Source organism: Tenrec ecaudatus, chromosome 5 (assembly GCF_050624435.1).
Source record: "Tenrec ecaudatus isolate mTenEca1 chromosome 5, mTenEca1.hap1, whole genome shotgun sequence".
Lineage (NCBI taxonomy): Eukaryota > Metazoa > Chordata > Mammalia > Afrosoricida > Tenrecidae > Tenrec > Tenrec ecaudatus.
The window spans coordinates 182,965,758-183,246,531 of record NC_134534.1 but is presented as its reverse complement, the minus strand read 5'-3'; the positions used below and the strand labels follow the sequence as shown (position 1 = coordinate 183,246,531).

The 280,774-nt window shown below is 49.0% G+C and overlaps 8 protein-coding genes, 1 long non-coding RNA gene and 2 pseudogenes across 14 annotated transcripts in view; 5 read left to right on the top strand and 6 right to left on the bottom strand.

The window, feature by feature from the left end:
* The window catches only part of SEC13 (SEC13 homolog, nuclear pore and COPII component), a 40,329-nt gene extending 25,058 nt beyond the window's left edge, over nt 1-15,271 (top strand). The window contains exons 8-9 of the mRNA XM_075550465.1: nt 12,975-13,121; nt 14,882-15,271. Of these exons, the coding sequence (XP_075406580.1) occupies nt 12,975-13,121; nt 14,882-14,995 (261 nt within the window). The 3' untranslated portion in view covers nt 14,996-15,271. The remainder of the gene's footprint in view (nt 1-12,974; nt 13,122-14,881) is intronic.
* A 28,163-nt stretch (nt 15,272-43,434) lies between these two features.
* GHRL (ghrelin and obestatin prepropeptide) lies at nt 43,435-45,092 on the top strand. The gene is made up of 4 exons (XM_075550918.1): nt 43,435-43,542; nt 43,730-43,843; nt 44,783-44,891; nt 44,977-45,092. The coding sequence occupies exons 1-4, from the start codon at nt 43,435-43,437 to the stop codon at nt 45,090-45,092; spliced, it is 447 nt and encodes a 148-aa protein (XP_075407033.1).
* A 443-nt stretch (nt 45,093-45,535) lies between these two features.
* On the bottom strand, nt 45,536-78,347 carry TATDN2 (TatD DNase domain containing 2). Of its 2 annotated transcripts, XR_012784526.1 has the most exons (8): nt 77,769-78,347; nt 77,237-77,626; nt 68,274-68,789; nt 54,264-55,151; nt 50,931-51,058; nt 49,597-49,780; nt 49,334-49,425; nt 49,071-49,205 (listed from the first exon to the last, which is right to left on the bottom strand). XR_012784526.1 is itself a non-coding variant. In XM_075550459.1 (7 exons), exons 2-7 carry the CDS (start codon nt 77,618-77,620, stop codon nt 49,065-49,067), a joined length of 2,241 nt encoding a protein of 746 aa, XP_075406574.1. In that variant the 5' UTR covers nt 77,621-77,626; nt 77,769-78,346; the 3' UTR covers nt 45,536-49,064. The 2 variants fall into 2 exon arrangements, 1 of the variants encoding a protein (XP_075406574.1); XM_075550459.1 differs by lacking the exon at nt 49,334-49,425 and having other exon boundaries at nt 45,536-49,205; nt 77,769-78,346.
* LOC142448460 (uncharacterized) lies at nt 77,928-84,684 on the top strand. The gene is made up of 3 exons (XR_012784527.1): nt 77,928-78,391; nt 82,951-83,229; nt 84,101-84,684. It is a non-coding gene; the product is annotated as an uncharacterized LOC142448460 (long non-coding RNA).
* On the bottom strand, nt 84,640-170,722 carry VHL (von Hippel-Lindau tumor suppressor). 3 transcript variants are annotated; one of them, XM_075550462.1, is made up of 14 exons: nt 170,323-170,722; nt 168,027-168,149; nt 134,737-134,919; nt 113,934-114,077; nt 104,601-104,707; nt 100,764-100,937; nt 100,614-100,678; nt 97,319-97,427; nt 95,487-95,596; nt 93,163-93,358; nt 91,755-91,817; nt 89,216-89,416; nt 86,722-86,992; nt 84,640-85,945 (listed from the first exon to the last, which is right to left on the bottom strand). In XM_075550462.1, exons 1-14 carry the CDS (start codon nt 170,645-170,647, stop codon nt 85,833-85,835), a joined length of 2,184 nt encoding a protein of 727 aa, XP_075406577.1. In that variant the 5' UTR covers nt 170,648-170,722; the 3' UTR covers nt 84,640-85,832. The 3 variants fall into 3 exon arrangements, with proteins under 3 accessions (XP_075406577.1, XP_075406578.1, XP_075406579.1); XM_075550463.1 differs by lacking the exons at nt 168,027-168,149; nt 170,323-170,722 and adding an exon at nt 147,615-147,774; XM_075550464.1 differs by lacking the exons at nt 84,640-85,945; nt 86,722-86,992; nt 89,216-89,416; ... (7 more) ...; nt 113,934-114,077; nt 134,737-134,919 and adding an exon at nt 161,830-165,836 and having other exon boundaries at nt 170,323-170,714.
* On the bottom strand, nt 109,748-110,515 carry LOC142448459 (galectin-1 pseudogene; annotated as a pseudogene).
* A 2,134-nt stretch (nt 170,723-172,856) lies between the features above and the next one.
* Nucleotides 172,857-174,186, bottom strand: LOC142449052 (RAC-gamma serine/threonine-protein kinase pseudogene; annotated as a pseudogene).
* A 3,796-nt stretch (nt 174,187-177,982) lies between these two features.
* BRK1 (BRICK1 subunit of SCAR/WAVE actin nucleating complex) lies at nt 177,983-184,968 on the bottom strand. Its single transcript, XM_075550458.1, has 3 exons — nt 184,808-184,968; nt 179,219-179,301; nt 177,983-178,621 (listed from the first exon to the last, which is right to left on the bottom strand). The coding sequence occupies exons 1-3, from the start codon at nt 184,923-184,925 to the stop codon at nt 178,595-178,597; spliced, it is 228 nt and encodes a 75-aa protein (XP_075406573.1). The 5' UTR covers nt 184,926-184,968; the 3' UTR covers nt 177,983-178,594.
* A 5,148-nt stretch (nt 184,969-190,116) lies between these two features.
* FANCD2OS (FANCD2 opposite strand) lies at nt 190,117-190,653 on the top strand. The gene has a single exon (XM_075550814.1). The coding sequence runs from the start codon at nt 190,117-190,119 to the stop codon at nt 190,651-190,653; it is 537 nt and encodes a 178-aa protein (XP_075406929.1).
* Nucleotides 190,654-191,633: 980 nt separating this feature from the next.
* FANCD2 (FA complementation group D2) lies at nt 191,634-258,546 on the bottom strand. 2 transcript variants are annotated; one of them, XM_075550454.1, is made up of 44 exons: nt 258,476-258,546; nt 257,014-257,107; nt 253,500-253,640; nt 252,654-252,721; nt 252,383-252,486; nt 251,968-252,028; nt 249,971-250,023; nt 248,485-248,563; nt 247,340-247,464; nt 243,207-243,294; nt 241,147-241,251; nt 240,472-240,572; nt 238,860-238,968; nt 238,488-238,523; nt 235,922-236,065; nt 234,521-234,655; nt 233,264-233,395; nt 230,454-230,564; nt 228,104-228,213; nt 223,575-223,620; nt 222,904-223,023; nt 222,070-222,143; nt 221,650-221,796; nt 221,039-221,139; nt 220,551-220,666; nt 219,525-219,633; nt 218,722-218,832; nt 217,494-217,606; nt 213,527-213,673; nt 212,050-212,163; nt 209,566-209,694; nt 209,306-209,424; nt 204,251-204,361; nt 202,435-202,565; nt 201,574-201,667; nt 201,013-201,135; nt 200,220-200,313; nt 199,625-199,696; nt 198,905-198,943; nt 197,097-197,171; nt 196,155-196,229; nt 194,318-194,464; nt 193,158-193,253; nt 191,634-192,051 (listed from the first exon to the last, which is right to left on the bottom strand). In XM_075550454.1, the coding sequence occupies exons 2-44, from the start codon at nt 257,075-257,077 to the stop codon at nt 191,980-191,982; spliced, it is 4,341 nt and encodes a 1,446-aa protein (XP_075406569.1). In that variant the 5' UTR covers nt 257,078-257,107; nt 258,476-258,546; the 3' UTR covers nt 191,634-191,979. The 2 variants fall into 2 exon arrangements, with proteins under 2 accessions (XP_075406569.1, XP_075406570.1); XM_075550455.1 differs by lacking the exon at nt 204,251-204,361.
* Nucleotides 258,547-258,560: 14 nt separating this feature from the next.
* EMC3 (ER membrane protein complex subunit 3) lies at nt 258,561-273,794 on the top strand. 2 transcript variants are annotated; one of them, XM_075550457.1, is made up of 10 exons: nt 258,561-258,908; nt 267,355-267,412; nt 267,726-267,819; nt 268,944-269,048; nt 269,517-269,598; nt 269,979-270,058; nt 270,939-271,021; nt 272,400-272,490; nt 272,995-273,032; nt 273,526-273,794. In XM_075550457.1, exons 1-9 carry the CDS (start codon nt 258,754-258,756, stop codon nt 273,009-273,011), a joined length of 765 nt encoding a protein of 254 aa, XP_075406572.1. In that variant the 5' UTR covers nt 258,561-258,753; the 3' UTR covers nt 273,012-273,032; nt 273,526-273,794. The 2 variants fall into 2 exon arrangements, with proteins under 2 accessions (XP_075406572.1, XP_075406571.1); XM_075550456.1 differs by having other exon boundaries at nt 258,562-258,908; nt 272,400-273,032.
* The last annotated feature ends 6,980 nt before the right edge of the window (nt 273,795-280,774 follow it).

The window sequence follows — 280,774 nt, the reverse complement described above, 5'->3', positions numbered from 1 at the left end:
GAGTAGAGAGGGAGAGAGTGTAGCGAGAGTAGAGTAGAAAGAGTAGAGAGGGAGAGAGTGTAGCGAGAGTAGAGAAAGAGTAGAGAGGGAGAGAGTGTAGCGAGAGTAGAGAGGGAGAGAGTGTAGCAAGAGGAGAGAGAAAGAGTAGAGAGGGAGAGAGTGTAGCGAGAGTAGAGAAAGAGTAGAGGGAGAGAGTGTAGCGAGAGGAGAGAGAAAGAGTAGAGAGGGAGAGAGTGTAGCGAGAGTAGAGAAAGAGTAGAGAGGGAGAGAGTGTAGCGAGAGGAGAGAGGGAGAGAGTGTAGCGAGAGGAGAGAGAAAGAGTAGAGAGGGAGAGAGTAGCGAGAGGAGAGAGAAAGAGTAGAGAGGGAGAGAGAAAGAGTAGAGAGGGAGAGAGTGTAGCGAGAGGAGAGAGAAAGAGTAGAGAGGGAGAGAGTGTAGCGATAATAGAAAGAGTAGAGAGGGAGAGAGTGTAGCGAGAGTAGAGAAAGAGTAGAGAGGGAGAGAGTGTAGCGAGAGTAGAGAAAGAGTAGAGAGGGAGAGAGTGTAGCGAGAATAGAAAGAGTAGAGAGGGAGAGAGTGTAGCAAGAGGAGAGAGAAAGAGTAGAGAGGGAGAGAGTGTAGCGAGAGGAGAGAGAAAGAGTAGAGAGGGAGAGATTTTAGCGAGAGTAGAGAGGGAGAGGTGTAGCGAGAGGAGAGAAAGAGTAGAGAGGGAGAGAGTGTAGCGAGAGGAGAGAGAAAGAGTAGAGAGGGAGAGAGTTTAGCGAGAGTAGAGAGGGAGAGAGTGTAGCGAGAGGAGAGAGAAAGAGTAGAGAGGGAGAGAGTGTAGCGAGAGTAGAAAGAGTAGAGAGGGAGAGAGTGTAGCGAGAGTAGAGAAAGAGTAGAGAGGGAGAGAGTGTAGCGAGAGTAGAGAAAGTAGAGAGGGAGAGAGTGTAGCGAGAGTAGAGAGGGAGAGAGTGTAGCGAGAGTAGAGAGGAAGAGTAGAGAGGGAGAGTGTAGCGAGAGGAGAGAGAAAGAGTAGAGAGGGAGAGAGTGTAGCGAGAGGAGAGGGAGAGAGTGTAGCGAGAGGAGGAGAGAGAGTAGAGAGGGAGAGAGAAAGAGTAGAGAGGGAGAGAGTGTAGAGAGGGAGAGAGAGAGAGTGTAGCGAGAGGAGAGAGAAAGAGTAGAGAGGGAGAGAGTGTAGCGATAATAGAAAGAGTAGAGAGGGAGAGAGTGTAGCGAGAGGAGAGAGAAAGAGTAGAGAGGGAGAGAGTTTAGCGAGAGTAGAGAGGGAGAGAGTGTAGCGAGAGGAGAGAGAAAGAGTAGAGAGGGAGAGAGGTGTAGCGAGAGTAGAAAGAGTAGAGAGGGAGAGAGTGTAGCGAGAGTAGAGAAAGAGTAGAGAGGGAGAGAGTGTAGCGAGAGTAGAGAAAGTAGAGAGGGAGAGAGTGTAGCGAGAGTAGAGAGGGAGAGAGTGTAGCGAGAGTAGAGAGGAAGAGTAGAGAGGGAGAGTGTAGCGAGAGGAGAGAGAAAGAGTAGAGAGGGAGAGAGTGTAGCGAGAGGAGAGGGAGAGAGTGTAGCGAGAGGAGAGAGAAAGAGTAGAGAGGAGAGAGAAAGAGTAGAGAGGGAGAGAGTGTAGAGAGGGAGAGAGAGAGAGTGTAGCGAGAGGAGAGAGAAAGAGTAGAGAGGGAGAGAGTGTAGCGATAATAGAAAGAGTAGAGAGGGAGAGAGTGTAGCGAGAGTAGAGAAAGAGTAGAGAGGGAGAGAGTGTAGCGAGAGTAGAGAAAGTAGAGAGGGAGAGAGTGTAGCGAGAATAGAAAGAGTAGAGAGGGAGAGAGTGTAGCAAGAGGAGAGAGAAAGAGTAGAGAGGGAGAGAGTGTAGGGAGAGGAGAGAGAAAGAGTAGAGAGGGAGAGAGTGTAGCGAGAGGAGAGAGAAAGAGTAGAGAGGAAGAGTAGAGAGGGAGAGAGTGTAGCGAGAGTAGAGAAAGAGTAGAGAGGGAGAGAGTGTAGCGAGAATAGAAAGAGTAGAAAGGGAGAGAGTGTAGCGAGAGGAGAGAGAAAGAGTAGAGAGGGAGAGAGTGTAGCGAGAGGAGAGAGAAAGAGTAGAGAGGGAGAGAGTGTAGCGAGAGGAGAGAGAAAGAGTAGAGAGGGGGAGAGAGTGTAGCGAGAGTAGAGAGAAAGAGTAGAGAGGGAGAGAGAAAGAGTAGAGAGGGAGAGAGTGTAGCGAGAGTAGAGAGGAAGAGTAGAGAGGGAGAGTGTAGCGAGAGGAGAGAGAAAGAGTAGAGAGGGAGAGTGTAGCGAGAGGAGAGAGAAAGAGTAGAGAGGGAGAGTGTAGCGAGAGGAGAGAGAAAGAGTAGAGAGGGAGAGAGTGTAGCGAGAGGAGAGAGAAAGTAGAGAGGGAGAGTGTAGCGAGAGGAGAGAGAAAGAGTCGAGAGGGAGAGAGAAAGAGTAGAGAGGAGAGAGAAAGAGTAGAGAGGGAGAGAGTGTAGGGAGAAGAAAGAAAGAGTAGAGAGGGAGAGAGTGTAGCGAGAGTAGAGAGAAAGAGTAGAGAGGGAGAGAGTGTAGAGAGGGAGAGAGTGTAGCGAGAGGAGAGAGAAAGTAGAGAGGGAGAGTGTAGCGAGAGGAGAGAGAAAGAGTAGAGAGGGAGAGAGTGTAGCGAGAGTAGAGAGGGAGAGAGTGTAGCGAGAGGAGAGAGAAAGTAGAGAGGGAGAGTGTAGCGAGAATAGAGAGAAAGAGTAGAGAGGGAGCGAGCGTAGCAAGAGTAGAGAGAAAGAGTAGAGAGGGAGAGTGTAGCGAAAGGAGAGAGAAAGAGTAGAGAGGGAGAGAGAAAGAGTAGAGAGGGAGAGAGTGTAGCGAGAGGAGAGAGAAAGAGTAGAGAGGGAGAGTGTAGCGATAATAGAAAGAGTAGAGAGGGAGAGAGTGTAGCGAGAGTAGAGAAAGTAGAGAGGGAGAGAGTGTAGCGAGAATAGAAAGAGTAGAGAGGGAGAGAGTGTAGCAAGAGGAGAGAGAAAGAGTAGAGAGGGAGAGAGTGTAGCGAGAGGAGAGAGAAAGAGTAGAGAGGGAGAGAGTGTAGCGAGAGTAGAGAGGGAGAGAGTGTAGCGAGAGGAGAGATAGAGTAGAGAGGGAGAGAGTGTAGCGAGAGTAGAGAGAAAGAGTAGAGAGGGAAAGAGTGTAGCGAGAGTAGAGAAAGAGTAGAGAGGGAGAGAGTGTAGCGAGAATAGAAAGAGTAGAAAGGGAGAGAGTGTAGCAAGAGGAGAGAGAGAGTAGAGAGGGAGAGAGTGTAGCGAGAGGAGAGAGAAAGAGTAGAGAGGGAGAGAGTTTAGCGAGAGTAGAGAGGGAGAGAGTGTAGCAAGAGGAGAAAGAGTAGAGGGAGAGAGTGTAGCGAGAGTAGAGAGAAAGAGTAGAGAGGGAGAGAGTGTAGCGAGAGTAGAGAGAAAGAGTAGAGAGGGAGAGAGTGTAGCGAGAGTAGAGAAAGAGTAGAGAGGGAGAGAGTGTAGCGAGAATAGAAAGAGTAGAGAGGGAGAGAGTGTAGCGAGAGGAGAGAGAAAGAGTAGAGAGGGAAAGAGTGTAGCGAGAGTAGAGAAAGAGTAGAGAGGGAGAGAGTGTAGCGAGAATAGAAAGAGTAGAAAGGGAGAGAGTGTAGCGAGAGGAGAGAGAGAGTAGAGAGGGAGAGAGTGTAGCGAGAGGAGAGAGAAAGAGTAGAGAGGGAGAGAGTGTAGCGAGAGGAGAGAGAGAGTAGAGAGGGAGAGAGTGTAGCGAGAGTAGAGAGAAAGAGTAGAGAGGGAGAGAGTGTAGGGAGAGTAGAGAGGAAGAGTAGAGAGGGAGAGTGTAGCGAGAGGAGAGAGAAAGAGTCGAGAGGGAGAGAGTGTAGCGAGAGGAGAGAGAAAGAGTAGAGAGGGAGAGAGAAAGAGTAGAGAGGGAGAGAGTGTAGCGAGAGTAGAGAGGAAGAGTAGAGAGGGAGAGTGTAGCGAGAGGAGAGAGAAAGAGTAGAGAGGGAGAGAGTGTAGCGAGAGGAGAGAGAAAGTAGAGAGGGAGAGCGTAGCGAGAGGAGAGAGAAAGAGTCGAGAGGGATAGAGTGTAGCGAGAGGAGAGAGAAAGAGTAGAGAGGGAGAGAGAAAGAGTAGAGAGGGAGAGAGAAAGAGTAGAGGGAGAGAGAAAGAGTAGAGAGGGAGAGAGAAAGAGTAGAGAGGGAGAGAGTGTAGCGAGAGTAGAGTAGAAAGAGTAGAGAGGGAGAGAGTGTAGCGAGAGTAGAGAGGGAGAGAGTGTAGCAAGAGGAGAGAGAGTAGAGAGGGAGAGAGTGTAGCGAGAGTAGAGTAGAAAGTAGAGAGGGAGAGAGTGTAGCGAGAGTAGAGAAAGAGTAGAGAGGGAGAGAGTTTAGCGAGAGTAGAGAGGGAGAGAGTGTAGCGAGAGGAGAGAGAAAGTAGAGAGGGAGAGTGTAGCGAGAATAGAGAGAAAGAGTAGAGAGGGAGCGAGCGTAGCAAGAGTAGAGAGAAAGAGTAGAGAGGGAGAGTGTAGCGAAAGGAGAGAGAAAGAGTAGAGAGGGAGAGAGAAAGAGTAGAGAGGGAGAGAGTGTAGCGAGAGGAGAGAGAAAGAGGAGAGAGGGAGAGTGTAGCGATAATAGAAAAAGTAGAGAGGGAGAGAGTGTAGCGAGAGTAGAGAAAGTAGAGAGGGAGAGAGTGTAGCGAGAATAGAAAGAGTAGAGAGGGAGAGAGTGTAGCAAGAGGAGAGAGAAAGAGTAGAGAGGGAGAGAGTGTAGCGAGAGGAGAGAGAAAGAGTAGAGAGGGAGAGAGTGTAGCGAGAGTAGAGAGGGAGAGAGTGTAGCGAGAGGAGAGATAGAGTAGAGAGGGAGAGAGTGTAGCGAGAGTAGAGAGAAAGAGTAGAGAGGGAAAGAGTGTAGCGAGAGTAGAGAAAGAGTAGAGAGGGAGAGAGTGTAGCGAGAATAGAAAGAGTAGAAAGGGAGAGAGTGTAGCGAGAGGAGAGAGAGAGTAGAGAGGGAGAGAGTGTAGCGAGAGGAGAGAGAAAGAGTAGAGAGGGAGAGAGTTTAGCGAGAGTAGAGAGGGAGAGAGTGTAGCAAGAGGAGAAAGAGTAGAGGGAGAGAGTGTAGCGAGAGTAGAGAGAAAGAGTAGAGAGGGAGAGAGTGTAGCGAGAGTAGAGAAAGAGTAGAGAGGGAGAGAGTGTAGCGAGAATAGAAAGAGTAGAGAGGGAGAGAGTGTAGCGAGAGGAGAGAGAAAGAGTAGAGAGGGAAAGAGTGTAGCGAGAGTAGAGAAAGAGTAGAGAGGGAGAGAGTGTAGCGAGAATAGAAAGAGTAGAAAGGGAGAGAGTGTAGCGAGAGGAGAGAGAGAGTAGAGAGGGAGAGAGTGTAGCGAGAGTAGAGAGGAAGAGTAGAGAGGGAGAGAGTGTAGCGAGAGTAGAGAAAGAGTAGAGAGGGAGAGAGTGTAGCGAGAATAGAAAGAGTAGAAAGGGAGAGAGTGTAGCGAGAGGAGAGAGAAAGAGTAGAGAGGGAGAGAGTGTAGCGAGAGGAGAGAGAAAGAGTAGAGAGGGAGAGAGTGTAGCGAGAGGAGAGAGAAAGAGTAGAGAGGGGAGAGAGTGTAGCGAGAGTAGAGAGAAAGAGTAGAGAGGGAGAGAGTGTAGCGAGAGGAGAGAGAAAGAGTAGAGAGGGAGAGTGTAGCGAGAGGAGAGAGAAAGAGTAGACAGGGAGAGAGTGTAGCGAGAGGAGAGAGAAAGTAGAGAGGGAGAGTGTAGCGAGAGGAGAGAGAAAGAGTCGAGAGGGAGAGAGAAAGAGTAGAGAGGGAAAGAGTGTAGAGAGGGAGAGAGAAAGAGTAGAGAGGAGAGAGAAAGAGTAGAGAGGGAGAGAGTGTAGGGAGAAGAGAGAAAGAGTAGAGAGGAGAGAGTGTAGCGAGAGTAGAGAGAAAGAGTAGAGAGGGAGATAGTGTAGAGAGGGAGAGAGTGTAGCGAGAGGAGAGAGAAAGTAGAGAGGGAGAGTGTAGCGAGAGGAGAGAGAAAGAGTAGAGAGGGAGAGAGTGTAGCGAGAGTAGAGAGGGAGAGAGTGTAGCGAGAGGAGAGAGAAAGTAGAGAGGGAGAGTGTAGCGAGAATAGAGAGAAAGAGTAGAGAGGGAGCGAGCGTAGCAAGAGTAGAGAGAAAGAGTAGAGAGGGAGAGTGTAGCGAAAGGAGAGAGAAAGAGTAGAGAGGGAGAGAGAAAGAGTAGAGAGGGAGAGAGTGTAGCGAGAGGAGAGAGAAAGAGTAGAGAGGGAGAGAGTGTAGCGATAATAGAAAGAGTAGAGAGGGAGAGAGTGTAGCGAGAGTAGAGAAAGTAGAGAGGGAGAGAGTGTAGCGAGAATAGAGAGAGTAGAGAGGGAGAGAGTGTAGCAAGAGGAGAGAGAAAGAGTAGAGAGGGAGAGAGTGTAGCGAGAGGAGAGAGAAAGAGTAGAGAGGGAGAGAGTGTAGCGAGAGTAGAGTAGGAGAGAGTGTAGCGAGAGGAGAGAGAAAGAGTAGAGAGGGAGAGAGTGTAGCGAGAGGAGAGAGAAAGAGTAGAGAGGGAGAGAGTGTAGCGAGAGTAGAGAAAGAGTAGAGAGGGAGAGAGTGTAGCGAGAATAGAAAGAGTAGAAAGGGAGAGAGTGTAGCGAGAGGAGAGAGAAAGAGTAGAGAGGGAGAGAGTGTAGCAAGAGTAGAGAGGGAGAGAGTGTAGCGAGAGGAGAGAGAAAGAGTAGAGAGGGAGAGAGTGTAGGGAGAATAGAGAGAAAGAGTAGAGAGGGAGAGAGTGTAGCAAGAGTAGAGAGAAAGAGTAGAGAGGGAGAGTGTAGCGAAAGGAGAGAGAAAGAGTAGAGAGGGAGAGAGTGTAGCGAGAGAAGAGAGAAAGAGTAGAGAGGGAGAGAGTGTAGCGAGAGTAGAGTAGAAAGAGTAGAGAGGGAGAGAGTGTAGCGAGAGGAGAGAGAAAGAGTAGAGAGGGAGAGAGTGTAGCGAGAGTAGAGTAGAAAGAGTAGAGAGGGAGAGAGTGTAGCGAGAGTAGAGTAGAAAGAGTAGAGAGGGAGAGAGTGTAGCGAGAGTAGAGAAAGAGTAGAGAGGGAGAGAGTGTAGCGAGAGTAGAGAGGGAGAGAGTGTAGCAAGAGGAGAGAGAAAGAGTAGAGAGGGAGAGAGTGTAGCGAGAGTAGAGAAAGAGTAGAGGGAGAGAGTGTAGCGAGAGGAGAGAGAAAGAGTAGAGAGGGAGAGAGTGTAGCGAGAGTAGAGAAAGAGTAGAGAGGGAGAGAGTGTAGCGAGAGGAGAGAGGGAGAGAGTGTAGCGAGAGGAGAGAGAAAGAGTAGAGAGGGAGAGAGTAGCGAGAGGAGAGAGAAAGAGTAGAGAGGGAGAGAGAAAGAGTAGAGAGGGAGAGAGTGTAGCGAGAGGAGAGAGAAAGAGTAGAGAGGGAGAGAGTGTAGCGATAATAGAAAGAGTAGAGAGGGAGAGAGTGTAGCGAGAGTAGAGAAAGAGTAGAGAGGGAGAGAGTGTAGCGAGAGTAGAGAAAGAGTAGAGAGGGAGAGAGTGTAGCGAGAATAGAAAGAGTAGAGAGGGAGAGAGTGTAGCAAGAGGAGAGAGAAAGAGTAGAGAGGGAGAGAGTGTAGCGAGAGGAGAGAGAAAGAGTAGAGAGGGAGAGATTTTAGCGAGAGTAGAGAGGGAGAGAGTGTAGCGAGAGGAGAGAAAGAGTAGAGAGGGAGAGAGTGTAGCGAGAGGAGAGAGAAAGAGTAGAGAGGGAGAGAGTTTAGCGAGAGTAGAGAGGGAGAGAGTGTAGCGAGAGGAGAGAGAAAGAGTAGAGAGGGAGAGAGTGTAGCGAGAGTAGAAAGAGTAGAGAGGGAGAGAGTGTAGCGAGAGTAGAGAAAGAGTAGAGAGGGAGAGAGTGTAGCAAGAGGAGAGAGAAAGAGTAGAGAGGGAGAGAGTGTAGCGAGAGGAGAGAGAAAGAGTAGAGAGGGAGAGATTTTAGCGAGAGTAGAGAGGGAGAGAGTGTAGCGAGAGGAGAGAAAGAGTAGAGAGGGAGAGAGTGTAGCGAGAGGAGAGAGAAAGAGTAGAGAGGGAGAGAGTTTAGCGAGAGTAGAGAGGGAGAGAGTGTAGCGAGAGGAGAGAGAAAGAGTAGAGAGGGAGAGAGTGTAGCGAGAGTAGAAAGAGTAGAGAGGGAGAGAGTGTAGCGAGAGTAGAGAAAGAGTAGAGAGGGAGAGAGTGTAGCGACAGTAGAGAAAGTAGAGAGGGAGAGAGTGTAGCGAGAGTAGAGAGGGAGAGAGTGTAGCGAGAGTAGAGAGGAAGAGTAGAGAGGGAGAGTGTAGCGAGAGGAGAGAGAAAGAGTAGAGAGGGAGAGAGTGTAGCGAGAGGAGAGGGAGAGAGTGTAGCGAGAGGAGAGAGAAAGAGTAGAGAGGGAGAGAGAAAGAGTAGAGAGGGAGAGAGTGTAGAGAGGGAGAGAGAGAGAGTGTAGCGAGAGGAGAGAGAAAGAGTAGAGAGGGAGAGAGTGTAGCGATAATAGAAAGAGTAGAGAGGGAGAGAGTGTAGCGAGAGTAGAGAAAGAGTAGAGAGGGAGAGAGTGTAGCGAGAGTAGAGAAAGTAGAGAGGGAGAGAGTGTAGCGAGAATAGAAAGAGTAGAGAGGGAGAGAGTGTAGCAAGAGGAGAGAGAAAGAGTAGAGAGGGAGAGAGTGTAGGGAGAGGAGAGAGAAAGAGTAGAGAGGGAGAGAGTGTAGCGAGAGGAGAGAGAAAGAGTAGAGAGGAAGAGTAGAGAGGGAGAGAGTGTAGCGAGAGTAGAGAAAGAGTAGAGAGGGAGAGAGTGTAGCGAGAATAGAAAGAGTAGAAAGGGAGAGAGTGTAGCGAGAGGAGAGAGAAAGAGTAGATAGGGAGAGAGTGTAGCGAGAGGAGAGAGAAAGAGTAGAGAGGGAGAGAGTGTAGCGAGAGGAGAGAGAAAGAGTAGAGAGGGGAGAGAGTGTAGCGAGAGTAGAGAGAAAGAGTAGAGAGGGAGAGAGAAAGAGTAGAGAGGGAGAGAGTGTAGCGAGAGTAGAGAGGAAGAGTAGAGAGGGAGAGTGTAGCGAGAGGAGAGAGAAAGAGTAGAGAGGGAGAGTGTAGCGAGAGGAGAGAGAAAGAGTAGAGAGGGAGAGTGTAGCGAGAGGAGAGAGAAAGAGTAGAGAGGGAGAGAGTGTAGCGAGAGGAGAGAGAAAGTAGAGAGGGAGAGTGTAGCGAGAGGAGAGAGAAAGAGTCGAGAGGGAGAGAGAAAGAGTAGAGAGGAGAGAGAAAGAGTAGAGAGGGAGAGAGTGTAGGGAGAAGAAAGAAAGAGTAGAGAGGGAGAGAGTGTAGCGAGAGTAGAGAGAAAGAGTAGAGAGGGAGAGAGTGTAGAGAGGGAGAGAGTGTAGCGAGAGGAGAGAGAAAGTAGAGAGGGAGAGTGTAGCGAGAGGAGAGAGAAAGAGTAGAGAGGGAGAGAGTGTAGCGAGAGTAGAGAGGGAGAGAGTGTAGCGAGAGGAGAGAGAAAGTAGAGAGGGAGAGTGTAGCGAGAATAGAGAGAAAGAGTAGAGAGGGAGCGAGCGTAGCAAGAGTAGAGAGAAAGAGTAGAGAGGGAGAGTGTAGCGAAAGGAGAGAGAAAGAGTAGAGAGGGAGAGAGAAAGAGTAGAGAGGGAGAGAGTGTAGCGAGAGGAGAGAGAAAGAGTAGAGAGGGAGAGTGTAGCGATAATAGAAAGAGTAGAGAGGGAGAGAGTGTAGCGAGAGTAGAGAAAGTAGAGAGGGAGAGAGTGTAGCGAGAATAGAAAGAGTAGAGAGGGAGAGAGTGTAGCAAGAGGAGAGAGAAAGAGTAGAGAGGGAGAGAGTGTAGCGAGAGGAGAGAGAAAGAGTAGAGAGGGAGAGAGTGTAGCGAGAGTAGAGAGGGAGAGAGTGTAGCGAGAGGAGAGATAGAGTAGAGAGGGAGAGAGTGTAGCGAGAGTAGAGAGAAAGAGTAGAGAGGGAAAGAGTGTAGCGAGAGTAGAGAAAGAGTAGAGAGGGAGAGAGTGTAGCGAGAATAGAAAGAGTAGAAAGGGAGAGAGTGTAGCAAGAGGAGAGAGAGAGTAGAGAGGGAGAGAGTGTAGCGAGAGGAGAGAGAAAGAGTAGAGAGGGAGAGAGTTTAGCGAGAGTAGAGAGGGAGAGAGTGTAGCAAGAGGAGAAAGAGTAGAGGGAGAGAGTGTAGCGAGAGTAGAGAGAAAGAGTAGAGAGGGAGAGAGTGTAGCGAGAGTAGAGAAAGAGTAGAGAGGGAGAGAGTGTAGCGAGAATAGAAAGAGTAGAGAGGGAGAGAGTGTAGCGAGAGGAGAGAGAAAGAGTAGAGAGGGAAAGAGTGTAGCGAGAGTAGAGAAAGAGTAGAGAGGGAGAGAGTGTAGCGAGAATAGAAAGAGTAGAAAGGGAGAGAGTGTAGCGAGAGGAGAGAGAGAGTAGAGAGGGAGAGAGTGTAGCGAGAGGAGAGAGAAAGAGTAGAGAGGGAGAGAGTGTAGCGAGAGGAGAGAGAGAGTAGAGAGGGAGAGAGTGTAGCGAGAGTAGAGAGAAAGAGTAGAGAGGGAGAGAGTGTAGGGAGAGTAGAGAGGAAGAGTAGAGAGGGAGAGTGTAGCGAGAGGAGAGAGAAAGAGTCGAGAGGGAGAGAGTGTAGCGAGAGGAGAGAGAAAGAGTAGAGAGGGAGAGAGAAAGAGTAGAGAGGGAGAGAGTGTAGCGAGAGTAGAGAGGAAGAGTAGAGAGGGAGAGTGTAGCGAGAGGAGAGAGAAAGAGTAGAGAGGGAGAGAGTGTAGCGAGAGGAGAGAGAAAGTAGAGAGGGAGAGCGTAGCGAGAGGAGAGAGAAAGAGTCGAGAGGGATAGAGTGTAGCGAGAGGAGAGAGAAAGAGTAGAGAGGGAGAGAGAAAGAGTAGAGAGGGAGAGAGAAAGAGTAGAGGGAGAGAGAAAGAGTAGAGAGGGAGAGAGAAAGAGTAGAGAGGGAGAGAGTGTAGCGAGAGTAGAGTAGAAAGAGTAGAGAGGGAGAGAGTGTAGCGAGAGTAGAGAGGGAGAGAGTGTAGCAAGAGGAGAGAGAGTAGAGAGGGAGAGAGTGTAGCGAGAGTAGAGTAGAAAGTAGAGAGGGAGAGAGTGTAGCGAGAGTAGAGAAAGAGTAGAGAGGGAGAGAGTTTAGCGAGAGTAGAGAGGGAGAGAGTGTAGCGAGAGTAGAGAGAAAGAGTAGAGAGGGAGAGAGTGTAGCGAGAGTAGAGAAAGAGTAGAGAGGGAGAGAGTGTAGCGAGAATAGAAAGAGTAGAAAGGGAGAGAGTGTAGCGAGAGGAGAGAGAAAGAGTAGAGAGGGAGAGAGTGTAGCGAGAGGAGAGAGAAAGAGTAGAGAGGGAGAGAGTGTAGCGAGAGTAGAGAGGAAGAGTAGAGAGGGAGAGTGTAGCGAGAGGAGAGAGAAAGAGTAGAGAGGGAGAGAGTGTAGCGAGAGGAGAGGGAGAGAGTGTAGCGAGAGGAGAGAGAAAGAGTAGAGAGGGAGAGAGAAAGAGTAGAGAGGGAGAGAGAAAGAGTAGAGAGAGAGAGAGTAGAGAGAGAAAGAGTAGAGAGGGAGAGAGTGTAGCGAGAGGAGAGAGAAAGAGTAGAGAGGGAGAGAGTGTAGCGAGAGGAGAGAGGGAGAGAGTGTAGCAAGAGGAGAAAGAGTAGAGGGAGAGAGTGTAGCGAGAGTAGAGAGAAAGAGTAGAGAGGGAGAGAGTGTAGCGAGAGTAGAGAAAGAGTAGAGAGGGAGAGAGTGTAGCGAGAATAGAAAGAGTAGAAAGGGAGAGAGTGTAGCGAGAGGAGAGAGAAAGAGTAGAGAGGGAGAGAGTGTAGCAAGAGTAGAGAGGGAGAGAGTGTAGCGAGAGGAGAGAGAAAGTAGAGAGGGAGAGTGTAGCGAGAGGAGAGAGAAAGAGTAGAGAGGGAGAGAGTGTAGCGAGAAGAGAAAGAGTAGAGAGGGAGAGAGTGTAGCAAGAGTAGAGAGAAAGAGTAGAGAGGGAGAGTGTAGGGAAAGGAGAGAGAAAGAGAGAGGGAGAGAGTGTAGCGAGAGGAGAGAGAAAGAGTAGAGAGGGAGAGAGTGTAGCGAGAGGAGAGAGAAAGAGTAGAGAGGGAGAGAGTGTAGCGAGAGTAGAAAGAGTAGAGAGGGAGAGTGTAGCGAGAGGAGAGAGAAAGAGTAGAGAGGGAGAGAGTGTAGCGAGAGTAGAGAGAAAGAGTAGAGAGGGAGAGAGTGTAGCGAGAGTACAGAGTGTGGAGAACGTGTGTGTAGAGAGAATAGAGTGTGTAGTGAGAGTAGTGTGTGTGGTGAGAGGAGGGAGTGAGTGTGTAGTGAGAGTGTAGAGAGGGAGAGTGAGTGTAGGGAGAGGAGAGAGTGTATTGTGTAGCGAGAGGCGAGAGTGGAGTGTGGAGTGAGAGTAGAGAAAGTGAGTGTGTAGAGGGAGTGTGTGTAGAGAGCGAGGAGAGAGGGAAAGTGAGTGTAGCGAGAGGAGTGAGTGGAGAATGTGTGTGTAGTGAGAGTAGAGAGGGAGAGTGAGTGCAGAAAATGTGAGAGCAAAGTGTGGAGTGAGTAGAGGGAGAGGGAGTGCAGAGAATGTGAGAGGAAAGTGTGTAGTGAGTGTAGAGAAAGTGTGTGTAGAGAGTGAGTGAGTGGAGGGTGTGTAGTGAGAGTAGACAGTGAGTGTAGAGAGGGAGTGTGTGTGGAGAGTGAGAGAGCATGTAGAGTGTAGCGAGAGTGTGTGTGTAGTGAGAGAGAGTATGTGGAGGGAGGGGGAGAGAGAGAGGTAGGGTGTGGGTGGGTGGGTGTGTTTTCCCAGTAGTACTGGAGCCTGGTGCTGTCGTGGTTACACAGCGGGCGGCCCACCGCAAGGTCAGCAGTTCCAAACCATCAGCACACTTTGCAGCAGCAAAGTGAGGCTGTCTGCTCCCATAGTGTCGCCCAGTGTGGCCCGAGCTCCAGCTCTGCAGAGACAGTCTGCCCCTGGCATGGCGGTGACAGAGCCAGGGCAGCTCGTAGCCTGCTCGGTGTGGCCTGTCCCTGACAGCCGTCTCTTTGCAGGACGGGCGGGTCTTCATCTGGACCTGTGATGACGCCTCTGGCAGCGTGTGGTCTCCCCGGCTGCTGCACAAGTTCAGTGATGTGGTGTGGCACGTGAGCTGGTCCACCACAGCCAACATCCTGGCCGTCTCCGGCGGAGACAACAAGGTACGCCCTCCTGCAACCCACGGCACACAGCGTGCATGGGACCATGGGCAGGACGTCACTCCGCCCCTGAGAAGATGGCCCGGGGCAGCTGAGTGGACTTGGAAGGGCAGGGCTGGTTAAAGCACAGCTACTTCCAGGGCCGCCAGCAGCCACGGCTGCCTCGTCTTCTGGAAGCTGCAGTCAGAGACAGAGTGAGGCAGACAGACAGACACTGGGGAATGGGAGAGAAGGACCGAGTGTGATGGGGTATGGGCAGACAGGGAGGGAGTGACAAAGAGACAGAGTGAGACAGAGGAGGGAGGGAGAGGGAGGAGACTGGGAGGGGGAGGGAGAGGGGACAGTGAGAGAAAAAGATGAAGGGAGTGTGTCTTCTCTTCCCGCTCCCTCCAGGAGTCTGTTTCTCCCTCTGCTCTGTCTCAGGCAGAGAAGGACAGCGAGAGGAGAGACAAGATGGAAGGAGTCTGTCTCTTCTCCCTCCTTTGTCTCTCCCTCTGTGTCTCTCTATTCTCTAGCTCTCGGACAGAGACAGGGAGTGAGGAGAGGAGGGAGAATCAGAGAGGAAGAGGGGGAAGGCGGAGAGACTGAGCCTCTGTCTCCTCTCCCTCCTCTCTGTCTCACTCTGTCTCGGAGAGGGAGAGGAGAGACAGACAAGGACACAAGGCGGAATGAGAGCCAGGCAGTGGGTCTCCCTGTCTCAGGGAGGGAGAGGGAACAAGCTTCTGTCTCTTCTCTGTTTTTCTTGGTTTCAGGGACAGAGACAAGGACAGAGAGTAGACAGACAGACAGAGTGAGAAGAGAAAGAGGAGAGGCTAGAGACCAAAATGGAGAGACAGAGAGGAAGTCTCTCCCTATCTCAGGGACAAACAGAGAGGGGGAGAACAGAGTGAGAGACGGGCAGAGAGAGGGAGGGAGTCTCTGTCTTCTCACTCCTCTGTCTCCTCTCTCTTTGCTCTCTTGTCTCAGGGACAGAGAGATAGAGGGAGTGAGAGTGAGTCTCGGGGGGGGGGGGGGGGGGAATCCCTCTCCTGGCTCTGAGAGAGAGAGAGGACAGCAGAGAGTGAATCTGTCTCAAGGAGACAGAGGGAATGAGAGTCAGTGAGAGAGAAAGAAGGAGAACAGAGAGACTATAAGTGAGTAAGTCTCTCTTCTCTACGTCTGTCTGTCTGTCTCAGGGAAAGAGAGGAGAGAAAGAGTAAGATGAAGAGAGACAGATACAGGGAAAGAGAGAGGAGAGACTGGGAGTGAGTCTCTCTCTCTCTCCCCTATGTCTCTCTCGGTCTCAGAGAATGAGACAGGAGTGACAGAGAAGGAGGAGGAGACAGAGACAAAGACAGAGATATGAGAGAGAAGAAAAAGATGGGGGTAGTAAGTCTGTCTCCTCTCACTCCTCTGTGTCTCTTCTTTCACTCTCTGCTCTTTGTCCCAGAGACCAAGGGAAGGAGGGAGAGACATATACAGAGACAGTGGAAGGGAGAGACAGAGTGAAAGGAGAGACGGGGAGGCAAGGGTGAAAGGCAGAGTGATAGACATACAGAGACAGTGGTAGGGAAGAGACAGTCCACCAATAAGGAGGGTGCCTATCTCGAGGAGCCGGCGGGACAGGGAGCAGAGAGAGCAGGGCTACTAGAAAGTCGGAGCACTTTGGAGGAGAACCCCTTGGGCAGGTGGCGTCCCATCCAGGGCCCCATCTCAGAGCTGTAGTGTGTGGCCAGGTTCAGAGCGGGCCGCAGGCCGTAATGGCCGTGTTGCTTGGTTTGCAGGTGACCCTGTGGAAGGAGTCAGTGGACGGGCAGTGGGTGTGCATCAGTGACGTCAACAAGGGCCAGGGCTCCGTGCAGGCCTCTGTCACCGAGGGCCAGCAGAATGAGCAGTGATGGACAGGAGAGGACCGGCTCCCTGGCCGGCGACCAGGGAGGAGCCCGACCCAGGACGCTGCTCCCAGGAGACGGGTCATCTGCCTTAACTCACCTGGTGTGGTCTTTAATTTATTCTCCAGCTCAAGCACTCGTCTCAGAAGGGAAAGCTGCAAACACCTTCAATGTATTCTCGTAAGGTTTCTTTTTTCGGGGGCCATTTTTTACTTACTGTTTGGGTTAGACATTATGAGAGGGGTTTTGTTTCCAAAGTATTGAATAAAATATTGCGTATAATTCTTGCTGCACTCTCTGAACCCGAGAACACCTGGTGTGACTGTGTGCTCGCTGCGGCTGGACACAGCTGGGCCTCCCGTTAAGCTGACAGCCAGCCTGTGGGCTCACAGTCCCCTTCCCTTTCCCGGCCCCCCAAGTGCCGGGCCAAGCCCGCCATCTGCGCAGCCACTCGGCCCCCAGGAAAGGGCTGCACTTCATCCCACCAAAGCCAGTCCCTGAGAACAAAGTTGGAATCTTGTTCCGGGTCTCCAGAAGACAGAAGGTGCCCCAGCCAAAGGTGGGGACAGTCATGCTACAGCAGACTGACACGTGTGCCCTTCCTGTGCGGTGGCAAGCTGGGTGGGGGACAACCTTCCCTGAGCCCTGGCCCCCATGGATTTAGTTCCAAGTGCCCCGTTTGTTGAAGCCTCAAGACCCTGGCAGATGCTGTCAAGGCCCAGACCCATGACGCTCAGTCTGCAGAACTGCTGGACAGACAGACGTTGGTGGTTAGGTAACACAGTCCTGCTCCGCTTGGTGACCATTGCCCGTGCCCACACCGTGCCTGCTCTTTGGAACCTAACCATGTCCACGTTCCAAAGTGGCTGGACGCGTGCTGGCTTCCCTGGAAGCTCTGCCCCCCCTTGAGGCCTGATGCCCTGAGGTACCCGGCCCCATCGCCAGTGAGCCAAACGGTGGGATTGGTGCAGTGTCCCTCAGTAGCTGAGCTCCCAGCTCCACCGCTGAGAACCAGAGTCCTCCCGGCGGCTTAGGAAAATGGCACAGCCACTAGCCTTCCACCGGAGGCAGGGAAATCCCCCCGATAGGTTCTCACAAGTCGGCTGGCCAGGTGCAGATACCCCTGGGGTCAGTCTTCCAGGTAGCTGCCAAGTGCAGATGAAACAATGTCTAACACTGGTGGTACCAGCCACCTTGATGCTTAACCCTTTCACAAAAACAAAGCCACTAGGATCGCGAGAGGCATCCAGAGAGGTTTCCCTGAAATCGCTCCTCCAAGGGACTGATTGTGAAAGGACAACAGTCCAGGCCAGGGACGAGGGGGTTATCCCATCCTGGGAGCCAGAGACTCCAGGACTTGTGCTCAAATATCCAATCAGAATCAGAACTCACCAAACCAGTTGAGGAACAAAGACCAAAACTTTTGACAAGAGACGTGGGCTTTGCTCGCACTAACTTCAGGAAGTCTAAGGGAACTGGTACACAACATCCTAAGGAAATGAGAGCCGCAGACACACATGAGCACCCCAAGTCCTGTGGAATCAGTCACGCTAAGAAAAAGATGGAAACCCACGTGGTCATCGGGGTTTGGGTGGACAAGCATCGTTTCATTAAAGTAGTTGCTCAGCCTTGAAGATGAGCAAACTAGACATGCCCTGCAAAGGTGCCCACGCACAGGGTGAAATACACAGGGGGCATGGTCAGGGGAAACAACACGATACATGCCCTGCAAAGGTGCCTGCGCACAGGGTGAAATACACGGGGGGCATTGTCGGGAGTGGGAGGGGGGTATACTTGGTCATAATAAAGCACCTCATCCAGCTGAGTTACTGGGCTTCAAGGCTGGGCTCTGTCTGTACGTCCATCCTTCACTTGTGGGATGTAGACGTCAGTTGGCATAGCATCATCCATAAAAACGCTCTTATACAGATGAGGGGTAATCGTATAACAGCTGTGAGTGAGCACCTGAGATGCACCTTTTGGTCTCTCCCCATTGGAGCAGAGTGAAGAAAACAAGTGGCCCAAATGAAGCACAGCTGCCACCCCCACAACTAGATGGCGCCCAGCGAAACCACTGAGCCTGTGTCCAGGCTGCTGCTAGAAAAGCCCAGGCAGAGAGATGGAGAGCAAAAGTCAGATTCCTAGAATAGATCAGGACGGAGCTCATTTCTGGAGACTGGCTTACAGCCAACATCAGGCAGACCCATAGAGGCCAGTACCTGGAGAAGAACATCATGCTGGGTAAAGTGGAGGGGCAGCAAAACAAAGGGAGGCCCTGGACAAGATGGACGGACAGACACTGGCTGCCAGAGGGCTCAGGCAGGAGCACTGTGAGGACGGTGCAGGGCCAGGCAGTATTTCGTTCTGTCCATAGGATCGGATCAATACGTATCAGCGCTGACAATCACATGCGTGAACAATACCCACAAGGAGCATGTTTCTCAGAACATGCAACCACACAAGCCCCAAGGGGCAGCATTTGCCAAAGGCAAGAAAGGGTAGGAAGCCTGGACAAGTGGCCACCCAGGACCCAGGATGCACTGGGGACGGAGTTGAGCCAGTCACAAGCCAGTCTAACAGTTATTGAATGTGAGGCTGATTTGCTTTGTAAACTTTTACCTAAATCAAAATAAAAGAAAAATAAACACAGGCTAGACAAAAGGAGGTACACAGGTACAGATCAGAGCTGGAAACAGGGAATCCAGGACAGATAAACCTGTCAGGACCAATAATGACAGTAGCCATACCAGGAGGGTAAGGGGAAAGTGAAGAAAGGGATGACCGATCACAATGATCTACATATAACCCCCTCCCTGGGGGATGGACAACAGAGAAGTGGATGAAGGGAGACATCAGTCAGTATAAGGCATGAAAAAACAATTCACAAATTATCAAGGATTCGTGAGGGAAGGAGGGAGGAGGGACAAAAAGCTGATAACCAAGGGCTCAAGTAGAAAGCAAATGTTTTGAGAATGAGGATGGCAACAAATGTACAAATGTGCTTGACACAATGGATGGATGTATGGATTGTGTTGAGTTGGATGAGCCCCCAATAAAATGATTTAAAAAAAACAAAAACAGGATCACAGAAGGTCCTGGAAAGAGTGGAAGAAAAATGCAGAACAAAACTCTCATGGGGAAGATAAGTGACTACAGGAATCACCCTAACATACACCAACATCAAACAACTATTTGAAAAAGTCTGGGGGACAGGAGGAAAGTAACAAGAAAGAAGAAAAAACTAGGAGATAAAAGCTATAGAGGGGACAAAGCAACACATACCAGAGGGACTCCGCAGAAATCAGACCAGGAGAGTAGCTGGGCGGGAAATTCAACACTGCTGAATCGCTAGGGAGCATCAAGATTAGGAGGCACAAACCCACAGGTTTTGAGGGGCTGGGAGCTTTGGGGTTGCCACAATAGAGTCTAGGTAGGGCTTGACCTTAGCCCTGCCACTGTCTCTACCGAGCTGGAATCATTTGGAGCCCGGGAGGGGTCTTAATCTCAACATAGCCACAGCTTGTCCCTGCCTCAGGGCAGGGATTTAACCCGTGCAGGTCCAAGCACAGGGATCGGCAGCTACATTGTTTCCCTCTAGTCTATTAAGGATGGAAAGAAGTCATGAATGAGACAGACACACGCACACCACACTAATGAGAAAGGAAGGTAGGAAAACACCCAACACAAAAGGTATAAAATGACATCACAAAGTCTGCAGATGGAGATAATAACCCTGAACATCAATGGCCTGAACTCAGGCATTAAAATACTTAAGACTAGCAGACTGTCATAGAAAACACAACCCATCAATCTGCTGACTACAGGAGACACACGTAAAGGCTACAAAAATAGGCTGAGACTCAAAGGCTGGAGAAAGGCATACCAAGCAAACAGCAATTCAAAAAAAGCAAGGGTTGCAATCCTAATCTCGGATAAAACTGACCTCAAAGTGTAAACCATAAAAAGAGCTAAGGAGGGACACTATATAATGCTCAAGGGAATGGTAGATAAGGAACCACTAATCCTTGTAAGCATATATTCCCCACAAATGAGAGACCTGGCTGAATACGTCAACCAAACACTTCAAAAGATGAAAAAAGAAATCACAGCCTCAAAAATTATAGTAGGTGACTTCAATACCCTGCTCTCTGAGAAAGATAGATCACAGGAAAAGAAACTCAACAAGGAGTCTAGAGATCTAAAAGATTACAATTAGACAATTTGACCTGATATTTACAGAGCTTTTCATCCAAATACAAAAAAAAAATCACATTCTTTTCAAGCCCGCATGGCACATATTTGAAGATAGACCACATGCTGGTGCATAAGGCGAATCTACATAAATGTAAGCACATTGATAACATACAGACCTCTCTTTCTGACCATTGTGCCATAAGGCTGGAAATCAACAAAAGGAAGACGAAGAAAACAAGAGAAAACAATTGGAGGAAGAATAACTATTGCAAAAGGAGTGCGTACAGGCACAAATCAGAGATGAAATTAGGAAATTTCTAGACACCAACGAGAATGAGAACACAACATACCAAAACTATGGGACACAGCAAAGGCAGTTATCAGAGGAAGTTTCATAGCAATACATGCACACCTGACAAAGGAAGAGAGACTCATGATTGATACGCTGGCACAGAACAACTAGAGCAGAGTCAGCAGGACAATCCTACTAATAGCAAAAGAAAGGAAATAATAAAAATCAGGGCTGAAATTCAGGAGAGGGAAAATAAAACTATAGAAAAAATTAATGCTAAAAGTTGGTTCTTGGAAAGGATAAACAGAATTGACAGACTGCTGGCAAACCTAACCAAAGAAAGGAGGGAACAAATTTCAATAGCAAGAATAAGGGATGAAAGAGGGGACATTACAACAGGCCCATGAAATCAAAAGGATAATTACACAATACTATGAAGGATTGTACTCCAATGAATTCAACAACTTGGACGACATGGACAAATTCTTGGAAAAACAATCCCTCCCTAGATTGCCCCCAGAGGATGTCAAGAATCTCAACAGACCCATAGCAATAGAAGAAATAGACAAGGTTATCAAGGGATGACCAACAAAAACATCCACTGGACCAGATGGCTTCACTGGGGAATTCTACCAAGCATTTAGGGAAGAACTAACACCAATCCTACACAAACTCTTCCAGAACATAGAAAAAGACAGCAAACTCCCAAACTCCTTCTGATAGCAAAACCTCTGATAGCAAAACCAGGCAAGGATCCCACAAGAATCGAAAACTATAGACCATTATCCCTAATGAACATTGATACAAAAATTCTTAACAAAATATTGGCCAATAGAATATAAAATTATATAAAACAAATAATTCATCATGACCGAGTGGGATTCATACCAGGGATGCACGGATGGTTCAACATATGAAAGACCATTAATATCATTCGCCACATTGACATGAAAAACTGTGTATCAATAGATGCAGAAAAAGCATTCGACAACATCTAACACCAATTCCTGTTTAAGACACTTGAAAAGATAGGAATGGAAGGAAAGTTCCTCAAGACAATACAAGCTATATATGAAAAACCAACAGCCAACGTTGTAGTCAATGGAGAAAAGACTAACACAATCCCACTGAAAAAGGGGACCAGACAAGGAGGCACCTTGTCCCCACTCTTATTTTCAATCATGCTAGAGGTTTTAGCTAACAGCATAAGGTCGAGAAAAGATGTCAAAGGTATTCGTCTGGTGAAGGAAAAGGTGAAACTATCATTATTTGAAGATGATATGATTTTATATTGGAAAATCCCAAAAGTTCCACAAGGGGAGTACTGGAATCAATAGAGGAGTTTGGCAGAGTGGCAGGATACAAGATCAACAAACAGAAGTCCTTCAGACTGCTATACACATCAAAAAAGACCACAGAAGAGAACAAAAAGGTTGTACCCTTCACAATAGCCAAACACACATTGAAATATCTAGGAATATACCTGACGAAAAGAACAGAAGAACTATATGGGGAAAACTACAGAACACTATTACAAGAAACCAAGAGCAACCTCAACAAATGGAAGGATACCCCATGCTCGTGGATTGGAAAACTCAATATAGTCAAGATGTCAGTTCTGCCAAAGGCACTATATAAACTTAATGCAATCCCAATATAATTACCCTCATCTTTCTTCAAAGAAATGGAAAAACTGATTACCAACTTCATATGGAGAAGGAAGGAGCCCAGAATTAGCAGAGAACTCCTCAAGAAGGAGGACACAGTGGGAGGGCTTGCTTTACCTGACTTTAGCACATACTATACAGCTACAGTTGTCAAAACCGCATGGTATTGGTACAATGACAGATGCTCAGACCAATGGAAAAGAACTGAAAATCCAGAAATAAAATCATCAGCATACACACAGCTGATCTTTGATAAGGGCCCAAGAAATATCCAATGGGAAGCAGATGCCCTCTTTAACAAGTGGTGCTGGGGAAAATGGATATTAACATGCACAAAAATGAAGCAAGACCCTTTTCTCACTCCATGCACAAGAATAAACTCAAGGTGAATCACAGACCTTGAAGTTAAACCCCAAACTATTAGTGCCATCAATGAGGGAATTGGGACCAACTTGAGGACTTTGGCGCAGGGAATACACAGGCTATCAGAAATAGGGAAGGACATAAACACACAGGAGGCAGAAACTGACAGGTCATCCCTTTCTCCAGTGATGAACGTATGAAGCACATCGCTGCATGGGAAGAACTAAGTAAGCAAAGTAAGTCAGGCACAAAAGGACAAGTACAACATGAGCCCGCTGAGGTAAGTATTAAAAAAAATGCAAAAGTGGCATAGGGAAAAAGCTACTGTACACAAACATTTTTGGGGTGAGGACTGTGTAGTATGGCAGAGACCAGATCAAAACCAGGGATGCACATGGTAGACAACGGGGGAGGAGGAGGGGAAAGGAAAACAAAGGGATGAAAATAAGGAAGAAAAGGGTAGTGGGATCATGGGGCACTAACCCACCCAAGGGGAGGGTATTGTTTATATCTCCACAGGGAAAGAGGGACCAGACTTCAACCCAGTGCCGCAAGGTGTGAATACAACATCCCGGCGTGGAGTAGGGAACCAGTGGAGAGGTTTGGGGGGCTGGCCCCAATCCCAACTACTATGAGGACACCTGCCCCTCCCCCCAGAAGAATTTATTTCAAGGATGGCACTGAATCTGGAGCTCCAGGAGAGGGACATATCTGATCAGAGCACACGGGAGCAGATGAAGGGGCAGGAGGAGAGAGTGGAGCACATCCTGGCCCACCAAGCTGTGAGGATGATGTTCCCACTTAGAGCAGCCAGACCACCGAGAGGACCTCACGGCCAACCCCACTGAGACACAACGTCCCTCACTGGCCCATAGCCCTACAGGGGACACCACCAGACACACAGTATGAGAATTATGCCCGATCTGATCCCACCACACCGAGGCAAAGCACTAAGGGGGTGCAACAAAACAGCAAGGGAAAGGAGTGGTGAGGTCCACAGGGAGTGCTGGAGGTGGACTTTGGGGCCAGGGCATGGTGCCCCAACAGACTGGAAAACACTCCTAAAAGGCCAACAAACAGTCCTTGAACTAACTACAAGCTTTTCTTTCTTGTTGTGTTTTGTTTTTGTCATTGGTTTGTTGTTTTGTTGTATATTGTTGCTTGGTTTTGCTCTGTCTTCTTTTTGTGTGTATTAGCTCCGCAGGTCTGTCTAAATAAGATAGGCTGGATGAGCAATCTGGAGGAGAAAACAACGGGACCAGTTCCTGGAGGACATGGGAGAGGGGGAGAGAGGGAGGTACTGGTGTTAACAAACCCAGGAGCAAGGGAACAACAAGTGATCCAAATCGGTGGTGAGGAGGGTGTAGGAGGCTTGGTAGGGTGTGATCAAGGGTAATGTCACCAAGAAGAATTACTGAAATCCAAAAGAAGACGGAGCATGATAGTGGGACACGAGGAAAGTCAAAGGAAATAGAGGAAAGAGCTAGAAGGTAAAGGGAATTTATGTAAATATATTTATATATGAGGATGGGGAAATAGATCTATGCACATATATTTATAGGTTTAGTATTAAGGTAGCAGATGGATATTGGGCCTCCACTCAAGTACTCCCTCAATGCAAGAACACTTTGTTCTATTAAATTGGCATTCTATGATGCTCACCTTCCTGACACAGTCGCTGAAGACAGTGCCGATGAATAAGCACATGTGCTGAAGGAAGGTTTGGGTCGGGTCTGAACTAGGCAGCTCCCCATTTGGACTAAGCTGAAGCAGGTCCGGGCCCTGCAGGAGCTTCCCTGAACAACCCCAAGGTCAGCAGCAGGTGGCGCCAGATAGGATAACCAGTGAAACCAGATGTTACTGGCTGGAAGAAAGCAGTTTCCAGGTCCCATATGCTAACTACCCTAGGTTACTCACCATTCCTTTAAAAAGCCCTTGTCCCAGCTGCTGAGCACAACTTCCCTGACCTGTTGGCCTAGGTCACCGGAGCTCCCCCAACCTAATAGAGCTATTTCTGTTTCTGCTCTCCAGTTGTCCTGTCATGTCCATCTTCCTCCGTGTCCCTCAGCTTCGCCTTTACATTGGAGCCGAAACCCGGGAGGGGTAGGGACATGGGCTCCGTGCTGTCCCGGCCCTGCTTCAGCTGGGACACAGCCCATCCCTCCTCTCCTCTCGAACCTCTGGAGCCTGTCTGAACAAGCGACTTCTGGTCAGTATCTCTCTGTGTATGTTTGTTGTCTCAGTTGTCTTGTTTGTTGTGCTGGACACAGAGGACCAGCAAACTCATATGGCCATCTTTTCTCCGTGGCTACCTTCGCTCACGTGGCCTCCAGCCTTTTGTCTCTGTGCTCACCTCCTGGGACTCCTGCTGACAACAAGACTCCTAGCATTAGGCCAGCAGTCACTGCACCTTCTGCCTGGACTGGACTGCAGAGGGTGTGTCTGAGCCCTTGCTTTCTCTAAAATGTTCTGCTTTCCCTTCCTCTCACCCCTCCTCGGCTTCCATTGTGCCTCTCTCTAATCCGAGGTCCCTGTCTGCTGGTTAAAGCCACAGGCCTGCGCCAGGGAACCTTCCTGTTCTGGAGAGTCCAGGACTCTTCCACTGGGTCCCTAGCTCTGACCTGGAGTCGCTCAGGGTTACGGGGCCACCTCCTGAATGACGGACAGGTGCGAAAGGGGACCAGGGGATGCCCTTCTCTGTCCGTACCCCCTGCAGTTTGAGACACAAAGGGAAATCTTCTGTCCCAACCCCCCAAGGACAGTCCTTTGGGGTGCCTACTGCCAACCTTACTGAATTGAGTTTGGCTCCTGATCTTCGCCTTAAATGCCTCATCTTTTTCTGTAACCAAGTTTGACCTCGATACCAATTGAACACTGAGTTACGCCAGCCAGAAAATAGCATTTTCGATTTTAACATTCTCCTCAACCTCAACAGTTTTGAACAACAAACTCACAAATAATCAGAAGTCCTATATGTTCAGGTCTTTTTCTTTCTTCGCTCCCGTCCCTCTCTACTACCTGTCACCCTGCCCAAGATCTTTTAGCCAAACACTCTTAATCACGCCCAGACAGTACTCCCCTTACATCTTTCTCTGGACCCACTGACTCCTTATCTGCGCCCCTGTAAGGCTTCCTCCATATTCTGGTACCCCTCGCCATCACCTCCCCCGCTACCCCCTCAACTCCCAAAGGCTGAGGCACTGTGCCTCCGACATCCATCCCCTCCCCAGAGCCAGACCCCTCAGACTCCCTGGAGTCTCTCCCTCTCTCCCCTTCTCGGCTCCCTCCCTGCTCAGCCTCCACTGAGCCAACACCTCAACACCCACAGCCTCTGACAGACCTCCCAGATAGGGAATCAGAGAACAAATCCATGGTCGCCACCTAGAGACCGGCAGGAGGGAGGGGTCAGAAAGCTCCTGTAAATAACTTTTATCACCTCACTTTGGATTTCAATAGCCTTTGAAATCTCCACAATTTCTGCCAGTAAACGTAAGAGTCTGAGATTCTGTACGTCCAGGCCGCCTTTCCTCTGAGCTCCCTCCCTTTCTATTTCCGCTCCCCTTCCCAAGTCGTCTGGACTAAAAATTCCTCCTCACCTCCTGCTTCTGGACCCCATCTGGTGTCTGCCTTTTAGGACCTGCCTGAACACCTTGTCTCCCCTCTCCTCCTACTCACCGCTCTCCCTATTCTGGCCACAACCAGAGCCCCCCACGTTCTCTTCTCCCCATCTACCTGCTTTGCTGGAGGAACCCGAATGTGTACTCACCCACTGGTTAGCAAGCACGTGTGATAGGAGAACCCCCCTTGACCTTTGTCCACTCCAGAAAGTGGCGGGACACTAAGAGTCCCTTCACGGTCCGGTTCATGTTCCCTTCTCTCTCACTGATTTATTTATTTTTAATAGGAATCTTATACTGAATTTTTAATAATAGGTTGTATTAATCTGGGTACATTAGAGAAATTCACAGAAACTCATATGTATAAGAGAGAGTTTTATATAAAGGCTAAGTGCACATCAAGAAAACATCCCAGCACAGTGCTGCCCAATCCCCAAGTCCAACATTAGCCCATATGTCCCACACCAATCCACAAAATCCTCCATCTCACAAAACAGATGCAATGATGCCGACTGCAGGAGGGAAGCCAAGTCATTGAATGTGTAAGCATCTCAGTGCTGGCAGGGGTGATTTATCTCAAATTAAAAAGCGTTTAAGCTCCTGTATAATGATCCGACCACCTACATTAAAAAGTTTCAATATTTAACTCAAGCTTATGCTTTGTCCTGGCATGATGTTTTTGTCATCCTTCCCTCTACCCTAACCACCGATAAGTGGGAACACATTTTTCTCACTGTTCAGCAGCACCCCACCAGGCTCATTTAACCGACCCTGACTTGGGCGGTTCCCAGACAAAAACCTGGTTAGAGTTATTATATTGGACAGGGTTCTCTAGAGAGACAAACCAGATTGCTAGTAATTATATATAAATATATTTATAAAGATAGATCTATAATTCAAGAAATGAACCGTTAAATAATATACAGATAGATAATACAAGAAATTAACAGTTAAATTATAAAGCAATGAGACACTAGCAGTCCTTGAAGTTTTGAGAGCTGCCAGTTGCCAGTCCCCTCTGTAGAGAGAGCTGGGCTATATATACCCAGGCAGCAAACAGCAAGGCAGGTCCCCAACTGTCATCAACTGTCAGTCCCCAGCTCCAGAGATGAACATTCCAATCGTGTGGGCTTAAAGGGACCTCAACTTACAGCGACACAGTCCACAGGCTAGGCATCCCACAGGTAGTGTACCCCTTTAAACTGAGGCACAGAACAACCAAGGTGAGGCTCACCAAGCCATTTACCCCCTCTGCCTTTCAGTGAATCCTACTTGTGTTTATCGGCCAGGCTGGCACAATAAACTATAGCAGTTATCAAATTAGCAGTCAAGCAGGTAGGGACAGACATGCCCACCTTAATAAAATGCTTGTGTGTCCTGCCTTGGCTTCAGGCTATTTCCCATATAGGAGTCAATTTAAAAAATCTTAAGATCACTCAGAAGCCTGACAAAAAAAAGTCCAGCCACCTTTTTAAGCTGCCTAACTCATACTTTACATTAAAAGCTTAAAAAAGGCGGAAGAAAGGCCCTCAAACCCTGGTCCGAGATTTAGCGAATATGGCATTTAAGGTTTAAACAGCCGTGAGGAGCAGGCAGTCACAGCCCATGATGCCTGGTTCCGACAGAAGGTACATTTTAAACCCAAGCCTTAACAGCTGGCAATCCCCAAGGCCTCAGAAGGGCAGCGTGGGGCAAGGGAGTATGGAACAAGGACCACCGCCTGGCGCCTGCTGCAAGTGCAGGGAAGGGCACTGGTCACAGGAGTCCCCCAGGCTGGCGCTCCAACCAAACCCTGCCCGGCAAGCAGACACTGGAAGTCCCACTGTCCTTGGAAAAGTGACAGGCCCTTTGTGTCTCCATGTGGGGGGACTGTCCTTCCAATTCCTGACCCGCCATTGGCCCTGCTGGGATTGCCCAAGGTCTGAGGAGACCCTGACTGAACCCCTGTCACCCTCGCCAAGCCTGGGGTATTGCTCAAGGTATTGGGTAAGTACATTTCCTTCTTACACAGAAGCTATCTTTTCTGACCTGCCCTCATTTTCAGGGCTAAGCAGTCCTTCCTCAATCTCGGTCATGGATATTGATGGCAAGCCTACCTGCCCCAGGTGTACTGGCCCTTTACTCATTCCTCCTTAAACTCCCTTTGTGCCCGGTCCCTCTGTTGGGAAGAAACATTTTAAATTAGTTAAGAACCTCCTTACACCTTACTTTTGGTCTCACAGCACCTGATCCTTCCCCTTCTTTCACCCAACCTGGAAGAACTGGCCCTACAGACCCCATTGCTTCCCCCTGTTTCTAACCACCTCATGACTCCTACCCACTCTCCCTGCAACAATCCAATTTTACCAGTAAAAAAAAAATCCAAATAGTACTGATCGCTTGGTCCAGGACCTGCGCCTCATTAACAAATCTGTTATCCCCAAACACCCGGTAGCTCCCAACCCCTATACTCTTTTATCCCACATTCCCCCTTCCACTACACCTTTTTCACCATCCCCAATACCCAGCTGGTCAACATTGCTTTGCCTTTACCTGCAGCCCCTCCTCAAACAGTTCTAAGCAGACACTGCCCAACTCCCTTAACTTCTCTCTCCCTCGAGACACACCTATCCCATTCTGCTGCTATCTGTGTAAGCCTGTGCCCCACCCCCACCGCTCAGAGTCTAAGTCTAAGTCTAAGCCTTTAACAAAACAAGACAGGCCCGCCTTCACCCCCACCCCTGAGGCTACCAACCCTGCCAAACCTTTTTACTCTACACAGGCAAAAAACAAGGTATAGCAGTCGGAGTCCTGGCTCAGCCCCTGGGGCCCGCTCTGTCCCACATAGCCTGTCTGTCTAAGCAACTAGATATGACAGTCAGGGTTGGCAACCCTGCCTCCGGGCCCTGGCGGCAGCCACTGCCCTCACCCAAAGAGCCCTAAAGTTAACCCAGGAAAAGCCTACCCCACAGACTGCGGGACCTCCTCTCACACCGAGTCCCATCTTTGCTGTCTCCAAGCCGCTTGCAGAAAATCAATCGCATGTTTATCGAAAACCCTAACATAACTCCGCACCAGGCTCCCTCCTTAACCCAGCAACCCTCTTGCCTCAGCTTCTAGACTCGCTGGAACTCAGTGGTCACTCCTGCCCCAGGCAGGTAAGGCATTAACACTGCCCCGACCCAGACTCTGATCAACTGCATCCTAACCCAGATCTAACTTTGTTTGGTGATGGCAGTTCTGTGGTAGATGCCCAGGGGCAACGGCAGGCTGCATACGCTGGCCTCTCACTTAAACAATGCTGGAAAGCTGCATGCCTCCCAGTAAAAACCACTTCTCAAAAAGCCAAACTTGTTGCTCTCACTTGAGCTCTCCATCAAGCTAAAGAAAAAATGGCTAATATATATTCTGATTCTAATCAGGCGTTCCTTATAGCTCACTGTCATGCCACTATCTGGAAGGAGCGGGATTTTCTGACTACCAAAGGGTCCCCAGAGTAAACAGTAACTTAATAGTTAATCTCTTACAGGCTCTTCAGCCACCAGCAAGAGTAGCCATCATTCACTGGAAAAAAAAAAAAATCACACTGATAACTCTCCCTCCAAAGGCAGTTAACATCCTTAGCACGAGTCACCCTATAAAATCACCAAGCTCTTGACTTATTAACAGCAGATAAAAGAGGTACATGCATGCTTCTAAATAAAGACTGTTGTTATTGTATTAATGAATCGGGCATTGTTAAACAAAATGTTAAGGCACTCCACACCATGGTCCATAAAACCAGGAAACGCCAGTGGAGCACCACCAGCTTCTCATGGATTCAAAGTCCTGTCATGGCCTGGGTTATGCCCCTCATCGGGCCTCTGATAATACTCTGTGTACTTTTGCTTTTAGCTCTTTGTGTGTTTAGATTCTTGCAGCAACAGATGAAAGATATCCACAACCTGACCTTCAATCAGCTTCTTCACCCTTACAGTCCACTGTGGCCCAGCCCGGTCCCCAAACCTTTCAACTCTTAACCCCCTTCTTAGACCTATCCTAGCAGGAAGTAATTAAGACAGAAAACATCGCCCCATTTCAAATATTAAGAAGTTTGGAATGTTTGGGTCGGGTCTGAACTAGGCAGCCCCCGTTTGGACTAAGCTGAAGCAGGTCCGGGCCCTGCACGAGCTGCCCTGCACAGCCCCAAGGCCAGCAGCAGCTGGCGCCAGGTAAGATAACCAGTGAAACCAGATGTTACTGGCTTGAAGAAAACAGCAAGGAGTCGACCAGCAATTCTCCTGGTTTGCAAGCCCCATATACTAATTGCCCTAGATTCCTCACCACTCTTTATAACCCTCGCCCCCAGCTGCTGAGCAGACTTCCCTGACCTGTTGGCCTAGGTCACGGAACCTCATCTGGGGGCTCCCCACACCTAATAAACCTATTTCTGTTTATGCTCTCCCTTGTCCTGTCATGTCCGTCTTCCTCCCTGTTCCTCAGCTTCGCCTTTACAGAAAGCTGATGGTGCCCGGCTATCAAAAGCTATAGTGGCTGGGATCTTAAAAGGTTTGAAGGTAAACAAGCCTCCATCTAGCTCAGAAGCAACAAAGCCCACATGGAAGAAGCACACCAGCCTGTGTGATCACGAGGTGCCAAAGGGATCAGTTATCAGGCATCAAAGAACAAAAAATCATATCATGTGTGCTCACCTCCCTGATATGTTCACTGAAGTCAAATGGGTGCATTAGCAAATGTAGCAAAGAAAGCTGATGAAGCCCGGCTATCAAAAGATATAGCACACCTGGGGTCTTAAAGGTTTGAAGGTAAACAAGCGGCCATCTAGCTCAGAAGCAACAAAGCCCACATGGAAGAAGCACACCAGCCTGTGCGAACACGAGGTGTTGAAGGGACTGGGTATCAGGCATCATCAGAACAAAAAAAATCTTACCACAGTGAATGGGGGAGGGGGAGTGCAGAGTAGAGACCCAAAGACCATATGTAGGCAATCGGAGGGTCTCGGGGAGGAGACAAGCCAGTCAGGATGCGATGTAGCAATGATGAAACATACAACTTTCCTCTAGTTCCTAAATGCTTCCTCCTCCCCCACTATCATGATCCTAATTCTACCTTACAAATCTAGCTAGACCAGAGGATGTACACTGGTACAGATGGGAACTAGAAACACAGGGAATCCAGGGCGGATGATCCCTTCAGGACCAGTGGTGAGAGTGGCGATACTGGGAGGGTAGAGGAAGGGTGGGCTGGAAAGGGGGAAGTGATTACAAGGATCTACATGTGACCTCCTCCCTGGGGAACAGACAACAGAAAAGTGGGTGAAGGGAGACGTCAGACAGGGAAAGATGTAACAAAATAATCATTTATAAATTATCAGGGGTTCATGAGGATGGGGGGAGCTGGGAAGGAGGGAAAAATGAGGAGCTGATGCCAGGGACTTAGGTAGAGAGCAAATGTTTTGAGAATGATGAGGGCAATGGATGTACAAATGTGCTTTACACAATTGATGTATGTATGGATTGTGATAAGAGTTGTATGAGCCCCTAATAAAATGATTTTTTTTAAAAAGCTATAGAGTTATAAATATAGACGTGTATATATGTAAATATATAGGGATAGGGGTATTGATGCATATATTTATATGGCAAAAGTATCAAGGTATGTAAATATACTAATATACAACAATAGGGATATAGGTCTAGTACATATATTTATAGGTTAAGTATTAAGGTAGCAGATGGACATTGGGCCTCTACTCAAATACTCCTTCAATGCAAGAACACTTTGTTCTAATAACCTGGCATTCTGTGATGCTCACCTTTCTGACACAATCGCTGAAAAAAAAATGGATGCATAAGCAAACGTAGTGAAGAAAGCTGATGGTGCCCGACTATTACAAGACATAGCATCTGGAATCTTAAAGGCTTGAGGTTAAACAAGCAGCCATCTAGCAGGGAAGCAACTAAGCCCACGTCGACGAAGCACACCAACCTGTGTGATCACAAACAAGGTCAGGTATCAGGCATCAGAAGACCCAAAACAACCATTTCGATGTGAACGAGGGAGGGTTGGAGTGGAGACCCAAAGTCCATCTGTAGACAACTGGATACCCCTCACAGAAGGATCGCAAGGAATGAGCCCGCCAGAGTACAGTATTGAACCAACAAAATTCATAACATTCCTCTGGTTCTTTAACGCTTCCTCCCCCCACCATCATAATCCAGTTCTACCCCACAAATCCTGCTAGACCGGAGCATGTCCCTGGTACAGATAAGTGCTCTGGACACACAGATTCCCAACTCACCCTAGCTGATGCCTTGACTCGAGAGGACGTAATGATCATCTGGGACAGACTAGGGCAGACTCTGAGGAAGTCTGCAGAAGGTTTACATGTGATAAATGATAGGTACCCAATAGGAGAAAGAGCAGTGCCTCCCACTGACCCCACCTGGGATGAGAATGATCCCAATGACAGGTGGGCACGGGAATATTCTGTGTGTATCAAAAACGGACTAAAGTCAGGGCGGCAAAAGGCCATCAGCTACTCTAAAGTGACAGCCATCCGCCAGGGGCCTCGGGAAAGCCCCATCAGTTTCTCAGAGCGGCTCAGACAAGCCCTGAGGACTCACACCACAGTAGACTTAGACTCCTCGGGAGGCAGGTCCTACTCAGACACATGTCTCGCACAGGCTCATTCAGACACCCGAGGAAAGCTCCAGAAGGCAGTGCAAAAGCCTGCAGGAGGTCCCCTGGAGGAGACGGTCACCATTGTTAATGCAATCTTTTGCATTATAGATCTCGAGCAAAAGCCTTGGGCTCGGAGACGGACACAAGGGAAGATACCGGACATGCTGGTATTGGCCTCCATGGCTAAGCAATGCTAGTCCATTGCTTCCCAGTCCCAAGACCCCTGCCCCACACTGGGTGCACAGTCCCCTGGGTGTGCCGGCCTTTGTGTCACAGGGCAAAGCGTGGCCCTCACAGAAACCCGTTATAAACCAACGGGCCACTGGCAGCACTCTGTCCTGTGGGTAAACTCAAAGAGGAGCGCCATCTGCTGGCAAGGCTGCACCTGCTCCCTGGACGGAGCAGGAGCAGCCCCGCCAGACAGAGGGCCCAGCAGCAAAGGGTCGCTGTCCCCATGATGGTGATGTTGGAAGGTGGGCCTGTGCATTGCTTCCTACTTTGGTGCTGTCTGCGCTCTCCTCCCCTCCTTCCCCAGGCATACACACACATGCACCCTCATGGGAGGGTCAGGAAAACCTGTAGTCGAACACTTTGGGGAACCCTGGAGGTGCCTCCGGCACGCGTTTTACTCTCTTGTAGCCTTCTAGTGGTCCCTGGAGGTCCAGCTGCCCTCCGAGGCCGAGATGTGTGGTCTAAGCTGCACACCTAGAGTCACAGGGCCTCATCGTAGCCCCACACAGGACCCATGGGAACGTGCCATGAACCCTGAAGTCTGGGACACACAGGAGCCCCTGAAGGAGCAAACTCTAAAACCCCTGTAAAGATTTTCCGAAAGGACCCCCACCCCAGCCAGTCTCACCAACAGCAGCGAAACCCTTGAAAACCTGAAGCCAGGATCAACCTTCAACAGTGAACGGGTGAAGTTGTCAAGGATTTCCTCATCCGTGCATCCGCAATCCAGGCTCACGGAAGCAGCCGTTGAAAGATCAAAGCATGCATTACATTGGGCAAATCTGCTGCACAAGATCTTTTGAAAGTGTTGAAAACAAGATGTTACTTGGAGGAATCAGGTGTGTCTGATCCAAACCATGGTATTTTCAGTGACCTCATCTGCATGTGACAGTTGGACACTGACTAAGGAAGATGGAAGAAGGGATGCATTTGAACGTTGGTGCTGGGGAACAATATTGAAAGCTCCATGGCCCCCCCAAAAGACCAACCAATCTGTCTTGGAAGAAGTGCAGACCGAATGATTTTTAGAGGCAAAGATGGCGAGGCTTCATCTCACACGCTTTGGACGTGCTGTCAGGACAAACCAGTTCCTGGAGAAGGCCATCATGCTGGGGAAAGTACAGGGGCAGTGGGAACCAAAAGAAAGGCCCTCGATAAGATGGATTGACACAGTGACTGTAATCACAGACTCAAGCATAACAACAGTTTTGGAGATGGCGCAGGATGGGGCAGTGTTTCGTTCTATTGTACATAGGGTCGCTATGAGCCTGAACCAGCTCAACAGCACCTAGCAACAACAAACAACACTACTTTATCCTGGATAATAGGTTATAGTGTACAATTCTTAATTGCCAAGATGATACTGAGCTTATTTGTTTATTTTCCTGAAAAGGGACAGTAGGCCAAAGAAACTTGGGAACTTGCGCTCTAAACCGTGAACCCAAATTTGCCTAACGCTAAATAACAGATTGGCTGATGAAATAAAGACTATGACCCGTGAGCCCTGTGGCCCTTTAGAAAGTCATCCATATGAGACCAAAGGACGACTCAAAACTCCAAGCTCGTGGCATAGAGTCAACGATGAGTCAGCCCTGTGGGTTTCGGAGACTGTCACTCTTCACGGGAGCAGAGAGCCTGGCAGAGTGGCTGGTGGTTTCACACTGCTGACCGTGCTCAACGTGTAAACCACACCACCACAGCTTGCCACCAATGGCTATCCATTACTTTAAAACAAGAATGCGCCATCTAGGGCAGGGAAACTAGATCACTGGGAGCTAAACAACCAGAGTGAAAACAACGAGAATGTTCACACATTGTGAAACATGCAACCAATAGCACTGAGTCATGTGTTAGAAATGGTTCAATCAGACGACAGTTTTCAAAAAGCAAGAAATGGTTGAATCGGAAACATGATATGCTCTGCAAACATTCACCACAAATACAATATTATTTTTTTAAAAAAACCCTGAAGCCATTACAACCCCTTGTTAATAATAAACTCCTCCAGTATGGACTTTTGGTCCCTGTTAATTCCCCAAGACCAGCTGCTGCTTCCTATTACTCTCCAGAGGAAGTGGGACAGGCTAGAACTCGGGAACTCAGGGATGATGGGAGGAGAATAAGGTCTATCGCCCCTGCTGTGGGGCCACCTTAACCCCGACTATGCAGTCAGTAACCTCTCACTGTCATGGCTACCAGACCAGCAGTCCCCAGGGGGCGCTTGGAAATCACCTAGCTCAGCGCAAGGGATCCTACCTGGGGAAGACTGGCAGAGAGAGCTTACCCAGGTTCCAGCCAGCCAAAGGTTCAAGTACCCTCTCGTGTTCAGAGACACCTTTCCCGGCGGAGCCAAGCAGATCCCACCAGCACTGAGAAGGCTCACCAGTGTCTAAAAGGTTACTTCAGGAAGTAATTCCTCGATTTGATCTTCCCAAATCACGACAAAGTGGTAATGGTCCTACTTGCGTCTCCGAAAGCACTCAGGCAGTCAGTCAGTGGCCGCAATCCTCAGGACAAGGAGAGAGAATTAACTTAGAGCTCACCCTTAGGAATATAACACAAGAAACTCAGATACCTAGAAAGATGCACTTCCAAGAGCCCTGTTACTTCTCGGAATTGCCCTGGGCAGCCTACACGTTTCAGCCCCTGGGAAGTTTCATATGGGTGGCCTTTCCTTGTGACAGAGCCAGCTATCCTCGCTGAAGTAGCTTTAATACAGCAGAATGCCTCAAGGGTAGCCAAATGCCAGGAGGCACTCCATCTGCATGGGCTCATCAAGGCCAACGGGGAGGAAAAGCTACCACCCCTGTGCCTGCCAGGAGACCTCGTTCTTATAACAACCTGGAAGGACAGGACCCCAATTCCCAGCTCCAGACAGTCTGGAAGGGTCCCTGCCCAGTAATTCTCTCTACCCCACTGCCGTTAAAGTCCCAGGACAAAGTCCACCATTCCCAGGTGAAACCGTGGAAGCCATCGTAACCAGGCCCCACAGAAGCGGAGCAGACAGACAAGTGCTCCTGTGAGCTGCTGGAGGTCCTACGATGGTGTTTCTCCAGCACTGAGACAGGTAAGTGCCCACAGAAAAGCCTATCTCAGACCCGCCAGTCTTCAGGGGGCTGATTTCACACACCCTGCATTTACAGTAACCTGGCACCCAGGTCTGTCCGTCCTCAGATTTCTTTCCAAATCTTCCAGACACTAACCCACACTGCCTCACAGCTTTGCCCCAACCTGACCCAAGCTGTTCGCCTGGTGTTTCTTCCAGAAGTCATCAAGTTACCAATGACCCTGAGCCAAGAATGCCAACCCCAGGATCAGCAAGGCCTGGATCACCCCAACCTCCTCCTCTGTGGGCCCCTTAGTGGACAACCCCTCCCAACAGAGCAGGAAGGATGTGGACCAAAAAAGCCCCGTGTTGGGTTGCACGCCAGCCGGAAGCCACCAGAGACGTCTTCGCCCAGTACCCCAAAGCTCTGGGTCTGTACTCTTCAGTGTGGAAATGTTAGGTAGCTAGCTTAGGGACAGGGGGTGGTACCTCTCATGCCTGCAAAGGCCCCCATAGAAGAGGTTGGGAAGAAATCAGGCAACCATTAGACACCTATGGGAGAAACCCAGAACTGAGCATGCTCGTACACAAGCCCTAGAGCCAGGTGGGAGGTACACCTGGGTGCCCAAACTAGGCCCAGGCTTAGGACATTACCCAGGGGGCCGTATCTCAGCTAATAAGGTCAACCACACCTCCCGAGCAAAAGGGGTTAAAAGCCAGCTGCATCAAAGGTTGCGGCAAGTCATCTCAATAGCGCTGTGGAGTTCTCCGCTGCCCCACAGGGCTGCTCAGAGTTAACACGAACACCCGCAGCCGCAGTGGTTGGGTGGCTGGGTCATCCCACAGATTCAAGAAAGTCAGAGAACCTGTCAGCAGGTAGCTAGATTCAGGGGCAGGGGGTTGTCCCTCCCATGCCTGCAAAGGCCCCCATAGAGGAGGTTGGGAAGAAATCAGGCGATCATAAGAGGCCTATGAAGACCCCAAACTGAGTATGCTCACACTCAAAGCCTCCAGCCAGGTGGGAGGTACACCTGGGCGGCCCAAACCAGGCCCAGGCTGGTGACATCACCCAAGTGGGTTCAACCCAGTCAATGGGATCAACTAATACCTTCAACCACGCCTCCTCCCAGGCTTGAAATATCCTGGCTGTGGGAAGGCTGGGCTGTCAGCGGCAGGTCAGAGGGCGAGGTCTCCTTCCCCTGCATGACGCACAGCCTCTCTCACCCGTCTTGCTCTCTGGCCCCAGTCCTCTTGCCCTTTCTCCCTGGGACCCCTCCCCCAGTTCCACACGTGGGGTGTGCTGTCCCAGGAGCTTGCGCACGAGGAGCTGTGAGCCCTCACGCGGCTTCCGTGTGGCTCAGCACGCTTCCCTGAAATCGCATGAACCCTGTTGAGACTGTAAACCTGAAATGTCCCCTGTCTTTCATAAAAGCCCACTCGGATTCCAAAGCGGGCTTTGGCTGAATTGTTTCTCGTGCAGAGCCAAGAACCGAGGTGTGACCAATTCCGGAAACCTTACAAACCCAGCAGCAGCAGCATTAAACCCCATCCAGTTGGATGGCTTAAGATCCTTTTAACGCATGAATTACACATGTTGGCGAGAACGTGGAGAAACGGAAGCCCTTCCCTGTGGCTGGCGGGGCTGCTGCGGTAAAATGGTACAACTGTTGAAACCATTTGGCAGTTATTCAAAAAGTGAAGCACCAGACCACCACTGAGACAGTAGTTCCCCACGGTGAGCAGACAAGAGACCCAAGGTGGTGACCAGACACAGGTCCACCAGGCTGGCAGCAGCGCTGGTCACACAGCCAAATGGCAGCAGCGTCTACGTCTGTCTGTAGGATGGGCAAGGGAATGCCTAGGCCTTAGCCACGGAGACAAATGAGATTCTGATCTAGTCTACAGGGATCAACAGAGAGCGTGATGCTCAGTGACACATGTCCGTCACAGAAGGCCACGTACCTGGTCTCCTTCAGAGGCAACAACAGGAGGAGGCAGCCGTCGAGTTCACGAGATAGCATGAGACAAGAACAGACCCCAGAGAGTAACCGTCAGAGGCGATGTGCGAGGCATCCTCGTTGGTCCTCCTCCCTCCTCAGTCAGAAGTCACGTGGGGATCCCCCTCATGAAGGGAGAAACAGACACAGATGCTCAGCGGGAGGCCTGACTGGGCCAATTCCAATGTCAAGCCCATCGCTCAGGATCATCTCTTCTTAGGTTGTTCCTTCCGCCATTTCTGTGGGGAAGCATTTTTTGCGGAGGCTCCTGCCATCCTGAATATCCGGGAGGGAGGTTGTGATTCCGGCAGAAAGGCAGGGTGATCTGCTTCCACAGGGCACCCTGCCGCATGGGGCCGCTGGTCAGGATTGACCAGAGAGCTCCAAAGCACAGCACAGAGACAAAAGGCACTTCCAACGTTCAAGGGGGAAATTCCGTTCTTTCTATCCCATTTTTCCATGAACTCTTTGAAGCCTGCAAAATCTGAGTCGGGTAAGGCGTGATCGGTGGCTCTAAGCACACGGGCGGGAGAAAGATGTGCCCGCCCGTAAGTAAAGACTTACAGCCTCAGAAGCCCTCGGTGGCAGTCCAACTCTGCCCACGGGATTGCCGTGAGTGGGATTTTTCTCATGGGCGCCCGCATAATTCTACCATCAAGAAAACCACCTGGGATACTTGTCAAAATACTGATTCCAGGGCCATCACCCTAGCTCAGAGTCCAAGGCTGAGTGCTAGTACGTTCATGTCCAGACAAGTCTCCCTGCCGAACCTACTGCAGGCCAGCAGTCTGTCCCTGGCACTTGGCCTCAAAACTCCCCAAACTCACTGCCGCCAAGGGAGGCCCTCTGACTCACAGCCAGCCTTGGGTTCGCAGCCCAGCACACCACCACTACACAGTAAGGGTGTGTGTGGGGGTGTGGTGTCTGCGCAGCGGTTCTCAACCTGTGGGTCGCGACGCCTTTCATAAGGGTCGCCCGATTCATAACAGTAGCAAAATGACAGTGATGAAGTAGCAACGAACATAATGTTATGGGTGGGGGTCACCAGCACATGAAGAACTGTATGAAAGGGTCACGGCATCAGCAAGGTTGAGAACCACTGTTAGAGCTCTGAGGCACCAGGACATGCACAATGAGGAGGAGGAGACGGGGAACGAACAGGGGAGGGAAGTGGAAACCATGCTGGGAGGGAAGGTGGGATAGATGTCAAACGGACTTCAGGATTAGCAAGGGAGGCATGTTCGAAGGCTATGGAAGACCCGGCTGGAAAGGGCTCACAATGGCACAGAGCAAACAGTGAAGGCTGTGGCCTAGGATGCCCTGCCCAGACCAGCAGGCTCCCAAGGGAGCCCAACAGAAGAGGCATGCGTGGTTTAGACAGAGGAGAGGAGAGTGAGCAATGGCTAAGGGTGACACCACTGACTACCAGACCTACTACCAACCAGGCATAGCTTGTCCAAACTTAGATGTGCTGTAAGACTTCTTTTTTCACATCTATCTAAGATAGCCAGGGCAAACAATTTTGAGGAGAAAACAATGGTAACAACGGAGAAGGAAAAAGAAGGGGGGGGGGGGCCAACAAACCCAGGGTCAAGGGAACTAGTAATCTAAAATCGATGGCGAAGAGCACAGAATGCCTGGTGGGGCTTGATCAAGTGCAATGTCACCAAGAGGAATTACTGAGAGCCAAACCGAGGCCAAACACAATGGTGGGACAAGAGGAAAGTACAAGGAAATAGAGGAAACAACTAGGAGGCAAAGGACATTTTTAGTGGTATAAATACAGGCAGGTACGTATGTAAATATATTTATATATGATGATAGGGACATATATCTATGTACATATATGTTAAGTATTAAAGTAGCAGACAGACATTGTGTCTCTACTCAAGTCCTCCCTCAACTCAAGAACACTTTGTTCTAAATAACCTGGCATTCTGTGATGCTCACCTTCCCGACATGATCGCTGAAGACAAAATGGATGCATAAGCAAATGTGAAGAAAACTGCTGGTTCCCAGCTATCAAAAGATATAGCATCAGGGGGAACTGATTATAAGGATCTACATATAACCCCTTCCCTGGGGGATGGAGACAATAGAAAAGTAGGTGAAGGGAGCCGTTGGACAGTGTAAGACATGACAAAATAATTTATAAATTATCAAGGGTTCATGAGGGAGGGGAGAAATGAGGAGCTGATACCAAGGGCTCAAGAAGAAAGCAAATGTTTTGAGAATGACGATGACAACAAATGAACAAATGTGCTTGACATACAATGGATGTATGTATGGATTGTGATGAGTTGTATAAGCCCGCAATAAAATGATTTGAAAAAAAAGACATAGCATCTGAGGTTTTAAAGGCTTGAAGTTAAACAAGTGATCACCTAGCAGGGAAGCAACAAAGCCCACATGGAAGCAGCACACCAGCCTGTGTGATCACGAGGTGTCGATGGGATCAGGGATCAGCTATCAGAAAACCCAAAACAATCATATCTCTGTGAACCGGGGAGAGTCAGGCAGAGTGGAGATCCAAAGTATAGACAGTGGGACATCCCCTCACAAAAGGGTCACAAGGAAGAGACGAGCCAGCCAGGGTGCAGTATAGCACTGGTAAAACACACAACATTCCTCTAGTTCTGTAATGCTTCCTCCCACCCACTATCATGACCCCAGTTGTACCTTACAAATCCAGCTGTACCAGAGCATGTACCAGGGTTCAGATAAGAGCTCTAGACACAAGGAGTCCAAGACAGATAAATCCCTCAGGAACAGTAATGGGAGTAGTGATACCAGGATAGGGAAGGTGGTGGGGGAAAGCGGAATCAATCGCAATGACCAACATATAACGCCCCCCACCCAGGGTGACAAACAACAGAAACATGGGTGCAGAGAGACAGCAGACAGTGTAAGATATGAAAATAATAATCTATTAAGGGTTCATGAGGGAGAGAGGGTGGGGAAGGGAGGGGGGAAAAAAGGAGCTGATACCAAGGCTCAGACAGAAAGAAAATGCTTTGAAAAGGATGATGGCAACACATGTACAAATGTGCTTGGCACAGTGGGCGAATAGATTGTTACAGGAGCTGTAAGAGCCCCCAGTGAAACGATTTTTAACATAATGACGATAAAAGATGGCATGGACCCTAAAGATCAGAATGGGAACAGGAATGTCAAATGTCCCATTGACTTGCGCTGATGACATGCTATGCTGGTAATGTTTGGGCTATCTGGGGTCAATTAAACACGACTAAAATGAATTCCCGTGGCTACTGGCCAACTTAAAATGACACACGCAGCTCCTCCTTGCCGCTCCTGTTAGTTTTCTATCAGACGTCGTCTGGAACCCCCGAGAAGCTGTGCCTCCGGAACAGGTGTGCTGTCTTTGCACAACCCCAGGATCTGCCTCTTTCACACGCAGCTTCAGCCAAACCCACGGGGAAGCAGTGCTTGCTAACCCGACTCACTTCCACCCCAAAGGAAGACCCTGTGAAAGGGTAAAGCCCGGAGAGTGCCTTGTTCTCAAACACTTGCATGGGAGCAAGGAATGCGCAATCCCTCTTATTGCTCCTAAGGCAGGTCCTCAGGAGCCCAGCAGCCAGCAATTCCAAGAAGGCACATGCCCTCCCTCCGGGATTTCCCAGGCTGAAAGAAATAGGCAAGCAGATAACCCATCTTCCTGCTCTTTCCCGACCACGGCCACTCACCCCTTCCACCTGTGGCAGCCAGGTGTTTTTAGGTGCCTTCTCCCTCCTCCCCCCATAGTGGCTGGCACACTCATCAGGCCTCAGTGGTATGTGGTGACTGGGCGGTTTCCACTTGATATCCCACCCAGAGAACAAATGCCAACCAAAATAACAACGGGCAGTGTGTTTACTTCCCAGGGGTGTTATCGAAGATCAACACAGCGGTTCTGGCCTCCTGGGCCGCAGGGTCAGCGGCCAGCGAGGGCAGAGGCCCCTGGTCAGCACAGATGCCCTCAGGATTGGGCCTTGATTGTTTGCTTGGGGAGGGCCACCGGGGCTCCTTCCTGCTGCTCTGGGCAGTGAGCTTGGAAGAGGTCCGAGCTCCGCCAGCCCAAAGGCCTCCTGGGGTCAAGCTTACATTTGGGTGAAACTAACTAATGGGGGGAGGTGCGCCCCCACCACGGCCAGTGGATGAGACGTTTTCCTTGAGAGTTGGACTTAGTGCCCACCTTCTATGTACAGCCATCGCGTCCAGGCTACGTCTTCACACTTCCCTGATGGCAACAAGGGTCCACTCTCCCCACCACACTGAGGTGGCCGGGGGTCAATCAGGAGTTCCCCCCTTCCTCAGTCTCTTCCTGTCTGGACCCTCTGCCCTGCTTCCTTCCTGGTCGGGGCAGGCTGGGTTTCCCGGAGCTCCAGCTTCCTGGTGGCGGCCATGTGGTCCCTCAGAGAGGCCGCTGAGCCCAACGAGTCCTGGCATCGCCTCCACAGGTTTCAGGTAAGTGGGAGCCTTTTGGGGATTCGCTTCTAAGAACCCAGATCCTATTCCTCAGAGCAGCGATAGAACACAACCACCTTGGTTTCCAACCACCGAGGCTGAGATGAGCACCTCCACTGACCCCCTAGAACTGCTGTGGAGACACCTCGTCACCCCTGGAGTCGGTCTAGGCCAGTGGTTCTCAACCTTTGGGGGTCAGATGACTTTCACAGGGGTTGTCTAATACATCCTGCATATCAGCTATTTACATGATGATTCATAAGAGTAGCAAAATGACAGGGATGAAGTAGCAACGAAAACAATTTTATGGGTGGGGGTCACCGCGACATGAGGAACTGTATTAAAGGGTCGCAGCATTAGGAAGGTTGAGAACCACTTGATCTAGGAGAGCTATAAAGGATGCCCACTCTAGGCAATTCTACTTCCAGTCATCTGGCCTAGCCAGATGGGGCAGTTTGCAAGCCTTCCAGACCGGGCACAAAGACGGTCCCTCGGGTTAAGGAGAGTCATGCCCCAGCACCGCGATGAAGCCTCCCAGCAGCTCTGGCTCAGGCAGAACCAAGCCAAGGGGAGATTCAGAGCGGCTTGCCTAAAGCTCATCAGTTAACAGGGAACAATACCAGCCAAGCCCCGTTTCCCTTGCAGAACTGAAAAATGAAACAAAACCAAACCACTGCCACGAGTCAAATCTCACTCCTGGAGACCCTATGGGACAGAGTAGAACTGCCCTTGTGGGTTTCTGGGTCTGTACACTTTCTCCCATCAGTGGTTTCGAACTTCCAGCCTTGTGGTTAGCAGCCCAATGCGTAACCACTGCACCAAGGTCAAAACCCACCGGCAAGCCCTCAGGGAAGACATGACTGGAGCTTGGCCACCATCGGGAAGTATCGTGCTCCTGTGCCGTGGCTGAGACCACTTCAGAGCAGGCCCCCACGGCTCACTAGCAGTTTCTCATCTCGCCTGGTCGGTTGGGGTGAGGACAAGCGCCTGGTCCACTGGTGGTGCTCAGGGGCTCCACAGGGACAAGCAGCCTTGGCCACAGGGGATGGAGTCTTAGACAAAAGGCTTAGGACATCTCCTCATGGCTGTCACCTCATTCTAACGAGACAAAGGGGTTCCAGAAAGGGGCAAGACTTAGCAACTTAGCATGCATGCATGCATGCATGCATGCATGCATGCACCCAGCAACCAAGCCAAGAGCAGACCCCAGGGAGCACCACCCCTCCTCCTACCTCCCTAAAAAGTCAGGCTCTTGCCCCCAGAGCACGTCCTGCTGTTTGCCAGCGACAGCTGGGCAGGCTCACTAGCCGCACCAACCTAAGAATCTCGCGGGGCATGCTGACCTCCATTGTTGACTTCTATCCAGACAGGGTGAGCATTGTAGCTCCCGAGGAACGCAGCTCAGCCCGCAGAAGCGAGACTGGCCCTGGGGACCCACATGAGGCTCCTATATAAGGCATAAGCCAGCCCTGGCAGCAGGCACCACTGCTCCCAGGAATCCCAGGTAAGTTCTGACACCTGGCACTCATTTTTAGGCTTACCTTGCTGCAGGGCCGCTAGCCAGCCGCTCCCTCCACATCTGGGCCTCAGGAGAGCCATGGCAACAAGGAGCAATCTGACCCACTTGGGCCAGTCCAGTGGCTCAGACACAAAGCTCAGTTCAGCAACAGCCGAAACCCCAGCTCTGGTGCTCCCTCCCTGGCCGTGACCCCCAGCATCCTTGGACGTAGCCTCTCAGGGCCTGGGACCAACATTCTGCCCCCACCAGGCTTAGGAAAGACAGAGCCCTTCCAGCGTCTCCTAATCGGGAAGGAGGTGGGGAGAGCTGTTAACTATTGAGCAGTCAGGGTTCCAGGTGAGTGCATTCTGGGGTGGGTGCCTCTCCTCAGCTCATCTGTTCCGGCCGAGACCATGCTCTCCCGGGGGACCGTCTGCAGCCTGCTGCTCCTCACTGTGCTCTGGGTGGACTTGGCCAGGGCAGGCTCCAGCTTCCTGAGCCCCGGACACCCAAAAGTGCAGGTGAGGTGCTCCCTATCCCACAGTTCCACAAACACACATTCTGTTGGGGGGGCTGTTAGGGGGGCATTCCATATGGAACAACTAGCTGTGTGACCTGAGGCAATGGTTCCCCTCCTCTGGGCTTCGGCCAAGGCCTGCACTCTGGCTGGCGGCATCAGACCCTCAAGGGGACATCTCCTCCCGACAGAGGAAGGAGTCCAAGAAACCAGCAGGCAAGCTGCAGGCCCGAGCGGTGGAAGGCTGGCTGCGCCCTGAAGGGGGGAGTCTGGAGGACGGGGCAGAGGACGCGCTGGAAATCCAGGTGGTGCCTCCAGGGTGTGAGTGGGCTGCTGTGGTGGATGGAGCTGTGAAGGGGGGGGTGAGGGGGGGTAGTGGTGACTATACAGGGACCCGTTTAAAAGCTGCCGCCAAATGAGAAAGCAGTGTGAAATTGTAGCTCAACTCTGCACTGGGCTCTTGGTCCATTTCAAGTCAAAATGTTGGGGCGGGGGTGTGTGTGTGCTAGAAATGTTGGGGCGGGGGTGACTGGCACCAGGGGCTGGGGGACGGGCAAGGATCTGCAGGCTGAGCTAGCCCTTCTACAGCTCCCAGGGTCTGGAAGACAGACCTGCAGGGACTAATAGCTGGTCCCACTGAGGGTAGTTCCTACCCTCTCACCCACCCCCCAAAACAAACCCCATGGGGCTAGTGCCTTAATTTGGGGGTACTCAGCAATGGGCAGGTACCAGCATTCCCAAACCTCACCTGTCGACCAGGGGCCCATCCGGTCTTCTCTGACTCATCTCACGTGAAACAGAATATGTACCCGTGGCTCAGGATTCGGAGAGTAATTGGGTCCCGGTGGGTCAAACCCACCAGCTGCTCCAAGGATGAGGAGGCCAGGGCTCTTTCCTGTCCATCTCCCCAATGGCTACAAACACAATTTTAGGATCCACCCTCCCAGGGGAAGAGACACAAATGGGATTGGCTTGGCTCCGCCTTCATCAAGGCCAAGAAAGAAGCCTCTATGAGAGCAAAGGAGACGGTAGTGTACGACAGAGAAAAGCTCTCTGGTGGGCCAGGCTGAAGTCAGCCCTTTTGTCCTCTACAGCTGCACGGGGCTAGGGCGTGGGGTGTGGGGCAAGAAACTGAGCCTAGGAGGCAGGCACATGGCACTGCATCCTTCGGGTAGGGGTTATTTGAGGCAGGGTTAGGGATCTGGGACCTCTGACACATATTGCCTCCTCCCTCTCCCTCCCAGTTCAATGCCCCCTTTGACATTGGAATCAAGGTGTCAGGGACTCAGTACGGGGAACATGGCCGGGCCCTGGACAAGTTCCTTCAGGACATCCTTTGGGAAGGCAACAAAGGTAAGCCCTGGCTTAGAGGAAGGTGGGAGCCCGGTCACCCTCAGGGAGACACAGACCTCTCTTCCTCCACCGGTCTCACAAACAGTTTCAAGGGCCTCCTTCCCGATGACTGCGGGGGTGAGCATTGTGTTACAAGAACAGCACCTTTACTCTGGGCTGCACTGGATTGCCATCCCTCTAAGGGAGAAGCTGCTGCCTTAGTGCCCACCACAGTCAGAACAGGCTTCACAGCCGGGCAAACTGCTTTGATTAGAATCTCCCTGTAACAAAGCCACCACCCAACTTTGTCCTGCATCCAAATCCCTGGCTCTGGAAGTGTAGGCTACACTATACAAGCAGCGTGCCTCAGGGATGCTGCCTCTACCCACCACCCTGCAGCCACACAAGCCCACTTGAATCCCCAAGTCTTCTAACACCAAGGCCAGTGTGCCCATCCCATGACCACACTGCCCTCACAGGACAAAGATCATCTCAGGCATCTGGGCAGGATAATGGACTTGGACTTTTCTTTCCAGACGCGCCGACTGACAAGTGACCACAGCCCACAGGCGGACCCTGCTCTCCCGACCTGCAGTTAGGGTTCTTTGGCAATAACCCCTGGGCAAGTTCAGGTGGTAAATAAATATTCACACAGCATGTTCGTGTTCAAAATGGGAATTTATTTCACCAAAGAGGGAAATTTCACTGGAGGAAAAAAAAAACACACACACAGTTCTTGGTCTATAATAAATGTGGGGGGAGGGATTATGTCGCAAGGCAGGTGTGCATGCTTAGAATCCCAAATGAAGCCAACAGATAATCAAGGGATACACACATGAACCCACTGCCATCAGGTCGATTCTGGCTCAGTGACCTTCTGGATCAGAGAAAACTGCGCCAAATTCTGAGGCCGTGGATCGGTACGGAAGCAGGCAGTTCCATGTCTCGGGCAGAGTAGCTGGTGGCCTTGAAATGGTCCCCCAATTAGCAGCTGGAGTCTAACCCACGGCACCACCAGGGCTCCTGGAGCCATACACAGTGGGGGCACACCAATGTCTGCTGGCCAGCGCCAGGCAGGGTTGGAACAATGAGGTTTACCCTTCCTGCTGAGGTCTGGCGCAGCAGATGCCTGCCCTAAGGTGGGGAAGGCTGGCCGCGGCTTTGGGTATTTCAGAGGTGCCAGGTAGGTGTCCCCAGAACACGGCCCCAACCCCATCACGACAACAAAATCCCAGTTGAAACCCCAGCCCTTCTGAGAGGAGTGCCATGTACCACTGACACCTTAGTGTGAGCTAGCATGTCTGAGGCTGTGGTGATAGACGGCAGCAGACAAGAAAGCCACAAAGACAGGCAACTGCAAAGGCACCCAAGCAGGAATGTGAGCAGGGTCAAGTATGCTCAAAACCCCTCACAGAGACTGCGGGACAACAGCCACACTCTGGAAAAAGCCCCATTGCTAGAAGGCTTCAGGGGCTAAGTGTCTCAAATAAAACTGGCCACCGGGCACAGCCTTAGAGGCAAAAGTGACTCACCCTGTGAACTGCTGTGGCCCACGCAACATGGAAACATCACCATCACCTGGAAACGTCTTTGAAATGCACTCTTGAACCTTTTGCAAACAAATTTATAGCTTTAATACAATTTCCCTTCTGAGCATGGATTTTACTATTCATAATCCTTTGACCACACTGGCTGGTATGTTCCTTCCACCTGGACTAGGCTGATACATCATTGAGATGGCTCCCTGTGCTAAGACAGCCTTTGAGACACCAGCTGTCACCCTGCTATTTGATTTCCGCACCGCACTTTGCCATAGCACCCATATGCTGCTCACTATCATTCTTCTGAAGGTGAGTCCTGAGCAGGGTGCCACGTACTCTTACATGCCTTGGTCTGCTGTTAGAGGCACGTGTGTACTTGAGAATGTCTCCAAGTATTTGGAGTGTTGGGTTCCAGCGCTGGCCAATAAGCACTCAGAGCAATACAAAGAGCGAGCGTGGAAGTTGGCCAGAGGACCCACTGCTTTACTGTCAGAAAGAGATGGCCAAAATGGGGAGGCAGGGATACAGGGGCATCCAGTAGCCCAGCAACAACAGTCAAATCAGCCATCCAAAAGTGAAGAAAAAGCAGGGGGTTTCCACACCCTCCCAGGCCGTGTGACACTGTCTAGCAGCACATGAATGATCACCCTTGAGACAGGTCTAGAGCACCGTTTGCCCTCGGAAGGGACGACAGAGGGCTGGAGACCTCCACTTAGTGACCACTTCTCATCTTCTAACCTAGGACCAGGCGGTTTCAGGGGCGGGCAGTTCGACCATATAGATGTTGTGTTATGGGGATGAACATGCTGCAGTGGACTTGGGTGACAAGACAGCACTTAGCAACTGTTAGCAACCCCAAATCTTCCCAACAGAACAGAACTCAGCTGACCAACTTGAGGCACACAGAGGAGCAGCACAGCCAAGCTGGAAGACTGACAGTGAATCAAGGCCTGCCTCCCAGGCCAGATGTGACTTCGTACACCCATTCTTACGTTGTTGGTTGCCAGAGCTGATCTGGACTCTAAGTGCAAGGTCGAACTGCTGCATAGGTTGAGCTGTGACCTCCAGAAGGTCACCAGCCAGGGCAGTTTTCTGAGGAGCCTTTGGATGGACTCAAACTACCAACCTTCTGGCCAGCCCTCAAATACTTAGTATTAACATTGTGCGTCACCCGGGGACTCCTCTAATTTCACTGATAAGGCTCACGCATACCTTTCAAAGAGGCAATAAACATCAGTTTTATTCCGTGGGTTACTGGACTCACTCTAAGAGACAGACAGACACAAGGGCCAGCGAGACTGTCCTTCGGTGGGAATGAGGGTGAAGGATCCTTCTAGATGAAGTGCACCAGCGTCTCTCCGCCCCCTCAACTCTGGATCTCGGTGGCTCTCGGGTGTGTATGAATATACCCTTACAAGACACCAAAGCCAAGAGCAGGGCGGACTCAGCACTGCAGATGGCATGGATGCTCACAAGCTGGAGAAGCTCTCAAGTCTTACACAAAGGACAACATAGAGCAGGTCAAAGTGAGGGAGACAAATGAAAGGTCAGAGGTGACAGAGATGTTTAGAAGCACTGGGCCTGCTTGTTCTACAAAGGCAATATAATGTGTGTGGGCAGAGGGTGGGGTGGGGGAGGCACAGCTGTCAGGAAGAGCTTTGGAGAATTAAATTAATTTACCTCTCTCCACCTGGGTAGGACATATGAGGGGCTGTTACATGGGATGAAATAGGTATATTTTTGCACCAATATTCCATAAGGAAGCAAAAACAGTGCAGAGAAATACTGAAACCTCTAATCCCAAACAAGTAGGTAGCTTCTACTGCCAATGGAACCTTGTAAGGGAACACACCCAAGGGGCAGTCCTGGGAACTTCTTTGGGTAGAAGCACTACTTCCTGCGGGGTCCTCCCACTCAAATGGTCCCATCAACCAGGACCGTCAATGGACATAGCAGTGAATAGCCCCTCTCTCACACCCCACAATGTGGGCAGTGGAGCTAGTGAGACCAGCAGCCAAAGTCCTCTTGCTTTGCTGATGGAGCGGACAGCACCACCATGGGATGGTTTTACGACTACTCCAAAGGCGGCTCTCCAGTGCATTTCCCCCAAGGGATTTCTCACCCGGGAGTTCTTTTTAGACTTGAGAATCACGAATCAAGTCACACCCACCAAATGCTAAGAAGCAAAGGCTTCAGAGTACAGGGATTTGGAGTGGCAATTCCGCCATACCTTTATAAGAGACTCTTCTTCGTTATTGCCCTGAAACATTGTCACTGGGAGGCAAGGCCCTGATGACATCAAGGGCAGCACCACCAGCACCCCCACCCTTCACCCACCCCACCCACTGGGAGCAGAGCCTTAGGAAGAGGTTCTGAGGCACACATTCTATCCTGGTCCCCTCCAGTCCAATGGACTCTCTGAGAAAACACATTCTAGATGTGGACAGAGGCCGGGCTCAAACCCAGCCTGTGCCTCCCTGGAGTCTGGAAGAAGGGTCCAAACCAAGCTGGCCCGACAGAGCAGACTTTGGGCGCTCTTCTAGTGTGCACTCTCTCACACCAAGAAATGCAGCCAGAGAGTGTGTCCCAATTTGTTAAAAACATATGTGCATGTTACAACCTTCTCTGGGCAACTCCTTAACTGCACACTTGCTTAAAGGTTGTAGAGGCGACTGGTGTTCTCACGTAAGGTGGCCAAGGTGTGGGAGAGTGACTGGTCTTTGACCCTGGCAATCTCTCGTACAGTGTGCAGGGCCAGGCCCGGGTGGGCATACTGACAAAGGCTTTTGGGAACCTGGAAGACATCAAGCATTCAGAACATCACAATGCCTTCCGTGCATGCGTGACCATGACACAGGATTCCCTCCCTATCCCTTCCCCAGCAAGGACCTCTTTGGGGCTACCCTGTAGAGACCCCTTTACCTGCAGGTGCAGGGAGAGTCCTAGTCATGGGGGGGCTCTGGGTGAGCAGGGTCCCACGCTTCCTTGGACTACAGGGTAGGGCTTTGCACTGCCTGGAAGAGAGTGGTTACCCTTCAGCTTCTTGTCCCCCTAGACTCGTGGTTCTGCAGAGCAACAACGAGGGGACATCTACACAGCCAAGGGTGGGGTCTGGAGGTCACTAGGGCTCTGGCTGGGCCACCCTCCCTCCTCAGCGCCCCAGCTCAGCCTGAAGATGCCCCTACCTGGCGAGGGAGAAAGTAGGGAGCATCGGTTTCCACGATGATTTTCTCCAGCGGGATCTGTCGCAGGGCCTCCCGGACCTTCCACGCGGAGGAGTAAGTCAGGACTGCTGTGAAGCCCACAGACATGTTGGGGAAATACTTCAGCAGGGGCTCAATGACCGGGTAGCTGCCGGTGAAGCAATGTCTGTAGGAAGACAATTCCAGATCAGGGCTCTCGGTCTCTCCAGCTCCTTCTGACAGACTGCCCTTTAAAATTCTTTCTTTGGGGAAAACTCCTAGAAACGGACAAGACTGCACCCAAGGGAAAGACCCCACAATAAACACACGAGACACAAGGGCTGCCCCACAGCAATGCCCACAGAGGCACCTGGTGGGGCACTCACCAATCCAGGTGATACTGCAGGACAGAAGGCCGTCACCATGGGGAACAGTGAGGACACATGAGCAGGGCAGGCTTGGGACAGTCAAGGTAAAATTTAAAACTGCCCCCCTTAAATAGCAATTACACTATGTAAAACTGATGTCCCTGCCTTTTAGGAACTGGAAGGAAGCTATATAAATGTCAGCAAGTGTGTGGTATTGCACCTGAATTTTCTTCCCACTTTGCACCTGGTTCACGCGCTTGGTGCAACATATATTGCTGACCTGTCTGAGGGCTCAAGGGCCCCTAGCCGCACCAACTGGCTGAGCTGTCTCAGACCCATTCCACTGTTGTTCACGATGGCCCAGAACAAAGGTGGGAAGTCTCGAGCAAGCAGAGGGCCTGTGCCGCGGCATGGCGGTGTGTGGGTCCCATGGCCCTTCCCACCCATCAGGACTTAGTTTGGGTGCTGGACTCCTGTTTCAACAATTAGGCCCCACACCCCCCAGTCACCTCCAGACCCCCTCCCTAGATAAGTCTCATGCACAACTCGGTCCTGGCTGACATCTGTGTCCTCAGTGCCTCCAAGGTGTCCCCAGAGCCAGCCAACACCCAGTGCCTGCACAGTAATGAACCCCAAATGCTATGCAGGCACAACACACACCGGACATCATGCTCTCCATGTACTAAGCTAACTGAGAATCCGTCTGTGCCTTTCACCCAGGACAGGGACCACTAGTCAAAGCTTGGGGAGGGGCAGTACTAGCTCAAACCATATGAAGTCCAAGTTTTACAACTTCAAAAATGGCCCAGTAGCAGAAATTTAGTATGGCTCCACCTAATACTTAAGAAAAGGGCTAGTACTTCTTTAATATACATATATATTCCATAGAGACCTATTATTACTATTGTTCTCTTCACTGGGTTTGTGTGGGCTGGTTTACTGGACCTGCCTGCGGGTGTCCCAGCGCACCTATGGATCTTGTAGTCGGGGGGCACATGTTTCTTCATGATGTCCAGCAGGTCTTCATCAGCGTCCCGGCAGTGGATCACCAAGGGCTTCTTCAGAGACACGGCCAGCTGGAGCTGTCTCTCAAATACCTGGGGGTCAAAGGGGAAAACCAGGTGAGTTAGGTAAGGCTGTGCCCAAAGTCAGTTACTCCAGAATCCCCAGTCCAATGGGCAGCCGCACTGACCCACTCACTACCGCCTCTCAAAGGAGATGGTGGAACAGGGACCGCCAGGGCTGTGAGGGTTCAACCACACCGGATCCTGCATGCAACCATGCTTAGCTACAGCCCTCCAAAGGAGCTGCCCCACTGCAGCCACCCACCTGCCCTCTTTTGTGGATTCCTACAAAGGCAAGAAGTGCCTAGAAACTGCAACGTTTACAAGACTGTGTTTGTGGCTAGCTAAGCAAGTCCTTGCACCACCTCATAGGATCCACAGCCCCTCCCTCACCAGCACCGTCACGGCAGAGTATTCACGAGGTCTCTGGACCTAACGCACAATGCGATGTGACAGTGCGCTGCGTGACCAGTACTTGACCCTCCTGAGGCTTGAGGTGCTGCTTTGACCTCCTCATGCACCCCTCACCCCCTTCCCACCCCAGTTATGTTTGCTCCCAGGCTGGTTGCATCCAGGGGTGGTCTGGGAATAGGAAGGACCACCTGTGCAGCCCTGGAGGGTACGATACAAGGCTGTTAAAAAGCACTTTTCAGAATACAGTTGATACAGGAAAATGTTCACAAGTAAAAATAACATTCAGCTTCTAAAAATTTCCCGATTAAAAAGCGCGTGCACATACATACGTCTCCTTGACCTTAAGCATTATTTGCAAGATATCCTTATCACCTACAAGAAATGCTAGCATCAAGTGTATAATGCTTGGTACAAGACATCCAAGTTAAAACAAAAACAAACGCCTTGTAAAACTAGAAGGAAGACTCATATAGCAGGTAGAGGCTGGGCCTGGATTTCAGAGCAGAGCTTGGAGCTGGTGTGGCCACCAGAAAGCCAGCAGAGCGTGAACCGGGGGAATGCCAGTGTCAGTCCCGTCTTCTGGCTGCACCTAGCTCAGGTCCCCGCCCCCCTAGTCCTTCAGTCTCCTGAGGGTGGCCCAGCTCATTGTTTCAATGATTCATTCCAGTAAAACACGACTAGCTCGTTCCCCTGGCTTCCAGGCCCCAGATCCAATGGATCCCGTTTTCCTCTTGGCTGACGAGCACAGTGTACACCTGAACTACCCAGGACCCAATTATCAGGCATTACAGGCTGTTTGCTGTGAATGCGCAGGTAAGCAAGAGAAAACGTTAACAGTGGTTTTCTTTGGGTAGCAGGTAATTACCAACTTTACCCCGAATCTTTAGCCTTTTCTCTTTTCCAATCCTTCTAAAAAATATTAGGCAACAATTAGGAATTAAGCTCTTTCCTATAATGAGTCAGATCTGGAACATTATCCCTTGGCCAGAGACAGTCCTTCCACAGGACACAGTAAGAAGTGATGCAGCTCAGGACTGACTGCAGCCAGGAGCTACTGTGGCCACCCTTCCTTGTACTCTGGTGCTGGTTGTACATCAATGTCAAGTGTAAGGCATCTACTTCCTCTCTGCTCCCTTCTCCCCATCAGCTCTCCTCCCAACAGCTCGCACCTCACCGTGTCAGTCTTCAGTCCACCTCACCAAGCCAAAGCAGCCTGGACAACATCAAGTTCACTTGTCTAGCGGTATGCCCGTGGACTTGTGTCTGCAGATCCAATACCACAAGCACTTCACGAGCGCCAAGAGTACTGTGACAAAGGGAGCACATTCCCAGCACCAAGCGGGCATCATGTGCACCAACTGTTGGGCTGCTAACTGCAAGGTCAGTGTCTAAACCCACCTGCCACCACCAGGAGAAAGAAGAGGCTGTCTGCTCCGGTAACAACCGACAGACTGAGACCCCAACTGTCCCCCAAGGTCACCAAGACTCAAAACAGGCTTGATGGCAGGGGCTTACAGACCCCACTTCTTCTCTCCAGTAACCTTGGGAGATGCATTTTCCCAGCAGTTTCAGCACCGTTCTTTCTTCCATACCACACCCACCTGGCCGTAAGAGCCAGTCGTGAGAACGATTTCAATTTACAAGATAGACCTAATTCTGAACAGAAATACAATTCATAAAGAACTCATTAGATAAAAGTCAAAGATGAGAAACTGACACAAAATCCTACCTACCTGTCTGAAAACAAATCCTTAGGTCAAAATGTCTAGCAGTAAGCACTCTATTCTGAATTAAGTCCCTGGGTTGGGCGCCTGAGCACTAACCAACAGGCGGGCCGGTGTCCTACCAGGGGTGCCTTGGAGAGAGCGAGCAGTTTCACAGGGTCGCCACGAGCTGGAGGGGGCTCAGCAGGAACTGGTCAACCTCGCTGACTGATCTGAAAAAAGCTGCCTGAGACGCGGCCAAGAATCTAAAGTTGTTTCTTGTTTAAATGAGCCATTAAGTCTTACACAATTATTGGCTGTCATGGAAAACTGTGACAAATTGGAATCCCTTATCTCCTAAAGGTTTATGAAGGGCTGGAGTCTTGGGGTCAGTAGAAGCTCTTTAAGCAGTACGTACATGCCTGTTGAGTCTGGGGCAATCCCTTTTAGTTCAGAGTGAACCGGCAGATCCAAGGCAGCACAAGCATTCAAGCACAGGGCAAGCACTATCACCGAAGGGAAGGGCTGAGACCAGACCAGAGGTATCGCAGACACCAGGGGCTTGCAGCAGACCTGACCTATCCCACAGGCAGGCAAACCCATGTTCTCTGTCAATGAGGGCACCGGTGCTAGTGGGTCTCCTTGCACTTTTCCTTCCCAATCAGAAGCCCCCACCCAAAATGCAAAGCTCCTCTCCCCCTGTTTAATCTCATGCTCAGATCTCGGAAGGAAAACGGTGACCGCGATGGAAGTGGTCATCTCTGGTGGAAGGAGCATTTACTGCGTATTGCCCTTTTGTTTTCCAAACAGAGTCAACGAGCACATATAAGAGTCATAATAAAAACAACAAAACCACACGTCATTTGTTGCTTGCCAAGGAGGAGAGGGGAAATGTGCTGACATTTGTATGAGTGAAGAAGCAGCCACATACCTGTCCTGCCACTACACAGGAAGGAAGCTACACAATCAGAGGCACCGCAGCGACATGCGACAGATGGCACCTACAGGGTCCGGATGTGACACTGTTAATGCCTTTAGTCCCAAGAGGAGACTAACCCATGATGCTAAGTTTCAACCATGAAAATGAAAATCATGAGCAAACTAAAAAGACCCTCCCTTACCTTATGCTGTTCGGGGACAGGTGTGGTGCACTTGTAAGAGTAATCCAAGCCCATTTCCCCAAATGCCACAGCCTTGGGGTGCCTTAAGGCTTGCAAAAGATTTCTTTCTTGAGTATCACTATAGTAACGTGCAAAATGAGGGTGGCAGCCAAAGGCCCCCCAAACCAAATCCTCTCTCAGCAGCTCCTCCCAAAGGCGGTCTGTGAGGGTCCGAGGGTCACAGAAGTCAGAGATGCAGCCCTGAAACTCCTTCGGGAAGGAGCTGCTATAAATTTTTCGGAACTTGGTAAAGGTCCCTCTGAAAGACAACTTGGCATAGAGCATGTCCAGGTGGCAATGGGTGTCAATGAAGCCCTCTTCGAGGCTCGGCTTCCTGCGGCTCCTTGGCAGGGAGCTGGAGGTGTCTTCTACACATGGATGCGGTGGGCTCCCCTCCTGGCACGTCTTTTTCCCCTTCACCTCCTCATCTTCCAAACTCGTGGAGAAGTGAAACGAACGTGTGCTCTGAGACCTGCCCTCCTCTGTGGGCTCCTGGTCTCTGGGCGTGTGCTGGGAGCTCAGGGTAGAGCTGGGGGAGTAATCGCTCAGGAGGCTCCAGCTGCTCTTCCCGGCCTGGGAGGTGCCGTTGCTGCTGCTGCCCAGGGAGGGATAACTGGAGGGTTTGGGGCTGCTGGTCCAGTAGCTGGTGTAGTCACACCACGGGCTGCTATACAAATGCGGAGGGTACATGACATAGTCCGTGGCCAAGGGCAAGGGCTCTGGAACTGTGGAGAGTTTCCGCGAGACCGGCTCCTCCTGAGAGAATCTGACTGTGGAGACCTCGTCATCCACATCGGACCAGTCACTTCCCGATGAGGAGTACCCTAGCACCACCTTCCTGTGTTTCTCCTACAGGACAGAAAACACACCCAGGTTAGCAATGCCCATAGCCTCTGACACGGTCCCCCAGCCTCGGTGAAGCTCTGCTATCACCTGGTTCCTTACAAGTTCTACACTACCAGCCCTGGTTGATACTGCAGTCACTGCAAGGAGCAGTCACAAGATAAACCTGTGACCACGGGTTCAGAAAGCCTCCCGGAAGCACAGGTAGACCCGCACTTCTTCCTCTGGGAGTGATTGCACTGAAATAAAACTGCTCTCTAGGACATACGATTGGGAATTTCAGAGAAAAGCAGTGCCCAGCACAACTCACGGCTAACAGGTGCCCAGTATGTTCAAAACGTTAGATTCCTCCCAACTGCTGGGGTCAATGCCCCCTCCCCCCCACCCGTTAGCCATGGAACGTAGCAGAATGGTGCCCTATTTAACTGTCGCGGTGTGGTCGGAGCACTATAGTCTGGGTACTGGGCCGCTTCCTGAGGAAGGAAGTCAGCCACCAAATAACGGGGATTCAAAACGTGACTCGAGAAGTCAAGCCACGCTGACACACCGTGCTAGCGTTGTGACATGCTGGTCCGACTCCGCTGCCCAGCTGAGCTGCCAGCCCACGAGCAAACAACTTGGACACCCGGCTCAGCATGGCTATCAGATGATTGTCATTCCCGCAATGTCCACATTGAGCACTGCGAGGACCCCCAAAATGAGACCAGGCTAGAACTTTTTGTATTCCTGACTCAAGAAATGCAAACCTAGTAAGAGAGCGGTTCTAAGCCATTAAGTAGACAATGATAGGACTGGGAACAATTCCACACTGCATTAGGCAGTTTAACCCGACTAGAATGTGAGTTACAGGAGGTTAAAAATAACTGTTTTCTCCAACAATGTATCTCAAACACCTAGAACTATGGAGTCCATTTCTAGTCAAAGCAACCCCACAGGTCAGAGCAGAACTGCTCCTTAGGTTTCCAGCACAGTCACTCTTTGTGGAAGTAGACTGCCTCATTTTAATCCCTTGAAGTAGCGGGTGGGTTTGAATTGCCAACCCAAAAGAAAGAGAGATAAAAGAAAGAGGAATGTGAGTGTGATCCAACTGACTTGGAATCTGCTACATGTGGCTCTCTGGATCCTGTTTCAAATTAAAACAATCATGAAACAAGAGGGAAATGTAAAATGGCTATTTGATGATATTAAGGCTATTTCTGTGTGCCACAAAATTGTGGCAATTATTTTTAAAATCTTAAATCTTTTAGAGAGATACTTTGAAATATTTGTGGATCAAATGATACAGTAGGTAGGATTTGCTTCAAAACATTTCAGGGAAAAAGCAGGAATATAGACATAAAACTTGAGAGAACGAGCAGACACAACCTATGCAGACGGGAGTCACCGCTGCCGCCACGACCCGCCAGGACCCACTCCCGCTGGCCTGCCAGAGGTGAAGGGGCAGAGCGACTTGGAGATCCCGGAACAGAAGCACATGAGGTGAACTAGAAAAAGCCCACGCAGCTCTCTGGCTTTGTGTCCAATCCTTGGGCTGGACTGGTACTGATGGCAGTCCCTGCTTCGTCCTGAGTCTCCACAGGGTCCCTTTTGTGCTGCCTTCCCTCAGGTAGTCCCTCTGGCCCCCCGGGCCACACCTGGGGGTGAGCAGATTAACCCTGCCCAGGGGTTTTCATTCCTATGGGGCTCACCCCAAGTATTAAACATAGTAGCTTTGTTAAAAATTAAACAAGTCAAACCTAGCCACAGAGTTAATATTGAAGATGAGTGAAGGATGTGAGTTTATTATTTTTTTATGTCCCCATTTTATTGGGGACTCTTACAGCTCTTATCACAACCCATATGTACATCCATTATGTCAAGCACATTTGTACATGTTGCCATCATCATTTTCTTTTTCTTGCCATCATTTTCAAAACATTTTCTTTCTACTTGAACCCTTGGAATCAGCTCATCCCCCCCCCCCCCATGAACCCTTGATCATTTATAATGACACCCCACCCCAGGTCTTACACCAACCACTGTCTCCTTTCACCCACTTTTCTGTTGTCAATCCCCCTAAGAAAGGGTTATATGCAGATCATTGTGATGTATTCCCCCTTTCTCCCCCACCTTCCCCTTCATCTCCTGGTATTTCTAGTCTCATGATTGGTCCTGAGGGATTTATCTGTCCTGGATTCCCTGTGTGACAAGCTCTGTCTGTAGCAGTGTACATGCTCTGGTCTAGTCAGATCTGTAAGGTAGAATTGAGGTCATGATAGTGGAGGGGGGGGTGCAATGAGTTTATTTTTGCAAATGTTTAAAATTTTCCATAATAATAAAAACACATCTAACTACCACAGAGGTTACAATTTACTTGCTAGGGGAAAAATGTTCCCATACTGAAAAGCTCCAATAAAAATAAGCATTGCAAGTCCGAGCAAAGGCAGACAAGGCTCTTCTGGCTGCTTCGCGAACATCTGGGGCACTTGTTGAAAACACACATTCCCGGGCAGCATCCTGAACCTCCAGAATCGACACACCCAAGAGTGCCGAAAGCAAGAATGTAAACAGCTACTTGGGCACCAATGTTCCCTGCGGAACTAGTTGCCACAGCTCAAATGCCCACCAACAGATGACGTGTAAACAGAACCAGGCTTACACATTTTGTGGTGTACGTGGCACATATAAAATATGGGGTGGGGGTGGGGTGGGTGGCACAGAAATAATAGCACACAAAATAGAAGGAAACTTCAAAACAAAAACCATACTAATTCCTATTCTCAGACAAGAGGAAGCCCTCCAACCCTCAAAACAAGACTGGGACATTCTAGGAGAGTGATGCTCAATAAACCAAACTGTGCTCTGAGAATGAGGTTGACAAAATGCACACGGGGAAGATTTCCTTCAAAGACTGGTCTAAGAAGTCTTACACTCCCTGGGTGGTACCAACAGTCACGTGCTCTCAGCTGCCAACCCGAGGTTAGAGGTTCAGATGCCCCTGGGGCTGCCTTGGCAGCCAGGCCGGTGATCTAGGGTGGACACATCAGTTATAGAAGCCCTACGGAGCACAGGTCTCCCCTCACACACGCCTGCACACGCGGTCATGGTCACCAGGAGTCAGAGCGGACTGGAGGGCCGCTGCTGCTGGGTTAGCAAAGCCCAACAGGAACAGAAACAAAAGAAACCATTCAAACACAACCAAGGGGAGATACCAAAAAAAAAAAAAAAAAAACCAAGGGGGAAAATACTATTGTTACCATATTTAGAACATGAAATCTAGCTATTACAATCAGAAACAAGAGATCATTGAAAAACATGATTTAAAGAGAGCTTTTTATATTAAAAATATGTATTTAGAAATATATAGAAGTGTTAGGAAGTCAGGTTGAAGACATTTAAAGAAAAAAGAAAAACAGCCACCAAATGATTGAGGCAGTCTACGCAAATAAGGCGTAAAGGACTCTTAACTAGAGAAAACTTTGGGACCGTCAGGGACAAAGAGCCACCAGCAGCAGAGCACATTCTTGACCCAAAGTGGTAGAGACCAAGACCAGGGCAACAGAGGCCGAGGCCCAGGGACCATGGCATGGAGCAAAGGAGCCAGGCCGAGACAGCACAGAAGGACTGTGCTACAGAGATATGGAGACCCTGAGGGAGAGGGCAAGCGGGCTTCCTGGCCTGTAGGGACAGAGGCCAAGGCACCATGTGACGGAGAGGCTGAGGATCACAGAGACTTGGTGGCTACCTGAGGAGAGTCTCTGCTGTGGACCAAAGACTACATCCTGAATGCTTTCCATCCTGGCTGGTAAACCCCACAGTCCTGCCTACTGTCTGTGAGTTCTGCGTGGTCACTGCAGTGAAGTGTTGAACCCAGAAAAGCAAAGTGCCATGGGGGGGGGCGGGGGGCCTGGCATTGGGATAGGATAAAGTCCACTGGAGAGGGAAGGCATGCCTGAAGTCTGCCTTGTGGCAATCGGCCTTGGGTTGGTGTGGAGTTGAATTCTCCCAACAGAAGCTGGAGGAAAGGAAAGGAAAAATTAGAATAACCATCCAGATCACACACAAACATATGGCATTCCAGAAGAGGGAAAAAAAAGTAAGAAACTTTCCAGGCATTTCTGGGCTAAGGATGACTCCAACAAATGCATTTATCTTACTCTTCCTGATAACCCTTCTAAGCAAAGCAGGGACAAAGCAAGCCCATGGAAGAAGCACACCAGCCTGTGTGACCACAAGCTAGCAGAAATTAAAAAACAAATAACCAAATCCATGCGGAGGTACGTGGAGGTAGTAGAGACCCCTGTGAGACAATGGGACAGTCCCTCTCAGAAGGGATGATAAATCCAGGGTGTGGTACGGCACTGATGAACCACGTACATATCTTCTGGTTAATATTTCATCCCTTTAATATTATGGCTTTTATTGCTGACCTAGTCGATCATGTTAGATTTGTGCATGTTCATGTATATATTTAAGACAGCTCAATACATGAAAGCCAAGACAAGACATAGAACCCTTCAGAAAAAGTCAGAGGAGTAATGGTTCCCTGCAGTAGAGGAAGAGAGGGAGGGGAGAGGGGACTAGGGAGCAGATCACACTGATGACTGTAGAACCCCACTGTTGGGATAGAACAGAATTGCATATGAATGGATATATTGGAATGTGTGAGATACAGCTAAAGAAAAAAAGAACCATGTAGGGAAAAATATATAAATAAGGGTTCCTGGGGGGTAAGGTGGGAGAGGGAGGGAATAAAGGGGAGCTGATATCAAGGAATTCAAGAAGAAAGAAAATGTTTTAAAGCTGTACCTCCAGAAGAATTTATTTCAGAGGACAGCACTGAATCTGCAGCTCTGGGAGAGGGACACGTCTGATCAGAGCACACGGGAGCAAATGAAGGGGAAGGAAGAGAAAGCAAAGCACATCCTGGGCCACCAATCCTTGAGGACGATATTCCCGCTCAGAGGAGCCAATCCACAGAGAAAACCACATGGCCGGCCCCATTGTGAGACACGACATTCCTCACTGACCCACAGCCCTACAGGGTACAACATTGGGCACATTGTGGGAATTCTGGCCGATCTGATCCCACCACACCGAGGTAAAACACTAAGGGCGTGGAACAGAACAGCAAGGGGAACAGAGCAACAAGTCCCCAGGGAATACCAAAAATAGACTTTGGGGTCAGGGATTGGCGTTCCAACACTCGACTGAAAAACAGTCCTAAAGGTGAACAAACAGTCCCTGAACTAACTACAAAATCTTCTTTCTTGTTGTGTTTTGTTTTGTGTCATTGGTTGATTGTTTAATTTTCTTGCTTGGTTCTGCTCTGTCTTGTTTTTGTGAATGTTATTATCTTCGCAGGTCTAAGATAGGCTAGATGAACAATCTGGAGGAGAAAACAATGGAACCAACAGTTCCGGGGGGACACGGAAGAGAGGGGAAAGGTAGTGGTGTTAACAAACCCAGAGACAAGGGAACAACAACTGATCCAAATCGGTGATGAGGAGAGTGTAGGAGGCCTGGTAGAGCGTGATCAAGGGTAATGTAACCAAGAAGAATTATTGAAACCCAAATGAAGACTGAGTATGATAGTGGGACAAGAAGAAAGTCAAAGGAAATAGAGGAAAGAGCTACAAGGCAAAGGGAATTTATAGAGGTCTAAATAAAGGCAATGTACATATGTAAATATATTTATATGAAGATAGGGAAACAGATCTATGTGCATATACTTATAGGTTTAGTATTAAGGTAGCAGATGGACATTGGACCTCCACTCAAGTACTCCCTCAATGCGAAAACACTTTGTTCCATTAAACTGGCTTTCTATGATGCTCACCTTCCCAACACAATAGCTGAAGACAAAGCAGGTGAATAAGCAAATGTGAAGAAAGCTGATAGTGCCTGGCTATTAAAAGAGATAGTTTCTGGAGTCTTAAAGGCTTGACGATAAACAAGCGGTCATCTAGCTCAGAAGCAACAAAGCCCACATGGAAGAAGCACACCAGCCTGTGCGATCACAAGGTGCCAAAGGGATCAGTTATCAGGCATCAAAGAACAAAAAATCATATAATTGTGTGGCTCACTTCCCTGATATGATCGCTGAGAACAAATGGGCGCATAAGCAAATGTGGCGAAGAAAGCTTATGGTGCCCGGCTATCAAAAGATATAGTGTCTGGGGTCTTAAAGGCTTGAAGGTAAACAAGTGGCCATCTAGCTCAGAAGCAACAAAGCCCACCTGGAAGAAGCACACCAGCCTGTGTGATCACCAGGTGTCAAAGGGATCAGGTATCAGGCAACATCAGAACAAAAAATCATATCATTGTGAATGGGGCGGGGAGGGGGAGGGAGTGCAGAGTGGAGACCCAAAGCCCATTTGTAGGCCACTGGACATCCCTTTACAGAAGGGTCTCAGGGAGGAGACGAGCCAGTCAGGGTGCGATGTAGCAACGATGAAACATACAACTTTCCTCTAGTTCAGGGGTCCTCAAACTTTTTAAACAGGGGGCCAGTTCACTGTCCCTCAGACGCGCTGGAAAAAACTATAAACAAATTCCTATGCACACTGCACATACCTTATTTTGAACTAAAAAAACAATACGGGGCAAAAACATCCGGCAGCCTGGATAAATATCCTCAGCAGGCCACATGTGGCCCACGGGCCGTAGTTTGAGAACTCCTGCTTCTAGCTCCTAAATGCTTCCTCCCACCCACTATCATGATCCCAATTCTACCTTACAAATCTGGCTAGACCAGAGGATGTACACTGGCACAGACAGGAACTGGAAACACAGGGAATCCAGGACAGATGATCCCTTCAGGACCAGTGGTGTGAGTGGCGATACTGGGAGCTTAGAGGGAGGGTGGGTTGGAAAGGGGGAATGGATTACAAGGATCTACATATAACCTCCTCCCTGGGGGACAGACAGCAGGAAATTGGGTGAAGGGAGAAGTCAGACAGTGCAAGATATGACAAAATAATAATTTATAAATTATCAAGGGTTCATGAGGGAGGGGGGAAGGGGAAGCAGGGAGAGGAAAACATGAGCTGATGCCAGGGGCTTAAGTGGAGAGCAAATGTTTTGAGAATGATGAGGGCAATGAATGTACAAATGTGCTTTACACAATTGATGTATGTATGGATTGTGATAAGAGTTGTATGAGCCCCTAATAAAATGATTTTTTTAGAAATTGACTGTGGTAGCAATTGTACGATATTGTTCAATGTGATGAAACTACGAAATGTTTTATCTGTAGGAGCTTCCAATAAAATGATCAAAAAAAATTTTTAAGCTAAAAAGCAGATGGAAAAAGAACTTGCAGAACCTGCAGAGTGTCTAACCTAGTCCAGCATCGAGGCACACACATGGCAAGAACCTCAGACAGCTTGGGCCCTGCCCGGGCCACACCCTCCAAGGGTTTCTGGAGTGTGGAAACAAGTCAGGTGAAAATGAGGAGCACCAGGGAAAGCTGTAAGGACCGGGCGGATCCCTGGAGACACTCTCCATGCTCACAGAAAGCTGTGGGAAGAGAGTAAAAAGGAGGGTTCTCTGAACGAGCGAGCTCTCAACTCCCAGCATCACCACTGCTGGATTGACACCGCCTTACAGGAACCCTATACCTACAGAGAGCCCACTGCCTCATCCTTTCTCCATGGAGCAGCGGATGGGCTTGGGCTGCAGACCTTTGAATTAGGAGCTCAAAGCCTAACTGACCCCACTAAGGGTCTTTCCCTTCAGCAACAGCTCCCCATCACTCACTCCCCTCAGCCTCCCACAACTACCAATAACTGACCTTTTGTCTCTAGACATCCAGCACATCCCCCGACTCAACCAAAGTGTCCTTCATACACCACACCAGAGCTTCTAACTTGGAAGAAAAAAGGGTCAACATAGGACACAGGAAAAAGAAAAACACTTTCTAAAAAGAAACAAGGACAGAGATGCTACTGTTTTTTAAAAAGATGAATAATCAGAAAACAAAAGGGGTTGCCTGTGAGGAGCAGTAGTTAAGAAAAGCTGGGCAGAGATGGGTACAATGCTGTCCCTCTGTAGCTATGTGAAGTGAAAAACTCTGCCCACATGAAGGTCACTTTTCCTGACTCCTGCTGTCCAGGTTTCTAGAGTCTTGTCCAAGAGGTGTGAGCACATAGCAAGCACAACTACTGAGCCAACCCTTACAAACAGGCCCACAGGAGCACATGCACGTTCTTGGTCTCTAATAAAGGGAGGTGGGAGTGTACACAGCGCCCTCCCAGAGTAACTGTCAGACGGAACACCAAAGTGCAAACTCTTGAAGGGGGGCAGAGCAACAGAGATCATATTGGGGCCCCTGACACGAGAGAACCCATCTTTTGAAAGACAAATTAGTTTACCATGTTGTTTGTAAAGTCACTGTTACACTGTCAAACCTACATCCTAAACAGTATAAACAACATAAATCCTACAACAAAGCACTAAACTGAACACCGAAATCCTCACAGCTGGACCAAGGGACCTGGTGAGGAGTGGAGAGAGGGTTGAAGCTGAAGATTTCCACTGACCTGGATGCACAGGTAACAATCATGAAAGCGGCAGTCAAGAAATCACGTGACCCATTGCATTCCGCACATCTGCTGCACCAGATCTCTGAAAGCCTTAAAGAGCAAAGATGCCATGTTGAAGACAAATGAGCTCCTGACCCAAGCAGGGGAGACTCAATCATCTCATGTCCAGTGAAAGCTAGTCACCAAGTTAAGACCATGAAGAACCGATGCACTGATCACAGTGATGACGAGGAGCATCCAAAGTACTGCGGACAGAACCAGGAAGTACAGGACCTTTCAATACAGGCACGTCCATGTATAAATACGTTTAAATATACATCTATGTACATAAATGTACATGTTAAGTATTAAGGTAACCAACAGATGGACATTGGGCCTCAACTCAAATACTCTCTCAACACAAGAACACTTTGTTCTAATAACCCGGCATTCCATGATGTTCACGTTCCCTGATATGATTGCTGAAGACAAATGGGTGCATAAGCAAATGGGGTGAAGAAAGCTGATGGTGGCCAGCTATCAAAAGATAAGAGCATCTGGGGTCTTAAAGACTTAATTATAAACAAGCGACTCTCTACCTGAGAAGCAACAAAGAACACATGGAAGAAGCACACCAACCTGTGTGATCATGAGGTGTCGATAGAAACAAGTATCCAGCATCAAAACCAATCTGTAGACAATTGTTCAGTCCCTTACAGAAGGGTCACAAGGAAGAGACGGGCCAGTCAGGGTACAGTGTAGCACCAATGAAACATGCAACTTTCCTCTAGTTCTTTAATGCTTCTTCCCCCACCCCACCCCACCCCCCACTATCATGACCCCAATTCTACCTGACAAATCCGGCTAGACCAGAGCATGTACACTGGTATAGATAAGAGTTGGAAACACAGGGAATCCAAGAAACCCCTCAGGACCAATAATGAGAGCATCGATACCAGGAGGGAAAGGGGAAGTAGGGGTGGTGAGAGGAACTGTTTGCAATGATCTACATATAACTCCCTCCCCAAGGGGGATGGATGACAGAAAAGAGGATGAAAGGAGACATCAGTCAAGGTAAGACATGAAAAGAAAAAACATATATATAAATTATCAAGGGTTCATGAGGGAGAGAAGGAGGGAGGGTGGGGGATATGAAGGGAGGGGAAAATGAGGAGCTGATACCAAGGACTCAAGTAGAAAGTTTTGAAAATGATGACAACATGTGTACAAATGTTCTTGATACAATGGATTGTGATAAGAGCTGTATGAGCCCCCAATAAAATGATTTTTTTTTTAAATAGCAAGTACTATGGACTGCCAGAAGAGCAAGTAAATCTGTCAACTCATCTTGCCAGAGTGTTCCTTAGAAACAAGGATGGTGAGGCTTTGTCTCCATTCTTCGGACATGTGACCAGGAGAGAATCAGTCCTGAGAGAGAGACCTCATGCTTGGGGAAGTCAGTGGTCAGAGAGAAAAAAAGCAGCCCCTCACCACAGTGGACGGATGCAGGACCGCAGCAATGGGCTGAAACCTGGCAAATGGGAGCACGGCCAGCCGGGCAGTGTCCCCTTGTTTGCACAGGCCCTTACAGAGCTGAACCCTACTCAACAACACCTACCACAAGAAATCGAGGGTGATGAGGAATTCTCAGAGATACTGGGACAGAACTATGGATTGATTTCCTGGCCCAACTCCTAAAACCAAACTCACTGCCGCTGAGTCAGTTCCACTCATGGCGACACTCCAAGGCAGCGGTCCCTGCGGGTTTCCAAGACTATCTCCTACAGGAGTAGAAAGTCTCCTCTTTCTCCCTCAGAGCAGCTGGTGGTTTCGCACTGCCGACTTTTCGGTTAGCAGCCCAATGCATAACACATTACGTCACCGGCACCCTGGAGCCCTGCTTTAAAATAGTGAAAGCTTGGGAAACAGATGCCTTCTTTAACAAGTGGTGCTGGAAAAAAAGGATATTAACATGCACAAAAAAGAAGCAAGACCCTTTTCTCACTCCATGCACAAGAATAAACTCAAGGTAGATCACAGACCTTGAAGTTAAACCCCAAACTATTAGGGCCATCAATGAGGGGATTGAGACCAACTTGAGAACTTTGGCGCAGGGAATACATTGGCGCAGGGAATACACAGGCTATCAGAAATAGGGAAGGACACACACACAGAGGAGGCACAAATTGACAAATGGGACATACTGAAGATAAAACACCTGTGTACATCAAAAGAATTCACCAAGAGAGTAATAAGAGAGTCCACAGACTGGGAAAACATCTTTAGCAATGACACATCAGACAAAGGCCTTATTACTAAAATCTACAATCCTCTGCTAGCTTCCAAAAAGAAAAAAACTAATAGCCCACTTGAGAGATGGGCAAAGGACTTGAACAGAAGTTTCACAGGGACAGAAATCCGAATGGCCATCAAACAAATGAGAAAATGTTCCCGATCTTTAGCCATAATAGAAGAAAGTATTCATGCATTGAGGGAGTGCTTGAGTGGAAGCCCAAGGTCCTTCCGCCACCTTAATACTAAACCTATAAATATAGACACATAGATCTATTTCCCCATCCTCATATATATATTTGCAATGTACATGTCTTTGTCTAGACCTCTATAAATGCCCTTTGCCTGCTAGCTCTTTCCTCCATCTCCCTTGACTTTCCTCCTGCCCCACTACCATGCTCCATCCCCACCTGGGTTACAGCTATACCTCTTCTTTATGTAACCTTACCCTTGATCATTCCCTACCAGGCCTGCCACTCCCCCCTCACCACTAATTTGGGTCCCATGTTGTTCACTTGTCCCTGGGTTTGTTAACAACACTTTCTTCTATTAAATTGGCACTCTATCATGCTCACCCTCCCGACACAACTGCTGAAGCCAAAGCGGGTGAACAAGTAAATGTGGTGACGAAAGCTGATGGTGCCTGGCTATCAAAAGAGAGAGTGTCTGGGGTCTTAAAGGCTTGAAGGTGAACAAGCGGCCATCTAGCTCAGAAGCAACAAAGCCCACATGGAAGAAGCACACCAGCCTGTGCGATGACGAGGTGCCAAAGGGACCAGGTATAAGGCATCATGCAAAAAAAAAAAAAAGAATATATATGTGTGTATGTATACATAGATAGATAAGATAGATAGATAAGATAGATAGATAGATAGATAGATAGATAGATAGATAGATAGCATAGTGAATGAAGGGGGAAGTAGGGTGGAGACCCAAGACCCAAGTGTCGGCCACTGGAGATCCCCTCATAGAGGGGTTTAGGAGAGGAGATGGGTCAGTCAGGGTGCGATGTAGTACCGATGAAGAACACAGCTTTCCCCCAGATCCTGGATGCTTCCTCCCCCCAACTACCATGATCCGAATTCTACCTTGCAGGACTGGATAGAGTAGAGGTTGTACACTGGTGCATATGGGAGCTGGAGGCACAGGGAATCCAGGGTGGACAATACCTTCAGGACCAGGGGTTTGAGGGGCGATGCTGGGAGAGTGGAGGGTGAGTGGGTTGGAAAGGGGAACTGATTACAAGGATCCACATGTGACCTCCTCCCTGGGAGATGGGCGGCAGAGAAGGGGGGGAAGGGAGACTCCGGATAGGGCAAGATATGACAATATAAAAATCTATAAATTATCAAGGGCTCATGAGGGAGGGGGGAGCGGGGAGGGAGGGGAAAAAAGAGAGGATCTGATGCAAAGGGCTTAAGTGAAGAGCAAATGCTTTAAAAATGATTAGGGTAAAGAATGTACGGATGTGCTTTATACAATTGATGTATGTATATGTATGGATTGTGATAAGAGTTGTATGAGCCCCTAATAAAATGTAAAAAAAGAAAAGAAAAAAAAAACCATAGTGAATGAAGGGGGAAGTACAGAGTGGAGACCCAAAGCCCATTTGTTGGCCACTGGAGATCCCCTCACAGAGGGGTCTAGGGGAGGAGATGAGTCAGTCAGGGTGCGATGTAGTTCCGATGAAGAATACAGCTTTCCCCCCAGATCCTGGATGCTTCCTCCCCTCAACTACCATGATCCAAGTTCTACCTTGCAAGACTGGATAGAGCAGAGGTTGTACACTGGTGCATATAGGAACTGGAGGCACAGGGAATCCAGGGTAGAAGATACCTTCAGGACCAGGGGTGTGAGGGGTGATACTCGGAGGGTAGAGGGTGAGTGGGTTGGAAAGGGGGAACCGATGACAAGGATCTAAATGTGACTTCCTCCTTGGGGGACGGGACAACAGAGAAGGGGGTGAAGGGACATGCCAGATAGGGCAAGATATGACAAAATAATAATCTATAAATTATCAAGGGCTCATGAGGGAGGGGGGAGCAAGGAGGGAAGGGAAAAAAAGAGAGGACCTGATGCAAAGGACTTAAGTGGAGAGCAAATGCTTTGAAAATGACTAGGGCAAAGAATGTACAGATGTGCTTTATACAATTGATATATGTATATGTATGGATTGTGATAAGAGTTGTATGAGCCCCCAATAAAATGTTTCAAAAAATAAATAAATAAAAATAGTGAAGGCATTTAAAAACCCTTAGACTTAACTAGAAAGATGGAATGGGTTTTTTAAAAGTACCAGACAGCCCAGATAAGGTGCCTGAGACTGACTCACCGTCTGGGTTTTTGAGGGGGAGTTGCATCCTCTCGAAAAGTGTAGTGGGGACGAGTCTGGGGAAGAGTCTGGGGAAGAGTCTAGCTCGATGACTGTTCTCCGGTCATGAAGGGGCACCTGAATGAGTTTCTCCTGTGTGTCCACAACCACTCTCGAATGAAAGAAGCTGCTCCTGGTCTGCTCCTCCTCTGCTCTGACCTCTGGGGCTGGCGCTGGCTCTGGCTGACGAGCCAGAGCTGTGACATTCCTGGCTGGCCTTCTCTCTTGGGCAGCACCTGCTCCTGTACTCGCTTTTGCCCTGGTGGCAGTCTCGTCCTTCCTTTTGGGCATTGACTTCCCCAAGATGCCCTGGATGGCCTTCAGGTAGATTACTGTAGAGCCTTGGTCTTGGTCTTGAAGTCGCTCCCTCCTCCTTTTCTGGACTTTATTTGGTTCCTCGGTTGTATTATTTTTATCCTCAGCGTTAGCTGGAAATCCAGAGTTTGTGAAGTTACAGGAACTATCCTTAGAATAAACCTGGAAGAAAATAAAGACTTTAAGAGGGTTATCTCAAAGACAATTACACATGTGACCTAAAGCCAAACTCACTGCCATTGAGTCAAATGACTTGTAGCAACTATAGAATAGGGTAGAATTGCCCCCTCCTTGGTTTTCAAGATGCTCCTGTGGACCAGCTGGTGGTTTTGAAATGCTGACCTTGTAGTTAAGAGCCCGCTAGGCACCCTCCCTACATATTTGAAGCCCTTTGCAAATTACAAATCAGTGATGATTTCACCAGCCAAAGATAAAAGTTGCCCTTCCACTGGTGGTATAGCTAACACAATGGATGCTTTCAGGGTGATGGATTCCATGGCTCCCAATGAAAAGTGCCACATGCTCATTTGGACAAAGAGAAGGAATAGGCTGCGACATTAACTGTCTAATGAGACTAGATGACAAGCTCCTTGAAGGCATGGAAGACAATGTGCATTATCTTAAAACAAGCACACAAAGAACACCACACTTTAGCATCCAAAGGGCTCTTAAGAGACGAGGTAACCCAACCCCCATCTAAGAGACAGACACCTACAAGTCCTGGTGAGGGGAAGGGGGAACTGGCTGGCCCCAGGAGACAGCAGATTAGTCTCCTGATTACAGTGTCTACACTACACCACAAGGCTCCTTGAAGTTCTCTGCAAACTTCTTCCCCTAAACCTTAACTTTGGTGTTAGAAGACGCCTCCTCTCCCAAAGACTGCCCCAGGGTCCATCAAAAAGAATAACTAGTCACCCACCTCTCCAGTGCCCAGAATCTCCTGAAAGGCAGAGGGAAACTCCGCCTTCTCCCTCCTCCCCCGTACCCACTCACTCCTGGAGTCCACGGGCAAGAAGCTACTTAGCAGAACCATTCACTGTTCAACTGCTGACCAATCTGCTTCCATTAAGCTTAAAGCCCGTGAAGTCCATGGTCTCAAGGGACAGCCCAGGCTATTAGCATCATACAGTTCATTCAGTTTGGGTTCTACTCCTAGTTTGGTGAGCAGTGTCTTGGATCATACAAGCTTTGGGCAGCCATCTACGACACACGTATTGTCTTCTCCTCGGGAGCAAAGGAGAAAGGAGCTAACCCAAGAGTCAAAGAAATGCATTTACAGCATGGATCTCTAAGCATTTTCCATTCAAAGCGGCTTTTGGTCCAAGAAATGTGAACACAGGCAAGTGCTGTCAGAAATACCTCAGATTCACTAGGCATTTGATTTTAAGTTTTAGTCTTTGTGTATTCAGAGACCCTACTATTGCCAATTTTTGTGTAACACCCCCCACACACACACACCATTAAATTACGTGACCCCATATGGCCTACATATGGCTTTGACTATACGAGTAAATGTCTGCACTTGTGGAGAGCTCAGTAACTGGGGTGCTGTCTTTCACCTGAGATCCAGTCCTCTGGCCTTCTCATGAGTCCATTTTTTCCACATGGCCTCTCAGCCTCCACCAGTCCCACCACTCACTTCCATCTCCCTAAGATGTATTTTAACCTTGAATCAAAACTATCCCCTAAAGTCAGCTCTTGGCTAAATAACAGGCTGGGTAATGGGTGGGACCAGGAATGTGCCACCTCTGCACTGTGACCGTTTCACTTATGTGGAGAGTTCTGAGGGGCCGGCCCCAATCCCAACTACAATGTGGACATCAGCCCCTCCCCCAGAAGAATTTATTTCAGAGGCATTGAACCTGCAGCTCCGGGACAAGGACATATCTGACCTGAGCACACAGGAGCAGATGAAGGGGGAGGAGAGAGTGGAGCACATCCTGGCCCATCAGGCCTTGAGGATGATGTTCCCGATTAGAGCAGCCAGTCCACAGAGAGGACCACACGGCCAGCCCCACTATGAACCACGACGTTCCTCACTGACGCATAGCCTTACAGAGGACAACACCAGAGACACAATGTGGGAATTGCACCCAATCTGATCCCGCCACAGCAAGGCAAAACACTAAGGGGTCCAACAGAACAGCAAGGGAACAGAGAGGTGAGGTCCCCAGGGAATGCTGAAGGTGGACTTTGGGGTCAGGACATGGTGCTCCAACAGACTGAACCGGAAAACACACCTAAAGGTCAACAGTCCTTGAATTAACTACAAGCTTTTCTTTCTTGTTGTGTTTTGTTTTTTGTCATTGGTTTGCTATTGGGTTTTTGTTCTTGTTTATTGTTGCTCGGTTTTGCTGTATTGTTTTTGTGCATGCTATTATCTCCGGAGGTCTGTCTGAATAACATAGGCTGGGAGAACAATCTGGAGGAGAAAGCAGGGCTGACAGTTCCGGCGGGACATGGGAGAGGGGGAGGTTGGGGGAAAGGTAGTGCTGTTAACAAACCCAGGGACAAGGGAACAAGTGATCCAAATCGGTGATGAGGAGGGTGTAGGAGGCCTGGGAGGGCATGATCAAGGGTAATATAACCAAGAGGAATTACTGAAACCCAAATGAAGACTGAGCATGATAGTGGGACAAGAGGAAAGTCAAAGGAAATAGAGGAAAGAGCTAGGAGGCAAAGGACATTTATAGAGGTCTAAATAAAGGCATGTACATATGTAAATATATTTATATGAAAATAGGGAAACAGATCTATGTGCATATACTTATAGGTTTAGTATTAAGGTAGCAGAAGGACATTGGGCCTCCACTCAAGTACTCCCTCAATGCAAGAAAATTTTCTTCTGTTAAATTGGCATTCTATGATGCTCACCTTCCCGACACAACTGCTGAAGACAAAGCAAGTGAATAAGCAAATGTGGCAAAGAAAGCTGATGGTGCCCGGCTATCAAAAGATATAGCATCTGGGGTCTTAAAGGCTTGAAAGTAAACAAGCGGCCATCTAGCTCAAAAGCAACAAAGCCCACACGGAAGAAGCACACCAGCCTGTGAGATCACAAGGTGTTGAAGGGATCAGGTATCAGGCATCATCAGAACAAAAAATTCTATCAGTGAATAAGGGAGGGGAACGCGGGGAGACCCAAAGCCCATTTGTAGGCCACTAGACATCCCCTTACAGAAGGGTCTCGGGGAGGAGACGAGCTAGTCAGGGTGTGATATAGCAATGATGAAACACACAACTTTCCTCTAGCTCCAAAATGCTTTCTCCTCCCCCACTATTATGATCCCAATTCTACCTTACAAATCTGGCTAGACGAGAGGATGTACACTGGTACAGGTAGGAACTGGAAACACAGGGAATCCAGGGCGGATGATCCCTTCAGGACCAGTGGTATGAGTAATGATACTGGGAGGGTGGAGGGAGGGTGGGTTCGAAAGGGGGAACCTATTACAAGGATATACATGTGACCTCCTCCCTGGGGGAACATCAACAGAAAAGTGGGTGAAGGGAGATGTCAGACAGGGCAAGATGACAAAATAATCATTTATAAATTATTAAGGGTTTATGAGGGAGCGGGGAACAAGGAGGGAGAGGGAAAATGAGGAGCTGATGCCAGAGGCTTAGGTGGAGAGTAAATGTTTTGAGAATGATGAGGACAATGAATGTACAATGTGCTTTACACAACTGATGTATGTATGGATTGTGATAAGAGTTGTATGAGCCCCTAATAAAACGATTAAAAATAAATCACTTACAGGAGACCACATGGTCAGCAAAGATGAGAAGGTAGGAGAGCAGGGAGACCAGGTTGCTGAAAATGAAGAACTAGAATAGAAAAGATCAGAGTACCGAAAAAGAATGGAAAATGCACCCAGTGTTTCTGAAAGATTTCTGTAGATATTTTTGAATGGTCATCGGTTTTGCCATACATGCTTTCACAAAGAACACATTATTAGTAGTAGCAATATCTTCCACGAAGAAAACCCTGCGGGGCTCTGAGTCCAAGCGCCAAAGGAAACTCCAAGCCCGTCTAAACATCAGACTTCCCCAACAGTCATCCCTAAAGCTGATCAGGACTGAAAATCTGCAGCTAACAGCTGTACTAATTCTTTGTTATTAAATTCCCTTCTCAAGAAAAGAACCCCACACGGAAGAGTGGCGTCTCCTTCGAGAGCTGCCCATCGATGGAGGGTGGTCTAGGGAAGTGAGCAGACACAGCAGTGCAGCTGTAAAGACCCGTAGGCAGCAGAGTATCTGTCAGGAGCAGAACAGCGAGCACAGCGTCATCTCTTTGGAAAAGCCAACAATGTTTTGTGTGTATGTATTTGCAAACCAAAGTGCCCTGCTGGCATAGTGGCTAGATGCTGAACTGCTAACTGGAAGGTGAGCAGTTTGAAAGCACCAACTGCTCTGAGGGAGGAAGACGAGGCTTTCTATTCCCGCAGTTACTCCCAGGGGCAGTGGTACCTGCCCTATGCCATGAGTCAAAATGGATTAGCATTTGGAGGTAAGTTTGGGGTTTTGTCTTTGCAAACAGTCTGAAAGGATAACCTACTTGTATGAGGAATGAGGGGAAAAGAACAAGTTCTTATTTTCTACACTTTTTATATTGCTTGACAATTTCCCCAAGAAGTACCTAAGCTCTTACTTAAAAAATAAATAAATAAGTCCACTAAGCTTCTGTAAACAAGGAAGTAGAGATTTTAAAACAGTCTCGCTTTTTCCAAGGGCTCAAGTTGTTGACAGCCCCATGTGACGCTGTGGGAGCTCAGCAGAAACGAGGGTGGCTTTGGCTTTGAGCCTTAGAAAGTTCTTAATTTTCTAACTTTATACATAATGGACTTTCTTTTCTTATTAATGGCCACAGGAATTCTCTGGTAAATTGAGAAATCAGGAACCACTTTTCTTTCCTGGATGTTTGTCAGCATTTTAAAACTTCCTCAGCTGACATCTCTGGTCCCTCTTTGGACTAAAGTCAAAGCACACCTGTGCGACCCCTAGCCTGCAGACCCTCTGACACCAGGTCACTGGTGTATCTTCTTCTGCCTGCCGTACTCTTGCCCCAGTGCCACTTAATCTCAGTAAACGCCAACAGTCCAACAGCTCTGCTTCTCCCCCGCTGCCTGCTGTGCCCATCTTTGCCCCACTCCAGGCCAGCTGTGAGACAACACAGAAACTGGCAAACACGTGCCCCGCCTGTGCAAGACTGCTACTCTCCACTCACCAACTGTGGAGTCATTTTGGGATACAGACCCAGAGTTACAGATTCTGTTTTTGATTTTTTTAAGCAAAACCAGGATCTGGAATTTAACATATTTTCATTCATTCAACAGTATTTATTGGGTACTTACTACATGCCAGCAGGTACTATTCTATTCCAGATTTGGGGATTTCCAAATTGACTCATAGCGATTGGGCCTCCCTCCTCCCTCGCTGTGGGTTTCAGAGACGAACTGTTTACCAGAGTAGAAAGCCCAGTCTTTCTCCTGCAGAGCTGCTGTTGGTTTTGAACTGCCAACCATGGGGATCGCAGCCCAAGATATAACCACTACACCACCAAGGCTCCTGGAGTGAGGATTTAGCAGTCGAAAATGCAACATGCCTGCCTCCTGCGGCTGGTGACCGATCGATAGAGAAAAACCTCAGGAAAAGCAAGCCCACGTACACGGGGAGTCAAAGAGCATCGCAACAGGGCTCCAGTTCATGGGTTTGTTCCAAATGTCTGTGTGATGGCTGTAGTTCTGTCTCACACACACTGAGAACTTCGTCTTGTATGGCTGACTTCAAAAAGGGCCAGTCAAAAAACAGTGGCTCCTGAGGGACCTGCTGGGTACACCAAGTCAAAACAGAGACGTCAGCTCAGGCTAGGTAGGGTCACTCTGCTTCAGGTTCCAAACGAGTCATCAATCCTGACAGATGTTCCTGAGGAACACAGGACAATCATGGGGGATGGTTAGGAAGAAGCTTTCAGAAAATCACACTGCAAGAAAAAAGGTCAGAAAAGGCGGGCCAAGGAATTTTTCTTCCTGCCACAACATACTTACTTGTTTACAGAGGGTAGAGCAAGGGTTTTCCTACAAGATTGTCCCTGGGAAACCTTACCCCCTCCACTCACAGCCCCAATCCTTCCTTTAGACTTCTCTTTGCTTCCAAACCTCAACAAATATTTAAAACACAATTTGAATCCCTCAAGGAAGCCGAAACTACTGTTCTGACACAGTGTAAATGGGAGAAAATAGAGTTCTCTGAGAGATATAAGCACCATCTTCAGAAGTAGAGGCCTAGATGGAAGCTCGGTTGAAAACACAGCTTCACATTGATATTTAATACAGGATTGTATGGTTTTGTGGCAGCACTTCCTGACTTACTCTGTGTATGTCAGAGAAGATAAAGTGTCAGGATAAAAACAGAACCAGGAAGGAGAGCAAGCAATGGGGGAAAGGAGGGCAGGGTCACCCAAGTCTGTAATTCAAAGTTGAGACTAAGGCTGAGGGTATAAATGCCTAATGTGGTTTTCCAGAAATTGAAATACTATGAGGACTTTGCAGGCCCTGCCAGTTTGCCAACCCTGTAGAGCCGGCACTGGGGGAGGATGAAAGGCTTTGGAGAGTTCAGAATACAATACAAGCAAACCACTGCCAAGAGCCCCAGGGGCTGCAGAGCAGATGCTCATGCCCCACAATGTTTTGAATGGCCTGAACCTCCAACCTCTGACCAGCAGCAGGGTCAGAAAAAAATCAGCTAATACCAAGGGCTCAAGTAGAAAGAAAACGTTTTGAAAATGATGGCAAGAAATGTAGAAATATGCTTAACACAATGGATGGATGGATGGATGGATGGATGGATGGATGGATGGATGGATGGATGGAGTACATGCCTCCAATAAAATAACTTTTGTAATTTATCTGAGCAAAGCTTCATATTTAACTAACTTATCTTTAAATCAGATTGTTTTCTTAAGCCAAAATTGGTGGCTTTTAACACACTATCATGAAAAATAAATAAAAACACATGCCCATAAACATCAACTCTGACTGGGGTCCATACTGAATCCCCAAGAGGAAAAGCTAACAGCCTAACCCCTTAGCTCTATGACATCGCTGAGCAAAGGCTTATGAAAACAAACCCTTCCTGTTGAGGGTCTGTGTATTACTTTTGCAAAATAATTCCGAGGCAGCCCACCCCACTGTAAACAAACAAGACCCTCCCTGTGCTCCCCCAATGGTCTATGAGGCTACTATGGAAAAGACAACTGGACCCCACCAAGGGGGCTTCGGGAGAAAGGTCTGACCGCCTGCATCCACAAGGCTTACAGCCCAGTGGACAGCGCTACTCTGGAACGCACGCAGTAGCCATGAGGCAGCAAGCCATGAGGCACCTCTGATTCATGGCGACCCCTTCGGACCAGGGCGTACTGCTAAAACCGCCGAAATCATGGAGGTAAGACGGAAGCCTCATCTTTCTCCCACGTGGCAGCTGGTGGCTTCCAAGTGCTGGCCTTGCGGTTGGCAGCCCAGCGTGAGCCCCACTATGCCACTGTGAAGCACCAACTGGTCTGTCTTGTCTTTCCCCATTTCCAAGTGCAGAACACCTCTCAACCTGGGAAGGCCTGCAGTTCCCAAACCTGGACTGTCAGAACCTGGAAGACAGTGATCTTGGCTACTTCTGGAGTCTCCTACCTAGCACACTGCCCAGCACAAACCCACTCACTCACACACAGCCATGGGGGGCGGTTGCTTCTGACCTTAGAGGACACAGCAGAACGGCCCGTTTCGGGGTAACCCATTTACCACCGAGGCTCCACTTACACAAAGGAGACCCCTGGCATTTTTTCAAAACCTGGCAGAGTAAACAGATGAAATGTATCTCCCGAGCCTGTCCCCAAGGCGTCTTGGTGGCACTGTGGGTTAAGCACTAGGCTGCTGACCCAGAGATCAGTGCTTTGAACCCATCCATCAGCCACTCCCTGGAAGACACAGCTGCCTCAGAAACCCTAACTCCCAGGTCACTGTGAGTTAGAATCCACTAGAAAGCAATGGGTTTTTAATAGCCTGCCACAACTACTCCTCAAACCCAGTAAATTTTCAAAGGGGGAAAGATATGCTCGTCCTCCAAACAACTTCCTCCCACCACCAAGCAAGATCCCGGGCGGCAAGTCCCACAGCTTTGGTAAAAAGCCAAACTCTCCATCTTTGATGCTGAAATTCAGAGCAGCCCCAAGTAGACAGGGCACAATTCTTTACACCTACAGCCAACACACAAGACGCGTGTGTCTCTAGGATGCATTGCAAGCTGGCCGAATGTTTGAATATTCTGTGAGAACCGGGTGGCCAGACCACACTGCAGCCCAAATTCGGTCCACGTGGTTCAAAGGTCGCCCCCATGTGCTGCCACATTAGGAAAAAAAACAGCCTTTCTACTGAATGTCAGGCCAACTTCAGGGTCTTCTGAGTAAGCAAGGAATAGACCTCTGGGCAGACCCTTGAGCGGCTTCCAATAACAAGATCTCTCCAGCGACCTTCCACCAACATCCTCACCCCCAACCTCCTGAACCACGTTGGAAGGGGCTTCACCAGAGGCAAGCAATCGCAGCCGCAGCCACCCACCTTAGGGCTGACGGCTTCCTCATCGAAAGAAGCCATGTCTTCCGGAGAGGGGCTCGCGGGGCGCAGGAAGCCCACAGTGCTCCTTATTAGGCGACCTTTGGCGCGGGTCTCGACCACACCTGGCCCGGAGGCCCGGGCGGCGGAAGTTCGGCGGCCGGATGGGCCCCGGAGCAACCTCTGCGTGCTGGCCACATGGTCCTCCTGGCCGGCTTTCAGGCGCTTGGGGCTGCTGGGCGCCCCCGAGGGCGACGCGGGGCGGAGGGCCGGCGGGCGGGCGGTGGCGGCGGCCACATGATTGGGCTCCCTGAGACAGCTGCGCTTGCCGGACCCCCCAGCCGAAGTGCTGCCCCAGTGGTACTTGACCTTGCGCCGCTCCGACGCCATGGGCACCTGCAGCGGAAAGAGGGGGCCAGGTGTCCACCATCACCACCCTTCCCGGCTCGCCCACTTCAGACTCCCCCCGCGTCCCGGGCCCGGGGGATGGGGTGGAGGGCAGAGCCGGAAGGCCTTTGGCAGGACTGGCCTGACTCACCTTTCCCCCTTGCTGCCACTGCCCATCACAGTTCCCGGGGTCCCGGCGATGCCACGGCGCGTCGAGGGCCAAACGGGTCCGAGGTTCGCGACAGGCTGCAGGTCGGTGTGCGACGCCACTTGGGAGGGGATGTCAAAGCTCTTCCGGGGCCACCCGGCGGCTGGGTGCGACTGGGACACAAAGCCCGTCCGAGACGCTAGCGCTTCAGACGCCTCCCGGTGCTTTAGGAGGCGCGCCTGGCGCTCGCACCGCAGCCCCCGCGCCGCGAGGCCCGGGCGGCGGGGCAGGCCCGCCCTCCGGCTCCCGCGGCCCCGCCGACGAGCTCCGGCCGGAAGGGGGCCGAGGCGGCCCTCAGGGTCCCGTGGCGCCTCTGCCTGCCGCCTCGGGGGCCCCGCCGGGCCGTCCCGGACGCCGCGGCCTAGACCTCGCCGCCGCCCCCACGGCCCGAACGTCCCTCCTGGCCGCCGGCTCGCCGACCACCCGCCTCCGGGGACCCCGGCCCGGCCTGCACGCAAACTGGGGGAGCAGCTGCCTCCGCGGCGCCCCCGGAATGAATCCTGCGACCCGCAGCCAGGCCAGAGGCGGGGCCGGCGTCGAGCGGAGAGACCCCATTGGTCGAAAAGGTAGGGGGCGGGACTTCTGGCAAGAAGAAGCTCGCTTCTTGGTTAGGAATTTGGGGGCCGGGAAATTACGACTGAAGACACTCGTTCATTGGTAGGAAGCAAGATGGGGCGGGGCCACTCGCTGGATCTCGCGAAGCGCGAAGATAGAAGGTGGCCGACGCCCCTCTGGCCAGGCCGGTGTAGCTTAGGACTTGTGTACCGTCTCTTACCTGAATCCTGCTCAGCCCAGGTGGCTCGCTGACCTCGCACCAAACCCTTTGCACTATCACCCATTTGACATAGCCCAGAAAAGTCACGCGATACACTTAGAAAACTGGCAGATTGATTTATTTTTCTACCACTTTGACAAGTTATATATCTCTCTGTGCCATTTATAAATATATATTTTTAAATTAAAAAAAAAGAAAACTGGCAGAGGCGAAACATACAACATTCTTCTAGTTCTCATGTTTCCACGCCCCCACCATCATGACCCGTTCTACCTTATGAATCCGCTTAGACCAGAGCATATACTCGGGGTACAGATAAGAGCTCGCGACACAGGGAATCCAGGACTCAACCCCTCTGGAACAGTCATGGGAGTAATGATACCAGGAGGATAGGGGGAAGGTGGTGGGGAGAAGGGGAACCGAACCCCACCCCACCCCCACCCCCGCCCCCACCCAGGGTGACAACAAAAACGTGGGTGAAGGGAGACTGTGCACAGTGTCAGATATGAAAATAATACTAATTTATAATTTATCAGGGTTTATGATGGTGGGGGCAAGAGAGAAAAAAATGAGCTCACATAGAAAGAAAATGCTTTAAAAATGATGACGGCAACATATGTACAAATGTGCTCGATACAGTAGATGTATGGATTGTTATAAGAGCTGTAAGAGCCCCCAATAAAAAAAGATTTATTAAAAAGAAGTTAACACTGTAGGATGCATGAAGCATTACCCTTGTGTCTTTTTTGTTAAATGCTTTAAATAATTATGAGGTGGTAGAGATTTTGAGCCTGGATTATTATATAATTACTTTAATTTATTTGGTTACTATATAATTTTGAAACCATATTAGACTACTGCACATAGAACTACACTTGATCTTAGCCAAAAGGTTGAGAAGCGATAGAACTAAAGAATATAAAATAAGTCTAATAGTATTTTCTTTCCAATTATATATTTATCTATTAAAAATGTAAACTTTGGGGAACCTAATTAACAGACAACTAAGGAATCCAAATGTTATTATGGGGTATCTCTAAATTTTCAAAAAACATCAATCTTTTCTATGTGGTAGACCTTTTTATTTTATGAATAATATAGAATCATTTCCAAAGATAATCAGAATGTAGTTTCAGAATTTTCTTGGCTTGAGATGAATATTGTTTCACAGAATCCTCGTTTGGTGGTCACCTCATTAATCTGGACTTTGTTTATTACTCATTTTAGAGGTTTTCTATTCCTATTGAAATTTAATTCACTGCTTTGTTAGGTTTTAGAATAATTTTGTGAACAATTTAGTTATCACCAAGTCCCAAATCTGCCTATTTGTTCCATGGGTCAGGTATCTCCTGGCTTATCCAAAAGGTTTCATAATGTTTATTTTCCTCAATAGCTACCTTATCAAAATGTTGACAAAGGAAAAAGTGACAGAATTGAAATTAGAAGTTAGAAATACCCTCCCTCCACCAAGTAAGAGAAAGACAGAAGCTGCACATAAATATAAAATATAGCCCCCTGCAAAAAAATAGCCAAGTCAAAAGACAAGGTACAAATATTTGCAACCTTATGATAAGGAGCCGATGTCCATACTCTTGCACATGAAGAATACTCGGGCTTAAAAATGGGCAAGAGGGGTGAACCAATCATCCACATTAACAAATGAGTAACAAAACCTCAAACTCATTGCCATCAAGCCGATGCTGACCCACTGGGCTGTGAGCCAAAAGGTCCATCGTTTGAAGCAAAGAGCCGCTCCTGGGAGAAAAAAGGAGACTTTCTATTCTGGTAAGAATTTCTAGTCCTTGGCACCCTGAAGGACAGTTCTATCCTACGGGACTGTTAGGCAGCTAGCTTAGGGGCAGGGGGTTGTCCCTCTCATGCCTGCAAAGACCCCCATAGAGGAGGTTGGAAAAAAATCAGGCAACCATTAGACACCTAGGAAGCCCCCAAAGTGAGCATTCTGGTTCTCAATCCTCTGAGTCAGGCAGGAGGTACACCTGGGTAGGCCAAACTAGGCCCAGGCTCATGACATCACCCAGGTGGGCCTAACTCAGCCAATGGGGTCAACCAGTACCATCAACCACACCTTCCCCCAGCCAGAGAGTGGGCTAGAATAAAGGCAGGGACAACAGTCTGGGACTCTCTTACCCTGCTCCTGGTCAAAGACAGATAAGGGAGGGTCTCCCTCCCCGATGCAGGTGCACATGTGCCCACTCCAGGACGTGCTCTCAGCCCCTAGGGTTCTTGGGCTTCTGGCCTCCTAGAATCCCGACCCAGTTCCGCACGCATGGATGTTCTTTTCCACGTGGTTGTTGGTGGCCCAGTTGTGAGCCCCTTCAAGACTGTAAAACCTGAAACGTGTCCTGTTCTTCATAAAAACCCACTTGGATTACAAAACGGGCTTCGGCGTGAATTCCTTCACCGTGCAAAGCCAAGAACGGAGGTGTTACCGACTCCAGAAACCTAACAGGCCCTATGAGAAATGATGAGAGGGTTTTGTAAAATAGGAACAGATGGTCCCATATCAATCATTTAAAAAATACAAATCAAATTCTCCTTTGAGCACTGTCGGGTCACCTTTCCCTGAAAGATATGGGTACAAGTATGGGTCGCTTCCATTCCGTTGCCCAGCAGCTGTCTTCCAAATTCCCATTGGTATTCCATCTATTCCTGGAGTCTGGGGTTTTTTTGTGGATTTTTTTGGCTAATCGCTTTCAGGGCAACTTGGTCTTTCTCCTCAAATACAATTGGTTCTTATTCGGCTGCTACTTCTTGCAATGGTACAACTTTGACTAGTTCTTTTGGGTCCGTGACTGGGCATGCCTTCTAGTTTCTTCTCATGCTTCCTGCATCAGTCAACCTTTTGCATTTACGTCATAATCTTTCGGGTTTGCAACTCAAGACGTGAGTTTTTTTCTTCAGTTCAGTTGAAGATTTGCTGAGCATTTCTTCCTTTTGATTTCCTACCTCCAGGTCTTTGCACGTTTTATTATAATACTTTGTCTTCTCAAACTGCCCTTTGAAAATTTCTGTTCAGTTCTTCTACTTCATTTCTTCCATTTGCTTTAGCTACTCTCCAATCAAGAACAAGCTTCAGTTTCTTCTGACATCCACTTTGATCTTTTCTTTCTTCATGTCATCCCACAGCTCAGCAGGTCTTCTGTTATTAGTGTTCAATGCATCGAATCTATTCTCGCGAGGTTCTTGAAATTCAGGTGGGATAGACTCATGATTATATTTTGGCGCCAGTGGACTTGTTTTAATTCTCTTCAACTTCAACCTGAATTTACGTATGAGCCATTGATGATTTGTTCCAGTCAGCTCCTGGGCCGGTTTTAGCTGTTTATATTGAGCTTTTGTATCATCTCTTCCCACAAATACAGTGAATTTGACTTATATGTATTCCATCTAGAGAAGTGAGGGAAACAGAAAAGTTATTCCCCAGGATGTCCTCCCAATAATATATGCTACACCTAAGGCACTGACTATACACTTGGAGGGCAACTGCTTAAAGCAGTGGTTCTCAACCCTCCTAATGACCCTTTAATGCAGTATATGCCCATATGTGGGCGTATCTGCATGTGGGTAGACATGGCTGGAGATGGATAGAGGAGGGGTGTCTCGGTTACTAAGACCATCAGAAGTATGCTCTTAGGTGAACTCTATGAAAGGGTTGTTTGACCCCCCCAAAGGGGTTAAGATCCATAGGTTGAGAACCGCTGGCTTAAAGGTTATCTGCCTGAGGGTTATCAGCTGTCTAGAGCTATCTAGTTCATCCGCTATTTCAGTGTATTGCCATATAAATATATTTACATAAGCCAATATCTCTTTATTTACATATGTACACACCTATGCTTATACCTCTATCCATAACTTTGTTTCCTACACCTTTCTTGTTTCCTTTTACCTTCCTCCAGATCCACCATCACTCTCGCCCTTCTTCCGCCTCTTAGTAATTCTCCAGCTCAATTGCTGTTGCTCCAACACGCCCAGAATCTCTACATCTTCTTCGTTGTTGACTTTAATTCCCTAGTTGTCCCCTGTCTATAATATTGCTTGTTGTTGTTTTTAAAATAATTTTATTGGGGGCTCGTACAACTTTTTGTTTTTAATCGTTTTATTGGGGTCTTGTACTACTTTTATCACAATCCATACATCAATTGAATCAGGCATGCTTGTACATGTTGCCCTCATTCTTTTCTAGATATTTACTTTCTATTGAGTCCTTGGTATCAGCTTTATCTCCCCTCACCCCACTCATAACCCCGATACATTGTACTGTTATTATTTTCATCTCACACTAACAGCTGTCTCCCTTCCCCATGTTTTCTGTTGTTCTTCCCCCTGTAGAGGGTGTATGGTTGTCAGTTCATGCGTGTATGAATCTAAAGAGAAAATAAATCACCCACACGAGAGAGACGGGCAAGTTCCACGTCCATGGGTCAGATGTCGGACTGGAGGCTTCTCCTGACTCAGTAGCGATCCCAAGATCAGCAGATCAAGGGACAGGTCAGATGGCAGCCTGCTGACAACTCCAAGACCAAAGGCTCACGTCCAAAGAACTGGAGGTCAGATGACAAGCCAGCTGCAGGATTTGGACTCAGCAAAAACCAAGCTTTTCTCCATCAGGTACACCCCCAAGGAACCTTCCCTTTGATTAACTGGCTGCTCATAGCAGATCTCATTGTCAAAGTGATTACATTGGGTCGGATGTCATCATGGGTGATTATTACTGTGTTTGATCTGCCAAACCACCGAGCCCTGGCCCAGTCAAGTTGGCGCAAAACCTTAACAATCACAATATGACCACCTGATAGGCAGCTGGTAGTCCTTATCAATGTATCTGTTCTGGACACTTCAGTAACATGGAATCAAGGAGTATGACTGGCTTATTGAGCATAACGTTCTCAAGACTCAATTCTTTAAGCCTGTCCCAGATGTTCTTCCTTTTCATGGTTCCATAATATCCCTTTGTATGGCTAGACCACATTTAAATGATGCATGCTTCAGCTGGGGACTATTAGGTCACTCCCACCATTTGGCTACAATGAGTAATGCTGTGTGCATCAGTAGACAAGCTCTTCCTCCTGGATGCGTGCTTTCATTTTTCTTGTAAATGCCTACGGGTGATAGTCCTGGGACCCACGAGAGCTCTGCCTCACCTTTGGAGCTGTCGCCCTGTGTTCCGCAGCAGTGTCCGGGAGCTCCAACTTCCCCAACCCTCATCAGCCCTCATCTTTCTGACTCTCACCGTCCTCGTGCATGTGCAGGGGTGTCTCACTGGAGTCTGGATTTGCAGGTCTCTAACTGATGGCGTTGAGCACAAAGATCGTTTTTTTTTTTTAATGTATAAATTCTCTCTAAAGCACATCTAGTAACAGCAACTGCCTCTGGGGAGCAGAAGTGAGAGACTAGAGGTGGGGGGCAATGGGGACATCCTTTGAACCTTGTAACCTTTTATATTGTTTGGATTTTTTTTTCATTTGAATCCTTTCTCCAGGTAGACCTTGCCTTGAGAGCCCATGGACCTGCCCCCTGGCGCTTGGAGCCCCTGGAATTCATACACAGAATTGTGCATTATGGCTCTACAGTGTGCTGAGCAAAGAGCCGCAGCCTTCAGCAGATTCTCCAAGCGACGCACGGCCCCAGTTAAACTGCCAGAAGTGCACAGCGAATTCTCGGTTGAATCCGCCCAGCCCCCGGAGCTTAAATGGGGTGTCTGGACAGACCAGTGTGCCCGAGTCAGGGCCCAGTGCTAGGAAGCACTGGCTGAGAGTGCTGCTCACTGCCTTCACTGGAGAGACCCACCCTTTCTCTGACAGCTATCTGATGGGGCAGGTATTTTCAACTCTCCCCATTGTATAGATAAGGAGACTGAGGCTCAGAGTAGCTCTAACACGGCCCAGGACCACATAGCTATTAACAGGGGCAACGTTCAGGGTTGGCATTCAAGCTTTTACCTTCTCATGACGTTCCTCTTACGCCTAGAAGACCTGTTCTCAAACAAATTCCCTTGGCACAAAATAAGGTAGGCGTTCCTTCAATGCATAAATATAGTTTTACTTCACAAATAAAATAAAATAAAAGCCATGGTAGAATTGTTTTCAATAGGATGCTTCGCCAGTGAATTTAAACCAGCATCTGCAGAACCACATATGCTGCATGAATGTCAGGTCCGTGGAGGACAGCTACACGTCAGCCCTTTGTGTGTGTGATCTCCTCAAAGAGGACAAGTGTATGTTCAAAGTGCTTCTGTTACCATGGTGTCCTCAGCGCCTCCAGCAGCCCAGGGACAGCGAGCGGCTGAGCCAGGGCTGTCTTTCGGGCGAGCAGACGGTAGTTCTCCATCAGCAGCAGGTCAGACAGACACTCAGCTCCCCCGATTCCTCGGGTGGCCATAAATAATGCATATTGTCAAAGGGACGCCGTGCAGTGCAAAGCCTCCGCGTGGGCGGGCTGGGAGGGCAGAGATGCGAAGAGGGCACTAGGGAGCGCTCTGTGTGCTGAGACCCTACAAAGTCCACTGCCAGGGGCCTGGCACTTTAACATATGAGAACTCGAGCGGTGGCGGCGAGTCAGAACCTGCACTCGGACCCGGAAGTCCGTTTGTTTAGGGATAAGGGCAGATGCAAGCCGAGGTCTGCATGTGGACACGGCAGAGGGGTCACTATCCCTGGTTGAGGGGTGAGCACGGGGTTACAGCAGCTGCTGGGGTGGTTCTCATGCCTCCTGGAACCACAAAATCACCCACATCCTGGGCCCTGGGGCCCAGCTTCCCACTTCCTTTTCTTCTGGCACCCAGCAGACTGAACACGTCCCGGGGAGGAAGTGGGTTTCTCAGATTTTTATAGCTCCAAAAGCTGACGAAGGTCTTTCTTCCCTAAACGTGTTGCAGATGAAACTATGTGTTTCCTGGGACAGCTTACATTCTGCCTTAGACCTCATTCTCAATTTCACTCTCAGGGACCCCTGGTGGTGTAGTGCTCATGCTGCTAACTGCTAGGTCAGCCATTCAGAACCAACAGGTCAGCAGTTCGAAACCACCAGCTGCACCAAGGAAGAAAGATGAGGCTTTCTACTCCCATGAAGAGTTACAGTCTTGGAAACTCACAGGGGTAGTTCCACCCTGTCCTCTGGGGTCACCATAGCCAGGATCAACTCAGTGACGGTGAGTTTGGTCTTTTGGTTTGGTCTCCAATGTAAGGACAAGGGTTGTCAGCTCGACCAGGTCATCAGGGGCCAAAGAGCTCAATGCTGTCCAGTTTCTCCTCTCTGTAGAGCAGGATGTCCTCCATCAGCTTCCGCTTGGCCTCATTGATCTCGATTTTCAACGAAGCCTCTGAGCCTGTCCGTAACCAGCAAGGAGAGAAGAACAGCATGGGCACAGGCATTTGGAAAAAGTCGCGGTTACAGTTCTTAGAGTCAGACTGCCCACTCCCTCTCTCAGATCTGAACAGGACCTTGAGTTTAATGGGCATTTTCTCCACTCCACCTTGGTAGGGCAGCCTGAGACCCACCCTCGTCTTCCAGGCTGCTTGCCAGGAGTGGGCACTTTGGGAGGAGACAATGAGGGCCTCTTTCCTCTCTCTACTCTCTCCTCACCTCTCCCCACTGAGGCCTGGAAGGAGCCAGTGGGGCCTGGGATCCGCATTGAGCCATGTTCTCCAGGGCCAGGGACACGGTGTGGAAGGCACCTTCCAGATTCCTGTCTCAGAGGGTGTCAGGTGTCTTTGGAACTGAGTGTGAGAGAAGGGAGGGATCGCTAAGAAGGGGTGGGGGTCTATTGTACAGTGAGGATGGACAGGCTTTCAACATGGGGTAACATGGTTTGGGTTTTCAAAATCCACTTTGGTAGGTGTAGGGCCAGAGCAAGTCCGAGGGGTGCAGAAAAGTCCCTGCCATCATCCCAACAGGAGAGGAGTTCGGCTGTGTTGTTGGGGAGAGGGCAGGAAGCCGGGGTGGGGCGGGGTCAAGAAGGACTCCCAGGTTTCTCTCTGTACCATCAGCTGGTCAGTGACTGGCTGGCTGACTAAATGGATGAAGGGCTGAGGACACACTGGACCAACCTCCAGGCACAGAGTGCCTGTGCTCAGGTACCCCGACTCCCACAATCAGACTTACCATCCTGGAGGGGCACCGGACTGGCACAAGTGTCAGAGGAGGAGGTGGCCTCTACTTTCCGGCTAGCCCCTGGCCCTCCTTCTCCATCCTGGGCAGGGTGAGGCGATGAGGCAGGCCCCCTTCCGGCAGGCTCCAGGCTGGAGTTGTCTACATCGTCCGTTTCTTCTGGGGTGTTAGAGGAGGTGCCTGTGGCCTCAGAAAGCCTGCTGCCCGGGGGCGACATGCCCATGCCCCGGAGCTGCTCCTCCAAGGCGTCCACAGGTCCACACACCTTGGGGAGGGGGAGACAAGAGCAGCCATAAGGACCGGCTCATGTCTCCCGTCTTAAACACTGTACTTCGGAATCTCCTCACAGCCGCTTAGCCCAAGACACTACATGAGTAAAGGGATGAGTGTCCGGTGGAGGAAGAGAGACCCCTTTACGACACAGAGCCAGTGGTGGGTGTCTCGCTCCTGCTTGAAGTTCTCTGTGATGTCCCCAAGGTCCCTGCCGTGCCGACTGAGCCCTTTGTCCCTGACACTGCCCTGACAAACCACACTCCCCAGTTCTCCTTTCTGCCCCTGTGTTTGGGCAAGCTCTCTCCCCGCAAACATTTGCATGAGCTGTTCTTTGTGCTGGGATCCCTGTTGGTCTGCTCACCCCTCACTTCCTCAGGAAGTCTAGGCGGGGAGGCACTCAGTACACAGACAGCTGCCTCGGCCAACACGACTGGGGGTGCCTTCTTCACCCATACATCCCCGGGGCCCGAGCAGAACTGGGGAAGGACTCGGTGCCAGGGGCACAGGGGCAGCTGGGGACGGGCCCGGGTTTGACTCCATGGCTCAGGCCTCTGGCTCTGGCTGGGCCAGTGGGCAAAGTGGCTGAGCATGGAGTCGTGGTCCTGGCTGTTGGCACAAAGTCCCTCTGTGCCCGCATCTCCTCTTTGGGCCTTCACCCCCACCCCCACCCCCACGGAGACAGGAGACTCACAGGAGAGCACTGGTGTTGGAAGGTTATTTCAACTGTCGGACCCCTTCCTCAAATGAAGTCACACTGAAAGCCCGTTAAAAGCCTGGGGGTTAAAAGTGGGTGTCTCTCCCAATAGCTCCCTCAAACCCTCCTTCTGCCACATCTGAAGAAATATACCAAGCTCCCCTCAGCTGGCAAGGACTTGAAAATTGATGCCCCCAAGCCCTCGGAGCATGATTTTGTCCTTAGAAAGATGTGGCAGCGGCCCCCAAGCTGATGCCCACTCACGTGTGCTCCCCCCTCTCCTTGTCGAGGCCACAAGGTCCTGGTCCCTGTGGCGTCTGCCCTGCAGACAGCGGGGGTAGGCCCTCAACAGGGAGGCCACCATAATGCCTCCTCACTGTGGAACTCAGTTCCTGCCAAATCTGGGCCCGAACACCGACCTGTTCCCGTGAGGAGTAACGGGGCACCAAATAACCTTGCACTTATAAACTCCCTTTCCCAGAGCTTTCCATCACTAGCGGCCGCCTTGGCGGTCACTGTCTCGGGTACACGATCGCCATCGAGCTGTTTCTGGTTTATCCGAAGTCATGGTCGCTTTTCAACCTCTCCGATGGCCTGGGTTCTCTGTTTCGCAGTCACCGCTTTCCCGCCTTTCACTACGCGCGCTGGTCTCACCACCTAGTTCCCTCAGGATTGTTGAGAAGGTTGACGTTGCCAGGTTGTATCTAGCTGCCACATCAGACGCGCGGCGACCGCATTCAAATTTCCCCATGATCTCTTTCTCTGACTCTATCGCGGCTCAGTGCTCCTCTCGGCGTTGCTGCTGGTCTCTCCGGCTTCCTTTGGAGCCGTGGTTGGGGTATCCTACGCCAGTGACGCGCAAGGGGGGCCGCGTTGTCTGAGACGGGCACACACTGAAGCGCCGCCTGGTGTCCGCGGGCGGCACACACTCGGCCTGTGCAGGCTTTTCTGCTCCTCTACCAGGCAAGGCGACGGGCACTGAGCAGGTTTCTTTTCCAACTTTACTGCTTGCAGCTGTTCAACAATGACTGCCTGTCTGACCCCACGGCCCTCACCTCACCTGCCCACCAAGGTGTAGACACGTGATCCAAACTAGACTGATCATTTTTTCTCTCTCTACGCCAGTGGTTCTCAACCTGTGGGTTGCGGCCTCTTTGGCGGTCGAAAGACCCTTTCATCAGGTCGTCCAATTCATGAAAAAGTGATGAAGTAGCAACAAAAATAATGTGATGGTTTGGGGGTCAACACTACATGAGGAGCTGTATGAGAGGGTCGCGGCACTAGGAAGGCTGCGAACCACGACGCCACGAGGCTGGCCTTGGGACATGGTGGTGCATCTCCCGTGGACACGGGGGTCCAGTCCTTCCCCGGAGTCCCTGAGCCATCCAGTGCATGACCCATCGACATCCCTTCGTTGCTCGAGGGAACACGGGAGCGCCTCTGTTCCTTGCCACCAAATATAGCCGTGGCTCACGAAAGCGTGCCCTGACGAAGGCGGGGCTCCCCAGCTGCGGCTCTCACCTCGGCCAGGCTGGCGTTGCGTCTCCGCAGGCAGAGGCAGGCGGCGGTGGCCAGGGCCTCGGCACAGTCCTTGGGGAGCTGCCCTGCGCGCCGCTCCAGGTACTTGCTGCAGATCCCTCTCGCCATCACCCTCTCCACACCCACCTTCCTGGAGCAGAGAGACGTGGAGCTACCTGGGATCTCACTGAGGAGCAAATCTTTCTGTGGGAAGAAAGGAAAATGTGGAGCAGGCCTCGTGAGCTCAAAGCCCATTGCAGGAGCCTCACCCACCCCCTGGTCTGCCCGACGACACGGGAGCTTCCACGGCTTCTTAAAAACCACCGGTTTTCTCCGTGCACAATGACTGCAAGGATCCCAGAACAAGTGAAGGCGCCCCCTGGAAAATGGCTACCCTCCCCACAGGCAGGGGCCATTCCATAGCACTCCTGCATCACCAGTGCAGGATGTGGCCTCATTGGATCGGGATAACAGGAGGGTAATAAAAATACCCTCCCAGAGGGCTGACGTGATATAGTGCAGCTGATGCATAAAGAGCGGTGTTTGGAAGAGTACATGACATGAGATGTTCGTGAGAAAAACAAGTCCTATCAGCTACCATTCACAGGCTACATGCCGCGTCGTTTACTAACATCGATTATTTAATTTTATTCACGACGACTCGGACGGTCCTGTGTGGTAGAAAACACACACTAGGAAAGGTAGTATTCTGCCATGTATAGTTTTTACATAAATATGCACGTGGAGGCCCAGTGTATGTTGTTGTTTGGTGCCCGTCAAGTCAGCTCTGACTCAGCAGCCTTCTCTACGTGCAGCAGAAGGAAACACCGCCCGGCCCTGCACCACCCTCACGACTGTCCCTCTGCCTGAGCCCAGCACGGCAGCCCCCGTGTCACTCTATCTGGTGGAGGACCTTCCTCTTCTTCGCTGCCCCTCCACTTTGCAGAGCACGGTGTCCTTCTCCAGGGACAGGTCTCTCCTGACACCATGTCCAAAGCACCTGAGACAAAGTCTCACCACCCTGGGCTCTAAGGAGCACTCTGGCCGCATTCCTTCCAGGACAGGTTGGTGTGTTCTCAGGTCGGTCTATGGGGCTTTCACTGTTCTTCACCAGCGCCACAGTGCACACGTATCCATGCTTCTTCACTGTTCTTCACCAGCGCCACAGTGCACACGCATCCATGCTTCTTCACCAGAGCCACAGTGCACGTGCATTGATGCTTCTTCAGTCTTCCTTATCCAATGTCCAACTTTCACGTGCATGTAAGTGACTGAAAATACCATGGCTTAATAGTATTATATATATTTATGTATATACATTGCATTTTAAAGTTTAAAAGCCCCAAACTACTGCACCTTATTAGATATATACTGTAGTATATATTCTAAATGTCTAAGTTTCTTTAGACACTAAAGTATGCATTATTGATATGTATCTTTTTTTAAAAAATAAGGTGCACTGGTGGGGCAGCAGTTGCATGCTTAACAGAAAGGATGGTGGTCTTTTTCCTCTCAGGAGCCCTGAAGACAGAGTGGTTTCGAGTTGGTTCCAAGGTCAGCAGTTTGAAACCCCCAGCTGCTCCAAAGGAGAAAGAGGGGGCTTTCTACTCCTGTGAAGAGTGACAGTCTCAGAAACTCACAGGGGCAGTTCTGTCACGTCACTGCGACTCAGCCACGACTTGATGGCAGGTGGGTTTGGTTGGTTTTGGGTGGCGCAGACGGTGGCATGTTGTACTGCTAGCCGTGTTGGTCCATGCTGCGTAACCACCAGCCCAGTCCGTGGGAGAAAAATAGGGTCTTCTACACTTGGGAAGATTTGCTGTCTTGGAAACACACGGGAGTGGTCCTCCTTTGTCTTCCGGGGTCACTAAGAGTTGGTCTGGGCCCTGGCAGTGAGTGTGGTTTGTATGAATCTCATTTAGCAATGGCCACAGAATCCTCTGGGAGAAGGTGCTGGGAACTTTGTGACAAAGGGATCAACAACTCCACAGGGACCCACGGACTGATCCCAGCTCTCCAAGTAGGGCAGTGTGTCATGGGCCTCGCTCGGGTTATGAGACTGCAGGAAGGACACAGCACCGCATCGCCTGAGAAAAGCACTGAGCAGGAGCCTGAGATCCCAGGTGAATCTCGGGGCTAGCTGTTCTCACCTGGAACTGAATGGAAGGGCCTTCTCAATCCCACTGGGAAGGTGAGACGCCCTAAAAAGATACCAGATATAAAGTGCCTAACACAGAGTCAGGCTGTGTGTGCGTGCACATGTATGTGTGTGTGAGAGAGAGAGAGCAAATGTTAGTCCTTTAATCTAAAAGATCAAAGTTAATGTTTTTAGTATAGGAATCAGGTGCTTAAAAGGCTTAAGCTGCCTTTGTCACGCTGAGGGCCAGCCTTGGTCGCCTACCTGTGTCTCCAGGGGCACCCCACACCCTGCCCGAGGTCTCACTAACACCTGGGAAGTGGTGAAGCCCTGGCCCTCCGTGCCCTGGGTGCGATGTTGCTGAGGCGAAACATACTGCCAGGCAGCGGTGACTGGATCCCTTACCAGGTAAACCGGGCTTCGGCCGTTGTCCATCGCAGGGATGCCAGTGAGGACCTCGGCTAAGACCTGCAGAGAACACGGGGTCCGTGGTTCACGCGCTCTCGCCAAAGGCCAGGCAGCAGCTCCTGCCCCAGAGTCACGCACCTCTGCTCGGGGACCAAGCCTGGGCTCCAGGCGCAGGCCCAACCTTTGCCGGCAGAGGTACTTAACTTGCCCAAATTCTGGGACAAGAAAATATCACCACAACCCTCCTCCAGCTAACGACTCCCCCCAGCTGCCCGTCCAAAAATCCCATTGAGAGCATGGAGGCTGAGTGTGTGTTTCTTATTGGTAACTGTAGACAGTGACATTGAAACCCATCCAAAAGGGCGAGCCGACACTGCCGTGTCCATCTCAGGGGAGAGGGGTGCATGCAGAGGTCTGCCCTGTACAGAAGGCACCATGGACAGCCAGTGGCAGCGGGAGATGGCAGGCAAGTGTGACGACAGAGAAGAGGCTCAAAGCCACAGTCTCTCACGTCTCTCAGGCATTTCCAAACTGGATTCTGGGGGCGCTTACACTGAGAAAGAGAGATGCTAAGAAAACAGGGCTCCACCATCCAATCCATTTGGGAATCACTGCGTGCTGTTTTTCCTCTGGTGGCATGGGCCAGGCAATGGGCTGCTGACCCCAAGGTCAGTGGTTCAGACCCAGCAGTCACTGCAGGGGGAACAGATGGGGCTGTCTGCTCTTGTAAAGAGGCCAGTCTAGAAGCCCTAGGAAGGTTCGCTCTGAGTCAGAATGAACGCGGTGGCCGCGAGTCTGGGGATCTGGAGTGAAGTGACAACGCTCACTGCCATATTCAAGGGCTGGTTCATCTGGTAACAAAGAAACTAGCTCGACTTTGCTAAGTCCAGTATTTCCCAAGGTTACCCGGCAACAAAATCCCTCTGAGACACACAAGAAAACCTCTTTCTGCTGAAACATGCACTGACAACTGCTACACTGAACAGGGACCTCTGTGGGAGGGACGGCAGTTTGGCTGAGAAATGGTAATGCTAGTCAGGGATGGGGGCTGAGTGAAGAATGGCTGAGTAATCAGACAGCATGAGTGGATGGGCAGATTGATCCTGACTGAATGGGCAGACAATGGATGGTCTAGATACTGGGCGTTTTGCAGGTCACACACACAGTCGCTGTGATATGTGCCTTTTTGTTTTGGTTCTAAAGTGTAGAAGTCACTCTCTGTTCAGAGGGGCCAGGTCTGGTCTGTGGGCCTGAGTATGCCAACCTCTGCGGCACTTGGATGGATCAGGTCTCTGAGCCTCTACTTCCAATGCTGACAAAGCACTTCCTGTGCTCACAAAGGAGCCCAGGGAAGGATAACCGGACGCAGTCCCGCCCCTGTCTCTGCAGAGAAAGAGGCTCTTACGATTCCACAGCTGAAGATGTCCACTCGTTTCGTCAGCTGTCCCACCCGGATGAAATCTTCCGGCAAGTAAGCAGCAGAGGCCTGGAAGAGGTGGGTTTTCATCAGGGTGTACTTGGACCTCCTGCTGACCGGCTCCGGGGGTGCTCTCGGATGAGCCAGCTTGGGGGTGCAGTTGTGGTCCAGAAGCACATTGGAGCTGCAAAAAAGCAAGCAGAGAACAAAGGAGAGCTGGGCAAGAGGAGGTTGCCATGGGGGACCCTATGACAACAACTAAGTCCCGAACAAGGTCAGAAGGCCCTCGTGCGCAGTGTCTGAGCCATGCACCCCAAGCAGCAAGGGCCAGGGGATGAAGAGCCGGTCTTGGGGCCCCAGGAAGGCAGAAGGTCAGCCTCTCGGACCCGCTCGGATGCCCAGCCTGCCAGGCCCAAGAGGCTGTGGTGGTAGATCCCTTATCAAGCTGCCGTGACCCCTAAGTCTAACGTCTAAATGAATCATCCTTGGTCCCTGAACCTGAGTGGATTCGAAGGGATAAAATGAATGAGGAAAATACCCTTTCCCGCCACATAGCCCGGAAAGCTAGCTCCAAAAGAGGGAACGGTTGTTCGTGTGATACTTCCGGTGAAAGGTGCCGCTTTTACGATGTCTGTACACATTGTTCAGTGTCTCTTTCTCCCCCACAATCTATCAGCCTGCTCAGTCTTTCCATTCTGGTTGTTCCGTTTCCATTGATGTAGCTTCCCTGCGATGAACATTCGCTGTTTGGGCTCAGACAGACCATCATTTACAAGGAGCGCAGTGCTCACCAGGGGATGGCTTATTTGATGAGCCATGTTATTAGCTGGCTGCAAGGTGACTTCAGTTCAGTTCTGAACTGAAAGGCCGCCTCATAGCAGCCAATTCCCGAGGCCTTGCTTTCAAGGCCCTGTGAAGACAACTGTTGTGTTTACATTGCTCGCCTTTCGTTAGCAGCCAAGAACAAACCATTGACACCGCCCCCAGGACCCCAACCCCAACCAGAAGTGGTAAGTGAATGGTGTGTGAGCACATCCCTGCAATAGAATCCCGGGAAGTTAATAAAATCGCTGGTCTGTAACAGTCCACGAAGATAATGCTCTACATCCCACTAGGGCAAGTAGTGCCTTAGGTTCGTGAGCAACCAAGCCATCTCAGTTGCAACTACTCGTCTCTCACTCTCAGGAGAAGGAATCCAAAGACGCTGATGGGCCCCCAGACATCAGTCCCCACAGCCCGGAGACCAGACAAACTGGAATCCAGTTACCAGATTAGCTACTAGATGGTGCCCCACTCCCCCTACCAACTGCTCAGAAAGGGACCCTGTGACAAGATCCGAGACAGTGGAAAGAATCACAATCATAAAGGGGAACAGCCCTGGATAGGTTGGATAGACTGGTGGGAACCCCAAGACTCTGGCCTTTAATGACCCTTCATCTGGAACTGAACTCGCCCCGTGTTAGAGAGAAACCACCACTCACGATCGAAAGGGTTGGGAGAGGAGGAGGACTGGGGAACAGGAGACACAGGGTATAAGTGGGACCCACAAGGAAACCTTAAGAAAATTGCAATGGATGAGCCCAGGATGCTTGTGGAATGTCTCACGTGAACTTGCAATGTGGTCTGTACCCCTTTACCTAATTCACAATGAGGAACTAGAACACAAACTGAAATGAGGATAGGCACCCTGGAAAAATGTCCCCAGGCTTGAATGTGGGGGGGGTGCAAGGGGGGTGAAGCACGGCATCAGTTGGCCAGGTGACCCCTCTACCTGTAGGGTGGTCAGAGACTCTGAAAGAAATAGGCCAGCAGAGGCTGGTAGAGGAGTCAGGAGAGCAGGGTCAGTGGTGAGCTCATCTCGTGCGTCTTAGGAGAGAGAGGCGAGAAGGACTACTTCATGCCCTGGGAAAGTGCTCTGGGCAAGTGTGAGTTCTACGGCTTCCATTCTTCCATTCAGGCCAGATTTGCGGGTATCTTCTGGAATTTCTCACCATGGAGCCAGGCCCAGGAGGGGCTCTTAGGCTCTTGGGTGGCTGGAGCAGGGTGGTGTGCATTGCTGGGGTGCACACCAGACCTGCAGGAGCTTCCAAGACACAGAGTGTTGTCTTTTACCAAGCAGGATGCACAAGAGCTGGAAACGCAGAGGGCTTGGCCCTTGGCGCCCAGGGGCAGAGCGCTGGTGGGGACAGACAGGCAGTTCATTCTGAGAGCACTTGGAGATGGAGCATGACCCAGACACCTTGAAAGCAGACCTCCAGAGAGCGACAGAGAGGGAGGCCCCGCCCCGCCCCGGGGAGGCCCCACGCTCTCACCTCTTGACATTGCTGTGGATGATGTCCTGGCCGTGCAGGTGCTGCACTGCTCTAAGCAGCCCTGAGCAGATGCTGATGCGCTGGGGCCAGGGCAGAGAGCCTGGGCTGCCCTGAGGGGGAGAAAAAAAAGCCTCACACCTGTTCTTTCTTTTGTCTTGATGGCAGGGCCCTTGGCTCCTAGCTCTCCTCTAGGCCTCCCCCCTCGGCAGCAGGGCAGGGACTCAGACCCTCCCAGGTAGTGATCCAACTCAGACATGCACCAGCCGCACAGGCTGTGTGCTGTGGGAAACACACTGAACATCTCTGGGTCTGGCAGTTCTCAGGAATACAATGGAATTAAGAATCCCGTGTCTTCGCCCTATTGTCGGGATTCCAGGCTAGGGAGCACACACCAAGGGAGGCTGGTTCCTAGCATAGCAACTGCCACGTCTTAAGTGCTCAGTAAACTGCCACCCTTTCTATTATTACATGACTGGGGCTTACGCGCAGCAGTCTAGTTGGAGGGGGCCTGGGGACCTCAACATGTCTCTGAACAGACTTCCTTGACAAAGAGCTGCCGGAGATTGTGGGGTGAGTTCAAGCCTCCCCCACTGCTCCCAGGTACCCTGCCCACTCTAGAACTGGTCCTGGCAAGCTCTGACGTGTGTTTGTCTATGAGATCTGGAGCCAGACACACCCAATGCAAACCCTATCCCTTGCGCCTGCTTAGTCGGGTCCCTTTGGTCGGTTTGGTTCACCTCCCTTGGGCCAGAGACGCCCCTTTGGAGAGCAGGGGGCCCTCTTGGTTGGGGAGGGGACTGGAAGCCCTGATCTCCGTGTCTGGTGCACAGAAGAGCTCAGGGTGGCGAGCAATCACCATGACACCAGGAACAACTGTTCTGTCTGGTCCCTTGTGGAAACCCAGCCCTCGGTTTGAGGATGTTTATGGAGATGGACATGCGAGCTTTAATGTTTCTAAGCTTTAACATATATTACACACCCATGATCTAACACCCAGAACATACAAAGGAGAAACTAGTCAAAGTTTTCCCCCATCCTGTGCCCCAGCTGCCGGTTCTCCCCCGCAGAGGCAGGCTGAGGGAACAGTTTCTTGCGCATCTTTCCAGAGGTATTCCGGTAATGCTCGAGCAAGTCCCTTAAATCTGTGGTGAAGTGTGTGTAGCACGGTCCACTGCATTCCCAATGGTGGTCAACCAGCACTTACCTATTTCTAACACGACTTCATCGCCCCAAACAGAAGCTGCATCCCAGCAGCAGCAACGCCTCCCCTCCCCCGCCTCCGACCCTGGTGACCAGGAGTGTCTTTTGGTCTCTGTGCCCCTGCCTCATTCACAGATTGCACATGCAGCATTTGTCCTGTGTCTGGCTTCTCTGACCCAGCACTATGCTTTCAAAGTTCATCCAAGTGTTGGAGGTACAAGAACTTCCTTTTGCTGTGTGGGGAATAACATGCCATGGCAACATGCCATGTCCGTCACACGTTCACCATCCATCGGCTGGTAGATTAAAAGTGCACCTCCCCCTTTGTACCACGCTTATGGCTTGCTTCTTTCTCCTGTCCTGCTGCACTGGCCAAGGCTTCCCGAACAACGTTGATAAGATGAGCGTTAGGGGGGACACCTTGTCTTGTTCTAGACTTGAGTAAGATGCTCTTGCCAAATATGTTTACAGTTTACTCATCTGAGGCTAGTTATCAGATCTTATCTCCCCCCACCCCTAGCTGACCTTCTTGAGCCCTCTCTGGTCTCTCCTCTGGATGGCTTCTCCCCCCTCTGGGCTCCCCGAGGTCCTTGCTGAGCCCCAAGTTCTCTGACCACGATCCAGGTCCTTACCTGGAGTCTGTCCTCTAAGGAGCCGTTTGCCATGTACGGGTGGACCAAACCCTGGAACCGGGTTCCGGTGCAGAAGCCGAGCAGAGGTAGGACGTTGGGGTGGCAGCATCTGAAAGCAATCATCAGAGCAGGGGTGAAAGGCCAAGTAGGACCACCGAAGGCGGCTCTGCTTCTTCCTGCTCTCCCTCTGGGGAAGTCCCTCTTGGTACCAAATACTCCACCTCTCACTGAGGGCCAAGGACGGGGGTGGAGGGGTGGGGGTGGGGGTGGGGGTCTGCCTCATGGGGCCCTAAGTCTAATTGTGCTCATCCTGCCTCTACTGTGTAGCATTTGACACCTAACCAATCTGTCTTCTGGAAAGAGAACCGCCGTGGTTAAGGAACGTGCCCAGCGTCCTGCATTGGCAGGCAGAGGGGCTGTGACCAGATCCCAGGTCTATCTGACGTCTGCCTCTAAGAACGGGGTTCTTCCTGGGGCTCCTCTTCCTCGGGCTCTGAGTCGCCCTCCCTCCAGAGCCGCCTCCTGCCTCTTGACTACTCGTTCTTGGTCTTCTTCACCATGACCCTCCTCTGAGAGGTGAGTGTCCCCCCAGTCGCAGACCTTTCGGCTGGTCTTATCTGCTGCTCCACCAGTTACCTTCTGCCTCGCAGAGGAAAACAAAAGAAAATAAAGCCCATCCCGGCTCAGAGGGGCACTGCGGATGCAGGAGAACTGCCTTCTTTACAGAAGCCTGCGACCACACCTTTCTCAAACAGCTGCCCTTGCTTGCTCTCAGCAGCTGAGGGCTCAGTGAGGGCCTCTCCACACTCGCTCATCTCTAGCCTCACACTGACTAACCTCCGACCCGAGTGTCTAATCGCATCTGATGGTCTAGGTCCGTGTTTCTCAGAGCGGCAGTACCACCCCAAGGGGACCCAGGAATGGTGGGGGTATGGGGAGGGGGTCTGCAAAAGCAGATGTCTCCACTCCATCCTGGATCATGGCCTGTAACACAAAAGTGTTTAATGGCCAGGGGAGTGCTGCCTACATTTTTTGTTTTGTTTCGTCTTTCCTGAAAAGGGGGCATTAGAACAGATAAGCTTGGTCTAGGGCAGCTGTTCATAACAGTTGCAACGTTACAGTGCTGAAGTAGCAACAAAATAACTATCTGGTTGGAGGGTCACCCCAACATGAGGAACTGTATGAAAGGGTCGCAGCATTAGGAAGGTTGAGCAGTCCTGGTCTAGGTGAACACACCAGACTCAGAAGTCCCACAAGGACTTCTCCACCATATTGAAGGTCCCAGCAAAGGGCACCTCTCTCCACCTAGCTTCCTCTCACATCTTATTAGTCACTGCTCAGGGTCGTAAAGAACTTTCAAAACTAGCCCTCTCCTGTGCCTCGTGCCTCGGCTCAGCATCCGATCAAATCTCCCCAGACCTACTGTAAAAGGCCTGACCTCTCTGCCCTTCTCCACGAACCCCGACACCCCCAGTGCATCGTGTTCCACCATGTCCACACCCATTAGCTAGCTGTCTCCACGCCAGTCTGCCTGCTGGACCATGAACTTCTCCAAGATAAGGGCTGCGTGTCCTCCGAGTCTACTCCCTGGAGCCCAAGAAAGGGGTTGACAGTTCGCGTTTGCTGACACCATCAGTGAAGAGAGGGGCTTATGCTTCCAGTTTGAATTAAGTGTGTGCCACAGGGGGCACTGCCCACAAGATGTGCTGACACCGTGGCTGCGACCACGGGCTCAAATGTGAGGATGGACGGTGTAGGACTGGGCGGAGTTTGCCGATGAGTCCACAGCGTCTAATGACGACAGACAACAAAGAGATGCATGCTGGTGCCTCCTTCCAAGTGCAAGTGTGTGTGCCTCTGTCCACATGTGCCTCCTTCTACATGCATGTGCACCCTTCCACATACATGTGCCTCCTTCCATGTGCATGTGTCTGTCCACGAGTGCCTCCTTCCACATACATGTGCCTCCTTCCATGTGCATGTGAGTGTCTGTCCATGTGTGCCTCCTTCCACATGCATGTGCACCCTTCCACATACATGTGCCTCCTCCCACTTGCATGTGCCTCCTCCCACTTGCATGTGCCTCCTCCCACATGTATGCAGAGGGAACCAGAATTAGGCAACAAGCCCAAATATGAGTATAAGTGTGGTTACTGAGAGGGCTCTGGACAGGAGATGGCCCACTTCCTTCTCTTATCTGTGATTCATAATGATATTCCACAACAAGCAGGCAGGCTCACTAGCCCCAGGCGCCTAGCCCCAGGCGCCCCCAAGCAGAGGAGGCTCAGCCTGTCCCTTGCTGAGGCTGGGTGACCGTTGACTGGTGTCCAGCCTCACATGGGTTCTATGTACTGTAAGTCTGTCCGTCAGTGCCAGCTGGGCCAGGACGAGGCTCTTGTCTACCGACGGTTCAGAACGTCTCCTTCTCTTGCCCACACCTCTGCCTGGGAGGCTCCCTTTGCATGTCCAGCCCTAGCATCCTCAGCTATAAAGGAAGGGCTGTTGTCAGAGAATTGTTATGCTAACCCAGGGAAAGTGGACTCCCCTTCAAGGTTCAGGTACTAAGTATTTGAGGGTTCACAGGCTGCATGGTCTCTGGAGCCACACCACTCAATCTACGGTCACGCAGGAAAGCAGCCACTGACAGCAGCAAAGGGAGCCAGAGGCAGCGTGTCAACCAAACACGGATTCCCAACACCAATCCTGGCTTGCAGGCCGCAGGTCAGTTTATTGCTCTGTGGAGGTGGAGTAACGCTGTACCCGTTTCCTCCTTGGAAGGAAGCAAGGCACGGAGCTCAGCGAGGGTAGGCTCCCAGCGCACAACGGCATGGATTCCAGCGCTGGACCACCGGGGTTTTACTCCTGACACCGCCACTGACTGGCAGTGTGACCTTGGATAAGACGATTAACCCCCCTGGGTCTCAGCATGCCAGTCCTATGAAAAGTTACATCCCAGTAGAAGCTACACCACAGGCCTCTTGTAAAAAGTAAGTGTGTTTACACATACGAAACCCTTAAAGCATGCTTGGGGCATAAACCCAGTCAAACCCACAGGCCGAGTCGATGCCGACTCACGGTGACCCTGCAGGCCTGGCAAGAAGGGCCCCGTGGGTCTCTGAGGCTGTGGAAGTTTACAGGAGCCTCCTCTTTCTCCCGAGGAGCGGCTGGTGGGTTCTAACTGCTGATCTTGCAGTTCGAAGCCCAACACGTAGCCCACTATGGCAGCAGGCTCCTGCACCAGCAAGGGTAGCTATACTGTCACTAGTACAAGAAAGCGTTCCGAGGGGAGGCTTACCGGAGACAAACCTGCACCTCCATCTGGAAGAATCTTTCAACGGACCCTGGGCTTGAGCAGGCTGCCTGTGGAAAAGCACATTGAACTGTGACCACCCAGCCTTACCTGGCCGGGACCCTCCAACCTCTGCAGAAACAAAGAAGTGCTTGCCTCGCTGAGCTTCTTGAAGACGAACGGGGTGCCGTGCCTTTGCCCTCGATAGACGGCAGCAAAGGTGCCCTCACTGATCTTGTGGTCTGGATCGAAGTCATCGGTCGCCTGGACCACATCTGCCTCCCTCCAGAGAAGGCTGTCTCCGGCCAGGCTCCCCAGCTTCCCCGGCTCCTGAGTAGAGGTGCGGAAATCATGGCAACCAGACACGCGACAGACGTTACTGTGGGAGCTGTTTTCTCCACTACTTCCCAGAATCTACAACATCAGCGCTCAGCGAAAACAAACGCACCAACCCACCAAACTCACCGTCATAGAGCCAATGCTGACTCACAGAGACCTCTGTGGGGTTCCGCGACCACAAATGTTTAGGGGGGTAGAAAGCCCAGACTTGCTCCCCAGGAGCTGCTGGTGGTTTCGAACTATAGACCATGCGGACCCCAGCCCAACGTGTAACCATTACACCACCAAGGTAATCCAGACGCAGGACAGATGCTACTGTGGAAAGTTGTTTTCTCCACTGCCTCACAGGCTCTAGGGCAGCGGTTCTCAACCTGTGGGTCACGACCCCTTTGTTTGATCTTTGAGGGTCAAACAACTCACAGAGGTTGCCTAAGACCACTGGAAAACATGTAAGTATTTCACAATATATATTTACACATTGTTTTTGTGATTAATCACTATGCTTTAATTATGTACAATTTGTAACAATGAAAATACATCCTATACATCAGATATTTACATGACGATTCATTAACAGTAGCAAAACTGACAGTTATGAAAAAGCAACAAAAATAATGTAATGGTTGGGGGGGTCACCACAACACGAGGAACTGAATCAAAGGGTGGTGGCAGCATTACGAAGGTCGAGAACCACTGCTCTAGGACATCAGAGCTGGGAAAGGGCCTGGCCACTGAGTTTCTGAAACAACCAATGACTCCGTGCATGCTGGCTCCAGAGACGCTGTGTCAGTGTGGGAAGGGACTGATACGGTGGGTCCTTCCAGTTTTGATGGAATGCGGTCATTTACATGTGTGCGCGCGTGAGTGCATTCACACTCATCGATGACAAGTGCTTGTGTTTGGGCAGTGGAAATTAGGTAGGGGCATTAGATCTCTCCCTCTCGTGGGAGAGATATACCTCAGTTCTTGGCTCCGCGCGAGAGAGAATTAACGCCGAAGCCTGGTTTGTTATCCAAGTGAATTTTATGAAAGTGAGAAGCTGTTTCAGGTTTTACAGTAAGTGGACACGAGCCAGACAGAGTCCACGACACAGCTGTGGGACCTCAGCCCAGCTGCGCTGCATTGTGTGGCAGCCGCTGGGAGAGAGAGCCAGGGAGCACACTTCTGGCCTTTTCAGCCTGCTCCCCCCTTGGTCGATGATACTGGGCGACCCCACTGGTTGGATCAAATTCACCTGGACCAGATGGGCCAATCCAGGTGTAGCACCCACCTAGGTGTACCACCCCTTCCTAGCCGGGAGCGTGAACTTAACATGGGTAATTTCCATTCTCATCTGTACAGTATCCTCAGTCTATGAACATGACCTGTAATGGTCACGAAGGGAGGAGTGCTACAAAGATCACAAGGAGGTCTGCGCTCAAATCCAACTTCCTCCTTTAACTTGCTCTGTTACCCTGAGCACGTTACTTAACCCCAGCGGGCCTCGAGCGCCTCACGAGCAAAGAGGAAGGTGACAGGACATCAGGGGAGCATTTTGAGGATGACATAAATTAGGCCAGTGGCTCATGTCCTATCAGTGTTCGCTTCCTTTTCATCCCTGCAGAGATGGGCATCCAGAAAATCAGTGGGCTAGAGGTGGTCGCACAACTGGTCAATGGCCAGACTGAGCGTCCAGTCCTGGTCCTCTACCTGGTCTCCATGCTGGGCCAGACGTCCTTGATATAAGAGCATACAGAGGTTCATAGACAAACGTGGTTCTGGGAAACCACATGTATGTACGATCTATGTTTTACAAATAGCTTTGCTTCCATGACTTCCCTTTATAGAACATGTTCCTATGCATAAACTTACGTTTGCTCACACTAACTGCACAAAGCAAAGGGCAAGGCCGGCAGAGCCTCCCTTCATTGCTAACTGGGTGGCAAGGATCAGCATGAGTCCAATTCCCACCCGGAGATGGGGCCAGTCTCCACCTGCCCACGTCTCCATTATCCTTGTGGCCCTCCCGTGTCACTTTCTCATCCCTGGCCACCCTGAGCCATGTCAACACATGCAAATTAGAAGGACTTTGTCCCCACATTCCGTGCCTGAAGAGTCACCCATTGCTGAGTCAGAGTTCACAAGGGAGAAGGGCTCCCCTCAACATAACACCCAATGAGCCGGCACCAGCCTCTGCTGGCTCACTGACCCTCCCTCTGGGGGTCATTCACTCTCTACCCAGCTCAGCGTTCATGAAGACTAAGACTGTCCTGACTGCTGCCCATGTCTCATAACCAGGAAAGATGTGAGCTGAGACAGATGCAAGAGTTTCGGCAGGGGTTCCACAGGGGACCTCCACTGTCCCCAGGGGTAATGTCACCTTCTGTGTACCGCTGTCATCACCAACCCAAGAGTCCAGCAACTTCTACGCATAGGGCCTGTACAGCCATGACTGACTGCCTCCGTCCAGGAATGTGCATGAGCTATTGCATGGAGTTGCCAGGCCCGGGATTTGGGATGCCCCGGTCATTCCACACAGCTAAGAGGGTTTACGTAATCAAACTCCAAACCCAAGCCACTGCCATCGAATCACTCTGGCTCACAGGGACCCCATAGCGCAGGCCAAGTAGAACTGCTCCTCTGGGTTCCCATGGATGTGAGTCTTCACAGAAGCGGAAGGCCTCATCTTGCTCCCATGGAGCAGCTGGAGTGGTCAAACTGCCAACCTTGTAGTTCTCATTGCAACACATAAGTCTCTAGGGCTCTTCCTAATAAAGGTGCCTCAGCTGCTACGGAAATCCCAGTGGTGCTCGTTGAGAGACTACAGATACGGTCGGTCTGTGCTCTGTCCCCAGGTACAAACACTTCTGTTACAAATTTGGGGGAGAAAAATCACCCACAGGCCATTATCCCCTGAATGGCGATTGAAATGCACAGTATTTCATCCTAATGAGCGATGTCAGGATATATTTAATGAAGGGGGGACCAAGTTGCATACGCAGATTTCCTTTTCAGTGTTTTCACTCATATCCCAATTATCCCAAGTATTTACACAATCTCTCAAAACAAGGCTAATTGTTCAAACAGTCTGGATTCGGCAAGTCTGTTTTGAGGGGCGGCTTCATTGGTCAGGCCCAGCCAAATCTAGCTTCCCCAGCAGGTGTGCCTGGTACAGTCCCCAGCGTGTGTGGGAATCCCCTGAACCATTTAGTTAATTCCTCTTAACGTAACAAGGACAAAACAAAATGTCTAGAGTCAAAGGAAAAGCTTTTTATTTTAATGCGATTTCTAAAAACGAATTAATTAAATTTTAAGTATATATATATATAGAGCCAGTGAGAAGGCAGAAGTACAGGAGCCCGTGGGTGTCAAAGTGTGGCCCTGAACCACGTCACTGGAGACTGAGAGTAGTTTCAACACGTGGGGAGGAAGGGGCCGTAACAAATGACTGTTGCAACCACTAGTCTGGAGAGAGAATGTCAGTCATCAGCTCCGGTCTAAACACAAATGAACTGGAAAGGCTCATACTCACTCAAGCACCGTCGCCCCCGTCCCCGCCCCCCTCCTGCCCTAGTGTTTGGCTGATTTCTGGAACTCACAGTCTCTGAACCTCCTTCCTCCTAGCCCTCAGGGAATAAAGAAACTGCATTTTGCCAAGGGAGGGGCTGGGTTTACCTTTGCGTCGGGGGAAGCAGGGCGGTTGCTCCTTAAGGAGTGAGGGGTGTCTTCTTCCCAAAGAGGCAGGGGAGAGGACTGCTGAGCCCCCGGGTCTGGAGCGGACCCTGTAACAGAGAACAAGTACTGGATGGGCTCCCTGCCAGCCCCAGCCCCCTCCAGCCATTCACTCCCCACATGTGTCCCGACACACAGGGATGGCAGCAGCCAACAGACTCCTGCAGGACTACCTCGGCTAGGTCTAAGGATGCTTCCGGAGAAGGCCACGTATTCCCCCATCTAACAGGCTGTGAGAGGGAGTAACTTGCCCGGGGCCACACGGCCACCAAGCAGCAGAGCCAGGGGATCCACTCCAAATCAGCTTGATTTTGCTCAGGGGGTGCGGAGTTGACGGTGCTGGTGAGACAGCTGGGAATGGGCAGCAAGGAAGGCTCCACAGTGGGGACACAAGCCAAGGACGCCGGATCCTGCACACAGACGTGTTGCATATGTGATACGGCCCAGACGTGCAGATGTGTTGCCTTGGCATATGTGAGACGGACTACACATGTAGATGTGCTGCTTTGGCAACAGGGGCGTGCGCCCAGTGGACACGGGAGGGGGCCTCCAGGCAATGGAACCAGAGCAAACAAAGGCGTGGTGGTGGGGAAGTCCCGGGGAAGGAAGGCACCTTAGCTAGCCAATATTGCATCATGGCTGGCACTGTGCTGAATGCTTTACACACATGAACCAATTACACACATCAATCAATCCTCATAGCAATCCCTTTCCAGCTTCTCTTTGCAAGTGGTGAGACTGACAGAGATGTTATTCTGGGGCACACTGCCCATGGCAGGACCAGCGTTGGACCGGCTGGCTCTGGAGTCCCTCGTGAGTGAAGATGAGGAGAGCAAACCTGAGAAGGTCAAGGCCAGGTAAGTCAGTTCAGGCAGCTGGCATTTCCTCACTAGGAATCAGTGTGGGGCAGGCTGGGTTAGAAAGATGAGCAGTGTGGGGCCGGCCGGCTGGGTTGGAGAGGGCAGCAGGCAGGAGGGAGTCAGCTGTGACCACAGAAGCAGTGCTGGGCCAAAGGCCATAGCCTCCCTTAATCTCTGTAAATATCCTGCTGCAGAGAGGGGTTCTGAGTTACTCAGGGGTTGACTCTTACAAGGGTTCCTGGCTCCAGATGACCTCAGGGCCACTGGCCAAGTCCACTGGGTTGAGGCATTCCCAGGTTACAACATCAGGGAAGAGGAAATCAAAAGGGGAAGGGCAGCAATTAGTCCGAAACTTTGATCACAAAAGATGCATTCAGAAGACCTGAAAAGGCACTGGGGCCAAACTAGAATCATCTTAATCAAACTACTATTCAGGCCAAAAAAAACCCTAACACCCAGAAGCCATCACCGAGTCAACGCCAATTCCTGGCAAGCCAAGTGGCAGAAGACCTGGACTCCAAGTGGCTCCCAGAGGCTGACTTCTCAGAAGAACCCCCACACCTTTCTTTAGGTGCCTCTGGGGAGACTCAAGCCTCCAACCTTTGGGCTAGCAGACTCAAGCCTCCAACCTTTGGGCTAGCAGCTCAGTGTGTTAATCATTTGCGCCAGGATCCCCAAGAACCCAGGCTGGAGCTGATAAAACCCTGTTTACCTGAGATAAAGCCTGTGCTCCTTTCAGCATCAAGGAGGCCTGGCACAAAGGCTGCCCTCACCCTCCTTTCTTGGGTCTACCCTAGCTTGAGTCTCAGTGGCATGGACACACCTGGCAGACCCCCAACCATGTGCCCTGAAACCCATTCCTGAATTTGCACTGCGGTCACCTGCCCCTGGCTCCCCACCAGGGGCTGAGTGTGGCCGGGGTCGAGAATGAGGCACATCTGATCCAAGACAACTCTGGTAGCTGACTCAGGACTCCTCAAAAGCCTGCCTCAGAAAGTGGGGAGGCTCAGACACTTCCTCCCTTTCTTTCCCGCAAAATATACCCATATCCTAATCCCTGGAATCTTATCAATGTGATCATATTTGGAAAAAAAACAAAACAATGTGATATTCATAATCTGCTCTGAGCCACACAGGCAGATGTCAGTAAAACACGTCATCCTGGTATTCTCTGCCTTCATTCCAGATCCACCTGACATCAACAGTGATGTCCCTCATCCCGCAGTCTCGGAATCCAAATCTGGCTTGGATTTCTGGTCGTTCCCTGTCGATGTTTTTGCCTTACCTTTCACAAAATCTTACTTGCCTGCGCTATCTTAAGGCTGTCGTCCAAAATGTCACACATTCTGTCCGCTCATCTTTCTTCGGAACACAAACACATGGTGTCAGGTGTGTGCTTGCGGCACTGCAACAACTTGCTGGAGCGCCTCACCTGGTATCCCGATTCCTAGAACCTTGCTTTACACCAAAGCCTTCAGAGGAGCTTGGACTTCCTCCTTGAACACCTGCGGGTCTTCATCACATGCAGAAATGGTAGGACACGGACCAACTCCTTTTGGTGCAGCAACTGCGTTCTTATCTTGTGATGCTGCGGGCGTGGCTCAGTAAGCGGTCCACAGAACCCATCAATGCTACAACTCATGGCTCGTTTCAGATTTTTCCTTCGATTCCTTCAGCATGAGAAAGGCTGCGTGGGTCCTTACCTTTGGATTTCCAGGCAGGTCTTTGCACATTTTATTATAATACATCTCTCTTCTCAAACTGCTCTTCTGTTTGGGTCTTTTACAACACTGTTTCTGTAGCTACTCAACATTCCAGAGAACATTTAAGTCTCTTCTGACATCCATTTTAGTCTCCCTTTCCTTTTTCATGACCTTTTGCTTTCTTCATATTAGGATAAAAACCAAACAAATCCTCCCTGTCATCAGATCCAAGCTGACTCACAGCGACCTACCTCCCTGGAAGTTTCTGAGACTGTAGCTATTCATGGGAGCAGAAAGCCCAGTCTTTCTCCCGAGGAGCTGCTGGTGGTTTTCAACTGCCGACCATTTTGATTGCAGCCCAACGTGTAACCACCACACCACCAGTTATGTGCCACCCCATAGGCCATCTGGTCTGTGCTCAGTGTACTTGGTTCATGATCAGTCAAATTTGTTCTCAAGATGGTCTCTGAATTCAGGTGGGAGATGGCTCTTGTACTTGTTTCGATTTTCTGCCTTGAAAGTAGTAGTTAGAATGCTTCTAAGAAGTGAGGACAGGAGCTTTTATCTCAGGTCACATAATCAAAAAGAACCGGCCCATAGAGAAGAACACCAGGTTTGGTAGAGGTCAAGAAAAAAGCGGGAGGCCCCAGTGTGACAGGTTGAGATGGGGCAGCGTCTCATTCTGCGTGTCCATGTGACTGAGAAACAGACGGGGCAGACAGACAAGGTATATCCAAACCTGTGAGAGAGCAGTGTGACCGTGGGGACAGAGGTTGGAGTGACGTAGCCACAGGTCAAGGAATGAGCAGCCCCCAGAAGCTGCTTTGGAGGAGGCAAAGACGAGATTTCACCCATTAGCCCTCCCCACCCCCACCTTAATTCCAAGCCCATGGTCCAGATGTCAGAGTCCTGGCCTCCAGAACCATGTGAGAGTGAGTGTGTACTGCTTCAAGCTGCCGCGATAGTTAGTGTGTTACGGCTGCCACAGGAAATCCACACCCAGCTCCCTGGATCTTCAGCTTTGCCCAGTGTTAGGGGGTGAGGTGTAACCACCAACAGGATTTGTTGAAAGACAATCCTATAAAATGACCTTGCTTAGAAATAGGGCGTTTCTTTTGATCTGTTGAGGCCATGCCAGAATAGGGTGGTCCTAAAGCCTATTCATTTCTTCGGGGTACACACAGGTACGCAGAAAGAACAAAAGATGGACGATGGGTAGAAACATCTACACGGATTGCTGGCAGCTACCGGAAGCTACTAGAAGCTGATGTTGGTAAGAGAGGAGCTCCACCTTACACGAAACCCTCCGTTCAGACTTCCCAATTCCTGAGCTCTGGGGAACGACATTGCTGGTGTCCACAGCCACCCGAGGGCCGGCGTTCCGACTCAGGAGCAGGAAGTAGGTAACCAAAACACCTGGCTTCTCTCAGGTTTCATCCCAGTGAAATCCTTGCTTAATCCCCTCCTGATGCCGACTTCCCAAAGGACTGGATTCGCCCTGCCAACCTCCAGCCTCAGAAAGGCTCCCTGTCAGAGGGCACTCCTGCTTGCTTGCCACACCTCCTCCGGTCCCCACCCAGCAGCAGCCTGGTTCTGTAGGCTGGGCCCCATCCCCATTGTCTGGCTACCTGCCACATCTCTGCACCAGCTGCTCGCCCACCTGCCTGCCTAGGAGAGGCAGCTGTAATTCATGTTGTTCACCTTGTCTCAAACAAGATGCTTCACAAACCCTAGATCTCTGTGCTGCTGCTGGGTCTTGCAGAGTCGATTCCGAGCCACAGGAACTGCACGTGATGGAGTCAAACCGGCCCCCACCCCCCACAACACCAGGTTCTTCCACTGTACATTCCCAGGAATAGACTGCCAGGTCTTTCTCCCTCGGTGCTGATGGGGGTGGGTGTCACCCGGCCAGCCCTAGGTTAGCAGCCGAGCACTGAGACGCTGTGCCTCCCTCTGTGCTAGCTGTGTGTCTCCTGTCACTGTGCTGACTTCCGCCCTCTGTGTGCCTGTCCCAGCACTGGGTCCCAAGGCAGAGACCCCACTGGGCACATGGTCTCTGTCCTCTCCCTCTACTGGGTTTACACACCCAGCCACCTTTGTTCTGGTGACTCAGTGCGTGGAGTTTGCCCTGCGGGTGGAAGCAGGTCTCCTGTTTGGGGAGCTCCATGGCCTTCTCTCACCCAGATGGGAACTTCCCCAGCAGGATGGAGAGTGGGTGGAACACACAGCCTTAGTCAGCCTATTCATCCCTGTGGTTTGGGGATGGGATCTGGGTCAATACCACAGGCAGGCACACTGAAAAGGAACAAGGAGTCCTTTCTCTCCATGTCTTCCTCCCTTCCCTCTTTTCTGTTGGGACCTTATCAATCAGTTCCTTGTGCTCAGCGTGGGGGGGCTGCCCGAACCGAACCAAACCAAAGTAACCCAGCTTACTGCCAGCAAGTTGATGCCAACTCACAGAGACCGGGATTCGGAACAGCCATCTTTCGATCTCCAGCAGGACAGACTGCCAGCTCAGTAGGGACACAGGATGGAATGGGAGCTGGCCAAGGCATTGACAGAAGAGACTGGGCAGGAAAGGCCAGGGCCTCCAGTGTGCCCCCGGGGTGGGTAGAGGGATGGGGGGCACTCTCAGGTCACAGAGCCTCCCTGGGATTTGCTCCAAGTATCAGAAGTCACTGAAGCTGGGTGGTGGGCACCGTGCCCTCGTGAGATGCTGCTCTGTGCTTCTGCAGGAGCTTTGAGGTTTTAAGTGGCAAAATGTTTGTTTGTTTTTTCAGGGCGAGGCGAGGCAGTTGCCTTTATTGGGGACTGTGGTCCAGGGACACACAGCTGCTTCACTCAAGGGCTACACACTTGATCTGGAAGTTGCTATCGGCCTCCCGGAAGTTGATCGTCTCCAGGTTGAGGCGGTTGGGGAACTTGAACGTGTGTCTGTCTGGCAGCTTGATGCTCAGGTCGGCTTGGTCGAAGGAGAAGCACACCTCAGCGACACTGCCCGCCTGGAAGGGGAAGTTGGTCTCCCGGTGCTCGGCGCCCCAGGCCCCGGCGTCCTTACTGCTACACACGATGGTGTTGGTGTCACCGTGGGCGTCGAAGCGAGGGTTGAAGTGCAGGCACAGGTTGTTGTCTTTGCCCAAGTTCAGCACGAAGCATTTGGCGTCGGGGGCCACCTGGCCCCGCACCCGGAGGCAGGTCCCGGGCTTGAGGATCAGGTTGCTGGCCACCAGACCGCAGGCCATGGCTAAGTGCAAGGTGATCTGGGCAGGCGATCTACTACCAGCTGTCCCAAGACTCCACCGAGAGGAGAGATCGGCATAATGTTTTAAAAATAACATCTGAGTTAGTTAGTTTATTGTGCCAACCTGGCCAATAAACACACGAGGAATTAATTGAAGGGCAGAGGGATGAATGGCTAGGTGAGCCTCGCCTTTCTATTTCTCGGGTCTCTTGCTTTGTGATAGCCGCACCAGGGTGCAGCTGCCTTAGCAGTTCCCTGCTTCAGCTGCCAAGGCTCACTTCCTGCAAGACATCCCCAAGGTGAAGCTGCACGGACCTACCCCGATGCAACCCTTGGTGCTGGAGCAGCCATGTGGAGACCCCTGTCAGCGCTGAGATGCTCACACGCTCACTGACTCGGCTTGTGTCCCACAATCGGCATCATTGTGTCTGTATTGTGAGATGGAGGAGAACTTTGTGGATTTGTGTTGGACAAATGGGTTAATGTTGGACTTGTGGGCTTGGACAGCACTGGGTTGGGATGTTTTCTTGATGTGCACTTACCCTTTGTATTAAACTCTAAGACATGAGTTTCTGTGGATCTGTTTCTCTAAAGTACCCAGACTAATACAACATCCAAGGGAGTGAGTGGGATATGGGTCCGGCGAGCAGGCAGAGCAAGATGCAGGCTCTGTGTTGTTGATCATCGCAGAAGCTGGATAATTGGAACACGGGCACTCATTGTCCCACATTCTGTGCCGTGGCGGGTGTTTGGAATTTTTCATAATAAAAAAGAAGAGAGTGTAAATTCCTTTGAAAACCCCTTCTTGACGTCTCGTCATGGTGGCTCATGCAGCACCTGTCCTCGACACACTGCACTCAGCTCGGTGAAAGGAAACAGGCCTGAAGGGGACAACTACCCCATGGTTTGAAAAGCCAAGTGTGGGGTTACCCACAGAAAGGACAATTCCCTGGCGGTCAGCAGGGATGAGATGACGAAGGAGGGAGGTAGCAGAGACAGCTAATTCTGGGGACGGAAAAGGAAGGGCAATGTGCAGTAAGGGGGGAGTCGGCCCAGCTCACCCAAAGCCGATGAAGATGCGGACGGTCCGCAAGGAGAAGGGAGAGCAACCAGAGATGCTGGCACGTACCATCAGCAAGAGCAGTTGTGGCAACTGAACAAGTGAGTGGTCCCAGAGGAAGCTGTGTACACTGCGGACAGTGTGGAACGCATGCTTCCACACACACAGGTACACTTGTGTAGGTGTTGCATGTATAACTTCACTCACTGCCGAGTCTACCCTACAGGACAGGGCACAACTGCTCCTGCAGGTTCCCAAGACTGTACATCTTTACAGGGGTAGAAAGCCTCATCTAGCTCCCTCAGAGCGGCTGGTGGTTTTGAACTGCTGACCTTGTGGTTAGCAGACTGATGCATAACCACTGTGCTCCCACAGCTCTTTCTTTCCCCTTGATATATAGCTTCATATATGTAATAAACATAACACAGAGCACACAGGACACTGATGGAAATTCCCTACACGCGTCTAAACACCTAAGACGGTGTAACTGGGTGTGGAGGCTACAAACCACCGTCTTGGGAACCAACTAGGTCTATCAGCTCATAGAGATCTGGTGATCTGCATCTGGGTTGTACATCTGCATCTGGGTTGTATATCTGTGAGCAGCATAAAGGGGCAACAACTGGTCTCCTTTCATCTGGATCGAAGGCGAGGAAAAAATCAGAGACACCAGGAAACCATCTGTCCCCAGGCCTCAGGGGCCACGTGACCCAGGACTCCACAGAGGATCAAGTGCTGAACTGCTCTGCCCCTCCAGCCCTTCACAGGGTGCCCCCCTCCCATTACCCAGGGCGGAGGGTGCCTTGGCCTGCCATCGGCACCCAGACTAGAGGGTGACTGGGCGACAGATGACACCAACCCTGGTGTCACTGCTGCCTTTGCAACCCCTCCTGTGTCACAGGCCCGGTGCTGCAGTGGCCTTGGGTCACACTAGTACCACTCCTCCTGGGAGAGTCAGGGTGGGAGGTCTGCTTGCCCCAAGCACCCCAGTGCACAGGCTGGACTCAGCGTGCCAGGCACAGGCGTGGGTCCTCAGCAAGTGACCCCACCTCCTGACACCCCCACCCTACTCCATGCTTGTTCTCTGTAGGAACGCTGGACCCAGTGAGGCTGTGGGGGTCTTCCCAAGAGAATGCAGGCCTGGGCTTACTGGGCAACAGAAGTGATCACTCTCCTGATTTCAGCTTGGGCAAAAAGACAATTGACTTCCTGTCTGTGTGTGTAGCTTACTCGATCATCTGGACTTCAACGCGCAGAGGCAGGCAGAGCACAGGTTGTTTTCCTGTGACTCAGATGAGGCACCGGAGCCCCAGGGGCAGAGGGGGTTCTGTGTCAGGCTGCTAACCACAGGGTCAGCAGGTGGAAACCAGCAGCTGCTCTCGGGAGAAAACGGAGGGTCCTCCTCCGGTAAAGAGATGCAGTCTCAGAAACCCACAGGGGCAGTTCCACCCTGTCCTAGAGGGCCACCGGGAATTGGCATCGGCTCTCGGGCAGAGTGAGAGAGTGGTGAGGAGCAGGAGAGGAGGGGAGCGGCCGTGACCTCCCCCGTGCACATGAGTGTCTTCTTACTCATCATTGTTCAGCCAGCGCCCCATTTGCTTTAGGGACATTACCCCTTATCTTTAACTGCTGCTCAAAGCTTTTTTGTTTTCATGAAATTTTGGCTACAGGACATTGAGATTCCTTGGCTTGGCCTGAAATTAACTTTTCGAGACTCAACCTCTCCAGTGTGTTGGGTTACTTGTGGAGTGCTACTGAGACCAGCCAACATTTAATGAGTGCTTTCCTGATGCTGCTTGGTCCCTGGTGGTGGGGTGGGTTACCACGGAGCTATGGTTCACACCCACCAGCCACTCTGGGGGGGGGGGGGCGGGAGGGAGAGAGACTTTCTGCTCCTGTAAAGACTGATGGCCTGGGAAAGCCACAGGGGCGCTTGCTTCTGCCCTGCCTCCGGTGGGGGGGTGGGGGGGTGGCGCACCCAGGGCTGGAACTGACTCCAGGTCTCCTTTTCTGAGGTGCTTGGTCCCCACACTACCTGGGGAAGTAGGTTCAATTACTAGCTCTGTTCCATGGATGAGAGGCCAAGCATAGAGAGGGCGAGTCCTTCTCCGTCTAGAGCTGGAAGGACAGCACTTGTGGTGGTTAGAAAAAGAAGATTTTTCGACTGTCATAGCACAAATGCCCACACACACATCCCCTCCCCACTTCATAGCTGTGTGGTCTTGGGCAAACTGCTTCCCTTCTCGGGGCTCTGCTGGAAGAGAGGTGACAGGGCAGCCAACACCTCCAACTTCCCATTGCACACGCCGACATCAACCGGCAGGGAGGCTGGCCCTGTATAGCTGGGACTATGGGGAACGGCACACTCAAGAGCCCTCTGAGCTGGGGTCCCAGAGAGCCAGATGACAGTACCTGGGCCTGGGCTGGAGGCTGGCTGCAGGGGCCACCCCAGCTCCTGCTTTTCCAAGGAGGCGTTGCCCACCGTCGCTGCCAAAGGCCCTCCTGGCTTCACCGTGTCCAGGAAAGGAGGAGACTGGAGTTCTGGAACCGGTTTCCCTGAACACAGGATGGAAAGAGAATGCAATCGTATTCAGTGAGCAGGTCAGCCAGGAGAAGGCCGGGTCCAGAAGCCAGAGACTGAGGCTAGTCCTAGCTCTGGCTGGCATGCACGCGGGGCCCTGGGCAGGCTCCCCCACTCTCAGGTTCTCAGCCTTCTCGTGTGACACTCAGAGTCAGAAACACCCAGCTTCCAATCCGACTGGCTGTGTGACCTTAGACCAGCGGCTCTCAACCTATGGGTCGTGACCCCTTTGGGGGTCACATGACCCTTTCACAGGGGTCGCCCGATTCATAACAGTAGCAAAATGACAGTTATGAAGTAGCAACGAAAATAATGTTTTGGCTGGCGGGGGGGGGGGGTCACCACAACATGAGGAACTGTATGAAATGGCTGCAGCCTTAGAAGGTCGAGAACCACCACTGCCTTAGACACATCTTTCCTTCTCTGAGCCGGCTGCACCTGGGGAGGGGGCTTCTCCTATGGGCTTCAGAGGGTTCTGGATGTAGGCGGGGTCTGCAAGGGTGGGTCTAACAGAGGCATTTCCTGCCGTTCTGGCTGGATCTGCAGGAGACCCTCTTAGGGGTCCCACCCCTAGCACACCCAACCCACTGCCTCCAGGCTGGGTTTCCTTTGAACCAGTGCTGTGGTAGGTGGAGAGCAGTCAGGAGACACAAATGGGTAAGCCCTGAAGACCTGAAAGGTGAGCCTTCCCCCCCCACCCCCCACCCCGCAGTGCCTCGGCAGAAAGGCCTGACAATCTGCACATGGAGACTGCCACCGAGTCCTGCCAACTCTCGGGGCCCCTATGGGGCAGAGTAGAACTGCCCCCTCCACGTTTCTGAGATTGGAAGAGTTTGCTGGAGCAGAAAGCCCCATCTTTCTCCTGAGTAGCGCCTGGTGGTTTCGATCCGCCAACGCGTAACCCCTGCAGATCCCAGGTCCTTGACAGCAGGGAACAGCCCCGCAGACCCCCGCCTGCAACCCCACAGAAGCCCCACCCCACAACGTGCAGCCCAGCCCGTGGGGCCTGGACAACCTCACCCATGGGAGGGGTTGCGAATCGGAAGCCCTGTAGAGAGACGCACCCGTGTGGGAACTGGCTTGAAGGCGGTGGGTTTTTTGGTCTGATGACCTACTTTTGGGTCCCTATTCCCGCTCAGTCTTAACCTCTGCCTCTCTGTCAGGTCAGAAGGGGCAGGGACATCTAGGTCACCAGATCATTATGGCCAGGCTGACCGCTGTGGTGACACACAGACCCCGTCCATGGCTGTGCTTTTGCCCCGAGGAAAACCCGGTCTGCGTATCTGTCAGGGTTTCCCCAGTGACACACTGGCATGTGCATCCCACGCAAGCCAGGGGCAGCTGGGGGAGCGTGAGGGGGGAGGCCCTGCAGGCTGTGCCCACACTCCCACACCACCAGGCCACTCTCAGCCACAGACGTCAGCTGACAGCGACCATCACCAGCCTGCAGGGACCCTGGGATGAGAAACTTTGGTTTCCGGTGAAGCACCCACTCTGGTAGGCTTTGGATTTTATTTTTCTTTCTCTAAGACAAACAATACACAGAATTTACAGACATGAAAACCTTGTGGTTTTACCCAAGTGCCCCAGGTTTGATCTGGAGGGGCAGGCCTCTTTCCATCATCAAAACCGGAAGAGGCAGGAAGCATGGGGCTTCTATGGTCACCAGATCCAGATCTGAGAGGAGGAGGGGCACCACCCATGCTTTCAACCCGGGGTGGCCCACCGTGCTGAAGTGAAAATAGAACGCGGAGGCAAGGTGGCCACCCAGTTCAAAGTGTGAGGCTACCTTGCACACACAGGGCGGCATCACCAGGCCACCACCTGATTGACAGGCGGGACTCCGCCCCCACCTCCACACAGGGGCCAGTCTGTCTGCCAGCCCCTCCCACAACTCAGATGAGGGCTATCACGCCCCAGGCTAGGAGTAGGAGGCCTGGCCTTTTCCCTTTGGCCAACGCTGACCCCTCCCACAACACTTGCCACTTCTCTGCTGCGTTTGTTTGACCAGATGCTCGAGGGCCACACAGAGCTCATGGAACATAACCCCAGTGACGGCCAATCACTCCGATGGGGCTCTTTAGTCCTCTTTAGTCCGGCCACCTTCCCAGGCATGCCCAAAGGCAGGCTTCCCCCTGTGCCCTAAGCCTGACCTGCTGGGACAAGATTTTCAGAGCTCTTTTAGTTGTGTTTAAGAGCCGAGAGGGATCCCAAATTCTGCAGTAAGCCTTGGCCTGGAAGGCATTCCTCTCTCCAGCATGCTGGCTATAGGCTAGTGAGCCTACTTCCACAGACAAGCGCCCGGCGGGGCCCCTGCTCCACCAGGAAGCCTCCTGTCTCTCACTGTGGCGGTCAGTACAACCACTGCAGGCCCTGCTCTGCGGGCTAGGAAGCCAACCATGCCACCCCCACCCCCACCCTGTCTCTGGTGATACCAAGTTCTCTCCCCGCCTCCATGGTCAGGAAGGAGCTCAGTGCAGGGCCTGGTGGGCATGCTCCGCCCTGTCTCTTCTCTGGTAGCAGTGAGACTCCCCCTGGCTGAGATTGATTCTCTGAGCTAGCAGAATGGCAAAATGGAAACAACTCCCATTAGAGTTCCATCTGTCTTATTTGCATGGTCCCACCCACAGGGTTCCATGCACTTTTCCTTAATTAGCAGCCTATGTCCCCTGGTGGGCCATAAGCACCTAATTTGCATAGTTCTACCCAGTCACTTCCAGGAGCTACAGGACCATATGTGGCTCAAAAAACAAAACTATCCCTCCTGGCCATTGAGTCACCCCTCTAGGGTAGGGTGCCCTGTGGGTTCCCAAGACTAACTGTTTAAAGGAGTAAAGACCCCAACTGGCTCCCTCAGAGCAGCTGGTGGTTTCGAACTGCTGGCCTTTCAGATTACAGACCAACTTGTAAGTACTCCACCACCAGGGCTACAAGGGCCAGAGGCCACTCATGGCACCACACCCTGCAAATGGGTGCTGCCAGTTCTAACCAGTCTTCCTGTGGTTATAATCTCACGTGGGCTGGCCGAGGGAGGGACTGTTTTCTCAGTGTCAGATTCTCCAGATGTGGCTCCCTCTCCTCCTGATGAGGCACACAGGTGGCAGGCGGTGGCCTGAGACCCTGTCTTTCTGAACCTGTCTATTCAGCTTTGACTGCAACCCTTCTGGGGCAAAGGTCCGGCTGTGACCTGTTTTCTGCTGGAAGAAAGGGAAGTTCAAAGGAGCTGTTTGATTGGTGAAACTAACACCAGTAAACCTCGCCTCTATTCAAAGGTTTAGATTTTCAGTTATTTATGCTCTCCTTCCATCCGTGTGTCCGTCCAAAGGACTGAAAGCACCTGGCACAATCAAGAGTGAGTGCAGTGCACTTTGGAGACCCTGCCTGTCAGCCTACCAAGTGCTGGGCCTTGGGGGAGGGGCCTCAAGGCGGTAGGGAGGCAGCTTGTTCTCAGTGAAATTCTGGAAATTCTGGAAATCTCCCGGCTCCACCGCCCTTTGGATAAGCAGTGACAAAAGATTGTCACACTTGTCTTTGCTCTTACACTGACTCATGGGGCTGGATTGCGGAACCTCCCAGGACAAACCAAAGTGGTTGGCCACCAGGAGTCCTGGTGCCACCTGGACCTCTCTCCAGGCCTCTTGTCCGGCTCAGCCATCCTGGACATTCGTGGGCCAGCACACTACCATATTCCATCTCGAGCTTGGCAGGAAACAAGGCACCGGCAGGTGTGACCTGCCTTTCCGGGGGCTCCCTCCAGTTCTTCCTGGGGCCTGAGCTTCACTAGCTGTGGAAATGGTACACCCCGCCCCGCCCCATTCATTCCTTCCTGGGGTATGAGCCTGGGGATGTTCTTCAGAACCCAAACTGCTGGGACCCTCACATTAAACCAACCACACCCAGCATCCCACTACTGTCAGGTCGGTGTGACTCACGGATTCCCTTGTGTCCAACTGCCTTAGCAGGCTTTCTTGGCTGTAATCCTTCCACAGTAGTTTGCCAGGCCTTACTGCTCGGTGCCACTGGGGAGGTTGGTTAGAACCACCAACCTTGAGGTGAGTAATCAGGTGCAAGTCGTCTGCACAACCCAGGGTCTGACAACTTTAACTCAGACGAGTTAAATATCTCCTTATAAACCAGGTGAAGTTCTATGCTGAGGACACACTGGGGCAGGGTTCTTGAGAATAACTCTTTATGTAGGGAGGCATCTGGGAGGCGGTGCCGAGAAAGATTAAGCAAGGGGCCAAGGCAAAGGAGTCTGGCAGGCCCAAGGTTCCAAGGAGAGGGAGCAGCATCCACAGAGAGCTATTGGACAATATCCATTGCTGCATCTCCATGGCTGAGCTCAGAGAATGAAGAAGAGATAGAGAGCGTCAGAGCTGGAGGCAAGGGTCAGACCACGGCGACCAAGGTTAGTTAGGACAAAGCATTTTAATTCCCCTGGAACCAGATTTCTGGGGTCATGGAACTGACGCGGCTGACCAAGACTATCTGTCCCGGGTGTCCTCTTAAATCTTGAGGGAACAGCTCCTGACAGTCACCTCCAGGTCAAACAAGAGTCTAGATCAGTGGTTCTCAACCTTCCTAGTGCTAAGACCCATTCATACATTTCCTCATGTTGTGGTGACCCCCCAACATAAAATTATTTGTGTTGCTACTTCATAACAGTAATTTTGCTACTGTTATGAATCGGGCGACCCCTATGAAAGGATCGTTTGACCCACAAAGGGGTCTTGGCCCACAGGTTGAGAACCACTGGTCTAGACGCTTCTCGGCTAAGAGTGCTTTCCCTTTGGCACTTGGTTCTTTTGGAAAATTATCCAGGTGCCACTGCCTTCCAGGAGCCGGAAGCCCAGAACCTGACCAGAGACTGTCTGTGTTCTGGGATGTAGGGCATGTTCTTACTAACTCTGTAAACAGATCCAGAAACCCTCCTTGTGTTTGGATGTCCACCTCCTAAGAATCCACATTAACAGTGACCGGCATAACCCTCTGGTGGCCTGAATTGTGCTCAAGCCCAAGTGTGTCCGCTGACTTGGCGTTGGTTGGATGGTGCTGTGTCGACGTAGGGTGGTAGGTAATTCTGTAAGGCTCCCCCACAATGTGAGCTGTGAGAAGCCCATCAGAGGATTAGGGGTGGGAGACAACACATATAATCTTGGTTTGTCACAGCCTCAATCAGATGTAACACAGGGTGGGGGGATTTCCTGGGGCGTGGCCAGCACCTTTGATCTTACAAGAGATAGAGAAGTGAGTTGAGATCAGAGGGCCTGCTACCACCAAATGGAGCCCTGGTGGCTGCCCTGGTTGGCAGTTCAAAACCACAGGCGGACCAGTGGGAGAAGGCTGAGGCTTTCTATTCCCAAAAAGATCTTAAAGACCTGGTGGGGAGGGAGGCTTATATAAGTCCCCAGGGGAGAGTATTATGACACTATTGACCAAGTTTCTATCCAGTCCTTGGTGCCCCAGACCAGCAGGACTTTGGACTCTGGTCTTTTTAAGGTACACAACATCTTTCATAGGCTGTACCAGAAGGAAACCATTATGAGAAGTGGGCTTTACCTCAAACTCACCTACCAGAAGGAAACCATTATGAGAAGTGGGCTTTACCTCAAACTCACCTGTAGCAGATTTGAGGAACTGACATACTCCCTTGGGCGTGAGGCTAAAACGCCCGACATGGGAAGCAGCAGCAGATCGCTGTCCCAAGGGTCATGGAATCGGTGGTCATGGAACTGTGGTTCGGATCGCTTGCTTTGAGGGTGCCCAGGGAATGCGGCCCAGAGCGCCACATCTTTGCGATTTTTATACTCTTTGCTTTTTTCTGGCATGTTAGTCTGGCAGGCCCAGTTCCGCCCACCTTTGGGGATCAGTGTTGTTGAAAGTTCTGCCCTATCCCCAATCTTCACTGTTCATGTAAACAGTGTCCGGTCACTTAAGCTTGTCATCTGTGCAAGTCAACAACTCATGTCCTTTGGGGCAAAAAGCCGGTCTATACAAGGATAATTTCCATTTCTTGACAGTGTTTTAAATTGTACACTATTGGCTAAATTCATGATTACTCAATTCTACGGTGTGCTGGTAGTGTGGTGGGTAGCATATTGCGCTTCTACCTGCACGGTCAGCAGTTTGAAACCACCAGCTGCTCCTTGGGAGAAAAATGAGGCTTTCTACTCTGGCAAAGAGTTACAGTCTTGGAAACCCACAAGGGTGGTTCTATCCTGTCCTATAGGGTCCCTATGCGTCAGAAATAAATAACTCGATGGTAGAGCAATAGAACTACCTATGTATAATGTTCGCGATTCTAATATGGCTTCCATGATCAGCGGGAAGAGGGCCGGAGGAGCTCATTATTACTTCATTTAGGAAGTGGCAGACATCAGTGCCACACATAATCCACGACACGTTCTCTAGTGTAAAACGATAATGGCCTCTCTACAGGGAACCAGAGCCACACACAGCGGTAGATAAAATGGATTTGGTGTTCGCACGTAAATTGTAGCCCTAACCTGACCACAAGTAGTTCTTATGTGCTGAGCCTACTCGCTGTCGTGGAGAGATCACTGACGATATGAGTGCTCCAGTCACTTCCTGGAGGAAGTAATTGAGGTCATGAGCCCCTCAAGCCCCTCCAAGCCTCCTCCCTCTGACCTTGGAAGCCACGTGTTCCAGACGACATGAGAATGAGCGGGCCTTCTGGCCCACACTGCGCTTTACACAGGGGAGAACCCCATCGCTGTTGTTTGTTTTGTTACGTGCTGGGCACGACAGCGCCCATCCTGATTCACGCAGTCCTAGGGAGTACAATGGCTAACAGGCTTGGCTGCTAACTGAAAGACGGGAGGTGTGAGGCCACTCCAGACACTGCAGAAGAAAGGCCTGATGATCAGCTTTTGAAAAAGAAAGCCGTCCCTGAGCACTCTGCAGCGGAGCACAGCTCCACCCTGGTCCACATGGATTGACTGCGACAGAATCCGCTCACCAGCAGGTGGGGGTTGTCTTGGCTGGAGCACAGTCAGAGTGAGTGTCTGAAAGGCAAAACCAGACGGGCCTCGTTTAAACAGCTCTGCCCAGACCAGGAGGGCAGCTCCCTTCACCTCCTCCCTGATCCTCCCTCTCTAACAAACTGGGAAGGAGACTGGTTTGAATGCACCGCACATGTCCCTCTATTCATTCGCACACTGCTCCCAAGAAGCCTAGTGTGCTAAAGGCTTGCTTTCCCCCCAAGTAGAATAACAAGGGGAAGGAAAGTTAGGTGACCTGTTTGGAGTCACATGGCAGAAAACAAACTTAAAACACAACTACAACCAAACACCATCTCTGGTTGGTCTGGCAGCGTCCCAGTTCACAAGTAAAGCAGACGGGGTAAATGCTTAGGCCTGCAACTGGGACCAGCTCCAGGAAGTGAGAAGGCCTGGGAAGAGGCCGCAGGGGCCTCAGTCAGAGAACCCAGAGTGCGTGTGGGGGCTAAGGCTGGAAAGGCAGGTAGTGAGGGGGGTGGCCGGCCAAGCTGAGAGCTAAACACGGATCCAGTTGCAAAGCCCAGAAGAGACTGCATGGAAACTGCAAAATGTCAGAGAGAGCTCCTGGGAAGATGGGGGGGGGGGGAGCTCAGTGCCCCCCTCCACCCCCACCCCTAAATTCCTACAGATGCCTCCACCTCCTCATTCTCCTGTTCAGGTGACAGACACCTGTAACCCCACAGCCCCCACTGCACCAAGGATGTCCCCGGCAGAAGCCATTCTGCCCTTCCCTTCACCCCTGCCTGCCTCTCCAGCCTCAGCCCCACACTCACTCTGGGCTCGCTGACTGGGGCCCCTGCGGCCTCTTCCCAGGCCTCCAAACATGGCTCTCTCCCAGCAGCAGGCTTCCCACATGCCAGTCGGTCGGTCGGTCACTCTGCCTAGCCCCGTCTGTGGGGTCCTCCCTTCAGTCGGAGGCGTCATCTCTCTCCATAGGGAAGCCTTCTCTGGTGCAGTCAACACCTCTCACTACTCACTGTCCTACCTGCCCTGTGGCCCCACCCTGCCCGCCCTTCTTTGAGCCCCAGGATGGACGGCAGTGGTGATGTGTAGCTGTGATGACCGAAGGAAGACTGGCCTCCCCCATGTGACTGTAAGTTCTTACGAACCGGGCCCTGTCTGTGTTTGCACTGCTGTAGGCATTGGGTCACTATTCCTTTCACTCATTGTTAACTTCCTTGCCTGCATCTGTGGCACTGCCTGACTCCCGGGGGGTGGAGAAACAGGAGAGAATTTCATACCACACCGAGTGTTCTGCTTCTACCCTTCCGGTTACAGCCATCAGCCTTCTTCCCAAACTGCAATTCGAGCAACTTGCCACCGAGCTGCTGAGTCGATTGACTCAGCACTGCTACTATAGCACAGAATAAAACTGTCCCTTCGGGTTTCCGAGGCTGTAACTGCTACGAGACTGTAACGACTGACTGACGGGAGTAGAAAGCCCGTCTTTTCTCCCAAGGAGCAGCTATGGTTTCCAACTACTGGCTTTGCAGATCACAGTCCAACCACTACACCACCAGGGATCCGGTGAAACAGGCTGAAGGGCTGGTTCAAAACACGGATTTCTGGGCCTCACTCCCAGGGTTCCAGGTTCATACATGGGTTGGGGGTCCAAAAATGTGAGTTTCTGACAAATCCCCCCAGGTGATGCTGTGGCTTCAGAGTCCCAGGAACACACCTGGAGAGCCACTGACAAAGAACCTGGCCAACCTCTCCAGGGGGCGGCGGGGAGAGAAGGACTTTCTTTCATCGGTTCTCCAGAGTCTTCCTCCTCTGATTCCACCGTTGTGTTTGGGGCCTGTTGAGGCTACCGAGGTGACTTCTCTTTGGTTGAGAGACAGTAAGTCTTTAGGAGCTGAGAGAGAAAACTAGACAGTACCCAGAAATCCTGAGTGTGGAGCTAGTCTCACCTACCCAGTTGCTAGGCCTCCCAAAGTGGTTTTCATGAGGAAAAGGGGATGTACTTCTCACACAGGGGAAGATAGAGGGAGGGCCGGGTCACAGACTGATCATTCCCCTCCAGTATTTCGTCTCCCCTCTTCTGGTGTCAAATACACCCCAGCAGTTTAATACCAGGCTAATTGATATCCACAAGGTTGCAGCTGGCACCGACCTTGGGGAAAAGATGCTATTTTCTACTTCCATCCTGACTCTAACTTCCGCCGGAAGAACCTCCGACACAGGCAGCCGAAAGCTAACAGCATGGATATCCGCCCCCAGCAGCCCACTGACCACACACGTGCTGGACACTGCATCTGGGCAGCCAGCCCAAGGCCTAAGCCTCTGTCTGTCCAGGATGGAGGGGTTTGGCCAGCAGTGGACAGAGCTCAGGCAAAGTTACACAAATGCAGATGGCCGCTGCCCTGAACTCCAGGAGCCTGGCCAGATGAAGGGGCCACCTACAAGTGGTCCTTCAACCTGGAAGGCTACTGGAGGAAGCTGGGTAAGAGAGCTTCTTCCCTTACATGGAAGTGGTCTTCACACAGAAGTTCCACGTGGCCCTGCTCCTGAGTCCTTGGTCATCTACCACCTACCGTGGGAGCTAGCGCCCAGGACGAAAGGGCTGCCACAGGGCCAGTCCCTATGGAGCTAGAGCCCAGGACGAAAGGGCTGCCACAGGGCCGGTCCCCATGAATCATGGAAGGTCGGGCTGCAACCCCTCCTCACCTGAAGTGTCAACAGGTGTCAACAAAGTCCAGCTGGCAACAAAAAGACTTCCATCCTCGGGAACCCTAACATGGTCCCCATGAGTTGGAGTTGGCTGAGATGATGATTCTGGAGAAACAGACATTACCATTGAGGATATAATCTCCCCAGAGCAGGGGGTAGTCCCTGCATCCAGGTGTGCTCCAGGGATCAGACTCTGGCCAACGGCCCAGGAGCAGAAGCTCCTGGTGCAGCTTTCTTGGTGGGCCTTTTAAAGACAAGGAAATTGCCCACTTGTGCTTTCCCTCCTTTCCCTTCGGGGGGGGGGGGGACGGGGACTGGTGGCAGTGGGTGGCATGCCGAGCAGCTCACCGCAAGGTGGGTGGCATGAATCCACCAGAAGAGGAGATTGTTTGCTCCCTGATGATGTAAAGGCTCAGAAACTCAGAAAGGCGGATCTACTCTGTCCAAAAGGATTACTCTGGGTTAGAACCAACTCAAAGGCAGTAGAGTTTAGGGTTTTCGGTTTGTTAGTTTGGTTTTAATAGTCATCCTTCCTTTTCTTTTTGGCTAGCCAGAGGTCACATAGGGCATTAGAGCAGCCATCTCAGATTGGAGTCAAAACCATGTGTCAGGGCGCATAAGCAAATGTGGCGAAGAAAGCTGATGGTGCCCGGCTATCAAAAGATACAGCGTCTGGGGTCTTAAAGGCTTGAAGGTAAACAAGCGTCCATCTAGCTCAGAAGCAACAAAGCCTACATGGAAGAAGCACACCAGCCTGTGTGATCACAAGGTGTCAAAGGGATCAGGTACCAGGCATCACCAGAACAAAAAAAATCTTATCATAGTGAATGAGGCGGTTAGTGTGGAGTGGAGACCCAAAGCCCATTTGTAGGCCACTGGACATCCCCTTACAGAAGGGTCTCAGGGAGGAGACAAGACAGTCAGGGTGCGATGTAGCAACGATGAAACATACAACTTTCCTCTAGTTCCTAAATGCTTCCTCCCCTCCCCCCCGCCCACTATCTACCTTGCAAGTCTGACTATACCAGAGGATGTACACTGGTACAGAGAGGAACTGGAAACACAGGGAATCCAGGGCAGATGATCTCTTCAGGATCAGTGGTGTGAGTGGCGATACTGGGAGGGTAAAGGGAAGGTGGGATGGAAAGGGGGAACTGATTACAAGGCTCTACATGTGACCTCCTCCCTGGGGAACAGACCACAGAAAAGTGGGTGAAGTGAGACCTCTGACAGGGCAAGATATGAGAAAATAATAATTTATAAATTATCAAGGGTTCATGAGGGAGCGGGGAGCGAAGAAGGAGGGGGAAAATGAGGAGCTGATGCCAGGGGCTTAGGTGGAGAGTGGATGTTTTGAGGATGAGGGCAATGAATGTGCTTTACGCAGTTGATGTATGTATGGATTGTGATGAGTTGTATGAGCCTTGTGTTAGACAGGGTTCTCTAGAGAGATAAAACCAGAATGCTGATAATTATATATATATATATATTTATAAAGATAGATAACACAAGAAATGAACTGTTAAATTATATATAGATAGGTAGATATATAAGAAATGAACAGTTAAATTATAAAGCAGTACAAATGGCTCAGTGCAACTCACTCCTGTGAGACAGTTATGAGACACTGGCAGTCCTTCAAGTCTTGAGAGCCACCATGTAGAGAGAGCTAGACTATCCCAGCACAGGCAGCAAACAGCAAGGCAGGTCACCAACTGTCGGCTAGGTCACCAACTGTCAGCTCCAGAGATATAAATTCCAATCGTGTGGTCTTACAGAGATCTCAACTTACAGCAACACAGTCCACAGGCTAGGCACCCCACAGGTAGTGTACCCTGTAAATTGAGGCACAGAACAAGCAAGGCAGCCGCACACTGGTCTGATGATTAAAGAGCGAGAGGCGAGGCTCACAGAGCCACTTATCTCTCTGCCCTTCAATTAATCCCACTTGTGTTTATCAGCCAAGCTGACACAATACACTATCTCAGAGCCCCTAATAAAATTTCTATTAAAAAAAAACAGGTGTCAAAGTTGGCAGAGCAATTAAGATAGTCTGCTTCTAGACACAGTAGAGAGAAATGTTTTTCTTGTTAAAACATTGTGCCTGGCCTTTGTTAAAGCAGCGAACCCAGGATGTTAGTAAGTAGAACCAACCAACAGTAAGAACGAACCAAAAGAAGAAAGGGCTCAGGACTGGCAAGCAGGTTTGTAGGAGCAGGAATAGGTAGTTGCTATGCATTCTAAATCTAATGTAATAATTACTACTTATTCTTACGGTTAATGGTGAAAGAATTTTTATTATGATTAGAAATTCTTTAGTATATATCAAAGCATTTCCCATTTAAACAGTTTTGACATGAGCGATTCCGTGACATTGTCTACATCCGTCACGTGTCGCCATCGGCACGATCCTCTCCCACATCATTCTACCACAGGAGCAGAGTCCCCTGAAGAATGACGCTCGCGTTCCTGCTAGCACGTAATTTTTAACAAAAGGTTTCAGGACACGGAAGGCAGAGGAGGCTGTCCAGGAGCAGAGACCTTCGGTCCCAGCCTGTTGTGAAAGGAGGCCAGATTCCCGCCCAATTCATGACCAAGAGCTCTAGGGAAATATGGCCCTGAGAGAACTGAGTACACACACACTCTCTCTCTCTCCTACCACTACCACCTCCTTGCCCTCCCCACACCCCACATCCTGTTTTCCAGTTTATAGTCAACTTTCAGAAGGCCACAGTGAAATCTGTTACCCAGAGAGGGAGCTCTCAGAGGGGCCACTTCACATCTAGGATGTTTGGAGAGTATTTTTCAAGGACTGTTTTATTAAAATCTATTTCTAGAGCACTTAAAGAAATGCTGGGCAGAAGTCATGTTCTCAAAGAGAGGAGAAAGTTAAAACTTTCTCCTTAAGCATGTAAATACCAAATAACTAAGAGTAAGGCTCTACAAGGAAGGAAGGGAAAAGTTCAGAAACTTAAAATGCTTCCCCCCTGCTCTCTAAATTCACTCCCCCAAAGTGTCAGAGATCTACAGTACTGTTTCCCCTAAAAAAAGAAGAAGAAACAGAAAAAGGAAGTATTCTGCCCAAGGACTCAAAACAATAGTAAAACCACAAACAGATACAGAAATCCCATGACAAATGTACAACCAAAGGAAATGTGGATGTGAAAACAGTTTAAGATATGACAAAATAATAAGTTATAAATTATCAAGGGTTCATGAGGGAGGTGGAGCGGGGAGGAAAGGGGCAAAAATGAGGAGCTGATGCCAAGGGCTTAAGTGAAGACCAAATGTTTTGAGAATGATGAAGGCAATGAATGTACAATGTGCCACACACGATTGATGCATGTATGGACTGTGATCAGAGTTGGGTGAGCCCCCCAGTAAAATAGTAAAAGAAAACAGGAGTTAATCTCTCTTCCGCTGACAGCGCAATCAGCAAGGCTAGAAAAGAGGTTGAGGGAGCCAAAGATAGCCTTTCACAGCTCAAGGAAGACTGGAGGCAGTTGGAGCAGGAAGGCATGAATCTGAGTAAAGGTGACCAACAGAAAGGAGGCTGACAGGCCAAAGTCACGGTGATCCGGAGGGCTTCCTGGAAGCGGAAAGACTGTGTCAAGTGCCCTAAAGGGAAGCTCTTAAGAACAGTGCTTCTGCTCTCTGCTGGGTGGGGCCTCCATCCTCCTCAGGATCAGACCTGGCCATGGTCTTGGTTGGGAACGTCAAGGAGAGCGCTGGGTACAGCAAGAGTGCTCAGGGAGTTTTAGCTTACAAATAAAGGAGCTACATTGGCCATCAGTAGCAAGGAGGGAGTAGGATGCCTGGTCCAGCTTGATCAAGGGCAATGTAACCCTGAGGAATTACTGAAACCCAAATGAAGTCCGAACATGATAGTGGGACAAGAGGAAAGTAAAAGGAAATAGAGGACATAACTAGGAAGCAAAGGGTATTTATAGAGGTCTAAATACAGGCATGTAAATATATTTTTATATAACATAGGGATATAGGTCTATATACATATACTTAGAGGTTTAGTATTAAGGTAGCAGATGGACATTAAGTCTCTACTCAAGTCCTCCCTCAACACAAGAACACTTTGTTCTAATAACCTGGCATTGTCTCACTTGTGAGACACAATCTTTGAACTCAAAATGGGTGCATAAGCAAATGTGGTGAAGAAAACTGATGTTGCCTGTCTATCAAAAGATAAGCATCTGGAGTCTTAAAGGCTTTAAGATAAATAAGCGAACATCTAGCAGGAAAGCAACAAATCCCACATGGAAGAAGCACACCAGCCTGTGTGATCATGAGGTGTTGATGGGATCAGATATCAGGCATTAAAGACCCAGAACAGGGGCGAGGACCAGGTAGTAGGTAGGGGCCAGACCAAATCCAGAGATACATATGGTAGCCAACTAAAAAGGTGGGGGGCGGGGGGAGGAAAAAAAAAAGGAAATGGGTAGCAGGAAAACTAACCCACCCAAAGGAAGAGTATTGTTTGTATCTCCACAGAGAAAGAGGGACCAGACTTCAACCTGGGGCTCCACAATGTGAATGCAACATGCAAGTATGGAGTAGGGAACCAGTGGAAAGGTCTGAGGAGTTGGCCCCAATCCTAACAATATGGGAAGAATTTATTTCAGAGGACAGCACTGAAGCTGCAGCTCAGAGAGAGGGACATGTCTGATCAGAGCACACGGGAGCAAATGAAGGGGGAGGAGGAGAGAGTGGAGCACATCCTGGCCCACCAAGCCTTGAGGACGCTATTCCCACTCAAAGCAGCCAATCCACAGAGAAGACCACATGGCCTGGCCCACTATGAGACACGACATCCCTCACTGACCCATAGCCTTACAGGGACAACACTGGAGACACAGTGTGGGAATTGCACCCTATCTGATCCACCACACCAAGGCAAAACACTGAGGGTGTGCAAGAAAACAGCAAAGGGAACAGAGCAACGAAGTCCCCAGGGAATACCAAAATAGACTTTGAGGCCAGGTCTTGGCACCCCATCAGACTCAACCAGAAAACACTCCTAAAGGCCAACAAACAGTCCTTGAACTAGCTACAGGCTTTTCTTTCATGTTGTTGTGATGTGTTGTTTTTTTATCATTGGCTTTTTTTGGTTTTGTTTTCTTTTGTTGCTCTGTTTTGCTCTGTCTTGTTTTTGTGCATGTTATCTCTGCAGGACTGTCTAAATATGATACGCTGGATGAACAATGTGGAGGAGAAAACAAAACAACGGGACCAATGGTTTGGGGGGGTGGGAAGGACATGAGAAAGGGGAAGGTAGGGGGAAAGGAAGTGGTGTTAACAAACCCAGAGACAAGAGAACAACAAATGATCCAAATCGGTGGTGAGGTGGGCATAGGAGTCCTGGTAGGGCTTGATCAAGGGTAATGTAACCAAGAGGAATTACTGAAACCCAAATGAAGACTGAGTATGATAGTGGGACAAGAGGAAAGTCAAAGGAAATACAGGAAAAAACTAGGAAGGAAAGGGCATTTATAGAGGTCCAAATAAAGGCATGTATATATGTAAATATATTTATATATGAGGATGGGGAAATAGATTTATGTTCATATATTTATAGGTTTTGTATTAAGGTAGCAGATGGACATTGGGCCTCCACTCAAGTACTCCCTCAATGCAAGAACACATTGTTCTATTAAACTGACATTCCATGATGCTCACCTTCCCGACACAATCACTGAAGACAAAGCGGGTACATAAGCAAATGTGCTGAAGAAAGCTGATGGATCCTGCTATCAAAAGATAGGGTCTAAAAGACTTGAAGGTAAACAAGCATCCATCTAGCTCAGAAGCAACAAAGCCCACATGGAAGAAACACACCAGCCTGTGTGATCACGAGATACCGAAGGGATCAGTTATCAGGCATCAAAGAACAAAATATCACATCATTGTGCACTAAACTCCCCAATACGATCACTGAAGGCAAATGAGTGCATTACCAAATGTGAAGAAAGCTGATGGTGCCCTGCTATCAAAAGACATTGCGTGTGGGGTCTTAAAGGCTTGAAGGTAAACAAGTGGCCATCTAGCTCGGAAGCAACAAAGCCACATGGAAGAAGCACACCAGCCTGTGTGAGTACAAGGTGTCGATACGATCAGGTATCAGGCATCATAGAACAAAAAAATCCTATCAATGTGAATGAGGGGGAATGCGGAGTGGGGACCCAAAGGAGATGAGTCAGTCAGGGTGCAGTGTAGCAACGATGAAACATACAACTTTCCTCTACTTCCTAAATGCTTCCCCCCCACCCACTATCATGATCCCATTTCTACCTTACAAATCTGGCTAGACCAGAGGATGTATACTGGCACAGATGGGAACTGGAAACACAGGGAATCCAGGGCAGGTGACTCCTTCAGGACCAATAATGAGAGTAGCGATACCAGGAGGGGAAGGGGAAGATAGGGGAGAAAGGGGAAACTGATCACAGTGATCTACATATAGCCCCCTCCCAGAGGGACAGACAACAGAAAAGTGGGTCAAGGGAGATAGCGGTCAGTGTAAAACATGAAAAAGTAATAATTTATAAATTATCAAGGGTTTGTGAGGAAGGGTGAGGGTGAGAGGGGAAAAATGAGGAGCTGATACCAAGGGAACAAGTAGAAAGAAAATGTTTGGAAAATTATGGTTGCAACAAATGTACAAATGTGCTTGACACAATGGATGAATATATGTACTAAGAGCTGTATGAGCCCCCAATAAAATGATTTTTTTTAAAAAAGAGCTACGTTGGCATGAGTGTTTCTTTAACCTTGCATTAACTATCTGTTGGCATTACTTATAAGTCTTAGAAATTAGTCAATAGCCAGGTTCTAATATCAAGGAGTTTGGGTGGTGTAGTGGGCTTTGCACTGGCTGGTAACCACAAGGTCAGCAGTTCGAACACACCAGCTGCTCCTGGGCAGATTTAAAAGAGCTGGAAAAATCAAAGGAGTCTTTGTGGCTATAAGTTGGAATGGAACAGACTTGAAGGCAATGAGGTAGGTTTGGGTTTAACCTCCAGGTGGGTGTGTTCCATATGAAGACCTGTGACTCAGTTCCTGCCACTGGGCATTAGCAAGTTCTTTGCTCTGCCACCTCAACCCTCAGTTGGCTTCTCTGTAGTGCAACATGCTCAGCCCGCCACAAGGGCAAAACTGGGCTCTGCCTGGCCCTACCCTCATGTGCAAAGTGAACTGGGTTTGCATGCCAGCCTCTCTCCTGACTGGACTCCTTTCTTCCCCTCCCTCCGACGGCACCCTCCTTGTCGCCTGTTAAAACCAACAAGTTGTTCATTAATGATCTCCAGACAACTTAGGCTCAGGCTCTGGGGATGGAGAGAAGTCAAAGCTGAGATCAGTCATACCAACCAGCTGAACCACCTTGTGGTTAGCATGGGGGAGGGGCCAAGGTACCAGGCCTGCCTAGAGTTTGGTGCTGAGAGCACATACTACCCAGTCCAACATCTCACGGTACAAACGAGGGAGGCAGGCCCAGGAAAGGGAAAGGACTTGTAACAGCATACATCACATCACTACAAAGCTACTTCAGCCCTCTCTGGCCAAACAGGAAGGGGGTCTGCCGTCCAGGGAGAATGTGAAAAAAGGGCAGCTATCTCTCAGGACTCTAGAGAACCTCCTAGAAGAAAGGCCAGGCAGACTGGGAGGAGTTTGGTTCACTTGCAGGAGAGGGGAAATCTATGGGGTGAGGAGACGCCTGAGAATCACATCTGTCAGGTGTTGGTGGGTGTTGTGTCCCCCACATAAATGTGTTGTAAATCCTGATCCCTATACTTGTGGTCAGGAGCCCTGATGGAACAGTGGTTACGCATTGTGCAGCTAACTGCAAGGCCAGCAGTTCAAAACCATTAGCTGCTCCCAGATGAGGTTGCACTGACCACATTTTTTGCATATTTTTGTGACTGTTAGTGTTGATTTCAGTGTTTAAAACAGCAGCCAAATAGAATGCGAAAGCATCAGTTACAGTTCCATCGTGCAGAAAGGCAAGGTGTACTTTGTAGAAAAAAATACGTGTGCCAGATAAGCTTTGCTCAGGCTTGAGCGATCGTTCTCTTGGCTGGGAGTTCCATGTGAGCCCACCAGCAACGTGATGCCAAAGGTGTCTGGAAACAGAACTGTATGGATCAACTGATGGAAACACTGTGACTAAGGCCTCACAGGAGCCTACCTCTGTATTCCCTGAAGAGCAACAACTCAGTGCTTGCTAATTACGTGTTTGCAGTAACTTTATAATGAAAAATGAGAGTTTGTGGTATTGCTACCTGTTAAATACTTTCCCATCACGTACATATGCACGGTACAAGGGCAATTTGGCAATATTAATATTAATACTAATCAAATCTTAAAATAAGACCTAGAACTATCCTAGGCTATTTTTTTCCCCATGTCTAGCTATATAACATAGGCAGGATAAACAATCTCAAGGAGAAAACAACAGACCAACAGCTCCAGGGTAACGGGTGGGGGGGGTAGCAGCGCCAACAAACCCAGGGACAAGGGAACAAGCGATCTGAAATCCATGGCGAGGAGGGCATAGAATGCCTTCTGGGATTTTATCAAGTGCAATATAGCCAAGAGAAAGTACCGAGAGCCAATGAAGATTGAACATGATAGTGGGAGAGGAGGAAAGTAAAAAGAAATTGAGGAAAGAACAAGGAGGCAAAAGACATTTACAGAGGTGTAGCATAGGCACGTACACATGTAAATATGTTAATATATAACAACAGAGATATAGATCTATGTACACATATTTATAGACAGCAGGCAGACATTGGAACTCTACTCAAGTCCTCGCTCAATGCAAGAACACTTAGTGTTCTAATGACCTGGCATTCTGTGATCACTGAAGTCAAAATGGGGGCATAATCAAATGTAGTACAGTAAGTTGATGGTGCTGACTATCAAAAGATATAGCATCTGGGGTCTAAACAAGCAGCCATCTATCGGGAAGCAACAAAGCCCACATGGAAGAAGCACACCAGCCTGTGTAATCACCAGGTGTCGACAGGGTCAGGTATCAGAAGACCCATAACAAACAATTATATTGATGCAAGCAAGTGGGGATGGAATGGAGACCCAAAGCCCACCTGTAGACAATTAAACATCCCCTCACAGAGGGTCGCAAGGCAGGGACGATTCAGCCAGGGTACAGTATAGCACTGATGAAACATACAACATTCCTCTAGTTTTTTTTTTCCTCTAGTCCTTTAACGCTTCTTCCTCCTCACTATCATGACCCAGCTCTACCTAACAAATCCAGCTAGAACTAGTACAGTAAGAGCTCTGGACACAGGAATCCAGGACAGATAAAGGCCTGAGGAACAGCAATGGAAATAAAGATACCAGGAGGGTAGGGGGAAAGGTAGGGGGAGAAGAGGAAAAATGGGGAACTGACTACAATGACACACAAGGCCTGCTCCCTCAGGTTTCAAGGCTGCACATCTTTACAGGTCCTCACGGGTCTCCAGAGGAGCGGCTGCTGCCTTTGGCGGCTGACCTTGCAGTCAGCAGCCCGACACACCATCCACTGTGACAGCAGGACTCCTGAGAGCTGTGAGACTTCAGGTGAAGGAAAAAGGAAGCACCACAGCACGCACACCTCTCGTATTAAAAATGGCTGTAAATACACATGTGTGTGCATGTGTGTATGTACACACATGCATCTATGCACGACAATGTGGCACAAGCGGTCTGTATTCAGCTAATCTACAGGTGGGAGGTTCTAACCCATGTGTGGGAAACTGAAAGATTTCTCCCACATCTTCTCCCCCAAATGTGTTAGACTTAGGACACTGCTTGCAGCTAATGGTAAAAGTTACTTCCCTTGAGGCAATCAGCTGCCAGTCTGCTGTCTTGTCTCACCAGGGGTGGGCCTGCTCCCTCCTGCTGGGAATAATGGGCCACTTCTCCCTGAGGCTTAGGACCATTAGCTTGGTTCCTGTAGGTGGGGTTTACACCCTACTGATAATGGTGCCAGGGAACAGGTCAAACCGGCTCCATGACATCCAGTGACATCCAAAGTTAAGCCGACATCCTGACTCTAGGATCCACCCATCTGGTCACATGTATACTCCCCAATCCCTCCTCTTCCTATTGCGTGTATATCCCTAGACTGTCCCCCCTCTCATTGCTGTATAACCTATAGTGCAACCCCTTCCTGTGACATATGTCTTCACCTGTAATTAGTGGGCTTGCACCCCTCTGCCAAATATATATAGGCCTTGGTTCGCAGTAAATCTCTCTCTCTGCTCCTCCCCTTGTCCTCCTTCCCTTCCCCCTCTCTCCATGTGGACCACGAAGTAGTGACTCCATTATTTCTTCTTTCTTTTATTGCTTATGCTCTCTATAACTATATTATAATATATACATATCTCAACCGTACAAATGTGCTTACTGAACCCGTCATTAGTGGTGGGGGCTGGTACCCCATCCAACCATACCCATGCACAGGGAGGCCCTGCAGAGACCTGCTCCCAGGATTACAGCCGAGAAAACCCCACGGGGACGCTCCCCTCAGCGGCAAGTTGGGTGTGCATGGGTCAGAATCGACTTACCCACAGTGGATTTGGTCTGCTTTGTGCGTGGAAAATTGCTAGATAGACAAGCAATTGTTTCGATAAAATGGAAAACTCAGAAGACATACCACTTTTTCATTTTGGGGGTGGGTGGGAGTGTTACAGCTTTTCATCGATCGACGTGTGGAATATTGGAATAGATAAGCACCGAGTAAAACGCACAGATGTGATCATAGAGCCTCCGTTCAGCACCTCCTCCCCGGGCCACTGGGTTCCTCCCCCTGGAGGGAGGCCTCCCGGACCGGGTCCAGTGTGGGCCGGAGACACCTGCCTGTCACTGGAGTGAAACTGCCACACAGGAAAGCTGTCCTGTTCTCTCCGTTCCGGGGGGCGCTACTCACAGTTGAGGACGATCTGCGCGGCGCGGTAGAGCTGCAGGCTGCGCAGCAGGTCCACGAGCTGCCGCACGGTCGCCTGCCGCATGGCCCACCACCACAGCAGCTCCCGCGTGATGCTCACGCCCTGCACCCGCTCCATGGACTTGATCTTCCGCAACTGCGTCAGGTCTGTGATCACGTAGGAGGCTGCAGGGGACGGAAACGCTCTGCTCAGGGGTGCGAGGCAATCCCTGCCCACCCATGCCACCGCCCGCCCTCCAACCCTGCAAACCCCCGCACGCACGCGGGGCCCACGGGCAGCGCTGGTCCCATCCCATACCCTTGAGGACAGGCCGTCAACCCTGCTCCACTAAGCCGCTTCCAGCAGGAGGTGGGGGGCCGTGAGGTTTAGCTCCCCGGGTGAGCCTCGGTTTCTTCACTGTAGCATGGGGCAGCACAACGTGGCCTGCTTCCCCTAATGGAACAGCAGGCAGGGAGTCCAAGGTACCGGCCCAGTGAGGGGCCGCGGATGAATCCCTGGGACAGAGCAGTGAGTGGCTGCGGATGAATCCCAAGTGGAGAACAAGTGAGGGAACACGACAGAATCTCCGTACACAGCATGGTGATGTGGCCATGTGTGAATCCCCCGGACAGAACACAGTGAGGGGAACGCAGATGAATCCCAGGTGGAAGCCAGTGAAGAGACACGCGGATGAATCCCCAGGACAGAGAACAGGGAGGAGAACGCGGATGAATCTCCGAACAGAGAACAGTGAGGAGACACGCGGGTGAATCCCAGTGCAGGAAACAGTGAGAAGAACGCGGATGAATCTCCGGGACAGAGAATGGTGAAGAGATTTCAGAAGAATCCCCGTACACTGCACAGTGAGGGTCCGTGGCTGAATCCCTGATAAACAGCACAGGAGGCCTCGACGTTCATCAACAGCACTGTCACCTCTGTCGGGAGATGCGCTATTTGGCCAAGGCCCCTGTCGATCAGTGGAGGCCTGCGTGTTGCTAAGATGCTAAACAGGTTTCAGTGGAGACTCCAGGCTAGGGCGGACTGGTAAGAAAAATCAGCCAGTGAGAGCCCTGTTGACCACAGCAGTCCACTCACGGGCTGGCGCGGGATCAGGTGGCGTTGTGTAAGGGCCGCCACAAGTCCAGGGCTAATCCAGGAGCAGTCAACAATGAAAGCCTGGCACAGAGGGGGCGGCAGTGCTGTGACTAGGGGAGGGTGAGTTGGTCGCCTAGGGTGCAGTTTTTTTGTGTGTGTTGTTAGGGCGCAAATTTTGAGGAAGCACCTGCCCACGGAACTGATCTGAGATGTGCCTGCCCCACGGAACTGATCTGAGATGTGCCTGCCCCAGTGAGAAAGGCCCCTCCAGTTTTGTGCCCCTGGTGCCTCGCTAGCTCCATATGGAGGTTTCCCTGCTAGTCCCCAGTGGGTGAGATGCAGTTAGTTAAGGTGGCCCTTCCAGACATGGCTCTCCCTTCTCTGATGTGTTGTAACGTCCAGCCTCGAACACAGTGAGCAGGCCCTAACGACTGCCAACCAGGCAGGCCTCCAAGGGAGGCGGCTTAGGGCGGCGGGCATCCTGGTTTCCTAGGGGCTGGAGGGCAGGGGGGTATAGGGGGTGTCCCCCCGGGAGGGGAGGTGTCCCCTGCCACCATTGGGGCTGGCAACTTTCCCCAGTGGCAGGGGGGCCCCGCTCCAATCCACCACCACCTGCGAATTGGTCCGTAGACCACGCACTCCGCCTGCAAAGGCGCTGCAACTTCCACAGGCCCTGGAGGAAAGGAAGATTGCTGATGCACCTTAGAAATATTTCTCCCCATTTGATCATAGGTTGGTTGGATGAACATGGAGAATCAAAAAAAAAAAAAAAAGAAAAAGCCTTATTGAGCTCTAATTAACACATCGTGGCAGGTGGAAAGAGAATTTCAATAAATGATGCACAGTCCAGTGATGAACTCAAGCCAACATGTAAGAAAAGGAAGAAAAAACACAAGCATTTAGAGGTGAAGACCAGCACCACGCCACGACCCAGTACCATACAGATCCTCATGTTGCTGACACTTCCAAGGATTTCCTCCAACAATTGTTTGGGTAATTGAATGATCATCTTGAACACATGTATGAACCCTTTCTAGATGTACATGAGTTAGTTTTCCTCTTCAATTCCTTCCCCTGGACTAAGTACTATGTCATTACTACCAGTACCACTACCACATGTCAGGAGAACTTCTCCTGAAGAATCATTGCTTGATCTATCTTATATACAGTGGAAATAAATATGCAAACCTGAAAAAAATCCAGCCTCTACACTGGCGACGTTAATCTGGTTTTGAAGGGAGTTGTCTGAGGCAGGATTAGGGTGGGGTATATCGTGAGTCCTCACCTTACTGGAGAGTACGTCTCAAATCATCACCCTGTGCTTCCTGGGGAGCACAGTGCACAGAAGGCAAAAACCACGTGCCCATCAAAGCTATCTTTACAACCTCCTCTTCCCGCCGCAAATGCACAGCAGAACCTGTTTGTTCTTCTGGACATTGGCTTCTGGCTCAGGCTCTTTGGTCTGGCGTGCCTCTGCCTGACCTTTGGATCTTGGGACTTGACTTGCCATCTATCACCTGCGCTGATGTCACCAGCTTCCTCAGTCTGGTGGATGAGAAGGAGACTCCAGACAGGTGTCGAGTTACTCGACCATGTATTCATTCTACATATACTACAGGGCACCCACAGTGTGCCAGGCCTGTGACACCTCTCTCTGGTGATGCCCTGGGCAGTAAACTAAAATCCCAAGGAGGTTCGTTTGGGGAAGACAAGCTGTTATGGATCGATTGTGTCCTCCAAGAAGGCGTGGGAACCCCGGCCCCCATGCCACCAACTAAGCTGCAGGAGAGGAGATGGAGAGTCTGAAGAACCTTCAGGAGCAGTTCTACTTCTGGTGTATGTTTTTGCTGAGTATATTCTGAATGACAAAAAGATGAGTAAGATTTAGAAAAGCAGAAACGTGCTAGAGAATTTAAGACGAGAGATGCTCTACAGAGGACACAGAGGCTTCCCCGAGAGCTGGTGCCTTCAATTTATACTTCCAGTCCCTCAGATGGTGGGGAAGTACATGTCTGCTTGATACAGCCACACCTGGTGGCATATCTGTCACAGCCAAGCATAAGATGCAAGCAGAGGTTTGCCAGAGGGGGCAGGGTAGGCATGAGACTAAATGAGCCTCAAACCAGGCCAAGGCAGTCAGAGCGCCAGGCCACGACATCTGGGCTTGGGGCCCTTGAAGGTCTTAGGCAGTGGTGAGAGTGTGCTGCACACCCATATCCCTGCTGTGTGGACTGGATTAGGAGAAGTGACAGGCTCCAGCTGCCAGAAGAAGTGACGTGTTAGAGATGGAAAGTTCCTGAGCTGCAATTTGAGTCACTGGAAACCCCGAGATTCCTGGTCAGTGGGAAGTGAGTCAGCAGCATCATGGCTGCCTCAGGCTGTGGAAAGGGCAGACCTGAGGGAAGAGGAAGCTCGCCACCCCCCACTCACACCCTTGAGGGGGCATGATGTAAAATGGGAAAACAAAAGCCCAGGGCTGCCATCTGCAGCCCGAGGTCCTGCTCTCTCTGGTGGCACGTTCTGGCCAGGGACCACAGAAGAGAAGAACTCAACTCCGAGGGGCCCTCTGGTTTGGAGAGTGTAACCCCAGGAAAGTGATTTGTGTCTGCGGTACTGGTCTATCTCCATCCACTTCAGCAGACCCTTACGACAGAGCAAGACAAATGAGAAATCCTGGGGAGCTGAGGCCTGTTGCCCGAGCAAAAGCCACGTACATGTTTCTTCCAATGCACACTGGCAGCACATGGTCATGGTGGGCATTCAGGGATGGGAAAAAAGCAAAAGTCCTTATTGATCATCCCAACTTGGCAGCTCCAGAGAAAATCATGAGTTACACATTTGCTTCTGGTCTCCCAGAACTTGTTCCCTCAGGTATACTTGCTCATGTTGGTGGTAGAGAGGCCTGGGTTCAAATCCCGCCTCTGCCAACTACTTTCTGTGAAGTTGGGAAGGCCCTTCACCTCCCCGAGCCCTTGGTTTCACCTGTAAAATGAGGATAGCAGCAGCAGCAACAGCAGCAGCTATTACAGAAGGTGTGTCATATTATCTCTGACAACAACCATGCAATCCAGTGAGCACATGTAGCAAGTCATCTGTCATCCTTTGACCTGTTGACAGGGACAGTGGCCAGACCATGCCTCAAAGCTATCTGTGGGGTGAGAAGGGTCTGAGCTCTGCAGTCCTCACGGCTGTTATTCAGTTCACCCTGTATTCTTACTCTTATATTCTACCTGAGCATCTCCCCTTGTCAGGTGCTGCCCTAGGCTCTGGGAATATAGGTGTGAACTAGCTAGATGAGGTCTCTACTCGCAGCAAGCTTATAGTTGACGGAGAGAAAACAAGCCAACCTATTGCCCCACTCACAGAAACCTTACAGGACAGGGCAGAGCCATGGAACGTCCACAGAGGCTGTAAATCTCTGTGGAAACCACCTGTGGCCTCTTCCCCGCACAGAGCAGATGGATTCTAACTTCCCACTTTGCCATTAGCAGCCAAGCATCTAACTACCTGTGCCCCAGTCTACAGGGAGAGGCAGATGAAAACAAATAATTTTTAAAAATCACGTCAAAGCTTGCGAAGCAGAATAAAGGAACTGAGACCCAAAGGACAGTAGTGGTGGTGAGGGAGGCAGGACGACCTCACGAAAGGTGCAGGAACTGAGATCTACAGAACTCTGTGGTCAGCAGAACTGCCCCTAAAGGTTTCTCAGACTAACCTGTTTATGGGAATAGAACGAGTAACTGCTGACCTTGTGATTTAGCAGCCTAATGCAAAGCCTACTACACCATGAGGTCCTCCTAAGGGAGGCAGAAGGCCAAGGTCAGAGCTAAGATTAGAGAAGCAGATGGGGGGAGGGGGTTGAAGATGGCAGACTGCTGACTCAGCCTAGAGGAAGGAGTCACCACCTAGACAGGAGGCCATTATCGGGGAAAAAGGACAAAGAAATCAAGTTTCCCCCCCAGAGCCTCCAGAAGGGATACAGCCCTGCCTATACCTGGCCTTGAGCCCAGGGAGGCCAACTGGAAATCTGTGACCTCCAGGGTATAAGACGATCGAGTGGCGGTGCTGTGTGCCAGTTTGTGGTGGTTCTGTTACAGCAGCAATAGAAAACAACTACAGACTGTAGGAACCCACTTAGCTTGAAGAACTCCATGTTGCTAAACTTGCCATCCAGTATGACCACAACCTTGCTATTCCTAGCCCCTCCCCAATAGCCTGCCAGGCTCTGGCTCACCCACAAATACTCTTGCCAGATAAGCCCCTCCAGCCCCCCTTTGTGACAGGCTTTGACTCCGCTGCTCTCCTAACCCCTCCCAATAACCTGTCTGCCAGATAAGGGAGGAATGCAGACCCTGACTCATCCGCAGCTGTCCCTCCTGACCCTCTCCCAATGTCCTACCTGCCTGTCCAGCAAAGACTGGAACTACCGAATGTCCCCTCCCAAACTAGCCCCTTGGCTTAACTATTGTATAAATGCTGTCTGCCACCCTTGATGAGGGTCCAGTGTCTAGGCACTAGCCTTCCCTCCAGCGAGCTGCAATAAAAGCCAATTCTTTCATTTCCATAAAGTGGTGTGGTTTGAGCTAGTCAGCCATGGGAAAGACAGGAGGGTGAAGTGGAGGCAGGAGGGGAGGGGAGGCAGCAGGAACTACAAAAACCAGACTGGCTGGAACAAGTGAGTGAGTGGGCATGGCAGGAGAGAATATGGAGACGCTACCTGCCAGCAGGTATCCAGCGGGCAGCCCGTTAGGAAAACAGTTCCTCACAATTGACACCAGACGGAGGGGCCGGGGAGGGAGCACTAGAACTGATGGTGATGACACAACTGTGATTTAACTATGAAAAAAAAAGTTCTAAAATTGATTGGAGTAATGATTGTATAATTCCTCATGATATGGTTGAACAGTTGAATTGTATGATATGTGGATTGTGTGTCAACGAAACTTAAAAAGGAAAAAAAAAGCTAACCATAGAGTTACCATGTGATTCAGCCAATTCCCCTCCTAAGTTACACACCCCAGAGAAATGAAAACCTCTGAGTCCAGGCAGAGTTGTACTCGGACATTCATAAGGGCATTATTCATAACAGCCTAAAGGTACAAAGCCAACGTGGCCATCAACTGATGAAACAAAATGTGACCTTATCCATATAGTGCGCCGTTGTTACATAGTCCAGAAAGAAATCATCACGGTTGAATCTTCAAAAATCCTGTGCTACGTGAAAGAAGCCACATACAAGGCCACACAGTATATGATTCCAGAGCAGGCAAGACCACAGAGACAGGAAGGAAATGACAGGGGGGGGCATTGAGGGAGCAAGTTGTCTTGAGATGAACTCTGGGAAAGGAATAGGTGCTGAAGTCTCGAACCTGGAGACAGTGGGGCTAATTCCCTGAACTGAAGGCTATCCTTGGCTTCTGCGTGACAAGAGTGCGTTATTGGGACATTCTGAACCTCATTTCCTTCTCCAAATAAGACAAGACCATCATCCTGTTTCACAATTGAAGCAAGGCCACGGGAAAGAGCTGACAGCTCAAACCCAGGGAACTGTGACTCTGAAAGTCCCACATTCAACTAAGCTACAGTAAATCTTTCTCTCCTGTTTCCTGGGAAACGGCTGTAACACAGCATTCTGCAGGTGTTCAGTTATACTCCCCTCCAGACTAATTGGCTAAAGATATTCTTGCTGCTTGTTTGCCTTCTGGGACATTGTCAACAATCCCCTTGTGTGAGAACTTGTCAGGAATGCAGGATGCGTGACAAGAATTGTATATAAACCTGCCTCAAGGTTCTGGGCCCTGCAGTATCTACGCTTCAGCAGTTCCCTATGCCTCCTCTATTCCGTCTATCTTCTCTCTTAATCTACCTCAATTTCGACCATGCCCTTCTTGACTTCCTGGTCCTTGTGGATCTCCTGCAATCTCACAGGCTATGTCTGACCTCCTCCATCTACAGACAAAGAAGGAGAATCCAACACCACACCCAAGGCAGAGGTCAGATGTGCCTGCACCCTACAATCTCCTCTACCCTATACAGCACCAACCATCCCTCTCACGGCACTCAGCTTCCCTGCCCGGTGCCAGACGGCCCCCGAGAACTCACGAACAATACTCACCCTAATGGGACTGATGAGGGGAGTTAACATCAAGATCTCAAAGTAATGAGGAGCTAGTAACAATACAATAAGAAAATGTTCTGAAACTGATAGTGAGGATTGTACAACTCTTAAGATGACTGAACTACTGAAATGTATTATATATTAATTATACACCAATAGAATTGTTTTACAAAACAACAGCAAGACCACCGGGCACATTTGCTTATGTACCCATTTTGTCTTCAGCAATTGTGTCAGGAAGGTGAGCATCACAGAATGCCAGGGTGCCTAGCTTTTATGGTAACTATATAATCATGGAGTATTAAGTATAAAAAGTGGTCATAAACCTGGTAGGAATTTTGTTTTCATTTTGTATATGTGGAAGCTGAAGGTTAAAAACTTGTCCATGGTAGTTTACCAGTAACTGGAATTGAGCTCTTATAGTTTTAACTCCCATATCTTGTACAGAAAGAGCTCACATTGTACAATTTTTCAACAAAACTCTCCAGTTATATCCATAGGCACACTATAATATTTTTTACAATTTCTCTTCCTAATGGATTTAATGTTAAATCTTCATCTTGGTGCCTGTTGACGTGGAAGTTTGGTTCCCAGTAGCAGAGCCTAACTAGCTATGTTCAAGTTCTTAAAGCTGTCATACAAGCAGTATTTCTTCCCTATTCTGAAAATAGCCTTTTCCAATGCAGGTGGTTATTGTTAGGTGCCATTAAGTCACCTCTGACCCATACCAACCCCATGCATAACACTGAATGCCCAGTCAGTCCTGTGCCATCCACCCAACTGTTCCTATTCTGAACCCATTGTTGCACCCACTGAGTCAGTTCACCGAGTTGTAGGCCTGCCTCTTTCTTGCTGCCTTCTCCAGGAACTGGTTTCTCCTGACCATATGTCCAAAATATAGATGACAGGATCTTGTCATCCTTGCCTCTAAGGAGCACTCTGGCAGTAGTACTTCTTCCAAAATAGGTGGATTTGTCCTTTTAGCAAACTATGGTATATTCTGTTCTCCAGCACCAACCACTTTTCCACCCTAGAAACAATTCTTTTTTTCCAATTTCAGTATTTGTGCTGCCGAAGTAAGCACCTAGAAATAATTCTTAGCGGTGTGTTTATCCCCCCAGTCCAAGAGCGGGTGCGCAGTCTCCCAGAGAGGCCACTGACAGCCTTGCATTTCACTCCTTGCCGTACAGCTTACCACCCACTGGGCTTGGACTGGCTGAAACTCCAGTCATTTGACTTGCTCCTGTGTGCACCTGCACAGCACTGCATCCCCCCCTTGCCTTCACTGGGTAAGACTGGGACACATTTGGGGAAAACCTCACCTGGGGGACCTGTCCTAGCTCTGCTTGTGGCAGCCTCCACCCAACTCTGCCCATCTCCTGTGTGACAACCTGGGTGCAGACTGGCCAAGGAGCTGTCAGCCCTGCAGGCAAACTGCCCAGAGAAAATGCAGCTTCAGTTAATTCAGACTATGGAGATACTACCAAACTTTATCTCTACATCTTGACAATGGCTTGTATGTTCAAATAGATCAGATCAAAAGTAACATTTTTAACCGTTGAATGGGCTGAAAAGAGAAAGCACTTTGGAAATGTCACAGGATAGGTACACGGTGTGCGTGGTCTTTGTAGGAGAACATTTGGACGCAGTGTTGGCATTTCACCCATTATGTGTGTGCGCGTGCGCTTTTTGTGGAGGTGGGGTAGGGTGAGTGGAGCAAGGCACTTCCCCATTCCTGGTGTTTCTCACATACGTGCACAATAAAACCTAGAGGGCTGGAACCTGACTCCGGAGGGGAAAAAAAAGAAAGAAAAACCCCAGCAAGCATACAGTAGGCTCAGTCATGCTGCAGAGACACAGCTCTCTCTGGTCCTCAGCCCTCGGTCACATGACCTCTTGGTCTCTGGCCTGCTCAGACAAGTGTTTCGAAGCTGCTTCAGCACTGATAAATGTCCACAGGGTGCCCCTGCTCTGCAAGCCTCTGCCACAGCCACTTCACACGGGGATTGCAGGTGCTCTCCACTGGGGCTCCTTCTTTCTCGATCTTGGGCTTCTCTCTCCAGCTTCTAAGCAGCTTGCGTTCCACCCACAGGCGACACTGTATGACCCCCTCCTTGGAGTCCTCCCCATCTGTGTGAGTGCTCCCAGCCAGTCGTTTGCAGAGTTTACAAAGACTGTGACTACAAGCGCCATACCAAACCATCTCATTCACCACAGCTGCAGATTCGCAGAAACCCGGAGCAGGGGGATGCGGGGCTTAGGCCTGATGGCTAAGGAGTATGAGACTTCTTTGGAGGATAATGAAAATGCTTTAAAAATTGACCATGGCCACATTCACAACTCTGTAGCTATACTAAAAGCCACTGGATTGTAACTCGAAGTGGGCGAATGGTATGACCTGTGAATTCCATTTCAGTAAAGCTGGTTTTTGGAAGTTATGGGTGTGCCTTCTAAACTAGTTTCCTAGAAACAGGTTGTTTGAGTTAGCGCTTACAATTGAAGGCAAGGCCAACACAGAAGACCTAGTAGGAGTGCCACCCACAGAACTTGCCCCTGTCCTCATGGTCCAGGAAGCACTTTGCTTGCTTACGTCACAGGTTACTTAATCAACTGAACACAGTACAGTGTCAGACGTGGGTGGTAGGACTCTCATTCCAATCGATCCCCTCTCTGGAAGCGGTGTCCCTTATGGTAGACCCCATGGATGGAACCGGACCCAGGAGGCTCGGGACCAGGGAGAGGAAGAGACTTCCTATCCTCTCTGCCCCCAGGTGTGTTATTTACTTCATTCAACCCAGTGCACACGTTATTTCTTAAATTAAAATTAGTTCAAGTAAATTCACATGGAAAATAAAAAAATGCAAACTGAAAGGAAAAAATAAAGCACTGAAGACAAATAAATTAACACCTATGTTGTTAAAGAACAGTGCTTGGAAGGGGGCATAATTGCCCAGGGGGCAGTGAGTTTGGACTAGGGTGATAAATTTATAGGAACCGGCAGGAGAGTGGTGATGGTTATATAACATGATCATTATAATTGCTGTCAAGGCATAAAATGCCTAAACCACCAACCGCTTTGCCTGGCATAGAGCAAACAGCCATCAGATGTGAGCTTCTGCTATTATTGTTTGGGTGGTTGTGCTGTATTTCTGCTGTATCTATCCACACGGGAGGGAAAGTGATGCACACACACTTCCTTAGACATAACCCAACACCTCAAGAGGTGAGTTGCTCAGCCTGGGGACTCAGGACCATGGTCTTGGGGACATCAAGGTCAAATGGCATAACATAGTCAGTCCATAAAGACAATGTTCCCCATCCTAGTTTGGTCAATAGTGACTGAGGTCTGAAAAGCTTGTGAGCAGTCATCCACAGTAAAACAATTGGCTCTCCTTGTCCAGAGGAAAGGAAACAGAAGGCAGTTAGTCCAACAGACTAATGAACCACAGGAATACCAGGTTCCATGACCTTGAGACGAGAAGAACTTGGTGGTGGCCAGCTACCGCCACCAACTGCTCTGACAATGATCCCATTACAAGGTCCTGGGCAGAGAGGGGTACAAAATGTGGAAAAGAACTCAAAATTATGAAAAATACCAAGCTCTAAGGACTAATGGAACCCTAAGATGATGACCCTTAGTCACCCATCAGTTTTGGAAATGAACCAAGTTTTGTAGTTCAATTTGCCATCAGATAGCAGGTTCATAGGAAGAGCCTAGCACTAGGGTGCTAAACAAACTTTGAACGATTGATCAACCATCTGAGATCAAAAGGGCAGCAGCTAACCAAAGGCACACACAGTTCAGGAGATTAGGGAAGGAGAAGTGAACACAGAAACAGAAGGAGAACATGGGGAAAGCATGGGACGCAGAGGGGACTGCATGTAAGAAAGCTGACACAACATGTGTGCGCCTTGTTGAGTGGAAAACGGTTCACCATAAAACAGAAGAAAAAATAAATAAATAAAACCATAGAAGAAGAGGAAGAGGAAGAGGAAGAGAGAGAAAAAGAAGAGGAGGGGGAGAATGGTTACCCCTGGGTGATAGAATTTTAACTAATCTTTTCTCGCTTAAAATATTTTGCCATAAGCATGCATTATGTTTCTTACTGGGTTAAAAGAGGGCTTCTCAGGTTTGGCACTACTGACCCTGGACAATTCTCTGCTGGGGAGGACTGCCCTGGGCACTGTAGGATTTTAAGTACTAACCCTGGCCTCTGCAAAGCATCTCTCAATTTGTGACAACCAAAAAGGTCTCTCTCTAAACATTGCAAATGTCTCCTCGGGAGTAAATTCTCCCCAGCTGAAAACTACTCTTAAAAATATGCATTTCAAAAAAATAAGCATTTCTTGGCCAAACTTAATGGATAACACATGAGGGGGCTTCAAAAATGAATGGAAAAATGAAATTAAAAGATAATGGAAGTTTTCCATGGATTTTCTGACTCCACCTCACACATTGTCATTCTATTAGTAGTAGTATTTCAACTGTATACACACTCTTTTAAATGTGTTATTTTGTAATTTAAGTGACCAAGTAAAAAATATGCACATTATTTTAAAAATAAATTAGCACGAGCTATTACATTGATTAAAACAAAATGAAAAATGATCATCTTTAGCGCTTCTTTATTGTTGTGCTGTTGGGTTGATTTTAACTTCTAGCAACCCAATAGGGCAGATTAACTTACATGGGTATCTAATTATGTATTTAGCTGCTTTTTTTAATACTATAATTTTACTCCTCACAACAATTTTTATGAAGATACAAATGTCATCTACAGTACACACACACCCCACACACACCCCCACCACAACTTCTTTCTAAATATCCAGGTCACCTGATCAACATCTCAGGTGAAAGTTGGGAGAGATGAGGTAGGGCTGGGGGGCACCAAGGAATTACAACATCTTCTTTCCTGCTAGAGCCAGACTGTGGGGTTTCAAGTCCCACACCTCCCCTTTGCAGCCCATTAAATAAAATAATACCTGTAAAGGCCAGAACAGTACCCAGCACATGAATAACTATTCCACCAGAGCAACAGGAGATTTTCCTACTCCTGTAAGGAATTAGACTATGAAACCCACAGGGGCAAATCTACCCTGGGCGGCAATGAGTCAGAATCGACAGGAAGACATTGAGCTTGGGGGAAGGGGGCCCAGGAGGTTGGTGGATTATGCATTGGACCGCTACTCTCATGGTTTCCAGTTCCAACCCACCAGCCGCTTGATGGGAGAAAGATGAGATTTTCTGCGAATACAGTTCGCAGCCTCAGAAATCCACAGAGCAGTCCTACACTGCCTTAGACAGCCAGTCAGGGTCGCGGTGAGTCAGAATTGTTTTGAGTCATGCTTACAGGATGACGCTTCACGGTGGGCGGCAGCAAAGCAAAGGTACTGGTGAAGAACAAGAAAACAGCTGGCAGTGGTTCCCAACAGAAAGCTCAGCGCCAGCGGACCCCGGGTCACATCCGCAACCAGGGTAATCCAACTGGGGTTCAGGGAGGGGTCCGGCGCTGCGCGGATGCCGAGCAAGGCTCGTCCAGGCCCAGGTCACTTACAACCAGCCCAGCCCTGGGACTAGTAAAACCGAAACCCAGAGCAGCGCGGGTGACCCGGTGGGCTCGATCCATCACACCCGACCTCGCCTGCGCCCCCAGCCCTACTCACCGAACTGCATCCACTCCCACTCGCTGAGGGTGTCCATGTTGCGGCACAGGTCGTCCAGCACCCAGGAAGGCAGCTGGTAGATGTAGCAGCACATGGCGGGGACGTGCCCGAAGGCCAGGCCGGGGAGCGAATGAGCCGCCCCGCGGCCGGACCCGGCTTCTGCCCGGGGTGGGCGGCTCCCTCCCGGCGGCCCTGCGGCAAGTGGGAGGGACGGGGCGGCGGGCTCCACTGCCCCCGAGCGGCCGCCAGCGGCACGACGCGGTTAGCAGCGGGCTACCCCGGAGCTGGGTCAACAAGGGGTACCAAGCTCAGCAACACAAGGCCACCGGGGTGGGTGTGGGTGTGGGTGAAGGGGAGGTAAGGATGGGGGATGGGGGGAAGGAGGCTTTCTTCTATGGCAGTCTGATACCCTTCTGAATCCATTTCCACTGTACCTGGCTCTAAACGACATACACTCACTCACCAAATATTGTACTGAATACCTGGCGTCTGGCCAGGCACTGACCTAGATATAGGAGCTCTAGGATCACTGTCGAAAGGTTGGTCGTTCAAACCCACAGGCTGCCCCACAGGAGAAAGCTGTGACGGTCCACTCCCATAGAGGTCGACAGCCTCAGAAACTTTGTCGGCATGTGTCTGGGATTGGTAAACATTAAAAAAAGCCTGAGGGGCGCTTGGCTTCGAGCACTGGACTGCCGGACACAGTGAGGCCCATACAGAACTGCAGTTTGAGAATTCTTACATTCCTGCGGGGCCATCTGCTCTGCCCTGCAGAATCACTATGAGCCAGTATCCACTGAATGGAGAGCACTGGGTGGGCATAAGTCTTTTGGTTTCATGGGATTTATAATCTAGGTGTTTTGAGAGATGGACATTCGTAATAAATAAAAAACACCAAGTAAATTATCACGTGTTAAAATGGCAATGTCTCCTCCCCCCCAAGAAACACACACTGACCCGGAGTCCATTCCAACCCCTAGCAGCCACATAGGACAAAGTAAAGCTGCCCCTTAAAGTTTCCAAGACTTTATGGGAGCAGACAGCCTCATCTTTCTCCCTTGGGGCAGTTGGTGGGTTCCATTCATAATCTGCAGATGCAACACAGATTCATACGCTCACTATAGCGTGGTTCCCAATGGTAATGAGAGGTAAAAACCACACAAGGGCTCAAGTGTATGAGTCATGTATAGACGTCTAGATAAAGACATGTATATAAGTAAATATATTTATATATGAGGATGGGGAAATAGATCTATGTGCATATACTTATAGGTTTAGTATTAAGGTAGCAGAAGGACATTGGTCCTCCACTCAAGTACTCCCTCAATGCAAGAATACTTTCTTCTATTAAATTGGCATTCTATGATGCTCACCTTTCCAACACACTGCTGAAGACAAAGCCAGTGAATAAGTAAATGTGGTGAAGAAAGCTGATGGTGCCCGGCTATAAAAAAATATAGCGTCTGTGGTCTTAAAGGCTTGAAGGTAAACAAGCGGCCATCTAACTTAGAAGCAACAAAGCCCACATGGAAGAAGCACACCAGCCTGTGTGATCACAAGGTGTTGAAGGGATCGGGTAACAGGCATCATCAGAACAAAAAATCTTACCATAGTTGCTATAGTTATTTCAGATATAATTTGACTCAGTGTGTTTTCATTTATATGTATGATAGATGATTGATGATAAGTATAAGTGTGATTTCATTAATATCTGGAAATTATATAAGTATGTATGGGTAAAGAATTGTGTACAGGTGCCAGGCTGGCAAGGGGTGGATTGCTATAGTTTATTGTGCCAGCCTGACTGATAAACACAAGTAGGATTTACTGAAGGGCAGAGGGATAAATGGCTCGGTGAGCCTCACCTTGGTTGTTCTGTGCCTCAGTTTAAAGGGGTACACTACCTGTGGGATGCCTAGCCTGTGGACTGTGTCACAGTAAGTTGAGGTCCCTTTAAGCCCACACGATTGGAATGTTCATCTCTGGAGCTGGGGACTGACAGTTGGGGACCTGCCTTGCTGTTTGCTGCCTGGGTATATATAGCCCAGCTCTCTCTACAGAAGGGGACTGGCAACTGGCAGCTCTCAAGCCTTGAAGGACTGCTAGTGTCTCACTGCTTTATAATTTAACTGTTAATTTCTTGTATTATCTATCTGTATATAATTTAACGGTTTATTTCCTTTTTTTGGAGAAATAAGTCTATTTATTTATTTATTTTTACATATTATTAGGGGCTCATACAACTCTTATCACAATCCATACATATACATACATCAATTGTATAAAGCACATCCATACATTCCCCGCAACGGTTTATTTCTTGAATTATGTATCTATCTTTATAAATATATTTATATATAATTACTAAAAATCTGGTTTGTCTCTCTAGAGAACCCTGTCCAATACAATAGTGAATGAGGGGTGGAGTGTGGAAAGACCCAAAGCCCATTTGTAGGCCACTGGAGATCCCCTTGCAGAGGGGCCTAGGGGAGATGAGCCAGAAAGGGTGCGATGTAGAAATGATGAAAAATACAACTTTCCTCTAGTTCCTAAATGCTTCCCCCCGGCCCCCACTATCATGATCCCAATTCTACCTTGCAAGTCTGGCTAGACCAGAGGATGTACACTGGTACAGATTTGAACCAGAAACACAGGGAATCCAGGGCGGATGATCCCTTCAGGACCAGTGGTATGAGTGGCGATACTGGGAGGGTGGGTTGGAAAGGGAGAACCGATTACAAGGATCTACATGTGACTTCCTCCCTGGGGGAGGACGGACAACAGAAAAGTGGGTGAAGGGAGACATCAGACAGGGCAAGATATGACAAAATAATAATTTATAAATTATCAAGGGTTCATGAGGGAGGGGGCTGCGGAGAGGGAGAGGAAAAATGAGGAGCTGATGCCAGGGGCTTAAGTGGAAAACAAATGTTTTGAGAATGTTGAGGGCAATGAATATATAAATGTGCTTTACACAATTGATGTATGTATGGGTTGTGATAAGAGTTAATATGAACCTCTAATAAAATGATTTTTAAAAAGAGTTGTATGAGCCCCGAATAAAATGATTTTTTTAAGTGTATAGGTCATGAAGAAACTAGATGTGCCTGGTTAATCAGGAGGAATAGTGTCTGGGTTCTTCCAGGCTTGTCTCCAAATAAGCAGTCGTCTAAGTGAGGTGTCAAACTAAGTCCACAAGGAGCAAGCACGCCAGCCTATGTGATGCACGGATTGTAAATCATATAATCCGAATCCAAAGAAAAGAATGGTATTAGAGCTTAAATCATGAACACCTGGTTTTCAGAGGGCTATGGATACAGTGAAAGCCCAAAATCCATTTGCAGGATCCACACATGAATTAAGCTTCTGATGAATTCCCTCTGATCATAGTGGAGGGACATGAATAGTCTCATTATCAGACAGAGAAGGTTATAAACTCAGTCATGGCAGATGTAGCTAAGTTAATGTGTAAATTCTTATCATTTGATCTATTTTTTTATTCATTTTAAAGTTGTAGGAGAAATACAAGCAGATTATGCCTTGTCAGGGAAGCCAGCCCCTAAAAAATGATCATAAGTCTGGGTAGGCACAATTGTAAGCAATAATAAGTAAAGATTATGGTAAAGTCATTGAGAGCATGAGAGATAGAAGAGAGATTAAAATAAAGGAATCAGACACATTTCATGGTAGCATGCTCACCTCAACCCCCTTGGTGGTCCACGTGCAGATGTGCAAGGTGGGAATTGCCAGGGCAAGTGATAATGGGGAGAGGACTGGAGAGAGAGAGCTTCTTTATTGCTTACCAAGGCTTATATCTCTTTGGGGGCATACAAGCCCCTAATTACAGGTAAAGACATACATCACAGGAAAGGGTTGTGCTATAGGTACTACAGTAATGAGAGGGGGCTGATCTAAGGGTATACATTACATGCAATAGGAAGGGGAGGTATAAGAGGTACAGTGACAAGGTGGGTGGATCCTAGATTTAGGGAGACAGCTTAATTTTGGATGTCACTGAGCTTGGTTTGAGCTGTTCTCTGGCTCACTATAGAAGCCATTATCAGTAGGGTACAAACCCCACCTACAGGGACCAGACTGATGGCAGCAAGCCTTTAGGGAAAAGTATCCCATTGTCCTTAACAGCAGGGAGTGGGACCCTCTTGTGGTGGGAACAGACAGTAGTCTGGCAACTGACTGCCTTCAGGGAGGATGTCTCTAAGCATCTGACCTCCCACCATATGCTGGCAAATAGCCACTAGTGTTTGGCATGTCTTCGGGGGAGAAAAAGCTGGGGGAAAGTCTCTTTATAATACCACAATTCCCCCTTTTGTTTATTAAAAGAGCCACAGGGGCGGAGTGGTTATTTTCTATACATTGAAAGCTGTCAAGGCAAATTTAATGACCAAATTAATATAGCCAAAAATTCAGGTGTATGGTAAACGTCCAGGCACGGGGGACAAAAGTCCCCCTATGCCCAACTGCTACTGGGGGAAGGTATGAGAGGGGCTGGATGCCGCAGCAGGAAGAAATAGAGCAATAGGAATGTCTGCTTCTATAGGGAGATAGACTCAACCATGTGCTTACTTTAAGGCAACACAGCTTTAAGGGGAGAGAAACTGTGGAAATGATAGATTAACGCAAGAAAATGTACTCGGACTATGTCTCCAACCACCAGAGTGGCGGCCTTCCTACCGCGTTCCGCGGGCCTTCCAGATTCCTGCCGTACCAGTCAGGGAATAAGACCCAGGTCTCTTTCCCTCAGTGCTAGTTTCCCACATGTCCCACTTCTGCATTACATTTAAGATTTAATAGTGTCACGGAGGCAACATGGTCTCTCTTCATTCATATCTCTTAGCTTCCTATAGAAGCAACACAAGACTGCGAGCATCAGAATTAGGATGATACACAACACAGTCAGACTGGAACTTAAGCTATGGGAAATACTTTGAGCCCAAGCTCGAGGATCCAACCCGTCCATGCCATTTACCAATTGCTTAATCATGTCAGAGCCAGGAGATGCCTCAAGTTTTTCTTTGAATATATAGAAAATATCCTCCTTAAGCTGATCAACATCTAATGAAATGTTTCCCTTAAGCCCTTGCAAATGTTTTCTAATCAAATCCCAATCATGCGATGTTTTAATATATGGGTAAGGAGTTATACAAAAATCAGTTACATTCCAATCACATTTTAGCAGTAATTGATATTGCAAATCCATGACTTGATCTCCCAACCACTGGACAGTTTGTTGCAGCTCCACTACTTCCCCACCCCACCCCCCAATTCCTTGTCCACCTTTGCCTGAGTGGCCCAGAGCTGATGTGAGTTCACTTGCCACTTCTGCACAAAATGTTCGCTTTTGATGGACTCTGGTCAAGCACTCCCAGGGACGGCAGCAGTGGTGGCAATGGCTATAAGTTCAATTATAGCTGCGATCAGCATTCCCACGAATTGGCGAGGTCTTTTCAGCATCTCCGACACCACTTGCATCAAGAAGGACAATTCTGGACTGCTCTCCCATATCTGCATTTCATCTCCACCGGGAACCACACCCCATCCTGCTCTTTAGGCTGAGGATGCTGTCTTTTGAAAGGTTTATAAGCAGCGCATGGTTAATGCAAGTGAACAATTTACAAGTATGGCAAGTGGCACTGCCAGCGGTTTCATTTATGATGATGTTTCCTACAGAAGCACATAAGGCAGCTTACACACGAGACTATGTATCCAGTCTCATTCTTGTGAATCGTATAGCCAGACTGACTGGTGCCAGTAAGGCTTCCTGTGTAGCCTGTTAAAGGCTTAGTGGCAAGAGGTAATTTCCACAGGTCCCACTGTTCATGTCCTGTCACAGGCTTCAGTAACCTGAGGCGGGGAGGTGCAAGGCCGCCTTCATGCTTGGCTGTCAACTGTGACCTGGTAGTGGCAAGGCCATTAGGGGTCTTGTGGCACTCACAATTACTGACATAATCATATGAGGTGATGTTGGATTCCTCTGAGCGGTTAGTTAGAAACTTTCCATGGGGGTCCCAATCAATGATAGTTACTATGTCATTTCTTACCACTTTTCCATGGGGCCCCTGACATTTGAGGCGTTTGAGTCTGTCAGCACCGACATGCCGGTAACTCATAACTTTACAGGTTTCCATGTCTCCTCTCCCCTGCACAGTGGTGGAGTGTTCATATTCTGCAGATGCTCCACCCATTATCATATGGAAACCACAGCTGGCTTCATTAAGCAGCAGCCAGTTAGTCCATGCTTGAGAGTTAACAGCTAAACAGCTAGGGCTGGCACCCACACATAAAGGCAGAGTTTTCAAAACCCACAGTGAAATTAAAATTTTTGCCTTCCTCATCAGGATGTCTGGCTGTTCTCTCAACTTTCGGGGCACAGCATGAGCTTCCTTCCTTTCTTCTGGGCCTTGCTGGCTGAAAAGAAATCCATCTATCTCCATTGCGTGTGAAAAAATAAACAATAGCTCCTCCCTACCGGGTGTCAGCAACCTGGACACAGAATTATGGTTAAGATCGGGTGCTTGTTGTTCATCTTTTTCCAAATGTGGTTGTGTCCTTCTAAAGGGAGTCCATCAGCTTTACTCTGTAAAAACAGAAGTGTATAGCCCTTCCTCCAGGTGACCAATGGACCTGGATCCCAAATGCAATTCCCATCTTCCTGGGACCTCTTAGGATCAGCTTTTGCTGTGAAAGTGAACATGTGTTTATCTGCCCTAACTTTGTTACAAGCTTTTAACAAGGAGAAAAAATTTTTAGTTAAAATGACTAAATGAACTTTGTCACACATAAGACTTCTCTTCTCTCCCTTCTGTTTTAACAATGCAGGGAGGGGGGGCGGGGAAGGGAAACCGAGCTGAATCCAGGAATCCAAGTGGAAGGTGAATTATGAGAATGACGAGTGCAACGAATGTATAAGGGTGCTTTGTTCAATTGATATATGTACGGATTGTGATAAGAGCTTTATAAGCCCCAATAAAAAGATTTATTAATTTAATAAAAATAATAATTTCTTAAAAAACAAAAACAATGCAGATATTAGATCATTGCTAGCTATCTCAGTTAACTTGCTTGGTCATGAACCTGTAAAACTGTTTAGATAGAGTTCATTGTTATGACTTCCAGGTCTCAGGGAATCTAGAGAGCTATCTAATTATGAGAACTTTTTTTTTTTCCTGCTTCTTCCTTCTGCCTTTATTGGATATCCACCACCTGCCTGAGTGACACCCCCCCCCCCTCCCCTGCATCCCTGTGAGATCCCCCCTTGTGCTGGGCACCCAACACCAGGCCTGTGACCACCCCCAAAGTCAGCCACCCCTAGATCCTAAGCATCTGGTTCTTTCTGGGAAACCGGTTGTCAGGGGGCAGTGGTGAGATTTGGTAGGGGCCCATTTTCAGGGACAACAGAAGTGGGGTGCATCGGTGAGGCGCAGCTGAAGGAGGGGTCCATCAGGCCCTCTGGATCACCACCTGGAACTTACAGGCGGGCAGCGTTGTCACGGAGGCGGTGACCAGGCTCTTGATGCCCAGGGTGCTGAGAGTGCCGCGCAGGAGGCCGCAGGTGAAGGCCAGGAACTTGGGTAAGTCGTTGTCCTGCAGGATGTAGGTCCCCTGGTGGTTGGTGAGCAGGCGTCCATCTGCTTCTGGTTATGAAATCTGTAGAAGGCTCATCATTCCTTTGCTTCACTGCCGTGTAACCCAGCCGCCTGCTTCCTCATGGTATTATTTTCTCCCCGACCTTTAGGCAGACTTCTCGTACCTTTGCGAATATCAGCTCCGGAAACTGTAGTTGCGCCTCAACTGTGACGTAATTTTCATCTCCTAGCAGCTGATGAATCCCTATATATACACTCTCTTCTGCATTTTTGCGTGCTCATGAAAGGGCTGCTTCGTTCCACATTTGATATTGCAAAGATTCTAAAGGTGAAAGACACACCTTAGTCAGCGTCCTCTAGTCAGCAGAAATCCAGTATTCAGCCTTGGCCAGAGATGTTATCACACTAATTACAAAGGGTGAGTCTGGACCACAGTTAGATACAGCTTGCTTGAGATCTTTCGTTAAAGGGAAAGGCAGCGTGTCATGTCACCATTCTTGCCTCCCTTGTGGGTGCTGTTCGTTAAGCTCCCTGTCTGTAACGCTAATGGGATAAGCTATTCTAAATTCTAAATCTGCTTCTTGACCTATACCTCTCTCCACTCGTGAAAGCAAAGGTGCCTTCCTACTCCCTGCCTCTTTGCTTCTCACTTCCAAACTTCACTTTCTATTTTAAATCTCTCTGCTTGCATTTCTTTGGATCTAATCTCATCTCTCCCTCCAGCACTGACTTGCTTGATCTTATTGTGATTCCCTGTGCTATACTCTGCACATCATTTTATTAGGGGCTCATACAACTCTTATCACAATCCATACATACATCAATGGTGTAAAGCACATTTGTACTTTCATTGCCCTCAACATTTTCAAAACATTTGCTCTCAACTTAAGCCCTTGGCATCAGGTCCTCATTTTTCCCCTCTCCCTCCCTGATTCCCCCTCCCTCACAAACCCTTGATAATTTATGTTATTATTTTGTCATATCCTACACTGTCCGATGTCTCCCTTCACCCACTTTTTTGTTGTCTGTCCCCCAGGGAGGAGGTTATATGTAGATCCTTTTAATTGGTTCCCCCTTTACACCCCACCCTCCTGGTATCACTACTCTTGGCACTCTCCTGAATTCCCTGTTTCTAGTTCCTATCTGTACCTGTGTACATCCTCTGGTCTAGCCAGATTTTTAAGGTAGAACTGGGATCATGATAGTGGAGGAGGGGTGGGGAGAGGAAGCATTTAGGAACTAGAGGAAAGTTGTATGTTTCATTGTTGCTACACTGCACCCTGACTGGCTCATCTCCTCCCTGAGACCCTTCTGTAATGGGATGTCCAGTTGCCTACAAATGGGTCTTGGGTCCCCAATTTGCACTCCCCCTCATTCACAATGATTTCATTTTTTGTTCTTTGATGACTGATACCTGACCCCTTTGACACCTCGTGATCATACAGGATGGTGTGCTTCTTCCATGTGGGTTTTGATGCTTCTGAACTAGATGGCTGCTTGTTTACCTTGAAGCCTTTAAGACCTCAGACACTATCTTTTGATAGCCGGGCACCATCAGCTTTCTTCACCACATTTGCTTATGTACCCGCTTTGTCTTCAGTGATTGTGTTGGGAAGGTGAGCATCATGGAATGCCAGTATTGAGGAGTGCTTGAGTGGAGGTCAAATGTCCATCTGCTACCTTAATACTAAACCTATAAATATACAAACATCGCTGGGTGAAGTCCAGGTAGTATGGCAGGGGCCAGACCAAATCCAGGGATACATACGGTAGTTTACTAAAAAGGAAGGGGGGTAAGAAAAAAAAAGGGTAGCAGGGGAACAGGGTACTAACCCACCTCAGGGGAGGGTCTTATTTATATCTCCACAGGGAAAGAGGGACCAGACTTAAACCCAGTGCTCCATGATGTGAATGCAACATACCCGCATGGAGTAAGGAACCAGTGGAGAGTTCTGAGTGACCAGTGCTAATCCCAACTAAGTGGACACCTGCCCCTCCCCCCAGAAGAATTTATTTCAGAGGACAGAACTGAAGCTGCAGCTCAGGGAGAGGGACATGTCTGATCAGAGCACACGGGAGCAAATGAAGGGGGAGAAAGAGAGTTGAGCACATCCTGGGCCACCAATCCTTGAGGATGATATTCCCACTCAGAGTAACCAATCCACAGAGAAGACCATATGGCCAGCTCCACTATGAGACACGCCATCCCTCACTGACCCATAGCCCTACAGAGAACAACACTGGAGACACAGTGTGGGAATTGCACCTGATCTGATCCCACCACACCGAGGCAAAACACTAAGGGTGTGCAACAGAACAGAAAGGGGAACAGAGCAAGAAAGTCCCCAGGGAATTCCAAAAATAGACTTTGGGGTGAGGACTTGGCACCCCATCAAACTCAACCGGAAAACACTCCTAAAGGCCAACAAACAGTTCTTGAACTACCTACAAGCTTTTCTTTTTGTTGTTGTTTTGTTTTCTTTTGTTACTTAGTTTTGCTCTGTCTTGTTCTTGTGCATGTTATTATCTCCGCAGGTCTGTCTAAATAAGATAGGCTGGATGAGCAATCTGAAGGAGAAAACACGAAACCTATGGTTCCGGGGTTGGGGACATAGGAGAGGGAGAGGTGGGGGGGGAGGAAGTGGTGTTAACAAACCCAGGGACATGGGAATAAGTGATCCAAATCGGTGGTGAGGAGGGGTGCAAGAAGCCTGGTAGGGTGTGATCAAGGGTAATGTAATGGAGAGGAATTACTGAAACCCAAATGAAAGCTGAGCATGATAGTGGGACAAGAGGAAAAAGTAAAAGTAAATAGAGGAAAGATCTAGGAGGCAAAGGGCATTTCTAGGTCTAACTAAAGGCATGTACATATGTAAACATATTTATATATGAGGATGGAGAAATAGATCTATGTGTATATCATTATATAGATCTCTTATAATAGTGCTTTGTCATTATCTTTGTATCAGTCTGGTTTTTCTGGTTATATTTATTCCTAATTATTTCATCATTTGAATGGCTACTGTAAATGGCACTGTTTTCCTGATTTCTTTTCCATGACAGCTCTGTTAGTGTAAAGGAACTGGACTGTTATTTGTATGTTAATCTTGTACTCTGCCACTTTGCTCAATCTTTCAACTCATTTTAATAATTTATTCCTAAACCTTTGGGATTTTCTAAGTATAGAGTCAGATCATCTGCAAAGAGTTTTACTTCTTCTTTGCCAATGTGGATATATTTGATTATTTCCCTTTGGGTGTGTGTGTGTGTGTGTGTGTTTCCCTTTGTTACCTTATAGCTCTGGCTAAGACTTTCAGCACAAGATTGAATAGGTGTCATGACAAAGGGCATCCTTTCTGGTTCTAAGAACTAGGGAAAGCTTTGTTTCTCTCGAACATCATGTTGGCCATTAGTTTTATAGACATGCCCTTTATAATGCTAAGGAATCTCCCTTCTGTTTCCTTGAGTGTTTTTATCAGGAATGGGTATTGGGTGTTATGTCTTTTCTATGTCAAATGATATGATCATCTAGTTATTTTCCTTTATGTGATAGGTGGCATTCATTGCTTATCGAAGGCAGAAACATCCTTGCATACTTGCTATGAATCCCCACTTGGTCATGATGCATTATGTTTTGAATACATTGTTGAACTTTATTGGCTAGGATTTTGTTGGGAATTTTTGCATCTATGTTCATGAGTAATATTGATATAGAATTTTCTTTTTTGTAGTCTTTGTCTGGTTTCATATCACGGTTAATTCACTTCAGAAAATGAATCTGGGAGCTTTCCATCCTTTCTATATTCTGGGATTGTTTGAATTGGTTATGTCCTCTTGTTCACTGACCTTTTGTGATAGATAGGTTTATTGTGTCAACCTGGCCAATGGACACATGTGGGATTAATTGAAAGGCAGGGAGATAAATGGCCCAGCTACCCTTGTCTTTGTCTCTTGCTCTTTGATGATCAGACCAGTGGGCAGCTGCCTCAGCTGGTTCTCTGCCTCAACTTGCGAGCTACACTTACACTACCTGTGGGACACGCAATCCAAGGATGTGTCACTATAGTTTGAGGTTCCTTCAAGACCTGATTCGGCACGCTACTGGAGTATACATTGCTTGAGTTGAGGACTGTCGGACCCTGTCATCTGGATGACTATTGGTGACCTGCCTTACCATTTGCTGCCTGTGACCAGACCAGATTGCCTGCATTGTTCTACAGAGGACTCAGCTATATGCTTCCTTGACTTGCACCCAGTGGCCTTCAAGACTTGAAGGACTGCCAGTGATTAGCTGTCTTACAGAAGTGAGTTACACTGAGTCATTTGTACTGCTCTATAGACTAATTAATTAGCTGTTTATGTTGTATCTATCTAAATATATATATATATATATATATATATAATCCTGGTTTTGTTTTTCTAGAGAACCCTAACATACCCTTCAATCACATTATAATTTTCTTTTGCTGGCTTTTGCCTTAAAGCCTATTTTATCCAAAAAAAAAAATCAACATTGTCACTGCTGCCATTTTTTAAATTGCCATTAGCTTGAAGAACTCTTTCCATCCTTTGTTTGGTCTATTTTTGTCTTTGTGTCTAATGTGTGTCACTTGTGGACAGCATATTGACGGGTCATTTTCTATCCATTCTACTCCTGTGTCTCGACTAGTTCATTTAATGTTAATATTCAGTGTAATTACCGATAGGTGTGTATTATTGTAATTTTGCTGTTATCCTTATGACATTGCTGGTTTCTTTGTTCCTCATACTTTTCTGTGCTGAGCTTGTAGGTTTCCTTTATTATTTGCTTCATTGCTGTGTTTTAGTATTTACTAAATATGATTTTTTAAAGAAACGTATTTATTTTCCTTTTACCTTATTTCCATTTTCTAAAAGACTGTAAAAGGATAGCTTAAGACTATTTATTGGTTGTTCCCGCCCGTTCTGCAGCCTGAGCAGTGGGGTTGCAGACCAGTTCTTCTTGCAGGCTAAGCACTCTAGCCTTCTGCAGAGAAGCACGGAGTCAGCATGGAGGGCACGTACATGCCTTCAAACCAGTCTGCGACCCAAGCTGAGCAGCAATCCCTCAGTCAAGGGAACAGTTCATTCACTCTGAAATTCTTTGGGCACGGCCTTTTCAACAGTGGCCTGGTCTTCCATTTCAATCTCTTCCAGATCTCTGTAGCAGCAGAGGTCAGGCCTGGTTTCCCACAGGAACTTCCCAGGCCAGTAGCTACATCAGACCCACCCAGTGAATTCCTTTGTTACACAGGAAGGTGATGTCCACCCAGCAGGGGGGAAGCCATTACAGAGCAATGTGAGGGTTATTCACTTGTGTTGAGGTTATGCTGTCATTTATTCATCTTTCCAAGTTTAAAAGTCTGTAACTTGAAATCCACTTGATTTCCTCTGTGGAAGAGCTGCAACTACACTATTTTATTTATTTTGTATTTATCTTCTTTAAAAATGGATCTCTTTGGTTCCCAACTTTCATCACATTTTTCTTATTTTATAACTCTGCAAATAAGCTTCAAAAAAGGTCATGGGAACAATTCCATTCTGTAAGATCAGGGACCAGAATAAACAAATAAAAGAACAAGAACCATGTCTGCCTGGATCATCATCCTGTTCCCTGTTCTCCTGGGACACCGTGGCACTCAGTAAATATGGTAGCACACACATGGCTCCAAGCTGTTTCCTGTGCTTTCGACTGCTGCCGCACAAATTCTGCACATTCTTACAAAGCTCGGAATGTGGCTATCCTTTCACTGCCACTGAGTCTATTCCAACTCGGTGACTACAAGACAGGGTGTTTGAGACAGATCTTTATGGGAGTGGGGAGGGACCCCGAAACTGATAGAGATGATGTATGCACAACTCTTTAAAAGTGTCTTAAATAAAATTAAAAGTGTCTTAACTATGTACATGTGTAACATGTATCATAATCAAGAAAACTCCTGAGGGGGAATAAACGGATACCAAAGCTGACCAATGGTTGCCACGGTGAAGGAGAGAGGTTTTGCATAGGCAGCTTTGGGTTCAACAGTGGTGGACTGTGGAAAAGGCTATCAATAATGGTTGTACAACGTGAAGATTACAATCAATGGCACTGAACTATGCACGTAGAAGTTATCAAATTGGAGAATGTTTTGTTGTGTATATTTTTGTCCCAAATTGAAAAAAATTTACTGTATATACTTGAGTATAAGCCGACCCGAGTATCAGCCGAGGGACCCAATTTTACCATAAACTGTGTAAAAAATGTGCTGAAAAACTCAGCTTATGTATGAGTATATATGGTACACAAACAACAATAAATACAAGGAAGAAATTGCTCTAAAATTTATTATGGCAATGATTGTACAACTCCCCTTGATATGATTGAACTACTGAATTGTATGTTATGTGGATGAACTGCCAAAGAAACTGTTGAAAAATTAAATCGTTTTTCTTAAGTCATTTTATTGGGAGCTCTTACAGATACCATAACATTCTGTAGTGCAACCACATCAAACAGTATTGTACAATTGCTACGACAGTCAGTTTCAAACAAAAAATAAATCTTTATGGGAGCCAACAGCCTCATCTTTCTCCCATGGAGTGGTTGGTGGATTTAAACCATCAACCTGGCTGTTAGCAACCCATTGTTTAAGCTACCACACTAGCAGGGCTCTTTCCCTCAAAAACGGCAATGATTAAACACCCATTTTACCATTAATGATTTATTTAGAAGTACGATAACTTATTTGATCAATCTCTATCAATGTACAATTCACTTTTAGTATTGAGAACTGTTCCCAAAGGGTCTTTTAAAACATTTTCATCTATTGATGGGTAAAACTGTTCTCCCACCTCAAGGAGACATAAAGGAGTCTCTGGGACATTGCCTCAAGATTCCTCTCTGCTCCCTGAAGTTGTCCCGAGGCAAGGTAACCCAGACTCATTGGGACAATGCATACCTTTAGTTCCTGTCTGGGACACCCAAGCACTGGAGAACTGCAGCAGCTAGCTCAAAATTCAAGGGCTGGGCTAAATGAACCACCACCCTCCCACAGAGGAGACCCTGTCATCTCTCATCACTCCCTATCACGCTAACAGCTGTGGAGACATCCAAGGTCTAACTTCCCTTCAATTTTTCATAAAGTAATTCAGTGTATTTCCTCTCTCCGAGTAGTGAAAATTTTAAGCAGACCTGTCTACTAACTGAAAAGCCAGGGGTTCAAGTGCAGCCAGAGCAGACCTGCGATCTACTGGAAACTCTGTGGAGAATTCTACTGACATACAGGGCTGCCGTGAGCATCTAAACCAGCGGTTCTCAACCTTCCTCATGCCGTGACCCTTTTGTCAGTTCCTCAAGTGGTGGTGACCACCCCCAACCATAAAATTGTGTTGTTACTTCATAACTAATATTTCTACTGTTATGAATTAGGTGGCCCGTGAAAGCTGTTCGACTCTCAAGGGGGTCGCGACCCATAGGTTGAGAACCGCTGATCTAAAAGGACTGTACGCAACATTATTTTTAGAGAATTTCCTTTATGTCTTTCTTTCATTAATCCCAGCTCTGTTGTCAGGAATCACAATTGTGCAGCTGACTTATACTTTCTTATGGTCTATTATTCCAAATTCCTAATCAAGTTTTGTGGGTTTGATCTTTTATGTCTAGTGCTATTGCCCAATCTTTCTGATTACCCACACAAGTATGTCCAATTTTTCTAATCTGCTAATGAAGTATCGTTTATGTTGGGGAGGTCAAAGGAAAATGTTCTGTGGGGGCAGGGAGAAAGGAAAAGTATGTCAATACTGAAGAGTCAGCAGGAAGTCCACTAAATAGCACAGAGTGTGACTGAGAATGGGGCAGAAACCTAGCATCAAAGTGTCTGGATAGTTCAGATACCAAGGATGTGAGACACTGCTATTTCATACCCTTCTGCAAGGATTTCCACCAATGTCTTCTTTCCATCATTATCTCAATGTAAATACTGGCGAAAAGTAATCACAACCTTTTAGGGTTCCATGTTCATGAAGGGGTGGGGGTTGAGGGGAGAAATGACTGCTTTTACCCGATTAAAAATGGTTTTCTTAATAGTTTTCTGAATTAAACTTTTTTGGCAGTAAAACTCCATTATTATAAGAAAAGTAAGGTAACAGGAGCATTTAAAAAAAACAGGGTTAGTAAAAAAATAAATTAAAAAAATAACAAAAACAGGGTTAAAAAGAACTGAGCTGGGAACAGAAAAGTGGGTGAAGGGAGGGAGATGTCGGACAGTGTAAGGCATGACAAAATAATAATTTATAAATTATCAAGGATTCATGAGGGAGGGGTGAGGGGGATGGGAGGGGAAAATGAGCTGATACCAAGGGCTTAAGTAGAGAACAAATGTTTGGAAAATGATGAGGGGAACAAATGTACAAAAGTGCTTGACACAATGGATTTGTGTATGGATTGTGATAAGAGGTTTATGAGCCCCCAATACAATTAAAAAAAAAAAGAACCAAGACTAACTGCTTGCTTTGCCACCCCCACCCCCAACCCCCTGCCCCAAGTCTGTGTGAGAACACGTTTACCAAGCTCAGAGAAGAACCAACCTGGTTAAAATAACACCACATACCCTCACCATTTCCTTTACTCAGCACCATTTAATTAAGTATTGAAGTACTGCTTCTCTTTGAAAAGCAACTACAAACCCTCAGGATTGGAAACATGTCTCTGAAGAGCAGTACACTGACCACACCCACAAGATTGTAACTGAAAGACAACGAGCACTACAGGTTCTTCATCTTCTCTGGACAACACAAAACATCGTGTTTAACCTGCACTTCTTAGTAAGAGGCACATGGACTCTCATTGTGATACAGAGACTGGTTAAAAACCAAGTAGAAAAAAAAAAAAACAAGTAGAACTGAGGCTGGATTAACCCAACACCTTCACTTGAAGCCCCCACCCTGGCCCACTCTGGGACTGACTGGCTCATACAGCACATCAGACTCTGCCTCCACGTTTCTCCCACAGCCTACACTTCATCTTAGAAGTATATCACAGAATGAGAATTATCAGAACATGCTGCATGTTGACAATACAATTCCATGAAATCTCAAGTGTAGTGAGAAAAGTGTGTGAGTTGGTTTCTTTCATTTCACTCTGATTTCAGCAAATAGGAATGGTGCCTGAAAAACTGAAGAGATGCCTGGGTATATCCCAACCATAATTATAAAAGGGAGACTGTTGTAAAGGCTTATAAAGCTTATAACATGAAAAACAACAACAAATAAAACGTTCACATTACATTAAATGAAAGGGTTGAATACAAAATTGTATATACAGTATACTTTCAACTATGTAAAAACCCAACAAAATATGCCCTAAAAAAGACGGAAACAATTCATGAATGTTAATAGTGGTTGTATTTAGGTTGCATGTCTATAAGGATGAGCTTTCCTTCTACTTTCCCCAATTTTTGGTTAACTATGAGTTAAAAAATACAAACTTCCATGGATGGTTTGAGTTAAAGAATTCAAGCCCAGTCTGAGAAAGGAATCGTCCATTTATAAAACTATAAAACATCCTGGGCCACTCCAGGAGTCCACTGTGTGCTAGGAATAACCTGCCAGACATTGGAGGGCTTTCCCCCGTGAGGGGAAATCTGTCACCAGATACCACCTGATGACCCAACCGAGGAGCAAAAGGAAATGTCATGAACTTGAAAAGGAACAGAAATGCCTGCACTTGGCAAAAGCTTATTTCCAGCACAGTAGCTCCACTCCATAACATTGGAATTACACAGGACCACCATTTTCTGTGTAGAGCCAAACCTGGGTTACAAACAGCAGTCACATAACACTGCAACAAGAGTGAACAGAGAAAGTGCAGTGTTAAAAACAATTAACAAGTGCTTAGTACAAAACAATTCTCTTAAAAACACCTGCTTACTCTATACATGTTAATGCCAAAAACAACAACAACAAAAAAAACGCCTCCAACACTTAGGAAAGCAGCTCAGTATGTGCTCGGGGTCTCAGAGGGGACAGACTTGTCCCTGCCTCAAGGTCATCTCAGCCTCCCAACTGCAGGGAGGCCTATGTGTCACCAACCATAGTACAGCAGCTGCAAGCAGATGCTAGTGCAGTCTTGGAATCAAAGGGTATGCTGTAATCCTCACGGAATTACACACAATCCTTATATTATACAGAATCTGGCCTGACTTGCTGGGAGGCAAAAATGCAGCTACTTTCTCCTGATCAACCCTTCTAAAAAGAGCAGACATTATGCTCGGGATACGTGTCAACCCCACAATGCCTGGTGAAGTCAGCTAACACCGACGCAGCGCAGCACAGTCCACTGCAGCAGGCAGACAGATCCCTGACAGTGAGGATGAGTGCCCAGGCCTGGTCAGGACCGTCACAGGAAGCACTCAAGTGAAACTTCAATGCATCATGTCTGTGTCCCCTTCCGTGTGCTGATGCGCAATATGCTCCTGCGTCAGCCGCTCCAGGTCTTTCCTCACGTCTGGGTGGTCTTCTAGGTCTTCGTAGAGCGATCTGACAATGTCCAGCTTCCTGTAGTTCTCAGGTCGGACCAGGTTGCGAACCACCTGGAGGCAGCGCTCTTTCAGGGTGTACACTGTAAGGGCAGAAAGGCACACCCTCAGCCTCGGGACAGGGGACGGGGGATGCCAACCATGGCGGCCACATGTACCACAAACATGTCTCACTTGGGACGGGAAACAAAACAGTGGGCATGTATTTTGCAGCAGTGTATAGATTTGACAAACCCAATGCATGCCTCATGGTATTCAATCCCTTGTGTAGTTAACTTCTGTTTGAAACTGTGCTGGGCCTGGAATTTGTGAGAACTAACCATGGATGAAATGACACTGGCTCAAACTCTAGAAAACGAGGAAGCTATAGCTTACATAAGAGCACACACTGGGGAAAGGGCCTGAGACCACCCAGAGAGAGGCACCCAGAAAGCAGCCACACCAGTGATCAATCAGCAGGACAGCTGCAGAGCTAAGCTTACCCAATACTACAAAATAAAATGGTGCTGTTCCTTTTGGAGTGGTTCTAACACAGCAAGACATAGCCAATTAGTGTGTCACTGGATTTTGGGGTATCCTATTTTGAGGGCACTGAGGAACTTACTATTCCTTATGGGTATCCATTAAGGCATAATTGACCAAGTTTAACTTATTAGTGTTGGTTTTTATAAAACTACTTCCTTAAAACAAAATCTCTACGTATATATTAGCTTGAACCCTATGAAGTGACAGGTATTTTTTAACTCACAAAAACATCAGTTTCTTAGGGTTCACCCTAATGAAACTGTTTAAATTTGAAATAGTGAACTACGATGTTCATGTTCAATTCAACCTTTTTTAAAAACCTTGTGAACTTCAACATTCAAAGTTATAAATAAGATACACTCTATACTCCAACTTCCTGAACCTATCTGAGTACAATTTTGCTCAAGAGCCAGGAAACATTCTATGTTCGGCTATTTTAATTTAGCCCCTCTCTGAGGAACCCAAAGAGCTCTAGAGATGCACATCTTCGTATCCAATGTATGTCTTAAGTAGTCACACTGGTCAGAGTCAAGGTAGCAATTCCACCGTTTCCCTTGACCTACATGAAATCTTCTCCCTCTCTTTGCTTAAATTTATACAAACCACTTTCAGTAACATCAGTGCATACAAACTTCACAGGAGATCCACTAACAGAAGACAACAGAGGTGTCAAATAACTCAGAGTAACAGAGAGAGTAAACAGCAGGGTATATCCTTCAGGCTCCAACTCCTCTACTTTTCTATAATCTGGATGGAAAAGCAAAGCTCACCCGTGAAGTACAGGATTGCAAATCACTCCAAAGAGTGCTGTGGGAAACAAAGATTTTTCCAAAGTTGTCTCTCCCAAATATATCCCAAACTTAGCTGCTTGATACACATGGCAGGTGACTATACACTTGGAGGTCAACAGAAGGAGGTCAGGGGTCATTCTCCCTAAGAGCTATCAGCCATCCAGAGCAAGCAGTCACCACTGTTTATCCCACAAGTAGGGCCTACTCCCTTCTCATAAGGACAGTAGTAGAAGGTCAAGTCCACTCAAAGGTGACCAAGGTTAGGCTGCTATATTGAGTCTAGGGTCCACCCTTCTTGTCACATGTATACCCTTAGTTCCTCCCCTTCCTATCATGTGCACACCCCTAGCTCATTTCCTTCCTGTTCCGCCTATGCCCATTGTATATCCCCCTCCTACTGCTGTAGTGCCTATTGTACAGCCCCTTCCTGTGACGTGTGTGGTTACCTGTAATCATGCCCAAGTAGATATAAGCCTTGGTTAGCAATAAAGTGCCTGTCTGCTCTTGCACTCTCTTGCCCTCTCAGCCCACGTTGTGTGCAGACCTGGCTGGTAAGATCATGGTCATCCAGGAGGTGAGCATGCTATCATGAAATGTGTCTGACTTCTTTGACTCTCTCTCCAATCTCTAATTCTCTATGACTTTATTATAATCTTTACATATATCTTAACTGTACAACTGTGCTAACTGAACCCATGATTAGTTGTGGGGGGCTGGCTTTCCCCCACACAGTGCAATCCCAGAGAGGAGGCCACCGACTCAATAGGTATACAAGCGTACATAAGTGTATAAGTATGCATATATACAATGTGCACACAAATAACATTACTTCAAAGGAAATAGGCTACTGGCCTAGCATCAGGCAAAAATCAGGAAGGACTTGGCTTCTTCAACTGGCTCAGCCTCTACTTATTTCAATAAACAACCACTTTTAAAAAAAAGATGAAACATCGGTACCTGGCAGTGTGATGTTGGCAAAAATAGGCTGTCCATCAACATTGAGAGATGGCACAAACAATTCCGTTTGGTTAACCAGAAGCCCATCGTAAGTGCCTGCATCTCTGAAGAGCCAAAGGTGACCTGTTAAGGAAGCAGAGTCTGTTAAGTAGCCACACTGGTCTGAGTCAAGGCAGCAATTTCCCTCCAGCTGCATGAAATCCTTCCTCCTCTCAGTTTACATGGACACAAGCCACTTTCAGTAACATTCCTTTGGTCAAGCTTCATCACGGATCCACTAACAAAAGAGGAAACAGGTCTCAAAAAGTTCAAAGTAACAGAGAATAAACAGCAGAGTATACACTTAAGGCTCCAACTCCAACACCTTCCTGTACGCTTGATGGAAAAGCAAAGTTCACCTGAAGTACAGGATTGCAAATCACATCAAACAATGCAAACCGGAAGAAGTGGCCACCAACTCCTCAAATCTGTGATTCTCAAAAATTCAGAGGTGAACAGGGTGAAAGCAAGCAGGGCCACTGAACTGTGCCAGTCAACAGGGTGGAGACGGCAATGCTTGGTATCTGCGGGGATTCCAGCAATGCGTGGTATCTGCGGGGATTCCAAAGAGTTCGTGGAAAAGTCCATTTTGAAGCCCCCTTTACATATTTTTACCTAAAAAAAAAAAGTCATGCAAAAAAGCCATCATGTTGAAAGGAAGATGCCAAACAGAAAAGGGACCATTTTGTAAAAACAGATGAAACTAATATAGAGTGTGAAAAGTCAGACGTGCAGTGGCCACTGGGAGGGATGAAGGGAAGTGAGTGGGCACTGGCAAAAGGGAGTTTTCTGGCCTGATGAGAATATTCTCAATTACAACTGGACCTAGATGGTGCTGTATCTGTCCAAGGTCAGCAAACTTTAAGACCTGTGCATTGCACCGTACGTAAACAAGATCTGAACTTATGAACCAAATGCATCCTTTACAAAAAAGGGGAGTAGCCATAAAGCCCCAAGCCTTAGACTGTTTAAGGAAGGAAAGGTTGTCCTCAGAATCAACAGTCGTGTTGGTAAACACTTCACTTGAAGATCTGGTGGGGAAACTTCAGTAGTTGTTCAGCTTAAAGCAGTAGTAGATAAATGCTGCAGAATGTAAATTCATACAACTTCATAAATACAACAGGGGAGGCGACAGAAATGATCTCTGGAAGAACTCTCAGGGGAATTGGGGGGCAAAAGTTCAAGAAGAAAAAACGGAAATACATACACCACCATCAAGCAAAGAGAGATCCATCAGGATCCTCACAAAATAATTGTAAAAACTGAGTGAGGCCGGGGAGGACCTGGCTGACATGAAGTGGCTACCTAGCTGACTCAAAGGTGGGCTGTGCAAGCCCCCTCATCCCTCCACCCCCAGGGCACCTCCAGAGACAGGACTGGAGATCTGGTTGGCACAAAGAAAGATCCTTGCTAACCTAGAGGTTGACGGTTTGAAACCCACCCAGTGGCACCACGAAGATGGCCCGGCCACCTGCTTTCCCAAAGATTAGGGTCAAGAAAGCCCTACACCAAGCAGTTTAAAAACAAATTTTAAAAAATGTTAAACAGTTCTACCTTGTAACTTATGGCTCATCATGGGTTGGGCTCACACTGTGGTAACAAGGCTTGCTAACTTGCCTCAGGCCTAGGGAGATCTAGTTACCTTTCACCGAGGTTACAACTTCTCGTAGCTGGTTCCTGCCCAGTACTCTTCCACTCTCAAGCACCGTACCCCTGGGGGGGGGGTTACTCTTCGCAGTGTGCAAACCGAACAATGTCTCTTCCCTGTTTATAGATGGGCACTCTCGAAAACCCTACATGGGATCGCTTGGTGTCGACGGACACTCTTCCCACCTCCAAGGCACCAGGTCTTGCTCAGGCTGCTCCTTCAGCAGAGAAGGCAGCACTCCGGCGGCGCGCGGGCCGGAGCCGGCTCCCCACTGCACGCCACCCCCCACCCTGTCTGACCGCCGAAAGGCAGGCCACAGCCGAAAGGCAGGCCAGGACCGGTTCCTGCGTCCCACCCCGCCCACGTCCTCCAGGAAGGCAGGGCCTGCTGCGCCGCCACACTGGGGACAACGGAGTCTGCCGGGCGGCGGGGTGAAGCCCTTCTTCCAGGACTAACTGAAACGCACGCCCGGGGTCGCGGAGTCCGCGGGAGCACGCAGAGGGGAGCGCGGCGCGGGCCGAGCCGCGGCCGTGAGCCGAGTGCGCGCAGCACCTGCGCGCGGCCGGCGGGGGCGTTCCCGGGCCTCGGGCGCTCGGCCCGCGTGCGTACCTCGGTAGCTGTGGATGCGGCGGCCCGTGCCCGGCGGCAGCGTCGGGTAGGGCTGCGGCTCGCCGTCGAAGTTGAGCCACACGGGCAGCACGACGCGCGGGCTGCGGTTGCAGAAGATGACCTGGGACGGCTCGCGAGAGTTCACCGAGCGCAACACCGGCCGCGGCCGCTCCGCCTCCATGTCCGCCTCGGCGCCCGACTCCTCCGCGTCCGAGTCCTCCGGGCCCGAGTCCTCGGCGCCCGAGTCCTCCCGACCGTACTCTTCCGGGCCGTACTCCTCGGCGCCGGCTTCCGCCTCCTCCAAGTTCCCCGCCTTCCCGGGCATTACCTCAGGGGACGAAACAACCGGGGACACGCCGCCTCCGGGTTTGCGAGCCGGCGGGGCGGGGCGTACGTGCGCGTCCCGGGCGAGCGTGCGTTTGCGCGCTCCCGGACGGGCTTGGGACCAAGACTCCGGGGAGGGCCGGAGAGTCTGCGCATGCGCTGAAGCGTCGTTTAGCCACCGGCGGAAGTGGGCGGAGACGTTAGGTTCCCGGGTTACCAGGAAGTTTTGCGCACCATTTACCTTAGCTTCAGTCATTCCCAAAAGACCTGCAAGGGGTCTTGCCGTATGTTCCCTGCCGTCCGCACGACGACCCATTTAATAATTTTCTCACTTAATCAAGTTTGGTACCATTTAGGGTCGCAGTAATGCATTTCACCAGTTTTTTGCCTTTTTCAAAGGTATTCTATACACAAAAACAGGTTTATGAAGAAATTTGATACTAGAACAACAAATGGAAACTCCGTGTCCTTGCCAAGAAGAGCACATAGAAGAGTAGACACCTTAAAGAAAGTAAGACTGGAGTCGCTTTTCCCCTCCCTGCAGGGCTCAGACTTGGCCGCTTTCTCGGCTTAAAAGGGTTGGCCAAGCGTTAGATGTTTAAGAACTGATACTAAGCAGAGACTTTCTCGTGGATGTAATCAGAAGGGAGTAACTTTTCACACTGCAGCCTGTGTGTTTGCTGAGAATCAGACGCAGAACCTGGTGAAAACCATTGCCCCACAACAATCAAGGCTCAAGGAGCCCTGGTGGCGTTGTAGGCTGAGTGTTGAGATACCAACTCACGGTTGGCAGTTCAAACAACAGAGGGAGGCAGGCTGCCTGCCCATAATGAGTGGGCTCCACGGAGTTTGAGCCCAACAATCGCCAGACGTGAGGCCAAGCACTTGGAATTACATCCTCCTGGGTGCACATCCCAGCACTAGCTTCAGATATGGGATGTTGAACAAGGCTCTTTACACTATCGGAGCCTTTAAGTTCCTCTTTTTTAGAAATGGCCATTTTAGAAATACGATAGGAAGGACGCTGGCGGCACTGTAAGGGGTACTTGTTGGATTGCTCACTATAAGGTCAGTGGTTCAAACCCACCAGGTCTCTTAACTACCATCCCACCACAGCTCCACCATACACTAGAAAACAAAACCAAAAATCCCAAGCCCACTTCCATGGGGCCAATGCTGACTCATAGTGATCCTATAGGACAGAATCAAGCTACAGAATGTAAATCTTTACGGAAGCAGACAGCTGCCAAAGGAAGAGATGGAGTGTCTTGGCTTCCGGTGTGGTGGAGTGACTAGCAGCGAGGCTGCATCTCCACTCTGTGGATGGTGAGCAACAGGGAAACATTGTTAGAGGAAAGCCCCAGGAAGTCCTGTTAGTCAAATCACAATGGCTCATGAGTATAAATATGACCCCATTTGTATTCCCATGCTAATTAGGTGCAAAACAAGGCTTACATCCCCAAGTTAGGCCAATTGTTCAAATAAACCCAGACCACCTTTAAGATTGATATTGCGGTTGAAGGGAGACAGCGGTCAGTATAAGACATGGAAAAATAATTCATAAATTATCAAGGGTTTGTGAAGGGTCATTATGAGTCCAAATCGATTCCATGGCAGTGACTTGGTTAGTTGATGTATTACTTTCTTAGTATAGAAAGCAATTGAAAACACATATATTTGGCTTATGGCATATTCCCTGTGTGAAACTGAAACTCCATTGTCCCCATGTAGGTCCTGCACGTGTCACTTTGGCTTCTTTGGGCTGCTTGTGAACATGCGTGAATGATGACTAGCCCGCCCATGAGCTCCAGTAGAAACTGCAGGTGCTGCTCACCTTTGTACCTTCAGTGACCTCCAAGGAGTGAGCAAAAATAGTGATTTGAAATGTTTGCCCTGAGTTGGGTGGAAGTTCACGGAGCACACTGGTTTCCAGCTGTTCCTCCCCACTTGTTTCAGGACACCGTTTCCATCCGGCTCTATAGTGTGAGCTTTATCCCCGGACACCTGCTGCCCTTCTGAGGTCCTGTGGCTGGTTGTTCTCAGAATATACCTTCGGTGTCATTGCTCTCCCACAGCCGTGGGGCTGAGCTCTAAGCTGAGCCAGGCAGAGAGTTTGGTTCCAGGTCTGAAGAGTGACGAAGGGCCAGTTTCAGTGGTTCCACAACCCCACCTAATCTTTTTTTTTTTTTTTCCATTGGAATGAAAGAGATTTATTCTCGGCCACTTGCGGAGTAAGAGAACTGAGGGAAATGAGGCCACCTCTCATTGTCAGTGCAGTCCATCCCATCCTCATATTTTTCAGGTAGAATTATTGTAATTGTCTGAGCTGTAAATTCATCAAAATATCTGGTGTCTGTCTCAGATGTTACTTGAGGCTTAAAAGGAGGTAAAAGCTTTTTATCATATACATCTTGCCAATTTACTCCAGAAAAGAAACTGTGTCTCATCATTTCTTTTGCATCATCTGGTCCTCCACCAAGGCGCTTATTTGGATCCTTTATTAAGAGCCCTGAAAGCAATGATTTTGCATCTGAAGAGTGTTCAAGAGAATTTAATGTCTTCCATTAGTATCAGTTCAAAAAGTTTCTCATGGTCCTGATTGTAGAAAGGTAACCTCCCACACATCATCTCATACATGACAACTCCTAGGCCTCACCAGTTCACTGCTCGACCAGTCATTATCTTCTAGTACCTCTGGTGCCAGATACTCTGGTGTACCACAGAACGTCTTCATGGTGGCTGCGTCTGTGATCCCCTCTTTGCAAAGCCCAAAGTCGGTAATTTTTATGTGTCCATCTTTATCCAGCATCAAATTTTCCAGCTTGAGATCCCGGTATACAATATTTCCGGAATGTAGATAGTCCAAAGCAGAGACAATTTCTGCACCATAGAAGCGTGTGCAGTCCTCAGAGAACACCCACTCTCGACAAATAAAAAAACAGCTCTCCCCCATTAACATATTCCACCATAAAACACAAATGATCTTTTGTCTGGAAGGAATATGTTAAAAAGGGATGTCTGGTGTTAATACTCTGCTTTGTTAGAGTATGTGCCACTTCATCCTTTGCGATAACTTGAGAATTTTCATAGCATAGTATTTCCCACTTGCCTTCTTTCAAACTAAAATGACTTTCCCAAAAGTGCCTTTACCTAACAGTTTCAAATAGTCAAAATCAGTCTTTCTTTTATGATGTGTTGTAGATGCATCCATTTCTTCCTCCCCTATATTATCTATTTGTGAGGTTGGACTACAATTCATTCTTCTTGCCTCTGCAGTCTGTCAGCTACAGCCTGGATAGCTTCTGTCTATTCTTCCCTTTCCTCTGGACTATCTACATGAAATGTTCTCTATAACGGTGGTCCACTGGAGACATCTGATAATAAATGTATTTGGTTTGGGTCGTTCTGTTTTCATTAACTGGCATTTTGCCACTGAAAAGTTGTTGAGAGGGTAAGGTAAATCCACATCTTGAGGTTTCTCTTTATATCCAATGAATGAACCATCTGTCTTCAAAAGGAAGTATCTTGGCGTTTTTTTAAATATATTCTCACCTTCTGAACCCAACCTTCTTTCAAAATGGTAACATCACTCATGATGGCTCCCCTCTGAGCCCCTTCCTCAGTCATCACTCCTCAGTGATGACTCAGCCTGCAAAGGCGGAGGTGGCGGCCCCTGCAGCTGTTCCGGGGCCCCTGCAGCTGTTCCGGCCGCAGCGGAGGATGGAGCTGGGGGGTTGGAGAGGGGGTGACTCGGGGGTGCCCCCTCTCTCCCTCCAATCCTCCCCCCACCCCAGTAAGTTTTGGTCCACATGTTCCTCTCACTCTACCCAGGACCTCTATTATGATCCTTTCTAGTTGGCTGTGGGAGCTGAGACCATGCAGTCTTCCAGTCTGAGGATGATGGAGGCTGAGGTCCATGTGGTCCATTAGTATAGTAAACCAGGTACTTCGTGCTAATAAACATCGTAGGCAAAGTGCTGAAGCCAAATTGAATTCTTTACCATTTATTAAGTATTTTTACCATGAAAAGGCTTTTACGATCTGGTTTCACCTGTTTACTTTTGGTTTGTTTACTTTTAAATAACACTGAGTTTGTCACCATGAGTTTAGGTTGGAGGGTAAAATGAATCTCAAAAAATGTAGTCTATGGAAATTAGTATGTCTAAGAGTTGGAAGATACTGAGCCTTAATACAAGCATACACCAGAACAAACAATATTGATGCAAATGAAGGGGAGCACAGAATGGAGACTCAAAGCCCATCTGTAGACAATTGGGCACCCCCTTACAGAAGTGTCTTGGGGAGGAGACGAGCCAGTCAGGGTGCAGTGTAGCAATGACGAAACATACAACTTCCCTCTAGTTCTTTAATGCTCCCTCCCCCCAACTATTATGATCCCAATCCTACCTTACAAATCCAGCTAAACCAGAACATGTACACTAATACAGATAAGAACTGGAAACAAAGGGCATCCAGGACAGATAAACCCCTCAGGACCAATAATGAGCAACAATACCAGGAGTGTAGGGGAAAGGTGGGGGGAGAAAGGGGGAACCAAATACAATGATCAATGTATAACAGCCCCCATGGGGGAGGATGAACAACAGAAAAATGGGTGAAGGGAGACACTGGTCTATGTGACATGAACACAATAATTTATAAATCAAGCATTCATGGAGGGGAAAAAATGAACTGATACCAAGGACACAAGTAGAAAAAGAAACAATTTTGAAAATGATGATGGCAACAAATGTACCAATGTGCTTGACATAATGGGTGTCTGTATGGACTGTGATAAAAGCTGTGAGCCCTCAATACAATTAGTATTTTTTAAATACAAGCATACAGATGCAGGTCTGCTGCCAAGCCCATGCTTAGCAACCTCAACAAGCCCTGCTGACGTGTTAATATTGTTCCATCGGGGCGAAAGGCATCACTTCTGACAAGTGCTCTCTGGCTCTCTCACGTTGTAAGATCCGACCAGCTGCTGGTACAAGCAGAGGGTTAGCACCGCACCCAACAGAAAAATGACACTAACCTGGAAACAAGGCCGCCAGAGCGTCCATTTTTCCTTCCCTGCGGCCAGAGGAATGACCAACCTTGGGACCGCACTCAACCTGTCTGGGCTTGTTTGTACAATGGCAAGTCTTATGGTTTCACTTCGCTTCAATCTCAACTTCTCATCAGAACATCCACCCGAAGCCCACCTTGCTTTTCCCTGACGGCTGCCTGGCCTCGAGAAACCAGCTATTTGTGGAGCGAACACTGGCACCAGCCGGACACACTGCGTTTCCTAAGACGACTTCTTCAAAGGCAAACAGCATCCCAACTTTTTGGCCAGTTAAAGGATGAAGTACATGTTCTGGTAGTCTTAAAGACTGGCAGCTTTTCTGTACCACGTAGACTTAAATTTTAGAGGGACCTGTGGTCTGTACCCTGCCCAGAGGCCTGGAAACTGCGGGGTGGCTCTCAACCACAGGTGAAACCTTGGGGCTTTGGACAGCGTCATGGTAACACCTGGCTCCCCGAATCGGACTTGATGAGCGTGGGTTTTCTTAGGGGGGTAAGGTGGCTTCTTTAGCCTTATGAAAAACTGAGCAAACATTCTGGGAGACGAGAGGCGAACAGGCGGCTTTCCTATCCACTTCGTGTTGCCTCTGGTCACAAGATGACTCAGCTGTTCCGCAGCCACCAGGACAGCTCCAGGAACTGAGTACCCAGGACGAGAGGACAGAACAGGGCGTTTCTCCAGTGCCAAAGCGACCATTTCACCGTTTCTGCTTCCAAAATCTAGGTCAAGCTTTTTAAAAAGCATCGAGAGATGCATAATGCATGCGTGCCTCCTAGCTCACTAGTTCAAACGAATCCAAAACCTTCAGCAGTTTTCAAGGATTTGAATTAAGCCAAAGTACTAGCCTCTTTCCAAACCATGGGCATCGGCTCCTTTCACATTCACATTGGGAGATGAGCTCCAAAGAATCCTTGAGGAATTATTCTGCAGAATCGTCAGGTCTTGAGGTTCCGCGCAGACAGGAGGTGCAGTGGGGCCCAACAGGCGGCGGGCCCTCTGGTTTTCCCTTCCCAGAGGGAGGCTTGGCTGGTGTGGCTTTTTGGCGCTCTCCAAGGAGGGCATTATTTGGGCCACTGGCTCAATTACTGGGTGCCAATAAGCAAGATTAGAAACACTTGACATTTTCAAGAGAAGCAATTGTCCTCCTGCCTCTGGAGGTTACCCTCATGCCTGTCCCAATGATGCTCGTGTTACAGCTCTGACGTACAGCACGAGCTCAATGCCTGGTCAGCTCACCGTCAAGCCCCAGACAAGGTGGATCTGAACTTTAGGAGCTCTGGCCTCTCCTCACTGTGGAAAGATGGGCAGTGGGAGAGGCCATGAACCCCAGTTGGAGTAAGCGTATTCCGGAGAGGGGCTCATGGTAGTGAGAGGACTCAAGAAGGGCCCAGCAATGCTCACAGCAGCATTTGCCACATGTGAACGACGTCAGTTTTCCGTCCCTTTTGTGAAATTCCTGTGAAAATGAAGGCAGGATTTAAAGCAGACATCCAAGGACCCCAAATAAGGATCCTGAAAAGGCTTGCCCCGACCGCAGGACTGACCTCCACCCTCCATTTCAGTTGGGATTCACCTGCCTTAGAGAGGACACCCATGGGCAGCACAGGACCAGGCCTGTCTGCATACTCCAGGATGCACGCACAAAACCAAAGAGCATGTCCTAACGGGAGGCACTGAATCAAAGAAACATCCAGAACATTCCGGGGAAGGGATGGCTTGAGGCAGCGTTTGGGAGGCAGGTACAATCTGAGTCAGGGGGATTCGCGTACAAAGCACCATGATCTGTGTGAGTCTAAGGGAGATTTCTATATTGGGAAGAAGCCTGGACTTGAGTTGGCTAAGTTTTCAGTTAACTCGGAAAGCTAGAAAACCTTCTCGACGCTGCTGATTAAACTATCTGCTTTGTGAAAGAAGTGGACAATTTCGCTTGCACTGATGGAATGTCCTGTGTGGTGGTGGAAGTGTGTGAATGCTGGTATTTCAAAAGACTGTGCGCATCATGTCTGCTTCAACTCTTATCTTTTATTGACGTTTAAGGTGCCTACACAGTAAGCACTTGGCAAATATCTGAATGACCAAATGATTCCCATGATGAGTTGGCTGGACACCCAAACACAGGGCTCGGGCTGGTTGGCCACCTGGGCTGCACCCCCCACTGCCACCTCTGGAGGTTTGATGTTAAGAGAATCATCCCACCATTCCATTTCCGTGGAGAAGGGAGGCCCACCTCCAGCTCTTCTCCCCACCACACGCACAACAGTCAGAGAAGGTTGAGGAGTTTATTAGGAAGTAAGAGAGGCAAAGAGATCCCAGGTGACACGGGGAAACAAAACAAAACAAAAACCTCTGAAAATGTCCCTCCAAGCAAAATGGGGGCCTGGCCTTCTTCTCCCCAAAAAGACAAAAATCGAGTGTGTTAGCGACAGCGTTCCCTGGCAGCCACCTAGCCAGGGTACGAGTGTCTCAGCCAGGACTGGTCCCACTCCCTACCAAAGGGGTGCATGAGACAGACTGTCTGAAGAAACGGTGCAAAGGCATGAGGAGCTCTAAGGAATGGCTGAGAGGGAGAGAGGTGGCGGACCTCACAGAGTCCCAGGCTGTTGGCTCTGAGTGCCTCCAGACATTGAAAAGTAGTTCTATAAAATGTTGCTGAAAAGGTCAAGTGTCTAATGTCTCCCAGAGTCCCCCTGGACTCCTCCCCACATGCCACATCATACCCCCAGATGTACACGGCAGAGCCCAAAGGCCACACTTTTGAAAAGAGGAAAACGAGAACCAGCCCCGCTCTGTCAGGAGAGAAGGCGCTGGCGGCTGCTGGGCCTTCCCGCGCGGGCCTGGGTCTGTCAAGCCACTTCCCAGCAGCATCCTGGCACAGCTCTAGGTGAGAGTCTCACCTTTTGTGACCTGTCAAAGGAAAATGGAAATTTAGATACACTCAAACACATCCCCGCCAAGATCCCATCCCCCAGAAGAAAACCGTGCTGTTAGCAATCCAACAGGTAAACACCAGGGTTCCCCTTAAAGGCCTCCAATCAAAAACCACGCTCACTGCCACCAGTGGACACCGACGCACGCGGATTCTCCAGCAGCCAGTCTTTCAGGGAGTAGGGAGTCTGGCCTTCTCCTTTGGAGTGGCTGCTGGCCTTGTGGTTAGCAGCCCAACACGTAACCACGACGCCTCCAGTCAGCGCCGACTCGGAGACACTACAGCACAGGGCAGAACTGCCCCCGGGTTTCTGAGATGAACTCTTCACAGGAACACAAAGCCCTATTTCTCTCCTGCTCCAAGATCACTTAAAGGATCTCATTTTAAAGCCCCGCAGGGAGAGGGCAGGCCGGAGGAGAAGAGCACACAGTTTGGGGAATTACGGACCTAAGACTCCCTTTCTCCGTTTTCCTGTGTACAGTCTACTTCCCGGGTGGTTACAGCAGTACGTGGAAATGTGCGTCTCCCCGGGGCAGCCCGTCTTACTGAAGAAGGCCCTCACCAAGCCTACTCACCCGAGCTTCAATGTACTCTATTCTTCGCTCAAGGGCTGTCAACTTCTCGTTTAGCGTCGCGAGTCTTGAACGACACGACATATCTGGTAAAAGGAGGCTGCTGTTCAGGATTAATGTCACTCCAAACACACACACACACACACACACACACACACACACACACACACACACACACCAACTACCCTGAAAAAGAAGGAATGACACATCATGCAGGGTACAAACAGGGGAAGGGAGGACACGAGGTCGGAGAGAAGAGTGGCAAGTGTTTCAGAGATGCAGTGCTCAGAGTGGATCAGCAGATAATGTTCCCCAAGCTCAGGATCCTGTGACTATGTACACTTGGCAAAAGGGACAGTGCATATGTGATTAAGGTGGGAACTGAGATCTGGAGGTGATCCTAGATTATCCAGCTGGGCCCATGGAATCACAGGAGTCCTTAAGAGTGGAAGGGCATTAGAGAAGTGGGTAGACTACGGAGGAAAGATTCAAAACCTAAGAGACTTAACTGGGAGGAATGCAGATGACCGTGAGGAGCTGGGACTGGCCTCCGCTGACAGCCAGCAAGCAAGGGCCGGCCTTCAATCCACAACAGCCAGGAACAGAATTCTACCAACAAGGGCAGGCAGCAGACCCTCCCCTAGAGCCCCAGAGACGGATGCAGTCCTGAGCTGAGCCACCTGAGCGGAGTCCAGTGAAGAAGTGGTGCTGGCCTAACCTGCGGAATGCTCAGCTATGCAGCGTACGTGGGTGACGCTCTGATGTTTGTGGTCGTTTGTTACAGCAGCAAGACAAAGTGAAACATCGGGAAAAGAGCAGCTCATACGAGGGCTCAAACAGGAAGTAAATGTTTAGAAAGTGATGATGGCAGTGTGTGTATAAATATGCTTGATACAACCGATGTATGGAACGCTATAAGAGCCTCCAATAAAATGTTTTTTTAAAAAAGAATACATCGAGGCGCTGCGGACAGCCATTTGCAAGTAGGCAAAGGACGAGTTTTTCAAAGCAGGAAATCAAAAGAGGAAGAAAGCAATCTCAATAGAGAGGAAAAGGGAGAGGGAAGAAAAAAACAGAAACTGGTCAACGGGGAAGTGCCTATACTCCCAAGCTCGTGGGGGCCATGCCTGCAGTTCTGCTCTAGGAACACACAGCGTCTCATCAGCATAGCCATCTTGGAAGAGAGCTTGGAGGACAGCCGATACCTATGGGGCCCACAATCCATCTGGGAAAAACAGCTCAACTTTCCTTTCCTTCTCTATCGTTTCCAATCTTCTCTTACTGTCGCTCAAAATGAAACCTAGATTTTCACTGAAACATCTTTTCCTCTGCAAACTTTTCTAAAAGATGACGCAACTAGATCTCCAACTATTCTCAACACACAGGAGAAAAAGGTGTCTAGCCATGCTAAGTGTTTCCGAATACCTCTCCCGACAGGTTTTTTTCAGCCAGTTCTCAAAAATCTTCACTTTGTGAGCCTTTCAAAGATGTGCTCTCCAAGACACTCTCCCACTCAGTGATTACAACACTTGGCTACCAACCTTCCCTCTCAGCTCTTCCTTGCTTGCTATGCGAAAGCATGTCAGCATCCATTTTTGACACTACACCCAACCTGTGTCTTAACTTTCATTTCACGTCCATACCTTACTCAACCTGCCTCTATCAACAGCCATGCTACTGCCACCAGAATCTGATTCTAGAACATGGTCCACGTTCTAAATGAACTCTTGGACCCATTAGCAGCCCCTCCCCTCTCTCCCACAGGCCCTGGCAGCCACAGAGCTACTTCCCATCTCGATGATTAAGGAGACTCTGGGCAGCCTTCCTCATTCTCTCACGTCTTCTTAGCACTCTGCTAGCACCCAGGGCTCCCTCGAGCACCTCAGCACCCCACCGCTCCTGGGAGGCAGGTCCAACAGGAGCGGATCTCGCCCTTTGGGGTTTTGGGGAGCACAGCAGCACACCCTCCTTGTTCTTCAGGAAGAGCATGAACGGCCTGTCATTTCCATGAAAAGAAACATGTCGGAGTTAGGTGGACATGTGTGTGTGTGTTTGTGGGGGGGTGAGGGCACGACGGGCGAGAAGGCCCTCTCGGATTTCTGGTGTGAGAGATCCGTCCGTCTGGTAAGAAGCACAACAGAAACCAAGGACAACACTCTGCTACTAGTCCACCTGCACAAGCACGGTCGACAAGTAGATGTGTTCACCTCCAGAAACCTTGACTGTCTTTCCGCTGCCATTACGTATAAACCAGGACTGGGCAGACCTCACTGCAGAGTGTGGTCATGTACACAGTCACCAGACTGGACCTGACAAACCCAGGCCTTGTGAAGGGGCGTGGCAGGGTCTCCACACACCACATGGCTCCAGCTTTCCTTTTGCTGCACATAACCTGCCACTCACTACAAACATGACCGCAGCCTTTCCCATGTAAGAGTCTTGATTTCGTAGTAGGAATGAGAACTGTGTCAATGGGTTCTTACTCCTTACATCATTTGACATGGCGGGGGTCACAGCAGGCATGCTCTATCTGTCGGCTAAGCACAGAAACGGAGGTTTTAATTTAGCCGCTTCCTCTATTTTCCTCTTTACGGCACATCCTGAATCTCATGCAATGAGCATGTATTAGCACGGGAAGCAGGGAAATAAAAGTCAACAGCTGTGCCGATCTGTTAAAGGAAATCCACTAAGTTCAAAGTGCTGAAGGAAGTGTGAGGGCGAGGTTGCTGCATCTGAACCAGTGTCCTCCAGCAGTTCAATCGGTCTGACAACCCTGAAAGGGAAAACTGCAGAGATCTTGACTCAGCTCTCTCCAGCTGCAACCACAGGGAAGGAGCTACTGCGAACTCCTCTGTCACAAACACAAAGCGATGACAGCTCAGAGGGCAGAAGATGGAAACCACCTAGGTGCCTATCAATGGAGGAATGGGGAAACCAAGCTGGTGCAGATATTCCATCAACAGAATATGAGTAATGAGGCCATGAAATATGAAACAGATGAATCTGTGAAGGAAGTCCATCACAAAAGGTGGTGTCGTCTGCCCAGCACGTAAAGTAAACATGTAAGATCAGAAGGTCAACATTTACCCAACAGCAAAGATAAGAAGATGAGGTGGCACCGCAAAGCTAGACTAATGGAAACAATGAAAATAATTAGGAAGTTGACACACTGTCTAAAAGCTAATTGGTGCCATGAAGATTGTATAAAAATTGCTATTAAAATGTCTGTATGAAAATTCCAAATGTGAATGTAATTTTGTGTGTAAACTCTCACCTAAAAACAATAAAATAAAATTTAGAAGAAAAATCTAAGGAAGTTACTAGTGTCTTAGGAAACCTGTTCCCTCTGCAGATTCTCTGTGGTCAAGGTGGGGACAGTCAAGATTGCTGCCATTTTCTAGAAGTCCTAGCTGCTCCCTCAATAAGCTCTTGTTGAATTTGCACCACCATACACACAACAGAAGGATGACATCAGAACTGATGCTAAGGGCTGAGAGGAGGAACGGGCACCTCACACAGCACTATCTGGAGTCCTCCAACGACAAGACTCGGGCTCCCGTCTCTCCTAGGATCCCGCCAGTTCCTCAGCCTTTGCCTGAACTCGGTCATTCTTCAGGGACTTGCCTGAGCTGCACTTACTTTCTCAAACTGCTTTCATTTTTAATCTTGCTTCCCAATTGTGTTTCCTTACTGATTATTTTTCTTTAAAATAATTAGGTTTACTTTTAAAAGTCTTCCCAAACCTGTAAATTACTTCCAAACATGAGGACATTATCATCACTTTAGGGAAGGACAAAGGCTTGGGCTGAAGGAGGCCATTGTTCCTGGTACCAAAGCAGCATTTTGGGCATCTGGTTTCCTCAGCTTAGGACTTGATGGAAATAACAACAAGGGTCATTTTCTCTATCTGATCACCAAGTGTGACTCATACACCTGTGATTTAAAAATCTCAGAGCAAATATTTTGTCTATTAAAGACGGTGGGCAAATGCAGTGCAAATCCTAAAACCAAACTCTTCAATTTTCAGTCAGCCCCAAGTCCTGCCTACTTATAAATTCAGTGGGTGTGACATTTATTCCAAGAAGACTCATGTCAAAGACATAGTGAACCAAATGCTTATTCATACAGTTCTATGCTCAGAAATGAAGTAATTGCATTAGCTGGATCCAATTTGAGTGATGTGGACGATAGTCTGGGTGGGCACATATCCAAGCTCTACTCGTTTGTTAAGTTTAAGTTTGCTTCTTAACACAGTGCAAACGGCCTCAGTGGCTTCTCTCATGTTCACTGCCTCTCCAGAGGAAGCCAAGTTGGGAAGCTACTTCATTCTACACCCTTGCCCCACCTCTTGAATACTTCAGCTCTAAGCTCGCAGGGGAAAGAAACCAGTTGAGACTGGATACTCAAAATCTGTACAGAGCTTTTAAAAGGCAGCAAAGAGGTCAGGATTTCTGAAATGCTCTCAGCTCCTTAGAACCAATTCGTCTAACACCTTTGAACCTGGTCTCCTGACTCCAGACCCACTTACTGGCCGCACTAAACCATGCTCAGGATGCCGAGCGCTCAATACATCCTCTAGTCTCTGGAGTAATGAGCAATGTGTGTGAATATGTCTCACTGATACACATCTTTATACTTTCCCTATTTCATCTTCAGGACCTTAATAGTTTTCCCTATTTAATCTTCATTCCGAAATGGTAAAATCATGGAACCGAACCAAAGCACATGAGTTGGGGGGGGGGGGGGGAAGAAACTATATATATCTATCGTATATTTAAAATATATAAGCAAATATGTATTTAAAATAAATATATTAAAGAAAAACTAGACACAGCCCCCATAACTTATGGAATTGCTAGGTCTCCCTCAGGCTCGGCGGCTTCTCTGCCGCGGGCCTGCTCTCTGACCCGACACTCAGTCTGTGGAAGTAACGCCAAGCTGTCACAAGCGGCACACTGCGAGGACGACTCTGGGGTCACTGCCACTTTGCTCAAGGAACCCCTGTGTCCCTCCGTTCGTCTGAGGAACGGAACACCTGCTCGACGCCAGTAATACAGACTGCCAAGGACTTGGAATTAACCTCCGGATGCAGGCGGGCGGACCCTGGTTCTCCGCCCGCGGCTGTGCCCACTCTCGGCGCCGTGCCCACGGGCATGGGCACGCAGCGGCTGGACGCTGCGCAGGAAAACACGGGCAGAGGGCTAAAGGGGGCCCCTCTTGCTTCTGCAAGAGGCCCCGGCTGCGTTTGGGAGGCGCACGTCCAAGTGCCCCGCGGGGGCAGGAGGGGCGCGGCGGCCCGGGCAGCGAGCGGGGGTGGGGTGGTGGTGGGTGGGGGAGGCTCGCGAGAGAAGACCGGACGCCCGGGGAAAGAGGGTTCGTGGAGCACGGACCGAGGAGCTGGGCTTAGGGCAGGCTCAGCCCGCGACGCCGCCCGGGGAAACGCGGGGTCAGGGGGTGCAGGAAGGTGGGCCGGGCGGAGGAGGAAGCGAAGAACGAGCGACAAGGAGCTCCCCGAAGAGGCCCCTCGGGGCTTCTCAGCACCCCCGCCTCAGAGGCCTCCCTCCTCCCTGCCGCCCCTGCTCGCCCGCTGACCGAACGAGTTGAGAAAGTCCGTGATTTTCTTGATGCTGCTGGTGATGACCTCAATGTACTCTCGGTTCGCCCAGTCCTGGTGAATCTCCCGCTGCACCGGATCCTCCTGTCCCGCCATGGCGGCCGCCGAGGGGAGAGCGACTGCGCACGCGCCCCGCCCCGCCAGGCCTCCAGCGCGCCTGCGCCGCCTGCCCACACCCATCCCTGGGCGCCCCTCCCCCGCCGTCACGGTCACGTGCACGCCTGCGCACAGCCCAGCCCTCGCCGCGTTTTCGCCCGTCTCCCACGCCCGGAGCGCAGATGCTCCCGCGCTGGCGGCGAGGACCGAGTGCGCTCGCGGTAGCGACCCGCGCCCGCCCCCGGCTGCGGGCCCGGCTGCTCGTCCTCGCGCGTGGGCTCGCGTCACCTCCTCCCTCCAAACAGCATGTGCAGACTGTGCCCATGAACATGCACACAGCATTAAACACAAGTCATTTTTTAAAAATCCCTTTCGGCGGATGATCCCTTCAGGACCAGTGTGGGAGAGTAAAGGGAGAGTGGGTTGGAAAGAGGGAACCGATTACAAGGATCTACATGTGACCTCCCCCCCTGGGGGACGGACAACAGAAAAGGGGGTGAAGGGAGATGTCAGACAGGGCAAGATATGACAAAATAATATATAAATTATCAAGGGCTCATGAGGAAGGGGGGAGCAGGGAGGGAGGGGGAAAATGAGCTGATGCCAGGGCCTTAAGTGGAGAGCAAATGCTTTGAAAATGATGAGGGCAATGAATGTACAGATGTGCTTTACACAATTGATGTATGTATGGATTGTGATAAGAGTTGTATGAGCCCCTAATAAAATGATTTTTAAAAATCCCTTTCAACAATCCAATGCGCTGTTTCACCTCGCTTTTATCACGAGTTCAAATATTCTGGGGGGGGGGGATATCCAGTGATGAAGCTGTGATCAGATGGGTAGAATTCTAAATAACGCCACACTGTAAATTGGTCTGGCGCACTCCTTTCAGAAGGAATACATTTTTCTTTTTCCATCTTTAACATGAGAACATTGATGGCATAGCTAATCGCTGACATCCTGAAGATGAACTGAATGCTACCACAGCTGCCCTCTTGGGTTTTGGTGTTTTTCCTTCATGGATTGCATGCCTGAATCTGTGGTACACAATTTTTAGGCGTCTCATTCAACCAATACTAGGGTATTTCATCATTGAGCCTTGGCCCTTGTTATCCTTGCTCTTGGCCCGGTAGCCACGTTTGCTCCAGGCCAACTTCTGTAGATGGCACGCCTTGGAGCAGAGCTCCTGCAGAGGCACAAGATGTGTGTCTTACTTCAACGCTTTCTGAGCCTGGAACCCTGTCATCGCGTACCGATGCGATGACCAGAGTGGGAATGCTTCTAATTAATAATAGCAAAAGCTGTTGAAATGTTTTAACCTAATCATTTAATTAAGAAACATTGAAAAGAAATACAAAAGCTTGGTAGCACTATCTTTTTTTAAAAAAATCAACTGGGGAATGGCTACTGATTATGGCAATACTGATGCCATCAACCTTGTCCACAAGAAAACAAACACGATCAATTGAAGACAAGATGGAAATGCAGATTTTTCCATTGTCTGAAACTACTGAAAAATGCTTGAGAACACGAAGAATACATTTAAAATGTCAATATCTGATTTGCTAAATAGAATTATGAGTAATTTTATTTGGTTTGAAGAAAGATTTACAATCAGGTTTGTACAGGACATGCCTTTTATAAAAAAAAAATGTGACTGCAGAGTCAAATGACATTTAGCAGTAGCTAGAAATAAACCAGTACTAACAGTTCTTTTATAGGGTAGAGATTTTTCTAATTTACAAAGATGCTATTCCTTCACTGGGCCCTCACAAACCCTGTGGAAATTATTACCACCCTGGAAATTACTAAAGATGGGAAAATTTAAGTGGTTGACCATAAACCGCTGATTCCAATCTGTCTGAGCTCTTCCGCATGTTCATGTAAATGATTTCTAAAACAAGTAGATGGTGGCAACTAGGTAGCCTTCCCTATTTGAGATCCTGCTTCTGACGATGATGCAGTGTTTGGCTCACATGTCACAGAGAAGTCAGACAGGCTACTTTTCATTTAAAGGCAGGCCCTCTCAGTTTCAAATCCCAAATCTAGCAGAGATGAGTCATCTCTTCCTGTGCGTTGTGGTTTCCCCATGTGTAACATGAGGGTAGCATTGTTGGGTCAGGGCTGTACGGAGGCGTGTGGAGTAACACTAACAGCAGAGGCTGGTTGGTACCTCCAAAGCATGCGCTCCAGTCAGTTCATAGTTATGCAGAGACCAGAAAATTAAACCGATTAACCAACAATCTTGAATCACATGATTTTGCTCATGGACTTTCATGGGAAAAAAAACCAACTACAATAAAAACTACTGTTTACTTCTAAAATAATAGGTGTTGCTTTCATTCAAGAGGAAGATAAAAGCAAACATACTGGAGGGAAGGTTTTGTAATTGAAAGACAAATCACTGGCATCCCTTCCATGCCATGTCCTTCTTTTCCTCCTGACTCTCCTTTCCCAGACCCCCACACACGTGGCACAGTGGGCATCCGATGGTGGGCCGCCAGGGTCTCACAATGAACTTCCAGACAGATCTCTGCACGAGCCCATCTCTGGGGCTCTCACCCACAGTCAGAGTGAGAGCTTCTTTGACTACAGTTGTACATTCTGAAATGTGCCGGAGTGATGACGGGAGGGCCAGTGGGTGCCTGGTTCGGTTCCCCTGCAGCATCACCACAGGTACCATACTGACAGCAGGCAGAGGGATTCGGGAGGGAACTGGATATACCTCCTCCTCCTCCACCCCTGCACACAGGGCAGCTTTTTAACGAGATGCTTACCAAGTTGTCAAATCTCCCCATAAGGGGAAGATGGACCAGGAGGGTTCTTTCTTAACTCAGTCAAGAATTTAGTTCGCCATGTGTTCAGCGTTTAGTTTCCTCGCCAAGGGATCGTTCCCACACGGTAACACTGGCCTCAGGTCCTGACCTTTAGGAACTAAAGATCCCAACCCGGTCATGTGGGCTTCAGACCCGAGTCCTGTGTCCGTCCTCTGTTCCAGGGGCTGGGACGGACGGATGGCTGGACGCAGACTGGTGAAGGTACACAGGTACAGAGTGGAACTGGCCACACCCCTTGGAGACTGTCCGGAAACCACCCCCTACGTTCGGGGTGGGTACCCCATACCCCACCCCCACCAGCTCGGGCTTCCCTGAGACCCTGGGTCACAAAGGCGGTTGCCAGGCGCCCAGTGGAGAAGAGTAGCGGCTGGGGAACAGCGGCTGCCACTCTGGAGCTCGAGGCCCACCGAGTTCAGCAGGTGAGTCCCACGCCCCCCAGGACCGGCGGTGGGGTGGAGCCGGGCTCGGTCCGCCTCCGCCCCAAGCTCCATCTTCCAGGAGGGAGGGGCAACCTCCAGCTCCGCTGGCCGCTGCCCTCTGGCACCTTTCCCAGGTGGGGAATATCTGGGTTGTAGGTAACCCACCCGGGATCTGAAGAGGAACCTTCAGGAGAACCTGACTTCCCAGGTCCAGCGCCTTCCAGGTGGTGGTGGTGGTGGAGGGGGTGAACCAGGACCTCTATGGAGTGATGGAGAGGCTGGGGGTCCAGAGCCTCATTCTCCTTGTTCTTTCTCACGAGAAAGGCTTCTGGGTCCTGGCATTGTTTTATTTGGTCAGATGCCCTTGCTCACACGGTGTGGCTGCTACTGAATCTCTGCCCTTAGGGGTCATGGAATCAAGTATCTACATCCTAGGCTGCCCATCGGGTGGGCGTTTCTCGTTCTAAGGCAGCCCAGATCTTTGAACACTTCCTATGTGCAAAGGGGATGCTTACAATCAAACTGCCATCCAGTGGAGCTACCCTGGGGACTGCAAACATAATAAAAACCAAATCAGGTGGCGGAAAGCAATGTCACCAGTAGTTCTTTAGGCAAAATAAAACAAAAATATCACAAACCACGGGGTGGAGTAGGTATTTACTGGATGGGACTGAATGAGACCTGCAGCAGGGACCTTTGTGAAGGGAGTGAGGGGGCAATTGGCTGCAGAGAAGATGCCTTGTAACACACAGATAGGTGCTTGAAATGCTAGCTTCTTCTGAACTGAGAAACACAGGCAATTTTGAAGTATAATGATGGGAATTCTAGATCCTACTTGCAAAAAATAATTTTCTTTTATTATTATTTTTCTTTGCAAAATGTTTGAGTTAGGAATATCTTCATGATCCTTAAAAGGATGAGAGGTGGGTGGGAGATCTGGGTCTTAACTACACGATGGGTGGGTATGCTATAGATGGGGGGGGCAAAAATGTAGAAAAACTCCCTAAAATCTTGAAAATTTTGAGAAGATGGGCTTTTGGAAACTCCTCCCAGCAGAGGGTAAAATTTGAGGTAGTGCCTGGGCGGGCTAGGGCTCTGAGGAGCCGCTGTGCTGTGAGAACCCAAGGCTTTTAGGGGCAAGAAAAGACTACCGTGTAATTAAGAGTTAGAATTCCTCAACGGGGAGTCTCGAACCCAGAGGGGCTTCAGAGCCCTTGGAGTGCTGGCTTGGACTTGGATCCTGCGCCCCAGCAGCAGGACCGGGCATACTTTGAAAATTGCTAAGGTGAGGAAAGTACAGAGATTTAGAGTTAAACATATTTGGTAACACGTGGTCTTCTGGTCTCATCATGAAGTCTCAGCGGCCTTTGCCACGTCCGGATGAATTCTCTTTAGCCGTTGTTTTTGACACTGCCAACTTCCTGAAGATGGCAGGAGACGGTCCAATTTAGACAAGTCCACTCTGTAATCTGTAAAATAGCGTAAGCCAGCGGTTCTCAACTTGGGGGTTGAGACCCCTTTGGGGGTAGAACGACCCTTTCATAGGGGTCGCCCAATTCATAACATTAGCAAAATGACAGTGACGAAGTAGCAACGAAAATAATTTTATGGTTGGGGGTCACCACCCCAAGGAACTGTATGAAAGGGTCGAGGGATTAGGAAGGTTGAGAACCACTGGCTTAAGCAGACCTTCAGAGACATACGGTAAGGTTTCATAAAAGTTTTAGCACACACAGAACTGACTAGACTCAAGGCTAGCTACCATGCCCTTTATAGAATCACTGTGCGCCGACACCTCTTAGGATCTGTTCATGGGAAGTACGGCGCCAGTGCAAGTCATTAGTGAGGGAAAGATGGGAGCCTGACTGGGCCTCTCCTCAGCGTGACCACCAGGGAAAATCTGTTCTGATTCCTCCCCTTTAGGACTGACCGTTCATGGCAGGATACCAGCTGTGGTCACCGTGGACCCCACTGGACGAGAGCTTCCAATGGCTGCGACACACAACGCCTACACCTTCTTCCAAACACCCCTTTAGGGCCTCCCCCTGCTTCCCACACACGCCTTCTGACCTTGAAGTGCAGTTGTGCTTTCAAGAGGTCACGCTGGTCCTAGACAGCCCATTTATGGAGACAGGAATGAGTCCCAAGCTGCCTTGCCACACGTCAGAGCTCCGCAGCACAAACAGCAAGCGAGGGCTACTCCGGAAGCCCCAGCCGGTCCGCCTCAGTGGAGTGGATTCTGTCTTTGGCAGGGTTGTCACGGCTCAGCCACCCAAGTGGACTGGGACCTTCAGAGTCTCAGACAAGTCAGCCTTTTGCAAAATCATCAGCCGGGAGCACCAGTGGCCCACTGGATTGAAGGAGCCCCAGATTCAGATGACAGTGACCATGTGCAAACAGATGCTGCGCTCCATCCTTCTGTTATATGCGACGTATAAGAAATGCACGTTCGCCCTGCAACACTCCAAGTAGAGGGTCTCCGCTCAGTTCCCAGGTCTGCACCTCACAGAACGTCCACGTGGACACAACGGGGACACCAGCCCAGCCATCTTGGTTTGCCGTCCAGCGGTGACAGCTCATAAGCCCCTTCCCTGCTTTCCCTCCCAAAAGGGCCAGTGACACAGAGCAAGGGAGAACGCGTCCCTTGTAAAGCCGAACGACCGTTTAAGAGTCAAGCCAGCATGGCTGTGTACATGTGGCAGAGAGCCATTAAACCCGCCACAGAAACCGGTGAGCCCCGTGTGCCTTCACTGAAAACACCCAAGGCCACCATCAGCTGGGCAAGAAAAGGGGCACGGGAGGGGTGGATGGAGTTCTGTGAGTCAGTGGATGGATGAAGGGATCCATCCACCCAACGTGAGCCCAACATTAAAAAAAATCAAACACTTCCTCCCTGGACCAGAAAGAGAAACGCCTCACCAGTGCTAATGCTCTGATGCTGTGGGTAGAACAGATGAGGCAGAACTATTAGCAAACCTTTAGCAAAATTTACAGCTTAGCCGGAAATTGAAACAGGCTTTTCTAGCAGAAGGCAGGTTTCATTTCCAATAAACTGCGAGTCCTCCTGTAACCTTCTCACACAGATCACAGGTGTAACTCAGAGTAACGCGGAAATCCCGGGAAGCTTACAGACACAAAGTCAAGCCCAGTCTGATGCTGCCTCTCTTCCCTGTGTCTGCCATCGGCACGATGGCAAAACCCAAAGTCTAGCAGCCAGATACTCCTTGTTGCCGTCCCCTGGGAACTGACAAGCACAGCTCAAGGCTCTCCTTCCGGTCAGTCATAGCGACCCTCTTATTTCAAAGATGGGCCTCCTGTAGGGCACACACTTTGGGGATGGAAAAGTGATGCGTTCACACCTCTTCTCCTCCTTTTGCATAAACTCCAGTTCAAGCCCCGGAACCCCTGGGTAAGGAAGGAACCCAGTAAGAGGAGGGAGATACCAGAGGCAGAGCAGGCAGCGAATTTATTTGTCAAACTGGTAGGAACTTCAATTCCAGAATAGATCAGAGGGTTTTGAAACTAGCTCATCAGCCTAGAGTGACGAGGCTCAGACTCGGCTGAGGGGGATTTGTACTCTTGAGCATAGCACTGGCACACGTGCCCAAGCTGCAAAGTCATGGCTATGCCATAGCAGAATCCCGAGTCTGGTGAAATCCACCACACGTCACAGGACGCAGCACAGCCCCTTCTGGGAGGGTTCCGCTGGGTGTTTCCACGCAGCACGGAAGCGAGCTGACATCGAGCCCTGCGCACAGGCGGGCGGCGATGGGGAGGAGCTGGCAGTGGATCTGAGGTCTAGTCAGACTCGTCCTCACTCTCACCACTCTCTTGCTCTTTTCCTTCGTCACCTGCTTCATCATCATCTTCCTAAGGGGCAAAGGACAATGAGGTGAAACACTGAGGTCATCGTTAGAGGGGACTGGCTCCTGTCCGACATACAAATGGGTTAAATGCCAATCGCAGGTTGAAACAGTCTGTTTGTAGAATGAACCAGAGGCTCCCCATGCCCCTGACGTCATGGCTTCTCACCCAAGACCATGGTGGGAGACCAACCTACTGCTTGACTCACTTGATTCGCTATCCTGCAAAGAAACCAACTGTGCCTGGCTTTTCAACAAGCTGCGGTCCTCCAGCTTACTGCATGTACTTGACAAGGGAATGAAGTCGGACTTCAACACAGAAAGAAACATTCATTCAATGAAAAAGTACTGTGTGTGTGATAACAAGAGTCCAGCATAAGATTCCATCTCATTTGTGGCTCTGAGCAGGGAGGTTTAGGACAAAGTAGAAAGCAGGATGTCTGTCTTCTGCCTTAAATTCTTTATGGAAACAAGGCGGAGGTACGTTATGCAAATGAGGCAGGGGACCAATTAATAAAATACATGTTTTTTTCTGCATCAGCCGGAAACGGCACACAGAGGCTCCACAGCGGGATCTTGATTGTGGTCCTGTGGTCTATAATTGCACCCATATTGTAGCAAATTTTACAAGTGTCTTCTTTCATTTGTCAGCTTTCTTTGTGGTTAAACTCTCAAAAGCATCTGTGCCCCAGAAATAGCAAGGAGTCTTTTTTTGCTCTACTATCCTTTAGTGGTAGCAATCTTACTCTGGTCCGAGCATTTCTCTTTTCTATGTCTAGACAGTTTAAATGGTTTGCTTCATTGTTCTCAACACAATTTGACTCCTTTTCAACCCTTTAAAATGGTCTCAGATGGAAACGAGAGAAACTGTCTGTAGGTGAAGGGAGCTTTCAACTCTATCAGATGGTTTCAAAACTTGAGATACTTGATCCTAATCCTGTGTGGCTGCTTGTTCTGGGCCGCACAGGATTTATAAAAGCACATCAATGTTTGTGTGTGGGAATGGCGATGGTGTAGGAGTGTTTGATATCAGCCAAACCAGGGACGCTTTGGTCCTCTCTACCAATGAAGACTCGTGGATACATGCGGCCAGCAAGGCCCTCGGCAGCCTACCTCCTTAGCTCTGCTCTTGGAAGCCTGGGAGGTGGTGTCTCCTTCACTCTCGTCCGCGGTGCTCTCCTGGGTATTCTGGGATAAAATCTCTTCACCCTAAATGCAGACCAGGCAAGTGGTGAGCTGGCACATCATGTCTGGGACCCCGGGGGGGGGGGAGGGTTGAGGGGAGGGAAGGGAATGCTGACAAGTGAGAGTGAGGGCGACAGGCAGAGCAGGACTCAGTCTGTAGGCAGAGGAAAACATTGCAGCCTCTCCAACAAGGTCGCCTGCGGGCACCGAGTTGGGGCAGCATCTGGAAGGGGGGCCGCAGCTCTGGGTTCCTGCCAGTCCCAGGCTTCCACTGCGATACCGAGACTCAGACTCAGCTGAGCAGAATGCGAAAGTTCCCAAAAAAGGCCCATCTTTGTATTCTACTATCTCAGACTAGACATAACAAGGCCAAACTGTATTAGTGATTCTAAAATTCCTAAAGAGACCTTCAGGTATGTGGACACCAAGCTACCCGCCCTGGGTGGCCACACGGAACGGGAGGCTTACAAACGTCAATTCTGGAGCAGGACTGCGTGTGCTCTGCCTTGGTAAGGTACTTGGCCTACCTGGGCTTCAGTTTCCTCCGGGAAACAATTGTTATCGACTTCACAGAGCAATGTGCAGAAAGAAAGCCACAGCTGAGCTACTATTTTAAAAGTTTCTAACCCTCAGATTGTAATCATGAGGGAGAAGGGCTTGGACACTCATGGGAAAATGCTCCAGCGCCAAAGCATTATAACATTTCAGTCCAAGGTCAGGCAATTCAAAGACCTTAGAAATGCTCACTTGCTGACTTTACCGGGAGAATGATTTCAGGAATAAGGTAGACTTGGTTTAGGGAGGCAAAACAAAAGTGTGAGCACACACAAAAATGCTACTCTGACTTCACCCTCAGTACGGCATCGCAGGAGGTCTGTCCTGAGCTGTGAAGTCTGGATTAAGTCAGTGGCATGCCGTGGAGGGGCGAGCTTCCGTCTTTGCCCAGGGTGTCTCTACACGGAGACTAAGGAGCTGCGTGTGAAAGCATCTCACTGAAGGCACGGGGCTGAGATCTCCCCGCCATGAACGCCGCACCCACTGGGGGGGTGGGGTGGGGGACATGCTCTCTGGCGGAGTCCCAGGCTTACCCGCAAGTCCCGGTTTTTGAGATTGCCCAGCCAGAATGCTTCCTGGCAATTGTTGAGGATGAGCATGGCTTCCACTCTGTAAACCAAGAGCTCCAGTGTCTTCTTCAGCAGAGGCACATGTTTGGTGAGGCTCATGTCCTGGTGAATCTGAGTGGGAACAGACATGCCCACCAGGGCTCATCGTCAGGCTTTCTCACTTGCTGTACAGAAACTTTTGAATTCCCGGCACCCTTGGCATTCAGTAACACACGCACCTGCCACACACTGCAGGAGTCTGAAGAGGGGGCAGCTGTTCTTCAGGCTAACACACTCCAAAGACCTGGGCATAGTACCAACGCCTTAAACTACTACTTTATACCTTCTTATTAACCAGTACATTTACCTAGAATATTATTGAACGTATTTATGCTGCTACCAAGCAACACAGCTGCCCTATTCAGCTGAGAAAGGTTCTTAAAATTCTGTGCAGCACCTTCTACACTGAGAACTCGGGGAGGGAGGGAGCCATAGGCACGAGACAGCAGAGGCCCTTGGTTTCCAGGGATGGCACAGCTGCCCTGCCTTCCTCTTTGCTCCTTCAGACAGAGGGCGCCTCACCCACAAGGGTCAGGAGGCTTCACTAATGGAATGGAGCGAGTTCCCAAAAACGAGATGAGGCCGTCAGGCAGCCGTTGACACAGACAAAACTGGGGGGGGGGGAGACGGGGGGGGGGGGGACGACGACGACTACATTGCGCTTAGCAAAGTCCGTCCCTCTCATCAGGAGAGAGACTTCATGCCGCCTTTGTTATAGAGCCGGGGGTGGGAATGGTTTTCACACCCAAAGAAAAGACTTTGAAGAGAGACAAGGCTAGGAGTAAGAGGGAGAGGGAGCGGGAAAAGAAGAACAAGGGGGTGGGCCGGGGCTGGTTACTGCGATACTGTCACTGTTCTAATGTGACGGCTATGCAGTTAAGTATAATTGTTTCCTTTTTATGTGTCATGGTCCCCAAAAAAGGGGGGTATATTTTAAATCTAAATAAAACATGAGTCACAGCCTTAAGAGCCTTCCAGTTGCTTACCTATCAGATCTAAACCCTCACCGGAGGGCTAATCAAAGAGGGGAAAGTGAATGAGAAACTGACTGCCATTCTTTGGTGACATGACATCGAGCTAGTTTCAACAACAAACAGGAAGTCTGCACAGATGTTCTCATAAGGGACAGCTGTTTCTTGAGGAGGATCGCTCAACAGCTGTAATGACGGCGGCTTTTAAAACCGCCTCTTGTCTCCAGCAGAGTCGTGACTTACATAACCGCCCTCCCACATGGAGCCCTCGTGCTCCGCAGCACATGTACCGCGTGCATTCTGTGTCTCAGCAGAGGAGCTGCGGGGGAGGCAGGGCTGCAGAGCTTGCGTGTCCAACGCGGGATGCACAAATTCCCCGCTAGAAGACGCCCACTGTATGCAGCCACCAAAGATCTGACCATTCTCAGCACATGCCTTTTATTGAGACACAGAAGGCTCAAGAAGGACACACAAGATAATGAGCCCAAGAACTTCTAAGTCAGCGGTTCTCCACCTTCCTCACGCCGCGACCCAGTTCCTTTCACACAGTTCCTCATGTGGTGGTGACCCCCCCAACCATCAAATGATTTTCGTTGCTATTCATCAACTGCAATTTTCCTACTGCTATGAATCGGGTGACTCCTGTGAAAGAGTCGTTCGACCCCCACAGGGATCTCGATCCACAGGCTGAGAACCGCTGCTCTCAGCGTACTCGCAGATGAATCAGATCAGAGGACTACAGAGAGAGCAAGCAGGAGCACCGGGCAGGCATTGCCTGAATGCTCCCTTACCTTGGAATGTCCACACAGGTGATGAAGCAGTCTCGTGTCCAACTGGAAGGTTACCAGTAAGCTCAGAACATCTTCCTGCAACAACCAAATTCATCAGGCTGCATGAAATGTTCATGTGATACTTGAGATGTGACATAGTCCTGTGTCCACAAGATACAGGCTCCCAAGGGGATACACTGTCGGCTCTAGCCGGGATATTGGTAATCACCTTAATCTGGTCTGAAACAGGAGGAGTGTTGGCTAGCTGCCAATCCCAATGCTCTCCCTTGCCCATGAGGCATGGGGAGAACATGAATGGGAGAGCGATACAACTGGTGGTTAGGTGACCATGCCTTGGTTTCCCTGCCCACAAGCGTAGGATCGCTCACTGCCTCTCCCTCTGCTCAGAGTTCCCAGGAGCCAGCCACGTCGATGAGAATGTCCAGCTGAAGTTCAGCTTGCCGATCGTGAGTATGAAATGGTCATCCTTGCCCCCACCTCCCCATTTCACTACTCTCGTCCTGGGTCCCACTTGGCTTTAAAAATAAAATCACCTCTCGCAACTTTCCATGGTAACAGCAATAAGTTTTATGAGGCCAGTGAGTCTTGTTTTTGTTTTTAGTGACTCGGGGGAGCAGGCCCGGGCAGAAGCACAAAAGAAAAAGCAAATGACACCATGATCCATAAGGCATGGGCGTGGGCCCACCTAACCAAACCGAGCTCGATCCCGCGCAGGTCTACACTAGGTGTAGGCAGGCAGGGCTGAACCAGAGGGGGTGTGAGTCCATCCAGTCTCCCAGGGCATCTTGGGTTACAGATGGCACAGACCAGAGTGCCCAAGTAGAACTGAGGACTAGGACCTGGAGCAAGGGGACCCGCTTGGCCCAAGATTCGCCATGACGCCAGCTCCCAGGCGGGCAGCAGTACAGAGCATACGCTAGGTCTCTTGGCCTCGGATCTTACCCGGTGTTTTCTGAAGCTGAAGTCCAGGAGTGGCATACACTGCTTGAGAAATGCTTCCACAAAGAGGTGCCCATACTGAACAAGAGAGGAGACAGGAGAGGGGACACGGTGATGAACGTGGGGCCTTAACTGAGGGCTTTCCCCTGAAAATAAAATAGAGCACCATCTAGCCCGGGGGGTGTGTTTCTTATTTTCACGTACAAATAAGTGGGAGGAGGGAGGTAAATTTGGCTTAATATAAAAATCACATGGGTTTACTATCTCAAGCCCCAGAACGAGGCAGCCTTACAGCCCATGGGCACACAGTGGGCAGGGCCAGCCTGTTTCAGCTGGAGAGCAAGAGTGGAAGAGAACTTCAGCTCCCAGAAGACAGTATTCTCCCCAAGGAGAAAACTGGGTTTAGCTGAGAAAGCATAAGGCCAATTTCTAAATGTACCAATCGGATAGGTCACCCCCAAACCACTCACCACCATTACCGGCATCAGGAGGAAGGGTGTATCGAGGAAGAAAGGCCAGGAGAGCAGAGAAATGGGCACCTTCACTTGGAGGGCACCCTCAGGAGTGGTAAGGAGTCACTGCCCCCCACATTTCCCTACCTCAACTCACGGGGTTCACCATAAAGTAACTCCCAATTTCTAGACCTTGTCCAGGCCAGACCCATGGGAATTGATGGCTGACATGGGCTTTAAAAAAAGTAATCAAAATTGTCCAGCTGCAATGGTACCCGGCTATCAAAAGATATAGCATCTGGGGTCTTCAAGGCATGAAGATAAATAAGCGGCCATCTAGCTGAGAAGCAACAAAGCCCACATGGAAGAAGCACACCAGCCTGTGTGAACATGAGGTACAGAAGGGATCAGGTATCAGGCATCAAAGGAAAAAAAAACATATTGTGAATGAGGGAGAGTGTAGAATGGAGACCCAAAGTCCATCTGTAGGCAAGTGGACATCCCCTTACAGAAGGGTCATGGGGAGGAGACGAGCCAGTGAGGGTGTAGTGTAGCTCTGATAAAACATACAACGTTCCTCTAGTTCTTTAATGTTTCCTCCCCCTCACTATCATGATCCCAATTCTACCTTACAAATCCAGCTAGACCAGAGCATGGACACTGGTACAGATAGGAGCTGGAAACACAGGGAATCCAGGGCAGATAAACCCCTCAGGACCAGTAATGGGAGTAGCGATACCAGGAGAATAAGGGGAAGGTGTGGTACAAAGGAGGAACCAATTATAAGGATCTACATATAATCCCCTCCCTGGGGAATGGACAACAGAAAAGTAGATGCAGGGAGATGTCAGACAGTATAAGATGACAAAATAATAATTTATAATTATCAAGGGTTCGTGGGGGGAGGGGAAAATGAGGAGCTGATACCAAGGGCTCAAGTAGAAAGAAAATCTTTTGAGAATGATGATGGTTACGCATGTACAAATGTGCTTGATACGATGAAATGGATGTATGGGTTGTGATAAGCATTGTAGGAGCCCCTAGTAAAATGATTAAAAGGAAAAAAAATTGTCCAGCTGGAAAATCATCTCCTGCCTTCTTCCCTGCTGCTTGGGAAGGGGGTGACTGCTGCTGCTCCCCTCCCCAAACCGCCACTCCTCCGAGTTCTGAGTCTGATCCAGGGTTCCCAAACCCACGGGACATTGGTGTGGGACAGCAGGTCCACTGTCCGCCCACTAGCTAGCATGGACTCTGAAGACAGGTTTGTGGGCAAGGTACGGAGCATTCATGCCCCCTTCCTCCCCGCCCTGTCATCGGCAGGAAGGCTGAATACTAGTGAGGGCCCATCCAGTCTCTTACCTTCAAGCAGGCATGTAGAACCGGACGGCTGTCAAACACCTGGTGAAGTGAAAGCAAGGCACAAGGGCTGAGGTCTGCCCTTCAGAGCACCCTGGACCCTCTCCCACCGTGAAAGCACTGCTCGGGTGTGGCAGAGCCTTCTGCAAGGAAGAGGGGCCACCCTGCGCTTAAAGAAACACCACGTGGAGAAAAGTGTCATTCCACTAGAGGAGGAAAGCCCTTGACTGATGTTGAAGCAAAGGAAATGAGAGCAAGGAGGAACTGGAAGTCGATTCCAACTGGGGATGTTGGAAAGATGGCATTCTAGAGGTCCAAAGCCAGGATGGGAAGCCGGAGAAGAATGAGTAGTAAGGGAAGCGGGAAGGGAGGCGCGTGACACTGCAGCAAAGCCCCGCCGAGGGCGAGGATACAGGGTGTCGGAGGAAGCAGCAGCCATGCGGGACTGGGCGGGACCTGCAAGGAGGTGCTCCGGTCACGGAGGACCCAGGCCAGGTGCAGAATGGTGCAGGTGGTCATGAAGTTGCACATAAGCTGCACAGGGAGCGGGGAGGGAGAAAAACAGGCCTTGCCTAGGGAAACAAAACGGGCTGCCCAGGTGAGAAGGGGAGCAAGGGGAAGACGGGCGGAGGAGGAGGAAGAGCCCATCTCTGAGCCAGAAGACCCTGCCGTGGGGGTTTCTGCAGGGAGCCAGGAGAGAGGGCAAGGAGCCTGCACACTCACCTTGATCAGGTTGAGCAGGATACTAAAATCTCGGACAGCCAGGTTCCAGTAGAGGAGCTTCTCCTCGTGAACCTGGGGGCAGCCAAACAGAGTGGTAACCACACGGCACATTTGTGAGAACATCAGGGCATATTATAGAGAAAGGCCTACACAGAGGTTTCTCCGTCCAGACTTTCCAAGTAGGTAAAAGCCTTGGCCGTGGGGCATCAGAGCTCTGAGGCCTCGCTACTCCCTACGTTCGGCCTTGTTCTCTGCCCCAACATGATTAGTGGACTGCCAAGGTCTGACACCACTGCATCTCAAACAGCCCTGCTCACCTCCCGCCAGGCCTGTGAGGTTGCACACACACACTCTCTAGAAGTAATGGGCTATCGTGCAGCCCGAGCCTTTCCTGGGCAGGCACCAGAATAAATGGAGCCTCATCCTCACTGTTAATTTCTAAGGGAAATTAAACCAGGGACACTGAGAGAAGAAAGAAAAAGGCTGGATCTCAGTTACTCAAAGGAAATTGCTTAGAAGAAACCTGGACCCAGGGACCCGAGGAGCCAGCAGCTTCCATGGGCTTCAAATGCTTAATGCAGTAGCTTGGACCCACCTGTGGCGGGTCTGCTGCCGTGCCGGCCTGAAGACCTTTCACTGTCTTCTCTAGTTCCTCCATCATCACCCGGAAGAAAATGACAAACGTGTGCCTAGCATAGGGGGAAAGCATGCACACCACACAATGATCGAACCTGCTGGGAAGAAGTCAGGGGACCAAAAGCAATTCCCTTTCCGCCCCTCTGATGTCCTTGTCTGAAGACGGGAGAGGAGAAAGGCCCCATCAATTAGTCCAGGAAGGTTGTCTGGGACCCAGAACGGTTGGCAAGGTGGTGTGGAAAGACCAGGGGAGCTGGGGTGAGGTCGAGTCCTTGCTCCAGGATCATCTGATTGCCTGTGGAAGCCCAGGCGAACTGCCTCTCTGATCCTCGTTTTCCTCATTAGGAAAATAGGGGCGATGATACTGAATGCCCAGCGTAGTGGAAAAGGAGGATCATGCAAGGGCTTTATAAACTGTCAAGGCTATCCCAGGACCGCGAGCCGCTGAAAGGCAGTCTAAGGCAGCTACTGGCCTCGCGAGACAGGCACCGACCCAGGAAGTAAGACACACCTGAGCCGACGCAGCAGCCACCCTGTCCTCCTACCAGGACTAAATGCCGGGGCCCGTTGACAATGGAAGCCCGCTCTTCATCCGGCCCCTTGGGAAGGATGCACGGCAGGCACTCGGCGCTGCTGAGTGGGGAAACCTCGTGTGTCACACAGGCAGTACAGAAACAGAGGAGGAGGGAGGTGTGATGGGGAGACCTGGCCACGGAGCAGTGTGATTCCCTCGCAGGAGCGAGCTCTCCTACCTGGTCAGGGTCGGGAACGTGGAGGAAGCTGCATTTTTAGGCGCGTTGATCAGTTCTGGGACCCCGACCCCAGCGATCTCCTCTACGGCCTTCAGCACGCTGTCCGTGTGCTCCAGGTAGATGCTGCAGGTGAGAGCGGAGGATGTGCACTCTGCCAGAAACCCCCAAGTCAAAGTTTCCTTTGAGATGTCCCCGGGCATTAAGCTTTATTTTCATTATGGTTCGTTTTTTTCCATGCATTAAGCTTTAAAACAACCCTTGGCATTTTTTTTAATAACAAAGATTCCAAATATCCCCAGGAGGTAAAGCAAAGATTAACAGACCAGGAACTACCGCTAGACACGATGGAGGGGACAGACTGAGTATGGCCAGCAATGGATCTTGGTTCGCTGACTGCTGACGCCTCCACATTCCCTAAGATTTGACTCAAGAATAAGGGACAGGCCACAGTGTCACACGGATCCAGAGGACTGTCAGGCCCACAGTTCCTTTCCAATTCCTCCAGTCTGGCCAGCGGAGGGACCCCAGCAGGGACAGGCATGGAGAAGTCAGGCAGCTCACCGGAGCAGAGCATGCAGCTGGTCACTGAAGGTGGTGCCCTTCCCTCTCGCCCCGCTCGGCCAATCCCGGCAGAGGAACTGCTTGGCCAGGGAGGCTGTTGGAGAAGCGAGGCCAAGGGGAGAGAAAGCCACGTCACTGTTGTGTTCCAGGCTTTAGGGGATGTTGACTGAACAAAAGGATCATTTCAAAACATTTTCTATGAAGTTTCTGATCCCACAAACAAACTAAAGCCCACTGGCCCTTTTGTCAGCAATAAGTCCACCTGTCTAAGCCCCAGCCTGTTCCCCACACCAGCCCTGCCGCCGGGGCCTGAGACAGACAGGAAGTAACGCTGCCGGCCACTCTGGTTCCCCTAGGCCGACCTGCAAGCAGCGGTCACCTCACACAGCCAGATCAAAGCCTGGGCATTTCATCAAAGCGAGGTTGGGGTTGCATTTCCTTCTTGTTTTCTGTTCGTGTTGCGACCTGGGGTACAGGAGCAGCAAGCTGCACCCCCAAAGTTCTAGCAGAAGGCGGTTCAAGAAAAAAGCCAGGGAAGGGCCTGGGTCTCCCTTCACACCAGATCCTCGTTCCTCCTCCTCCTCCCCCTCCCGTTTTATTAACCTCGTGGCTTATGTCTTTTTATTCCTGGTCAGATGTCTCCGATTTAAAAAAAAAAAGGGATGGGATGCATTTAAGCAAAACTCAGATTAAACAATATCAGCAGAAATGATCAGTTATAGACTTTCTGGGGAAACGCCCTTGGCACACAGCAAGAGGGTCTGTCCAAGGTTCTGTGGAGCTGTGCACCTCAGAGCATGCATCTACAAGCCCCGACCGCTAGTCCTATTCATGATGGGAAAGAAGATCTGGGCTCATCACCGATTTTTTCTTTGTTCTGAGCAAGAACTGCCGACTTCTTCGAAATGGCCATCAAGAGTCTGATGAGGTCCAGAGCGCACTGGAAAGTGGGAACGCTGTGGCGGAAATTGAACAAGTAGTAGAAGCTCTGGCTGTGGGGAGACAAGAGACAGACAGCACCGAGCAATGAACAATCTGCCCAAACTCCCATGGGTTGGCCACGTTCCTTTCTGTAGTCTGAAGGGCTAATCAAGGCCCTCCCACATCGGGAGGCCTCCATAGGCAACTTCCAGAGAGCACTTTGCTGGAGAGCCCTGTCTGGACAGAGATGGGCAGGCAGAGCAGTACCCAGTGGAGGGAATGCTGGCCGCAAAGGGTCAGGCAGGCCATGGAACCAACCAGTCCTCCTCTAGGCCTGACTTGCAGGCACAGCCAAGGCTAAACAATGTGTTCTTCATGGCCTTAGGCAACCCCTGAAAAAAACGGGTAGCTCTGGATTCAGAGTAACAGGGACTCCTAAGGCAGAAAAACTCTGATGAACTTGTTAGAAATGTGCCATATCAGGGGGAAAAAAATCCTATCACCGTGAATGAGGGGAGTGCATGATGGGGACCCAATGCCCATCTATAGACAGCTGGACATCCCTTGCAGAGGGGTAGTGGGGAGGAGATGAGTCACTCCGGGTTCAGGGTAGCAACAATGAAACTCAAAATCCTCCTCTAGTTCTTGAACACTTCCACCCCCACAACTATGATGATCCCAATTCTACCTTGCGGGCCTGGTTAGACCAATGGTGCAGTAGGGATCTGGAAACACAGGAATTCTAGGATGGATAAACCCCTCAGGACCAGTGGTGAGAGTGGTGACACCGGGAGGGAAGGGGGTGTAGAAAGGGGGAACCGATCTCAGGGATCTATGTGTAACCTCCTCTCTGGGGGATGGGCAACAGGAAAGTGGGTGAGGGGAGACGCTGGGCAGTGTAAAATAAAATAATAAATTTATAAATCATTAAGAGTTCATGAGGGAGGGGGGAGGGGAGAGGGAGGAGGGAAAAAAGGAAAATGAGCTGATTCCAGGAACCCAAGTGGAAGGAGAATTTTGAGAATGACGAGTGCAACGAATGTATAGGGTGCTTTACTCAACTGATGTATGTATGGATTGTGATAAGAGTTGTATGAGCCCCAATAAAATGATTTATTAAAAAATAAAGAAATGTGCCATATCTGATCAGCTCTCAATGTACTTTGAAGCAAAGGGGTCTGGGGAGTCACCAGCAATATACAATTATAACTGATATCAAAACTAGAGTCAACTCCTACGTGACTGGTGGGGAGGAGTCAGACAAGTGAAGCATACTGCATTTCAATTGCGTCACAGGCAGTGGAGAGGCGGGCTATGGGGCGGGAAGCTGGCAGCCGCCCCCCGCCCCTCCCCCCCACGTCTCCGCTCCCCCTCCTCCACTGCCCAGCCCTCAAACCAAGCTCTTTTTCCAAGTTTGTGGGAAAGAGAGGCAATCAGTGATAGCCAGCTGCTGCCTAGCGACCCTGGTGTGTAGGTAAGAGAAGAGCAGGCTCTGGATAACCAGGAGTCAGTCGACTACAGGTGACCCACGTTGTCGTCCCCACCACCTCAAAGGGCAGACTTGGTGGCTGCAGGACGCTTGAAGAGTTAGTAGGATTGATCTGGGTACGTGGGTGGGAAAGCTCACATACTGAGATAGCATAGCCGCTGAATACACCAAGGACTTTCCTCGTAACCACTGAGACTAGTAATTTGTAAAAATTCCTGTTGCTGTGAGGTTCCTGGGCAACACCCAGAGATATGCCAACGGACCCACCTGAGCAGTTCCTCCAGCGGCTGGTCACGGTCTCCCTGCTTCAGTCGGCTGGCAAGCACCTCAAGAGCAGAGTACAGTAAGCTGTGATTTTCAGGTTGGAAAAACCCACTCCTAAGTGACAGTCAAGGGGAGAGGGTTTAGCTTCGCTTCAGCAAGTTTGCTCAGAAGACTCTGAAGATCCAGACCTCCATCGGGGTGGCCTCAGGAAGTCAACAGAGGGAAAGGCAGAAGCAAACAGAAAGCACTCAAGTGCCAAGTTCAGTCACAGCTCCGAGTATCAGGCTAGAAGTTGAAGTGCACAGCCTTGTCTTTCCATGAGCATCCCACAGGCTTCCCCTTGGTGCCCTATTTTTATTTATTTAATTTTCAATCGTTTTATGGAAGCTCCTGTAGCTGTCATGACATTCCATAGTTCAAGCACATCACGCAGCATTGTACAATCTGCCGCAATCGGTGTCAATATATTTTCTTTCTTGTGGAACTCCTGGATGTCAGCTTAATCCCCGTAATCCCCTCCCTCCCTCACCGTACCACCTAGGAAGCCTGATTATGACTATTTTTCCCTGTGATCGTTTTGTTTGTTTGTCATATCTTGCATGATCCAATATATCCATTTGCATGCAGTTCTGCTGTTTGACCCCCTTGAGTGTGGTCATACAGTCATCAATGCTCTCAGCTCCCTATTCCTCCCTGCCCGACCCCCCTTCCTGTACCCCCAGGGAACCATTACTCCTGTTACTGTTCTGAAGGGTTTTCCATCTTGGCTTTCATGTAAGGAACGATCTTAAATATACACACGAACATGCGCAAATCTATCATGATTAATGAGGTAAAGCAAATAAAAACCATAACAGTAAGGGGAGGAAATATCAGAGAACTAGAGGATAGTTATGTGGTTCATCCGTGCCATATCACACCCTGGATTGATCATCCCTTCCATGTGGCCCTTCTGGGGGTGACTTTCCCATTATCTTACAGGTGGGTTTGGGTCTCCACTATATCCACGCCCCTTCACATAGATTTGGTTGCTTGTTTGTGAACTTCTGATACCTCTTCCTATGGACACCTCATGATCACACAGGCTAGTGTGCTTCTTCCATGTGGGCTTTGTTGCTTCCCTGCTAGATGACTGCTTTTTAACTACAAGTGGTTAAGATACCAGATGCTGTATCTTTTCATAGTGGGCACCATCAGCTTTCTTCACCACATTTGCTTATGCACCCATTTTGTCTTCAGCAAGTATATCAGGAAGGTGAGTATCACATAATGCCACATTATTATAACAAACTTTTTTTTTTAACAAACTGTTCTTGAACTGAGGTAAGATTTAAGTAGAGGCCTAAGGGTCATCTGCTTCCTTGTTGCATTTGCATATCTATACATTCATAAGCAAATACACATGTTTATATACACGAATATATATATGTATATTTTTCCCCTTTGCTCTTTCCTCCTACCCCACCATCATGTATACCTCTCAGATACAATTCGATTTATTAAACTCGACCAAAAGCCACACCCTCCCCACCATCAATTTTAGAATACTTCCTGTTCCCCTGTACCCATCGCCTCCCATGGCCCCAGGAACCTGTCAGACCAGTTGGTGTCCATACGCTTGCCTATCTTGCCCATCTTGTATAGGTAAACACCAACAAGAAAGATAAAGACATCAGCGTAGGTAGTCACGGGACCGACAGGGGATGAACAGATGGACCTCTCTCTGTGCAATGGAGAGAAGGACCTGTTACGAACCGTCAGTGCAGTCCCCTCCTCCCAGAGCTGCAGCTCCCGGCCCGCTTACCCACCACTCAGACACCCTGGTACTCTAACACATTCGTGTGCGACAGGCGAGCATCCTAAACCTCCCCATCACGGGGCGGTCTCGTGCTTCCCTCCCCACCCCACCCCGCTTCCTGCCCAGTTAGGCCATCAGACATCCAGTGTGGCCCCCTTGTGAGTAATCCCAAGCTGGTTCAGATGGGGCTCCTAGTGCTGCCCCCAAGTCAGAATCTATGACCGGCATTCCTTGGGGACTTGGTGGCTTCATATTCCCATCACTGGTCTGTGGTGCTCCCCTCCTGATCTCCACCCACGGGCCCTACTCTTTAGAGATAAGCCTCAGACCTTTCCCCCAAACAACAACAAAAACCCTAGTAATCGTATTTAGCTACAGAGACAATTTTGTCAGATTGCTAAATGTCTAACTACCTTGCATGGGAATCCTGTAATTTAGCCCTTCTTCCAGGGGTGCTGTGCAATCTGACTGTGGCTTTACTGTCCCTGTTGTCCCCAGGAGCCACCGAGTCAGAGCCACACCACAGAGACCCCATGCACAGCAGAGTGAAAGCTTCCGGTCCCGCACCATCCTCATGATGGTTCCCATGTAGCTACGAACGTTAACACCTTTCCATGTGTTCATCTGCCATCCATATTATCTCCTTTCCTGGATCGGCTACTCAGATCATTGTTGTCAGGCATTGTTTTTCAGCACTGAAGGTACAGCAATGACTGGTCCCAGCTCTAACGGAACGGAGCTCACAATAGAGCAGCAGAGGCTGATGAACAAGCATTAAAATACCACGTGCTAAATTTTATCACAAGAAGATACCAGCGTGTTACCAGAGAACTGGGCATCAGGAAGACAAGAAGGAAGCTTACCTGGTTCAGAGATCAGAGAAGATACCCTTGAGGAAGTGATGGTTAAGTCTGATCTCAACACCCAAGAGGGGTGTTGAGCAAGTGGAGTCTTCCAAGTGGAAAGATGGGTATATTTGAAGCCTTCAAGGCAGAGCTGTGTAAGCTGTATAAGCAAAAATCTCACTGCCATTGAGTCCATTCTGACTCAGCGACCTTGCAGGACAGAGTGGCACTGCCCCTTTGGGTTCCCCAGGCTGCAAATCTTTACGGAGTAGAAGGCCCCCTTCGAGCAACTAGTGGTTTCACACTGCTGACCTGGTGGTTAGGAGGCCAAGGAACAATCCACTAGGCTATCAGGGCTCCCAGTGGCAGAGCCTTCTTTATAGGGTCCGGAAATTAAGTCTCAATGGCTGGCCGACAGTGTGCAAGAGACAAAGATTGGAAGGACAAAAGCCAGATCATAGAAGGCCAGAGAAGCTTTGTAAAGGAGTTTGACTTGAAGAATGGAAGGGCAGTTAAGAACAAGTCAGGAAAGAGTAAGCTGAGTTTGTGTTGGGAAGATCATGGCAACCTTGGTGTCAAGAGTGGAATGAAGGGGGGCAGCAGAGGGCCAAGGGAGACCAAATTCAAAACTAACCTCCTGGGTTAAGGGAGAACAGATGGCTAGAAGCTAAACTCAATAGGCTCTGGTGACTGGGGGTTGGGGTGGGGAGGGGGAAATCCAAAACCACTGCTGAACTTTTTGCCAGTTCCTGTGCTAGGAAAGCTTTTGGGTGTGATCAATCTGAGACGCCAAGGACACACCCGAGAGGGGAGCTGACCAAGTAGGTACTTGGTTATAAGGCTTGCTCATCAGAAGAGCATACCCTGAGTATGACTGCGCAGAACTCCTGCATCTGTGACCAGAGGGATGGGGCCTAGCTGCAGGAACCTGACCACGTAGGACACACACCCTCCTCACTGCCACTTTTCCCCGGGCTCGGCCTTCCAATCCCTTCCTTCAAAGGCCATATGGCCTTAAAGGCCTGATAAAGTCCTACCGCTTCCACAAAAACCTCGCTCCAAACACACTGCCATCAAATCAATCCTGACTCAGAGCCACTCTAGGGGACGGAGCAGAACTGCCCCCTGTGGGGAGAGGTCAAACACTTACAGACATCCTCCCCAGGATAGTTAGTCACCAGACTACAGGGTAGGTCTCTAGGGCAGTTAGTCAGCCAGACTATATGGCAAGCCTCACTCCCTGCTACTGGGGACAATAAACTATTCCTCCTTGAGGCCTGAGACCAAGCGTTCTCACCCTACCAATAATGATCTCTATCAATGGAGTCAGGGAACAGGCCAAACTGACTCTGTGACATCCAAAGTTAAGTTATACGCCCATCTTATCAAATGGATACCCCCAATTCCTCCCCTTCCTATTGCATGTTTGTCCCTAGACCACTCCTTCTCATTACTGTATTACCTATGGTACAACCCCTCCCTGTGACGTATGTACTCATCTGTGATTAGGGGACTTACATGTCCCTAGAGAATATAAAAAGCGTGGGCTAACATTAAAGAATGACTCTCCCTCCTCGTGGACCATCGAATGGAGCTGAGGTGAGCATGCTACCATGAATTGTGACTGACTCCATTTATTTCAATACTTTACTTCTCTCTCATGCTCTCTATGATTTTACTATGATCTTTACTTATTATCGCTGTACAATTGCACCTACAGGACCCGTAATGATGTGTTAGGGGCTGGCTTCCCCTGAAAGCCCCCTATGGCTTTGAGGCTGTATATTGTTCCTGGATCTGAGAGCCTCATCTTCCCCTGCAGAGCGGCTGGTGAGTTTGAACTGCTGACCTTGTTAGCAGCCTAAAAGGTAATCAATCAATCCACTATGTGACCAGGAAGGTGTGCCTGAAGACCCCATCTCGCACTGTTTTCAGTTTTAGCACACCATCTGGAATTTACTTTCTTTTTTTCTAAATCATTTTATTGGGGGCTCATACAACTCTTATCACAATCCATACATACATCAATTGTATAAAGCACATTTGTTACCCTCATCAGTCTCCAAACATTTGCTCTCCACGTAAATTCCTCATTTTCCTTCCTCCCTCCCCGCTCCCCACTCCCTTGGAATTTATTTTCAATTAATCTAGGAACCACTTGTGAAGTCACAGGGTCGCCAGTGTTGCTATGGAGAGCCTGCCCTGGCAAACTGGGCTCAGAATCAATGGCCAGACTTGTGACAGGTCAGCTAAGTGCAAGCCACCCACATACCTGTCAGACGGGTTCTGAATAGCAGCTCCATCCGTCTCAGAAGGGGAAAGAGCAAATGAAACAACACAGAGAGAAGCCGACCATAAAGTAACAAGCAATGCACACTGGTTCACCTGGGCCTCCTCTCCTTTCTACATACTCACCATGCAAAGAGCCCATAGATAATCTGCAGGAGCCTTTGATAGCAGGCAGACATGATCTGGTGCTCCTGGCCTTTGGTCCCTGGTCCCTCAACCACGCCTTCCTTCTCACCAACCAAGCACTGAAAGGCAAAAGTGCTTTTAGGGTGGCCGCTTCACCAAGTGCCTGCTCTTTTGCTTCCATTCCTCTGGGTTAAAAATGAAGTCTCTAGTACCCCTGGCGATTTCCAAGCCTCTGTACAACAGCAGAAGAGGCTTCTAACCTGGAAATAGTTGTGGACGTTCTCCAGGTGGTTACACATGGGAGGCATCAAGTCAGTGATATAGTGAGCGATGTCCTGGGCAGATCTCTGATGGAGATGTGAGAATCCAACACTCCAGTTTCCTTTACTCTACAATAAATTCAGAGTTACAGGGGAAGAAACTGCTGGGTAGCTTCTTTCAAGCTAAAAGTACACTTTGGGATTTAGTCAAACCTACGCTATTGGGAAGTCATGGATGAGAAGAATGAGCTGCTTGCCTATGGGCCACCTGTTCTGAGAGGAGGGTAAGAAATCCTGTTCCATCTTCAAATAACAACAAAGAGATTGACTTTTGAAGAACAGGAACTACTGGGCTCAGAAGTGTGGAGGAGAATCTAAGAAAAAGATGAAGTGTTGGCATGCCTGACTAGTGTGACTTCAGACCTAAATTGAATCTCCATTTCCAACTAAGCAGAGATTTTTGTGTTTCTGCCTTTCGAAAGGAAACCATGCAATCTTTCTATCAAAGTTGTGTGTGTGTGTTTGCATCAAACCTTTGCTCTTCATTTTTACTCCCAAAGTAAAATTTCACTTGTGAGTTTTTCATAATATTCCTGCTAGTTTTCTTTGCCAATTTGTAATGAGATAGAAAGGGAGACCTTGCCTATTAGAAGTCTTGGCCAATACACCAAGAATGTAGAAATGTGGCTTTTACTTGTGAAGATACACTTGCCATCTTAACAGCTCTCAGACAATTCCTGTCACTCCCTCCTTCCTACCCAGACAAGTATGTTTGCATGTCAGGGCTTCAAATTCAGAGCTGACTCAACCAGTGCTTCGGAAGCAAACAGTTGGCTTTTCCTTTACAAAGACTTCAATTAGAATTGCCCTGCTCTATAACCAATCACAAGACTCCCCACATCAAAAATGTATGCATAATGTGGCTTTAGAAATATTGCTTTACAAACATGGTGAAGATAGAGGATGGTGCCCGGCTATTAAGATACAGCATCTGGGGTCTTAAAGGCTTGAAGTTAAACAAGCGGCCATTCAGCAGTAAAGTAACAAGCCCACATGGAAGAAGCACACCAGCTGGTGCGATCATGAAGTGTCATGGGGACCAGGTAACGGGCATCAGAAAATTCATAACAAACAACAAACAAACAAAAATGCGTTGGTGAGAATGAGCGGGTCCGAGTGGAGACCCAAAGCCCATCTGTAGACAATGGAACATCCCCCCACAGAGGAGTCACAGGGAAAGGGATGGGTCGATCAGGGAGCAGTCGAGTGCCGATGGATCCCACAATAGACCTGTGGTTCCTTGAGGCTTCCTCACCCCCCACTGTCATGACCCCAGTGCTGCTTCCCACTTTGGACTGGACAGGAGCACGTATAGAGGGATAGGCAGGAGATAAAGCTCACGACACATGGAACCCAGGAACAGGAATGGGCAGAGGAAGGGAATGTCAACTGCAATGAATGGCACATAAACACACACACACACACACACACACACACACACACACACACACACACACCCTCCAGGGAGAACAGCAGAAACAGAGGGGAGGGAGACGGCAGTCAGTGTGAGATATGAAAATAGTAACAATCTATAACCTATCAAGGGCCCACAAGGGGGGTGAGGGGAGGGAAAAAGAGGAGCTGAACGCAAGGGCTCAATAGAAAGTAACTGTCTAGAAAAGAACGATGGCAACAGATGTACAAATATGTCCGACACAATTGATGCATAGATTGTTACAAGAGCTGTGAGAGCTCCAATAAAATGATCTTTTAAAAAAAGAAATATTGCTTTAGTCCAGTTTTATCAGGAGCTGAGAAATTAACATTAAGAAGGTTTGTAGTTCGACAACTTCTCAGAGAAGTTCCTTCCTTCCCTGCACACCCACTGGAGCGGAGTGGTTTCGCTCTATCTGCTTTGCGGAGCCAAATACAATCTACCTGCTTCCCGGCAAGATCACATACCATAGCCTTCTGTGGGATGCTGCGTCACTCGTCTTGTGCAATAACTACATCACTGAAAGTCGCAAGGAGCTGACAACCTAGTCTTTTCACGAAGACTCAAGTTCAGGCCTATAACAGCGAATGCAACAAAGCACACACTGCAACAGAAACCGAGTGGATGAGGCAGGGTGAATAAGTAAGTGGCTGTGCGAATCTTCAAGGGCTTACACTTTGGTTTGCACCCTTCGTTTGCATCGTGTAACTGGATCATTACACACACACTCGTACCTTATAGGCGCATGTGAGACCCTGGCCAACCACTACACTGGGCTTGGGCAGGCTGAGAAGAGAACACCATCAGGCACAGGATTCATGGCCTGTGTCGGCTGCCTTTTTGTGTTTTCTCTTCCAGGGTTCCTTTCTAAAGGGAGGGGGAAAGGGTCTGGCTGTGGGGCTTCCACCAAATGCAACGCCAGGGAAAGAGCTCACTGAACTCACCACGCAGACCCATTCCGTCCAGGCCCTGCATCGGCCTATACGCACCTTGAAGAAAGGGGTTCTCTTGGCAGCAGGAGCCAACATATTTTCCAGCTTCTGGGAGAGATCTTCCAGCAGGAAAAGCAGCTCAGGGGGCCCAAGCTGTACAACTTCTGTGGCCTGTTAATAAAACGAGGAAGACTAACTGGCATCGTTCATGAGGGGAAATGCCCCACCCTCATCTACTATGCTGCTGCTAGGCTCTGTCCACTGATTCCCAGAGTCACACATTCACCAAATGAAACACGCAGATGAGGAGCAGGAATCGGAGGCAGTACTGTTTTAGAAAGCACACGCTTTCTCTAGAAATAAATTCCACTGCATATTTTTTCCAGCTCTGGAAGCAAAATATACTTTTTGAATACCCTAGGATTTAAAATTTCCCTTTCCTCTGTTCATTAAATATCCCTTGATATCTTTCTTCCTGTAAAATGTTTTGCCCTTACGAACTCTGGTCAGGATCCCTACATGTAGACCACACAAACAGAATCAGAACAAGTCTGAAATGTCCTCTTACTTCAACCTGTCATGCCAACTCACATTTGTGGAGAATTCCTAGGCATAAACTGATGTAGAGAGACTTTAAAAAAGAGAAGCAGGAGAAGGGGGAGGCGAAAAAGGAACAGGAGAGCAAGTTCTTTTATTATGAGAGAATTTAGGGTCTTTAACAGGTAAACATTCATGGCACACCGCAGGGCTCTAACAGTGGTCCTCAATTATTTTACCTGGAAAAATTCTCCTCTCTGGTGAAATCTCCCGTACCAAAGAATCACTTTTCTGTGAAAATGTTCTTTACTTACCCCTAAACAAAACACACAGCCCAAACCGCAAGCCCACTACCATGAAGTGGGTCTGAGTGAGGGGACCCTGTGGACAGAGCAGGACCTCCCCACAGGCTCTCCACGGCAGCAGCCTAAGCCCAAAGAGCAGCGGGAGGGGTCTGAGCTGTGGGCTCAACCACAGGACCACCATGGTCCTTGCCGCCCCTCGTTCCTTACAAATACCAGGCTCTTAACGGAGCTTCGCTGGCACGTGGCTCAGACCATCAGCGCAGCATGCAGCAGGCGTGTGTCCTTCCTTCCTTAGCTTATGAGCTCCTGCCAGGTGAGCATCGGGCTGTGTGTACTACGGGCCGGCAGCGTTGAGATTAGTGGCACACGCAAAAAAGGTCTCAGTAAGGAGCTGGTGGGCGCTGCCTAAACATCGTGAAACGAGCAGTGACCTCCACAGACCAGACAGCAAAAGTCACCCACAGCTCCTGCTCAGCCACCGGCAGGCTGATGTCAGCAGTGGGATGCCTAACACGCCAGGGAATCCTCAGGGCTCATCCAGCTGAAACAAGTCCCATGGTTCTTCATCAGTACTTTCATTTACATAGGACTCGGGGGCGAGGTCCCAACCCCTCTCCTCGTCACAGGATTCTTTGTGGACTAAGAACGGACTGAAGAACGTCAGGTCCTGGGTCCCCCGCTCTGTCACTTACTTCAGTGTGCATTTCGGTGTCTAAGATGCACTTGGTCACCAGCCCACAATGCAGGATGGAGAAAACCTCAATGTCCAGCTCTCGGAAAAAAGCCTGGTAGGTCTGTAGCGACAGTGGCGTCTTTTCTTCTTCCTTCTTGGTGAGCTCCTGGCAGGAAAGCAGTAGCAACCAACAGAATCAACAAGACTTTCCCTACATCTACTTTCTAAGGAAGATTTCAGAGGGCAACGAAGCAGTCACCTTACATAGAAAGTAAACGCAACAGATCACCAACTTGGTTTTCCCAAGTCCCTAACCATTCCTGGGGCCGGTACCCTAATTTAGTGAGGGGATCCTGCCTTTCTACTCAGGGCTGGATCAGCAGGCCAGCGGTGCTCTGATGGCGTGAAGAAGACCAACAGGCTAGGGGCCGTCTAACCTCTGCTGCAGCACTCGTAAGCTGCGTGGCCGTGGACAAGTCCCTTTTTCTTTCTAGAGCTCAGTTCCCTCGTCTCTTACTATTTTTATTGTTCTCACGTTTCATTTTTTTCATCTCTTAAACGTGGACATCAAAACTAACCGTGGGTTCTTCTTTTAAGGGCTTAGAGGGTCAATACACAAGAAGCACCCACTAAATGGCAGCTCAGTAACGAAAGTAATTGCTCCACGGGGTTCAAGAGATTCTGAAAACATATGAACCTATCCTGGGAGTAGTACAAAGTTACAGGAAAAATACATTACTGCTTAGCAAATACCAGTAATTGTACTGAGCTTTTCATGTTACCTCGACGTAATGAGAAGCTGGTAAGCGGGTACTGGAAGGGAAAAGAGGCTACAACGATGAAACATACAACTTTCCTCTAGTTCCTAAATGCTTCTCACCCCCACCCCACCCCCACTATCATGATCCTAACTCTACCTTGCAAGTCTGGTTAGACCAGAGGCTGTACACTGGTACAGATGCGAACTAGAAACACAGGGAATCCAGGACAGATGATCCCTTCAGGACCAGTGGTGAGAGTGGCCATACTGGGAGGGTGAGGTAGAGCGGGGGAACCAATTACAGGGATCTACATATAACCCCCTCCCTGGGGGATGGACAACAGAAAAGTGGGTGAAGGGAGACGTCAGACAGTAAGATATGACAAAATAATTTTTAAATTATAAAGGGTTCATGAGGGAAGGGGAAGTGGGGAGGGAGGGGAAAATGAGGAGCTGATGCCAGGGGCTTACGTGGAGGGCAAATGTTTTGAGAATGATGAGGGCAATGAATGTACAAATGTACTTTATACAATTGATGTATGTATGGATTGTGATAAGAGTTGTATGAACCCCCAATAAAATGATTTAAAAAAATAAGAAATATACAAAGAACTATGTTCTAAGAAAGGATTTGACCATTGATATTAGAGAGAATGCAAAGTACCGTAAGAGTTTGTTTTTTTTTTAAAAAGGCAGTAAAACACTCATGAGGACCAGTAGAGGCAACAATTAACAGTGTGCAGCTTAGTGGAACTAGACAGGAACAGGTTTGGTATTTTTGACTTAAGGGTAGGACAACCTTATAATGTATCAAACAAATTTGATAAGTTATATAATTTATCAAAAAATAATTTATCAACAACAAATATAATTTATCAACAACTCTTCAGAGTACTTGTTTACAATTATATCAGTTCATATGTGCATGAAAGCCGGCCAACGTATAAGGAACACCATCACGAGCTCATACATGTGAACTACGGTGTCGAGGAAGAACATTAAAGGAACACGGGCTACCAGGAAAACAATCCCTCTTTTACAAGGTGCAGCCAGCATCCTGGCCCACCAGGCCTTGAGGACGATCTCCCTGCTCAGAGCGGCCAATGCGCAGAGAGGGCCAAAGGGCTGGTCCCACTACGAGACACAACATTCTTCACTGACCCACAGCCCTACGGGGGTCAACACTAGAAATACAGTGTGGGAATTGCGCCCGATCTGACCCCACCACACTGAGGCGAAACACTAAGGGTGTGCAACAGAACAGCAAGGGGAGCAGAGCAAGGAAGTCCCCAAGGAATACCAAAAACAGACTTTGGAGCCAGGGTTGGGCACCCCATCAAATTCAAAGGGAAAATAATCCTAAAAGCCAACAAACAGACCTTGAACTATTTACAAGCTTTTCTTTGTCATTGTTTTTTGTTGTTGCTGTTTTGTTTGCTTTCATTTGTTGCTTTGTTTTGCTCTGTCTTGTTTTTTGTGCATAATATTATCTCTGCAGGTCTGTCTAGATACGATAGACGGGATAAACAATCTGGGGGAGAAAACAATCTGGGGGACATGGGAGAGCGGGAGGTGGGGGAAAGGAAGTGCATGTGAACAAACCCAAGGACAAGGGAACAAGGGATCCAAAATTGGTGGTGAGGAGGGTGTAGGAGGCCTGGTAGAGCTTGATCAAGGGCAATGTAACCGAGAGCAATTACTGAAACCCAAATGAAGGCTGAGCATGATAGTGGGACAAGAGGACAGTCAAAGGAAATAGAGGACAGAACGGCAAAGTGCTTTTATAGAGGTCTAAATACAGGTGTGTACATATATGAATATATTTATATATGAGAATGGGGAATAGATCTGTGGGCATATAGTTATAGATTTAGTATTAAGGTAGCAAATGGACATTGGACCTCTATTCAAATACTCCCACAATGCAAGAATACTTTGTTCTATTAAACTAGCATTCCATGATGCTCACCTTTCTAACACGATCACTTAAGACAAAGTAGGTACATAAGCAAATGTGGTGAAGAAAGCTGATGGTGCCCAGTTATAAAAACATATAGCACCTGGGGTCTTAAAGGCTTGAAGATAAGCAAGCAGCTATCTAGCTGAGAAGCAACCAAGCCAACATGGAAGAAGCACACCAGGCTGTGTGATCATGCAGTCTCAACAGGTTCATGTACCAGACATCAAAGAACAAAAAATCATATCACTGTGAATGAGGGGGAGTGCAGAGTGGAGACCCAAAGTCCATGTGTAGGCAAGTGGACACCTCCTTACAGAAGGGTTATGGGGAGGAGACGAGCCAGTCAGGGTTCAGTGTAGCATTGATGAAACATTCAACTTTCCTCTAGTTCTTTAATGCTTCCTCCCCATCACTATCATGATCCCAATTCTACCTTACAAATCCAGCTAGACCAGAGCAAAGACACTGGTACAGATAAGAGCTGGAAACACAAGGAATCCAGGACAAATAAATCCCTCAGGACCACTAATGAGAGTAGTGAAACCAGGAGGGGAAGGGGAAGGTGGGGTAGAAAGGGGGAACCAATTACAAGGATCTACATATAACCCCTTCCCTGGGGGATGGACAACAGAAAAGTGGGTGAAAGGAGACATCAGACAGTGTAAGGCATGACAAAATAATTTATAAATTATCAAGGGTTCATGGGAGAGGAAGGGGAAAAAATGAAGAGCTGATACCAAGGGCTCAAGTAGAAAGAAAATGTTTTGAGAATGATGATGGCAACAAATGTACAAATGTGCTTGACACAATGGATGGATGTATGGATTGTGATAAGTGTTGTATTAGCCCCCCCAAAATGCTTTGAAAAATAAAAAAGGTGTAGCCAGAATGTTCCTTAGCAACAAGGACAGCGAGACTTTGTCTCCTATAGTCTGGACACGTCTCTGGGAAGGCATCAGGTCTGGGAACCAGAAGAAGATGCTCAGGAGACGGAGACACAGGAGCTGCAACAGGCTCAGACCAGCACAGCTCTGAGGATGGCGTGGGCTGGCGGTTGTGCCTCTGGGCCCGCAGCATCCAACAAGGGCAGCAGCAACAGTGACAGGAGAGCTACTCGGGCCTGGGGCCTATTACCACTTGCTCTACGGCCTGGGAGAGGTCACACCCTCTCTCGTCCCTAATTTTCCCTCTGTAATGACAGAGTGGCCGCCCCTCTGCTCATCTCGGGCCTGCGAAGCCTCTTCATGAGGATCCAACAACCGTTACCTTTTCCTGTTGGCTCTTATCAGAGGGTGTATGGTCGCCTTCCAAAGTATCCTCCTTTGACAGTGTGTCGGCTAAGGATGTTTTGCTGCCATCTGCCTTCCGTTTCGTTCCTCCTTATGTTTCCAAAAGAGAAATGGAGCCCAGGTCATCAATGATCATATTTGCTGAGTGCTGCTGCCCTCAGGAAAACCACCTGCTGACGTCCGCCTGGAGATAAACCCCACCAAACCCACTGCTGTGGAGCTGTGACGTACAGTGACCCTAAAGGACAGAGAAGAACTGCGCCACTGGGTTTCCAGGGCTGTAATCTTGCTGATCGCAGCCACACACGTCACCCCTACAGCACCAGGGCTCTGGGACTGCCATATCTGTGGAAAGAGACCATCAAGTCTGTCCCTGTAAAGTGACTGCTGGGTTCCACTGCTCCCAGGAACTTCTGACATGTCTCCATCTAGGAAAAGTGCTCTTTCCTCTCTATTGTACTAACACAATCATGAATGACCACTCGACTGCTCTACCCTACACCGCACCCATTGCTGTGGAGGCCATTCTGACTCATATTGACCCCATGGGACAGAGTGGAGCTGCCCAGTAGGCTGCAATCTCGATGGAAGCAGACTATCACATCTTTCTCCTAGAGAGCAGTGGGTAGACACAAACTGCTGACCACTTAGTTAGCAATCAAGCACTTTAAAGACTGCACCACCAGGGCTCACTTCCACCTACAGGTACGACAGAGATCATTTTATCACCTTAAGTGTCGCTCATTTGTAACCCCAGCAAAGGAAAGGGTCAATGTCATACGCTCTCGTGACCCTGATACCTTAGCACATAGAACCTCCTAGGTGAATCCACTATGGCTCGTGTTAAGGCAGTGGTTCTCATACAGTTTCATACAGTTCCTCATGTTGTGGTGACCCCAACCATAAAATTATGTTTGTTGCTACTTCATAACTGTCATTTTGCTACTGTGATGGATCGTAATGTAAATATCTGACCTGCAGGATGTATTTTCATTGTTACAAATTGAGCATAATTAAACATAATTAAAGCAGTGATTAATCACAAAACAATATGTAATTATATATTGTGGAATAGTGAAATAAATATTCATGTGTTTCCTGATGGTTTTAGGCAACCCCTGTGAAAGGGTCGCTCAGCCCCCAAAGGGGTCATGACCCCCAGGTTGGGGACCACTGTGGTAAGGGGAGGCCAAGAACATACGCACTTTTCTGTCCTGCTGCTCGGGACTTTGGAGGTGCGGCAGTGCTGGTATGAGGCGCTGAGTCGAACGCATCCAAATCAAAGTTTGCAAGCGGAGGGACATAGTCTGGGGTGGCTGAAACACAGAGCAAGCAGAAGCTAAAGGGGAGCTTCACAAAGTCCATGGGCAAATGGTATTAAGTGATATTGGAATCTTCCCATGAACTTCGGAAGCCTCCTCATCTCTGCCAACCACAGACCAACACTAAGAGTGCAATTGCCCAGCTGGCAAGAAACGAGTACCCCAAGCCCACCAAGCACGGCCGAATGCCTGGGGGTACATGCAGTGGACAGGAGTCACGGAGACACAGCAAACTGGCCAGAGATAGCGTATCATATGGATGATGATCAAGTAACATGAAACCACATAAAGTAAAATCATAAAAATATTTTGGGAAATAAGGACCCCAAATGAAGTAATTCATATATATATATATATATATACTTAAAGCTGTCAACAATATTGAATCACATCTGTTTATTTTATAGATAATTAATTATTCAGATGCAGGCATGAGTGGGAGGTGCCCCAGACACTCCCCACAGAATCAAGCACCAGCACTTGGAGCCTGACATCCAAAGAAAAGTCGTGTTCCAGCAGCTCAACCACGGGCTGCTATTGCACCGTCTCCTGGCGGTGATAGTGGGAGCAAAATGAATGCACTGTTGTTCCTGTAGTCCCTTAGGCTTTCTGTGGCCCAGGTGAATAGGGACTGCGATGCTAAGCCGAACCTGACACTAGCAGGGCACACGCCCCAGCCCCGTTACCTGCCAAGTACTTCTCAAGGATCCCCTGTAATTCTGTGATGTGTTTTAAGCGGGTGAGCACCTTCCCCTTCATCTCCGGTGATGTCTGCTGGCAGAAGGCATTCACGACCTGCAAAAGGGCAGATTACTGCTCAGGTTTTCACCTTGCTCGCAGGAATCCCCCCGGGCTGAAGGAAGAGGCCATTCAGTGGCAGGATCTGTGAGTCTAGTCTGTAATGTCAAAGCTCACAGGATCCATGAGTGTCGTCTGCAATATAAAAAGTGTTTTCAACAGAGTGCGGTGGAGGCGCTCCGACTGTGAATCCCACTTCTGGGTACGACTGGCAGAAGAGTCACGGGCTAGAGGTCACGCACATCAGTGAAAGGGAGTCCTTTTCGTCTGCTGCTTGCTAGCCAAGGAACCTTAGCTGAGTCTTTACTCTGTCTGAGCTTGTACTCCTTCGGCAACAAAGTGGGGCTGCGGTGTTCAGGTGGATTAGGTACTGCAACTGAAGAACCAGCACCGCACACACGCCTGAAGACGCGAGGTGACTCGGACTCTGAGTGGGAAATCTGTGTGTGTGAAAATACTACTTGTCTTGCCTACTTCGTTCTGTAATTGTGAGGACGGATTAAGATAATTCACGAGAACGCTGAGCTAATCTGCGCAAGGGCTTTGAAAGCGTGCCGCATGTATGGGCCGGTTCCTCATGGCCACTGCTGTCCTGAGGTCCAGTGAGGAAGAAGCCCTGTGGCTGCTGTGCGCAGACAAGCAGTGTTTCCGTCGCAGAGAAGGGGTGGAGGTGATTCCAGGCAGAAGGAAGAACCTAACAAGCAAAAGCCTAGCAGTAACAGAGAGTGAATTCTTAAGTATCGCCAAACGGCCACCACAGAAGATGTGCATAATCCAGCGTGGGGGGACACACGGCTGGAGAAGCACAGAGGCACACGTGCTTAAGGAGCTTTCTGAGAAGCCTGTGGGAACCAAAGAAGTGGCTGCTTTTCGAGGCTTACAGGCAATAGGTGAACTGTCCCAACTGAGCTCACCTCTCGGAACCAGTTGAGGGTGAGAAATACGAGTGAACACATGAACGACTGCTCTTTAGCAGACATGGACGCCAGCTTCTCTCCAGGGTCCAGGTCCGTGAGGCAAAGAGGGCAATCTGAAAGACAAGGACAAAGAGTGCAGCCTCCTTCCATGCAGGCCCCTGGATGCTGGCCCTGCAGCTAGTCCTCCTGGCTACCGAGTCTCAGGCACACTTTCACATTGATGCAGCAGGCCCAAGAACTGTCGTGGAGAAGTCTCTGTGCTGGTCAGAAAGGTAAGGGCCAGAAGGCACTAGAGAACGATGGGGACACTTAATTGGTGGAGTGTGATGTATGTATGGCTCTGCTTTGGGAATTCGATCACAGCTGCCACGCTAACTCTGTGAAATTGGCAACCCCCTTACCACACATATTACAACTGGTCTGCTCCTGCCTCCAGATTACCCAGGGCTCCCAAGCAGGAGGGAGCTGGTGATGTCATCCTCTACCTAGTAAACCATCGATCTCCTCCAACTTGCCGTCGTGCTGCCTCTCCACACACAGCCTCAGGAGTCGGAAGTGGGAAGCCAGGCACAATGGAGAGACCGATCTGGGAAGGAAAAGCCACCACATTTTGTAGGCGCATTAGTCCACGTTCACGGGACACCAACATGACAATTAGGGAGTTTTGACCAAAACAAAGATCTATCTTTAAACACAAGCAGCAGGGAACACAATGGCTGCGCAGGAAATCCGTCCTACCTGGGACTGGAGGGAGATGGAGAGGGTAGTGAGGGGAGCACAGGGACGATCGAAGGCGAGTGTGAAGGTGACAGAGGTAGCCAGCAATGTCCACAAGGCAGAGAAGGTGCCATAGAAAGCAACGGATCCAGAACAGAAAAGAACCCGCCCAGAATGTCTGTGGGTGGCCATGAGGCGATGCAAGCGCCCCTTCAGGGTCCCAATGGAAGCAAGGAGTCCTGTCCCTTCCCTCGGGCCCATCCGAGCCCAGCTACCCAGGGATGAAACCCTTCTGCCTTCCCCAGACCCAAGGAACTGGAAGACCCCGTGAACACCCAAAATACGAACAGAGGTTTCAGAAAGGAACAAGGTCACCAACTTTGGGGCTGATTCAGGGGAAGCTGCTCTGCCCCCGTCTTGCGCAAAGTCCTGCGAGAAGAGCATTGGCAGCAGGTTGATGGCGATCCCGTCCTGACTGTTGTACTGCTCCAGCCCGTAGAGGGTTTTCACGGGGAAGAGGCCGTCCCTGTGGAGAGAGGGCCCGCTTAGAGGTGAGCAAAGCGACTGGGCCGCAAGACAACGCATCAGTCTCCCTCAATGGCACTGAGAGGAATGAGTAGCACAACTTCAAAGAACAGCTCAGGAGCCTTTTAGCCACGCTGGAACTGGCGCCAAGGAGGCGTCGGGATGGCAGGAAGGAGACTAGAGGACCAGGCAGGGCTTGGCTGCAATCCAAGGCATTTGGAAGTCTGCACCAAGCACTGACACCAGGGAGGAACTTCTCCACAAGTGTACTCACCCTTCCTGGACAGCACAGAGATCCACCACGAATGCTTCTTGGAAGTTGTTAAGGATGGCCTGCCCAGCCCATTCCTTTGGGAGGCAAACAAACACAAAAGGCACTGCAACCACAGAGTCCTGGCGGGGAGGCCCCGGGAAAATGACTCTGGGCCTGCCTGAGCCTGGTTCCCCACCTCTACAATGGATGGGAATGCACACCGCATCATGAGTGGAAACCAGACAACGCTTGGCACAGTGCCTGGCACAGAAGAGGCTCTCAGCATCATCACTGACCCAACGACCTCTGACCATAGCCTCTCATTGCTCGGCAGACTGGGAAGGAGGTCTCCCGGGAGAGTTCTGGGTCTTGGCCTTCCCAACTGGCCTCCATGAGCTCACGGGACAGTCCCTGCCTCAGTGGTCTCACGCTGCTCTCAGGGAGACAGAAGGCTTTAATCAATCTCAGTTTAGGGGCTGCAAGCACGGACTCAGGACAATGCTCTGGGGAAAGGCGCGCTCTCCGTCTCTCTCTAGGTTCTGGGGGCAGGTCCCTATGCCTCAGCCTGCTTTCCTTGTTCCCCGGAGAGCTCCAGGTACCATGGCAGACGTCCTCCCCCATGGGGTTGACCACCCTGCTACTTGGACAGACTATGTGAATCCTGTCTCGTTCACGTGGTAGGAACAACCCTCTCCCCAGTGGGATGATAGCTAGAGGCTAGCATTTACAAGGCATGCTTCTGCAGAACACAATTCCACCGGCGCAGGCCCTACTTCCACACACCAGCCGGGAGTGGGAGGAGCACCGCAGCCTGTGTGTCACTCAGCGCTTTCCCAGTGAAGACTCTTGACCTACCAGGGCGTTGGGAGCCAGGTGCCCTCCTTGGATCATGTTGGCAAATTCATCATAATAAAGCGCAGAGGCCTGAGGAGACTGCTCACTGCAGGAGTGAACTAACTGGAGCAAAGAGTTCACCTAGAACAGTCCAAGAGAAAATCTGGTTCCGTCCTTGGCCACCGACCCTGCCTGAACTCCCTCTGCCTTCCCACGTCCTTGGCCATGCTCCCCTGCAGCTGCCGGCCGGTGTCCCGGCCTCTAACAGCACGCCTCTTCAAGCCATCAGCACGGGTGGCCAGGTGCATTTTGAAATGCCCTCCCCTATCTATGCCACCTCTGCCTGCAGAATTAAATCAAAAGTTCAAGGCCCTGTTGTCTCTCGCTGATTAGCTGAGCTTCCCGCGACGTACTCCTTGCCCAGTGCTCCACAACCTGGTACTTACTCTTTAAACACAGCCCAGCCGTCCTGCCTCCCGCCCCCACGCACTGACACCTTAATTCGGGAGCGTAGACAGACACAGACTGAAATGCTAGCCAAGCCAGCAGATTTCTAAGTGCACAAGAAGGGGCCCAAACCACAAACGTTACAAGTTCAGGACCAGTTTTTAAACAGCAGTGCTGTCCTGGTGACATGGATGAGAAGCCCTTTCTCAGTCACTCAAGAGCCCAACGGGACGATGAGAACGCACCTGTGCACACTCCTCACGGCTCAGGTCTGCTTTCCCGGAAGAGCCTCTGCATAAAACAAAAACAAAGGCAGCTTCATTCCACAGTATCTTATAAGAACCAGCAGTAAGTGTACGTCTTCTCTGCTTCCCTGAGGGATATGGGGGGGGGGGGGGACGCGGAAGACGCGGAGGAGAAGGTGAGACTACAAGCAGGACAAGGGGAGCATTAACCACACAAAATGTAGAGTAGAGATCACAGTAAATCAACAGAAATCAGAAGAGCCGACTGTGAACCAGGGAAGGAGTCCTGGAGATGTAGTGGGTTATGCTAGCCTCAAGCTCAGCAGTTCAAAACCACCTGCCACTCCATGGGAGAAGAACGAGGCTTTCCGCTTCCACAACGAGTGACAGTCTGGGGAAACCCCAGGGGGCAGCAGCTCTAGCCCGTCCTATCGGGCTGCTATGAGTCAGAACCGGAGCTTGAGCTGGGTGCACTGGATAACTCGGATAGACTCGCTATGAGTTGGAATGGACTTGAAGGCAGTGGGTGGGAAAAGCCAAGCCAGACCCTGGCAGAGTACTGGTGACGTCTGCAGTTGCTAACTACAAGGTGGGCAGTTCAAATCTAGCAGTCCCCCAGCAGCAGAAGCTCCCATAAGAATGTACCATTTTGGCTGGCCCCACTATGAGACATGATGCCCCTCAGTGACTAAGGGCGATACAGGGGACAGCACCGGAGACACAATGTGGGAATTGCACCTGACCTGATCCCACCACACCGAGGCAAATCACTGGGGGAGTGCAGCGGAACAGCAAGGGAATGGAGTGGCAAGGTCCCCAGGGAATGCTGAAAGTGGACTTCAGGGCCAGGGCGTGGTGCCCCAACAGACTGGACTGGAAAACGCTCCTAAGGGCCAGCAAACGATCCCTGAACTAACTACAAGCTTTTCTCTTGTGAACTGTTTTATTCTGTTCTTTGTCAGTGGTTTTTGTTGTTTTGTTGTCTGGTTGTATACTGTTGCTTTGTTTTCCTCTGTCTAGTTTTCGTGCATGTTAGTGACTCCACAGGTCTGTCTGAATAGGACAGGCTGGATGAACTATCTGGAGGAAAAACAACGGGACCGACAGTTTTGGGGGGACTTGGGGTGGGGGGGTAGGGGGGGGTAAGGAAGTGGTGTTAACAAACCCAGGGACAAGGGAAAAACATGGGACCCCAAATGGTAGAGAAGGGGGAGTGGCAGGCCTGGTGGGAAATGATCAAGGGTAAGGTTGCTTAGAGAAGAGGTATACTCTAGCCCAGGTGGCGATGAAGCATGGTAGTAGGGCAGGAGGAAAGTCAAGGGAGATGGAGGAAAGAGCTAGGAGTCAAAGGGCATTCATGGAGGTCTAGACAAAGACATGTACATGCAAATATATATAGGAGGATGGGGAAATAGATCTATGTGTCTATATTTATAGGTCAAGTATTAAGGTGGCGGAAGGACCTTGGGCCTCTACTCAAACACTCCCTCAAGGCATGAATACCTTCTTTTATTAAATTGGAACTCTATGATGCTCACTCTCCCGACACAACGGCTGGAGCCAAAGTGAGTGAACAAGTAAATGTGGTGAAGAAAGCTGATGGTGCCCGGCTATCAAAAGAGATAGTGACTGGGGTCTTAAAGGCTTGAAGATAAACAAGCAGCCATCTAGCTCAGAAGCAACAAAGTCCACATGGAAGAACACACCAGCCTGAGTGAGCGAGTGGTCCCAAAGGGATCAGTTACCAGGCATCAAAGAACAAAAAATCATATCATTGACTACACACCTCCATGATAGGATCGCTGAAGACAAATGGGTGCATAAGCAAATGTGGTGAAGAAAGCTGATGGTGCCCGGCTATCAAAAGAGATAGTGTCTGGGGTCTTAAAGGCTTGAAGGTGAACAAGCGGCCATCTAGCTCAGAAGCAAATAAGCCCACATGGAAGAAGCACACCGGCCAGTGCGATCACGAGGTGCCCAAGGGACCAGGTATAAGGCATCATGCAAAAAAAAAAAGATATAAGTGTGTGTATGTATGTGTATATATGTGTATATGTATATATGTATGTATATATGTATATATATATCATATTAAATGAAGGGGGAAGTGCAGAGTGGAGACCCAAGGCCCAAGTGTCGACCAACGGAGATCCCCTCATAGAGGGGTTTAGGAGAGGAGATGGGTTAATTAGGGTGTGAGGTAGTATCGATGAAGAACACAGCTTTCCCCCGGATCCTGGATGCTTCCTCCCCCCAACTACCATGATCCGAATTCTACCTTGCAGGGCTGGATAGGACAGAGGCTGTACACTGGTGCATATGAGGGTTGGAGGTACAGGGAATCCAGGGTGGATGATACCTTCAGGACCAAGGTGTGAGGGACGATGCTGGGAGAGTGGAGGGCGAGTGGGTTGGAAAGGGGGAACTGATTACAAGGATCCACATGTGACCTCTTCCCTGGGAGAGGGACAGCAGAGAAGGGGGGAAGGGAGACTCCGGATAGGGCAAGATATGACAAAACAACGATGTATAAATTACCAAGGGCATATGAGGGAGGGGGGAAGGGGGAGGGAGGAGGGGAAAAAAAAGAGAACCTGATGCAAGGGGCTTAAGTGGAGAGCAAATGCCTTGAGAATGATTGGGGCAGGGAATGTATGGATGTGCTTTATACAGTTGATGTATGTATATGTGTGGATTGTGGTAAGAGTTGTATGAGTCCCTAATAAAATATAAAAGAAGAAAAGAGAAAAAAATGATTAGGGCAAAGACTGTACAGATGTGCTTTATACAATTGATGTATGTATATATATGAACTGTGAAAAGAATTGTATGAGCCCCAATAAATTGTTAAAATTTAAAAAAAAAATAAAAAAATAAAAATGTGCTGACTAAAAAAAAAAAAAAAAAGAATGTACCATTTTGGAAAGCTTTCGCAGCAGTTCTGTGGTCCCACAGGCAGTGTGAGCCAGACCTGACCTGATAGCAGGGAGTTCCTATGTGCGAGGCATTGTTCTAAGCAACTAATGCTTCCAAGCACGCCTCTGAAGGAAACACTGTCCTCATCCTTGCGTTAGACACCCGCAACCACAAATGCACGAAGGCAAAGCCTCCTGGCCAACGTCATTCCACTCATGAACACTGGAGCCAGGACAGGACCCCAGACAAGCACCAGGGCTTTAGAGAATGAGCTCTGAGCAGCCTCGAAGGATGACTCATTTTGACTTGAAAGATGTCCCCTGAGGTCTCAGGAGTTCCTGACAGGTCATTTCCAAGGAGTGTGTCTGAGTTTCAAAGTCACTGTGCAAAAGTGACATCTGATGGAGCCCCAAATCGATGCTTTTCTTCATGCTCCAATGGCAGCCTCAGGGCAGGGCGGGTGGAGGTAGGGAAGAGTTTGGTGTGAATATGTTCACCACAACTAAAAATTTAAGTACCTCACTGCCACGGAGGCCACCCCCACTCCTAGGGACCCTGTGAGGCTCGGCAGAACTGCCCGTTTCGGTGTCTGAGGCGATCAACCTTCGTGGGAACAGACAGCCTCCTCGCCGCAGGGAGCAGCTGGTGGGTCAAACTGCTGACTGGGCGCTTCCTACCACCGTGCCTGCGAGGAGACCAGCCCCAGGCGAGCTCCACCAAGCCCTATAGAAATGCGCACTGTCTACTGACCAGGGCAGAAGCGCAGCTCACATCCAAGGAGGCCCGGGGCTCCTCTTTGGGTGGAACAGTTTTATAAGTGGAAGGAGGGAGGAGATAGGGGGAGCCGATCATCAGGATCTACGTACAGCTCCCTGCCGGGGGGATGGACAACAGAAAAGTGGGTGAAGGGAGACAGTGGTCAGTGTAAGACATGAAATAAAAAAGAGAAATTATCAAGGGTTCATGAGGGAGCAGCGAGGGAGGAAGGGGGGAGGGAATGAGCTGATACCAAGGGCTCAAGTAGAAAGAAAATGTTTTGAAAATGATGATGGCAACAAATGTACAAATGTGCTTTACACAATGGATGGATGGATGGATGGATGGATTGCAGTAAGAGTCCCCAATAAAATGATTTAAGAAAAAGAAACCGTTTTATAACTTCGTCTCTTGGCAACCCCTAGCTTTCACAACCCGAAGGGAATGACCGCAAACACAATTCTGTAAGAATTATATACGGTGTCGAGTCAAGCTGAGAAGGGAACATGAAAAAGCGTATCACGTGTTTGTTGATTCTCTCATTGCAATGTCTACTGTTAGAGCTCGGCTTATGCAAATGTAGCACCCCTTTTTAAAGAGCTTTCTTGTTTATATTGTTTAGTAGTTTTTATCAGCTCTGTCCAATTTTACTCCCACATCATTTGACGGGGGCACATTCCTGACGTCATTCCAGTCAGCAGTCAGTCACACAAGCGGTGCTGTATAATCGCCCCACATCCCTTTCAGAACATCGTCTTCCTTCTGGTCCTCCTTGGCACCAAAGCACGTGTTTGTGAGGTAGCAACCGGGCCGCGCGCCCCCGAGGCGCAGGGCTCCACGTCATCAAGCTTCCTTACCTGCCGGATGCCATGACGCCAGCCATGGTGACGGCACCAATCACCCCAATGAGCTTGTACCTCAGCACAGTGCTCGAGAGCTGCTTGCGTATCACCAGGTGCATGTCATCCTGTAACGAGAAAGGATGGAGGAAGCAGGAGACGCTGGGGTGAAGCAGCCGAGCCTGGGCCACAATAGGACGTGTCCACCCTTCCGTATGAAGTCTGTGAACTGAAATGCACCCCTCAACACGAGTCCACCTGGCTGGGCCATGACCCTCCATGTGATGCAATGACCACTGCGTGCTAAATCCTAGCCGCTATGTCAAGGAGCGAGATGAGAGATAGGCATGGTCACGTGGCAGGACAAAACTAGGCTGATCCTTGGAGTGAATCTCTTTGTGAGCTGTGGATGGCACGGGACAGATATCAGAAAGACTTCATTTCCACCCAGCGTGAGCCAGGGGCAGCGTGTGTGTGCTTTGGGCCTGGAGTGCCTGTGCTGAGAGCCTCCTAAGGCCAAGGCAGGGCAGGCACGTGAGCTCTGACTGAACCTACTCTAGGGCCGCCCCAGAGCTGGCTCCCTGGACTGAGAAAGAGCAACTTCTGTCTGTGAAGCGTCCACTGTGAGGTCTTCATACGGCAGCACGAGAAGACTAGAAGACTTGCCTTGCTCTGCCCACCTCTGCCCTTTTGAATCTGCACTGTGAGAGTTTATGAGTGAAAAAAACACCAATCCTGACTCATAGCAACCCTACTGGACGGAGCAGAACTGCCCTGTGGGTTTCTGAGAATGTCCATCTTTACGAGGGTAGGGACTCTCATCTTGCTCAGAACAACTGGCGGTTTCGAACCGCTGACCCTGCGGTTAGCAGCCCGAGGTGTAACTCATTATGCCACCAGCCTCCCTCATCCATTACCTAGTAAAAAATGTTTAATTAAAACAGGGTGGGTAAAGCTGGGGACAGACAAGGGTGCTAAGATAAGAAGTATGAAGAATGGTGGAACAGGATCTCCTTCATTATATAAGACCGTGGTTGTCCACCTGCTTTTCACACAGCTCCTCATGAGGTGCTGACCCACAGGTGGGCGTATCTGCATGTGGGCGGATTCGCCTGGACACGGATAGAGGAGCGGAGCCTCAGTTCCTAAGACCATCGGAAATATGGTCTCAGGCGACCCCTGTGAAAGAGTCATTCGACCCCCAAAGGGGCTGAGACCCACAGGTTGAGAACCGCTGACAGAAGATGAAGTTTGGAAAAATTCCTAGAAAAGTTTATCCTTTTTTATATACATTGATTTACTGGGGGCTCTTACATCTCTTTTATTTCCCCTGTGATGAGAACACAATAGTCCAAGATGATCTGACTGCCCCTCAGTGTCTAAGGTTGGAGCCCAAGCACTATATATATATTCTTAACCTTCACACACACACACACACACACACACACACACACACACACAAACACACACATCTATATAGATATATAGGTATATATCTCTCTGAAGGTTAAAAATATGCATCTCTTTAAACCTTCAGATCTGTATTTATTTTTCTTAACACACATCCATCCATACATACTCTGGGTCAAGCACATTTGTACATTTGTTGCCCTCATTTTCAAAACATTTTCTTTCAACTTGAGCCCCAGACACAGTGTTTTTAAGGCAGCTCGGATCAAACATTTCAGCTTTCAACCCCAGGTGGCCCTTACTCCTGTGTGCTTTGTCTTCAGTCCTGATGAATCCGCTTCGAGAGCGCTGCCAACCGCTGCGTGACGGACCACTGGCCTGGTCTTAGCAAGGCAAGACCAGCCCTCACTGTGCTCACTGCACGTGCCAGCCATTGTCAGCGCTGCTGCTGGCTTTGGAAGGAAGAGTGCGCCTCTACAGAGAATGTCCTGGGCGGCCAATCCTTCCAGGAGCGAAGCAGCCGGCCCGTCTTTCTCCTGCAGAACAGCTGGCAGGTGTGACCCTGTGGTTAGCAGCCCACTGCTGAGCCCACACCCACACCAGGCTCCTTGCGGAGAAGCCGAAAACCCAGAGAAAGGAAGTGACGGTCCAACATGGATTACTGCCACAGGGTGGCACTACAGACACCCAAAGCCGGGCGTCCTGATTCCAGCTTAGTCATCCATTCATTCCTGAGCAGCCAGGCTCCAGCAGAGAGTCCACAAATGCCAGTTTCAAGCTTAGCTGATTCACAGACCACCTCTGTCCGAATACACCGAGCCGCTTAAGGACAGAAACCGTCTTAGACACCTAGCAAGCACACAGCAACTGTCTGTGGTAAGCCACCAAAGCACTAACCCCGTCCCGCGAGCTCCACGTGAGGGGTTTCCGTGGCTTCTCCCCAGTGCACTGCTCTCACCTGAATGTGGCTGCCGGCCTCCTGGTCGCTGCCGAGGGCCAGGGTGCTCAGAATGTGGAAGAGTTTTCGTATTTGGGGAGGCGACAGATTATCCAGATAATCTAAAATGCCCTGTCAGAAAATATGGCAACAATGAGGTTAGCAAGGAACATTTCTTAGTATGTTTAAATCAACACAGCAAAATCTGTGTAAGTAAGGCACAAACACGCGCGCGCGCGCGCACACACACACACACACACACGCCTGCGCTCGGGGCGGTTTCCCGAGTGCCGACAGCTCTGTTCCGGGCTCCAGGACGCAGGCCTAGAGGGCACCTGTAGCTCTCTCGCTCTCTCTCTCTGAGTGTCCCAGCCCAGGTACCAGCCCCTCTTCCCCGAGTCACTCGTGTGTCCCAGCTCGCCCGGCCTTTGTCTAGTACAGCGACATTTCCTCAAGGGAAAGGGACTCCATGGGCAACGTAACCTTCCTCGATGGACCTGGAGTTACAAGGAGACTATTTTTGATCATGGGAAAAGTACTTACATTCTCTGAGCCGGCTGTCTCTACTCTGCTGTGGAGAGTGATATTAATTAGAGTCTATTGCACTCAGCCACTTCAGAACACAGCAGAACTGCCCCATACGGGTGGGTTCTGAGACTAAATCTTAAGAGGAGTGGACAGTTTTTGGAGGATGAAGTAAGGTATAGAAAAGACCTTTTAAACAATTAATTAAAATCTTGTTTTCCATTTCTTTTTTTTTTAGTCCACATACCAGGGGAAGAAAAAAGTTGTTGCCAAACCAGAGGAACAAAAATATCAAAATGTAAAGCTATTATTTCTCAATATTTCCCTGTGGTTTGGGGCAAGATCAGGGCTGCAGGGTGAACAGAGCAAGGTTTCCCAGTGGGGTTCTCCCAAGGCAGCCTTCACGTGCAGTCCTGATGGACCTCAGTTCTTACATGGTGTTCCTCACCTATTTTCCATGTTCTTAACACACCTCCACAAACCCTGTCGATCACACTGTGTCCTTTGAGAAAACCTATCAAGAATACCCCCTTGGGAATCTCCAAAAAGGGTCAGCAACTGGCACCCAGTCAACCCCCTTGGGAACCACTGTTTAACATGGTTTGTCTTTTGAAGGCACCCTAACAAGACCTGAGCCAAGTGTGTGACTGCGAGCATCATCTGATGACAGAGGCACGTCTACGCGTGCTTTGTTTGGGAGAAACCTGCCAGTGCTTGTTGGTGCACCCTTGGAGAACCTCACCCCTCCAAGCAACACCTTCCTTCCCACCCACTCTCCCTCCAGCTACCCTCGTTTCTCTCCGTCTTCAGCACCGCCCCCCCCCCCACCCTCCCGGCTTTTTGACAGTGAGTCCAGGCCTACAGTCTCTGCTTCCTTAACCTCCTGCTTTCTGACGTAAGTAAAACTGGCATCTTTATGCCAAAAGCCAATGGGCTTGTCTCTACTTTCATCCTTTAGAGAAGCCAGCCCTGTAGACAAATTTCCTATTATTCTTGAAGCTCACTCTTTCCTGGATACCAGTCACCCACCATCCTTGCACTTCCCATTATAATCTCCCACTTTTCTCGTTTTCTTCCCACAGGTATTCTGTCTGTCCAGCCTGCCCCTTAAACCTCGGCGTGTCTAGAACTTCCGAGCTCCTGGGAGCTTTTGTGCTCTTCTCTCTCCAAGTCGGCCTCACTCGCTGGAGGCACCAGGGCTCCTGGACCAGGCCGGGTGGTGTGGAGACGGCAGAGGCTGGCACATTGTGCTCACTGTCACCAAGCTCAAGCTGACAGGCTGCGGTCCCAGAGGACAGGGTAGTGCACAGCACCTGTGGGTTTCCAGGTGCGTAACTCTTTACAGGAGTAGAAAGCCTCACTCCTCTCCTGTAGAGCCACTGATGGTTTTGAACCGCCGACTTTTCGGTTAGCAGCCCGATGAGTAGGCACTAAGACACCAGGGCTCAGGGGATTTTAATCAATGTCACAAAACAATTTGGGCATGAATTTTCTAGTGAGAATCTAATTGTCTGTGTACATTTTTTCTTAAAACAATATATTTTCCAGTCATTGCCTTGAGACCCTTCACATTCACTCCTAAGAGTTTCACCTCCTGCCACCCCTCTCCAGAGACCCTATGATCCCCAGCGCGGCTAAGCTCCGTGCCAGCCCTCTACTCCACTGCCTTCTGGCAGCAGGAGCGGCTCTCAACCTGTGGGCCTCGACCCCTTTGGGGGTCTAACGACCCTGTCACAGGGATCGCCTAATTCCTAACAGGTACAACACGACAGTGATGAAGTAGCAGCAAAAATAATGTGATGGCCACACGAGGGGCAGTGTGAAAGGGTTGGGGCATGAGGAAGGCTGAGAAGCGCTGTCAACAGTGAACTTCCTCTGCTCTCTCCGGTCAAGTCATTTTCCACCCTTCAAGGATCACTCAAACGTTTTCTCCTCTTTGACGACTTCTCCAGATGTCAACGCAGACTCGTCATTCCTCTAACACCTACAGCACTTTATCTTTCCTTGAGAGCTGACTAGGTACAGTTAAGCGTGACTTGATTAGGTGTTACGTACTTTCTCGTCAAAGGCAAGGGTGGGACTTTTCTGTCCACAGCGCCCAGAATGGAGCCTGACCCCTAGTTAGGTCTGAAGAAGTGCTGGCTGCATGACTGTACACGAGACGAGTTCTTTTACATGGTATCTGTCCATTACCCAATTCCTTCCTACCCACCCCCACCCCCAATCAGTGCTCAATAGGCAAAGAGAACCAACAGCAGATGCTTTCTGACGCAGCCCCCAGGCCCGGCGTGCGCGGGGAGCGATACCTTCACAAAGACAGTGTTCAGCCGCACAGCCACCCGGCTGAGAGACACCAACTCCAGGAGGGCGTCCAAGGCAATATCGACCTCTGCGTCGTTTCCACTGCACACGTGGGTCACCAGAGCGGCAACCACTTGCTGTGGAGGGAAGAGGCCACAGGGTGGTGTAAAGCCCAAAGGGGTCTGGCCAGCACCAAGGTTTGGGCCTGCGGCCATTCCAGATTCTCCTGTTGGTCCCATCGAATTCTGCTGCTTCGTTTGCAGCCACACAACCCACCCCATCTGGACTCATTTCCCACTCTCTAGTCTGCAGTCCTGACGGGGCTCCTTCTGCTCCCACCCGGGCTAAACTGTGGTTGCACTGATGACACTGTTGAGATGTCCTGAGATGCAAGCACTTCGGGAGGCAGACAGTTGAAAGGTTTCTCTGTGCAGTACCTGTTCCACAGGCTCCCAAACTGATTTGGCCTACACCCCACCCCCGCCGGGGGGCAGTCTGACTGAGTGACTGTGTGCTCAAGAATAACGTGGAGGCATCTGCTTTCGCAGCACCCCTTAGGGGGCAGTATCCCTCCTTTTGGGGAAAAAAACAAAACACACCGCTCCATGCCCAGTTTCCAAGCTCACGTCTCTTCAGACATTAAAAGGGCGGATGAATGTCTCCCTTTCCTTTCCACTCCCGCTCCCACAGAGGCACGGAGCTTTTCTCAGTGGCGGCAGCAGCCAGCTCTGTGAGCGAGCTCGGCTGTGGTGAGGGTGCCGCCATTGTGAATGGCGGCTAGGGCATTCACCACAGAAGGAGACAATGTCTCCTTTACTCGTGTCCAGTCACTTGCCGCACAAGCCCTCCTCCTCCTCCTCTCGATGCGTGTGTCTAAGGAGGGACACGAGCACAGGCTCAGACTCTCAGGTCTTTCTCCTTATTTTCATTTCCGCCACACTTTCCCAGAGAATTCTAGGATCAACTGCAAGTTAATTATCTGTAGTTAAATGTCACTGTACTGTCGAACCAGCTGACGATCCCAGCCCTTGAGATTCCGAGCATGTCAGGGCTCGGACCACAGAGCTCAGTCCTCCCATGAGTCGGCTCTGTGGACGCTGGAACCACGGCTGGGCTTTCTGCAGCCTCTGTTCAGAGCTCCCTCCATTTCCGTGCCCTCAGACCAACAAAGACTTTGCTTCAGAAAGCACGCAATTCACTTGGGATTCTATTTTTTCCTTTCCCCAAAAGAAATGTTTGCCCAGGCACACACTGCAGCGGACCTGCTGGTGGTAGGCGTCAAAAGTTGTAAAGGCGTTCTTGTAGAGGAGATGGCCAAAGGAATTCACACTCTGCTCCCGGGAACGCAACAGGCTCTGTGCCAGCGACAGAACGGACGGACAAACGTCCTTCAGGACCTGTGAGGGCAGGAGAGAGAGAAAAGGCATCGTGGGGCAACTGGTACTGTAGAGCACTGACGAGGAACCTTAATCTTTATTTTTCTCAGAACAGCTCCCTCCCACTCTGCGTTATCTCTCAGGATCACTGGAATTCAGTGTGTGGGCAGGACGACAAGGGGAAGGTCACAGAAGCAAACCTGCAGTGGCTCTGGAATCCAGGGTAAACAGCACGTTATTAAGTCTAGCTCCTTTACTGGTATCACAGTGAATAAATAATCATAACCCCCATTCTATGTACTGAAGAGGATCTAATGATCTATTAGGGAAAATGTAACACAGAATTACACATGGTTTCGGCTCTCTGAGGAATTACAGCACAAAACAGACATCGTGGCCAGACGGAAGCACAGAAAGGACTTACAAACAAGAGGATTAAAGCCATTCCTAAATATAAAATCTTAAGACCCAACTATGTGTTTCCTTAGTTCCTAAGTCATGCCCCAAACTGCCAGAACATCCAGTACCTAAGACAATTTTATATCGTCAGTGTGTTCTGAATAGTCACCTGGACAAAATACTGCCCAATTGCCAAAGATCCCAGACCAAGTGGCTTTCATTTCAAGAGGTCCGATGAGCTGAGAGCAGGGGGGGGGGGGGTGGTGGCCACACAGTGAGGGCTCGACACACCCAGACTGGTTTCTGCTCGCGTTCCTGTGCCTTCAGTTAGTCTCCCCGTTTTCTAAACTACTTATAAGACACCGAAGCTAGACAACTAAAGTGACCATGACAAAGATTCAGAAAGTCTCAATGGACTTGCACCATGCGGTCAAGCTAACAACCCTGAAAGGATTGAGCAACAATCCTGAAAGTGAATCAAGTCAGCGCAGAGGAACTCAGTCACTGGTCGTTGTGACAGAAAGCTGATGGGGTGGAGTCTTCCACTGAAGATTCAAAAAACAAGGTACACAAGCCCGTTAATCAAGAAGGCCTGAGTTTAAAGAATTCATTAAAGAAAATGAGTCTGGGTCAAATGAGCTCAACATACACCAACTGTGTGGCCTTTTTGTTCAAAGAAGCAAAACAAAGCCTTGCGTTGTTTCAGACGGGTTCATGACATCACAATGTCTCAGTGGAGCGCGGTAATGATCCACCGGGTTTAGAGATAAGCTGAGCCCCTGACAAAGAGCAGCAGCCAGGTGAGGTGCCGAGCTGAGGAGGCCCACTGGGGTCCCATGACAGTGCCCCCTAGGGAGCTGCAGCCTGGCGTCTGGCTCTGACACTCACCGGAGCGTGAGCACAGAACGTGTTCTTGAGGAGCTCTTCCCGAACGGAGCCGGATCGCAGCTTGTTTCTTAGCACCCTCTCAATGGACTTCTTTGTCTGGGCGTTGGTGCTGTAGATGATGAGGAGCATCGCCACGTCAAAAACCTATGACCCGTAACCAGGCAACAGGAGAGAAAATGTCGAATTAAGCAGTACATGTACCCCAGCCAAACAGCCGCTGCTTTCGACTTCCTCTCTTTGAAACACAGAATGAACGATAATCACTGCTCAACTCCCACGGGAACAGTGTCATTCACACACACACACACACACACACACACACAGCATGTGTGAGCTCATGGGTGCTTCAAAAGGCTTGTGAGAAAACCCCACTATCTTTTTATTTCCTTTTCAATAAACTGTTTGAAGTCACTCCATATACATATACTCCATCTCTTGCAAAAAAAAAATGCCTCAGAAATATTTTTTAAAAAAACTCCCTTATTGGCACATAAAAAAAAACAAAACTCCCAAAGTGCCACAAGTGTTAACCACTGTTATCTCTTACTGGAGCACAAAGTGAAAGAGTGTCATTTCTGTGGACACAGATTAATCTGCCTGATAAATATAGTATCATTTTCATTCTTACTAAGAAAACTACCTTGTGCAGCACTGGAGAGACCACAGGCCCCCCCCCCCCCAGTTAGAGAAGTAAATTGTGAGAGTAGCTGCTGGGGTACTATACAGCCACACACAGAATGAGAGCTTGGTCTACAGATTCTGGTCGGTAAAAGATAGGAAGGCCACATTGTGAAATGAAGAGAAAAACACAGCCAGCCTGCAAAACCACGACTACAGTAAGAGTGTGCTTTTGTAAGAAACCCCTGTAGGTCTAAGGAGGGAGCAGGTCTATACACACACGTGCACGCGTGCACATACACTGTGACTCCACAAAGTCTGGGAAATGGTGATCGATCCCTGAGGGAGGGGCCAGAAAGGGATGAGACACTTCATTTCAGTCTTGCCAGTTGTCTCTCCCTACATAGTTTGCATGACCTACTTTTTAAAAAAGTAAAGAAGTCAAGCAGGGCAAAAGAGAAAATAAATTACTTGGACATCACAGAAGGCCCGTTCTTTTCAACACCAACACTGAGGATCATTGGAACAGAACAGAACAGAGCCACGAAAAATGACGACAATATTTACACAATGCTTACTGATCGGAAAAACTGATATACAGGTGGCCAGGTGTTACCCAGAAATGAACACAGTTGTATTGGCCTATTTTGATACATACGCCCACCCCCTACCTGCACCCCGGGACACACACAATAAACGAAGATTTTTTTTCAATTGTTTTCTTCAAACATCAAAACCCCCAAAACAAAAATCCTATAAAACGGAACAGATTCCAACCAAACAGCTCTTGAAGGGAACCAATCAGGACAGAAGAGTTCATTCCCACACCACCCCATGGGCGGACTCAGTGCCCACAGCAGATGGGCTGTGGATTTACACGGATGGGGAGAGTACAGCGGACTGCCGTGGTGGTGACCGCTCCGCAGCGGGGAGGAAAGGCAATCAGGCCTGTACTGAGAGGGACTCATTACCCGGGGACTGTGTTTGCACCTCACCGCCAGCGGGGCATGCGCTGAACCGTGTCCGCCGCACAAGCCCTGACCCCTGTACCCGTGGATGGGGCCGGATTTGGAAGCAGCACCCTTGCCGGGGCGGGCTGCTCGGTAAGCAAGGCAGCACAGGAAAGTATCCGCTAGAGATCAGTAGAGCAGGTAAGCCCACGAAAGCCCATGCCTACCCTGCTTACTGGATACTGTCCCTGTCAGGGATGCATATTTGAAGTAGCTTGGAGTCTGTAGGAAGGTGCTGTGGGGTAGGGAGAGAACCAGGTGCCAGCCTAACCAGCAGCAGAGTCTTCAATGAGGTGAAATCTTCAATGTTCATGACAGATGAATAGTAAGCCCAAGCTAACCAATGCTTTTTGGGGAATCTGATTCTAGTCTTTGAGGCAATAATTAACCGAGTTCTCAGGAGTCATCCGGGAGCAGGGAGAGCCCTAACAGAATCTCTCTGGTGTCTGGGCAAGAGAGGAGTTGCAGAGACAGACACAGAGGAGAGGCAACCATGTGAAGACGGAGGGACAGACTGGGCTGCGAGCAGCTGGCGCGGCACAGAGGAGAGCGCCCCTAGAGCTTTGGGAGCGAGCACAGGCGTGCCGGCACCTCATCTCAGCGGAGTGGGAGCCTTCATCACCGAGGCAGCCCTGGGGGACGACCCGGAGACGGGTTTCTGGAACCGCACGTCAGTATGATTATTTGGCACGCTGCTTTTCCATTCTGTGGATATCTCTAGGTTAACCTTATTGGCAGAATAAGCGCGCGAAGGCACACCGCATGCCGAGTCCTGCCTGGGATTACCTTCCCCAGACAGCTGATGGCTGGGGAACAGCTACAGACGGCCCCGGGAGGGAAGGCGGGAAGGAGGAGAGAAAGCAAGCAGGCAGGAAAGTGAGTCAGCACCGCTAGCAGCAAGTCTACAGCCCCTGACGGTCACAGGACTCGACCCTTACCTTGTGGTCAGATGCGGAGGGGATGTTTTCAATTGCCTGGAAAAGAGGGGTCAAGAGCGATTAGAAGGCTACAGTACGAGTCCACCTGGGCATCGGCCCCTTCACCTTTCATGTCCATCTCATTGAGTGGCTTTCAAGACTTTGGTTTGAACCTGCTTATGTTTAAACTCAATAGCATGTCCAAAGGCAGGCGGCTGGAACGCCCCCGAGGCACCTCGGGAGACAGACGGGGAGCTCTGCTTTTGGCGCACCGCTCTCTTCTGACACACCTGGGTCACGGGAGCCAGTGTCACCCGACAGCCAAGGCACTCTTTTAAACGCATCGAGCAAGCGCTCTCGCCTCACATTCAGAGTTCTGAAAATCCCACCCACCTTAATCCAGGCTTCTGCAGTGGTTTTTTCATATCTAACAGCCGACTTGATGACGTCGAAGAGGAGGATGATACAGTCCTGATCACTGCTTTCCTGATGTCCTGAAGAACTACAAGTAGCAGAGAGCGGGGTAAAAAAAGTTACTCTTCCATTTCCCAAAGGTGAAATGGTGAGATCCTTGTAAGCTCCTTGTTTACTGGTCACGTGGCCCCGACCAGCTTACACTCTCATCTGTAAAATGGTGAGTAACTCATTAGGATTGACCTGACTAGCTCAGAGAACATGAGGGGGCTTTAAAAAGTTCATGAAAAACGCTTGTTATGTACAAACTATGAATGGACTTTCATTTCAGGGGGGAGGGGCATATAAAACCCCACGCCAGCTTGTTATAACATGTCTAGATGGGATCTGGTTTGAGGCAGTAAGAAGGATAAGACATCACATGGATTCTGCGATCACTGACACCGGAATACCAGTCACGGCGATGTTTGCGTGGCAGGAGTGTGAAATTATGGAGGCTTTTTCAAAAAGGTTATGAGGACAATACCCACCCCACCCCCAATCAGGAGTTTACAAGTGAATCAGATGTCTTCAGAAAGGTGGCTTGGAAGATGAGGCCCGGAGTGTAGATCACCCACATCAAGTTGCGAGGAAACCGTAGTATTCCTATTCTCACCAAAGAGGACCAAGAACCAACAGCTGAAACAAGAGCCAAACCCAGAGGTAGTAGCTCCAGTGGTTCGGCTGACACACCTCGGACTGCCGGTGAAAGTGGAGCAGGTCTCCCTGCCCAGAGGAGCTACAGACGGGAGCAGGGCTTCCGACAGAAAGTTTAAACATGTAGGATCAAAATCCTAGAGCCTTTCTTGGAAGAACTGTAACAGGAAGCAAAACATGCCTTTCCAGGGTTGATCCCAAAGACCCAGCAGTGGTGCCCGAGGGGTAGAAGTCCAGTCGAAGCAAACGTGGACTAATCAAAACCAAAGCCCAATCACCAGCTTTTTTGGGGGGATGCTCAAGGCACTTTGCTTGCTGCGTTTCGGGGGGTGGGGGAGTTCAAAGAAAGGTAGCATCTACTTCTTATGAGATAATCTGGGAAACTTAACCAAAGCTGCAGCAGAAGATGCCCAGGGCCACTTCACCAGAGCACCACTCTCTGCCACTAAAATGCTCCTGTTTATTTATTCTTCTCATCAAACAAGGGCAATCCTGCGAATTCTTTTTTTTTTTTTTAATTTTGATAAAAAATCATTAAGTCCCCATCTCACAGTCCTGACCTGCCTTCTCTGGCTTCCTAATCATAAAAAAAAAATTCCCTTTCCAGGCACTAATTTTTCTTCTGATCAAAAGACTGCATTGACCTGGCTCAATTCCCAGAATATTCAGTGCCTTAGGGATGAACTACATGGCTAGCATCACCACCTACCAAAGGTGTACAGCCCCTCGTATGTAAGACTTTGCTTTTTAAAGCGGCACAGTGCTATGTGCAACGTAATCTTGCTACCAGGGTTTGCGGGCATGGTTACGAGGCTCTCACTCTGGCGCTGGGATGAACGTTGGAGAGCATCCCTGCCTGTGGGACGGGGGTGGTCGCTGTCGATGAGCTCTGTACCTGGTGCGTCCTTTACTCTTCAGCTTGCTTTGAGAGGCCTGCAACTGGGACGGCAAAATACAGTGCTGCAGATCCAACTGCGCCCGCAGCTCAGAAATCACCTGCGGAAAGTCAGCGTTAACTGAGTGTTCTCCTCATTCCCGGCAGACTGGCACCGCCCAGTCCCTCTGGAGCAGACCCTCATTCATGGCAGACTAGCACCGCCCATTCCCTCTGGAGCAGACCCTCATTCATGGCAGACTGACCCCGCCCAGTCCCTCTGGAGCAGGCCCATAAGGCATAAGGACCTCCTGGAAGCTGAGGAAACACTACAAGCTGCTGGACAGGTACTTTGAAAAGACAGCTTAAAAAAATGAAAACGGTTTATGGAAATGTGTGGTACAAGTATGCCACGTTCTTCAGACTCCCAGAAACTCTTGGGGTTACTGCACAAAAGTAGCACCCATGACCTACAGTGGTTAATGCAGAGCATCAGATCTGAGTAACAGTTTCATTCTATGCCCTGAGTGAGCTCTGGATTAACAGGGATTATCCATTAGTCAAGCAAAAGTAATTAGAGCCCATTAGTTTAATCCAATTACCCCGATGGATCCTTGTGTAGGTTTGGCGGGCGTTTCACTAGGGCACCCTGCCAGTCCCTGCCCTCCAGGTGTCTGGAGGGGTGCGACGAGGTACCTGGACTGCATCAGTGGCTGCTGTGGCATGAAGGATGAACTTGATGATCACCGGTAAATCTTCCAGCTTGACAGCCGACAGCTTGCCCATCACCAACTGGCGAACCTACAAACGAAAAGCACAAGACCCCTTAATAAGCAGCCATCTAAGTACACTGACAGTGAAGTGCACACAGAAGGACATCAGCCTGTAAGATCGAGGACTGAAAATAACAAAAGCCAAGACCGGAGGAAGGAGCAGTATGAGAGCAGCCAATTAGCAGAAGGCTGCGGATGACAGCGCATGCCCGGCCCGCCCATGGGGCTACGCTTCTGGGGAGCCCCTCTGAGCGGGGACCAGGAATGTGAACAGCCCCGTCGTCAGACAGAGTGCATTAGGGAGTGGACATTAGTCACTAGGTGTGGCTAGGTTAAAATTTCACATCGTATCATTTGTTCTCCCTTTTGACCCATCTTAAACTTGCTCTGGTTTTTATTAATTTCAGTATCTTTTTAATTGAAGTTTTTCTGGTTCTATTTTGTTACCAGGGTTTTTTCCCTTTTGTTTTTGTATATTTTCCTCTATACGAAATCCAGGACAGATCAATCTTTTGAGACAGTAATTGGATAGTTTCTTGGGGCTATGGCAGGGGAATGGGGAGCTAATAATGAGTATAAGGAAGAAAAACATTCTAAAATTGATAGTGGTGACTACACAACTGTTTAAATTATTACATTGTGTGATATGCGAATTTTTTGTTCATAAGTGTTAAAAAAACTTTAAATAATTTCATGTCCATGCTGCAAGCTGACTTGTCAGGTAACATTAGAAACTTCACTTCTCTCATGCAGTCTTCCCACTCATAATTTAGGAAGAAATACCTTTTTAAAAAATCATTTTATTGGGGGCTCTTATAGGTCTTACCACAATCATCCACCCATCCATGTGTGAAGTACATTGGTACCTATGCTGCCATCATCATTTTCAAACCATTTTCTTTCTGCTTGAGTCCTTGGTACCAGCTCATTTTTTTCTCCTCCCCCATACCCTCTCTCCCACATGAGCCCTTGATAATTTATGTTATAATTTTTTCCATGTCTTACACCAACTGCTGTCTCCATTTACCCACTTTTCTGTTATTCATCCCCCACGGAGGGGGTTATATGTCGATCACTGTGATAGGTTCCCCCCTTCTCCCACTACCTTCCCCCTGCCCTCCTGGTATTGCTACTCTCAATATTAGTCCTAAGGAGTTTATCTGTCCTGGATTCCCTGTGTATCGAGCTCATATCTGTACCTGTGAACATGTTCTGTTCTAGCTGAATTTGTAAGGTAGAATTGGGGTAATGATAGTGGGGGGCGGAGGACAAAGCATTAAAGAAATAGAGCAGGGGTCCTCAAACTTTTTAAACAGGGGGCCAGTTCACTGCCCCTCAGACCATTGGAGGGCCGGACTATAGTTTAAAAAAACACTATGAACAAATTCCTATGCACACTGGATGAGTCGGCTGCTAAGCAGGACAAGCAGCAGCGGCAGGCCGGATAAATGTCCTCTGCAGACCGCATGTGGCCCGCGGGCTATAGTTTGAGGACCCCTGAACTACAGGAAAGTTGTATGTTTTATTGGTGCTATATACTGCACCCTGACTGGCTCATCAAAAATACCTCCTTTTATTTTTTCCCAAAGCACAAGTTCCAACTGCTTAGCCACAGCTTCTTCAAAGCGAGACGGATGATACATTCATTCATGACACACATGCCACCACCTTACATGAAGAGCCTGCATTCCCTTTTGCCTAAAAGGAGGCATGAACATTGCTGGTGTTGTAGAAAATAGCTTATAAACACTCAGGCAATATAAAAAATGTCCTCTAAAACGTACTGCTTACACACAGAAGAGCAGGTTTACTATCACCTGACAAAAGAAACCAACCACAAAGGAAACTCGGTCACGTGTCATCTGATACGGCTTCAACATAAAGCCTTGTCACATACAATTTCTCCCACACGCCATGACTGAGGGAGACTGGCTCCGGGAGGTAAGAAAGCCAGCTTGGATCTGGCGAGCCAAGTCCTTCTACCTTAGACAGGAGCTTCAGGTCGAGCTGGAGGCTGGAAAGAACATCCAAAATCGGGACGGTGAGGGACGTCTTCTCCCCCAGCAGGTCACTACGAAGGGAAGAAAAAGAGGGTCAAGTGATGCAGCAGGTTAAAGAGAGACAAACAGATTCAACTCAGGGGAAATTGCTCATTGGAGTTTGGGAAAGATGATGGACTTTCTTACCATTAAATTATGGTTATTATTTTCAACAGTCTTCTTGATTATAATTCACATATTATACAAATTCAATGGTTAAGCATATGAAAGAGTTGTGCAATCATCACCACAATTTAAGAACATGTTCTTCTTGTTTTTATTATTATCAGCTCATTTCCCCCAACTCCCCTGCTGTTACCCTAAGAAACTATGAATCCAGTTACTGTCTCCATAGATTTGCCTATTCTGGATTTCATACACAGAAAAACATGCAAACAAAGAACCAACAACAGTAACAAAATAAGACAAAGACAAACCTCAATTGAAAAGAAAGTAGAAATATTAAACACTAGAACAAATTTAAAATGAGTCGAGGGAGAACAAATGATAACGCATTCAATTCTAATTTAACTGCAGCTGCATTCATCTACTTTCCAATGCGCTGTCTGATAGCAGGCTACTCACGTCCCCAGTCAGTGGTCAGGGACTCACTAGAGGCCTAGTCCACATGTGGGCCCCATAAAGGGACTTTGGGCTTCTGCTGTCATTCATACAGCCTTCTGCAAACCAGGTGCTCAAAACTGATGCTCGTATACCGTTCTCTCCTCCAGTCTTGGATTTTGTTATTTACACCCCGTGGATCACACAGGCCGTTGTGCTGCTTCCACCTGGATTTAGCTGACACCTCGCTTAGATGGCTTCCCGGTTTAAATCAAGCCTTTCTTTCTGCTAGCGGGCACCATTTTCTTTCTTCACCATACTGCTCTGGCTCCCACACCTTTAGTGATCTCTTCATGAGGGCAAGGATTGAGTAGGGCCACATCATAAGAACTAAGTGTTCTTGAATTAGCATTAGTTATGCAAACTCAAAATCCATACAGCTATGATCTATATATGTCCCTGGTTCCATTTAAAAACATTCTTATCGTTTATGTGGAGCCATTACATTATGCTAATTGTATTTTTACTAAATATTATACTGACTATAAAAAATCATATATACAATTAAAAAAAACTCAAAGATTCCAATTCATAATAAAATAGAAACAAGAAGCCTTCACCCCGTACCTAGCCTTACCACCCAGAGATGAGGACTATGGCATTGTAGCACAGACCCGTCCGGAAAAAGACACCAACACAAACACAACAATCAAACCAAAAAAGCTAAGCTCACCGCCATCAGGTCAGTGCTGACCCATCGCGACCCCCCCCCCGCGTGTTTCCAAGACTGTAACTGTTCACAGGAATAGAAAGCCCAGTCTCTTCAAAGAAGCTAACCATGAACTGCTAACCATGACGATCGCAGTCCAATGCACAACTATTATGCCACTGGGGCTCCCCACACAATTACAATAAAGTATGACAAGTACAAGACAGATGTATGCGAGTCTATGCAGGACACATCACCATGTGGGAGATTGAGTGCTGGAGCCTGGGAGCATGCTGCACAAAAGGGCTAGCTATAATTACACAAAGTATTGGTGGTCCGTGTTCTACCCAGAGGCAGCAGCCTGTCCAAACACACAAGGACAGGAAACCACTGTTTGTTTCTGGAGGTAGCTTTGCATATAACTACAGAAAAGTATATTTCAAATGGAATTTGTTTTGACGGCATCTAGGATAACTAAGAAGTTGCATGAACACATTAACGCGGGGATCTAATCTCACCTACTGCCCTACCATTTACTCCCCTTCCCCCCGCCACCACTGATGGCATAAGTAGCAGGTCTCAGAACTGGGTCTGACGCAGGGAGGTGCATTAGCATGAATCATCTAGGGCTAAAAGAATGCAGATTTTTTATAAACTCCATAATTGAGTTTGATGTGCCACCAAGATTGAAGTCCCCTGGGTTGGAGAAAATGCTAATGAAAGGTAAGGATTGTATTCAAGTTTTACCACAGGCTAAATCTGCATGCCTAACTCTATGCCAACCTTCATGTTCAAAACAGGTTCACCATTTCAGTCTAATGCTGTCCCAACTGAGCTATTTCGGCCATACCCGGTTCACCATTTCAAAGGAGATGGTTCTATTCAAACATAAACACACACGGCTACAAAGGGGTACCCCAAGGAAACTGGACTTGTTTATTCAAAGCTATGTATTTAATTTTTTCTTACAAAACCTTATCACCTTCAAAGTACTCTCTATTATACTTAATACATTTGTCAAAACTGCGATTCCATTCTTGGAAACATTTTTCAAACTCATCTGTTTGGATGGCTGACAGCACCTCCCTCATTGTTTTCTTCACCTCTTCTACATCATCAAACAGCTGTACTTTCATGCCCCCTTCATTCAAGGAAAAAAAAAAGTTACACCAAGTGAGGTCAGTTGCGTGGGGCATATGAGGCATGCTGTTATTTTGCCAAAAACTGGCACGTGGAGCTGGTTATGTGAGCAGGTGCACTACAGTGGTGGCGAAACCAGGCCCCGTCTACTGCAAATCAGGTTTTTGTCGCACACTGTTATGCAATCTTTTCAGAATCTCTAAATAGAAAGCTTGATTAACAATCTGACCTGATGGAACAAACTCCAAATGCACTATCCAACTCACATAAAAAAAAACAGATGAGTATCGTCTTGATCTTTGATTTCACTTGACGAGCTTTTATTTGGGCGAGGTGACAATGGTGACTTCCACTGGCCTGATGTCTGCTTTCGGGGTCGTAAGAACAGCACCAGGTCTCCTCACCAGTAATGACCTTGGGGAAAAAAGTCTGGGTCGCTTTGGAGCTGTCCTGTCAAAGCACAGCATGTTTCCACTTGACGCTCTTTTTGCTGGATGCTCTTTTTGCTGGCCAGTCAGAACTAGAGGGACTAATTTCACAGCGACCCTTCTCATTCCCAAATCTTCCATTAAAATTCGCTGAACCGAGCTCCAAGACAGTCCAGATACCTTCCCCAGCAATTCAGTGGTTTGTTGCCAGTCTCCGAGCACAAGTGCACAGGTTTTGTTGAGATTTTCATCTCTTCGGGAAGTTGATGGACATCCAGAATGAGGTTTGTCATCAATCGACATTTCATCTTTTTGAAACGAGAAAACCAGTGGTACCCTTGAGTTTTTCCTTTAACACTGTCCTTGTAAGCTGTGTTCAACATCACAACAGTTTCTGTGGCATTTTCACCTAGCAGAAAACAATATTTCACAGCTGCATGCTATTCTCTTAAATCGGTCATCCCAAAACACAAGGTTCAAGTGAAACTGCTTTCATGAAAAAATTCACTGTGACAAGACAGAACCTTCCCAGACAACACCACTGGGTGCACTAACTCAGAGCAAGTTGCTCGATGCTGGCCTAGTGGGAAAAATGCATACTATGAAAGCTCTGTCTAGTAGAACTTTTTTTTTGGGGGGGTGCCCCCTCATTTATATTTAGAAAAACAACTCAAGTCCTATGCCTTATTCATGGAATGTCTGTACCATCTCTTACAAGAATGAGTGCTGCCACCCAGCAGTTTAGGTTCCCATTACACTTCCGATACAAGTTCTTCAATGACTCAGGTTCCATTCTTCCCAATGCGGAACATTCTCATTATTCTGGTCTGTTTCTATCCACCTAGTTCCCTACCTTTACCTTCTCACCATGGTTTTAAGGTTAATTGTTGACCATGTGGTGTCTTATCAAGGGTTTTTTAAAAAGCACAGTTCTCATGGGTGAGTTCTCCAGTTTCAACCAGTTCAGTAAGTCTGGATTTGTTAAACAAATGTGAGGTTCTGTTCCACACTTCTCCCCCATTCCACCAGATCCACATATAGTGTCCCTGACTCAGAACTGTTGGGAGGGGCAGCTGGGCACCACCTACTTCTTCCGGTTTCAGGGTCAGTGAGGTGGTGTGTGCAGACTCGGAGTCCTGCAGACTAGCAAGTCATCCTCGCTTTGAACGGAAGAGACCTTGCTGCCACCCTCTTCAGACTGTGGTGGCACAGCTCTGAGGGTGGGCTGTGCTTACACACCTGAGTTCTTTGCCCACAGCAGCATGCTGGGAATCCCCAAGGATCTCAGGCAGGCTGGTGATGAAGTCGTGCTGCAGGGGCACTGGAGCAATACTGATCAGCTGCATAATCTTGGTGGTGAGGTCCTGCAGAGGGGGAGAACCACAGAAGGGTGGACAAAGACTTCCAACTGAAATGTAGAGCTCACACTATTCCGTGTATAACATAGAACACACAGAAGCAAGCTCACGGAGGTAAACGGCTCCGAAAATTTCACACAAGGAATGGTAAATTAATCAGACTCATGAAAAAACAGTAAGAAGGATTGAGTATTATCTAATTCCAACCCACTGCCATTGAGTCATTTCTGACTCACAGTGACCCGACCCACAGGTTCCCGAGACTGTAAATATTTACAGGAGCAGAGAGCCTCATCTTTCTCCTGTGGAGACTGGTAGTTTTGAACCAGTGACCTTGGTTAACAGTCCAGCGCTTACCCGGCAGCACCACAACCGGGGCCCTTTATTAGTTGACAGGTCTGCTTAATCCTTGATTTCATTTACTCTTCCTAATCCCCGGGCTCATGTGCAGATTCTCATTTTTAAAATATAGGGATGTGAGTTGCTCCAGAATGCAGCTGACATACGGCACAGTTCACACGGAACGCCTACATGCACATGCTTCCAAATAAAGATTCTGTCTTGGAATAGCTGCTGGCATCAAGCTCTGAACGGATTCAGCTTTCTTAAGACGTTCAAGTACAAACCACATATCTGCAAAATCACTGGACTTTGAAAAGCAAATGAATTTCTTCCCAAATATTTTGTTTATTTAACGAATGATAATTGGGCTGCTAGCCACAAGGTCAGTACTTAAACCCCCCTCCCCCGCCGCCCCCAACTGCTCCATAGGCTTTCTGTACAGATGTGCAGCCTGGCAAACCCGCGGGGCAGTTCTCCTCTGCTCCACAGGGCCACTGGGTGGCACTGAGCTTGAGACTTTCAAGTCATTCCTCAGACTTCATTTTGAGGAAGTTTAAAGGGCAAAAGACCCATGAGTCTCAAATGATAAAAGCTGAAAACAACCTGGAAATTGTAAGCATTTGGTTCTTGGGTGTGAAAATGCATTCTTTAGATGCAAGAGGCAGACGAAGCCAGAAAGCCTACCTTGCCGTCCACCACTCGGTCCAGCCACTTTAGTTGATTGAGAATGAGCCGAGGCATGCTGATCCCATCGCTGTTTCGGCTGCAATGTTAGAAAGAGAGCCGGAGCAGCTTAGTCTTTCCAAAGCACATAAGCACGAGCCTTAAAGCTGCGTCAAGGATCACCACCACTGAACTAACAGCGATGGAACACTGCCTGTGTGCTGGACACAAAAACCATGCGACATATACTTGACATGTTAAGAAAGGAATCTGAAAGGAGACATGCGGTCCATTAGCAGACACTAGATCTGGAGACTTTGGAGAGAGAGGGGTGGCACACTATCTACATGAATAAACTTTAGCAAGCGGAATATGGTGACTATTTCAAAAGGGACACAAACTGTGATATGATTGACACACCTGGAAAAGGCAAGCGTGGAGGCGCTATGAACAGCCAGGAGGTCAAACGAGCAATGCTCACTGAAAGTCTTAAAAACGGTTTCTGGACCAAGAAGCGCTGGCTCAGTTATTAGTACCCACAAATGGCAGCCTTTCCCCTCCTCTCCACCTCTTCTCTCCAAAGCTGTGGTTCTCAACCTTCCTCGTGCCGCGACCCTGTCAGACAGCTCCTCCTGTGGTGGTGACCCCCCAACCATCACATTATTTTCATTGCTACTTCATCACTGTCATTTTGCTACTGTTATGAATCAGGTGACCCCTGTGAAAGGGTCGTTGGGCCCCCAAAGGGGTCGCGACCCACAAGTTGAGAACCACTGCTCTAAAAACTTAGCTAGGAGACAAGCAACTAATGCCCACAGTCCAACACATAAGCACTCCACCACTGGAACTCCTCCTGAGGAGTGGAGGGCATGCAAGATCTAGGGTGTTGACATTTATCTACTGCCTGCCCTTCAGAATGACCGGGCTGATTTATAGTCTCATCATCAATGTGCAGGCATGCCTGTTTCTTATATCCTTTGAGGGTGGAAAATGCATCTCCTTGTTCTAATTGTGTGATTCTTTGATTACTAACAAACTTGAACTTTTTTAAACGTTTGCTGCTCTTGTGTTTGTCTTTGTGAATTACCCGCACATGATTTTTGTCTGCTTTTCTCTTAGGTGATTCCTTTGTATCTGACATAGCTGCTTTAGTGTTAACTTTTGTTTCTGGTTTGTTAAGCAGGCAGTATGCCTAAGTGACAACATTCAAAAGGCAAAGGACAGTCCTCAAAGAGCCAAGTGGCTCCTCTCTTTGGAAACAATGATTTTTCACGAGTTTATTGTGTATCCTTCTAGGAATGCATCTAGAAACAGATGTAACATTTTAAAGAATCCCGTTTAATTTTATGCAGCTATATAAACAGATAAAATTTCAAAGACACTACAGTAACTTAACAACCAGAGTCCTGATGACTACGACCTACAGAGAAGTGAAACTGTTTCAAAGAAACCTTCTGGGAGAACACTTCAGGCGCACCAGGGTATGCCAGAATATAACTCCACTTACCTTTCAAAAAGAAATTCCGGCAACTTTTCAAATAAAAGTTTTATAATGGCTGGCTGAAAAAGAAGGAAAGGGGAGTTAGGGCTTTGTTATGGATTTCAATGTGTCAACCCTTGAGTCAGTTTGGAGACAGGGGTCTTTTGATATGTTGATGAGGTCAGAGGGGTCCTGCACCTAATCTTTTCTGGTGGCATCTTATAAAAAGAAGTACAGGCACTAAGTACACAGGGGAGGGGGATGCAACTGACATTTCAAAGTTGAGGACTGCTGCCAAGGACGCTGGCAACTGCCAGGCATGAGAGGACAGTCCTTCCCAGGAGCTGAGTGTCTCAACTTCTGCTCTTTACAGTCACCCTCTTCTGCCAGGGCGGTCCTCCGAGGGGGCGGTTCAAGCCGCGGAACACACACATACAGTCAGCCAGAATACTCGCCCCGCAAGAGCTGTAGGAGAAAAGACTTGTCTAACTGAAATCTTCTCCTTAAAGACTGTCCACGTACTGTCTACGTTTTGAATATAAGTTGTTTGTTTAAAAAAAAGGCCTGTCAATAAGTGATCTCCTGGAAAGGGGAGGGGGGGTGTCACAAAATTACTAGCAAGCCAAAATTAGCTAAATCAGATCATTTAAAGTGTCATGAAAAATGTATAAACCATGAAATATAACTAGATCATCAAAGATACCATGAAATTTTATAAAGTACATTAATCTATAAAACAAAATGGAAATGTCATAAGATTAGTGCTATAGTTTATTGTGCCAGCCTGGCCGATAAACACAAGTAGGAGTCACTGAAGGGCAGAGGGGTTAATGGCTCGGTGAGCCTCACCTTGCTTGCTCTGTGCCTCAGTTTAAAGGGGTACACTTCCTGTGGGATGCCTAGCCTGTGGACTGTGTCCCTGTAAGTTGAGGTCCCTTTAAGCCCACACGATTGGAATGTTCATCTCTGGAGCTGGGGACTGACAGTTGATGACAGTTGGGGACCTGCCTTGCTGTTTGCTGCCTGGGTATATATAGCCCAGCTCTCTCTACAGAAGGAGACTGGCAACTGGCGGTTCTCAAGCCTTGAAGGACTGCTAGTGTCTCACTGCTTTATAATTTAACTGTTAATTTCTTGTATTATCTATCTGTATGTAATTTAATGGTTCATTTCTTGAGTTATATATCTATCTTTATAAATATATTTATAGATATAATTACTAGCAATCTGGTTTGTCTCTCTAGAGAACCCTTCTCTTCAGTGCACCAAGGAAACACTCCGGTTTAAGCGAGCTAAGTCGCATTCAAAATGTGCAGCGAAAAGGAAGCAATGAAGAATGTGGAAAGACTAAGGGAGGGGCGAGAAGACAGGGTCGGAGGGATTCTCACTGCATGTGTCTTTCATAATTTCAGATGTTTCCAAGAAAGGGCACGGCTAAGTACATACATCAACCAAGGCTTTGTCCGCTCTATAAATTAAGAGATAAAAGGGCAAAAATCAAGCGATGGAAGCAACTCAAAAGCTCAATAAGGAGTGAAACATTAATACACACAAGAAACTCACTGGCGTTGAGTTGATTCCAACTCATAGCTACCCTTTAGGACGGGGTAGACCTGCCCTTGTGAGTCTCCAAGGCTGTTATCTCTGCGAGTAGAAAGCTCATCCCTCTCCCACAGAGTGGCTGGTGGACTTGAACTACTGAGCTCAAGGTCAGCAGCCCAACAGGTAACCAATGTGCCACCAAAGCTCCTCAGATATGAATTCATCAGAAATAAGGTACTCAAAACACACAGGATGCCGGTTAAAAAAAAAACAACAACCAGGAACTCAATGCCTAGAAAATAATGGGACTGCCAGATGTAACAGGTTAAATTAGTTCAAAGACAGATATTGTCTTACCAGACTCGTTCCAACATCAGGGCTACAGTAAAGCCGCTGCATCTTCAAACTCACAGTGAACCTCAGACGTGGGCACACACCCAAAATCACACGCATTGTATGTTCAGAGAAACGGTCAGTCTCACCTGCAATGTGTCAATCCCCAAAAGCAGCTTGATGAGGCTCTTACAGTAAGGTGTGCCCATGCTGTTAAAACAAGGGGGCGGGGTTTTTGTTTTTAATTTTGTTTCATCTCTTTCATCATTACAATGGTTTAAAGAAAAACAACTATGTTAGGTAAGAAGTATAGAATACAAAAAGATGGCTTTTAAACAAGAGACAGAAGAAGGTTAAAATTCTACCCAGCCAGGCAAGGCACATTCTAGAAAACACTGGTCCTTAGCCTCACAATCCTCATAGTTTCATGAACAGGCTACAAGGAAAAAGAGCCGTAGCTCAAATGTGAAATTCCAAAAGGTCGCATTCTCCCCCTTCTAGCACCACCACCAATCCAGCGAGTGTCCCAGACAAACCCAGAAAGATTCTGCCTCCTCTCCACACCTGGCTTCCCCGTCCTGCAGACGGGCACAAGACAGGAGGCAGTTCCTGAAACAGTCTTGGTCTTCGATGTAAGACTCCAGGCCACTAACAAATTCTTCTAGTATCTTAAGAGGGGGGTTTAAAAAAGAAAGTTAGAAGAACATAGCTTTTAGTTCAATATTTGCTGTTAGCTAAAAGCAGTCCTAGCCCACTTAACTCTATGCAGTGTCTCTGAACTCCCCGTTTCTGAGCCCTGATAGAGACATAAAAGTACCAGGGAGAGAATACATACTTGGGGATAAGAAGGATGTTTCCTCAGGGTCTGAAAAAGCTTCTTTTGAAACATTATCTGATCCACAACTATGACCAAAAGAAAAAAGGAAGAGTCGATCCCTAGTGTCCTCTAATAACTACCAGTTTTCCCTCCCTAAGAACCCATCTGGTCCTTTGAGGTCAACAGAACTATTTCCTAATTTCAGAGTGAAATCTTCTAAACCAGGGTCGGCAAACTGTGGCTCTGAGCCACGTGTGGCTCTTTAGGTATGGACGTGTGGCTCTGAAGCAAAACTGAAAATGAAGACAAAACCATCAGTTTCATGCCAAGGATATTATTCAGACAATGGCGACTTCATTTGTTTGTAAAATGTATTTATGGCTCTCGAAAATTTTTTAGCAGCTGTGAAGAACAGGATTGGCTCTTCTATCTCTAAAGTTTGCCGAACACTGATCTAAACCCACAGTAAAACAGATTTGGCATCAACAGAATATTCTTTTGTTTTTGATTTGGTTTTTAGAATATTCTAAGAAAACACTTTCCATGACCTTAGCAAGATGGAAAAAATGTGTTTGAAATAATTGTGAAGCAGATCTAATTGCTTTCTGGATATTGTTTTTTTCACATGAAAAAAAGAGTACTCATATCTAACATTTTGTCTACAAAAGGACTTGTAATACTGTACTTAAAATGCATTAATCATGGCCAGAAAAAGACCTAAACCACAGCCCCTAAAAAGTAGCTCCATCCTGTTTCCAGATCGAGGGGCCTCATGACTCCACTGCCTCTTGATGTAGACAATCTGTGATCCAGTCCTGAGCCCTTTCACGAAATTCAGATTACCGATTAAGACTGAGGTGTTACCTAGTTGATTCTGACTCTCTCCTGTTTTAAGAATAATTCCTGATGCCTTAAGCAGCTCTAGGAAGACACTGTCGTTTTCTTCAGCTTCATTATGAACATGAGACCTCTTTGTCTTTTTGAAAGGAGGTAGCTTCCTGGCTTCTGAAAATAGACAGTAATAATAATGGGACAAGCGGTAAAGCAGAGATTAAAACATCAAGCCCACAGAATAACCTGAAGAGGAAAGTTGAAATGTTCTTGATGCTGCACTGAAGCAAACGATCTCTAACAAGGTCAGCAATTAAAAACCAAAACCACAAGAGACAAGTCTGGCTCCTAGTGACCTGATGGGACAGAGCAGACGACTCCCAGGTTTGCAAGGCTGTAACTCTTTATGGGAGGAGACAGCCGCACCTTTCCCCTGCAGAGCTGGCGGGTGTGAACTGCCAAGCTTGCAGTCAACAGGCCAATGCCTAACCCACAGCAGCGCCAAGGATTCCTGTCGTCTGCAACGTTGTAAGGTGCTGTGGGCTATATGCAACGAACACAACACTGCCTGGTTCTGTACCACGCTGACTGTACGTCTCTTCCTTCTTCCGGCAGTCTCTGGTGCTTTCGATAGTCCTCAACAACCTAATTCAAATGCATCCCTTCCTCTTAGTCTTCCCTATCCAGTTTTCACATGCACACAGCTGACTGTAAACACCACGGCACGGGCCAGGGGAACCTTGGATCTTTACTAAGTGACATCTTTACTCTGCAGCACTGTGAAGGTCTTATATGATAGATTCGTTTTTAACTGCTGCTTCAATGAACATGGACTGTAGCGCCAAATAAAGTGAAAATCTTGATAATGTCGACCTTTTCTGTCTATCATGATACTATTAGTCCAGTTGTGAGTTTTGTTTTCCTTAGACTGATTTGTGATCCACACTGGAGGTTGTAGTTTTGATCAGTAGGAGCTTCAAGTCCTCTTGGCTTTCAACAAACGAGGTTGTGTCATCTGCATATTGCAGCTTATTAATGAGCCTTCTTCCAATCCTGATGCCGAATGCTTCTTGGATTATCTATTTATAAAGTAATCATTGTCTCTCTCCCAAGCTGTTTACTGTAAATCACTGCACTGGAATTACCAGAAGCTTAAAATGCTTGTTCCCAGGTTCCATGCCAGACTTTAAATCACAATCCCTGGAGTGGGGGCCAGGAGCATAAATGTTTAACTAGCTCTTCAGATATAATCCGGATACAAGCCAAGTTTGAGGCCAGTGATCTGAATACAAGAGGAGACAGAGGACCGTTCTCAGCATCACACCTATGAGTACAAAGTCCAGGTTGGTTTCAACCAAAGCTTTCACCCAGAAGGAATTGCTATTGTTGTTAGGTGCCACTGAAGGGGGTTTCAAGCCCGATCAGCCTGATGAACAGAGCAGAATGCTGCCTGGCCATGTGCCATCCTGGCAAGAGTTCCTATGCCCATTGTGGCAGGCCAGTGTCAACCCATCTCCTGAGTATCTTCCTATTTCCCACTGTCCCTCTACCTAACATGACGTCCTTCTCCAAGGACCAGTCTCTCCTGACATGTCCAAAGTACGGGAGACAAAGTCTCACCATGCTTGCCTCTAAGGAGTGTCTACCTGTATTTCTTCCAAGACAGATGTGTTTGTCCTTTTAGCAATCTAGACTTTCAATATTCTCCTCCAGGACCATAATTCAAATGCATCAATTCTTCTTTGGTCTTCTGTGTTCAATGTCCAACTTTCATAGGGATTTGAAGCGATTCAAAATAACGTAACTTGGATCAGGCACACCTTAGTCCTCAAAGGAATGTCTTTGCTTCCCAATACTTCAAAGTGGTCTCAGGCCACAGATTTACCTGACACAACCCGTCTTTTAAGCTCATGACTGCTGCTTCCATGAGCATTTATTGTGGACCCAAGACAAAATCTTTGACTTCAACCTTTTCTCCATTTATCATGATGTTGCATATTAGTCCAGTTTGAGAGGATTTTGATCTTCTTTATATTGAAGATATACTGATATACTGAAGGCTGCAATCCTTGATATTCAACAGCCAGTACTTCAAGACTTCCTTGTTTTCAGCAGGCAAGGTTGTGTCATATGCATACCACAGGTTGTTAATAAGCCTTCCTCCAATCCAGAATATATACTCGAGTATAAACTGAGTTCTTTTCAGCATATTTTGCAGTTTTTGTTGTAAAATTAGGTGCCTTGGCGGATATTCGGATCCGCTTATACTTAAGTATATATGGTAATATTAATAAACAAGCCAAAAAAAAACCCAAACAAGTATGAAATTTACTCCTTACTCTGATATTGATGCAATTCATTCTTTTCTCCTCTCCGTCTTTCTGTTAAAAACCTAGAGAAGCCCTGGTGAAGTGAGTTACACACTGGGCTGCTAACCGAAAGGCTAGTAGTCGAGAACCACCAGCCACTCTGCAGGAGAAAGATGAGGCTTTCTGCTCCTACAAGACGTAATGCCTCAAAAACCCACAGGAGCATTTCTACTCTGTCCTATAGGGCCACTGACTCAGAACCGAATCTATGGTGCGAGCCGAATTTGAGCCTTTCTTTTAAAAAAAACCAAAGAAAAAAATCAAGCATATTCAAAACAAACCATTACAATTACTCATCACTAATACAGAGAACCAATGTCCCTTTTCTTAAGTCTCTTCCTTTCTGGAGAATCGGATTTCTAAAGTGTGACAGTCACTTTTTTTGACATTTACTTTTAATGACTTTCTAAAGCATTCCCCTTCGGTTTCAAAATTTCTCTCTGGCCCTTTAGTAACAGGTGGCTAGACCTTGGCCTTCCCTTTTCTACATCAACCCTATTCCTAGTATGACTGTGTCTGTAGTTTGTAATCCCCCCGAGGCTGCACAGGAAGCATCACCAAGCTCTCTGCACCCTTCAATTGTCCGAAGGGGATTCAAGAAGTTCACAAGAGATGCAACTTTTCAAGTAACAAGTTAGAATTGCCTCGATTGAGTCCAAGGTGTAAAGAATTCACAAGACCTCTCACATTCTCACCCGAACAACCGCCTGCAGTTTCTTTACCTGCATGTTTTGATATGCTCTTTCCTTCATCATTTGTATTTTGCTTTCTGAGAGCTAGACTGCTGATTCCCCCCACCCCCCTGCTTTTTTTCTGGAATGAGAAAGGACCATAAATTGTTGTTGGGTTTGTTTTTTTTTTAATGGGGATTATGTCATATCTTTGTGCCTAAATGGTATACAGTACACAAGAACAGTAATACTAATTACTCTTTTTTTTACTAATTACTCTTATAGATATGGAAAGTAATTACTTAGAGATATGAAAGCTCAGCTAAACTGTGGAAATACCTGCAATCATATATCAAATTAGAGGCAGCAACTCAGCCCCAAAGCCCCCACCCTGAAACTAGAGTCTATGTTTTCTAGATTTGGATGGCTCCCAGCAGTCGGAAATCAACAACATTAAGCCTCCTTAAGTCCCCCCGTTTTCTACCACAAACAAGGCTAAACGTTTACTGGAGGCATCTTCTGTCCGGCTTTCGTTCTCTTCAGATTTTGACAGTCGGCTTTTGGAAACCATTTCAACCAAGGTCTGCAGTCAAATTGTTCCCTAGAGAAAATCAGAGATTCGGAGTCATTCTCGAGGACCGAGACAAATTCTGAGACATTGCAGCTGTAGTAAACTGCTCTACCCAAAGCCATTCTGCTTCTCACACCAAAGCTTCCTGAACCCAGGTGCTGAGCAAAGTTCAAGCCTATATTTAGTTAATACTCCCTTGCTTCCAAGATTTGCCTCTTTAGTGAGACCATTCTCTACTGCTAAAGGATGAAGCTTACAATTCCCTGACATTTAAGATCTTTCCTTTCTCTCCTAGAACTCATTCATTCAGTACTGCTTGTTAAGGGCTAAGCTAGCTGCAAGGGCTAAAACTGTGAACAAGACAGGCATGGTTGCTGGGCTCAGGAATTCACAGGCTCATGAGTTGCTATGAATGCTGATGCAAGCAAACTTCATCTTGTTGGGTAATGAAGAAAAACAGATAACTTTCCAGAGAAAGGGATTTTTAAGAAGGGACCTAAGGGTTTCCGGATGGATGAGGCATGACAATAGTCTAGGCAGAGATGCAAAAACTCCTGTCGAAATGGGCAGGTGCCTGTAGAGTCAGAAATGAGATTAGAGGTGGAGGAGCAGCTGAACCAGAAGGCCTTCTAGTCTGTTTTATAAGCCAGACTCTTCCTGGCCTCCGTGTCTTTGTTCAAGTTGTTTTTTTCCCCAAAGATGCACTTTCTGCCTGGAAACACCTATGCTATCAAATGGCATCTTCCTTGAAACATCTCCCTCCTACCTACCACAACTGGGCCAATAGGTGACATCATAAGCAGAAAAAAGCTGAAAGTGGAGGTTTCCATCCTGCTTGGATCCACAACCAATGCTCATGGAGGCAGCAGTCATGAGATCAAACCACGAAATGCATCTGGCCAATCTGCTGCGCAAGACCTCTTTAACGCGTTGGGAAGCAAGGAGGTTACTGGTGGTCTCTAACCGCCAACCTCACGGTTAGCAGTCAACGCACAGCCACTCACTAAGGCACCAGGGCCATTACCGGGGCTGCCCTGGAAAGGGACCCTCTGGGCATCTCACGTTACAGAAACCCCGGTGATGCTGTGAATTTTCCCACAGTGGTGGTACCGGTTCATGGGGCGGACGTCCCTAATAAATGGGAGAATCAGGACAATATATCTATATCCCGCTTGGTTCCCAACGGAACCTCAACGGCAGGGCTAAGGGCCAGGTTGCCAGGACCAAGTCAAGGAGGCAAGGGTAGGTGGTCATCTCATTTGCGTATTCTAACGACCCAAGGCGGTTCCGAGGAAATTATCCAAAGGTTGTACGGAGAAGGAAGCCGAGGTTCGGGGCGCGGAGTCCCAGAGGACAACACGGCGCCGGAGAAGCCCCAGCGACCGTGGCCCCACTCACCCGCCGGGCAGCCGCCTCCACCTCCAGGGCTCGGCTTTCCCGCCAGCCGGGCTCCGACCTCATAGAAAAGCGCCGCGCCGGCGACGTCACGCGTCTGCGCCGGAAGTGGGCGGCCGGGCGGCCAGGCCAGACTAACGCAGGCCCGAGCCGCCGCGGAGTCCCGGGCCAGCCAGGCTGAGAACCGGCCCCAGGGCGGGAGGTGAGCTCGACGAGGACCCTCCGCGGCGCGGGGAGGCGCAGTCCGCCCACTCTCGGTAGGGAACGGCGGCTTGGTGAAGATGGCGGGCCCGGAGCTGCTGCTCGACTCCAACATCCGCCTCTGGGTGGTCCTGCCCATCGTGATCATCACATTTTTCGTGGGCATGATCCGCCACTACGTGTCCATCCTGCTGCAGAGCGACAAGAAGCTCACCCAGGAACAAGTGTCCGACAGGTCAGCGGCCGACTCACGCCCCCCGTGACCTTGGGGGAGGAGGGGGACAAAACTGGGAATTATGCCAGCTTGCCTGGGTTCACATCGCGCCCCCCGCTAACTGGGTTATCCTGGCACGTTTCCTTTGTGTGTTTCACTTTCGTCATCCATAAAATGTGAAAAGCAGACCCTGCCTCACAGCTGGCGTGGGGACTCAAGCAGATGAGGGCTGTAGAAACTTTGGCGCAGGTAACATGCTCAAAAAGATGCTGCTCTTCATATGGTTGGGTGGTCTGTTAATTCCCCAGGCCTACTTTTGGTCGGGAGGAGTGCCTACTGGGCCCAGGTGCTGTGGTTCTTTTAGGCTTTGTAATAGCCACACGTGTTTCAATCTTACCAAACCATTTGTGATCATTTGAGATGATAAGTAGCAAAACAGGTTGCAAACTACCCAACTGTCATAATGGAAATTGTCAGTGTCTCCCGGAGTGGGGATAGTTTCTTCCTCATAGTATTTATCTGCAGAGACAGGTCCCTGGAGATGATTTTAAATAATGCCGAGATTTTTGCTTGCCCCTCCCCAATATTAATAACAAATTTCATTCAATCTGATTTTTTTTCTTTCCAAAGAGCCTGTATTCGTTTTCCTAGGACTGTTGTAACAACGTCCCACTAAGTTAGTGACTGAAAACCAAACATGTATTGCTCAACACGTCTGGAGGCTGGGAGTGTGAACTCTGGCCGTCAGAAGGGGCATGTTCTCACCGCTAGAGTTGCTAGGGGAAAATCCTTCCATGGCTCTCGCTCCTGGTCCTCCCAGGTGCTTCTTGGTGTGCACATCTTCACAGGGTCCTTTTCCTCTTCCTGTGACTTTTATAGGGCACACTCAGATGGGATTAGGACCCACCCTGCTCTGTGTGAACTCATGCTAATTGATAACTTTCCCAAATACTGTATTTCCAGTCTCTTTCACAAGATCCAAAGGTTAGGGCCTCAACTCTATAGGAGAATCTAAGAGACTCCTCTCCTTTATCATCTGTCACTTACAATAAGGAGGCTGGGTAGCAGAGGTTAAATGCTTGGCTGCCAACCAAAAGGTCAGTAGTTTGAACCCACCAGTTGGTTCTGTGGGAGAAAGATGTAGCGTCTACTTCTGTAAAGATTCCTGTCCACCCACTACCGTCAAGCTGATTGGGACTTATCAGCGCCCAGAAAGATTTCCATACAGTCACTGCCAGAGTGGATTCCATCTCACAGTGACGTGATAGGACAGAGTACAACTGCTCCAGGAGGGTTTCTGGCACTAAATACTTCTGGTCGTGGGCAGCCTCGTGGTTCGCCCAAGGAGTGGCTTGTGGGTTTGAACTTCTGGCCTTGTGGTTAGCAATCCAGCGCTTCACCCACTGCACCTCCAGGAACCCTTATGCAAAGATGATAGCCATGGAAACCCGATGGTTTCTACTTTGTTCTAAAGGGTTAATCAACTCAATGGCCATAGGTTTTTTGTGTTCGTTTTTTGTTTGTTTTAATCATTTTATTGGGGGCTAATGCAACTCTTATCACAATCCATACATACATCCATTGTGTCAAGAACATTTGTACATTTGTTGCCATCATCACTCTCAAAACATTTGCCTTCTACTTGAGCCCTTAATATCTGCTGCTCATTTCCCCCATCCCCAATCCCCCCTACCTCATGAGGCCTTCATCATTCATAAATTATTATTATTTTGTGTGTGTTGGTTTTTAATTCCCCATTTTAGCAAAAAGCAAGCATCAGCTCAATTTAACTCAAAGTTTAAAATGTTACTTTGTTTTTATTGTATTTAATGGTTACCCTATTTGCAGCAAGTAATACCGGTTTACATTGGCTGGTAATTTAATAATTCCTTTGAAAATGGACAAGACTACAAAAAAAGTATATAAAAATATTAATAATAGTTCATGTTCTAGAGGAATAAAACAAAGATTCTAACCATGGGTGCTTGAGAAATTCTACTTTATTATTTTCAGTGTGTCTCCCTATATCCCCAGATAACCTAAAAAGATTAATAACCAATATTTATTAAGCAGATTACCATATATCGTCTCGCGTATAAGCTGAGGTTTTCAGCAGTTGTGTGGTAAAATTAGGTGCCTCTGCTGATAGTCGGGTCGGCTCATACTTGAGTATATATGGTACTAGAAAACAGTTTACCATGTATCGTCGAGTATAAACCGAGGTTTTCAGCACATTTTTTCCACTCCTTTCAGCATATTTTTATGCTGTTATCGGCTTAATAACATCCAAAAGTAGTGTAGAACATGGGACAGTTCTTTTTATTGCATGGCCCTGCCCAGCATTGAGTGGTGTCCCAGCCTGATCCTTCACAAATGACTGTTACATGAGTCACCTGCACCCCATCTTTTTGACCTTCAAAAGAAGTACTGTTTCCATCAGGTCCACTAGAGATGGCAGTACAGCCCCCGTGGAGAACCACTGTTTGAGATAAAACACCCCATCTCTGCCATCATTTCACCATCCCTTAAGTAGGTGTCAGGGTCACATGATATCTGAACCTGCAAGCTCTGACAAGGTGTGGCTTTTCCCTAACTAGGACATCATTTCAACTCAGGCATATCCTTGCAGGTGATTCTGAGCTAGTCCAAGGCAAAATATTCCTCCCTCTAATTATAGTCTAAATTTCCATTATCCTGAATGATCACAACTGGGACGTTTGTTTTCTTAAATTAGAATTGGTTTTTAAAAAATTAATGTATTAAGCCAAATCTAAAAACAAATGTGAGACTACATTAGAGAATTAAACAAAAATAACTTGCTGCCCATGTGCAGATGCTGACTCGGTGACCGTCTAGGACGGTAGAAGTGCCCTGTGCATCTCTGAGAAGGTCACTGTACAGGAGCAGAAAGCCCCACCTTTCTCTGGAGGAGCAGCTGGTGGCTTCAAACTGCTGACCTTGTAGACTGCAGTCCAGTGCGTAAATAGAATGTATGTAAAAACATAGTTTCAAACTTGGAAAATGTACTGGCCCCTTAGGAAAAACAGTATAGAACTTGGGTTTGAAAAAGATACTGCCTTTAAATGCTAACATTCCAAAACTTCTGGTTTTAAATATCAAATACAAAATAGCTTTCTTTTTTATGCTCAATGAAGGATTTATTTTAATTATATGTGGAAATGAAGATGAAACTTTCATCTTTTGCAGAATTTTCCAGCTTCAGAGAATACCTTTATGAATTCCAGTTTAAGAGCATTTGGTATCTACAGGATAATTGAAGGAGGTCCCTATTCGGGGTCTTGAAGTGTGTCGGTTACAGTTCTCAATCCCAGTTTCACAGAATCGCTGGCGTGTAAAGGAGGACTTCCAGCTGAATCTCGTGCTACGATTCTTACTTCTTCAGGGTACAGACCAGGAAAGAGACTGCTGGCAGGACAGGGTTTCTGCCCTGCCAGCTGTTTGCGGAAGCACCATACCCCTTCCTAGGTGGCTGAAGTTTGACTGCCCCACAAACAGTGTGTGAGGTCCCGGTCTCTGTGCCCTCCCAGCATTTGAGATTCTGCTTGTTGGGGGGTTTCTGAACTGTGCTCTCAGTGCTGGTGCGAGATGGGATCTCCTTGTTTGGATTTGCCTCTCTCAGATGGCTAGTGATCACGAGCATTTCTTCATACATATGTTTCTTCATACATTTGTTGGCTGCCTGGATGTCTGTTTGTACGAACTCTCCGTTCATGTCTTCTGCCCAGTTTTTAATTGAATTATTCATTTTTTCTTGTTGAGTTGTTGCAGTTTTCTGTAGACTTGAGTCCCTTGCCCAGTGTATCAATGCCAAAATTTTTTCTCCAATCTTGTGGATTCTCTTTTTACGCTTTTGGTGAAGTCTTTCGGTGCACATAAAACCAAAAACCAAACTCACTGCCATAAGTGTCTTAATTTTAGGAGGCTCCGGTTCTCTGTTTCGTCTGCTTCGTATGTGTTTTTCGTTGTCTGAGAGTGTGCGTATGCCTTGTTTTAAGGTCCGTGGGTTTATCCCCATCTTCTCATTGGTGATCTTTAGAGTTCTGGGGTTTCATTGAGGTCTTTCGTCTGTCTTGAGTTGGTTTTCGCATATGGAGTGACACTGTGGGTCCTATTTCATTCTTCTCTGCAAATGGAAACCGATCTTGTCAGTGACACATGTTGAAGAGACTCCCCCCATTTATTTTGGTCCTTTTTCAAAACTCTTGATCTGTCGGTGTATGGATGTATTTCTCAGTTCTCTGTTCAGCACTGGTCCTATAGATTGATCTACAATTTGTCATCCCAGTACCAGGTTCTTTTGACTACTGCCTCCTATTTTGTTCTCTGCGTATCCCAGGTCTCTTTCTTCTCTACATAAGGTCGGTTATTAATCGTACCATTACTTTAAAGACTGGTGCTGAGACGTAGGTCAGAATTGCATTACATTTATGGGTTGATTTGTTGCACACTGTGACATTGTCACAATGTTAAGTTTTCCTGTTGTGAACATGAAATAGGAAATGGTCTTTATGTAGGTGTCCTTCGGTCTCTTTTAGTAGTGTTTTGATTTTGTAGTTTTCTTTATACAAGTCTTTTGCTTCTCTGATTAGGTTGATTCCCAAGTATTTCATCTTTTGTGTGGCTATTGTAAATGTTATTATTTTCTTGATTTCTTTGGGAAAGATATCTTCATTAGTATACAGGAATCCAATTTTTGTTGTTTAACTAAAAGTTAATTTTATTTGTATCTCACAATACACACAAAAATCGTGTTTTTGTTTGTTTGTTTGTTTTCTGTTTTTTGACCACTCCTCCACCCCAAAAACTATTCTCTTTTTGAGAGAAAGGGGGAACAGGTCTTGCATGTTGTGCTGTTAGAAAACATCCAGAAAAAAAAAATTAAAAAAAAAAGAAAACATCCAGAAAACATGGCAGCACCAGCTCTCCGGGAGAAGGGGTACGAGTAAGAGAAAAACGATACAAAGAGGCTGTGCTCTGCCTTTCTCTGTCTGGTCGAGTCATTCCTGGCCGAGTGGGCACCATTATAGGACTGGCTGGGGACCCAGGCATCATTGGCATGTGCCCCCCATGGGTGGCCTCCTTCCAGGAGGAGGAGGGCCCATCATTGGCATCATGGGTGGGCACCCCATGTGGGGTGCTCGCATCATACCAGGGGGAGGAGGACCCAGGAGGCTGGGGGAGGCAGGATCATGGCCCCTGCTGGAGGAGGAGCAGAGAATGGGGTAGGAGCTATCCTTCCTTGTTGAAATGCAGCCGTTGGTTTGTCAGTCAGGCTCTGAGCCTGCTCGTCCATCCATTTCTGATAGTGGTCTTTCACACTCTCTTTGTGTTTCCCAACACTGCAGTGTGTCTTTCTCACAGACGGTGAGTCGTGTTGCTCAACCGACTGTTTGCTACTCCCAGATCTGATTTTATTGATATAATTTGTGTAACATACAATTCAATATTTTAAATACCGCATATACTCATGTATAAGCCAAGTTTTTCAGCACATTTTTAATGCCATTTTGTGGTAAAATTAGGTGCCGTGGCTCATATTCGGGTTGTCTTATACTCGAGTATATATGGTATATTAAAAACTTGTACAATCAATTTTAGATCATTTTCTTTATTGTTGTATCCATTATAAGATCCTCATTCCCAACGTTGGGCCTCCAACCTCCCATGTCATAATCCTGAGGACCTACTACTCTAGTTACTGCCTTCATAGATTTACCTGACCTGAATTTCATCTACAGAAAAATCATATCCAAAAAATGCCAGGAAAACAGCCCCAAAATGCAGGAAATAATAAGAACTCTTCTCAGAAAAACCTCAATCCAAAAGAAAGCAGTAAATAATTGAAATGAGAAAAATTTTAAATGGGTGACAAGGAAAAACAAATGATCGTATGTTAAATTTTAACCTAACTATATCTGTAGTGATTCACTTTCAGGACAAGACTATTTACATCCCTAATCAGTGATCTGAGGGAGTTCAGTGGAGGCTTACTCCGCAGGGAGAAAAACAAACTCACCCCCACCACCGAGTCAATTCTGAGTCATGAGGACCGTGTAGGACAGACTGCCCCTGTGGGTTTTTGAGACGGTTAGTATTTATGGGAGTAGAAAAAACCTTATCTTTCTTCCAAGGAATTAGTGATTTCAAACTGCTAACTCTCTGGTTAGCAGCCCAGCGCACTGCCCACTATGCAACCAGGATTCCCCTCAATCTGCATGGGGATTCTGCAAATGGATTTGGGCTTTCACTGTCCTCTTAACCTTCTGTAAACCAGGAGCTCAGAACGTAAACTCTAATACAATTCCTCTTCTGATCTTAGATTTTATAGTTTACAATTCTTGGATCACACTGGCTGGTTTGCCCCTTCCATGTAGACTTCTTTTGCTCACTCTCATTCATGTTACCTAGTGGTTCCTAGTATTCATATAGATGCTCAAGAAATACTTGTCCACTGTGAGAATGAGCCTTCCATCCCAAGCAGGAATGGAAGCATTGAGAGCTCAAGTTACTTGCCCAAGGTTACAGAGCAAATAAGTGGCAGAATCGGGATTTGAACCTGTCTGTCCAGAGCTTAAATTTTTAACCTTTATTTAAGACCCAAGGAGCCCAGTTGGAGTAATGATTACGCACTTGACTGCTAACTATAAGGTTAGTGGTTTGAACCATCTAGCAGCTCTGTGGAAGAAAGACCTTGGTGACCCGCTTCCAAAAGTTATAGCTGAAAAAAACACTACAGGCAGTTCCACTGTCACTTGGGGTTGTCATGAATCAGAATCAACGATCACTCTCTAGACTTGGGAGTTCCCAATAACGCAGACACTTACCGGTAAGTTCTTTAGTTACTAAGCAGAAAGTTTAGTGGTTCAGACTTACCCAGAGGCACTTTGGAAGAAAGGACTGGCTGTCTGCTTCGGAAAAGTCCCAGCCTTGAACTTGTGACGGAGGGCGGTTCTGCTCTGAAGTGTACAGGGTGCTGTCAGTCAGAAGTGACTCAACAGAAATTGGCATTTTAGACCGAGTGCTGCCTACACTGCGTGGTGAAGGATGAGTTTTCATCTGCTTGGGTTATTTCCAGGCTGTCACAGAATAAAAATAATGCTGTTGTGAGATTTTTCATCACATACTTGGATGTCATGAAAATGTCAGATGGTTGGAAGGGGGGTGGGGAGGGAGTGCAAAGAAATGAGCTGATACCAAGGGCTCAAGTGGAGAGCAAGTGTTTTGAGAATGATGAGGGCAACGAATGTTCAGATGTGCTTGACACGGCGGATGTATGTATGGATTGTGGTAAGAGTTGTACAAGCCCCCAATAAAATGATTTTAAAAAAGAAAATGTCAGATGGCTATAAAATTGTATCCATCCCTACTCTCAAGGTCTGTAATTATCTCATTAGAAACCAGCAATGATGCATCGGTCACCCCTCATCGTAGCTCTGGACTAGCCCAAGGCACAGAACTTATTACATGTCAGCTCTGGAGCCCCGAGTATGGAGGCTTCACTGTGAAGGACAGCAGAGCAGGCTGGGAAGACTAGATACAATCCCACAAGGGCCCCAGGCTTCAGGGCTTCACCGCAGGGCGGTGGGGCGACAAGGGTGTTCTGCATAATGGAAGAGTTGGTAACAGAGAGGGCCTGCCGAGCATCTGGAGAAGCTAGAATACGTGCAGGGTGATGCGGCCCTAGAGCAGGTGGCTTGTGCTGAGCGGAGAGGCAGCAGCAAGTCCTTGGGTTTGTTCCTCTCAGCTCCTGGTTTCACTTTTCAGAAGGGTGTCCATTCATCAAGTTTGGGGATTTCCCCTCTTAAAACAACTTCAGAAAACTTAGAATTTAGGATTTTGATCGCTGTTATGTTTGGGTATGTGAACCTTAGCAATACCCACCTGTTGTATAGCATTTTGTGATTGATTATGTCCTTCTAATATTACCAGGCCATTTAATTTACTCAAGAAATATTTATCAAGAGCTTATTAACCGTGTGAATCCTGGGTGAATTTTCAGTCTGTTGTCTTTCAAGTCCTGTACTCTGCTTTGTGGGTTTTCAGAATTTCCTTCTTTCATTCTCCTTCTTCCCGTCCATCCCCAAATCTCCCCAGCAATCTCCACCTACAGCTCTCTTCACTCTGGGAAAGGCCCTTCTCGGCTAATCATAAAGGAAGAAAGAGCTGAGTGTCATGTCCCACATGTACCTCCTGCAGAAATCTGTAGAAATACGGCCACTCAGGAAGGACTCGTCCGGAGAGAAAGAAAGACGTACTCTGGAGAAGCTGATGGTTGGGTTTCAATGTGCTGCATTGTTTTACAGATACTTGTACTTTGGAAAGTTTCCACCCAGGGCTGTTGCCAACCAGGCCTTCTCTTGTGTTTAAATGGGTCTCCTACGCAATTCTCTCATTTTCTTCTACGGTTTCACTTTTTAAATCTCATTGTCTTGGTTGTATTTTTCAGTCAAGTCCTCATTCGAAGCAGAGTCCTCAGGGAAAATGGAAAATACATTCCCAAACAGGTACCCATCTACCTTTTATTGGAAGTTCCACCAGTCCGTGTGGAGGGCTGGAGCTCCGGAGGTTTCCTCAGGGGACCCCTGGGGAAAGCTAGAGAAGGGCGGCTCGGTAATGAAGCCTCGCCCAGGGGTCTGCTGTCACGGTGTCCCCGGGCCTCTGGGGACCGAGCTACAGTGTCAGGTCAGCTGCCAAGTGACCGGACAGTCCCGAGCCGAACAGCAGAATCCAGGGCCTTCTGACTGACCCTCAGGGGAGTACTGCGACAGTTTGTTGGTTCTAAGACCCAAAAGGGTTTGTGTTGTTTTTTTCTCCTAGTCCTTCTTGACACGAAAATATTACTTCAACAACCCAGAGGATGGATTTTTCAAAAAAACTAAAAGGAAGGTAGTTTCCCCTTCTCCTATGACGGGTATGTTGATTCCCGTTGGTCTCTTAGCTTTGAGGATGATTTTAACACGGGTTCATCATGGTGGTGGTGGTGGTGGTTGTTTTTGAGTTGGGGGCCGGGGGGCGAATAAGCAAAGGGGTATCTATAAATAGTAAACCTAAGGGACTCTTAGAAGCATCTGGTACACGGATCTCTAGACCTGAAATTCTCTTTTTCAAATGAATCATTTGGGAGGCCCAGTGTATAAAAGGGGCTCTCTGGTGAGGAGGTGGGAAGCCAGAGCCGAGGCTCTCCCTCAGTCGCTCTGGCTCTGGGGCCCCGGGGAGCACAGGGAGGAAAGCATGCATCCATCTCTCTCTCTCTCTCTCTCTCTCTCTCTCTCTCTCTCTCTCTCTCACACACACACACACACACACACACACACACACACACACACACACACACACACACTTTAAGCCCATTCAGAAGAAGTACTGAAGTGAATTTTACCATGTCTCTGAGAAAACCTGCGGGAAATGAAAGACCGACAAGTATATGAATAGTGCTTGATCTCACTGGTAGTCCATGGAATGCAAATTACAGACGACCTGTGGTAGCTAGCCCATTTAGTTGACAGAGACCAACGTCATTGGCCCAAGCCCCTCACTGTTCAGTCGAGTGCCAGGAGTGGCCTGGTTAAAGGACTTCCGACAGTGTACCCTTGACCCAGAAATGCCACCCCCAGGGATCTCTTACAGAAACACCCGAACATGCAGGAATGTACATAGAAGGTAGTATCGGCTGCATTGTTTAAGGACATTCCCCCCCCCCCCAAAAAAAAAAAAGTACGTAAATGGGGAACAACTGTAGGTCCACCCAGCGTGAATGTTGGCACCAGCCAGCAGCATCCTATGCGGCATTGATAAGAATGAGAGAAATTTTACCCAGCAGGACCATAGATCGCATCCATGATGACTTTAGACATCAAGCAGCAGAAGAGGAGGCTTAGTGTATGTACACAAGTGGGAGGCTTTGTGTCCAATACTGTCAAACCTGTCTGAGCCAATGCGGTTCCAATGATCAAATCACTGGGACTGTTAGGGAAGCTGGGCCGCAGGGTTTGTGTGCCCAGTGAAAGCCCGCGGTCTCTCGTGCTCTTGTTTTAGATCCCACGATGCTCACAGACATGATGAAGGGGAATGTAACCAACGTCCTCCCCATGATCCTGATCGGGGGCTGGATCAACATGACATTCTCGGGATTTGTCACAAGTGAGTGCCAGGCCCAGCAGGCCTCACCGTGTTCCCTCTGCTCCTTGCCTCTGCCCCTCTCCAGAGAAACCCAAATAGTACCCAGTCACTAGCACCCTGTCCTGTGGCCCTCGTGCAAACAACCTCTGAACCAAAAACAATTTAAGGTGCTGTGACTTTTAGGGTTCTCCTATCTGCAGCCAACCTGGCATCCAAAACTCAAATTCACTGCCATCAGGTGGGTTCCGACTCAGAGTGACCCTGTAGGACAAGCTAGAGCTGTCCTTATGGGTTTCTGGAACTAACTGCGGGAGAGTGGGACCCAGGGAAGCTTATTTAAGTCACAAATTTCCTTGTGAAAATCACTTCCTAAGAGCTCCATGGAGCAGAGTCCCACCTTCATATGGAAAGGTGGGACGCCTGCACGCGCCAGCCCCCCTCAAACGAGAGAAGCAGGAGGGTTGTGAACTTGTTCTTTCTCTTCCACAGCCAAGGTTCCATTCCCACTGACCTTGCGTTTTAAGCCCATGCTCCAGCAGGGGATCGAACTTCTTACATTAGATGCATCTTGGTAAGAGTTTTCTTTTATTTAATAAAAATGCAAGCCAAACGTAAAACCTGTTATACTTCACAAGTGTGTGCTATTTTCACTGCATTATGAAATGACTGTCTCGAAAACCACAGTGTCAAAAAGCAAGTTAAAGCAAAACTTACATTCCTTGATACAAGGAAGCCCTCCAGTTGTGGGCCCCCTTCCTAGGACGGGGTGCAGGGAATGTGGGCCCGAGCCACGTTAGCAGACTGCTCCGCAGCATGCAGGTCTCCCGTTGTGCGTTGGGCAGACAGAAAGCCTGCCCCGGGTGATTTCTGTGTGTTGGGGTGCTGGGAACCCTGGAGCTGCATTCACTTCTGAAATAACTACCTGTGTGGTTTCCGCTCTTTCTTTGCTAGGGTGAGTTCTGCATCCTGGTACTTCCTCAATGTGTTTGGGCTTCGGAGTATTTACTCTCTGATCCTGGGCCAGGATAACGGTAAGCGGCATGTCCGATGTACGAACCGAGAACCACGTGTCCTCAAAGGATGAGTCATCCGTGCCAGGGCCACAAACGCACGGCCGTGCTATTGCTCAGCCCGTCTAATACAGCGCCTTGTTCTCCAAGTTCCGTCCTACATTTCTGAGAGTCCCACAGATCCCAGAGGTCCATCTGCAGGTCTGGCTCCTCCCGTGTAATCACTGAGGAACATGGGGTTCCAGGTCAGACTTCACCATGTGCGGGCTGCAGCAGCCACGGTGGGAGCCCAGGACCGGAACAAAGGAGGCCTGGCTTCATCAGTGAGCGCATGGACTGAAGGAGGAGGCCCCCGCTTCGCCTGGTCATGAGGCTATTTAGAACCCTCACCTCCAGGCCAGAGGAGAAGCTCGCCAGAACCAAGCAGAGCCGGTCTGCGCGCTTAGTGGGTGGCTTTGACCTTCAGTTAATTAGCCCCTGCACACCTCCTGTTTCTCTCCCAAACAGCTGGTGGGCCGGGCCCACCGAGCTGTGCTGAGCGGTCTAGTGCCTGTCCCACTCTGCCACCGGGCGGGGCTCCAGATTGGGGAAGGGGCCGGAGTGTAGCAGTGGCTGGTGGCGGTGACTTGTTCATTGAGGTGCACCGCTGAAAGGGAACTAGCTCGAGAGCACGATTTGGTTCTCTTCTCTGCCCCTGTCATCCCCACTGTTGAGGGAGTCCGTGGCTTTCCTGGGGTCACAGCCAGGCGGTGGCAGGGCCAGTCCGGGAACTTGCCTTCTGGTTGTCCAGGCCCCCTCGGAGGGCCCCGTGAGTGTCCGTGAGGGATTGTTTTTCTCGGAGGGTGCGTAGATCCGGCCTTTGCTGAGCACTGGTGCTCACGTGCCCGTGTCTGTCCTGCAGCTGCAGACCAGTCCCGAATGATGCAGGAGCAGATGACCGGCGCAGCCATGGCCATGCCCGCGGACACCAACAAGGCTTTCAAGGTACACTGGGCTCCCGCGTCAGAGCTCTCCCGCATCAGAGCAGGGTCTGGGAGTTGCCTCCGCTCAGTTACCGTGACAACGGCCTCTCCTAGGGCGAGCTGGTGTGGCTCTGGCCTGGGGATTTGAGTGTGGCTGACTCTTGTAAGACGTAGACAGGTGTTCTTGGCACTTACCCTGATTTCCAGGTGCTCGCCCATATTGAACGCAGTCCCGTGCAGTCAGAAGTGCCAGGGAAACATTTGGAAGATGTTTAACTCTTTTGGACCCTGTGGACATCAGATATAAATTATATATTTTTTTAAATCAACACTTAGAGCCTTCCCATCAAATGTGTTTGGGATTTGTAAAATCCAGTGTCATTTTTTGGACAAATCTGACTTAAATTTTCATGATTAAAATAACCAACAAATGAGAGATAGCTGGAAACCACCTCAGCCCTCCTCACTGGTGGACGGGAGCTCTCCTCCCACGCTCCAGAGCAACACTTCCCTTCCGTCCTGAGCTGATGTTCTGGCCAGGGCAGGTAGGCAAGGAAAATCAGTGACAATCTGTCTGAGGATTGGCGTTCCATGAAATGGAGTATGATGTGACTCTATCATGACATCCTTACCAAACCATCCATCCAATGGTGGCCCCGCCGGAGCTGACAGAGCTGCAGTGGTCACAGCCAGCCCCTCTCTGTGCCCCTGGGCATTCATGAATGTCAGACGTATATTGCTAAGGCACAAAATAATTGGATAGTCAAAAAATGTTAAAGCTGTTACTGTTGGTGCCCAATGTCAGATAGCGACGAGGTCGTGTGAGCTATCGAATTCTTCTCGTGGTGAAATCGAGAATATCACATTACTAGGTTGTCACAAACTGTAATGAAATGCCATTATGTATTTAGGCATCAGGTAGAAGGGAATGTCCTCATGCCCTTCGAAGGTGGGTCTGGCCGTTTGCGTCACGGCATCTTTAGGCCTTCAGGACTTGACCAGAGACCGAGTGTCCAGGTGAAGGGTTCAGACTCCCCACCCTCACTGGTCCCAGAACTAACGAAGTGCTCAGTGGGCGTGAGCTCACAACTGAGAAGCAGCGTATGGGCACTGCGGTACACCCGCTAACTAATGGGTGTTTAGAGTCGAGCCTAAAGCGCAGACATCATCTTCATTAGTGACCAGCTCAAATGATTTGCCCTCCCATAGCCTTCGTCTGCTTACCTTTGAATTGGCTGGTGGGGGATGCAGGGGTGCAGCATTCCCTGCCTAGGATCAGATGAGTGGAGACCAGGAAAGGGCTGGACCCAGCTCCCGGCCCAGAGCACGTGCTCACTCGAGCACAGGTGCCCAGCCAGTACCAAGCCCACTCCCCACCCTGGTGTCCTCTCCCTTTGCAGACAGAGTGGGAAGCTCTGGAGCTGACGGATCACCAGTGGGCACTGGATGATGTGGAAGAGGAACTCATGGCCAAAGACCTCCACTTCGAAGGCATGTTCAAGAAGGAACTGCACACCTCTATCTTTTGAAGAGCCACCAGGGCTCAGCCTCGCACACTCAGAGCACTGCTTCCCTTGTAACTTTGGTGTGAGCGGAGGGAGCCTCTCCGAATAAAAAGGAGGAGCGTGAGTTGGCGGGTGCGCAGCAAGGTCATTCTTGTCTGAACCAGGCCCCGTGTGCTTGGCACTAGAGGGTGGGAGAAGCATGTGCCGAGCAGGGAGCGCAGTCGTTACATGCTTGGTCTTTCCCTCGGGGGGCTCCAGGAATGGAGTCCAAGAAAGGGGCACACCCAAGCGGGGGATCTTATAGTGGTAGGTCAAAAGTTGGCACGAATTCCAACTTTGAAAAAAGCATTGTCCATTCTAAGTCTTTACCCGGTACAGTGAGCCCAGCTTCCAACCACGGGACACTCCTTTTCTAGGGACCCAAACACTCTGGTTTAACAGTTAATTGTGCGTATGTGTGTGTGTGCGTATTTTATAACTCTCCTTACAGAAGTAGTGCGTCCGTGATCCTGAAAGCTGAAAACCTAGGTGAGCAAACGGCATCGCCCTCCCTGTGTTGTTCACCCTCCGCCCACAGAATGAGAGAGCAAGAGAGTCAGCATTTCACTCAAATGACCCCAGGCCAGCACAGACTTAGCAAACTTCCTTCGTTTCTGAATACGATGTCCAGAGAAAGTTGGGGACCCAGAGACACTGCCAGGCTCTCCAATGCTTTTGGGATATCACAGCCCGGTCAGGCAACGTAAACTCATGATCTATGGTACAGAATGTGCCGTGTCCATGAAAACCTATCAGCTCCGTGAACTCAGACCCCATTTCCCAGCCATGGATCAGAGAGGGTCTGCACGGCCTTGCGAGACTGAGGAGGGGACAATTGCTTGCTGGCTGGCAGATAGGGTTTCCTGGGAATGATTGTACCAAGAGGGGAATGTAATTTGCATATTGAGCTCTGTAATCAAGAACAAATGACTCTTGACTCTACTGATTAAACCGTCCTGTTTCTCCTCTCTACCTGTCCAAGTGTTGCCTCTCTGGGTCGGTAACAACCTCTGCCAACTGTTCTGTCTGCCGTGGACTGGGGATGGACAGAGCTCCGGGCCTGCCCACAGAGAACACTGAGAGACACACCAGGTCTGTGCTGCAGAAGCGCTTTGGGTCATGGAGCTGCCCTTCCGCTCAACTGGCATACAGATGGCCTCGTGGTCCAGGGCACTGGCCCACCCTCCATGCCTAACCATAGTGAACAGTGGGCCCACGTTACCAAACCAACATTAAAGACAATTCTAATAACTGCTTATGTGGAATATTCGAGGCGCCCCATGCCAGGAATGGCTGGGTGGAGGCAGGTTCTTGGGAGAACTTACTTTTGACCTGTGCCTTGATGGGGCTCTGCAGTAGAAGAGGGCAACGCAAGCAGAGGAAGGGCCTCGGGTTCAAGGGCCCACGGGTGGGGGGGGGGGGGCGACGGGTGCACTGGAGGAGGATGGTGAACAGTCGTGACACCGTCGTGTACCTCCCAGAGCCCCTCGTCTGCTGCTTCCTGCATGTTCTTTTCCCTGCAAACAACAAAGTCGGGCTCAGCATGTGTGTGAGGTGTCTCCGGCCCCTCAGAGTTGGCTGTAGACCATGTGGCCTTGGCACCAGCGAGGCAGAAGGCAAAGGCGAGTTGGTCTCAGCAGGCCCTTTCCAGAACCAGCACACAGCGGTGTTTCGCTCTTTTCCATTTGCGTCAAGCTACCAAATGAGTTCACCTTTCCAACCCTCTGGACACAGGAAGGGATTTCAAAAAAGTTCATGAAAAAAAATCAAATTAGTGTAATGAAAATTTTCCATGAACTTTTTGAAGCCTCTGTCTTACTCTTAGCACCTGAAACTAGTTAGGAGTCTGAAATGTTCACTTACTGAAGACGGTGTGGAGAGTGCTAAAAACCGGCAGCTGCACAGCATAGCGTGGAAGAGAGAAATGTGGATGTCTTGGATTTGGGGACGGTATGTCAAAAGCTGAGTAGCAAAAGCCACTCTGCTTTCTGTGGCCTACGGAGAATGGGAGGGATATGTCTACATGCCAGGGGTACCAGGCAAAGAAATCAAATGATCTCTTGCCCTCTAGTCACCCAAACTAGAATGTTCCTGGAAGGAGGTACTGCCCCCATCCGTGTAGACAACCTGTCAGCAAACCTAACATTCAGATTGTCTTGTCCACCAGACACTTTGGTGGACCATGACCCAAGTTCCTCCACGGGCCACAACTCGCTGGTGTGTAGCGTGGCAGGAGGGAGGGGCCCTGGGGGGGCTGGGGGTCAGGCAAGGCTGAAGCGACCTCTCAAGGTGAGGAGCAAAAGGCACTTGTCGAGGGTTGTTCCAGGCGCAGGCAGTGCCTGCAAGGTGCCAGCAGTACAGGCCCTGATGTTTTCGAGGCAGTGAGACACTCGGGACCCTGAGTGAGGTGTAGCAAACAAAAGCGCCAGTCTGTGCACTGTAAATGGTGTGGTGTGTGAGCTGGACCTCCATAAACCCACCATTTAAAAACCAAATGACGCAGCAGCAGGGTCAGGTGACAAAGGAGCTTGTAAGTCATCCCTCGGGCTGAACTTGATCCTCGCTGGCACCGGGCAGTGTACGAAAGGGACTGTTGGGACGAGATTTGCTGCTTGGTGAAGGACAATGGAAGGGGCAAACGTGGAGAGGATCCAAGCGTGGATGGAGGCGAGGGCTGTGCAGATAACCAGCTGCTGCCTGATGGTGCGGCGGTGCTTAAGCTCCTTCCCCTTCCTGGGCCTCGGTCTCCCCGCTGTCCACAGTGGGTCTACAAGTACAGCTGCTCTGGGAAACAGTCTGGCCAGACCTCACAAGGTGCCACGTGGTAAGGTGCCATCTAGTGGGCTCTGAATTGGCAGCCCTGTGTACAAAGGAATGAGACGCTGCCAGGCCCTGTACCAGGCTCTCAGTCACTGCTATTAGTCCACTGTGCTAGTCCAGCTCCCAGAGGGTCTCTGTACCTGCTGATGCCCTACCAAGCCTGGCGTCCCCCTCCGGGTCTGGTCCTTCCTGGTACCATGACCAAAGCACATGAGATGGGGTCTTGCCAGCCTCACCTCTAGGAACATCTGGCTGTACTTATTATTCCAAGAAGGACTTGCCCCCTCCTTCCAGCAGGTCATGGCGTATTCCCTGATCGTCTCCAGCTCCGTGTACCACAGGCATCAGTTCTTTCGCTGTGACCTGGTTAAGGAGGTCTTTGGTAGCAGGCTTGCCCGATGCAAATACATCATTTGATTTCCTGTCTGCGGCTTCCATGAGCGTTGACTGGATCCAAGTAAAATGAAATCCTTGACAGCGTCAACCTTTTCACTTGATCTCAGCCAAAAGGCTGAGAAGCGATGACAACTTCCATCTTTTCTCCACTTAACGTGATGTTGCTTGTTGGTCCAGTTGAGAGGATCTTTGCTGAGGAGTAATCGATCCTGAAGGCTGCAGTCTTTGATCTTCGTAAGTACTTCAAGCCCTCTTGTTGGGTTGGCTTTCAGCAAGCAAGGTTTTGTCACCTACACATCACCTTCCTCTAACTTTGATTCCAAATTCTTCTTCATAAAATCCAGCTTCTTGAACTATTTGCTTAACACACATATTGTATGAGTATGGTGAAATGATGTAACCCTGACATACACTGAGCTAGCCTTGATTTCTTGTGATCCACAGTCAAATGCCTCTGCTTGAACACTGCTTTTATCAATGTCTGTGTGGCACCAACAATAATACCCTCCCTTCTTCTAAATCTGATTTGACTTTTTTTCTTGCTTGTTGTGCTACTGCACCCATTTAAAAATTATCTTCAGCCAATATTTGCTTACATGTGACATTAATGACACTGTCCAATGATTTCCACATTCTGCTGAGTCTTTGGAATGGGCACAAGCAGCGATCTCTTCTAGTTGGCTGACCAGGCACCTGTCTTCCAAATTTCCTGGCAGACACGAGTGAGTGCTTCCAGCCTTGCATCCATGGTTAGACGTCTTGCTCAGGATTTGCCAATTCCTGGAATGTTCATGTATTGCCATTGTCTTCAGTGCAACTTGGACATCTTCCTTCGGGACCATTGCTTATTGATCAGATGCTGACTATTAAAAAGGTTAACCATCAGTTGTTCCTGGCACAATGACTGTAATCCCTCCATCTTTGGATGCTTCCTGCATCATTGCCTGTGTTGCTCATTAGAACCAAGATTCCACCTTGAGGCTTGATTTTTTGTTGTTGTTGTTCCTCTTCAGTTCTTTCAGCTTGAGAAATGCCAAGCACGTTCTTCCCTTTTGGTTTTCTAACTCTCAAGTCTGTGCATGTCACTATAATAGTTTGTCTTCGCAAGCTGCCCTTTGAAATCAGTTCTTGGGCTTCATAGCTTCCGTTCTCTTTCGCTACACTACACTCAAGAGCAAGTTCCAGAGTGTTCTGACAGTCCTCTCTCTTCTTAATCACCTGCTTTGTTTTTTGCTTTCTGTATCTATGGTATTGATGTCATCCCACAATTTGATCGTGGGTCCCTAGTGTTGAGCATGTTCAGTCTATTCCTGATAGGCCCTTACATTCCAGTGCCATGTTTTCTAGCCCCCGTGGCTTGGGTTAATTCCCTTCAGCATTTATGTGAATTTGAACATGAGCAGTTGATAGCCTAGTCCTCAGTTGGCCCTCTCCTTGTCCTGCCTGTGCAAACACTCGCAAGGGTGGAGTGACTGCTGTAGTGAGTGCCCACGCCCCAATCACACCCCTCTCAGGATGGCCGGTCTTTGGCCAGTTGTCTTTCAAACCACGATTTTTTTGTTTTAAGAGTAAACTTCCAGCGAGATCATTGCACACATATACAATATTTCTAACACATTAATTTGCTTTTTGTTTTTTTAAACAATCTACAAAGCTATTACTTCTCCTTTTATAACTATGTTTATTTTTTTAATACTTTCTCAGACGCAATCCAGCAGCACTGTAAGCTAGGCATTGGGCTAACTGCAATATTGGAGGTTCAAATCCACCAGGAACTCCCCAGGACAAAGATTTACAGTCTCGGAAACCCTCTGGGTCAGAAGCAACTCTATGGCAGTGAGTTGGGTATAAGACCCAGCACATGTTCACATGGTCCCCAGTTCTCTTGAAATGCTTTTTGGCAGTTGGTCTGAATGAGGTTCCCAACCAGGTGCTCTGGTGGCCCTTGGTTGCGAGTTCACTGCAGTTGCCCCTTCCAGGGGCAGTGAATTGTTTCATGTGGCTCTTCTCACCCACAACTCTGACTCCCACCATATGGCCTTTCCCTGCACCGGTTTGGTAAGATGGGGGGAGGGGGGCAGGCAATACTGATAGAATGCACCTGGGAGTAATTGTGAACTGGATTCCCTGTAATGCTGTGTAGAAAACAAGAACCCTGAGAAGCAGGAGGAGGGATCTCATGCTAGCAAGATCTAAGAGTGAGCGCATTCTCTGGACCCGAGATCCCCACAATGAACTTTCTGGATCCAGAAGGCAGCTGTGACACCAGAGGAGCAGCAGCAAAACCAGGAGCCAGAGAATGGGACAGAGTGATAGATTCCCAACCCACTGAGCAAGTAAAATTGAGTGCTTTTGTGCAGAAGGCTGGCTTGTGGAGTGGCGTGGCTCTGGGCACTTAATTGGGGGAGCTGGGCTTACTGACCCATGGAAGTGGGTTTCCTGACCTAGAGAGCTTGAGCTGAATACCTTCAATTGAAGCTTCCAGTGGAGTGGTGCCCACCCCCCAGGGCATGTATTAGAGTTGAAAGAACTTTTTAATCCTGGTAAACAACTTGGCCCTGAGCATTTCTCTCACAGGCATTACAATTCACTAATTTCCGTAATAGGCCATTACTCCTGAATTGTGTGAGTTCTATGTAGCCATTGCATTGGGTATTAGAACCCACAAACACTCCACTAACAAAAGCAAACTCCTTGCCATTGAGTCAGTGACTCATGGCAGCCCAAGAGGACAGAGTAGAACCACCCGAGTGCATTTCTGAGACTAACTTTACCACAGTAGAAAGCCCCATCTGTCTTCTGAGGAAAGGCTGGTGGTTTTGAACTGCTAACCTTGCAGTTAGCCGCCCTACACATAACCAGGGCACCCTGGAAAGGTTAAACCTGAATCCAAACTTGCAGCCATCGAGCCAGTGCTGACTTAAGGACACCCTGTCGATTCCCAAGACTAACTATGAGAGTAGAAAGCCCAGTGAGTCTCCCTTAAAGCTGCTGGTGATTTCGAACTGCCAACCACACCAATCGCAATTGCTCCACCAAAAGCACTACTGCAGCGTAGAGAGCATTAACGAAAACATCACATCCCTCCCGCTTCCTTTTTTCAAGCCGTTTGAAAGTATTCTTAACTGTAAAGAAACCAGATCTTTGGATTGTATCTCCCTTCACAGAAGGGGAATTGGTGATAACATAGGAAATGAAAGCCACGTAATCATTACCCGGGGCATGGGGGTGGGGGAGATGTTTAGCAAAGGAGTTAAAATCTCAGCTCACTTCTTCGATCAGCTTGACCAATGGTTTCCGTTTTAGTAAATCCAGGACAATGACAGAAACAACAGTAGGAGCGGAAATGGATAAAGCAATGTCAGAGCTAAGTCTTCCTATTAGCCAGCACAGCAGCCAGCGGGGATCTCCAACTGAACGGACAGCAGGAGCAGTGAATGTTCAGAAGATAGGCATTCTGCTTATGGACCAGGAGAAAGGGCTTGAAAGGGTGGGAAATGATGGCCCCTGGGGACCAGGGGCCAGGATTGAGAAGGGCTGGGGTGTGGGGCTCTTGGTTTAAATAAATACCTATGTCAGAATCACAAAAAGTAACTGTTTGAAAGCTTAGGTTGATTTAGCTGGTTTTGGAGGCTGGGATTATGGGGAGCATGAGTTACGATGCTTGGAACCCTTTAGCTACTTCAGTGAAAGTAAACCAGCGGTTCTCAGCCTGTGGGTGTGACCCTTTTGGGGTCAAACAACCCTTTCACGGGTCGCTCGATTCATAACAGTAGCAAAATGACAGTGATGAAGTAGCAATGAGAATTTTATGGTTGGGGGCTCACCACAACATGAGGAACTGTATTACAGGGTCTCGGCATCAGGAAGGTGGAGAACCACTGGTCTAAGTGCTCCTAGCCTCAGGCTCAGGACAGCAGGTGGAGCTCAAGAAAGACAGCCTGCCACACCATCTCCCACCTGTCCCTGCCTTTTGGCGAGTTCTCTGTTCATTCCTGCCAGTGAAAATGCCAGCCATTCTCCCTGGTGTTGCTCAGCCGGAGATGCATCCTTGCAAGACATGAGACAGTCGCCCTGCCTTTTCCTCCTCCTCTCGGTTGTGTTGGCAGGAGTACTCTGGGCGGCAGTTCCCTTTAATGAAGTGACCCCTGTCAGAGGGCCTATTTTCATACTGTTAACTCCCAACACTGCAGGTGCCACCTGGATGGCCTGCAGCTTTCTCCCCTCACCTGAGTTCCTTCCACTGGAGCAGGACCATGTCATCCCTGACTCTATATTCAGATTCAGATGTTAAAAAAAGACAAGATTTATTTGCTCTTTCACCGTGAACAAGTTATCTAAACTCAGTGCTTCAGCATGCCAGGATTCAGCTATGACGCGTGACAATGTAGGGATACTGTGACAGCTTAGAAAGAATATGCATGTGAGATAAGAGCAGAGACATGGCCCCCACACCCACCCACGCTGCCATCTCAGAACCTCCAGGATGATGCCCCTCTCAGAACTGGGATCTTCCTCGCCCACCTATGGCACCCACCCACCACAGCTAGTCACCTGTTTTCCAAGAGCAGCCTTCAACTTGGCCTGCGACCAAAGAAATCAAAATCTCTCTCTTCCCTTCGTCTGGAAGCCCTGCCAGTGGCAGTTGGGAGAGACCATGGATGAGGGCTGCTGGCTAGTTAAAGGACGCATGGGTCCAACCAGGGATACTTCAGAGGGAAACGAGTGGGCAGTCCTAGCACACACCCTGCCCTCAGGGAGCCAGAGACAGACAAGAGGACGTCTGTCCAAACACTGGGAACATGGACATTTATCTCCACGAGGGGGGTCACCAGCCAGTTCAAAGCTGGAAGAACAGAAGTCAGGAAGGAAGGGAGACAGCAGTCAGTGGGAGATATGAAAATAATTTACAATTTTTCAGGGGCCACGGTTGGGGGAGAGAAAAAAGCTGATACCAAGGGCTCACTAGAAAGTGCAGTACATATCTGGAAAAGAATGATAGCAACGTGTACAAG

Excerpts from the sequence above, each read along its gene's own strand:
- FANCD2OS (XM_075550814.1), top strand. The coding sequence starts at position 190,117 with ATGGCAGGATACCAGCTGTGGTCACCGTGGACCCCACTGGACGAGAGC.
- VHL (XM_075550462.1), bottom strand. The coding sequence starts at position 170,647 with ATGCCCGGGAAGGCGGGGAACTTGGAGGAGGCGGAAGCCGGCGCCGAG. Across the intron at positions 134,920-168,026 it reads TGCCAACATCACACTGCCAG|CCTCCTACGTGATCACAGAC; the intron begins GTACCGATGTTT and ends CGTCCCCTGCAG. Across the intron at positions 86,993-89,215 it reads GCAACGCCAGCCTGGCCGAG|GTGTGTGGACCTGTGGACGC; the intron begins GTGAGAGCCGCA and ends CCCCTCCCCAAG.
- TATDN2 (XM_075550459.1), bottom strand. The coding sequence starts at position 77,620 with ATGGCGTCGGAGCGGCGCAAGGTCAAGTACCACTGGGGCAGCACTTCG. Across the intron at positions 49,781-50,930 it reads CCCGACTACAAGATCCATAG|ACATTGCTTCACCGGCAGCT; the intron begins GTGCGCTGGGAC and ends GTCTTCCTACAG. Across the intron at positions 49,206-49,596 it reads CCTACTTTCTCCCTCGCCAG|GTTCCCAAAAGCCTTTGTCA; the intron begins GTAGGGGCATCT and ends GATGTCTTCCAG.
- EMC3 (XM_075550456.1), top strand. The coding sequence starts at position 258,754 with ATGGCGGGCCCGGAGCTGCTGCTCGACTCCAACATCCGCCTCTGGGTG. Across the intron at positions 267,820-268,943 it reads TTCCCCTTCTCCTATGACGG|ATCCCACGATGCTCACAGAC; the intron begins GTATGTTGATTC and ends CTCTTGTTTTAG. Across the intron at positions 269,599-269,978 it reads CTTACATTAGATGCATCTTG|GGTGAGTTCTGCATCCTGGT; the intron begins GTAAGAGTTTTC and ends TTTCTTTGCTAG.
- GHRL (XM_075550918.1), top strand. The coding sequence starts at position 43,435 with ATGCTCTCCCGGGGGACCGTCTGCAGCCTGCTGCTCCTCACTGTGCTC. Across the intron at positions 43,543-43,729 it reads CCGGACACCCAAAAGTGCAG|AGGAAGGAGTCCAAGAAACC; the intron begins GTGAGGTGCTCC and ends TCCTCCCGACAG. Across the intron at positions 44,892-44,976 it reads CCTTTGGGAAGGCAACAAAG|TTTCAAGGGCCTCCTTCCCG; the intron begins GTAAGCCCTGGC and ends TCTCACAAACAG.
- FANCD2 (XM_075550454.1), bottom strand. The coding sequence starts at position 257,077 with ATGGTTTCCAAAAGCCGACTGTCAAAATCTGAAGAGAACGAAAGCCGG. Across the intron at positions 252,722-253,499 it reads AGAGAGTCAGAATCAACTAG|TTGTGGATCAGATAATGTTT; the intron begins GTAACACCTCAG and ends TTTTGGTCATAG. Across the intron at positions 247,465-248,484 it reads ACCGAGTGGTGGACGGCAAG|GACCTCACCACCAAGATTAT; the intron begins GTAGGCTTTCTG and ends CCCCCTCTGCAG.
- BRK1 (XM_075550458.1), bottom strand. The coding sequence starts at position 184,925 with ATGGCGGGACAGGAGGATCCGGTGCAGCGGGAGATTCACCAGGACTGG. Across the intron at positions 179,302-184,807 it reads GGACTTTCTCAACTCGTTCG|ATATGTCGTGTCGTTCAAGA; the intron begins GTCAGCGGGCGA and ends TCCTTTTACCAG. Across the intron at positions 178,622-179,218 it reads TAGAGTACATTGAAGCTCGG|GTCACAAAAGGTGAGACTCT; the intron begins GTGAGTAGGCTT and ends TTCCTTTGACAG.